Here is a 288358-nt window from a genome sequence, read left to right as displayed (position 1 = left end):
TGCTTGTTGGCCAAGAGCACCATGGGCAGAAGTCTTCATAGAAGGACAAGCAGTCCAATAGATATCTCCAGATTTCACATGCTGCATCAGTACAGAGAGGTAGCAATGGCCAGCAGAGAGGGGACTGTACCTTAGAAAACATGCATACACAAAAACATATGCTGACCCTTGCTCAGGAGTGCACTCGGTGAAGGTAGTGCTAGAACAGAGAAGAGGATGTGAGAAAGCAGGTCATGAACTTCCTTCTCTATCCCAAGCAACTTCAAACAGCTTCTCCTGGATGAGGCACAAACCCAGGACTGAATCTTTCCATTACTCACTCATAACTAAACTTCCTGAATTTCAATGAGTGGTAACTAGAGAAAGCAAGATTGAGTTTAAATTAGAGGTGACTTAAACATTACTGGATTATTGAGTGTAGTTGTTTGGGCAAAATGCAGTCTTCCTAATGTGGAATGGGATTGAAAAGCCTGTTAATCAGCCTCAGGCTTGTCGGTCACTGAACTGAGACTTTTTAACTGAACCTGTTGCACAGAGAAAAAAATACCTGAAGGAATACTAAGAAAATTGTGGACAGTGATTATCTAACATTGGTATGTGTGTAAAATTATTGAAGGCTTTAAAGTATTTGATCTTATAGAATATTGACGTATTTTATCTGTATAATTAGTGTGCTGTTTTAGTAATTACACAATGATAACTACAAAGGATAACTTATAAACTTGAAAGTCAATGAGCTGATCAGTTTGACTGTGGCCTGCGGAGGTGGGCAGGTCAGTCAGCTGAGCTGGCAGATGGAGCCATTACTCATAAGGAAGACTTGGGAAGGCTAACAGGGAAGGATGTGCAGATCAATGCAAACTCATTACCACAACTAGAAAATCGATTTGACGTTCCTGTTGACTGATGATGAGTGAGCCTCTTCATCTTCACATATAACACGTAAGTTGGGTGACCATTTAATGGATTATCCATACTGGGCAGTTTGAGAGTATGCAGGAATATTAGCAATAATCTCCCCGCCCAATAGGCCCAGGCCACTCACACAACCCTGGATGTATACCATGTGACTATGGTCCAGGAGTGGAGGTCACTTCAGGGATGGACCCTCTGTCTGCTTCAGAGAGAAACAGAGCCCCTGAAAATGGTCCACATAGTGCTTTTCAAAGATTGCAAAGGCTCCAGGTTAGTGCTGTCCAGGAGAAATGTAATGTTAAGACATGCCTGTAATTTAAAAACTTTCTAGTAGATGCAATAAAAAAGGAAAAGGAACTATGAAATTATTCTTAATAAAATATCATAGTTAAAATCCAATTCATGTGATTAGCAGAATTCTAGTCTCCAAAGTTCTAATTGCTGCCACCTGTGAATAGGTTACTTCATTTGGCAAAAGTGGTTAAAGTAAAGACCTTGAGATGGGAAGATAATTCTGAATTATTCTGAATTGTCTGGACCCAGTCTAATCACAAGAGTTCTTAGAAGCAAAGAACCTTCCTTGCTATAGTCCAGAAGGAGATGCAGACAGAAGACAGAAGAATGCCTTGTTAGTGGAATGTTGCTGACTTCAAAGTTGGGAGATGGAGTCCATGAGGCAAGGAAAGCAGGTACTCTCTAGAAAAGGCATGAAAGTAGATTCTGTCCTGAGTCTCTAGAAAGAAATGCATCCCTGTCAACACCTTAACTTTAGATCATTGAGACTCATTTTAGACATCTGATTTCCAGGACCACAAGATGATACATTCATGTGTTTGAAGCCACTAAATTCGTTGTACTTTGTTACACTAGCATAGAAAATGAGTACAACCTAACATAATCTCATTTTAACATTTGACCACATGAAAATTATTAACAAGATACTTTACTTTCTGTATTTCATACTAAGTCTTAAGTCTTTACACTTAAAGTGCACCCTGGGTCTCATTTTGGACTAGCCACATTTCAGGTGCTCAGCAGGCTAGTGGTAACCTGGGGGCTACCAAACTGAGCAGCATAGTTCTAGGGTCATTGCCTCAGGATTCTGAAATCCAAGTTCTCCAGAATTGATTTGTCCCAGCTGAAAGAAGCATCCCTCCAGAGCATTCTTATAAGGTAATCCTATTCCCAGTCAGTGGCAGATTATGTGTGTGCACTGCCTATGGGTGTGGGGGGTATTTTCCATGAGCATTTTTGCTGGGTTCATGTGCTGCCAGGAGTCTGTAAGCCTTGGAACACATCTCAGATATTCCTGGTGAGCAGGGAAGGGACAACTTTTGCAGACACTAGTTGTCTCCAGGAGCAGCCAACTTGCAAACTGATTTCCTGCTAAAGATCCTTTATCACCCCTTAGTTACGACAGTGTTGGCCTGCAGTTATTTCCCCATCTCCACAGAAGCCACTGACTTTTGGAAAGTGGGCACTCTCCCCCTCCCTGTCCTTGCCCCTGCCCCTGCCCCCCCGCCAGGGCTTCCTGCATGCTAGGCAAGCACTCCATCCCTGAGCTACATCCCCAACATTGGATACCCTTCTTATCTGCCTTCCCTTGCACCTGCGTTGGAGTCACCCCAGAATCATGGCACTACTGTGGAGAAAGTGGAACCCAAAGAGGAATGATTTTCTGCCCTGCCCCAGTGGAACAATGTGTTGCCACTAGGGCAAGGCAAGAAACATCTTTCCTCAGAGAAAATTTTCATTGGAGACTTGTATTCCCTTCTGGTTCTTTATTAGGTTGTGGGGAAATAACACAATGCAGTTGAAACTCCAGCAGACAGGGTTTCTCATGAGGAAGCAGAAATGCAGGGTAGGACCATGATGTGGGGCATCATTTATACAAAGGCAGATATGAGCATGCAGATCACTCTTCTTGTTCTTTCCTAGAGAATGACCTATGATGATCAGGTTGTACAAGGAATGAGTCTGCCTGGATGCAGGAGTGGGTAGTTAATATGTCTCTGCTTAATTTGTTGGCATATCTTCTCTGTCAGGAGGAAAACCAGAGAGAGCAATGTGTGCTTAATTTCTACTCCTCATAGAATGGTTGTTAATCATATTAGATGTGCAAAAAGGTCACGAGGGACTTACCACAATTGCTAAAGGTTCTGCTGTTGTCACAAAGCAAGCAGAAAAAAATGCTTCTTCCCTCCTGCTTCCCTGAGAAAGTATAAGCTATCTGCCTCTGATTAGATTTCCTGGAGAAATGACCCATCTCCTGGGCAAATAAACCTACCACCTGCTTCTCCGGGGTCCCTGCTTCTGATTGTAATTCATTTATCTCTGGCACATGTGGTTTTATATTTCTGACTAGACTCAGGTGAAAAAGGGTAGCAGTTACATTTATTGATACATTTTGCTCATGTAATCTGGGCGGTGGGTGATTCTGAAGTGCATTCAAAAGCGTTAGCTTCCTAATTATGCATTTCCATAGGATCCTTTGATATGCAGATGTTCATTTAGCCCTTAGTTGGGAGAATCTGTCTGGGGGTGGCATGGGGTGGTGGCAGGGTTATAGAAAGTGAACTATTATGAGTGCAGAAAGAATGCATGGTCCAGTTAATATGTATGGTCTGTTCGCCCCCTCACCCCGGGGCAGATTAGTAGGGGATCTATGAAGAATTTTATACAGTGCTTTACATACAAATAAAGTTCATTCATTAAATTGAGTATGGAAAATTTCACCTAGGAAAGTCTAGTCTTAGAGTCACTGATTATAGTTCAGTCTCCCCTGAATTTTGACTTGTGTATGCGTGCGTGTGTGCGTGCGTGTGTGTGTGTGTGTGTGTGTGTGTTGGAGCATGCCTAGAGAAGTAGAAGAGTTCTCAAGAGGATAAAAGCGTGAGAGCACAGTACACTCTCCCCATACAGTTTTTTTCCTCATCCTTCCATCTCAAGGGGCACTTACAGCTCTGTGATGGTAAAATGCACAAGTAAAAGCTCTAGCCCTTTTTATCATTAATGGGTCCCTGCAAGGCAAGGTGTGAGCTTACATTGGACCTTTGATTCTGAGGAATAATGTCTGAGGTTCCTAGCTGGACTATAGAGTTGAGGGATCTTTACAGGAAGAGCTGCAGATTTTCTTTTCTCTCCCTGGGTGTTATGGCTGGGATATTAGGTGACTCCCCAAAGCTCCTGAACGCAGAAATGTTCAGAGGCAAAATGATTGTTTATGAGAGTTGTAACCTAAGCAGTACATCCCAGTTTTGAGTGGAATGAGTGGTAACTATAGAAAAGTGGGGCATGACTGGACATGGTGGGTCACTGGGGACATGCTCTGGAAGGTGCATCTTCCCTGTGCCCCCTTTGCCTCTCTTTTTCTCTGCATCTTGGCTGAAATGAACTGAACAGTTATCCTCTGCCATAATATTCGACCTCACCTCAGGCCCAGAGAGATGGAATCAGCTGACCATGGACTGAAACTCTGAAACTATGAGCAGAAAAAACTTTTCCCCCCTCTAAGTCATTGTGGTTGAGTATTTAGGTTACAGTGAGGAAAAACTGACTAACACTGGGCATATGTCTCTACCTTCGTGGTGCCACATTCTTAGGGCACGTTGTCACATGCAACTCTACTTATAGTTGACCCTTTTTTCAGATGCGCCCAAGCTCGTGTGACCACATTCTTTGGCTTGATTTTCAAAGTCCTCCAGGGCCTGGCTGCAATGATCTTCTGTAAGTTCTCATACCCTGTGTTTCAATCAAATTAAATGACTCTCCCTTTGCCCTACAAACCCTCAGACCTCCCTACTCCGTAACTTGGCCCACAAGATGTGTTTCAATTCTCCTCCATGTGCTCAAACTTTCAAGTTTAACGAACACCTCATCTCTTCGTAAACCCATGCCTCATTCCTTTGAGCTCAGTGTACCTTTTTCTCCTCTGATGTCCTGTCATTTGTCCTAGTCATGACAATTCCCTTTGATTAGTTATTTGTGTCATGTCTCATTTCTCCTACTACCCTGTAAGTTTCTTGAGGGCAGAGACCATGTGAACTTTCTTTACCCCTTGAGTGACATCCTACTTATAGCAGGTAACTGCACTATTTGTTGAACAAATGAGTGAAAAAACATTGGTTGAAAGCCATGGACATTGATACTTTTGAAGCAATGTTTGTCAAAGTGAATTCCAAGGTCCATTTATCTGGGGTGGGGTCAGGAGCTTACTGAAAAATGCAGATTCATGCATCCCACTCTGGATTAGAGTCTGTGGGAGGTAAACCCCAGGAAATCTGTGTTTTAAATAAGATTCTTGAGAAGTCTGATCTTGGAAAGCCCACGTAGACCTTATAAGATGTGCTCAGCGCAGTTGGGGTCAGGCCTCCTCAACACTCCAAAGTGAGAATTGGGCACTGCTATGATGTGGGTGCAGTTTGTCCTCCAAAGATTCATGTATTGGAGGCTTAATGCCCAGTGTGGTGATGTTGGAGCTGAAGGAAACTTTCAGTGGTGGAGTCTAGTGGAAAGCCCTTGGGTTAACTGAGGGTATGCCCTTGTAGAGGAATTAACATAGGCCTCATGGAACCCCTTTGAAGCTTTTGTGAGAGAGAATGGTTGGTTATAAAAGTGTGAGCCTGGTTCTGGCTCTCTTGCTTTGTGCCTAGCAATGTGATTACTTGTTCCCATATGTACTCCCACCACTGCCACCTACCATGATGTGATGCAGCTAAAAGGTCCTTCCCAGAACTAAGCCAACTCAGGCATCATGCCCTTGAACTTCTAAAACTGTAAGCTAAATAACCCTCTTTCTTCATAAGTAGCCTGCTTCAGGTATCTCATTATAGGGACAAAAAACTGACTAATACAGGACTTCAGTGATACCAGAGAAGGCATTTGTAACAGCTTTAAAGATGGAAAAGGCAAGTTGAGACAATATTAGTTATGACTTATAGGAAACCTGTCATCTACTGCAGAGACTGCATCTAAGTCAGGGACAAAACTATATCCTGGGACAGCCATTTTAATTTGTGTGTCCATAAACCTAAGTGTTGCCAAGTGTTGGTTCCAGCTTCAGGGAGACTTGTGTTATAAAATTCAAAGGTCACTGGCTTATTGAAAAGAACTAAGCAATTACTTATTTATTAAAATTATTATTATTATTATTAATTTTTAACGTTATTTGATTCATTCTGTTATTTTTTCCCTTCCCCCCACCCCTATTAAAATTATTTTAAGCGAGTAAAGCAATTAAAGAAAATCAGTCAGTTTTTGGCTTCCCTCAGAGTGAAAAAGAAGTTTAGTTGGGATGCAAAATAAAACATACAAAATCCAAATAAATATTTTAAATGCTTATAAAATATGAATAAGGAATGGGAAATGGATTTCTGTGAGCTTTAGTTACTATGGTCAGTGGGTAATTAAAGAGAAACTATTCTTCTGTACTGGTTTTTCCAGGTGATTTTAACCAAATATAAAAGCCATGGAAACAAAAACAAAGCAAACAAATCAACCCAGTAGTACTCCTAGCTCTGTAGGGAGAAAAGAAATAAAATCACTTCTCTTTTAACACAAGAAAGCTTTTCCTTAAGAAAAGTAGTATAGTGGTCCGGGGCGTCACAATAGGCAAAAAGGGACGAGTACTTTAAAAATGACAGTGTAACTGGGTTGCTGCTAATACTTAGAAAGACAGCAGACTGTGAGAGTTGAGCTGCAGAGAAAATGGCTCAAGGTTCTATTTTCAGCTTTTCCGCAGGTCAGAATCAGTTAATGAGCGCTGTTGGTAGGGCGGCGGGCACACTCCCAGCTGATCTGCTCGTATAAGTCTCTTGAACTAAAAGCAAGTCCAAACTTCCCAGAGTTGAAGCAGCATGTGGAACAGCCCCTGGGGTCCATTGTGCTCTTCTTTTTCCTTTTAATTTTCAACTTGATGTCCATTAGGAGAAAATTTATCTAGTTGGATTTATTTTATTTCTTTATGGTGCTGTGGATCAAACCCAGGGCTTCAAACACGCTAGGCAAGTGCTCCACCACTGAGCTACCCCCAAAACCTCCAGATGGATCATTTAAATAGAAGTTACTGGATTTTATTTGACTAGGGGCTGTGCCAAACAGCCATGCAAAGAAGTCCCTTTTAATTCAGCACTCGAAAAGCCACTACAGTGTGATGGTTCACCACATGGGCCCAGGAGCCTTTTTGAGTTTACTTTCTATCTGGAAGAGAAGATGGGAAAGCTTGTGGATCTTCCCTCAAAGCTTCACTGGCACTGAACTGTCTAAACCTATACTGCTTGTCCAAGGCCAAATTCTGACTCTAGTGTGTATTTGTTTGTGTAACCTCTGGGGCATGGGCAATTATTTTCTCTCCCTCTCATGTCCTGGGCCAATTTACCTTGTCCAGGTTAATTGCCCATGTTTGTTATTATTCTGGAAATAGGGTCATTCTGTCAGCATCAGATAGAGCCACTTCAGCTCTGATTCATTGCGTGAATGTTTTGTTCAGGGTCACAGAGGCAGACATCTTCAGAGACCTCTTCCTTCTGAGGCTTTCCATTTGTGCCTAGAGTATGGACAAAATCAGGTTTTTCCTGCTGTCTGAAACACTGCACCCCTCTCATCTCATAAAAATAAACAGCATAACATGTGCAGTGCATGGCCAAGACCAACAGTGGGTCCCCAAGGCTCCCAAGACTTGTGTACCTGAAAGGGCGCCCATTGGATATTCCCTATCTAGCAGTGAACTCAGCAACCAGGACTCAATAAAGAACATCACCTGCATGAGGTCCTTGTCACAAAGTCACTATCCCCCAGGATGGAGATTAAAGTAGGTGGGTGGAGAGTAGGATCAAAGCCCTGCTGTTGTTTAGTTGTTGTGATAATACCTGTGGAATTGCAACTCAAGCAGGTACTTAGATCAGGCTCCTCTGAGGAGGATGAAGTCAGCTCTTATTTCTGAACAACTTGCATGTGTGAGCCTAGCATTATCACTTTGACTAATGAGTGTTAAAAGAGAAGTCAGAACCTTGGATGATCTCCTGGTGAGGAGCTTTTCAGGGAGAAAAAAAATTATACAACACCTAGTTTTGACTTTATCAATTGCCTGGCCTCACCCAAGTCCTTGGGCTTGTCAGTTTATTCTGAGCTTCACTAATGCTACCAATTACTTTGAAAAGTAGAGGACACCATGACTGCTGTAATACTCCTTCTTCTGGCTACCAGTGCTAAGTAATACCTATCTTTAACTCTTCCTCATTTAGTCTGTCTTCTCTGGCTCTTGGTCTCAAATTGTTCAGTCTATTTTTCGTTATTTACTTATGATAGGGCTTTTGAATCAGAATATTGGCTGCAAAGATTTAGAGTCTGGAAAATAACTAACCAAAGGAACACCCCAAAAGTTATTTCCTGAATGGATTGATTAGGTTATCATTCCACAAATCCAGTGTGCAATTTTAACCTCACTAATAGGAGCAACTAACTGTTCAGTGTCTTCTGATGTGATACAATATGAACTAAGCTCCATCTTTGATGGAGGAATCCCATCCTTCAGACCTAATTACTAGTTTATAGGGAATATTGGAATGGGAGAACAAGCTTAATGACAGAGTATCTAAGGATGCAACAAGGCAAACAAATTCAGAGGATGGAACTTCACTAAACCACGGGTTGTTATGCTCTCTTCAAAAGCCTAGTGATGTGCAATAAAGAATGCTGTTCTAGATTAAAGATTTAAGGACCATAACAACTGTGATAATGCATGGTTGTGAATTGGTTGCTGGTTTAGCTCAACTTGAAATAACAGTATTTTGGTGACAATGGAAAACATTTGGAAGGTACTAGATTAGAAGAAAATTTATGGGCATGTAAAGATTACTGACTTAGATATATGTATATATGAATTTATATATACATATTAAATAATGTAAACAAATAAAAATAGAGACATATAATAAAAACAAATATTTGCAGAGGGCAAGTGTGGAAGTATATACATATAAATGTTAACTGTGACAATCTCAGGGATACAAATATGATGTTTTAAATTTTCTTGTTTTACTTGCCAACATTTTCTAATTTTTTAATATGGAAAAGATGTTGCTTTTGTGATTGCAAAAGATTATTTAAAAAAGAGCAAGAGATATCTTTCCAGGCATCAATAATAAAAAGTGATCTTGAAGTAGTGTTAGCCCAGGGAGCTTGAGAGCTAACACAAAGGATGTGCAAACACCTCCCCACCATGTGGGGAATTCATCAGAAAGACCCCAGCAGAGACTATAATCTACAGCTAAGTAGTTCCACTTTTTTCAATTTGTGACTCAGGTGAACAATTTAAAAATCGTCACAATATAATTGAATGGGCAGAGTGGTTTCCCACCAGGGATGGTAGTTGAAAAGGAAAAAGGAAGGGACCAGGAGTGACTGGGAGGAAGAGGCAGATTTTGTGCTCAGGGTAGAGTTGTAGGTAGGATGCACCATGCACGAGGTGACCTCTTCAAGACAGGGACTAGATACCTCTGTTGGTTACCTGGTAAATCCCTCAGGGTTGGCTTTTATCAGGGATGCATTTCCTTATGGAAAGGAATATCAGGTAAGAGGTAAACAGATGGCTGAAATAATCACCAGAAAGTTCCTCTTTCCCAGTCAGGTTAGAGATGCTCGAGGATACTGTTTCAATATTCAAATGAATATCAATGCAGGTGTAGAGTGAGCAAAAGAATGAAAGGGGCAGAACTGATCCAGGGCCTGTGATGGCTGAGGGGCTTCTGCAATCGGGTTTTGATGAGAAATGTAAGATAAAGAAAAAGCTAAAAACAAAGAAGAATCAGAGGGAGAAATGTCTTGTTGCATAGTACCTTCACCTGTGATTTGCTGGGTCACATCTTTCCTGCGGGAGGAAGGTGGAAAGAACTTGGGTACACTCTATTCCTTAATGAAATCACTTACATACGAATCAGCTCCTCTGGCCTGTCTGGATGAGTCCCAGGACCTGAAGGGACCAAACTGACAAATTTGCTTCCAAATACTGTATGTAGCTAATCAGATTTTCATCACTGCTTAGGGTGAGACTGATTTTTTTTTTCTTTAACGAAATAACATTGTTTGTGAAAGGCTCTTTGTTTGTGTGCTTGAGAGACTATTTTATATCCTCAAAATGCACAGTATAAATTTGATGGTGAAAAAACTTAAATGAATAAAAAGTAGAACTCTTAATGGAAAGCACTGATGTTTACCTTTTGTAAGGTGTCTGCCATCATATGCTCTGATGAATCTGATATTAACATTTAGGACTGCCCATCCCAGCATGGTGATGTTATTTGGCAGTGTTGAGTTCCTCTTTACTACCATATTAAGATAGTAAGATGTTGGATGTATCAGCTTGTTATTTTTGTTTGTTGAATATGATCAAATGACAGTAGTTCATATGATTTAATCTAAGAAGTGGCTTTCTCTTTAAAGGAACTTAGGTATGAATTGGGAGACCAAAGAGCAACTTAGTAATGCATACAAAATGATTAAGAATGAGAATTAGGGGCTGGGGAGATAGCTCAGTTGGTAGAGTGCTTGCCTTATAAGCACAAGGCCCGGGTTTCAAGATGGCGGCCTAGAGGGTGGCTGCATTTCATGTTGCTCCAGGACTCAGGATTCAAAAGAGGAGATATTGAGAGACTTGGGACCAACTCAAAGCAGCTGGGTGAGTCTCTCCCATTGGGGAGGAATCCCGGATGGGGCGGTAGTCCCGGAACGCAGGGAACTTTGTGAAGTAGAGCTGCCGGCGCGACGCCCCTCCCCCCGCTGGAGCAGTGAACTCGGACAAAGGAGGCCGCTGGGCACAGCGCTGGGACTTGCAGCAACCACTGGGGTTCCGGTGGCTGCCCCGGGGAGGGGAGGCGAGGAGAGCTGTGTGGACTCAGAACACCGGGGCCTGCCCTGAGGAGGAGGAGGAGCATGGCTGCTTGGATTCGGCGTGACTGTACCGCAGCTGCAGGCGGTTGCCAGAGGAGAAGCTGCGCAGCGAGCTGTTTGGACTCAGAGCGATGCTTCTGAACCCCGGGGCCTGCCCTGAGGACGAGGAGGAGGAGGAGGAGGAGCGAGGCCGCTTGGATTCGGAGCTACAGGCGGTTGCCAGAGGAGAAGCGGTGCGGCGAGCTGTTTGGACTCAAACCACTTCTGAACACCAGGGCCTGCCCAGAGGAGTAGGAGGAGGAGGAGGAGGAGCGTGGCGGGTCGTTTGGACTCGCAGTGACTGCATTAGTGCTCCAGGCGGCTGCTCAGAGGAGAAGGCGAGTGGTGAGTTGTTTGGACTTAAAGTGACAGCGCCTGAACACAGGGGGGCTGCCTGGAGGAGAAGCGTGGTGGGACGCTTGGTCTTGAGTGGCCGCACCAGAGCTCCGGGCGGTTGCCCAGAGGACCTGTGCTGCGGGTCACATGGACTCAGAGCCACTCAGAGTGACCGCTCCTGAACACCTGGGGAGTTACCAGGAGGAGGAGGAGGAACAGGGAGGGTCATTTCGACTCGGAGTAATTGATTGCCCAGGGCTACAGGTGGTTGGTGGGAGGAGGCATGCAGTGAGCTGCTTGGACTCCTAGTGACCGCACCAGAATACTGGGTGGCTGTCTGGAGGAAGAGGCCTGTGGTGGGTCTCTGGGACTCAGAGCGATTCTATGGGGCCCCAGGTGGCTGCTCAGAGGAGGGGCCGCATAGCCAGGCGATTAGGTGCACAGCAGGGTCCCAGGATCTAGGAGGCTTCTGGGTGGAAGAGCCCCACAGAGGCACACTTAGGGGCGCAGCGAAGGTTCCAGGACTGCGGGCAGATTCTCTGAGGAGGGTCAGCCTAAGGAGATTCATCTGCGAAGGGTGAGGCTCCCAGGCCCAGGAGGTAGGGCCGGGCCCCTGGGAACGTTGCAGAGGAAGGCAGCCCAGCCCAGGCGGTAGCTGTAAATTGAGGGGAACCTTTAGGAGGGAACTGACCAGCGAGACCTCCCCACCGGGTGAGTCTTCCCTGCCGGGTGAGGTTTCCCCACAAGGACGGTAAAACCAGAGACACAGGCCCAAACAGGCCTTGCCTCAGCCTGCAGTCTAGTTCCCCTTTGGATGACCATTGGTCAACTAGTGGAGGCACCTCTGCCCACTAGCAGGGAATATACCCCACCTGAAGGCCACCACTCCTAGAGAGGCAGCTTCCTTGTGGAGCACCGCATTATCAACTTCCTCCAAGACTTCAGCCTACTGAAGGCTAAGAGGGGATATATATATAGAAATCTTCAGGGACATTGTAAGTCAATAGAGGAAACCTACAATATCTCAGCGGTCCACTGATACCTGAACAATATGAGAAAACAAGGAAAAAAAATGCTGCAAACAAATCTAGATGTTACATCAATAAAACCCAATGACAGCATGGCAGAAGAAATAACAGAAAAGGAGTTCAGAATGTACATAATTAAAATGATCAGAGAAGCAAACGATGAGATGAAAGAGCAAATGCAAGCACTGAATGATGAGATGAAAGAGCAAATGCAGGCATTAAATGATCGCACCAATTGACAGTTAAAAGAGCAAATACAGGAAGCAAAAGATCATTTCAATAAAGAGTTAGAGATAATGAAAATAAACCAAACAGAAATCCTTGACATGAAGGAAACAATAAACCAAATTAAGAACTCCATAGAAAGCATATCCAGTAGGATAGAACACCTGGAAGACAGAATCTCAGACATTGAAGACAAAATATTTAACCTTGAAAACAAAGTTGAACAAACAGAGAAGATGGTAAGAAATCATGAACAGAATCTACAAGAACTATGGGATATCATGAAAAGGCCAAATTTAAGAATTATTGGGATTGAGGAAGGCTTAGAGAAACAAACCAAAGGAATGAACAATCTATTCAATGAAATAATATCAGAAAATTTCCCAAATCTGAAGAATGAAATGGAAAATCAAGTTCAAGAGGCTTATAGGACTCCAAATATACAAAATTACAACAGACCCACACCAACGCACATTATAATGAAAATACCTAACATACAAAATAAAGACAGAATTTTAAAGGCTGTGAGAGAAAAGAACCAAATTACATTCAGGGGGAAACCAATACGGATATCAGCAGACTTTTCAATCCAGACCCTAAAAGCTAGAAGGGCCTGGAACAGCATTTTTCAAGCCCTGAAAGAAAATGGATGCCAACCAAGAATCTTATACCCAGCAAAACTTACCTTCAAATTTGACGATGAAATAAAATCCTTCCATGATAAACAAAAGCTACAAGAATTTACAAAAAGAAAGCCGGCATTACAGAACATTCTCAGCAAAATATTCCATGAGGAAGAGATGAAAAACAAAGAAGCAAATCAGCAAAGGGAGGAATAATGCTAAAGGAATTGTCAAATAAAGGAGGAAACAAGTTGTGTCAAACAAGTAAATAAATAAAATTTAAAAAATGAACCAAATGGCCAGGAAACCAAATCATATCTCAATAATAACCCTGAACGTTAATGGCCTGAATTCATCAATCAAAAGACATAGACTGGCAGATTGGATTAAAAAGAAAGATCCAACAATATGTTGCCTACACGAGACTCACCTCATAGAAAAAGATACCCATAGACTAAAGGTGAAAGGATGGGGAAAAACATACCATGCACATGGACTCAGCAAAAAAGCTGGAGTATCCATCCTCATTTCAGACAATGTGGACTTCAAGCCAAAGTCAGTCAGAAGGGATAAAGAAGGTCATTTCATACTGCTTAAGGGAAGCATAAATCAGCAAGATATAACAATCATAAACATCTATGCCCCAAACAGTGGCTCACCATGTATGTCAAACAAATCCTTCTCAATTTCAGAAACCAAATAGACCATAACACAATAATACTAGGTGATTTTAACACGCCTCTCTCACCACTGGACAGATCTTCCAGACAAAAATTGAACAAAGAAACCATAGATCTCAATAACACAATCAATAATTTAGACTTAACGGACATTTATAGAATATACCATCCAACCAAGAGCGAATACACGTTCTTCTCAGCAGCACATGGATCCTTCTCTAAAATAGACCATATATTATGCCACAAAGCTAATGTTAGCAAATACAAGAAGATAGAGACACTACCATGTATTCTATCAGATCATAATGGATTGATGTTAGAAATAAATGAAAGAGTAAAACACAGAAACTATTCCAACATCTGGAGTCTAAACAATATGCTATTATATGATGAATGGATAACAGAAGATATTAGGAAGGAAATTAAAAAATTCTTAGAGGTAAATGAGAACAAAGAAACATCATATCAAAATCTCTGGGACACTATGAAAGCAGTACTTAGAGGGAAATTTATTTCATGGAGCGCATTTAATAAAAGAAGTAAAACTCAACAAATAAACGACCTAACACTACAGCTCAAAGCCGTAGAAAAAGAAGAACAGACCAGCACCAAAAGTAGTAGAAGACAGGAAATAGTTAAACTCAGAGCTGAAATCAATGAAATTGAAACAAAAGAAACAATACAAAAAATTGACAAAATAAATAGTTGGTTCTTCGAAAAAATAAACAAAATTGATAAACCTTTAGCCACACTAACAAAGAGAAGACGAGAGAAAACCCAAATCACTAAAATTCAGAATGAACAAGGAAATATCACAACAGACAGGATTGAAATACAAAACATAATTAGAAGCTATTTTGAAAATCTATACTCCAACAAAATAGAAAATTTCGAAGACATCAACAGGTTTCTAGAGACATATGAATTGCCTAAACTGAACGAGGAGGACATACACAATTTAAATAGACCAATTTCAAGTACTGAAATTGAAGAAGTCATCAAAAGCCTACCAACAAAGAAAAGTCCGGGACCAGATGGGTTCTCAGCCGAGTTCTACAAAACCTTTAAAGAAGAGCTCATTCCAATACTTCTCAAAGTATTCCATAAAATAGAAGAGGAGGGAACCCTCCCAAACTCATTCAATGAAGACAATATCACACTGATACCTAAACCAGACAGAGACTCGTCAAGGAAAGAAAATTTCAGACCAATATCCTTAATGAACATCGACGCAAAAATTCCCAACAAAATTTTAGCAAATCACATACAAAAACATATTAAAAAGATAGTGCACCATGATCAAGTGGGTTTCATCCCAGGGATGCAAGGTTGGTTCAACATCAGGAAATCAATAAATGTCATTCACCATATCAATAGACTTAAAGTCAAGAATCACATGATTATTTCAATAGATGCAGAAAAAGCATTTGATAAAATACAGCACCCTTTCATGCTCAAAACACTAGAAAAAATAGGGATAGTGGGAACATTCCTTAACATTGTAAAGGCCATTTATGCTAAGCCCATGGCTAATATCATTCTAAATGGTGAAAAACTGAAAGCATTCCCCCTAAAAACTGGAACAAGACAGGGATGCCCTCTTTCACCACTTCTATTTAACATCGTTCCTGAGACTCTAGCCAGAGCAATTAGACAAACCAAAGAAATTAAAGGGATACGAATTGGAAAAGAAGAACTCAAACTATCCCTATTTGCTGATGACATGATTATATATTTAGAGGAACCTGGAAATTCCACCAGAAAACTCTTAGAACTCATAAGTGAATTTAGTAAAGTAGCAGGTTACAAGATCAATGCTCATAAATCCAATGCATTTTTATACATAAGTGATGAATCTTCAGAAAGACAAATTAGAAAAACTACCCCATTCACAATAGCCTCGAAAAAAATAAAATACTTGGGAATCAATCTCACAAAAGAGGTGAAAGACCTCTACAATGAGAACTATACAACACTAAAGAAAGAAATTAAAGAACACCTTAGAAGATGGAAAGATCTTCCATGTTCTTGGATAGGAAGAATTAATATTGTCAAAATGGCCATACTACCTAAAGTGCTATACAAATTCAATGCAATTCCAATTAAAATCCCAATGATGTACCTTACAGAAATAGAGCAAGCAATTATGAAATTCATCTGGAAGAATAAGAAACCCAGAATAGCTAAAGCAATCCTCAGTAGAAAGAGCAAAGCAGGGGGTATTGCAATACCAGATGTTCAACTCTGCTACAAAGCAATAGTAACAAAAATGGCATGGTATTAGTACCAAAATAGAAAGGTAGATCAATGGTACAGAATAGAGGACACGGACACAAACCCAAATAAATACAATTTTCTCATACTAGACAAAGGTGCCAAAAATATGCAATGGAGAAAAGATAGCCTCTTCAACAAATGGTGCTGGGAGAATTGGAAATCCATATGCAACGTAATGACACTGAACCCATATGTCTCACCATGCACAAAACTAAACTCAAAATGGTTTAAGGACCTTGGAATCAGACCAGGGACCCTGCAGATTATAGAAGAAACAGTAGGTCCAAATCTTCACCTTGTTGGTCTAGGATCAGACTTCCTTAACAGGACTCCCATAGCACAAGAAATAAAAGCTAGAATCAACCACTGGGATAGATTCAAACTAAAAAGCTTTCTCTCAGCAAAGGAAACTATCAGCAATGCGAAGAAAGAGCCTACAGAGTGGGAGAATATCTTTGCCAATCATACTTCAGATAGAGCACTAATCTCCAAAATCTATAAAGAACTCAAAAAACTCTACTCCAAGAATTCAAATAATCCAGTTGACAAATGGGCCAAGGAAATGAATAGACACTTCACAGAAGAAGATCTACAAGCAATCAACAAACATATGGAAAAATGTTCAACATCTCTAGTAATAAGAGAAATGCAAATCAAAATCACCCTAAGATTCCATCTCACCCCAATTAGAATGGCGATTATCAAAAATACAAGCAACAGGTGTTGGCGAGGATGTGGGGAGAAAGGTACACTCATACATTGCTGGTGGGGCTGCAAATTAGTGCAGCCACTCTGGAAAGCAGTGTGGAGATTCCTTAGAAAACTTGGAATGGACCCTCCATTTGACCCAGCTATCCCACTCCTTGGCCTATACCCAAAGGACTTAAAATCAGCATACTACAGAGATACAGCCACATCAATGTTCATAGCTGCTCAATTCACAATAGCCAGACTGTGGAACCAACCTAGATGCCCTTCAATTGATGAGTGGATAAAGAAACTGTGGCATATATATACAATGGAATATTACTCAGCCATAAAGAATGATAAAATTATGGCATTTGCAGGCAAATGGATGAAATTGAGAATATCATGCTAAGTGAGATAAGCCAATCTCAAAAAGCCAAAGGACGAATGATCTCGCTAATAAGTAGATGATGACACATAATGGGGGGAGGGAAGGGTTAGTGTTAGGGTTAGAGTTAGGGTTAGGGAGGGGGGCAAGTATGGAGGAAGGAAGCACTGTATAGAGGGAAAAGAGGGGTGGGAGGGGTGGGGGGAAGGGAAAAAATAACAGAATGAATCAAACAGCATTACTCTATGTAAATTTATGATTACACAAATGGTATGCCTTTAGGCCATGTACAAACAGAAAAGCAACATGTATCCCATTTGTTTACAATAAAATTAAAAAAAAAAAAGAAAAATAAAAAAAAGCACAAACCCTGGGTTTGATCCCCAGCACCCCCCCCAAAAAAAAAAAAAAAAAAAAGAATGAGAATTATTTTGAAAAAAATAATGAAAACATTGGTGGTTAAGACCTTAAGTGTTTTTTTTTTTTTTTTTTTTTGATTAATTTCATAAGGGTGAACTTTTCTCCTTTATGGTTTAACATTTAAGACACAAGGGAAAACCAACTACATACAACTCAGTTTTATCCCTAAATTTAATTACAGTGGTGTCACTTAATGATGGGGAAACCATTCAGATACATGCATGGTTAGGTGATCTCATTTTTGTTCCAACTTCCTAAAGTGGCCTCTAGATGCAATTAAGAGTCATGGAAATCATGAGATAGGTGGGGCTGCTGCCAATATAATATGGTATAAAAAAAAAGGTAGACTAATGTGATCCTATAATATCTATAATCAGAAAAATGAGAAATGATACTTCATTTATGTACGATCAATTGAAATGTATAAATGCATTCTACTGTCATTTACAACAAATTGGAACAAAAACAAATTTAAAGAAAGAATTAAAAAAAAAGTAGAGGGAGAATACTCTAAAATAAAGATAAAAGTATAGTATGGTAAATGCATAAACCAATAACAATAACTCTTTATTGTTATCAATTATTATGGACTATACATAATTGTATGTGTTCTATTTTTAATACAATTGTCAGTGCATAGGTTTGTTTACAATAGCATTACCACAAGCACATGAGAACTGTGTTGTGCTATGACATTAGGATGGCTATGATGTCACTGGGAGAAAGGAATTTTTAAACTCAGTTAAAATTTTACAGAACCACCATCCTGCATGTTGTCTGCCACTGAATGAAATGTCATAATGTGGCACTCAACCCCCACATTTTCCCCAAGAATTGACTCTGGAGGTTTTCCAGAAACAGCTCCACCCTCACACAATTGAGCTTTGTGCATATGCCGGAGTTCTCAAGATAATTCCCAAAGAAGAGTTAATGCCTGAGTTGCTGCAGTATTTCTGGCACAAATAGGCAATGACTACTCTGGAGGACACAGGGCTCACTTAGGTGTGTAAGCTCTAGTTGTGTTTCTTTTAAAATCAGACAACTTACGGAAGAGGGCTCAGGGTCTCCAGCATCCCCAGAGAGGCATATGTTCCTTCTCTTAAATTTTATTAAATCTCATTTCCCAGTTGAGTGGCTGTGACCTAGAAGGTTCTTTTTCAGGTTCTAGAAAGGTTTTCTCCTTGATCAGTAAGGTGTTTTAATTTCTTTCATAGTGCTGGGGATGGAACCCAGGACCTCATGCAAGACTCTACCACTGAGCCATATCACTAGCCAGTGGTTTATTTTATTGTATTAATTACAATGTAGTAATCACAATGCTTCCTAGGTAGTTTGTGTGCTACTCACTGTTTCTAAGACAAGACTAAGCTGACCTGCTCAAATCACATGGCACAAGACATGACTGATAGTTTCTCTCTTTGCCAGTGACTCTGTTCTATAGGGTAGAGGAAAATCATGACTTTCCTGGCACATAAATAAAAGATCAAAATTAGTACTAAGTATCCTGAGAGAGAAGAAAAGTTTGGGTCTCAGGTGTGAACTAACCTGCTGGTCATCTTAGGCAAGTTCATTAATCTCCAGCAACATCCATCTATTCCTTGGGGAAATAAGGTATTAAAATAGATAATCTCCCAGTTACGACTGTCTGACTGTAAAATAATGTAAGTCTATATTAGACTTTGTACATAGGCTATTGTTTAAATTATTCTATCATCCTTAAATATTCACTTTGGTAGACAGGAAAAGAGAGAGACCACTCAAAAATGGGTAGGTTGGTAGGAAAATCCAGGTTTAAAAATGGTTGTGGTAGTTGAGTTATGTAGAAATAATTTAGATTGAAATGTTTTAATAGATATTTTCCTCTTTATAAAAAAAATGTAATAGGAAGATTCCAGGAATTTTGGATGATTTCCAGGAATTCTGGAGGGTTTCCCTCAACACTTGAAGTTTTTCAATTCTTTTAAAAATTGAGATTCATGCAGTTAGTCATTTGGGTTGAAATAAGTTCACGGCCACTTTGAAGTTCCTTTTTGTATATGAAGATTGATAAAGTGCCTGTTTTACTGTCTTGAATGAGAGCTGAAGTAGAAGAATGGCATTCACAGAATTTTGGGCATTATCTTAGGTTTGGGGCTGATATTGATTGGAAGAATTTGGTTTGTCAAACAACAATCAGCTCGCTGACCTGGGCCAGATTACTCCCTGGTGAAGACTGGGCTTGAGCATCCTCGTTGGTGACATCCTGCCACCTTGTGGTCAACTTGGACTGCAGCACTGTGCATTCCCTGTGGCTGAGCCAGAGCTGCAGAAACTGTATGCAATAGGCATTTCCAGGCTTTGCGATTGAAAGCATCGTTCTGTGGGTTCTATTTATTGTTTATAGACTTTTGTGTTGATCATAAATTGTTTGCATTGCACCCCAGCCCCAAAAGAATACCCATATTTCTCTAACTCCTCAAGAATGCTCACAGAGCTGATGGGGTGGCAGAAAGAAAGGGTAAATGTTGCTTCTGTTCCTAAATCGATTTTTGTTTCAGGTAAGTCTGAATTTTTTAAAAGGCCAGGTTTTTCTTGGTTCTGCAGATAAACTTGGAAGACTGCTGAACCCTCTGAACTCAACAAATTGTGTTTTACCAGCGTACCCGAATCCTGTTACCACATTTCCCAGCATCAATCTGTGGTAGGTACTATTTTCATTCTAATTTTATAGACTACTGAGGTTCAGAGACATTAAGTAACTTGTCTAAGAACACTCAGAAGATGAACAGTTGAAGCAAGATTCAAACCTGACTCCTATTGCTCTCTGTCTTATGTCAATGAAATAAAGTAAAAATACCTACTTTCTTGCACCCACCCGGTAGGTGTAGGGTCAAAGAAGATATCAATGTAAATGAAAGTATTTTGTAATGAAAATATCTGCCAAGATGTTGACTGACTTTAAAAAATTATCATTATAACTATTATTGTGCATGCTGTTGAGAATATTGGTAATGGCAGGAAAAATTTTCCTATTTCCAACAGAGAAGTATGACTTCTTAGAGGGAACTACCCAGAATTCATCTCCAAAGTTTATAAAGAACTTAAAAAACTTTACACCCAAAATACAAAGAACCCAATCAATAAATGGGCTAAGGAAATGGGCAGACACTTCACAGAAGAAGATATACAGGTGATCAACAAATATATGAAAAAGTGCTCATCATCCCTAGTAATTAGAGAAGTGCAGTTTTTGTTTTATTAATTAATTTAGTTTTGCAGTGCTGGGGGTTGAACTAGGGGTATTCTACCTCTGAGCTACACCCGTAGCCCTTTTTATTTTTTATTTTGGTACAGGGTCTCACTAAGTTGCTGTGTCTGACATTGAACATGTGATCCTGTCCACACCTCCTGAGTGACTGGGATTACATGCGTGTGCTACTGTGTTCAGTTGGCACTTGCAATTTTTATTGATGATGTTCTCTAAACCTCTCGTTTTCCCGTTTAATGCACAGTTTAAAACGAAGCTGATCCTGGGTGAATTTAGAACAGAGGGGACAAAGATGTTCAACCATCCTCTCAAGGAAAATGAGGACTTTGTTTTGTGTGCTGTTTGGAACTATAGTTACTTGGAATGACTGGGTATACTGTGGATATCCACACATGTCCTGACCAATGCATGATGCAATGTGAGAACATAATGAAAATAAGCAATTCTTGGGGTAAAAAAAATTGAACAAACAAAAATTAGTGTACCTTTCTTTTCTTGCAGTCAATGTTGGGTTATAGGAAAAAACACCTTAACAAAACCTAGCTATAAATTATACAGGGACCACACCAAATGCAAAGTATATAATCGTTGGTTGTAGGTTATACTTATTGCTCATTTCCCATACAGGATACTCATACATCATCCCTTCAATAGGAAAGAGCCAGAAAAAGACCCACGTTTAACAAATGAATCTTGAGGGCAAGATTTTGCTTGAAGTGTTGCAGAAGCAATGGAGCAGCATGAGGATTCGTCAATGAGCATCTCAATAGGCAGTTTGAAAAAATTTATCCCTGTGGCTTTAGTGGTCCCACCTTGCTGCCTCTGTGTTAGAAACCATTTTAGTTTCCTTTATGAGATATAAATTGCTGACATTTGCCACTTTGTATGCACAGCTGGGATGCACGACCCATTAAGTTAAATATTTACACTTGTAGTTCTTGTGCATTATGTATCTGAATTTTGTCCATTTTCTACCTGCATTTTGAATTTACAGATATGTGGGAACTAGAGGTAGAAAAACACTGTCAGGCCTGTATGTGTGAAGGTTTTCCTCACACACTTGAGATGTTCACTGCTGCCAGTCAGAACTAGGATTTCTCTCAACAGTGGCCCATGTTTGGAAAGGCAGCTCCATGATTATCAGGCACTCAGACTCGTGTGTGTGTGTGTGTGTGTGTGTGTGTGTGTGTGTTTGGTGGTACTGGGGATTTAACACAGTCTTTACCACTGTGCTACATTGCCAACTTTTTAAATTTTTTAATATTGAGACAGAGTCTCAATAAATTGCAGAGGCTAACCTTGAATTTGTAAGCCTCCTGCCTCAGCCTCTCATGTAGCTGGGATTACAGGCATGTACCCACCATGCCTGGTTTGGACTTCTAGCGTGTTCTGCCACCATCCTCAATACATAACTTCCCAGCTCACGGTGTAAGATGGCTGCCCTCAGACCGGCCTGTGTCTCATACCTGCAATCTCAGCTACTTAGGAGGCTGAGGAAGAGAATCCCAATGAGTCCAATCTGGGTCATTTAGCAAGACCCCATTCCAAATTAAAATATTAAAAGGAATGGGACTGTAACTCAGTGGTAGAGTGCTTAAGTGCAAAGTTCTGGGTTCAATTCCCAGTACCAAAAAAAAAAAAAAAAAAAAAAAAAAAGTCTGCTCTGGCTCTAGCTATTATGTCTGTACCCAGTCAGCAGGAAAAGGAATAGGAGAGAGGCAGGACATGGCTAATCCTCCCTTCTAAGGATGCCTCCTAGAATTTGCACACACAACTTACATTTACTTCCCATTGACCAAACCTCAGTCACCTATCTGTCTACACCTAGCCACAAGGATGGCTGGGAAATGTGGGTAAGCTGTGTATGTAGCTGAAGATGAGGAGTCTCAAATGCTACAGGGGAAGGGGAGGGGGCTATTGGGAGATGAGAAACAGGAAGTTCAGATCATTTTACGAATCTTTGCAAATTAAACTCTGTTCATACTGGGGAGGAGTAATTATAAGTAAGTGAATGAATAAATAAATTTAAACTCCTAAGAAGGGGGATGGATCCTGTCATTGCCTTTTCAACTTGAGATTCTGTAGAATCTCACAACAGGCCCTTTAGTGCCATGGAGTTCTTTAACAGTTTCCATAGATCCCAACTGGGGTCACGCTGATCATTAACTGTCCAAAAACATAGTACTGGTGGTCTTGAGCTATTTTTTAAATCTCTATAAGTCAACTAAGCAATACACACTCACCTGGTCGGAACCTCCAAAGGAAGATAAAACTTTCCTTGTTTCAAAATGAGTTTTATCAATATAATACTTTAAACACTGCTTCTTTCATCCAATCAGGTTGGCAGTTATAGAAGTCTTTGATAAAAAGGGAGAAATTATTATTTTTTAATACATGCAATGTATTTGCCTACCTCTCAAAGAACAGGACTCTTGGCGTGCCATGGGGATGGAAGGACACAGCGAAGAGGTCTGGCATAGTGAAAAGTTTGGGTGCTACTGGCTAGAACTGTTGATTTGCCAGGAGATTTTAAAGATCGATAACTATATTAGAGCAGTATTTTTCCAACTGCGATTTGCCTAGAAGCGACCTTAGGGATGTAGTGAAAACTGCAGATACCCAGACTCCATCCCCAGAGATTCTGATTCCTTGGATGTCTTGGGGAATAGCATTTTGACAAATATGGGACTAACACCCACTAATTGCCCAAAGTTGAACCACATTTTGAAAAGAATTAATTTTTCTTTTGAAAATAATATGAGCAAGTCATTAAAAACTACAGGGTTTTGCTTTAAATACTTTATTTTCTAGGTTGACTGAAAGGTCCAGCATTTCTTTTTTCCCTCCTGGATTTCGTTTTGTACAGCAAGACCCTGAGACCTATTTCACACAATTGAATGTGAACTTAAAGGTTAATGATTTGATGAGGGGCTCTTTGCACTCTCCGGCAGCTCTGACCACCTGACGTGCCAGCCACCAATGGGACATAGGGAAACATCCTTAGTTTCCTCTTCACCATAGCAACCAATGCATACTGATCCCTGTCTGTCAGTTTCCAGGCTAGCGACTCTATACAGAGTCTACCTGTGTCGTAGCAACAGGAGAAAGCTGCAGACGTTAGCTTTCCAAATACCCTGGAAACACAGCTTTCCATCCCAGACCCCCAAATTTTTTCTGCTGTTTCCTGGGTGCAAAGCTGTTCAGATTCTAATAGAAGTTGGAAGCCTGAGAGAAAAAATGTGGGAGGGAGAATCTGGGACAATACCAAAATTGATGACAGGTGTGTGTAAATCGAGCTGTCAGTTGGACCAGTAGGAAGAACTAAGTTTGAATCTTAGGGGAAGGGAGTGAATCACATTCACAAAGGCACCTTGGGAAAATAGGCCAGGAGGTGAATTACAAGTTCTTTACGCTACGTGAAATCCAAGGTTCAAGGAAAATCAGTCATGCTTTGTTTTTGAGGGTTATAGAGGACGGATGGGCCATTACAGCCCAGCACTGTGGTGTCTCTGAAATGTATTGAACTCTTCTATGGGCCAAACATTCCACATTCATTTAATTCATAAGGCTAATTCTTTGAGACAGATATTATAACCTCCATTTTAGTGATCAAATAACTAAACTCATTGGAGTAGTTGGATCAATGGAACAGAACAAATAATCCTAATACACAGGATGACTTTATTATAGATAAAAGTGACATCTCTACTCAATAGAGGTATGGATAAGGACAGGAATTGACTGTTTCTAGAAGAAGAAACACAAATGACTCAAACTTATAAAAGGATGCTCAGCCTCGTTAAATAAGAGAAATTTAAATTAAAACAACATTGAGATACCATTTCCTTTGCATTTTGTAAAACTTCAAAAGTTTAATAAAACACTGAACTGTGGATGGCCAGTGGGAACATAAATCAAGTTTCTGTGGGGGGCAATTTGTCAATATCTTTCCAAATTACAAATGTACATGCCCTGAATTCCAGCAATTCCATTTCTACAAATGTCTCCTGTAAGTGTACTCACACTTGTGAGGTGACATATGAGATACTCTTTGCTGCAGCACCATTGTTATTATTATTCAAAGGTGATACAGTATAAATAGAAGACTTAAATAAATTATAGTAAAGACATGTGATGCATAAAAAATAATGAAGAAAGTTCTTGTGTAGTAGTCTGGAAAGAGCCTTAGGGTATATTACCAGGAGAAAAGAGCAAGAAATGGAACAGTGTGTATAGTGTGTTGCCATTTGTGAACTGTGAGTACAGGGAGTTGACTTCCTCCCCACATGGAAGAATCTGTGGCTACTCTCTAGGGTTATCTGTGGGGAGAGGGCACACAATTCTGGATTTGGCTTTTGCTGGAAAAATTGTTGACTTTCCCCTGTCTGGATAAATAGATCACATCCTCAGGAACCTACCAGTGCTCACTCCTCACTTGCTGTCAGCTTTGTACCTACTGTATTGGTGGGAACCAGGATTTTAGATTCTCTGTGAACTAGGACTCCCCTGTTGGTCCTGGGCTGAGTCTAAGGATGGTCCAGGCATTAGCATTCAAACTCGCTTTTGTTTTATTCATACCTAGTGAATTTATGTTGGCAATATACATGTTCACTAAAGAAAGAAAAAATGTTTAATTCCAACTCTGGAACTAGAAAACTCATCTTTAACTAGACGAAGATAACCTGGTATGTCATTGGCTTCTACAAAGTGGATATCAGTGGTTAGTATAGTTGATGTCATGTTTCCACTAACTCCTCCTCCTCCTTTTTAAAATAAAAATCCCTAAAAATTTGTAGGTTTTTTTAAAAAAAATTTAGTTGTTGATGGACCTTTATTTATATATTTGCAGTGCTGAGAATTGATCCCAGGTCCTCACACATACTAGGCAAGCATTCTACCACTGAGCTACAATTCCAGCCCCTCTACTACCTTCTTAATTGCCTGCAGAACTTGGACTTGTGGATTTAATAATGTGGCGAAGCGTTCATGACATATAAAGAGGGAGAAAGGAAAAACTGACCTCAAAATAAATCACAATAGGGATCTCATTTAAACAGTGTTACACATGTTTACACAGACACTGACTCGCTATATACCACAGATTATTAGCACTCATATTATCAAATGAGAAATGGGAAAGTAATTCTTTTAAGATTATTAATATGTTTCTACAACAAATATGATTACTCTTGCAATGGAGCATCTTATACAAGTGATTATGAAAATACCTTTCTAAGCTTCTCTCCCAATCCAGTTGTAGTAGGACAACCCAGGGGACTGGGGAGCCACCTCCAGAGCCCAAATCTCTGCCTTGTCATCCCAAACCCACGCAGATCCTGCGGGAGAAACTATTCAGATCTCTGTGCAGTACCTAGCAATTGGTGTTTGTGCAAAACACTTGAGTAGAGGTGCATGTAAAAACCTATACCTTTAGTAAAATTCTCCTCAAGCATGTTCCTGGTATTGCTAATAAGAGGGAGGAGAAAGCAATAAGAAATTAATTTCATCCTCACAATCATCCAGAGGACCACAAAAGAGCAATCCGTGCCCCTGCCAATTTTTAATGGAATTTTGATTGGATTTTGTCCTGAATATTTCAGTAGACTTCGAGAAACAAACAAACAAATAAACAAACAACTTTCTTGAGTATCCAGCTGCAGCGTCCTGTGAGCACATCCTGTTCTGCACATCTCTGCTTGGAGGACTCCATAGTTGGTTGCTATGGAAACAGTAGTCAAGTCAAACCTCAACTGAGGCCCTCGCTTGTATCCTCAATAACATATTGTTTCCTTCTGTTTGGTTCCATTTGGTTTAAGTGGCTGTGTAAACCCTCCCTTTCTGAATAACCTGTTTTCTGTGGCCAGACATTGATGAATGGATGGCCAAAGAGAGCAAAGAACTCTAAACTGTTTGAGATGATCCTATTGGAATGGGCCACAAGTGGTGTTTTGATGGGTGAATTCTAATGAAAATTAGGGTCTTTGTTTCACACCCATATTTTCAAGAACTGGCCCACCTTTCCCTTAAGTGGAGTTAAATTTATTATAACAACTAGCAAAAATTTCAGTTTACAGATGCTCGGTAATGTATAAGCTGTTGGAGGCATGTGAGCTCAGTGCACATGCGCAACAGAATTTCCTACAATACTCTAAAATGTCCAAGTGTTTTTTAGATTTCTTCCCCAATTCATGTTCCTGTACCATGCTTATATGAGATCGAATGCTAATGTTACTCTAATTGGAGACCTAGAAAAGCCAAGTGCTTTTTCTCGAAACACAGTAAATTACCATTACGTAGCTAGTGTGGGACCAGCTAATTAACATCCTACTCAAACATGAATGATCTCATGGTGCTCTGGCTTCTCTGTTATTCCCTTGGGAGCCTGTCATCACTAGTCTTCCACTTTGCAGCCTGAAAGTCAATGGTCTTTTGAGTCTCTAAAGGACAACAGATAAGTAAAGAGGTTCTCTGAGATTATGAGGGAGAGAAAGTGTGGTTGTGGGCAAACCCTGGTGTGGGTACACCATGCCTTCACATTCCAATTCATATTTCCTAAGCTTAAAATATTCTGAAATATGTAAAGAATGCATTATTCACAGACTTTTAGAAACAAATATTCTGTGAAAACTGAAATCAACCTAAATGTTAGTAAGAGTAGAAGGGATGCATGAATTGTTGTATTTTCACACAATGGAATACTAAGAAGTAAACACGCAGATGTTTGAGAGTATTGTAAGAAAAGCTGTTACCCTATGGGATAAAATATGTACACAGTACATCATACCAAAAGAGAAAGGAAGAGACAAAAGAGCATGCACGTATGATCCCATTTACGTGCATTTCTATCTGAAACATTTGTGTGAACTAATCTACGAGAGAAAGAAAATCCATTAGGCTTTTCTGGAAGGATGTGTGTGAGATTGACTGGGGTCACTAGGGAACTTTTCTGAGTTGGAAAATGAGCTACATTTGATTTGAGTGATAGTCATATGAATTTATACATTTGTCAAAACTCATCCAACTGTATCCGTAGAATCTGTGATTCTAAGGATATTCTAAGAATCTGTGATTCTTACAAAATATTATATATGGTATACCTCAATGAAGACAAAGAATGTATTTTATTTTTTTATTTTTCTTTTTAGATATACATGACAGTAGAGTTATTTTGACATGTCATACATACATGGAATATAACTTCCTATTCTTGTGGGTGTACATGACATGGAGTTATACTCATCCTGTATTCATATAAGAACATAGGAAAGTAATGTCCGATTCATTCTACTCTTTCCTGTTCCCCCTCCCTTCCCTTCATTCCCCTTTAAAGAATGTATTTTATAGCCTTTCCCTGTGAGACATTCTTTAAGTGCTTTACTTGACTGCCATTCTTTGAATGTCCCCATCAAACTCATGTTGAAATTGAATCCCTATTGGAAGGTATTTAGAGGGTAGAGACAAAATCCAATTATGGTAGTTGAAGGTGAGGCCTTTGGGAGGTAATTAGGATTAGATGAGAGCACGAGGGTATGGCTCCCAGGATGGTATTTGTGGCTTTGTAAGAAAAGAAAGAGAGACCCAAGCTATAGTGTTTGCTCCGTCTCCTCATGTAATGCCCTGTACCATCTTGGTACTCTGCAGAGTCCCCACTATCAAGAAGGACTTCACAAGATGCACCCAATCTTGAACTTCCCAGGCAAATAAACCTTTATTTTTTTATAAATTACTCAACCTATGGTATTCAGTTGTAGCAACAGAAAATAGACTAAGACAATGATTTATTTTATCCTCACAAAAATATGGGAGGGAGATTTGTTTATTTGCATCTTACATATGGGGAAATGGGCACAGAAAGGTTACCTAAAACTCCAAAATAATGGAATTAGAAACTGGTGGGACCAAGATCTAAATCCTGGCAGTTCAACTCCAGAGCCAGATTCAGCATCTTGGATGCTGAATCACAGTTTCATACCTGCCAGAAGGACCATCCAGCTTGTTCTTCATTGAAATTTTTCCAAATAGGATAGCAGAACAATTGCTCATATAAGCAGAAGGGCTTAAAATATGTTGGGTATCTGGATGCTTTTAATGATTCAATTTATCTTCAGTGTAGTCAACACTACTAACTTGCAGACTTGCATTGTAGATGATTAAGAAGGCCAGTCTCCTGAACTTTGCTCATTATTGTACAACACAGTTAATGTTATGAGACAAGCAAAACCATTTTTTCAAGAGGAAGATAAAAATGTGAAAGTGTATGACATTTGCAGGCAAATGGATGAAATTGGAGAATATCATGCTAAGTGAGATAGGCCGATCTCAAAAAGCCAAAGGACGAATGATATCGCTGATAAGTGGAGGATGACACATAATGGGGGGGAGGGAAGGGTTAGAGTTAGGGTTAGGGAGGGGGGCAAGTATGGAGGAAGGAACTACTGTATAGAGGGTAAAGAGTGGTGGGAGGGGTGGGGGGAAGGGAAAAAATAACAGAATGAATCAAACAACATTGCTCTATGTAAATTTATGATTACACAAATGGTATGCCTTTACGCCATGTACAAACAGAGAAACAACATGTATCCCATTTGTTTACAATAAAAAAAAAAATGTGAAAGTGGTTCAATCATTGGGTGTGAAGGAAGACTCATTCACTCTACTTTGATGGTTGTAACTGGCTATATTGTTTATTATGTATTGAGAAGAATTAACAGGTATACCAAAGTATTAACTATGACTGACAATAGGAAATGAAATTAAGGTGAGAAAATTTCCAATTTCTTCATTATAAACTTGCTTATTATTTGTAATTTTTATGAGTATGCATTTTGATGAGATTTTATAACAGTGATCCAATTAATGGTTCTTATTTCCTGAGGGGTAGCCTGCAGTCTTCATTCATTCATTCATCAAATAAACAAATATTCACTTAATGTCTACTGGATGCAAGGTGCTAGGTATGAGGGATACACAGGAACTGGTTTTCTAGTGGTCAGACATCTGGGAAGACAATTATGGAGTGAGAAAGGTACCCTGCAGTGGAAGTGATTTAAACTAGGCCTGTGAATACTGCCCCAACTCTGCCTGCTACTGTAGTGATCTCTGGTTTTATGACAGAACATGACTAGGAATTGGAAAGGAGAAATGAAGCTTTTCTGAATGACCAACCTAAGGTTCTTCTATTCTCTTACTTTTTGAATATGATTGGAAGCATACTCAGCACAAAGAAGATGTAGACCCTGATTCTGCATGCTTATGTGGCTTGTGAGATATCAGTTTTTCATAATCTTGGCTTCTCATGGTAAAGTGGTTGATTGTTAGTTGTCAGGGGACTAAATTTCAAGGTTATCACTTGAGTACTTGCCTCTGTTCCATGGTTACTGATCCTCATACCAGTTACTGTCCTCCCATTTTTGCAAAATGCCTAATGGTTAAGAGAGGTTGACTTGATGCAGAGTCATTGTTTAGTTTCCAGAGTCTCGAAATAAAAATGCAAAGTAGTCCATAAATGACCAGGGTTGAAAGTACTCACTTTACAGGCAGGGGTAGTCACATCACCTCTGTGACATAAAGGAAAATATAATTATCATAAACTTGTATGGTCATTACAGCCAGAAAAGGAATGGGTAAGTGTATACCAGTTTGAGCTTAAAACAAAATTAAATAATAGGCTGTAAAAAAGTAGCCTTTCTCAGCACCATATGGTTCATTAGTACCATATGGCACACCTGAACCAGACAGTTCTTCCTGTAGTCCTGAGCTCCTGCTTGTTTAAAATGCGAATGATCACCTCCCTTACCCTCACTCCAGCACATTCAGGGTAGTTTAATCCTTCCTGGCACACTGTGTCCTTGTTGGCCTTAAATACCTTCTTTATAAGCGTGCCTGATTTTTGGAATTGTTCAGTAATTGGAAGTCAGTCTCCCTGGGCAAGTGCAAGTTATAAACTCTTCACAATGCCCTACCAGCCTAATAAAACTACAGAAACATAAAAGCAATTAGGTGGGAACATTTACAAAATGAATAAATGTTAGTAATCTATGTAATTACAAAGACCTTGTCACTCCAGCCTCACTGCTTGGATATTTTGATTTTCAATGGGAAAAAAAATCAGAAAATTCTCCATATTTCATGACTCCAATCTATTCTTGGCTGAGACCCAAAGGCTTCTCCAGGGTCAGAGAGAATTTGTTTATAACCATGGCTTCTGGCTGGAGTAGAGAAATAACATTTCAGCCCTTCCCTATCATTTTGCAAAACAACTGAAAAATAAGAATAAGAAATACTAAAGCAAATTTCCATCTTTGTTGAAATTAGGAAAAACTCATTTTTGTAACCATAATACTGTGTATGGAAAGAGGCTTTCAGATTAATAAAAATTATATCAGTGTGAAGACAGAGAAGGAAGGGTGGGAACTTTGAATCTCATGGGTGCAGAATTCTCCAGAGTAAATGTCACAGCCTTAACTTGAAACAAGGTCAAGGTGTATTGACTGAGAGCATTGCACTGTCAGTATCCAGCAGCTTCAGACACGTAAGAAACGCACAGAGGCCATCTTGGCCAACTATGAGAGGGTGGGTGAAGGCCCCACTGTGAGAACAGGCTTCCTTCTAGTTTCTAAATCTGCTAAAGAGGAATTAAGGAGTTAACCATGCACCAAAACTCCCATTAGGTGGTTTCCCTGGGAGACGGGAAACAACCAGCCAGCACAGTACCACTTAATATTCACAGGGTATTGATAAGATTTTTGGAGGCAACAAGCTCAGAGTGCCCACCAGCTCATTTGCCTGGAGCTTAGCCCTTCTAGTCTTTCATAGTGGCTCAGGAATAATACCCCACTTCTCACTTCAAGGATGGACAATATTAAAAAGGAATCAACAAGTTGACTTATGTGAACATGTTGCATTTAAAAAATCTCTAACAAGCACAGGCACACATATACACACACATGAAGGTAAAACACAGCAGAAATTTTACCATAGCAGGTAAAAATTAAGACACTATATTTCTCAGAAAAGCAATCTGGAATCATGCATTAATACCAAAATATACACACACTTCATTTCACCTAAGAAATCCTATAGACTGCTCTGCCCAATATGATAGCCATAGTACTTCAAATATGAAGTAACCGAGTAACTAAAATTTTAATTTTAATTTAAAAACTGACACATTTCAGTTATTGGAAAACTTTTAAGCATGCTTAGAACAACCTGGGTGTATGAATTTACTTTTTGGCTTTCAATTTTATGGAATCTAAACAAATGTGAAGTATTCCAAAAGAAGTTTGGTGCCTCAAATGAGATATGCATACCAGATTTTGAAAAACTGGCTTGATAAGAATGTAAAATATGTAATTGAAATAAAATCTTTGACATTTGGGTTAAACATATTATGAAATTTAATTTTACTGTTTTTACTTTTTAAAAATGCAGCTTTTAGGAAATCTTAAAATGTATGTGATTTGTATTGTATTTCTATGAGTCAGCATTGTTACAGGAAACTAAAAAAACTGGTATGTAAAGAAAATATATACATACTGTTCGAAGTAGAAAACAAAATAAAAAAACAATCCCAAAGTCAGAATCTGGAAATAAAATGAATTCATGTCCATAGAAGAAAGATTTGTTTTATGATATATATATCATACAATATGCCATATGCTATAATGAATTAAAGTTTTGTCAGTAGTATTGAAGAAATATCTATAAAAATTATCAAGGAAGAAAAGTAAATTAACAGAAATGTCAGTAATCCAGATTTTGTAAAACTGCTATCCCAATCCTCAGTTGATGTTCATGTTTATAAAATATGGCCTGATTTTGAAAAAAAATAAAGAGTATAGTGACCCTGTGTCAGGTTATTTAACCCAGGTTACCTGTATGTGGTGAGGCAGGACAGTGAAGGGGAGTAAAGCAACTAGAAAAAAGGTGTTAGTTAGCTTTCTGTTACTGACACTAAATACCTGAGGTGATCAACTCTTAAGGAATAAAGGTTTCTTTTAGTTCATGGTTTCAGAGGTTTCAGTCCGTGCTTGTGTGGCCTTGTTTTGAGCCTGTGGTGGCACTGTACATTATGGTAGGAACATGTGGTGGAGGAGGCCTATACACCTCATGATGGCTGGGAAGCGGAAAGAGAGGAAGAGGAAGAGACCAGGGTCCCAACATCCCCTGGAGCCCAGGACCCCAATGATCTGTCTTCCTTCTAGTAAGCCCCACCTCTTAAAGGTTCCACCATTTCCCAATAGTGTCATGGGTTGGGGACCAAGCCTTCAACACATGGGCCTTTGAGGAACATTCAAGATCTAAATTACAGCATGTGTCCAACTCCATCCCTCCCCCAGAATGTATATCATATCATTTATGTAGAATTGTACATAGATGTATGTATACATGTACACTACATAGGGAAGAAGGGAAGGGTAAAGTTAGAACTATAAATAACTTGTAGGGATGTTCATGTTTATTGCCAACTAAAAAGAAGGAAGTTAAAGGTAATGTGTAAATAGACTCATTCCATTTGTTCACTAACAGTAAATCCCCCACATTTTAATATACCATTTGTATAAGCAAGGAGAAAGGTGTGTGTGCTAGTCAATTAATAATGACAACCTGGGGGTATGGTACCTGCAAGAGAGCCAGGTGAACAGGTTGGGGAGAAATATGTTCAGCTAATTTTATACAATCTTCATATTTTATTAAACATGATTATTTTTATAATTTGAAAAGAAAAACAATAATAAGCAGAGTAACAATTAGGTTAAAAAAACAAACTTAGAGGAGAACTACAAACATTTAAGGAAAAGTAATGACAAAAGATTTTCTAATCCTTTTTAACTCTATTCTATTTTATTCCTGAGAAACTCTAACAGCCAACCAATTTTTATACTCTATCTTTGGTCATTACATAGCCATAGCTGAGAAAGGACAACCATCATACGAATTATTGGTGGTTTTGACATACTATCCTATACTATAATGATGACTGACACCAAAAAGACATGCAAATTATTTTCTTAAAATAAAGTGTAAAGACTGAAAGGGCACATTGGATCCCAAGAAAAATTGGTAGAAATAAAAATTAGAAATATCTTGGTATATTTACTTCAAGAATAAAGAATCCTTTGAGGGACTGGAATTGTGGCTCAGTGGTAGAGTGCTTGCCTAGCATGTGTGAGGCACTGGGTTTGATTCTCAGCACTGCATACAAATAAATAAATAAAGGTTCATCAATAACTAATTAAAAAAAAAAGAGTCCTTTGAGATCATTCCTTCACCACATATAACCCAAAATAAAACAACAGCAAAAACAACACAACTATTTACACATGAATTTTTTTTTAATAATGACAACTCCTATGCATGAACAGATGGGAAAATAGAAACAAAATAAATTACTTAAGGTATTGTAGAACTTTTTCACATTCAGAGTCTCTTCCCTGTGAGTCCTGTTTTGACTCAGAGGCATTGGTGTTTTCTCACACAATGTGGTCTTTGGACTACTAAGAGAAATAGTGATGAGCATTTCATTAAAAGGAACCACTAGCATCTCTGACATTTTCTGAGACCCAGTTAGCAAGTTTGATGTTGACACCTTCCTGGTCAATGGAAATATCAATGGAAGGTGTTCAGATCTCAATCAGAACTTATTTTTCTCTCAATTGCTCTTACATGATTTTTTGACCAAAGGTTCCTTTCCAGTATTGCCACCAGGAATATCACTACGTTTGCACATGAATAGGCTTACCATGTCCTGTAACAAGTTGGCTCCTTGAAGGAAGACATGGATATCATGCACCTCGGTAGTATCATACTATTCTTGTAAAGTATTCAGCATCCCTCCTTTTGATAGGATAATTCATCTATAGTCTCTGACATTATACTTGCCATAGGACTTGTTCTGGGTAATGGAATACAGTGTACGTAAAGGGTGTCATTTCCACTAGCAGAAATTTCAAGAGCCATCATGTTATTCCCACCTTTTTTTCCCTCTCTAATACCAGCATGCCCCACACAAAGGCCACTTCTTTAGCCTGCATCCTGGAAATGAAGATAACATAGAAGGAGCTAAAATTGACCATTACAAACATAATATGAGTGAAAGATAAATTTAGCTATAAGGTTTTGGGATTATTTGTTACTGAAGTATAACTTAGCTTAAACTTATTGATACAACTCTCTAAGCTTACGGAACTGAAATCCTTATTCTGATATGGTCTACATGCTTTTCTGAAGAACTCTGGATTTATATAGGACCTCTAGATGATAGCCAATGAATAGGTGTTTGCTGATCAGACTTCCTTTGGGTGAGATTCAAGTTCAAGTTATTTCAGGGAAGCTAGGGTGAATGCAGAGTGACATCACCTGAGATGTGTTTAAAACAAGTTACTCTGGGCTCATTCAGCACACTAAGAATATATGGCTGACTCATAGCAGTGTTGTTGAGAGTCACTATTTATACCTGTATTCTTATTAAATGCCTTAAAAACGTAAGGTTAGAAAACATTGTTGGGAGTGGAGGTGACACCTCAGTTTGAGACACTAAAGTAGTTCACAGTGTGAAGTTGAGGAGGGAAGGGAAGATATAGCTCTGGAAGTTTCATTCTTATTTTCCTTCTTTCCTTGCAATGAAAGTTGATTCCAATGATTGAAGTTATTAACCTATAGACAATAGCTCTGTTTTTCTTTTCCCCCTCCAAAGCAGAAAACTCAACAACGGCACTCAGAGTTCCAATGAAGAACTGATGGAATTCAAAATATATCAGGGATCCAGCTGCAGTTCAGTGTTGGTGGATTCAACAATTTGCAGCAGCCCTTCACAGAGTACAGGCTGAAGTTTCCTCCTGGGATGACCTCACCAGGCCCCTTGACAGTAGTGCTGGTGAAAGTAGAATGAAACTGTTAGTTGAGCCTTGGACAGCAGAAACATTGGGTGAGTAGAAGGTGACACATTAAAAATGGCACAGAATCTGAGTGCAGTGGTGCACCCTGGTAATCCCAGCAACTCAGGAGGCTGAGGCAGGAGTAAGTTGGAGGCCAGCTTCAGCAACTTGGTTAGACCCTGTCTCAAAATAAAAAACAAAAAAGGCTGGGGATGTAGCTCAGTGGTAAAGCATCCCTGGTACCTGTGCTCCTCTCGCCCCCAAAAAAAGGCCCAGGGCAGAAAGCTGATTTCTTTCTTTACATTATGGTTAGAGTGAGTTAAAGACAATTACAGACAGGCACTGAGGAATTAATATGTGCTCTAAAATTCCAGGTAACATCAAGAATTTTTCCTATCTACTCCAGAAAAAGTGAAGAAAGATTAGAACCGTTCCTTACAAAGGACCTGCATGTTAAGGCGAGCGGCTGGGATGGGGGGGATACTGATTTTGTCATACTGTAGAGGGCGGAGGTGGCTGCTATGGGTCCCTGATGGCCTCTTATCCACCACAACCTATCACCAAATTACCATGACAGTCTTGATCCCCTTGGAAGGGAGGCAGTAGCAGGTGGAACATGGACTTTGTGGGTAGATAGGTCTGAAATATCTTGGTTGTGCTGGCACTAATTTTCCTTGAGTGGACATTACCTCCCTAAGCCTTTGCTATATCAAATGAAAAAAAAAAGTGATAGTGCTCAACATACAGTGACTGCAAGGTTTAAGTGACATGATTCATACAAAATGACAGATGCATAGCTGGGTGCATATTAAATCCTTGAGCAGTACGATTGAGAATTTTAGCTCCTAGTCTTATCTGAGAAAAGTCAAAGTGAAAGGTTGATAGGATTGTTGTTCAATTCTTATGTTAAAATACTAAGTTATAAAGTTCTAGAAATAAGTGGAATGGAGTCTTATGATCGAATTTGATTATTAATAAGGGAGTATAAAGAAGTGATAGTCAAGAGTACAACATCTAAGGAGACCAGGAGAGCAGTGGAAGGTCGGAGGGAAGGGAAAAAGGAGATATTGGGAATGAAATTGACCGGATTATTTTGTTATGTTGTGTACATGTACAAATATGTAACAATGAATCCCACTCGTATGTACAATTACGATGCACCGATGACAATTAAAAAAAAAAGAAAAACAGTTTCATTAAAAACAACATTACAATACCTGTTCAACAGACTTTGACAACAAGACATCACTGTGGTTGTGTTGATAGGTAAACTGGAGTTGAAAGCATTCTCTAAAATGTGATGGCAATTGATGTCCACAGGGGTGCTAGAGAGTATGCCTAGAAGTGGAAAAGAGTGCCATTTATTTTCATAATTAGTGAAGTCACTGAACTCTCCTTCTGTTCTAAGCTTCTCCCCAGCCGCCTCCACACCACACATTTAAATTTACAATACGCTTAAAGGCAGCTCTGACTCTCAGCTTTCTGCAGCAGCATATGCTGCATATGCAGATTGGAGACTTTGCCTCCCTGAAAGCTGCCTTCCCATGGGCTCCCAGGACACAAAGGATGGGATGCAGTACCTGCGATGCAGGCTGTCATGAAGCAGGCGGTGGTCCCTGCGATCAGAGCTCTCACTGCACCAGAGGCGATGTCCCGCTTTCTGCAAGGAGCTATGGATGCTGGGAAACATGAAAGGAGCTATTCAAGATTTTTAATGTTGATTCTACTAGGTAGAAATCCAAATTTATAGCCTCTAAAAGTTGTTTTGGTATTGGAGTTTCAGGTCAGTTAGAAAGAAAAAGCCCTAAGTTTTATCCAAGGGGTTCACAAAGCATGGTAAATCAAAGGGGATGCATGGAAGGATCAACTGATGAGATGGTCCGAGACTCAACTCTCAACAACTACTTCTATGCCTGTGGCAGACTTCACTCATAAATCATATCATTTTCCCATTGATCTTTCATTGGCACCCCAGAATCCTTCTCCAGGGGTCTATTATAAATCTACTGGTAGCCAGGGATAGTGTTACATGCCTGTTATCCTAGTTACCCAGGAGGCTGAGGCAGGAGGATAGTAACTTAGACCAGCTTGAACAACTTAGGATAAAAAATAGATCCCAAAGGATCTACTACCATTGAGGGTTACTTTTCTCCTGACATGAATAACATTACAGAGTGAGATGGAGATTCAAAGAATGTTTATGTTACATCTGTTGTCGAAGAATATCTTTCCACTTACTGAGTCCACCGATCACTATTCCTAGGGAACCGATATTGGCAAACCCACAGAGGGCATAAGTAGCAATTGTCTCCGAACGAATCTGTAAGCAAGCATAAACACCAATGCATCTGTGATCTGACCCAACTGGGCTTTGTATTTTGACTACAGAATTGATATTGACAAATAAATGCCCAGCATGTAGCATCAAATAAATACCCATTGTTTCCTAGACAGTTTTTACTATCTCTCCTTGAATTTTGAGGGAGAGTGAAGAGGGGCTGTGTGGATTCAAGAAATGCTCTACAATGGACTTGGAATTGATGACCATAGTTTCTAAAATGCTATTTCCTGCTCATTGGTAATTTCTAATATTCCATACGACCTGACCATCAGCTACAATGTACCAGGTACAGTACTAGTTGGTGGAGATACAAAATTGGCTCCAGAAAATATTCATACTACATTTATTTGATGAAGGACTTATTAAAAATATATAAAGAACTACTATGATTCTATAAGAAGACAAATACCCAGTCGGGTGCAGTGGTGCATGCCTGTAATCCCAGCAGTTTGGGAGGTTGAGGCAGGAGGATTGAGAGTTCAAAGCCAGCCTTAGTGAAAGTGAGGTGCTGAGCAACTCAGTGAGACCCCGTCTCTAAATAAAATACAAAATAGGGTAGGGGATGTGGCTTAGTGGTTGAGTGCCCCTGAGTTCGATCCCTGGTTACCTGCACCACCCCCCCCCCAAAAAAAGGGACAAGTACCCAAGGAAAAATGGATAGAGAGATTTGGAGACTTCACAAAAGATGCAAATAGCTAAGAAGCTCATGAAAAGATGCTCAAATCATTAGTCACCAGGGAAGGACAAATGAAAAACAATGAGATACCACTATACATTTACTAAAATGCTAAAGTTAAAAAAGACCGACAATACAAAGTACGGCAAAGATAACCAAGCAACTGGAACTCGTGCATTGCTGGTAGGAATGCAAAATGACACAGCCATGCTGTTTTAAGGCAGATTCTTATCAAGTTAATACACCCTGCCTGTATGAACCAGCAATTTTCCCAGGAAAAATATAAAAACACATGACCACCAAAATATTGTGTATGAAAATTTATAGCAGCTTTACTTTTAATAGCCCCATACTTAAAAAGCTCAAATATCCTTCAGTAGGAAAATGGACACAGTATGAATATCTATAAAGTAAAATGCTGCTCTGCAAGAAAAAGTAGAAGTAATATATGCAACAAATGAATGCTGAGCAAGTTCATTTATTGAAATAGCCAAAAGAAAGCCACAGTCAAAGAAAGATCATTGGTTGTCTGAGACTAGGTCTTCAGGGGGTTGTTGGCTACAGAGGGCCATGAGGAAAATTTAGAAATGATATTAGTGAAATAGAAATTCTCAGCTACCACAGGGGCTTCCTTCTAGTCTGGCCACAGTGTGTGTTCGCCTTTCTTTCCCAGCTCTGGTCCTACCACGGGCATATTTGGATGCCTGCTCGGAAGCAAGAGAATGAAGAAAGGTAGCTACTTAATTGGAACAATAATTTTTTTCCAATATCCTGAAAAATCTATGATTTGGCTCAAGGAATATTCACTCATAGTACATTTTTTTTTTTTCTTGTGCTAACTGGATTTTTAAAAGTTCATGCTTTAAGACTGAAGTGGTTGTGGTAAGTTTTTGTTGATTGTAAAGCCCCTCTTCTCTCTCATAGTTTCTGAGAACTTCTTTGTTATTTTCAAACAGTTGCAAACAGCAGGGAGACAAAATAATATTGAGTATTTGAACAGTCTACTGTTCCTGGAAAAGTTCATCCTTGTTCTCTGCTCTTTCTAGTGCTTTTCATTTAGTTCAATTAGCTTCAAAAACAGCCATGCTTATTAAGAGACCATGGGGAGGGAGATGGCATAAACGACTTATGATTCTTCTTTTCCCTATCTGGGGGTTGTCGGGGGAAGGGATACACAGATGTGGCCATGTATGGTTTTATAAGAAGAGGAAAGGGAGGTTGGGATTATTCCATTTGCCTTTGTCCATGAATGTGAAAGATTATGCAATGGTAAAAGGTGTATCACACGAGTAAATTCACCCTATATAAAGACATACAAGGACAGCCATCACCACACTACTTCTAATAGCAAAAAATTGCTAAGTGTTCATCAGCACGGGCCTAGTTAAATGAATCACAGTATCTATGCAATAGAATACTGTCCCAGGCACTGATATAGAAAGTTATCCAAGATATGCTACTGAGCACAAAAAGCAAGGTTAAGAACAGTGAGCACATTATGCTTAAAGGAGAAGAACTGAGTGGCAGAGAATAAGGGCGTGTGACTTACTTTTCCCTCTACAACTTTTTGTGCATAACGATGTACAAAATGATGTTTTTGTATATAACAATGTTATATACTATGATGTAAACAAACATGCAAAGCATTATCTTTAAGAAAGAAAATGATGGAGCAATACAGGGCTCCTCTGCCTGTGGGTGCTGCCTCCATATTTTGACTTCTTATCTTAAATGGAGGTTGACATTGGGTGTAATTCAATGGATATCACTGGGGATTTGAACACAGTATGCTTCAGTCATGTGGCATATTTTCTAGAACAATGTTGGGACACACTTCACCCCTTGTTGGTTGATAAGCAGAAATTGCTGGGACTCTTCCCCATCGTTGATTTAAAATCAGAAATCTAGAGTAACAAAATGCTGCTCCCATCATGAGAGCAGTGACAAAGGCCACTGAGCTCACATCTCCATATGCGCTGTGTGTATGCCTTCATCTGGGCTCGCCCCCAAACCCAAATCAGTGCTACAGTTCTGTCTCCATTTTCTTAACAGCCTTTTCACGAAACTGCTTAGCATTGCCAGAACTGGCAGCTCACTTTTCTCATCAACTAAACTATTTTCTGCTGGCAACTGACAGTTGGGGATAGAAAACATTTCACTTAATTTAGCCTATTATTTACTTTTGGCAGAAAAACCAACTGGTGTAGGTGGCATTTGAACAATGAGGGTAAGTGGACAAGTTTCACTGTGAGGTTCATTGAAGAAAGAACTTGTGAGAAACAAAGCCCCTGCCCTATCAGATGTGTGGGTCAAAATGCCCCTGATTGCAAAGTATAATCGGCAGTTCTGGAATAGGCTGTTATTATACTTGTGTAATATGCGGGACACAATTTGTATGTCTGCTCTTTGGGCAACTGGGAGGGATGGTGGTGGTGTTGGGGTGAGCAGTCTCAATACTTGGGCAGCCTGCTTTCCCTTCCCTTGCCTTTTAAAACTCAATATATACCTGGGACATTAACTTCAAATAAGTTATAGAAATGGTGGTGGTCAGAAATATGCACTATTTCCTTTAGTGGAAATAGTTTAGTATAGTTTAGTTTCCATTTGTGACAGTTCCATTGTTTGGGGGGAAGCAGTTGGAGACTCAACTATAAATACAGCCTCACCCAAGTTCCTCATCCCACCAAAGTCCAGGCAGACATGAGTGTTTCTTTGTAGGCTGTTGATCTGAAGTTGACATGATTATGGGGCATTTGAATCAAGGTTTTCAGATCATAGATCTGGGGTTTTTCTTCCCTGTCATCCCCTTGGACAGTAATAATGGCATCCTACCATCTCTTGATGATGGCCAGGAACCATTTTGCATTTAGGTAGTTTCTCAGAGCCCATAAAATTCCTTCACCTGGAAGGAAGAGGGTCTCATGATAATGAATATGGTCTCCACGAGGGTAGGGCCTGCTATAAGTTGAATCAGGAATGACCCCCAAAGTTCCATGTGTTAAAGGCTTGGTCCCCAGTTGATGTTGCCATTAGGAGACGGTGGAGCCTTTAAGAGGTGGGGTTTTGTGGAAGGAAGTTAGGTCATGGGGGCGGGGCATGCCTTTGAAGGGGAAATCGGGACCTAAGTCCCATTCTTCCTTTCTCTTTGCTTCTCACTTTCCATGAGGTAAACAGGTCTCCAATACTATGTACTCTTGCCAGGATATACTACATGGCCACAGCCCCCAAAACAATGGGACCAACAGACTATGGATTGAAACCTCTGAAATCATGAGCCAAAATAAAACTTATCTCCTTAGAAGTTAATCATCTCAGGTATTTTGTCACAGTAATGCAAAACTGACTAACAAGCCTTATGACCTGTTCAGTGCTTGGCCTTGGTCACACATAGAAGGCATTCAATAAATATTTGTTGAATGATTGATTTCAGTCTCAGATCATTTGTATATAGGTTTGTGTCTACAGTCTTCAAAAGTAAATCATCACTTGTATGGATGAGCTGTGTTTTTCTCTCCACACACACACACACAGACACATGATTAATTCAATGTAGTTGAAAATAATGAGGTGCCATGTACATTATGAATGCCACAAGATAGGGATTTTTGACTTGTTTTGTTCTTTTGTATAACTCAAGTGCCAGGCATAGTGTCTGATGTACAGAGGCACAAGTGACTAGATGACAAATGTATTTAGGTGAAGAAGTTTATGGAAAAATCAGACAATTTACTCACCGACATGTATTGCTGAATGCCATTCACAAATTTGGGTCCAGCCTCTTTCCTCAAATTGATCAACTTTGAGAGGTGCTCATAAGCCACAAATTCATTGAAGAATGTCTTGTAGCCTATGAGTTTGGCAACCATAAAGCTGTCTTGCCAGTCCACTCCCATCATGAAGGAAAAGGGCATGAAGATGTAGGAGCATATTAGCTGCAAAAAACAGAATATATTTGGTTAGAATAGTGATTTTGTTTCTAGTTCTTTTTCCTCATTATCTCAACAAGATTGTTCCTGTATCCTCTATCTCTTTCAGCCACAAGAAACCCCCTCACATTCAGTTGTCCATCTTTATCTATCAGGAGTTGCTATGGTTAAATATGGGTTCATCCTCACCAAAACTCTTGCTGAAGTTTGGTTCCCAGTGTTATGATGATGTGGTGCCCATCAGGCAGATCAGTATCTTTCTCATGAGACTGGATTAGTTTTCTCTGGAATGTATTAGTACTCAAGAGCGTATGTTGTTATAAAGTGGGTGAGCTCCTTTGTCTCCCCTCTCCCTCTCTGCATGTGCCCATTTGCCTTTTCTATTTTCCTACAATACAGGGTGCAAATAGTAGCCCTCACCAGAAGTTGGACAGATGCAGCCACTTGACCTTGAATTTCTAGCCTTCAGAACTGTGAGCTAAATATACTCCTTTCTTTATAAATTGCCCAGACAGGCATCTGTTATTATAACAGAAATCAGACTAAGACAGGAGTCAAGGCTGGAATTGGGTCCTTTGAAGCAACCTGGTATCTTGGGAGAGGAGTCAGGAGAGAATGACTATTTGGAGGAAAGGGTGGTAGGAGACCCAGAAGGGTGTTGTGAAGATGAAGGAAGCCTGAGGAACTTCTACGGTTTGTGTCAGTACACCACAGGGAGTTAGGGAAGGCTCTCCACAAACTTAAACAAATAACAGGCAGAAAAGAAACGGAAGGCAGAGGCATGATAGAATTATACCTCAAAACTCAGTTGTGGGTAGTCAAACATGTTTCCAAACCAGGACAGGGCTGAATTCACAAAGGACAACAGGGCCAAGAAGGCAATCAGATTCACAGCGATGTTTGCCACCAGAGGGATAGATGAGGATGCTCCCTGTGTTGCAGCTTCTAGGAGATTTCTTGAATCACTTTATCAAAAGATAGCAATTCCAGAATTACCAAGAAGTTGTTGGTGGGTCAATATCACAGGTGCGGAAATGGCAAAATCAGAGTTCATTTGGGTGAGAGGCAAACATTAGTTCCATACTTGGTCAAAATACTCATCCAAATTCCATGAAATCATGATGTTGAATATAGGTGGTGGCCATATTGGCATCTAACTATTATATTATCCTTTTAAATTTTTTTTTCATGATGCTGGAGATTGAATCCAGGGCCTTATACATGCTAACCACTTGTGCAATCATTGAGTTATGTGCAATCATCTCCAGCCTCAATATTGCTTTTTTGAGGCATTTATAATAAAAATTGAAAAAATGACTAAAAAGTATAGGTTTAAAATTATTAATTGAAAGTAGCTATCAGACAATATTTATAAAATAGTCATGGTATAAAGAATGATAATTTTAGGTGGCCTGTATAGCCATCACCTCATTTAAGAATGGAATGTCGCTTTACCTTTGTTTTGGTTTGGATACGAGATGTCCCCTAAAAAGCTCCTGTATTAATGCTGGAATGTTCAGAGGTGAAGTGACTAGATTATAAGAGCTGTAACATCATCAGTGGATTAATCCATTTGGTGGACTAATAACTTGAACGAACTACTAGGTGGTAACTGTAGGTGGGTTGGTAGTATCTGGAGGAAGTAGGCTGCTGGGGCCATGCCCTTGGGCAAAATATTTTGATTCTAGCTTCTCTGTTTCCTGGCTGCCATGAGTGGCTTTCCTCCATCAGCCCTTCTGCCATGATGTTCTGCCTCACCTTGGGTCCAGAGCAATGGAGTCTGATCACCATGGACTAAGTCTCTGAAACCATGAGCCCAAAATAAACTTCCTTCTCTAAGTTGTTCTTGTCAGGTGTTTGGTCAGGTGGTGAGAAACTAACTTGCTTTTGAATTCCCATGTGTGCTGTTTTGTGATCCCCTCCCTACTCTTCTAATCTCAGAGGTGCCTGCCTCCCTCAACTCTGTTTATTATTCCCTTTCCTTACAATTTTTCTACGTGCTTTATCCCTAAACAATTCTATAAATATGCATGCCTGCTAACTTCATAAATGGAATCATCCTACAGGTTGAGCATTTATTTATTCAAAATGCTTGGGACCAGATGTGTTTTGGGTTTTGGAATATTTGCATATACATAATGAGATATCTTGGGGATAAGACCCAAGTCTAAATACAAAATTAATTTACATTTCATATATACTGTATATATATGGACTTAAAGTTTTTATATAATATTTTAAACAATTTTGTATATAAAACGAAGTTCAGTGGTGTGGAATTTTCCACTTGTGGCATCATGTTAAAAGTTTTAGATTTTGAATTTTAAAGTTTTTGATTAGGAATGCTCAACATTTAATGTATTCTTCAGCAACTTGCTTTTCCACTCATGATTATGATTTGATTCCCATACAAATAAGGGATGACTCTCAGACACATGATGGTTCATGAATTGATATTTAATGAAATACTTTTGAACATTTTAAATCTTGTAGTCTTTTCCATCCTTTTTTTCTTTTTTTTTAAATTATTTTTTAATTTTTACAGACTGCATTTTGATTCATTGTACACAAATGGGGTACATCTTTTTATTTCTATGGTTGTGCATGGTGTAGACTCATGCCATATGTGTAATCATACGTGTACGTAGGGTAATGATGTCTGTCTCATTCCACCAATTTTATACGCCCCTCATTTTCCTTTTTTTCTTTTTCACAGAGAAAAAGAAAATGAACTATCTTTCTTGTTATATAAGGAACCTCCAGAAATGCTCATCCTATGGATTTGTAATAGCTTTAAACAGAAGCGCAATGAGCACTATGCTGTATTTATAATGAAATATATTTATGATGAACAGTTAAGGAAATGTATTGGCATTCAGGTATTTAGACAAGCTTTCCTGGAGTGTTGAAAAGTGTTTTTTGGTAAAGTCTAGTCACAGGGAAATTAAATCTACTTTAATACCATGATCCACTGTGCTTTCTCTTTATCAAATTTTGCTGTTTCGAATTTGGACTTCTGTGCTCCAGCTTGTGGTCATTGTTACAGTTTGGATCTGAAATATCCCCCAAAGCTTATACGTTGGAAGCATGATCCCTAATACAATAAAGTGTTTACAGGATTAATCCATTGATAGCTGAATGAACCACTGGGAGGTGGAAACTAGTTGGAAGAAGTAGGTCACTGGGGGTGTGTCCCAGGAGGGTTTATCTAGCCCTGGTCCCTTGCTCTCTTCTCTGTTTTCCCCACTGTCATGAGTTAAGCATACACAAATGGGGTACATAGTGGGTATTTCCTCCACTATGCCCCTCTGCCATGATACTTCTGCCTTGAAGTCAGATGACCATGGACTAAATCCTCTGAAACCATGAGCCAAAATAAACTTTTCCTCTTACAAGTTGTTCATGTCAGGTATTTTGATCACAGCAATGAAAAGCTGACTAACATAGTCATTAATTAGTAACATGTCACACTTACCCATTTTCCATTTTCATGGCATTCTTGAGGGTTATTTTAGGTTTTTCCGTCTCAGGCCAAAAGAGTTTAGCAACAGCCAATGATGCAGGTGCTGACATAACTGAAGCCGTTAACAAGTGGGTGGATGAAACCTGCAATTTCAGAAGAAAGCAAGCAAACATTCAGTAGAATGATTCAAAAGCCTTACAGGGAAGAGATGGAGCAGGAGTCAATTCTATGCCAGAAAGCAATGTTTCTTTGGGGGTTTGGAAGAGCAACTTTTGTCAAGGAGCCAAGCGGTGGCATCAACCCGAGAGTCAGAAAGATAGGGAAGAGATTCATGTTAATCAGCCCCATTCTTGGGGGAAAATCACAAAGTCAAAATCTGATCATTTCAGAAGATAATTCTGAATTGTATATATTCCCTAAATTGTATATATTCCCTAAAGCCTATATTTCATTACATCATCAGTTTAGATGGGTTATCTGGGGTGGACTGGGCATGCAGCCAGGATTCCTAATCCATGTGCAGGCATGATATTCCCCCTCTCCATCTTCCTTTTGTACTCCTGGAATCCTCTATGCCTTTACACAATATGCTTTTATCCAGAGTCCCTTTGATCTGTAAACTATTTCTGTTTTCTTCATGACAAGTTTACTCTTTTTACTTCCCACTCCACATATTTGACATTGTTTCTGGATTCTCTTCCCCACATTTTCTGAATCCCAGATCCAGTGTCTCCCTTTGCATTCCTAAAACACCTATCCCATTATTTTCAAGTAAAGATGGAATTTCATTTTTAATGTTTTTTTTTAACATGGGAAATCTTTATTATAACATTCTCCATGTGAGTTGAAATATACATATAAAGCATACTATAAGGATACACACATATTTGTGCATTAAATTTTTCTTAAAAGTGGGATTCATTGTGATATGTACATGCACATAACATGATGACCAATCTCATTCCCCAGAACCTCTCCTTTTCCTCCCTTTCTTCCTCTCCCTGATCTCCTTCTTCCCCCAGTCCCCTCCATCTACTCTATAGGTCTTCCTTCTATTATTATTTTTTTAAATTAGTGCACTATAATTATACATAAAGTGGGATTCATTGTTACATATCTGTACATGGACATGGCATAATTGATTGATATCATTCCCTATACCTTCCTTTGCCTTTTACTTCCTCTACTCCATTGGTCTCTCTTCTCATGAGATCTTATTTACTTATTTATTTATTTTTCTCTGTACTTCCACATATGAAAGAAACATTCAATCCTTGACTTTCTGAGTCTGACTTATTTCACTTCTCATGATATTCTCCATCTTCATCCATTTACCAGCAAATGACACAATTTCATTTTTCTTTATGGCTGAGTAGAACTCCATTGTGTAAACATATATACCACACTTTCTTTATCCATTCATCTGTTGATGGGTACCCAGGTTGGTTTGGCTTTTGTGAATTGCACTGCCATAAGCATTGGTATGTGTAAATCACTACAGTATGCTGATTTCAGTTCTTTCAGATAAATACCAAGGAGTGGGATAGCCGACCTAGTCCATTTTTAAAGGCAGCATTCCCACAGTAGGGGCACAGTGAATCATCTAGGATCCACTCATACTGCTGATTCCTAATGTATCCTTCACTTTTTTCTTCTTCCTTCTTTTTAATAGTTGGCTGTCTCCAGTTTGGAATAAAACTCACTTATCTTGTAGGAGATCCTAGTCACCTGAGTAACAGGGTATTGCCTATACTATTAGGTTTCTCTGTTGGTGTCTATGTCAACGTGTGGCTTGTCAGCCTACACGTGGAGCACACATATTGACTATCACAGCATCCTCCCACCCTACACCATAGGCTACCAGCTCTCAAACGTGGCTCTCAGTTGAAATATGAGCAGTTTAAAAAATACCGATGTCTGGATCTCACCCCAACAAATTTTGGTTTAGTTACCCATGGCTATGGGCCTCGGAATTAGGGTCTTTGAAAATTTACAGGTGATTCTAATGTGCAGTAAGGTTTGAGAACCACTGTTGGAGGTCAAGGATCCAAAAGTCTTTTTTGAAAAGAACCAAAGAGTAGATAATTGTGGTTTTCCAGGCCACAACTACTCAACTGTATAGCAAGAGAGCTGCCAAAGACAAATGAATAAGAGTACCTGGTTTCTAATAAAACTTTACTTACGAAAACAAGTTATGATTTCTGGATTTGGCTGGTGGGTCATAGTTGGCTGACGCCTGTTAAGATCTTTACTAATGGTAGTTATAGTTTTTAATTTTTTTATAAATGGATTTAAACTTCCAGCCAAAGTAACCTCATTTTGCTGTAGTTGGATGTACACATTTTGGTGGCAAGAACATGAAAGTGAAGACCTCAATCTCCTTGGGATTACTATATTCAAATGCCAAAGTAACTGTGACCAACTTTTCATACTACAAAAAGGCACTCTTTTGGCCTCCTTTTCCACCTTTCAATGGGAAAGAAAAATAAAAGAAAGGAAAAAATAAATAACAAGAGCAAAGAAAGAAGAGGTTGAATTTTGCAAAAGTTAATTCCAGAACATTCTTACTCCAAAAGAAATGTATGCACCCAAGACGCTTCCAGCAATTGTAGAGAAGCCAGCGGTCATGATGGCATGAAGTTCCGACCTGGTGATGTGTGGTAAATACGGTCGGACCAGCAGTGGAGACTCGGTCTGGAGACAGAGAAGGGTAATTAAATGTCAGCTTTAAAATCTTAGGGGGAGTATGCCATCAACTCAATATTTCATTCCTTAAAACAGTATATCTAAGATTCAACCTTAAACCAACTTCATCAGCATCACTTGAGAATTGTTAGAAATTCAAATTCTCTGACTTATGGAATCAGAAACTCTGGGGGTAGGGCCAGAAATCTGTGATTTTACAAGTTTTCCAAGTAATTCTGAGGCATGCTCAAGTTTGAGAAACTACACATCAACATCTGGTCATCTGAACTCTAGGTCATTGTCCTATATGGTCAAGGTCAAACCCTGCATTTGTAAAGCTAGTTATAAGGTGCCTCTTCCTAGCCTAGGATTGGATTCTATGAGAACTTGGTGTACATTACCAAGGGCCAGCCAAGTAACTGCTCTGTGGCCTGGCCTTGTGAACTGGGGATTTCTTGTGGACTGTGACTTTCCATCATTTAGCTTCATCTAGATAGACTCGACCTGTTTCCAAAGACCTCAGCAAAATAGAGACACATGTATTAAAAATAATCAGCAATTACAAAGACGGGTGCCCTTAGGCACTTTTGTAATTGAAACTCAGAGATCCCTCTCTGATGGGTGGAAAGGAACTGGACAGAGTGTAGTTATAAAGACTTGAATCTCATTAAGGAGGACAGCCTGCCTACCCTGTAGGGCTCTCCATCAATAACAGCTGTGCTTTCAGCATATTAAGTATCAAATTAAGTACCACAGAAGCATGGGTGCAATTTTACAATTTTCTCCTCATTATTTCTAATTGTTCTATAAGATTGAATGCATTGAGCCTCAGTTTATAGACTAAATAGGAACCCAACACGTGAGCCTTCTTATCCTGCAGGTAGTAGCAATCAACTCAAGATGGTGCCCTAATTAGTCCTGAGAGATTTTTATGACTGTAATTATTATAATTTCAACTAGGGGAAGGAAGTATGTTTCCTCTATCCCCTCTAAAGAGCTCCAGGCTAGTGAGCTGGGCTTACCAAGAAGGTTTAGTCTGCCCGGCGGAGTTGGAGCAGTAGTAAGCCTGGCATTTAGAGCTGTGTTTCACTGGGTGGCTTGATTTTTGCATCAAGTCCAATTTCTCTGGGCAGTGGTGCTGGCAAATATTCACTCCTGGCTTCATTGATGTGTGATTCAATTCTCCCTGAAGCTATCTATCCTGAGTGATGAGTAGCTGATTACCATTTCTCACTTATCCACCTCTTAGAAATGCTGCTATTTTGAGGGACATCCTTTGGCATCATATTTCTTGCTTAAATGGACTTCAGGCAAAAGAGCATTTATCCCTGTGATGAATCAAGGAAGTGAAAATTGTAGCCCAAAAGTTTATCTTTAATGAGAAGAAAAAAAAAAACGTAAAGGCATTTTTTTCTTCAGGCTCAGCGAAGACAGAATGTTGGCCAGTTTGGACAAGTTGAGAATGAGAAGTATTTATACAGCTGCATGGTTGTTGGTAGAAGACCTTTCTTGGTTTTCTTTATTGCCACGAGCATTGCAGTATAGAATATGAGGCTGTCTCTTACATGTTTGCAGTTTTTTAAATATTTTTTGGTTGTAGATGGACACAATTGACCTTTATTTTATTTATTTATTTTTATGTGGTGCTGAAGATCGAACCCAGGGCCTCGCACAAGCCAGGCAAGTGCTCTACCACTGAGCCACGACCCCAGCCCCATGTTTGCAGTTTTAAGACAGTGAAATCCATTCAAGGGGATGAGCAACTTGCCTCTGAAGAAACCTCAATAAGTCAATGAACTCAGAAAAGACTAAAGAATTTGTATATGAGAAGCCTATGCTTTACTAAAATGCCTCAGCTTTTCTTTTCTTCGCAACTTTCAGGAACCCAATTCCACACCAGTGTATCTGGACACTGGAGAGGTATCTTTCTTTCTCTCTTTTTTTCTGGAATCTGGACATTGCTAAAATTAGGAGTTCCTAATTTACATCCTTTTCTCCACACTAAAAGAAATGACAATGCCATGGTATTCTATTCTGTGTTTTGGAAAGAGACTATCCATGTAGGAAGTGTTTTGCATTGTTTGGTTTCTTGATATTGCAAACTTACTTGTCCAACAAATACATTGCCAGCAGCAACTACAGACTCAATAGGAGATGACCCCATAGTAACCAGCATTACCCATCCGACCTAAAAGGAAGAATCAGGGACAAAGTCAGTGATGAACTATGTGTATATGACAAACTTCAAAGTGGGGTAAAATCTTTGAACTGGAGTAAAATGTTGAGGCCTTTGATAATCATGGGCAGGTTGGTGATGGTGATAAACCTATGTATAAGTCATCTAGCCCACAGAGCAGGCCAATCAAATCCTCCTGTTAGGGTGGTAAGTATGAGTCATTGTATATACTTTTGAACATTAGACACAAGAATTTCTACAGTTATGCTTTATAAAATTAATAAATGATAATTGCTAATACTTATGGTAGGCTTTTCTGCATTCCAGGCACTGTTGTAAGCCCTTGACTTGGGCAATGCATTTAATCTTTACTCTTTGAAGTATCTCCTATAATTGTGCCCATTTTACAGAAGAGGAAACCAAAGTACAGAATAGTTGTTTTGTCAAAGAAAGTTGTTTTGTCAACTATTAAATAGTGAGATGTAGTTGAAGTTTGACTTTTTCTGCTTAATTCAAATGAACATGGTTTGTGGGTCCCACTGACCTTTTGTGACAATTTGAATCTGAAATGCCCCCCAAAAGCCCATGTGTTAAAAGGCTTGGTCTCCAGACTGTAGCATTATCAAGTGGTGGTGAAAACTTTAAGAGGTGGGGCCTGGTGGGAGATCTTAGGTCACTGCCATGGCAGGTATTGTGGAATCTCAGTCAATTCCTTTCCCTTTTCACATTCTGGTCATCAGGTGAGCAGTTTTGCTCCACTAGGCACTCCCTGCCAGGATGCACTTCCTCACCACAGGCTCAAAAGTAGCAAGGCAAATCAATCATGAACCAACACTGCCAAAGCTGAGAGACAAAATAAACCTTTCTTTTTTGTAAGTTGATTATCTCATGGTAGTTATCATAGTAATGGAAAGCTGACTCATATATCTTTCAACCAGAGACTGTGGTACTCATCTCAGGATGGGGACTTCCTGTTGCAATCTATTTCCTTTCTTTCCACTTAGTTATATGAGTGCAGTAATTCTTTTTCAAAAAAAAAATTCATTTTCAGAGATTATTTATTAGCATGGGAAAATGGCTACAGTGAAAATTGTTTGGAAAAGCAAGAGGTAAAATGATGTATAACTTCACTGATAGTAATGCATAGCATTATCTACATGCATTTATGTAATGATACAACAAATACTTTGATGATCTTTTTTAACATATTCATATTCATATTTAAAGCTTTCTCTCTCTCTGTGCGAGATTATTTCCCATAGGCACTATATACTTTCTTCTTCTTTTTGCAAATTGCTCTATTTTTGGATCTGGTGACTGAACTCATGCCTTGTGATGCTAAAGATGGTTTCTACCACTGAGCTACATCCCTATTCCCTTATTCGCCTTTAAAAATAACCAATTACTCCTGTGCAATTTCCAAAGATTCTAAGCAGATACATGTTATAATCAAATAATATTATTACCAGAAGTTTAAAAATTTAGATTCTAAACGTGAGTGCAGTAATTCTGTATATTTAAACCAACAATCAGGAAATTATATGTCCCAGAGCTCACTGTGATCCGAAATTCTGCTGGTATTCTGGTTCTTTCTCTTTCTCCTATCTTTTTCCTTTCTTTCTGATTTTACAGTTTGATTTATTTACAGAACTCAATGGAAGGCTGTGGTTGTCTCTCAAGCCCTGTATGCCCTGCTCTGCTCTCATGTATATCCAAACTAGGTTATAAATTTCCTAGTTTTCTGATCTGACTTAAGAGTAGGACTTAGTTGCTGGAGCAGCAAGAATGAGATTAACTCTTCCTTTAAAAGAAATTCTGTGCTGATAAAACACCCCCACCACCCAGGTTGAAAAACACTTCACTTTCCTGCTTTAATTTCTATAGCACCTCCAAGACGAGGAGTACCTACTTTGGTAACTTCCTAAAGACAAGGAGTGAGTGTATGTGAGGCCTAGTGTGGGTAACCGTGAGGAGGGATCAACACTACTTCCCCTTCGCAGGCATCTGACCTCAATTGTTTGGCTAAAGAAGTAACTGCTTTGGTTTCATGGAGTTATCCAGTGGGTTGTAAATCAAAGCCCTATCAGAAGTCCCTGAGATAAAATTCCTTTTATGGGCACATGCAGGATCTTGGGGTTTTAATGTAATAACTTTGGTGATGGAGGTGAATATTTGTAGGAAGAGAAAGGCACTTTGGAAATGCCTGGATAAGAGGCATTTAAGACTTTGTACCTGAAATAATCAGCTCTGCACCTTTCACCTGGTATGTCCCAATCCCAGTACCTTTCTGATGATCCATTGCATCAGTCCCAGGTAGTAGAGCATGGACATCACAGTGCTGAAGAAAACCACTATTGGCAGAACCTGGGGTGGGGAACAGAATTAGTCATGGGTCAATGGTGACCCCTGTTGTATTATAGATTTGCTATTAGGGCTCCTCTCTGCATCCTTTCTCCATCAGAAACATCATAACAATACTGGAAATGCCTCTTGAAGTGACAACACTTTTACCAGGCAGCTTCCCTCTCTATAGACTCTTATTCTAATTTCTTTTTTTTTAATTTATTTTTATTGTAAACGAATGGGATACATGTTGTTTCTCTGTTTGTACATGGAGTAAAGGCATACCATTTGTGTAATTTACATTTACATAGGGTAATGTTGTTTGATTCATTCTGTTGTTTTTCCCTCTCCCCACATTTTCCACCCCTCTTTTCCCTCTATACAGTCCTTCCTTCCTCCATTCTTGCCCCCTCACCCCCATTATGTGTCATCATCTGCTTATCAGTGAGATCATTCATCCTTTGGTTTTTTGAGATTGGCTTATCTCACTTAGCATGATATTCTCCAGTTTCATCCATTTGCCTGCAAGTGCCATAATTTTATTATTCTTTATGGCTGAGTAATATTCCATTGTATAAATATACCAATTTCTTTATCCATTCATCAATTGAAGGGCATGTAGGTTGGTTCCACAATCTAGCTATTGTGAATTGAGCAGCTATGAACATTGATGTGGCTGCATCACTATAGTATGCTGATTTTAAGGTCCTTTGGGTATTGGTCAAGGAGTGGGATAGCTGGGTCAAATGGTGGTTCCATTCCAAGTCTTCTGAGGAATCTCCACACTGCTTTCCAGATTGGCTGCACTAATTTGCAACCCTACCAGCAATGTATGAGTGTATCTTTTTCCCCACATCCCTGTCAACACCTGTTGTTGCTTGTATTCTTGATAATTGCCATTCTAATTGGGGTGAGATGGAATCTTAGGGTAGTTTTGATTTGCATTTCTCTTATTACTAGAGAAGTTGAACATTTTTTCATATATCTGTTGATTGCTTGTAGGTCTTCTTTCTGGATAGGCTTGAGTATCAAAATTATTTGACTATGTCCTTTGAAAGTTCAGGTGTTGGAAACTTAATACCCAGATTCATATGTTAAATGGTACTGAAGGTGGGGCCCCCTTGATGGCAGTAGTGGCTTTATAAGAAAAGAAGAGAGACCCGAGATAGTTCACTTGCTCTGGCTCACCATCTGATACCCTCTGCCATGTTTTGATGCACCAAGAAGGACCTTATCAATGCCAGCATGTTGGTATTGGACTGCCCTGCCTTAAATCTGTAATCTAAATAAATCTTTATTTTTTATAAATTATCCAGTTTCAGGTATTTTGTTATAACAAGAGAAAGAAGGCTAAGACAAGTATATTTCATAGAAAATGTGACCTCCCCCTCTTTTAGGATGAGGTTGTCTTAGAGAAAAAATACAATTGGGGGGAATTTGTGATAGTTAGAGCCACAAACTGAAGGCCACTGGCAAATATTCTCATTGTCCTGATTCTAAAAAGATGTGAGTTTCACCACTAATTAGCTGAGTAACCTGGGTCAAGATGAATTGCGAGGCATTTCAGATCCTTATTTGTAGCAGCTGTGAGGTTCAGGCCAAGCATGATTGGTGCTTGCACACAGTGCCTCCCATGCACTTATTCTTTTAGCTTTAAAAATAATAATTATTTAGCCTATAGATTTTTGAATCATTAAAGTAACTATATTTTGAAGACCAGCTTAGTCCTGTGTTAAAGAAGGATGTAATTGGCTAGATCCTATTTCTCTGTTGCTCTTTTGGAACCTGCAGCCTGTGTTTTTACAGGGAACAGTTTCCACCTGCAGACCACATGGCTGTGGGCTAGAGGCTCAGCCCCACTTACCTCAACAATTCCCCACTGTTCCCCCAGCTAAATGGCCAATAAGCTGCCACCAGAGACACAGAATGACCAAGGACGATTTGTACGAGATCTAATTTAGAAAAATCTATTAATAATATATACTAAAAGACATTTTGTGCCAGTATTCAGAGTTCACTGAGCCTCTGACTAACTTTAATTGGTAGGCAGAACTTTCCTAAAAGCCTGAAGGAGTTAAAGGGGCTCATCCAGGGATTCTGCGTTGAAAGGAAAGCAGAAAGGCCAATGCCCTGGGGCAAGAGAGGAACAGACAGGTCTGAAGATGCCCTTGCTGTCTGCCTAACAAGTTACTCCTTCCTGTGGTTTTATTCTTTTTCCAATTCTCAATTCAGTTTACGATATAAGCATATTTCTATCTCACTCTATAAACGCTTGACCTTTCTCAGATAAGGCTTAGTTATCTCAGCACCGAAGTATCAGGTCAGCAGTTATAGGAAAGATTCAGGCCTTGATCTGATCATTGTACATTGTATACATGTGTTAAAATGTCACTCTGTACCCGTGAATATGGACAACTATTATGTGTCAATAAAAAATAAAAAGTAGCGAGTTGGCACATGACTGTAATCCCAGTGGCTCAGGAGGCTGAGACAGGAGGATGGCAAGTTCGAAGCCAGCTTCATCAAAAGCAAGGCACTAAGCAACTAGTGAGATCCTGTCTCTAAATTAAATACAAAATAGGGCTGGGGATGTGGCTCAATGGCTGAATGCCCCTGAGTTCGATCCCTGGTACACCGCCCCCCCCCCCAAAAAAAAAAACAAAAAAACAAAACACAAACTATATTAAAATAAAGATCCAGTGCTGGTGCAGTGGCACATACCTGTTATCCCAGCTGCTTGGGAGGCTGAGGCAGGAGGATCACAAGTTCAAAGTCAGCCTCAGCAATTTAGTAAAGCCCTAAGTAACTTAGTGAGACCCTATCTTAAAATAAAAATGAAAAAGGCTGGGGATGTATCTCAGTGGTTAAGTGGTTAAGCACCCCTGAGCTCAATCCCTGGTACCAAAAAAAAAAAAAAAATCCAGCATAAAAAAAAAAGCTAGAGAAAAATCCAAATATACCTTTCTGACTTAATATTTGCAGGGACTTGCCAGAAGAGAGTGAGCTTTCTGGTGCTTGTGGGAACCCCAAGAGGGAATTGACTGTGCCTGTACAGAGACCAGTTTGCCTCTCTATTGATTAGCTGAAGGCCCATCCCCCAGGATTGCTTTGGCAAAGGCTGTACAGAAGGAAAGATGAGAAGGGTGTAGCATGAGGATGGCTCTGGAAGAACACGGGTTAATGTGCTTGAGCAGCTGTCCCAGTCTGCCTGGGCCTGAGGACTTTCCCAATGCAGAGCTGTTACCTGGAAGCCATTGGGGGCCACATGCCCATTCATTTCTGGGTGCATGAAGTTCTTTCTCCTGAAGTCCCAGATACTATCACCCCATAGGATTTTTCATAACTACCTCAGACAAGACTCCCCCCTCTCAATATTTGGATATTCGTGATCTCCTCTAGATGTTTCTCTTAACACTATACAGAAGTGACATGGTGAAATGTGTACAGGCCACTGACTTCAGATAACACGGCAAATGCAAAAGGCTGGTAATGTGTTGTATATCTACAAGAAGCCCAGCAATTATATACCTGGCGGTTGGTCATTTAGGCTCTATCTGAGCATCTACAAAGATTGAGAATCTACTGACAAGACAGCGACTTCATGGGGAAAGTTTGGATTTACCTTAAATGCAAAGAAGTGGTCTGTGTATTTTTCACCAAAGACAAATACAGCACCAGCATCAGTGTAACCCAGAAAAGTCTGATTTGAGAAAGAAAAAGAGATTATTAAAAGCACGGAAGAGGTGGTTACAAGCCACAGGAGCACAAGGCTCTACAGAGGATGAGGACCCAACAAACTTGTTGGAAAACTAATGTTCTCAGCTTTGCCCAATGAATGGTAAGGAGATGTAGTTTTGAATTATACCTGCATACGGATTTTCTATCATGCCTGACTCCAGGATGCTAAAGAATGAGCTGAGTGTAGTAATTCGATCCAGCAAGTCAGAGATAATACATGGATGCCACTTGTTAACACTGGATGCAAAGGAAGCTCACTTCTGTTTGGGGACCAGTTTATAGGTTGACATCCCTTTGGGCAGGATGATGCGGGCAACAGGGATAGGTGAGGACAGCAGTAATCAAAATAAACTAGACAGATTAATGTATTCCACACAAACAGGTATTGTCTGATTCATGCTATGGACTTAAAATTTGGGTCAAATACTGTAGACTTATAAACCTATTTCTGACACGCCTTGAGGATTACATCCAAATGTTAAAAGCATCTTAAAAGCAAAGTGTTCTTTTGAAACACTTACCTGCACTTGTTTGCCCAACCAATCGAAAGCAATAAATCCAGGATTAGTCCTTAGAATTAAGAGCCCAAGAAGAAATTGTAACCCAATTCCCCAAAAGACAGGTCTCCAGTACACCTATGCAGAATGACAGAGATATTATCTTATTAGAAAATTAATTCTGGCTTGGGCATAAACATCAAAAGAATCACTGATTTCTTGAAAGGATCCTCAGGTGTGGTTTGTGGCCCACCTTCTTTGGGAGGCCTGAGGAGTCATAACAAGGGCTTTTGTTAGAACTGTACATTCAAAAGCTCAGAATTGCATTTCCTCTTCCTAAACCTGGGTTTGAAGTCTTCAGTGCTGATAAATAACCACTAAGTTCTGATAAGTAACTTAGACACAAAGAATAGTCTAAGAAGTGTCATTAAAGGCAGAAGGACCTGGCTGTCCTAGTCTTACTATAAGTATTCAACAAATATAATTGCTTCTCCTGCCTGGAAAATGGAAAGGCAGAACATGGTTTCTCAGTGTGTCTGAGGCTTGTTGATCTGACAATTTTATAAGTGAATTAAATGAAATGCTGTCCTGTTGAGGGACTCTTGTTTCACTATAAAGGGAACCAATGACCTGTAATGCAGATCCAGGATGTGCAGCAGAAACGGACAATCATCTGTTTTCATTTTTGGTGCAGAAATGAGTCCTGAAAAGACCTATTGGAGCAAAGGCCAAGAAAGTGGAGCTGTTTACCCAAACAGGGCAAGTCATTTGGATCATATCAGGTGAACTTGGTCCCTGATTAATGCTTTTTCCTTGGGTCAAGCTTTTAGTCAGAAAAGTCTTCCAGGGCTTGCCATTATGATTCATACATGAGAGCTTCTAGGTCTCAGAATTCTTGCCCATTTCATGAGTTATAGGCTGACAGACAAAGATGAGAATTGGATTCAATGGGGGAAAAAACTGTATAAGGACAAATTTTTTTGGAGTAGAAAAGCCTGAATTGCAAATGGAACTTTGATAAAGTGCAGGATCAAGTGCAGAATATTAAGTAATTTGTAGTCTGGGAAAAATGAGATCAAAATGAATGTGTTTTTCTCTGTATGTGTGTTTGATAGGCGCAGGGGGTACATGAGTAGAAATTGGATTAGTCGGGGAAAGAATGTCTTACTGGCTGTGTAACTGGAAATTACTGAGAATGGAATGAGATAGTAACAGACAGTACTTTGTGAAAGTTTCAGAAGAAGAGTAACTTAGCCACTTAAATCACAGCAAGTTAAGAAAAATATCCAATCGTTAAATTCTGTTATGATCTTCTCTTGAGCAATTTTCACCTGGGGAGGGGAAGCAAAAAAAAAAAAAAAAGTCCAATCAATTTCATACTTACTCTGGTTGGGTGCTTGGAAAACAGAAATAACAGGATAATGTACATTATGAGTCCACCAAAGGATACCAGCTGCTGTTGACCCAATTTGGCAGTGTCGAGGATCAGCCAGAAAATAACCCCTAGGATCAATAAGCTCCAAATCACCCTAAGAGAACAGAAGGGAGGCATTGGAATCATTCATTGTGCTAACTTGAGGCTTAAACAAAATTAAAAAATGCAGGCTGGAGTAACATACCCTGGCACCAGGAAGCTATGCTTTCACATGCTGCAACAGACTCTTTTTGGTTGTGGCTATAATGGCAAATAGCCAAAAAATTAAGCAATGTGTTCTCATTCTGCAACTCAGACCCTTCACCAGCTCACAGACACACAAAGGTATCAGAGAGGAGAAAGGATGTTTGGAGAGGAAGGTCTGGCTATTTCTTCAAGACAGCTACCTGGAATTTCCACCTTATCTTTGGGGATGGGTAAGATGTTAGCTTTGTCCCTTTAAAGGAGAATTTGAAGGGTGTCCTCTGCAGTTGGGAGGCCTCAACAGAGCTAAATTGGATGCTGGGCTGGGTTGTGACTCCTTGGGGAGTCTAGTGGGCATGACAAGCTGACTCACTGCTTTGATGGCAGAACCAGAAAGGCTGCTTGCTGTGTTGGGATTGCATAATCCTGATTTATTAGGCCAAGGATGTATGAAGTTTCCTGTTAGAACACTTGTGCGTCTCCATGGAGAGAGAGATCCTGGGAACCATCCAGTAGGGCCCCCTGTAGGGAGAGGAGATCCTACAGAGAAAAGCTGAGGGAAAAGCCTACAGTAGTCACTGCAGGACCTGGGTCCTATAGGGAAGAGTGGATTTTCGCTATTCATAAGGCCCTTCCTCCAAGGAGGAGAGTCTCCTGCCCAGAGCAGTAACTGTCTGAGTCAGAACTGTCTTGGCCTTGATGCCTAGATTTGAGGTTGGTAGAGAAGCAGAAAACAAGAGAAATGCAAGCTAAATGAAAGATGAAAGATGGTATCTTGGTTGAGTTCCTAGTTTTCATTACTGTATGGGCTGGGACAGCTTCATATTAAAAGTATGTCTGTGACCACAGGATTATTAACTAAGAGTTAAGGGTCATGGGGTTTTGGCATTTTAATACAAAATGTGAAATAGATAGCTCCCACTGAATGAAATGGAAAGGATGATGGATGAAAAAAATTGTTGTATTTTGGTTACAATCTGTGGGTCATGATTTTAACATGTTGGCTAGAAAAAAAGTCAGAAGCTAGTTGTCCTTGATATCAAGGCAAATTTTAAAATCCTAGTTTTTATGGGGCAAAAGATAATGGAAAGAAATGAGAGGAAATGAAAGCCTAATTGAAAAATTATTGGAAGGGTAATAAGGAAATGTAAATAAAGAAATACCAGTTGACCCAAATTAACCAGAAATAGATTAAAAACAAAAAAAGGTTTATGCTCATCATGACATTTACAATAGCAAAAAATTGCTGGGCATAGTAGTGCATGCCTGTAATTCCAAGTTTGATCACTAAGCCTTGGCAACTTAGTGAGACTCTGACTTAAAATAATAAAAAATTAAAAGGGATTGGAATGGAGCTCTGTGGTAGAGCACCAGAGCACCCCTTGGGTTCAACCCCCAGTACCACACACATACACACACACACACACAAAAAAAAAAAAAAAAAGATAAAAAGGAAAAATTATAAATAAAATAAATGCTCAACCATAGAGGGAACTAAAAAATAATCAAGATTGAATATATTTTGTAAATAAGATAAATAAGTTGTATGAGGGATATGTATAACTTGTGGGGCTGGGTCTGTAGCTCAGTGTGTAAAAAGCCCTGAGTTCCATCCCCAGTGCCACAAAAGCAAACAAGGAAACAAACATCACTGCCCCACCCCCACACCAAAAAAAAAAAAAAAAAAAAAAAAACTTGCATAAGAAAATGATGTTGGCCAGGGGTGCAGCTCAGTGGTAGAGCACCTGCCTATTATGTACAAGACCGTGGCTTGATTCCCAATACTGCAAAAAACAAAACAAAACAAAACAAAACAAACAAAAACCTATCTTCATCATTTTGTATTTACAAACCAATTCTTTAAACAGGTACTGAGATTAGATGACTTTCCTGCTGCTATTCTCTGACCTGTGCCAGGATAGGACTTACTGATTGATCGTGAGGCCATTCTATTGACGAGTTTTAAGGAGACCTAAAGTCACTGGTGCAATGACTAAAAACCACACTGTCTTATACTCTGAACTGCTTTTTGATATGTAGGTATCTCTCTAATGTAGCACCTGGAAGGTTATTAAATTAATGTCTTTGGGACAACATTTTATCATTCAGTAGCACTTGAAATTAAGGCTACTGATTGTAGGGAGGCTTGAACACATTTCAAATGAGTCATCACCTCGTCTAGGCCTTGATTTTCTATTTGTAAAATGATGGCATCATAATGGATTGCTCCCAAGGTTTGTTTCTAGCTTCAATATCCCATAAATGAGGAAGCAATTTTAGAACAAATGTTTGGAACTGTGTTGGAAAAGAATCATATCTCTCTCAATTGCAATAAGAGAAGCAATTGCATTTACCACTTCAGCCAGAACCAGTGGCTGTTCAGCAGGCGTCTGCCTGGGGATAGTATCTCATCAATTCGATGTTCATATTTGGCCATCAAGTGATCCCAGACAACGAAGAAGATGGTAGCCACGGTGATCACAAAAAGAGGAAGCGCTCTGTGAAAATTCAGCACACAGGCGGCAATCACCATAGCCAGGTAACCTGTCCAGGAGGCAAACACAGGCTTTGACCATCACGGCGACCAGCTGGACCCCAGCCTCCGGCCTTGATCTGGCAAGGGGAGGTTTAATCAAGAACCCATTGAATGCAGGGTGCTTTGATGTGGGTACTGACTTCTCTGGGGGAGGTTATTTTTTATTTATTTATTTTTTCAAAGCGAGTCCCTATTATTCTCACTATGAAGACTAGGAGGAAATGTAGCAGGGGCTCCCTCTTCCCCTTTGCCCTTCCACCACTCCGTAATCCTTTCGCAAAGAGAAATTCGTGAATTCCTTCCCTCACATCAAAACCCCTGGGGCCCAGATACTAAGAAAGATCAGAGCCTTGAGGACTAGGCCTTCTAGTTTCTTTCCGGCTGACCTCGAATAAAACTTCTTTCTTTCTGCCAACACTCATCTTTCCAATATTAATACCCAGCGGAGTGCAGCCCGGATACTTAATTCTGGTTACAGAAAGGGTATTATTTATTTTCTTATGGGCTTTAATTCTTGAATCCTGATGTTTGACTATCTAGCCTTTCTCTTTGTACTTCCCCACCCCAGCATTCAGACTCAGCAGGTGAGCTACTATCAGAAAAGAGCCAAGTATTAAAGCAACACCTGACAAAGAGGTATTGATTTTTCAGGTTCGCAGCTTAGATTTGGCCTAAGCTTGAACAGGAAAATAGACCCACCAATAATCTCTAAGTGCTACAAAATCTCTAAGGAAAAGGGTGGGAGCAATGACTAAGGCCATAGGGGCTCTTAAAGAGCAGAGTCTCAGATGAGAATAAGATCCCTGTTCCTGAAGATTAGCAAACTACAGTCAGCCAGTCTGCTCCTTGTTTTTGTAGATGGCAAGTACAAGTGCATTTGTTTACTTGTAGCTGTAGTTTATAAATAAAGTTTTATTGAAACACAGTCATGTTTGTTCGTTTAAATATTGTCTGGCTGTTGTTGTTGTTTTTTTTAACCACAATGGCAGAGTTGCATTGTTTTGGTAGTATGCATACTATATTACCAAGTCTAAAATACTGTGTGGTGTAGGGAAAGATTACCAACTCTGCTGTTTCCTGTTTCAGCTGAGAACTAGCAAAACCTGTGACATTGGTGGTACAGCGGTCTTGGATTAATGTCTGTGGTCTTGAGAGGAAGCATTTACGTTTTGTAGACAGGGTGTTCTTATTTATTTATTGGTACTTGGGATTGAACCTACGGTGCTCTACTGCTGAGCTATAACACAGCACTTTTACTTTTTAATTTGAGTCAGGGTCTTGCTAAGTTGCCCAGGCTGGCCCTGCCTGACCTTGTGATCTGCCTTCTTTAAAATGGGCTGTGGAGGCTTTGCCTTGGAAGGAATAAAAGCAGGAGATATTGTGATCTAACTTCAGGCAAAAGGAGTGGGTTAGATGACCCTAGATTCTTCATCCCGTATTTACATCCTGAAATTAGATTTTTGCTTTGTGACGATCACCATGTCTACCAGTTACCCACGTCTTTTGAATTTGCATTAACCAATGCACCTCTCCAAATTCATATCACAATGACAAAGTCTGCGGGAGCCCCCAGAGTAGGGTAGGCGCTGAGGTTTGAATGTTTTCCCTAAAGTTAACAGTGTTGGAAACTTAATGCCCAAATTCATATGTTAACAGAATTTGGAGATGGGCCTTGGGAAATAATTAGGATTAGATGAAATCATGAGGGTGCCTCCTTGCCATGTGACATTAGTGGTTTTATAAAAAGAAGAACAGAGAACCAGGCTAGCATGCTTACTAGCTATGTCTCAAATTGTTATGCCCTCTGCCATGTTATGATACACTAAGAAGGTCCTCACCAATGTTAGCACCTTGACATTGGACTTCCAAGCCTCTGGAACTTGAGCTAAATATACCTCTATTCTTTTTAAGTTACCTAGTCTATGGTATTTAGTTATAGCAACAGAAAATGGACTAAGACAGTAGATGATTCAAAAAATCACCTGCTGGCCTTATAAATGAGTCAAGGAAACAATGTGTATAGGATCCCCTATTGAGACCCAAGACTCAGGGGCTTCTTTATGTACTTTTCTACTTCTCTGCATGATTCAGTGAGGTCCAGGGAAAAAGGAAAGGGAAGGTTTATTTTCTTTCCACAGAAAGCTAATAGTTGGAGGATTCCTGAAAAAAAAAAAAAAAAAAAAAAAAAGAAAAAGAAAAAGAAAAAAGAAAGACAACAGTATTCCTATTGTTTTTTGATATTTACCAGCCAATAAAATGCCCCAAATCATGTACTGAAGAGTGGTTTTGTGTTTTCTACAAAAATCACGAACTGTATCGTACTTCCTTTCCAAATACCTGGAACACAAAAGCAAAAGGCAGGTAGAAGTAAACACTCCAAACATGAAATACACTGTGATGCTAAGGGTAGATTAGGCTTTGTAAAGCAAGCAAGCAAACAACGAACATTCACGAGGCATATGTCTTACAAAATGGAAATGGGAAATTCATTTCATTTTAGACTAAAATCAACCATGGCTTGGATTAATCTTCACAGAATTGGGTGTGCCAAACCCCCAGGAATTAGATGCAGACAATATGTTCCTGGGAACAAAGTAGGGAAGATGAATAACGAACTAAAAGCTGAAACACCCCATCTTTCACCACATAATCGTTGCCATTACAGTAACGTATATTCATGAGCATTCTGTGCATCCTAATCTTGCACCAAAGACAGTTTAGTAATAAATCATTTGTAAGTAATAGTGGCACAATTTTTTTTAAAGCTTCATGTAATGGTCGTACCCTTTTTTGCAAAAAGTGTTCACATAAAATCTGAAGATTATGTGGCAAAATATGGTAAACCACAAGAGTGCTTCTCAATAGGAAGTATCAGAGTAGATCACAGTCGTAATGACAAGTATTACTGCATGTCATTCTCATTGTTATGTGTGTGTGAATATGAGTACTGAGAGTTAGAAATGCTCTAGAAGATCTTGGGTGAATAAAAGTGTAATAAAGACCACGTTTTTCATGATCTAATTTAGGAAAAGCTAATAATGCATTACTCTCAGTTGTGGATATGGTGTTTTAAAAAAAAGTAGCAGTGACAGAGAGCGACATTTAATAGGGTACATCTGTCTGTTATAGATTGACTTGATTTTTTAATTGCAGGGGATGTGTGTTGTTCATTATAGCAACCTGATTCCACAGAGCAGAGGGATAGAGAGAGACACTTGGATTATTTGGTTATCTAGGTTGAACAATTTTCAAATGCCTGGTGGTTGTTTCAGTATCATTAACATTAGTGAAACCTGAGTATGTCTGACCACTTGAGAATTTCTCAGTCCCTCTTGGGTCAAAAACTCATAAAGTTAAATAAAGGATGAAATTCAGTTCAGTTTCTAGTGGTAAATATTCTTGACAGTTTATATGTGATGAGACCTCCCAACCCTAATTCTGACTGACTCCGGAGATACCTTCTTATATATAAAAATCATATTCCTCAAACCCGGCAAGGTGACACATCCCTGTAATTCCAGCAACTCAGGAGACTGAGGCAGGAGAATCATAAGCTTGAGGTCAGCCTTAGCAACTTATCAGGACCCTCAGCAACTCAGTGAGACACAAAAAGGGCTGGAATGTAGCTCATGGAAAGGTGGCCCTGGGTTCAATCCCCAGTACAGGAAACAACAACAACAACAACAACAAAAATTCCCCTCAGAGATGTAGAATTTTAAATCAAATTTATGTGGAATTTCCAAAATGAATAAATAATGTAGTGTTATAATAAGAGTATCAGACAATCTTGGACCAGGTATCAAAAGCTGAAATTCCAAGTTAGTTCGGTTCTCTCTGGCTGATCAATCTTGGGTAGGTTACTTCTCTGAGCTTTGTTTTCCTGGTCCAAAAATTAAAGGTAATAATCTTGCCTCTCCTACATTATGGTAGGAACCTTGGGATACTATCAGGATGCTACAAGTTAAGAGCAACAGTTTATTGAGATTTCAAGTGGATTGAGTTTTGAGAAATCAATTGTTATTGATTGACATTGAGAAGATAAATTAACTACTTTTGTATAGACTGGAACAATTAGTTGGTAATTTGCACCTTTAATTAGAAGACCGTCCTGGGTGAATTTAAATCTAGAGAGTAGGTTCCCAGAACATCAGCAGTCTGAATTGACCACATCGATCATCCTAGAGCTCCATTAATTTTTCTGAAAATGGGCTTGGGTGGGTGGGGATGGGAGTGGTGATAGTTTCTAATAAATCATAACGAATGTTAAAATTTAGAAGGGGATAAAACAAAGGGAATTATATAAATAGGAGCCAGGCATGATTATTTCTTTGGTTTAAATGCTGTACCCTTTCTGATGTGTGTCTTGGTCATCCTCCATGTCTTCTTCTTTGTTTCTTAAAGAATCCCGCTCAATGGTGACCAGTTCTTCACCCTGGAAATCAAACATTACAGCTGACATGGAATAATAAGAATACTAGGCATTATGGACTGTGGTCTCCGTTGCTCAGAATTGTGACAAAGAATTTTTAATAGGTCTTTTTAAACTGTTATGCAAGAAAATGGCTCCTATTATCCACTGCATAGACATATTTTCCTCTTATAATCATGAGAAATTCAGGATCACATTTATCTCTCCCTTTCCTCCGAAGTAGCCATTGGCATTACTTCCTTAAGGGAACAGGCTCATATTTCTGCTTTTTCTCCCATCTCTACTTTAATTATTCAACACCAATTCTGTTTCCAGGCAAGTGTTAAATGAAGTTTAATATCAGAAGTTCCATAAATCTCCCTTCATACTATACCAGCTCCAGTTTCCAAAGGACTGAGGTCAAAACTGGTTTTATTTTCCTGGCATCCCACTGCTTGGTCTGCAGATGTGAATACAAGCTGAGCATCTTCAAGAACTGACAAACCAACATTCCCTTGGGAAATAACATCCTATCATTCTTCTATCATATTTCCCATTCCCAACTAGATCTTGCTCTGATTAATTAAGTGCAGTATATACTTAAGCCATCTTTCATGGACACTCTTTCTAGGTACAGTGTGAGCTCTCAAATATCCAGGAACCAGCTGATTCCCAGGAAGGCACAGAGGGTTTCTTCTCTTCCTCTATTCTGCAATAATGTCTCATCTGATAGGTCTGGCTGTTGTAACCATCAGCAGTGGAAGCTGCGGGTGGCGGGCATACAGATGTGGAGTGGTTTTGAACATGCACCAAGGGGTACAATGTCAAATTTCAGATTTTGTTTTCTGTCATAACCATTGTGGCCTCTGATTCTCCGTATTTTAATGATATTATAGAGATAAATTATTAGTGTGCCTCTAAGCAGAAAGGATCCTCAAAGATTAGATAGCCCTGCTGGGTGAGGTGGTGCAAACCTATAATCCCAGTGACCCTGGAGGCTAGTGCAGGATCACGAGTTCAAGGCAGGCTTGTCCTAAAATTTTAAAAATAAACAATATATAAATAAACAAGGGATGAGGATGTAGCTCAGGAGTAGAGTACCCCTGGGTTCAGTCCCCAGTACCACACACACACACACACACACACACAAAAGGAAAGAAATAAAAAGGTTCTTTAGTCCTCTAAAGCCAAACTCTATTAAACTTCTGATTCAGATTACGTCCATTTTCTGGGATGGACCTCAGAAACTAGGAAGGAGAGAACAAAAGCAGAAGAAAGACCAGCTGAGTTCATGCTGAAGATGCTAAGAATAGGGGTAGAGATGATTTTTTAAATTATTTAAAAAAATTTGTTCTAATTAGTTGTACATGACAGTAGAATGCATTTATACATTTTGATAGATCACACATAAATGGAGTGTAATTTCTCATTTTTCCTGATTGTACGCATTGTAGGATCACATTGGTCATGCAGTCGTATATGTAGAGATGATTCTTACTCCTTTATTTCCTTCTAAGATCTAGCTTCACCAATACTCAAAGTTTGGTTTACAATGTTAGATGCTCATTATTTTCTTGCAGTGAAAGTGTCCCAAATTACCCACTCTTTATGGAAAGCCCAGCATTACTATTGTTTTCCTTTTTTCAATACTTTCTTATCTTTTAAAGACACAATACCAAAACTTCCTTGACTCTCACAATCATGGGACATATGACCCCACCTTCCCTTCCCTGTCTGGCCTCTGGGAAGAGTTGCCTTTACTTTTCATGACCACTTCCTTACTTCCTGTTCGTCGTGGAATCACTGTGATTATGTTTCTACTGACCAGCTTCTGCCACAGTCACCTGGGGCCTGCTTTGTGAAATCTAGTAGCTATCCCTCAGTCTTCACTTGTCTGATTATATTATTAAAATAGCTAAATTTTTTTTTAAGTAGACTTTTTAGAGCAGTTGGAGGTTCATGGCAAAACTGAGCTGAAAGTACAGAGATTTCCCATATATCCACACACACTGCCTCCAGACTATCAATATCCTGCACCAGAAGGGTATATTTGTTACAACTAATGAAGCAGCATTGACACATCGTTATCACCCAAAGCCTATAGTTTACATTAAGTTCACTTTTGGTGTGATGTGATTAACATATACCCACCATTGTAGCATTGTGCAGAATTGCTTCACTCCTCTAAAAATGCCTCTATTCATCCTTCTCTCCTCCCTAACCCTGGAAACCATTAATCTGCCCTTTCTAGAATGTCTGTATTTGGAATGGTATAGTAATGTAGCCATTTCAGATTGGCTTCTTTCACTCAGTAACATGCATTTAAGGTCCCTCCAGTTCTCCTGATAGCTTGATAGTTTCTTTCTTTCTAGTGCTGAAAAACATTGTGCTGTCTGAATGTACCACATTTATTTATCCTTTCATCTCATGAAAGGATCATGAAGGACATCTGGGCTGCTTCCAAGTTTTGGCAATTATAAATAAAGCTTCTATAAATGTCTGTGTGCAAGTTTTTATGTGGTCATAGTAGTTTTCTTTTTTGTTTATGGAAAAATAATTAGTAATACAAGCACTTTTTACAATATATTAAGTGATATACTTAGCTACAAATGAAAGGCACAGTATAATCTCAATACAGTTGACACATGAATGTGACTTTTTTTGGCATAAAAATGGACTAGATTCCAAGATGTCAGGCACTGATTTTTTTTCTTGGATTTATCCTCTAAGTTTTATTGCTGGGGATCAAACCCAGGACCTCAAGCATGCTAGGCAAGCATTCTACCACGGAGCTGTATCCCCAGCCCTGTTACCATGGTAATGAGTCTCTCAAACATTGTCCAACTCTACCTGTTTGGTGTTTCCTTGTTCCCGGCTTTGCACAACTCGACTCCTAATTGAACTGTTTTCTGATGTATTCTCATTTTCAAGAAGGTCTTCATTCTAAGAAAAAGCACAGAGTACAAAAAATAAGATGTCAGTGCTTAAGCACAAATGTCGTCGCGTAAATGACACCTAGAAGAATTCTGAAGGATGAGATGAGGAAAGAGTCGGTGTTCAGATGAAGCATCTGATTTAAGAAACGGCGTCTGAATCAGGCTCAAAAGCGCAGGTGATTTTGCCTTGTTTTGTTCTGATAGGAAAGATCTGTGTGTTCCAGGTTAAGGGAAAGGAAGAAGGACAAGTGCCCTCATCTAGGACAGATAATGGTCTAATGAGCAGAGCTGGACCAGGGGGCACGTTTCTACTCTCTACCACCCACATCACACAGGGTTTGGACTTACAAAGGGAAACAGGATGTAGTAAACCACAGGCCTATTCTTAGATGTTGGATTTATGAGATGCTAGTGTTTTGTGTGGTTTGGGATTAGTGAGTACAAGAAAATGCCTTCTTTTGTAAAAATTTTGTAAATTTTTCTTGATTTACAGAGCTAAATAAAGTTTGCTCCTTGAGGAGATGTTCGGACCCCCCAGCTGCCACAAATACCTGACATGAAGCCCTTCGATCTTTTTCTGGGTGTCTAATCTCTCCCCCATCTTGTCCCAACTTGCTAGTTTTTTTGGGTAAAGCAACCAATCGATAAATGGTGTTAGGAAATGCCCTCTGCTAAAAAAAAGACCAGAGTGTTTTTTAACTTTAGATCACTAGTTTCAAAGAACCTAGAAAACATCGCAATTCCAACTTGTAATATGTTTTTTACTTATTGAGACACAAAACTGTATCAACATGAAAAAAGTTTACAGCTGCACATGATTTATGCACAAAATAAATTGCCATGCTTCCTTTTTGTGTCACAGATGTTTATGTCTTTCTTTGCCCTAGCTCCTTGTGTTACAGAGCTGGGACCTTCTCAGGAACTCAGGCACCACAAAGAGCCCCTCTTCAAACCCCGATTCTTTCCATCAAGTCAGAAATATTTCAGACGTGTTCAGAGTGACGGGAATGCGCTTATTGAAGGGATAGGAAAAGAGAAAGGGGAAACTCTCAAGGGAGAAAGTGTATCGTCTGAGAGAGGACGGGGACAATGTGCCTCCCCTGCACTCCAGTTTTATTGGGGATCCCAGAGAAGTTTCCAAAGAATCCAGCACAGGTCTACCTCTTGATTTTTGACTGACAGCAGGGTGACATCAGACTTTCGAGTCCCCATTGCCATGGCAACTCTAGGTCACCTTGGCCCATGCTGACCAGTTCTTGCAGATTTTATGGTTAGGAGGACTATCCTTATCTCCAGAGTTTCAGGATCTGGTTACAAAAGTCTCCTGGGTTTCTCCTATTGACATTCATCTTGGGCCTGCATCTCTCCTGCAGATAATAGGTAGTTTGCTAAGGAATGTGACATAGCCTCCATTTAGGCCAGGCAGGACTGCAGGTAAACTGCTTTTTGGAAAAGAAAGCATGCTGGGGTCAGCACAGTGGGCCCACTTAATGGAATTATTCTTTTAACCTTGTGTTCCCACCATCCTCATCTGTCTGTCCCCTAACACTTGTGTATAGCAGACACTAACACATTTTTGTTGAATTAATGAACTATGGTGGCTTTAATGTCCTGCTTCTATAGCAGTGCAATATCTTTGGTTGCCTGGCATAAAATATAGTGAAAGGAAAATATATGTAGTATGGGAAGGTGACAAAATGTTCCTAATTGCTGGAGTTGACTTATAGGTACTTAGGGCCTCATTTTCCTATTCTCCTACTTTAGTCAGCTTTCTGTTACTGTCACCAAAACATCTGACATAAACAAGCTAAAGGAGGAAAGATTTATTTTGGCACACTGTTTCAGAGATTTTAGTCCAGGGATGGTTGCCTCTACTGCTTTGAGCCTGAGGTGAGGCAGAACATGGGGGAGGGAATGGCAGAGGAAAGCTGTCAACCCATGGCAGCCAGGACCAGAGACAGAGAGGAAGGGTCCAGGGACAAAATATAGTCTCCAAGGGCACACCTCCCATGAACTACTTCCTCCAGTTATGCTCCACCTGCCCATAGGTACCAGCCAGTAGTGCATTCAAATGATTAATCCATCAAAATAATCCACTGATGAGGTTATAACCCTTATGATCCAACTATTTCCTAAAAGCTCCACCTTTGGACATTGCTGCACTGAGGACCAAACATTCAAAACACAAACTTTTTGGGGAAATTCCAGGTCCAAACCATAACACCTTATGAATGATTAAATTTTCTGTAATATTAAGTTAAAAAGAAAACAGCCTGAGTTGTTGGAAAAATGACACAGATCACTAAGGGGACAGTCCTTAGGGTCCCTAATTACATGTGTGACACTGTAGGTAACATCTTCCCAAGCCTCAGCTCTTTCAATCATTCGACACACTTTCTATTTGGTGTTCTTAGTCCCTTCCAGAATCCTGACATTTTCTGGCTCCCTTAGGAGTGTCAGTTTCTTGATGATTTTTCCTGCCACCTGGTGGCAGTATCTGGAACTCCATTTGTGGAATGTGGATCTTGCCCTTTTAAAGTTAAAGAAGGTGGAAGGAGTATGAGCGTTGTGTTCTAAGGGGACTGAGTGGTTGCTCCTATTAGTATCTCTGGAAGAATTTTTCACTGTGTAATTGGATTATTCCCCACCCCTCAGCAGAGTACAGGCCTTGATCTTTTTGAATTTTCAGGAAGAACAATGTCTACCAGTTGAAGATTTGCAACAGAAATAATGGGGTTATTGTGGGTGTTGATTGGTGCCTGGAAAGTGACCATTAAGATACTGAAGTTTTTTTTCTTCAAATCAGAGCCATGGGGACATAATAGAGGGCTTATAATGACTAGTCCTTGGGTTTTTTTCCCCATCTATTTAGCAATTTAGATTACCTAGGTACCTTTGTGTCCCCCACACCTATAAAAACCATGACTTCTCAGGGAAAAACCTATCACTCTACTGAATGGGTGAGAAAGTCGTGGGAGTTGTACGACTCTAGGCGGCATACAGCATGCCCTGTTTAATTCCTCTCGTTTTAGTTTCTAGGTGTGCTAAAGGAGGGTGGTCCTGGATTAGGTTCCCTTTTAAAGGGCAGATCCTTGTAGCCTGGAACACATTGTGTCTGGTGTTTGTTTCTCTTTGATCTTGTTCTTTTTATGCTTCTAGAACCACCATGGATTCCTGGTGGCTATTCTAGGCAGGTGGACAGGAGTCTAAAATTTTATTTTTATTTTTGATACTGGAGACTAAACCTGGGGTACTTTACTACTGAGCTACATCTCCAGTCTTTTTTATTTTTTATTTTAAGGGTCTCTCTAAATTGCTGAGGCTGGCCTCAAACTTTTGATCCTCCCGTCTCAGCCTCGCGAACTGCTGGGATTATAGGCATGTATCCCTGTGCCTGGTGACAGGTGACTTTTATATTAAGCTCTTCTTTTCATTGAGTTTCTAAATCATATTATAACTCATAGAACACTGGAAATTACTAAAATTACCCCCATGCCCTGCAACAACCTCAGCAGTGGTATCCCCTTCTGAAGAATTTTAGCTGATACATGGATACTTGAAAAAACTATGTTTCCAAGCTCTCCTTGAAACTAGGTTAATAGAAAGGGTGCCCTAGTGGGGCAACTCAGGGAATGTTCCCGAAGGAGCAGGTGCTCCTGGTAATGTTTGTATTTTTCTCTCTCTTGCTGCTTGATATGTGAATGGCTCCATGCAGGCCATGGCCACAGGTCACATCCCAGAGATGTCAGAGTAATGAGTCGTAGGAACACAGTCCCTTGAGAAGCACGCCCACACCAGCTCTGTGTTACCTACCTCCCAAGATGAAACTAACTTTTCTGACTTCTGGCTTTTGCTTTTACTTTGCCGGAATGATAAAATATTTATTTACTAGATGATGACATTGCATTAAGCCCCTTGCAAAGCTTTGTATTTGATCTTCATAAGAGATTTGTGAGGCAGATTCTGTGACCTTCATTTTTACAAATGAAGAAACTGAGGTAAAGATAAGTAAATCATTTGATTTGGGTTGTACAGTCAACAATAGCTGAGTAGAATCTGAGCTCAGACTGTATGTCCCCAATCCATATGGTGCCTGTTAGACCTGACCCTTTGCACTTTATGAATATGGAAAGATATAGAAGCGTACTTGTGGTTTGAATTTCTTTTGGTTCTCTTTAAATTTAGAAAACTTGATTTGAATTTAGATTCTAAAATGCGAGAATAGAGCCAGGCATGGTAGAGCACCCCTGGGTTTAATCCCTAGTACTGTAAAAATCTATCAATCAATCAATCAGACAAAAGTAGAAACAATAGAAGTGTTGAAAGTACCAGAAATCATAGCCTTACACTATTAGATGAGATTTAGATTGGTGATCAAAGCTGATTATTTTATTTTCTTTCTATTGATATGTATTATCTATCAATTTTAGACTTCTCTTTATACCTGTAAGACAATTCTAGAAGCAGTCAATATAGTATATTCTGAGAAGTAATCACACTTTATATATTACTATGAATATCAAGATCCCAATGCCTGGGACAAAAATGGAACTTTCGTTACTGGCAGCTATGCCAGGGAATCTGCCTGGATTATAGCTGGCTGGATTTGGTTGTCCAACTGCCTAAGAAACAAGCAAATGATGAAAAAAGGATAAATGAAATTCATGCAGTTGGAGCAAATGGGGGAGAAGCATTTAGGTTGTTTATCCAGTGGTTTTGCAGAAGCAGTTACAGTTTATAGAAAAAAGAGCCAGGAGATATATACATGTAGATTAAGCTAGGCTATGTTGATCAGAGAATTTGTTCTCCCCTCCTCAGAGTGGGGCTAGTTTTGTAGCTTTATAGTTTCCATTCTTGGCATGAAGAGGTCTGGACTGTAAGTTGAGAAGCTGGATACTCTGTCCCCTGTTCTCTGCTGAATACTACCTGTATATGCAACCCAGTGCTAGGCATAGAGGTGCTGATAACTTTTTTGAATGAATGGAAAGATATTCCTAGAGGTTGTTGAGCTTTTAAGTAATGTTTAAAATAATGTCTCTATAATTGAGTATAGATCAAATAGTGTATGCTCTGATTTGTCTTCTTCAAAACTCTCACTGAAATTTAATTTGCATTATGAGATTCCCATTATGAGAGGTGGGACCAGGTAGATCATTAAGAGATGACTACTTCTCTGCACTCAGAGATTAATGAGTTAATGGAATTAATGAATTAATGGGTTATTTTGAGAATGAGACTGATAAAAAAGCCAGTTTGGTTAGAGCTCTCCTGAGCTCCCTGTCTTTCACCAAGTGGTGCCCTGCACTTCCTCAGTACTGCCAATAAGAAGGCCAGTACCGGGTGCAGCATGTTGACCTTGGACCAGAACTGATAAACCTCTTTTCTTTATAAATTACCCAGGATACCGTATTGTGGTCTTAGCAGCAGAAAACAGACAGCAGGGGACTACTTTCCTTTCCTTACTTCTCTAAGAAGGTTCCCTGATGTTATAATGGTCCAAGTTCTAGATGCCCAGATGAAAATGTCAGAAATACACATCCAATTTCTGTTGTTTTTCTGAGCTTCTACAAGTAATCTAACATTTCTGTAATTATTTTTCTAAATACGGAATAGGGCTAGAATAGAGCAACTGTCTCAAATGGTAATCTAAAATTCCAAAATGCAACACAAATAGGTTGTAGGAAGTGGGCCTTACATAGCCTTAGGATTGTGGTTTCTTTGAATGTTCACTAAATGATCCGTATTAATCAGTGATTCAGACCTTAGGTTCCATGGTCTTACCTGGGGACTCAGCTTACTTTCTTGAAGCCTCACACCCCACTGTGTGGGAATGGCCACAATGCCTACCTGGTAGAGTGTGCAGCTTGTCCAATGCTGCAGAGTCAGTGCTCATGGACTTTTGTATTGATTTTATAGATTAGTTTGCTTCTCACTTTTTTGCCTTGAGGTCTTTATAGACAACATGACTACCATTAAAATTTGGCTTATAAAAGTCAACATCTGTTTGGTGAATCTGATCTCTTCAAATTATTTGGGATCATACCCTCTTCATTTTTTAACTTTTACAATCTACAAATGTCAAATGTTTTAGGACCATTTGTCTGATTACATGGGCTCTGCTTAGGAATGACTGCATTTTCAGGGACAGTACTCTGGAAGCCTTTGATCCTGTTGTTCTTGACTCTCTTGGCTCATGTTACCTTCTGGCTCAAGTCTTGGTTTTTATAAATCCTTTAATGGGAGTAAATGGGCACTAGACTGTTCCTCCCTGAAACATTCCTGTTCCTCTAAGCTGTTGGCGTGGATTAGAGGCTGGGGAAGAAGCAGCCTGGGGCTCACTGTCCTACTTCGCTTACACAATTCTGTCACCTCTGACTGGCCTGGGAGGTTCTGAGGTAGGGCAGAAGAAATAAGAAATAGGCAGAAAGGAGACATACAGGAAGAACAGGAAATAAAACTTTAATTCAGAAGTTCTGGATATTTCTCCAGACCTATAAGTCCCTAAACCAGTCTCCCAGGCTTGTTACTCCCAGATTCTTGGGAAAACTGTTAATCTACCTGTACACTATTAATTATTCCCCCAATGAACAGATTAAGCAAAGATACACACAACATTTTAAGAAATCTTTGATAAAGGGAACTTTACAGCATTATCTATTGATCAGATAAATACCATGAAAATTTTAGGATCCTGGGAATGACCAGACCACTATAAATTGTCTTGGATCACCTGGCTGATATCTCTACGTACCTTCCAACATCTGCCTCTCACGAAGTTTCTTTTTCTGTCTCTAACTGGCAGGTGCTGAAGTTCTTTTCCATCACATAAATCAAGAACCCTGTTGGAGGGCTGGGGAGATAATTCAGCTGGTAGAGTGCTTGCCTTGCAAGCACAAGGCCCTGGGTTCAATCCCCAGTACCGCAAAAAAAAAAAAAAAAAAAAAAAAAAAGAACCCTGCTGGTCCTGCGTGGAGTTCCCCTTCTCTCTGGGAAGTCCTTGGACCTGTCTCTGGAGACACCTCTTCTCTGGACAGTTTGACCAGGATTCAAGGAGTCAGGTTCCTGTTTTCCTGTGAGTGTCATTTATACTAGCAATGCCTATGGCTTCATAACTCAGCTAACATTCTCTCTCCTTGTGATCTTTGATAGCTGGAGGCAGAGAAAGGGATATCAGGACAAGGGAGAAAAGGCAGAGTTCTGAACCCAAAGAATTAAAGGAAGGTTTATGATCAGATTAAAAAAATTTTTTTTAACATGCAAGCACTTTTGTGATGATACTGCTAGAGGAAGAAGTCATACAAAAATGGATGGAGCTGGGGATGTGGCTTAGTGATAGAGTGCTCATCAAGCATGCGCCAGGCCCTGGGTTCAATCCCCAGTACCACACACACACACACACACACACACACACACACACAAAGATGAATGGAGAAAATTTTCAAAAAGAAGTGATGGTACTTTTTCTTTTTTCTTTCCAGTACTGAGGATTGAACCCAGGGGCACTCTACCACTGAGGAACATCTCCAGCACTTAAAAATATTTTAAAAAATTTTGAGGTGGAGGTCTCGCTACATTGCCAAGGTTGGCCTCAAACTTGTGATACTCCTGCCTCAGTCTCCAGAGTTATAGGATTATAGACATGTACCACTTGCATCTGGTGTGATAGTATATTTTAAATCTATTTAATGAATTAGAATCTAAAACAACTCCAGCGATTGGGATTCTAGAATAAATTATAAATATTATACCCTCAGTGATTGGGATTCTAGAATAAATTATAAATGTTATACCCTCTGACAGCGGAGAAAAAGATCATCAGAATGCTATCTAAAGGGGAAGGAAAACAGGTAGAAGACAGGGTAAGTAGGTAAATTCTTCACATTTTAGTTTCTGGGAGCTGAAAGAGATTATAGTGTAAGATAAAAAGGTAAACATTAAAAACATATATATTCACCCAAAATCAAGTGGCAAAGGAGAAGGAAAGAAAATAATGGAAGATGGAAAAGGCAATAATTTTGAAATGATAGTCTGAAACTAGTTGTTTTAAAAAGGGAAACATCAAAACAAAATAAAACAAATACGACTTCAAAAAAAACCCATCAATTAACACACCAAACAAACAAACAGAAAAACCCCCACGAAAACCACACAGTGAGGAGATTTTTTTTAGGAAGCACAATAAAATGTAAGAGGAACTAAGAACAAACAAACATTTCTGGCAAATCAATCAGTCAATCAATGGATTTGATTGAATCAATTGGAACAACAAATATACAACCATAGACTGAAAATGACTCATTGACTCAGAAAGGAAGAAAAATGCTTGATCATTGTCTTAATCCACTGAGGCTGAACTGTGAACACCAAAAGGAAATCATGTCCAAAAAAGAAGCAGTCATCAAGGTATGATCTCACAGTAGACATGCCTGGTGTAAAATAACATAAAGGAAATACAGGTGGAAAGGTAAAGAGGTTCTTCAAACCCTTCAGGCTAGGACAGATCAAATGAGCAAAATTAAGGATAAAAAAAACAAAAACAAAAACAAAAAAACAACCATATAACACAATATGATCAAATTAGCACCTATTAAAGTTTATAATCTTAACAGAGAATATATTGTGGCCAAGACAGCTGGTTCTTCCCAATATATATCTCCACTTCCTTTAGAAACAGAGCTCTTAATTTTAGTAGGCCCTAACACTGCCCAGCACAGAGAGATGCAGTTTCTGATCTCCCTTACAGCTTCAGGGCAATATCCCCAAACCAGTTAGTGAAGCCTGGCGACCTCTTTCAGAATGTTTCAAAATACATAAAACCAAATGTGTAAGATTAAAAGGAAGCCAGTTATACAGAGAACTAGTAAAAAGAATTCATGATAGAATAATATATGTATCTTTGTTAAATTAAAAACAAACAAACACAACAAATTCCAGTAGCAAGTTTTAATAGCTACCTTAATTTCAGTGCCATAGATGTAAATTATATATACAACAGTTACGAATTCATTTCACTACTTGTATGTGTGTGAGGGCGTTTCTTGGTCTTTCATATTAATTGTAAGCAAGGAGTTCTATCTCCTTTTGGATTTCTGGAATGGAACATACCCCACCCCCAGGCCCATTTAAGGCTTCCCTGCCTGCCCATCCCCTTCCTTACACCGCTCATAGTTACGAAACAAGCATAAGTAGATACGTTTGGGAGGATATGAGCCCTTTCCCTGTCACAAAGCCCTTCCTCCCTTACTTAAGAGCATTGGAGATGTTTCATTTCTGGATATGTCCATGTTATTGTTCAGTAAATTTACTAATGGAAGAAATTAAAGACTACCTAGGGATGGCTGGGTGTGGTGGCACACGCCTATAATCCCAACAGTTTAGGAGGCTGAAGCAGGAAGATTGCAAGTTCAAAGTGAGTGTCAGCAACGTAGTGAAGCCCTAAAGCAACTTAGTGAGACCCTGTCTCAAAATAAAAAATAAAAAAGGACTGGGATGTGAACCAGTGGTTGAATGCCCCTGAATTCGGTCCTTGGTACCAACGAGCACAATGGCACAGGTTTATAATCCTGGAGACTCCGGAGGTTGAGGCAGGAGGATTGAAAATTCAAGGGCAGCCTGGGCAATTCTGTGAGGCCCTCAGCAACATATCAAGATCCTGACTCAAAATAAAAAAATGAAAAGAACTGAGGATGTTGCTCAGTGGTAAAACACCTCTGGGTATAATCCAAGTACAAACCAAACCAAACCAACCACCCAAAACTGCCCCCCCCCCCAAAAAAAAAACCCAGAAATCAAACAAACAAAAATAAAATACAAACAAATAAAAACTTACCTAGGAGTAAAGGCATTGACATTGTGTTCATTTGCATTGTGGTCATTTAGATTCTTGAAAGAGTGGTAAATAAATGTCTTAAGCATTCTGCTTAATTGTCTGAAAGATGACGTCCTGACTTTTCTAAAAGTGGTTGTTTCTTTCCAATTGGAATGTGTGAATCCTAGTTATATATAGATGTTGAAATGCATAGCTTTGTCCTCATTCTGGGGGCTCCTAGAGGCCCAGGATGGTTGCTGTGTACAGTGGCCACTTGGTGGCTCCATTTCCTCAAGGTTGTCTGACATTGGAGATGAGGGCTAACCGCTGCACCACACTTCCCATTCTAGTAGGCTATTGCCCTGTAAGCAGGTACCCGATTAAAAGTATTAATACGCTAAACCACATCCTCAATTTAAAAAGCAATTGCTTTATCTATTATCTAGGGTTATGTATAATAAAGTAAGTCCTTGTCAAAAGGCATTCTGACATCATTGCCCAAACTTAAGACAAATTGAATCACAAATTAAAAATCACAATAAAGCAAGTATAGTGAAATGTTAATTGTAGAACAGAGATGGTGGGTATATAGGTGCTCACTATAAAATTCTTTCAACTTTTCTGCATATTTAAAAAATTTTATAATAAAATGTTGGAAGAAGCAAATAATGTTGGCAATTAATTATAAAATAGTACATAAAAGACAGTGTTAGTCCATATTAGGAACTGAAAGTCACTTTAGAATTCATGCGTTGAAACTCTGACCCCCACAATGTGACTGAACTTGAAGAGATGATCTTTATGGAGATTAAATGAGATCAAATAAAAAATAAAGATTTTTGAAAAGATTAAATGAGATTGTAAAAAGATTAAATGAACTTGTAAAGGTGAATTCTCATCTGAGAGGTGACCTTATAAGAAGAGTGTGCTCTCTCTCTCTCTCTTTTTCCCTCTTTCTCCACGTGAGAAGTAGGCAGCCTACAGGTTGAGAGAAGAGGTCTTAGAATGAAATCTATCTTGCTGGCATCTTGAATTAAGACTCCAGAACTGTGAGAAATTCCTGTTGTGTAAGGTCACCCAGTCTAAGGTATTTTGTTTTGGTAAAAAGAAAGCAGGGAAATCTATTCTTGTCAGAAGAATGTAAGTTAATGAATACTGAAGAAATAAAATCACCTTTTGGTAACTCCCCAAGTACTAATTGATTCAGGAAAAGGTTCGCAACAGATATTAAAGCAATTGGATGGGATGTGCTGGGGAACTGGAACTGGATATTCATAGTCTTGAAGTGTCACTTCTCAGATTACTTGCTAATCAAGAGAAAAATGTGCCATTATAATGGAGTGATCTGCCTCACCTTAACCAAGTCATCACCAATATGGACAAATTGACATTCTGGGCCTCCTGGTGTGAATGCAATTAAAATTATACACCCTCATGTATGAGATGTCATAAATGTTGGATCTGTCTGGGCCCAGCTGCGCATGCCTGTAATCACAGCAACTTAAGAGACTGAGGCAGGAGGATTACAATTTTGAGGCCAGTCTGGGCAACTTAGGGGGATCTGTTTCAAAACGAAAAAATAAAAAAGGTTGAGATATAGCTCAGTGATAGAGCATGACTGGGTTCAATCAACAGTACTGCACGAAAGAAAACAAACAATCAAAAAAGCCAAAAAAGCAACCAAAAAACAAATGTTGTATCTGAACTGAATTCCAAGGAAATAATCAAATGCTGAAAATGAGATTTTTCAATATGGCATATAACTGGAACCGTTCAAAATGCCCGTGTCAGCTGGGCTCAGTGGTGCGTGCCTGCAATCTCCGCAATTCCGGAGGCTGAGGCAGAAGCAGAAGGATTGGAAGTTCGAGTCCAGCCTTGGCAACTTAATGAGACTTTGTTTCAAATTAAAGTAAAAAGGATTGGGGAAGTAGATCTGTGGTAGAGCACCCTTGGATTCAGTCCCCAGTACTGGAAAAAGAAAAAAGGCTGCCTTCATGAAAAACAAACACAAACAGATGCTGGAGAATGGAATAACTGCACAAAACTCAAGAAGAATAACCAAGGACTTTTTAAAAGTTGCACAGGATATTTTGGGACACTTGGAAATTGTAACATGAATAACATACTATTATTGAATCAATGATAATATTCTTGGTTGGTGAAGGAACAGCCAGCCACTCTTTTGAAGGAGCTCCAGACTGGATTAACTAGGACAGTCAGATGTGAGGGTTTGTGCATGTAGGTGTGTGTATGCTAGTGTGATCTGCTTGTATTTGGAGGTGGTTAATGGCAATGACTCTCTCCTTGACCAAACTCTAGTCAAGCTCTTCTAGGCCGTTTTCTCATCTTAGGCCTCAGTCTTGACCTTTAAAAATGTTAGACTCTCAGCACAAAGACTGTCCATCCTCCCACAATAAGAGGCTTCAAAGAATACAGGCACGGGCTGGGGAGATAGCTCAGTCGGTAGAGTGCTTGCCTTGCAAGCCCAAGGCCCTGGGTTCCATCCCCAGCACCGCAAAAAAAAAAAAAAAAAAAAAATACTGGCAGTTTCTAAAAGCTCAAGGCTAGGCCCTAGGTCCCCTTAAAACACCTATCTGAGAATGCCCAATGCTGCCTACAGAATTTACTTAAACCTGATCCTTCTCTAAACCTTGAGATAGGCAGATAAGCTCCTGAACCCCTTCTTAGAGCAGTTACTTTGGATAGCTTACCATTATAGATCCTTTCTCTGCCCCTTTGAGATGTAAATCTTCTCCCACCCAGAACTGTCTTCAAGACTCTTTGCAATGCAAATATTCAAGAAGGTAACTCTCTTGTCCCCAGAGTGGGTGGGCAGATAGGAACCTAACTTCCTGTAAGTTGCAGTTAGGAAACCCACTGGGTTTCACACTGACCAATTCCCTGCCCCTTCCTGCTTTTTGCAACTTCCACTTCACTGCTACTGGACGCTCACCCCTTCCCTGTTCTCTCATTCTTGCTTTAAAAGGCCCATTCACCTCTGCACAAATCGAGTTTGGTTTGAATTGGGCACTCTTTCTCATTGTAATAGTTTGTTACTGAGTAAAATCTATCCTCATTGTTTTAACTGATGTTAAGGTCTAGCTTTGTTCTTCTTTGACATCTGGGGAGAAAAACAAAAGATCTGAGTTAAATTTGTCCAAATGACTATTTTTGAACATGTTTTTCTGTGACCAGGCACAGCTCAGGAGCTGTGGGGCACAGTGGGGCTCAGGAGCCCAGGGCAGGAGGATGGAAAGTTCAAGGCCAGTCTCAGCAATTTAGTGAAGACCCTATTTCAAAATAAAAAATAAAAAGTGCTGGGCATGTAGTTCAATAGTAAAGTACCCCCTGAGTTCAATCCCCAGTCTCCCCACAGTAAAGATCTTCTGTGTATATAGGGTCCCCCTCACCAGGAAATAAAGTCATATAAATGCAGAACATCCTGTCCTTGCTCCTACTGGGTCATCTTTCATTCTTACTCTAGGTTGATGCTTGTGTTGCTCATTTGTGTTTGATAGTGTATGGCATAGGCTATATTGTTGGACTGGAGGAAGATGCTCCCATGAGAACTTTTACAAGGCACTTGGAAGGGAGAAGACCAGAGAAATCTAAAATCACTCCTGGAGAAGCTGATCCTGATTGTAATAATGTGATAATGCCCTCGCTCCTCATTCTGTGCCAGTCACAGCTCTCCCGTACTTTCCCACGGGATATTGGTTAACCACTTAGCTATGGTTTGAATGTGTCCCCCAAGGTTCATGGGTTGCAACTTAATCTCCAAGGCAATGGTTTTGGGAGATGAGATCTTTAAGGGCTCTGCCCTTGTGAGTAGATTAATGTTGTCATGGCTGAAGGGGGCTTTTTATTGAGAGAGTAAGTTTGTTAAAAAAGTGAGCTCAGTCCCTTCTTGTTCTCATACCCTCTGTCCTTCTGCCATGGGATGAACCGTGGGAAGATGTAGCAAGATGTCAGCAACTTGATTCTGAGCTTCCCAACCTCCAGAACTGTAAGAAATCCATTTCTATTGTTTGTAAGTTACCCAGTCTTTGATATTGTGATTTCTGTGATATTACTGCTTCCATTTTCTTGCCTTACATTGAATCTTCAACTCCTTCCAGTTTGGTTCCCACTCCTACCACTCCATGGACATCACTCTTGGCAAGATTAGTGGTTTCCATGTTCCTAATCCAGTTTTCGTCATGCACAGGGGACCACCTCTGTGTTCCCACTTCACAGATATCACACTTTGCTAGTTTCCTCCCACCACCCAGACTGCTTCTCTCTCTTTCCTGGGCTGTAGCAGCTTTTTCTACTCCTTAAATGTTATACACAGCTTCTTACAGTTCTGTACTAGGCATTTCCAATCATTCTCCAACAAATATTTATTGTGCACTTACTATGGGATAGACACTGTGCAGGGCTCTGAGAAATACATGTATGGATGGTCCCTGTTCTCAGGGTATTTTAGGAGAGAAGTTGTCAGCCCTAAATCATATAATTGGTTATTTAATTATGCAAAATAAGAAGGACAAAAAGAGGGAGAGAAATAAAGGTAGTGTCAAGAGACGTTGATCATTATTAACGATATCTGCATCTTGTAACTTCATCTTGGAACATCTCAAATAGTACTTAAACTATTGAAAATCGTGTTTTCTCCTATAATTTTTCACTTATACAGATCTCACAATTTGGAATCTTCCTGCACATTTAGTGAAACTCACCTCAAGTCTACACTTGGGAAAAAGTTGCTTTGTAGGGATTTCTAATATTAGTTTGGCCATCAAGCACTCCTTCCAAAAGGGTGCTGATTAAATAAATATGAATTAATCAGAAATGCATGGAATAAATTTACAGTAAATAAATTCTTTTAAGAAAAGAATTTGCCATTCAGCATGGTGGCACATGCCTGTAATTCCAGTGACTTGAAAGGCTGAGGCAGGAGGATCCCGACTTCAAAGCCAGCCTCAGCAAAAGTGAGACCCTAAGCAACTCAGTGAGACCCTGTCTTTAAATAAAATACAAAATAGGGCTGGGGATGTGGCTCAGTGGCTGAGTGCCCTTGAGTCCAATCCCAGGACCCCTTCCCTCTAAGAAAGCATTTACCTAAGTAGAAAATGAATAAAAATATCCCAAAGCCTCTGAAAAATAACTTTGTACAATTCTCTGATAAGATGTGGACATTGGGAGCCAAGTTCACCAGGTCTGTCAGGGACCTAAAGGATCTGAGGTTTTACATTTTGCTGACATGATAGAAACTCAAAGCTGCACGTAGCATCTTCCACAGGCTCCACATCAGTGGATTACAGTGTTTGCTGTGAAGAAGAGACAGATTTCACACATGCATTCCCAATTTGGCTTGACCTATACCAAAAGAGCATCCCTAAGTAAAAGGTTTAGTTAGTCGTTGTTGTTACTGGGACTTTCCTAGCACTAGTGCTTTCCATTGCTCTCCCAATAGTCTATGATGTGGGGTGTTAGTAGACCCACATCATAGACTAGTGGTTTGGATGGGGAAACAAAGGAGTTGGAAACTTATAACTTCTAACAGACCTGCATGGTGGACCCAGCAGATCCAGATAGTCTGACTCTGAAGACTCAACTGGTTGCCTGAAGAACCCATGTCCTACCCTCCTCATACCCAAGATACGCTCTGAGCTTTTCCATCTGCCATACTCCTCCCCTTCATCAGCCTGTTTCAGAAGCTCATCACTGTCTTCCTTCTCCCTTGACAAGGCCACTTATTATTTTCAGCCAAGGTCTAAGCCACACGCAGGACAATCAGTAACGGGAGCACAACAGGCAGCCTTTCCTGCTCCCACCTGTGCTTTCTCAATTCTTCCTCCCCTAGGCCTTTCTTCCTCTTCTGTGACATAAAGTCCTTGTGCTTTGCAGGGGAACAGGGAAGTGGTGATGTGGGCCAACAGGAAGCCTAACATTTGCTGGCTCCCAGAAATGTCTCTGTTGGCAGCCTTGTCTCTCTATTCCCTTCCAGCTCAACATGTAACTAGACCTGTGTTCTCCATCTACTTTATCTGTATGGGCCTGAGCGTCATTTAAGTAATTTTTCCTTGCAAACTTGTTCTGGCTGTACAAATTAGACCAGTCTTCCCCAACCAACTTCCTCCCCGCAAATGTTCCTGAACCCCTGGACTCTGGTGGATGAGAAACTCAGGGCTCAGTAACTTTAATTTAAAAAATAAAAGTTGGCAAAGTTGTAAAAGTGATAAAATGGAAAGGGGAGGGACATTGGCAGGGAAGCAGGGCCCATCAGGGACAACTGTACAACTTCACAGCTCCTGTTGTTTGGTATTCTCTAAAGTTGAGCAGGTCAAAAGAATAAGGTCCCTAGATGGTGCACAGGAGTGCAGGTTTGCCTCTCTTGTTTCAGATGATGGTTGACACTCCATATTGAGAGACTGCCTTCCAACCATGTTTCATGGAGGGATTTATACCATTACTTTAGTTATACCTCCTTATACTCTTATTGGTTAGTTTATTCTGGAAGTTTTCCAAGTTCATAGAGTATAGAAATTTGTACGTGAAGAAATTTAGCTTTAAACCTAACTTTATTGTCCGTTTTGGATTCTTGGAAGTTTTTACAGTTAGCAAAGTGCTTTGGGTAAAGCAGGAGAACTGGCCTCCACTCCTGGCTTCCTCTCTTCACCACTCTATGTTCCTGCTCATGCCTCTCCCACCTTCCCATTCAGGACCTTGATTCATACACATAAAATGGAATGTGGAAAATAGTTCTTGACATAGTAGCTTGAGCAACTATGTCCTTTGTTCCCAAATGAGTGTTTTCCTTCTACCTGGCACAGAGTAATTGCTCAATATAATTTACTGAATTTATGAAGAAATAAAATATTCATCTGGAATATTTGGAAAATATAGTGATTCCCTGACCCCCCAAACTAGGTGAGGTCACCTTCTGATGCCATGAATAGTACTTTTCACATACCATGTTGTGCTAGTTTGCCATTGTTTAATTTTTAAACAAACATTGGTATTCTGTTTCCAGTTCCTAGCATAATGCTTGGCACAATGTCAGAGCTCAATAAATTTCCATGGAATCAATGTGTCATGCTTTATGTCAAACAGATTTGGCACTCAGAGGAAATGAAAAACAAAAAACAAAACTTTGGATTTATAGGACCAGGAGATTGGAGGGAATATTGAGAAGTCTGCAGGTACATTTCCTTGTTTTCTAACTCCGCCATTCCTGGTAATTATGTACTTTGTTCCTGAACATTCACAGGAGGCACACATAGCTTTCCTAATAAAATTCTATCTTTATGTATTGCCAAAGAACCAGGACATGCATATCATCCTCTTCATTCTTTCTTTTATTCCTTTATTCCCCCCTTTTTTCCTTTTCCAAGAAAAGGAAAAGGGTAGTAAGCATACCAAAGTGGCTCATTATAGGGGCTTAGATAAGTCACCTAGTCCATGTAAGGACTGGAATTAGATCCTATCAAAGATCCAGAATCTTGACTGTCAGCAAAAATTGTGCTGTACCATGTCTGCTTGTATCTGCAATCTGAAGGCAAGGGTTCCAAACTTCTGTGAACAGTAGACCCTTGGGGTTCATGCTCACAATAATCCTATCTGTATAAAATCACAGATAGAGTCACCTTTAATTTCTTTTCAGTTTGATAAATTAGCAGTTCAGCTAGCATTCAGGGTCCAGCTTCTCCACTCAATATCACCAGTGTCTGAGTGAGATGGATTAGCAGAGACTAGTTCTTTCATTTTAAAGGAACTGTCAAATGGAGATTTTGTCACCAGTAAGTGAGCAATAAATCCAGAACCTGGGAACTACTCTTGGACCTGTTCTAACTGAGATAAGAGCATTTTTCTGAACATCTCTACAGCTGACTCTCTGACAGCCGGAGATATACTTGTAGCACAAACTGCCTTGTCAGCCATTTGTAGTTGGTGGACCTATGGCTGATTAGAGATTTCTTAATCATTTCTGTCATGACATCTGCATGGAAAGTCATTTAAACCTTGATATGGACAACAAACCAGGTCAAATTTCATGTAATCCAAATGCAGAGTCCCTCAAAAAGTCTCTTGAATCAGAAGAACATCTCTTTTAGGACACTGATGGTAGAAAGAACCGTATGCAATCTCCTCCTCCTTTTTTTTCTCCTGTGATCATTAGATGATGAAATCCTTTCTGCACTTCTGGTAAAGGCTGGCAGTGACTGCTGCAAGCCTCAGAACCTCAGCCCTGCTCTATTCCTGACTGGTCATCCAGTGCATTCCAACCTAGAGATGTGGCCATCCTACTACCATTCACCACAAGGATAAAACTGTCAGTTGCTTTTTCAGAACTCTAGGCCGGGGGAAGGTTTACAACAATTCAGACCAAATGACTGAATCTCAGAACAGTAAGCTCTGCGGTATCTTCCATTCTCCTCTCCCCAGACTTAGGACTTAATTTTTTTTTTTTTTTTTCCAACCAGAATGAAAACTAGCAGCCTGTGGAAGGGTAAAATGGGATTGGAGCTGCCCTAAAGTCCAGTTCCCAGACATCTGCCATTATTTGACCTGTCTTGAAATTCCTTAGAAGACTTGCCTCACAAAGCTTTCTTTATTTGGTCTGACTCAGAGGTCATATAGTACTATTTCCTTGAGGGCAACTGTTTAACATAGGCAGCTGCTTGAGGTGGTGATAACAAGGTGGAGTAAACAACAAGCTGAGCAAAATCTTGATGGAAAATCTGGGAGATCAAATGTCCATAGCTCCAGAAATTCCTGGGATTGTCCCACATAACACGTGACAATGAATATAGTCTACATAGAATTATGTAGTTAAGTCACTAAAAAAAAAATGAGAGTAACAACCACCACAGAAGCAACATATGGCAAAAGCAATAAACCCTAGAGAAGAGAGGACAATCTGTTTTCCACAGTTCCCACAGTATATTTTGAGAAGAACAGTTTTCATCCAAAGAAGGAATGGCCCATATAAACAAAAACAGCAGTCAGTGAACACTACCCATGTGGAAGCCTAGATGTTGGACTTGTGTAGACCAAGACATTAAATCATTTTAAATATGTTTAAAAAAACTAAAGGGAAACCATTTTCAAAGAACTAAAGAAAAGCATGAGAATAACATCTCTACTAGGGAATATCAATAAAGAGAATTATAGTCTGTGACATGGGGGCATCATCACATAGCACATAAGCACAATGGCAGTTCTAGATGCAGAGGAGAGAGAGAAGAGGGCAAAAGGAAATTGAAGAAATAATTGTTGAAAAGTCCACAATTTGATGAAAAACTTGAAGCTATAAGATTCATCATATCTATATGGATGGGTTTATAATTATAAAAATGTGATTTGTATGATAATACTATAAAGAAGGGGAAGGGAATGGCCTTGTATTAAGTTTTTATATTCTACTGAAATTAAGATGGTATTAATCCTAATGAGCTATTTATAAATTGTGACATTAATAGCAATTTCCAGGAAAACTCTGAGAAAATAATGTGAAGAAATATGCTTAAAAAAAAGACAAGGCTATTAAATTGGTACACTAGAAAATATATATCACAAGAAGGCAGTAATGGAATGGGAAGAAAGATATTTTATATACAGTCCTCTGTGTATGAGTTTTTTGTTTGTTTGTTTTGGGTACCTGGGATTGAAGTCAGGGTCACTTGACCACTGAGTCCATCCCCAGCCCTATTTTGTGTTTTTAGAGATAGGGTCTCCCTGAGTGGCTTAGTGCCTCGCGGTTGCTGAGGCTGGCTTTGAAGTCCAATACTCCTGCCTCAGCCTTTTGAGCTGCTGGGATTATAGGCATGTGCTACCCCACCCGGCTGCATATGAGTTTTGAATCCTGGATTAAAAATATTTGGAAAAAGGTTTTGTCGGTACTGACTTTTTTATTGTCATTATTTACTAAACTTCACAGTACCATGAATATTATTATTTATACATCTACATTGTTTGAATATTATAAGTAATCTAGAGATGAGTTAAAGTATAAGAGAGGACACGTGTAAGTTATACGTGATTACTATGCCATTTTATGATAAGGGACTTGAGTATCTATAGATCTTCATATCTGAGGGGGTCCTGGAATGAATATGCCACAAATATCAAAGAATAACGATATATAGGTATATGGATATCACACACGAAATAGCAGATGCAAGTCCTACTTTATCAATAATTACATTAAATAAAAATGGATTAAGTCTTTGAATTAAAAGGCAGAATTGACTGAATGGAGACAAAACACAATCCAAATATAGGCTGCTTATAAGACAATTTAGATTCAAAGACTTAAATAGGATAAAAAGGATAGAAAAATATATGCCATGCAAATAGTAAAAAAAATAACTCAAGTGGCTTAAAATTGATTTTAAGATGATTTTAAAATTAGAAACAAAAGTATATTTTATAATGACAAAAGGCTCAATTCATCAAACAGCTAACAATTATAAATTTACACCTACTTGATAACAGAGCTCTTAGACATATGAAAAAATTGACATAATTCAAGGGAGAAATAGAAAACTCAACAATAGTTGGATATTTCAAGACCCTACACTCAACAATGGATAGAACAAATAGAGAGATAATCAATAAGGAAATAGAGGAATTGAACAATGTTGTGGATTTAACAGACATATACAGAACATACCACCAGTAACTGTAGAATATACATTAATCTCAAGTGCAGTTGGGAACATCCTCCAGTCTAGATCATATGTTAATCAAAACAAATCTCAATAAATTTTAAAAGATTGAAATCATGTAATGTATCCTCTCTAATCACATTGGAATGAGTTTAGAAATGAATAATAGAAACTTAGAAGAAATTTATTAAACACACTTCTCAATAATCAATGGATTAAGGGAGAAACCCTAAGGGATATTAGGAAACAATCTGATAATAGTGAAAGCATACCATACCAAATTTTATGAGCTACTGTAGTGCTGAGAGGGAAATTCAGAGTGGTAATTGCTTATATTAGCAAAGAAGAAACATCTCAAATCAAAGCCTAAACTTCAACTCTTAGAATATAGGAAAAGAACAGCAAACTAAACCAAAAGCTAGCAAAAGGAAGGAAATAATAAGGATTGGAGTGGAGAGAAATGAAATTGAGACTGGAAAAACAGAGTCAACCCAAGAAACCAGAAGTTGGTTCTTTCAAAAGAACAAAATGAACAAATATTTACGAGACTAAGAAAAAAGGAAGAAAACCAAACTAATTAAAATCAGAAATACAAGTGGAGCCATTATTACTAACCTTACAGAAATAAAAAGGATATTAAGAAAATATCATGAAAGCTGGGTGCAGTGGCACTTGCCTATAATCCCGGCAACTCAGGAGGCTAAGGGGGGGAGGATCAAAAGTCTGAGGCCAGACTCAGTTACTTAGTGAGACCCTGTCTCAAAATAAAAAATGAAAAGACTGGGAGAATGTAACTCAGTGGTAGAGCAGCCCTGGGTTTAGTTCCCAATACTGACAGAGGAGAGAGAGAGAGAGAGAGAGAGAGAGAGAGAGAGAGAGAGAGAGAGAGAGAGAGAGAGAGAGAGAGAGAGAGAGAGGAAGAAGGAGAGAGTACCATGAACAATTATATGCCAACAAATTAGATAATGCAGGTGAAATAGACAAATTCGTAAAAACACACAAATTACCTACACTGACTCAAGAAGAAATAGAAATCTCAACAGACCTATAACAAAGCTGAATCAGTAATCATAAATTTCCCAACAAAGAAAAGCCTCTGACCTGAGGTGGGGAGAAGAGATAAAAAAAGAAAAATAACTAAAATCGTGAATGAAAAAGGAAATATTATTATTATTTTTGTTGAACGAAGTGCTGGGGGCTGAGCCCAGGGCCTCATCAGTTGTAGGCAAACTGTTCTACCTCTGAGCCACATCTCCAGTCCTTACTCTTGATCTTACAGAAATATTCCTCAGATGGTTACTTTCTTTTAATTTTGTGGAACCTGATGGCCAGGTCCTTAAAGGTCAAGGATCATCAGATTTTTTTTTTTTAACTGCAAAACCAAGAAACATGTACCTTCCTTGAGTCATCAGTGGTTGCTGGGTGCTTGAAATGTGACCAGTGTGACTGAGGCCCTGGATTTAATTTTGACTAACTTAAGTTTAAATTGAAAAATGAACACTAGATTGATTGATTAGAAAACATTTAAATATGTTTGGAACAACTTGGTTATGAATCTACTTTTGAAACTACACATTTTATGGAATCTAAATATAGATCGAGTATTCCTGATAAAAATTTAACATTAGTGTTGACATGTAAGTATAAAATTCACACTGGATTTCAAAGGCTTGGTATGAAACAAATGTGACGTGTTAACAAAATATAGTTAAAATCAGTCATGTTTGTTTCATTTTACACTTCTAATGGACTTGTACAAAAAATTAAATTGCATATGTAGCTTGTGCTATGTATGTATCTCTTAGGCGTTTCTGCCTTCAGCCCTCAGCAAGAATCTCTTTCCTGTTTTCTTTTCAATGTCTCAACCGTTGATCAATAAGTGACTCCTCTTTTAAAGGGAACCACTTCAGGAATGTTTGAATGAGAAAGAAACTAGATCCCTAACTGCTTTTCCTCTGGGCTGTCATAAAAGTGACTTTGGTTATTGTCACGTAGGCTCTTTTCCCCTAGAAATAAGTGAAGGTGCAATCATGCACATTTGAGGGAAGAGTAGAATATGTAGTTTTAAGACTTCCATCACAAAAGCAAATTATTATTTTATGTTTTCTGTATTTTATTTTAGCTGTGGAAAGGCAGCTCCAGCCCAGCTTGTTCTGAGTGATGTGCAAAACTACTCAATCTTAGTGTGATCCATGTCGACCTCCCAGACTCGTGTCTTAAGGAGAAACAATGCCCTTTCCCTTTACTTTGAATAATTATTTTCAATCTCAGAACTTACTATTTTTTTTTTTTTCAGCCATACTGGGAATTGAATCCAATAGTGCTCCACTACCGAGCTACACCACCTCCCCATTAAAACATTTTTTGTTTTGAGACAGGGCTCTGCTAAATTGTTGAGGCTGGCCTAAAACTTACCTCAGAACTTTTATACTCATAATACCTGCTTGAGAAGTTTATGTCAATGTTCCAGCAGGTTCTGATCCCTAATGGGACTTACATTTTCATGATCTCTTCAATTTTGGTCTTCATTTAACAAACACTTCAAACCTGCATGACTGGCTCACCGGGCAAATCATTGAGTAACTCAGCTTTTCCTCTGTGTAGTGGAGGCCCAGTCTAGGCCTGCCCTAAGAATTTCTTAAGTGGGTTCCACCCAACTGACTTTAGAGCAAGCAGTCTCTGTGCCTTTGAGGGCCTTTTGTAGCAAGATTGATGCTTATTTCTGTGGCGGACATTGGAGTTGGGATCCTAAAAGACAACCTTTAATAAAAGAGTTCTTTCAAAAACTTGACTGAATTTTCATCTTTAGAAATTTTGAGGTTTATGTGACCTCCTCTTCTATCAAACTTATCTTTTTTCTTTTCTAGATCCTTCTTTACCTCCTTTTAGATTGGAAAAAACTTTAAGTTACCTTATTCCAAAAAAAGCCTTCCCCAAATATGAACACTTGAGAAACGTATTTATGGAGAGGGGAGAAGAAACTTTTTAACAAGTTATGCTGATAGAATTGGACATCTGCCTGGGTATGGGCCACAGGCCTATAATTCCAGTTATAGGCAGGAGGATCACAAGTTTGAGACTAGCCTCAGCAACTTAGTGAGGCCCAAGCAACTTGGTTAGACCCAGTCTCAAAATAAAAAATAAAAAGGTCCGGGAATGTGACTCAGTGGTTAAGTGTCCCTGGGTTCAATCTCTGGTATAAATAAATAAATAAATTATTAAATAAAATAAAAAATTCAGTGTCCATGTGGAAAACCAAACCAAACAAACAAACAAAAAACTTGACTTCCATTTTACAATACAATACATATTAACATCAATTTCAAGGGGACTAGAGACCTCGATGTGAAAAGAAGCATCTTTTAAAATTTTATTATTAATTTGATTTTTGTGGTACTGAAGATTAAACCCAGGGGAGTTCTGCATCTGAGCTGCATCTCCAGTCCTTTTTATTTTTATTTTTATTTTTTATTTTGAGATAGGGTTCTTTTAGGTTGCCCAGATTGGCCTCCAACTTACAGTTCTCCTGCCTGAGCTTCTGGAGTCTCCGGAATTATAGACACACACTGCACCCTACTCAATGGCTTTCTTTTAAGCAAGATATGGAAAAGAGAAGAAACTGGCAAATGGGACCGTGATAGGATTAACTTTTGTTTATCTAAATACATCATTAAAGCCTGGAAAACATCTTCAGAGTGATTCAGAAGACATTTGCAAATCATAACTGTCAAAAGGCTTGCAGCCAGAACACTTAAATAAGTCTTTCAAATCACTAAGAAAAAAGCAAAATCCAGTAGAGAAAACAGCAGGAGACTTAAACAGGTTTTTATAAAGTTGGCATGAGATGACCAATAACATGGGAAAAGTTAAATCAAACCTCAGTAACGTAAGTCATGTGCTCCATAATGTTTTGATCAATGGCAGAACACATATGTGATGGTGGTCCCATAGGATTGTAGTGGAGCTGAAAAATGCCTATCACCTTCGAAGTCATAGCTATTGTGATGCTTTACTCATGTGTTTGAAATGATGCTGGCGTAAACGAATCTACTGCGCTGCCCGTTGTAGAAAAGTGTAGGGGATATAATGAGGTACCATGCATGATAATAATGACGATAATAGAAGACTGTTACTGGTTAATATGTTAACTATACTACACTTTTTTGATATCTTAGCGCATGCATCTTGTAATTAAAAAAAATGTGTACTGTACAGTGTGCTGTGTTACACTGGCAGCAACCTTGTACACCTTGAGTTTATCCCATCTCTTGATTGAATCAAGAGGCCAGGACAAGTGATTGACCGATAGCACCTAGTCTTACATAAGTATACTCTAGGATGTTCGCACACCAACAAAATTGCCTAGTGATGTATTTCTTATAATGTATGCTGTTGATTGATGCATGACTGTACTGCCACACACCCACCAGAATGTCTGAAATTTAAAAAGTCATTTGAATACTGGTGAAGATGTGGAGGATAAACAGAAACTCAGGCTCTGCTGATGGACCTGTAAGCCCAGCACAGTCATTTAGGAAACAGTCTGGCATTACTAGTAAGAGTTAAAAGTGTATATGTACTCCAATGACCTAGCAATTCTACTCCTGAGCACAATCTGCATTAAATGGTCACAGTGCTTCCGAAACCATGTACAAGAGCATTCATAGCTACATTGTCTGTAGAAGTCTCAAAAAACTTCAAGTGTAATAACCACAAATGTCCCCGGTGGCAAAATGATCACTCGTGGCATATTTTCCAGAGTACTGTACATCAGTGAAACGATGAACTGCAGTTACTTGTGACACCATGACTGAATCTTAGAAAACTGAGCAAAAGAAGCCAGCTATAAAAGAATTCATCCTGTTTAATTCCATATATGTTAAAAAATAAGCAAAGGATACATTTTGTATGTTTCTGGTTATAGAAAATTAAAAAGAGCAAAAGGGCTGCTTGGGGATACATAGTTAGAAGTTGAGGAATAAGACAAGCAAGTTGGGACAGTAGGTAGTCCTGGGGTGGAGCTGGGGGGAAGGTAGTAGTGAGCATGTATAGGGTTGGGTCTACTCAGGAATATCAGTGCCCTGTTCTCTGATCTGGGTCACAGTCCACTTTATAAAAAGTTATACATCTGATAATTGGGTGCAGTGGTGCTTGCCTGTAATCCCCCATGGACTTGGGAGGCTGACATAGGAGGATCCCAAGTTTGGGGCCAGGGTCACCAATTTAGCAAGGTCCTAAGCAACTTAGTAAGACCCTGTCTCAAAATAAAAAGATAAAAAGGCTGGGGACTTAGCTCAGTGTTTAAGCATCCCTGGGTTCAATCCCTAGTATCAAAATAAATAAATAAATAAAATTCGTATACTTGGTTTTATTTGTTTTTTGTATGCTATATTTCACAAAAATAACAACTTAAATTACCCCTCCACCCCATTTTTCCTCCCCTGAGCCTGACTCCCTCTTGCCCCTGCCAGAAGAGTATTCATTCTGCCTTCATTTTTTTTCCAGTCTAATTTCCACACACAACACAAATTTCCCCTCCTCACCCCTAGCCCCAGGTCACCAATAACCTCCTATCTGGCAAATCCAAAGAGTTTGTGGCCTCTTGCAGGGACCCTCATGGCCCCAGGGTCTTTCCTCTAGTTCTGTCTTCCTTGATTTCTCTAGACACCTCCCTCTCCTGGTTCTGCTCCTCCGTCCCTACCTGTGGCTTTGCTTCCTTCTCTGCACTCCAGCTCTTTAAGCTCTGGTGTGTCCCAGGATTCCCTCGTGGTGGCTTACCCACATGCTTGCCCATCTCTGTGCTAACAGCCTCCAAATCCGTGTGATCTGAGCTCTAGGTGGATATGTGCCACGAACTCCCTACCTGATCGACACCCTTGTTAAGATGCCGGGAATCTCCCAAATGTCAACCAACAGCCTCATTCTCTTCCTGTTCTAATCTTACTCCAAGATGTCCTGCCTAGGGGGAGGGAGAGAGAGAGAGTGAGGGAGAGAGGGAGAGGGAGGGAGAGGGAGAGAGTGAGAGAGAGAGAGTGAGAGAGAGAGAGAGAGAGAGAGAGAGAGAGAGAGAGAGAGAGGGAGGGAAAGAGGGAGAGAGGAAGAGAGAGGGAGAGAAGGAGAAAGGGAAAAAGGGAGAGAGAGAGAGAGAAAGAGAGGGAGGGAAAGAGAGGAAGAGAGGGAGAGAGGGAGAGAGGAGGGAGAGAGGGAGAGAGGAGGGAGAGAGGGAGAGAGGAGGGAGAGAGGGAGAGAGGAGGGACAGAGGGAGAGAGAGAAAGGAAAAGAAAAAACGGAAAAAAGAAAACAACAACAAACACCAAACCAAACCAAACCAAACCAAACAACCAAACAAAATTTAAAAAGAAAGACAGATTTTCTGTCTAAAAACGGAATTACTTCCAGTTTGACATCTCAAACTAGATACACTGACGCCTCACTCATTAATCAGCCCCAGCAACAAGAGCTACTATTATTTGCCTATACTATGTGCCGGGCACTGTTTTTCATAAACACATTAATCTGTATCACAAACACTTTTTACGTGTATTAGCTCAGTCAATCCTCTGACGATCCTGAGGTACCATCATCATCCTATCCAACAGAAGAAGATGGAGAGTTCCAAGTCAGAGTAGCACTCACATCCTGATCCTGACTCCAGATGGCCACCAAGGAACAGCCTCTGTCCAGTGTTAGCACCTGGACCCTGCCTGTGTCCACTGCCTCAGGCCTTACTGGATGATTATACTAACCTCCTAACTGGTTTCTCAACTGCACAGGAATCTCTCTCCATTTTCATTCACCTTCAACAAGGCCACTAAACTGACTTAAAAAATAATTTGGTCATCTTAGTTTTAAGTGGTTCCCTCTTAAATGCCTCAGCATGTACGGAGGCCACAGGATCTGGCACCAGCCTGCGTTGTCCTCTGCCTCCTGTTCCCCGCTCCAGACACAGGTTCTTCTCTTTTGGGGTTCTGGGACTGTGCACATTCAGTCCTCTCTGTCTACAGTGTTCTGCGGGCCCAGCCCACCTCCTGCTCGCCTGGAAAATGCCTGCCCACCCATTCAGTCCTAACTGCAGTTCTCTTTCCCTCTGTGCTCTTGTCATGGACTCCACAGACCACCCAGTGCCAACTACGTATCTATTTACAAATTGGGACTTATTATGATTCAAGAGAATGGAAAGGATGGGAATGGGGTAGAGCCAAAATGGATTTGGTGCAAGCCTCTAGCACTTAAAAGAAATATTTTTTAACATCACATTATATTGTAATTGCCTATTTCCACCTTCTATTCTTCCTCTTCCTCGTCCTTTTCCTCCTCCTCCTCTTCTTCTCCTAATTATTATTATTATTGGTACCAGGATTGAACCCAGGGGTGCTTAACCACTGAGCCCCATCCTCAGACCTTTCTATTTTTTATTCAGAGACAGGGTCTCACTAAGTTGCTTAGGGCCTTGTTAAGTTATGAGGCTGGCTTTGAACTCGTGATCTTCCTGCCACAGCCTCCTGAGCAGCTGGAATTACAGACATATGCCACCATGCCCAGCTCCCTGCTCTGCATCTTGGGGGCAAAAACAGTATGGCACGCCTCCTTGAATTGGTATCCCTTCTTAGCAGTGGTAAAATAGGTCTCCGGAAATTCTTGTTGAAAAGCAAGTTTTGGAAGCAGCCAGCCAGTCACTGCTTGTTGGTGATGGAGGTGTTTGGTGTGGTACTTTGCTGGGATCTGATACCCTGCTCAGAACCCTGAAGCTTGGAGAAGTTCTGCTTTGATAGAGGAGCGTGAGGGATAGGACACGGGCCCCTGGGGCATACTGTTCCCTGTGAGCAGCAAGTTGCTGAGATGTGAACTGGTGTTTTCCTCACTGCCACACCTACTTTGCCCCCATCCAGTCCATCTTTCCACTCTTCTTTGACACATAACATACATAACATACTTGGCGCTCCCCGCCCCCCTGCCACCGTCATTCAACACTTACACAGGGGACAAGGGTATGCCACCTTCAAAACATGCCATTCTCACAGAAGAATATTTTGAACTAAGGTAATTGAGAAGAAGCAGAGATGAGAGGGCTCTCTGCCCTCCCGCATCTTCCTAAAAGCACGGCATATTATTTGCCTTGTCCCTCTTTCCTATATAAGGAAGAGAAGACCAACTCTTCACCAGACATTGAGGTGGCCCTGAAATAAGTATGGGAAAACAAACCTTCATAGAAAAGCTTTATCTTCCATTAGTCATTCCCCCACCATGTATTTCCTAACTGCTTTCCCAAAATTTATTGAACCTAACAGCCCCAATTCTTTTTCATTTGCCTAGTCAGTTCTCCTTCTGGGACACCCTTTGTTAAAATGATATATAAACTCCCAAGTCTAACTTGGGTTTTTCACTTTTTTGTGACGTTCCCTACATGTGAAATTTAAAATGTCACTAAAATTTATAATACTTTTCTCCTGTTAACTTGGCTTTTATTTGTTTAATTCACAGGCCTCAGGAATTGCACCTGAAAGGGTAGAAGAAATCTCTTCTTCCCATACACTTGTAAACTAACAGATGGATATTATTGTGACTATAGAATAGACAAACTGGTCCTTTTTCCCCTTCTTTTCTTATTAATACCCAAAAGTTTTGTTTTGTCCATCTAGTGACCATGAGGTCCAAGGGGGCTGCTGACACCTCTTCATGCAGCTTTTGTATCTTTTCCAAAGCTCACATGCTAAGTGTCAGGTCAGGAAAAGAAGCACGCCTAGGAACAATTCTGAAAATCCCCATCCTACACCAAATTGGAATAGCCTGCTTTTTTTTTTTTTTTTTTAGGTTAATTAACTTTTAAATTAATTAATTAATTAAAGCAGCACCGTGAATGGAACCCAGGTCCCTGAGCATGCTAAGCAAGCACTCCACCACTGAGCTACACCCCAGCCCTGCCTGGTGTTTTCCACAGGCCTCCTTCTGATTCTGTCCGCCCAGCCCTGGGATGAGCAGCGTTAATTACTCAGCGAGTTTTGGTTGATGACATGAGACTGACTTGCTGGTCTGTTCTTGGACAGACATCAGGGCCACTCTCAGGAGCTGTGGGACCTAGTTCAGGAGGAAGGAGTCCTGAGACTCTGGCTCCATCCAAGATTGAATTTCCCCCATTCTTTGGAAGGATGCCTGCAGGTAAATACTGTAACAATGCTGTGAGCCCCAGGGGGGAAAAACGGAGGAGAAGCAGTTTTGTTTCTCAGTGACAGAGTCAACATAAGTCATTAAAAGAGACTTTTCAGGTTTGTCAACACAGAAGAGCCCAAGAACAAAAACTAGTGGGCTTAAAGTGTGCCTTTAAAATTCTTGATCCTGGCCCAGTAATCCCACGCCAAGCAGGAAAGGAAAGAGCATTATTTCCATTTACTTGGTTTCAAACAGAAGAAGAAAGTTCTGCCTACCTGGAAGCCAGTGTTGCTGTAGCCCTCGGCTGTGGGGGCTGCTGTACTTCTCAGTTCCATGTTCTTTTCACCTGCTGTCTGGGCTCTGGATTCTCTGATGTCTGCTCTGGAGGGTCGTGGTACCTGGGCGAAAGAACACAGCCTCTGCTGTCAGAATGCCACCTGCCGTGGTGGAGACCTGGGCATTGCTTCCGTTTGGAAAGGTCCACAATAATCTCCTGAAATGACTTGGGCTGAAACCAGGTTGGGTGGGGCTGGAGGGGCCAGAGGGGCGGGGTGGAGGCCTCTGGTTCAGGCCCGCCCACCTTATTTACCTTTCTAATGATTTCAATTATTGGCTTTGTGTGTTCACTTCTGGGAAGAAGATTTTTGTAAGTGCACAGAAGTGATACTTCCTCTATAGACCTTAGTGAAATAGCTTGTTTCTTGTGGATAGTGTTGAGGACAAGGAGTGTTGTGGGTAGGGCAGGGAAGGTAAGGATTTGTTCCTATCAAGTGATCACCTACACTGAGCAAGGCACAGGTTAGGTGCAGTGCATACATCTCTGCATCCCATTTGGACAAACTGAGGTGGGGAAAATTAGCCTTTTGTTTAGAGTCACATAGGTAATAAAGGAACAATGAGAAGTCAAAGTCAGTCTGGTCATTGAAGAACCATTTCTCTACATCCCTACTTCACGCTGGGTTGTTTTCAATTCTCTAATTCACAAACATGGCAGATAAATGAAAGGTGACCAAGTGGTCACTTAACAAAAAGGTTTGTTTTATGAAAATATTAGCTGTAGAATCCTTTCAAAATAAGGATTTTCCCTTAGTCCTTTTAAAACGAACTACTATGTATCTAATTATTATAATTGTGTGGCTTCTGTGAAAGCATGAAAATGCTTGTAATAAATAAGACAGAATGATAAAATTTAACACAACCAAACAGTGGACAAAAGAAGGGACGGAAATAAACTATTGCTGGTGGTTATTTTGAGTTGTGCTTTTTACTGGTGGTTGTAATTTATATTTTGATATTTATATTTAGCTGTATGTTTTATAAAGTGCCTAACTTACTTTTATTATCATGATATAGACTATATAGAGAGGTTAAGGGCTTGCTGTCTGGATTCAAATCCTGGCTCTCTCTCTTAATTACATCAAACTATAACTTAAGAGCAAACTCAAGTCTGCTGCCTGTTTACATGACCTAAGAACCAGGAATGGGTTTTGTATTTGTAAATGGCTAAAAAATAATCAAAAGGGAGAATATTTTATGGTATGAGAAATATATATGAAATTTCAATTTCATTGCCCGGAAATAAAGTTTGATTGAAATACAAGTATGCTCATCCACTTCTTATTTTCTGTTGCTGCTGTCATTCCACGAGGCCAGAGTGGCAAAGATTGTGTGGTTCAAAGATGAAAATATTCACTACTTGTCCCTTTTCAGAAAATGTGTCCTGATCTGAGTCACTAGATATGTGAATCTGGGCAAGCAACTGTGTTCTCTCTGCCCTGGATTCTTCATCTATAAAATGAAACTGATAGAGCCCTTTTTAAAGGATTTCTGAGATGATAACCTGAATTACTAAACTCAAAAACACTTGGAATAGTGTCTGACACATATTTCAATATCATTCAAACTTTATGCTTTAGCTCTTTAGTGCTTCTTACTGATGAATAAGACTTGGAATTTTCATAGTTCTTCCCCATAATTACAAAATACTATAATTAGTAGTCACTGTGTTACCAAGGACAAAAAGCCCAATTGGAAGTGATTGAGAGAGGTATGCATAAACAAAGCACATATGTGCAAAGCTTTTATTGTGAAATTGTTGGAAGAAACCATTTGCTGCAACCTGTTATAACTTCCATGAACTCAAGACTCAATCTAGTTTAAGGTCATGACTGACCCTTGCTTTCTAGAAGGAAAAAAAAAAAAAAAAACAAAAACCTTCTTTCTACCATTTATGATTATAATCACAGAAATTTGCCTTAATGCCTTTCATTCGTTTTGTGTGTGTTAATGAAAGCTTAATGCCTTCCATTCTTGCAGAAATATTTTTAAATGTAATAATGTAATGTTAATGTGTAATGTAATGTAATGTGTTTCTGTCCATTGGCTGTGGACAAAAAGTCTGAAAAAAGAGCAAGAACATTTGAGAGCATATCATTGTGCAAGTGATAAAAGATACTGCCATGTCCATCTGGTGTTCTTCAACTCCACCAGCAGCAAGGAAAAGCTGAAACCTAAGTAGAATAGATTGCACGTACAACCACCATCCTAAAATGCCAAAACAATGGTCATATCCAGAGAAATTTCAGTTAATATGGCATGGCTCTGAAGCCTGTACTTAAAGAGCTCTCAGAACTAATGAAAAGTCAGACTTTTCTTGCAGTACTAGAATTAATGGCTCATGGTGCCTAGTTTGGAAATAGAAAATGGCATTGAAAACTTTACGAGTCAGCATTAAAAATCCTTTCTCCAGTCATGCAGAGTCCTTGCTTATAAGGAATACCTTGCACCAAGGACTCTGAAGTTGTCCCTTGTCCCCTCTGAGCTGTTTTCATCATAGTGTCCCTCAAATTTAGTTTTCAATATCGAAACCATTTTGCAGCAACCAAATCACTGGACTTTTTAGTCAAGTGATTTTTATATCCTATTCCAACCCCCAAGAGGTGGCTTAAGAAGACTGAGAATCCATGGACCACATGTGCAGCAGCTCATTAAAGAGAACTCAAACCAAAACCACTCCATGTTTATTAAAAGTATGAACATTAAAAAAAAATTATAAGGTGAGAGATTGTTTGCTTTACCTTATGCATATATGGTTCTATAATGAGGTCAGTCTTTTAGTGACAATATTTCCAAAAGGAATAAAATGAATTTAAAAAAATTGTGTATAATGCTTGGCTGATGCTGAGCATGATGTATTATATGTTACAGTATAATTTTCATTTCCCATAGCTTTCCTCTTCTTTGAAGAACATTTCATGTATTACACATCAACATTTGTCTATTCAGCTTGAAGTAGTTTAATAAATAAACCAAATAATATTAATTTACTAAATAATATTAATATTAAAAATATTCAATGCATAAATATCATTGATATTAAATATACATATTTTGTGTATAAATGTATAAAAATGTAATTCTAGGCGGTTTACAAGTTGATAAATCTAGTTAACCATCTTCAGTTATTCAGATGATCTCCCCAAAAAAGAAAAAGCAATGAAGATGTATATTTGGGTCTGGGGTGCAGCTTAGTGGTAAAGCATGTGCTTAGTATGTGTGAGGCTCTGGATTAAAAAAAGTATATATTTGAAATTGGAAATACTTGGGGATTTGTGTTTTAAACCAAATTGTCTTTTCACAGATAGCTTTTACTTTTTAATACTCCTGCTGAACCAAGAGATGCAAAGAAAGACCCGCCAGAGCACTCACAGCAGCCAGTCTGGCTGTAGCCTCTTGCCATCTGGGTAATGCCCACCTGTTAGCAAAGGCTTATGTGGCTGTGTGTCACTTTAGTTGGAGTTCTGGGAAGGATGAGCTTGGCAGCAGGGGCAGACCAATAAGGAAGGGAATAGAATTAACCATTGTTGAGCACTACAACATGTACCTGTTAGGTACTTATATTGTTTTCATTTTATCCTCACAGCAACTATTCACCTGAACTATTAGTATTCCCATTTCCAGGAGGCAGAGTGACTTTTCCAAGGGACCCAACTAATAAGTGACAAACTCATAATTTGAGTCCATGCCTCTAAAACCAAGTTCCATAAAGAGTGAAGTTCTGGAAAGAAAGAAAGTCTGGGGGAAGCACAATTGAATTAGTACCCAGAGTGCTCACTCCATTTATGGGAAAAGCAAAGCACAATGAGGTAATTATAAAAAGGTTAAGTAAATGGAAAAACAGTGGAGTAGTGGCTTAATTCGTCTGTGTACTTTGAAATCTTCAACAAATTTGCCTTTGCTTACTTGAGGTTGACTCTGAAAATGAATCGTTACACTGCAAGCCAGACTAAAGGGGCCGTGCTCATCTTTGTCTCTGTTCTCTCCTCTGAAGTCCTCTGGTGTGATCCGCTGGGTTAATTATGTGTAATTTAAAGCTCTGTAAACCCAGGCCAAGGTTAGAACACTTGAGGCTTCAGCACCACAGTGTACCATGGTGATGTAAGAGAAGGTCCTTAGGAAACATGCACTGGAATATTTAGGAATAAATGGATGTGACATCTATGATTTACTTCCAAATGATTCAGAAAATAAAACAAAACCACACCCTGTAAATGTATATGAGCATGAGACAAAAGAAATACATCAATGGTGAATATGAGAGTTTTATATTTTTCTTGAAAGTTTTCTCTAAATTCAAAATTACATCAAAATTAAAAGCATTTTTATCAGTTATGTATGTGACTCAAGCTTTCTCAGAATTATAAAATTGCTGAAAATTAAATTTAAAGAACTTAGGGTTGTGCCCCAAATGCAAATTATCTTTAAATTTTACAATAAATCTAAAAGAAAATGTCTTAAATCATATTAGACCTAACACATTTTCAGCCTTGCTCATCTCTATCTAAGTATTTCACGTATGGACAGAACCTTAGATAGTACTCTCTTGGCTCTTAAATCAAGTGGTAGAACATTTGGAAGTTGAAGAATGATTTGGGAACATCAGGAAATAAGGACACATTTAATCCATTTACTGCTCTAGAAACAATTCATGAGCAGAAAATGACTATGTCCTTCATACACAATGCAACAATGACAATCAAATAAAAGAAACTGTATAGCCAAAGCAAAACAACCTCAGTTTATGAGTTTTTCTGTTAACATTAGTTCTGTTACTTATTTGCTTTGCTGGCATTCATTAGCATGGTTCAAAAGCAGTCATTCTAGGTGACTTCCATTCATTTACTCAATACAAATTGTGACTACTAAGAAAAAAGAAATCTGATCTCATAACTTCCTTTTAGGATTGCACATGCTGAGGCATTGGTACTACTGAGGAGCATGGTGCTGTGCTTGACTCTCACCTACTCATTGTACTTTCTCTTCCTTGTAGGCAAATCTTCCAGGCCCTTTGGACTCTGTTCTGCTTTAGGGCGCTTTCATTGGAACCTGGACTGGGGCCTGGATTGCCTCTGTCGTTGCTTGGTTCTCTTAGCTCCTTAGCAGGGCTATCCCAGACCAACAATGCAACCATCTTACCAGCACACCTATGCACTGTGGACTCTCCTGCACTGGACACAGGGTTAGGCATTGGGTGTCAAGGATGCACAGAGAGTAGGTATGTAAGAGCTCTGAACAACTGGATCTCACCTCCTAAATATACCCCCTTCCCCTTGAAAGCACCTGACAGGTTGGACCTAGTTCTTCTTTTTCTAGGAACACAAGAAAGTTGGATATTTTTTAGACAGTGTATCTAAAAGATATAGGAGTGATATGGGAAAGAATGATTTTTATAATTGATTGAAACACATCAAATCTAATTCATGAGTCCCTAATGCTATATGCATATATATATATTATATATATATATTTATATATAAAATTTGATACTGGGATTGAACCCAGGGGCACTCCAGCAGTGAGCTACACCCCCACTCCTTTTTCTTTTGAGACAGGGACTCAGTAATTCGCCCAGACTGACCTCAAACTAGCAGTCCTCCTGCCTCAGCCTCCTGAGTAGCTGAAGTTACAGGTCTGTACTACTGTGCCTGGCTAATGATTCCTTAAATAAATAATAATAAAATGATATTAATAATAATAAACCCTAAAGAAAAGTTGAAAAGAGGAAAGGTAGTATATATATTGTGTATTAGGAATTATATTTCAGGATAAGCAAATAACCCCATTTGATAAGAAACTGTACCTTATATAATAATATCAAAAGCAAAGATAAGGGAAATGATAGAATTTGAAAAGCATGATTTTAAGATCCCTTTGAGCAAAGATTATCAATTGATATTAAATCAATGTTTAGGAGCCAGACATGGTAGTGCATGCCTATAACCCCAGCTACTCAGGAGGCTGAGGCAGGAAGACTGTAAGTTTGAGGTCAGCCTAGGCAAATTACTGAGAAAAAAGGGTTGGGATGTAGCTATGGTAGATCACTCCTGGGTTCAATTCCTAGTACTGAAAACAAATTGGTTAGGTAGTTAGTGGGGTCCTGAACATTGTATGGGGTCAAAGTCACAGGGTACAGTTGACATCCTGCACAGGGGATGGTGGAATACCCTGAGGAAGATGTCAGGTCAATCCCAGACCAAATGGGCAATTTGCATTAAGTGGGTCCATCAGGTACTTTGAACTTCCGGTGTGGGATTTATGAACTATATTCCATTATTTTGTTTTTGCATATGTATGGTTTTTTTAAAATGAAGATTTCAAAAGTCAGACTACCTCGTTGTGATCTTCTATTTACTTATTTATTTTGGTGGTATTGGGGATTGAACCCAGGGTGCTTTACCACTGAGCTACATCCTTTTTCATTTTTTATTTTGAGACAGGATCTCACCAAGCAGCCCAGGCTGGCCTTGAACTTGTAATCTCCTGCCTCAGCCTCCCAAGTTGCTGGGATTATAGGTGTGTACCACCATGCCTGGCTCTGAGTCTGATCTAGATTTCCTACTTTTAGATTGGGATTTTGAGCAGTTTATGTGACCTCTCAGAGCCTCTTAGGGAGTTATGGGATCTACTGAGAATCTTCCTTGTGAAATTGTTGAAATGGAACCTGTTATGTACAACACCCCTAAAATTAGCTATTGTTATTGTAGATGCTTGACTATTTCCTGAAAAATGCATATTATAATCATGATAAGCTTATACAGTTATTTATCTCTTCCCCCAACACTCCAGCCCAGGTCATGGGATTTTAGGTTTCCAGCAGGGGATAATTTGGGAAGCATCATGGCACCAGGACCTGGTTCCAGGTTCACCCATTATTAACCCTCTGTAGGACCTGAGTAAGACACTTAAGGATTCTGACCCTCAGCTTCCTCATCATAAGCCTATAAGACAGGTGGGTGGATAGAGAGGGCCTCATGTGTGGCATCCAGGGAAGAAAGATGACACATGCATGGCAGGAAGATGTATTCAGTGTAACTTTGTTCTGACCCCTGGAACACCATGCATGTAAGAGAAAATCTGATGCTTCTCTCCTTCCAGGGGCAATACACAGACTCTATTTTTTAAAAAATTTACTAAAATAAAACAGATCTTCTCTGATTCTACTTCTTCCTAGATTTAATGAATATTTATCTACTGCATCCTTTACAGTTTAAATTTTTTCAATTATTATAATTCTTCCTGAATAAAGATTCCATAACATGTATTCCCTTAGAAGATATCACATTTGTGGTATCAATCACCCATCTCCCCTACAAGACTGTAAGCTCCATGAAGGTAGGGGTCATTGTTTTGTTTGTTGATACATTCCGAGCATTTATAATAGTCCTGCACATAGTATGTGTTTGATAAATATCAGTTTTGTTTGTTTCATTTGCAGTACTGGGGGTTGAACCCAAGGCCTCAGGCATGCTAGGCAAGCACTCCGTGCCACACTATAGACCAAATAACAGTTCAATTTTCCAAAAATTGAACCAGCTTGGATATTGATTTCTAGTTGTTTACTGAGTATGAACTGACTCTTGATTCCATAACCCTAATAACAAGAAGTAACACCTGGGGTTTAGGTATGTAGTCTGTGAAATGGGTATATTCACCAGGAGTGTTTTGAGTCAGGGAAATGTCACAACTGTTGAAAGCATGGGGGGGGGGGGGGAGGCCTGATGTGCAGCATGTGTCACCTACACAGCAAATTGGAATTTCCCTAAAACTCTCCCTCTGCTTGCATTAGTTATAGGAAGTATGTAGGAATTCCAGTTCCAACCCTGCCTCTTTGTTGACTCTATCTGGGCATGGCTAATCACAAAGGAGTCGACCAAGGTCAAGAATCTCAAGTCTTCCAGAGTAGTGTGGGGTAAGAGACCAGGAAATGAAGAGTACATTTAGCATAGCCCTGGTCGGGGACCTCCCCAGTACTCTGTCACACTCTGTGGGAGTCCATCCAGTGAATAGTGATAAAGCACCCGAGCTGCCCAAACCCCAAATGGTTCATGAGACTTATAAGTTAAACACCCTGGCTGGGGGGTGTAGCTCGGTGGTAGAGCTCTTGCTTAGCATGCTGTAGTGCTGGGTTCAATCTCCAGCTCTAGGAAAATGTCAAACATGCATTTTGACAGTGCTAGAACTTCTGGAGTCAAGCAGAGTGCATGCCTGTAATCCCAGTGACTCCTGAGGCTGAGGCAGAAGGATGGCAAGTTCAAGGTCAACCTCAGCAACTCAGTGAGACCTTGCCTCAAAACAAAAAATAAAAAGGATTGGGGATGTAGATTAGTGGTAAAGTGCCTTGGGTTCAATTTTTAGTACCAATAAATAAAAAAGATTAAATTAATTAAATATATATATATATATACACACACACACACACATATATATATATATATATATATATATATATATTTGTTCTTTAAATGGGGATGTGGCTGAGTGGTAGAATGTCCCTGGGTCTTACCTGCTTTGCAGACAGGGACTTTTCCTGCTGTTCTTCACCTGACTTTCACATCTATTCTAGGCTCTATTCAAGCACTATTCTAGGCTCTTGGAAGCCATAACTGCACAAAGCAAAGATCTCTGATCCAATGGTCAGAAGATTGAATGAGAAAGAGTGAGCCAACAGTCATGCCAAGAATTTTAAGCTGGACCCCTGGGTGGAGTTGCCATGGCCTGAGATGGGGGACTGTGTAGACCTGGCAACTTGGGGAGCTCAGGGAAGTCCCCTGTCTAAACACCTGTGGAAGCATCTTTTACTTCTCCTGTCCTTCCTGAATACTCTGTAGAGTCCTGCCTGATCATTAAAACCAGTTCTCCAGCAGATCCCTATCACTCTTGGCACTGAAGTGTGTGCTGCATCCCAATCCCTGTCTCAAGGAGCTAGATTTCCAGTAGAGTCAGCAAGGGATGGGTTTTGTTGGAAGAGGAAGGGTGTCAGTCTAGCATCTGAGACAGGACAGTTATTGGGTAACAATAGCAGCAACTCTTCTCCCTGTGAGTGTCCATGGCATAACTCTTAGATACATTTGTAGAAGGTAAAGCATGGTACAGATCAGACTGGAAGAATAGGAATTCAACTGGGGACAGTAATGTCTAGCATAAGAGAAGGAAGGATGGGCCAGTGTCCAGCAGGTACTCCATGGTAGAGTTGTGTATTTGTTTGTACTATTTTGATTCCTTATAAAGAAATGGCAAGGCCCAGAGTGAGGGAGCACGCCTATGATCCCAGTGACTCCAGAAGCTCAGAAAGGAAGATCACAAGTTTGAGGCCAGTCTGGGCAACTTAGCAAGATACTGTTCAAAATGTAAAACAAACAAACAAACAAATAAACAAACAAACAAGAAACAAAACAGAAGACTGGCGATGGAGCTCTGTAGCTCAGTGGTAGAGTCACCCTGGGTTCAATTCTGAGATCTCCTACAAAGATAAAAGAAAAGAAAAAAAAGAAATGACATAAAGTGAATCGGATTGAATGTCAATTGTACGTTCTGTGCTGTAAGTATAGATGCTTCTCAAATCATGTCGGGGTTACATCCTGATAAACCAATCTGGATTTGAAAGTACTGTAAGTGAAGATGTGTTTAATATGCCTAACCCACTGAAATTCCCAGCCTAGCAAGGCAGTACGCTAGAGTGCAGGCTGTCTGCACTGGTGATTGAGTTACTGGGAGCTGGGATATGCTGCTCCTGTTCAGTATCTCCACAAAGGATTTGACTACAAATTGCTAACCTGGGGAAAGATAGGAATTCAAAGAATGCATATTTCACATCATGGTAAATTTGAAAAAGTGTTCAATTGAGTTGGGTGCGGTGGTGCACACCTGTAATCCCAGCAACTCAGGAGGATGAGGCAGGGTGATGGCAAGTTCAAGGCAGCTTTGGTAACTTAACCAGATCCTGTTTGAAAAAATAAAAAGGGCTGGGGATATTGCTCAGTGGTGGAATGCTGTTGGATTCAATCCTTAGTACTGAAAAAAAGAAAAAAGAAAAATTGTAAATTGAACTGTTCTGAATCTGGACTATCTGTATACGGATTAGAATGAGGTGGTGGCAGTGGAGGGCAGATTGTCTATGTTAAATTCCCAGCCCTGACACTTACTAGCTGGGTGACTGTGGGTAATGACTCAGCCACCCTTTTTTGACAGGTGTTGTATAAACCGAATGAGTTCATATGCAAAGCATTTAGACTAATACTGGGCACACAGTAAGAACTATTGAAGATTAGCTCTTACTGTTTTTTTATGGCTAGGAATATAGTTTTAAATAATTATAAATTCATCACAAAACAGGTCATAGGATTTTTGTTAACTGTATAGAAATCTTGCAAGCTCGAGCAAAGAAGTTCTGATAATATCCTGGAAGCCTTCAAAATGGCCTGGGGGCTTGCCTACCGTGCACAGGGTCCTGGGTTTGATCCCCAGCACTGCAGAAAATCAAGTAAAATGACACTGTCCTGGTATGTGGAGGGCTGCATGAGAAGGGACAGAGAGGTAATATGGCCCTCAAGGGCACTTGCTTGAGTTCACTCACGGACACTTCCTGGTTCCAGGAAGAATTAGTAATTCACATTCTGGAAGTATAAATTCCAAGAGCCAGACACTGGGCCATTTTCACATCCTTTCATATGATGGGGGCATTTTGATTTTATTGTTTTCTTTCTGCCTCTCTTATCCATCTTTTAAATCATAATCTTTGTTATCTATCTGTGTCCTGAATAAGCCGTATTATAGACACAAGTCATAAATGCATGCATTTAAGATAGAGTTCATACTATTTATCTTAAAGTAAGTTCTCTTTTAGTTTATAAACCAAATGCGTTTTTGCTATCTTTGCTAAGAGAGGATATCTTATTTGGATATGGTCTGTAAGTGAAATGATGTTTTCTCCCACCAAGTTTATGGATTTCTGATTTCATGTGTAGAGCAAAACAAAGAACTCAGATTCTAGTCAAGGAAAAAATGTCTCAAGTCCACGTTGGTGAAGTCATAATTCTCTGTGACTCTATCTCTGGTTGGTTTTTCTTTTCTACTCCTCTCTTGGACTTCCTCAACTCCTTCTCTCAAGTGTTTTAATCCCAAGCCTGACTTGTTTCTTAAGGCACTGTGTGTAAATAAACATTGGATAGTGATCATTCGTAACTGGTGGAGCAGTTGCAATATGCAGAGTCCTGTGACTAATGACCACAGATGAATCAAAGCCTTATTAACAAAAGGGACTGCATGGCCTCAGTCCACTCGGTCACTGCAAGTCACTTCTCAGCTCTTTTACACTGATGGTGCCATGACTTCTGGGTGACAGGGACTTGTTGACGTCCTTCTGATCCTGAGCCTCAACCCTCCCTTCGTTTCTGTGACCCCACACTTACCCAGCCTTTCCCGTTGCTCCTCCTCTCTCTGCCCCCTCCTTGTTCTGTTTTTGTTTGTTTGTTTTTGAGGTATTGGTGATTGGACACAGGGGTGCTCTACCACAGAGTTACATTTCCAGACCTTTCAATTTTTTCTTTCGAGACAGGGTCTCATTAAGTTGCCTACACAGGACTCAAACTTGCAATCCTCCTGCCTCAGCCTCCAGAGTCACTGGGATTACAGGTGTGTGCCACTCTGCCCTGCTCTGCCCACTCCTTTTTAATTGCCTGTGTGGCTCCCCTTCTTCCACCCACCTTGGGACTCTTAGTGTCCCCGGGTTGTCCTCTTACTTTAATAGCATTTTGTGGGTCAGGGATATTCTCACATAAGGTCCAGGAAGGGAATCCTCTGAAACTATTATTTGCATGCTTGCCCAGGCTTTTCTGGAGAGTAGATGTTGAGTTTTCAAGATCAACCTTAAGAATCCATGACCCCAGAAGAACGAGTGGAGAGGTGCTGGGAGGAAATGAGACAAAACTGCAGATGCAGATGCTCACCCCATATTTGCACACTCCTCCACCTGGACAGGCTAAGGCTGAGATCAGACCCCCCAAGCAGGTTCCATCCTGTTTTCTTTCTACTGAACATGTTTTCTAAGCCAGAACCTTGGGGAGAGTCTCACTTGTTGATTTACTCTCACCTCTTACATCCAGCTAGTCACCAGTTTGTAGGGGTATTTCACACGTGGACATTTGATCATGCTCCTCCCCTGCTCAGTAACTTTCAGTGGCTCACTATTGCTTACATGAAAAAATCAAAAACAAAGACCAAACACACCTTATTACTTTTTATTCCCCAACATGATTTGTTCAGTAACAAAGAATACCTGTGGTTTCTAGATCATGCTAGACTTCCCGCCACATTTTGCACAGGCTGTTCCTCTGTGTGGAACAGTGCCCCAGCAGCTCTTGCCTCGCCTTTATTGTCTGCATGCAATCCACCAGGCACACCAACTCTTCCTTCAAGTCTGTCTCTTTTAGAGCTGTCCTGACTTCCCTAGCTGACACAGGCCAGGCTCCTGGGATCTGCCCCCTTACCAGGAGCACCTACTTAGGTACACAATCCTGTTTCATGCCTCATTATGCTGCTTCCATTTTATACTGTAGTGAGGCTCTAAAGTCCTTATGTGGTTTACAAAAGGCAGTGGACTTACTCTGTATAGAAAACCAAAACTAGAAAAATGAAGGGAACAAAGGAAAGTCCATATGCAGACGTTTGATGGTCCAAATCTTTCTAAGGCAAAGGTGAGCAAAGCAGTTATAGGACAATTCTAAAACTCACATGGTGGCACATGCCTGTAATCCCAGTGACTCAGGAGGCTGAGGCAGGAAGATCTCAAGTACGAGGACAGCCTCAGCAATTTAGTGAGAGACCCTGTCTCAAAATAAAAAGTAGAAAGGTCTGGGGATGTAGTTCAGTGGTAGAGTATCCCTGATGCAATTAGTACCTAGTAATTGCAAAAGAACAAAACAAAGCAAGAAACCTTACATAGGGGATTCACTCCTTTCAATTTCATCTGTGTCTTTTATTCCCCTCGTATATGCTGAGATTAATTTGTGGCTGTGAGGATTAAACGAGAGAGCAAAATAGCAGTATACCTTGAGCTAAATGCACTTTATAGCAATTGTCTACTTTCCTTATTTCCTCTGATGGTCTATGAAATCTTTGAAAGCAAAGAGCTTAGTGCTATGCAGAGTACTATGTAAATTCTCTGCCAGTGTGAGCAGTGTGAGATGGTACTGCTTTTTGTTGTTAAGAATACAGTTTTTGAATGTTTATACAAAATAATTAACTGGAAAGAAAATATTTCCTAATAATTTTTAAAAATTCTTTTCCTTTTTTTTTAAAGCATTGAGTATTGAACCTGTATTTTCCTGTAATACTTTTCAAATCCAATCTTATATAATATTAAACGAATGTGAGTTCATGTATGTATATGCGTATATATACATACAAGATGTTTAGATATCATTTTATATAATAATGGGATCCGATAAGCCCATGCATGATCTTCTTTATCTTACTTTTCTCCATTGACAGTGAGATACAGAAATTTCTCTAAATCAGTCATAAAAATAATTCATTTTCTGAAATGACTTCATAGAGCTCCATGTTGTGAATATGTCGCATTTTTCCTACTATATATCCTGCTCATGGGAAGTCTCTTTAATAATTTTTTAATTGTTAAGAATAATGCTATTGTGTTTTTATTTCTAAGAATACATTCTGAGAAGTGTGACTGCTGGATGGAGTAGTGCACACAATTTTAACTGTGGTAGAAGTCATCAAATTGCTTCACAAAAATCACTGCAGTGATTCATAATTCCACCACAAATGTAGGAAAATATTCTTTTAATATTTTCAGAATATTAACTTTACTTCCATTAAGAGTTTTGCAAATAATTTAATAATTTCCAGTTACATAAAGTTATGTCTACTTGTGTTTTCCTCGCCATAGAGGAATTTAATTTCTTTTTATTTTTTGGAGCTTTAAAATTTGTTTTTCTATTATTTTTTCTGTCAACTTTCTTTGCTTATTTTTATATTTTATTGCTCAGTCTTTACTTGTCAATTTTAAAAAGCTCTGTAATATAGATATTAACATTTTGTCATCTGTGGTATTAATTTTTAACCTGGTTCTTTTTTTGATAACTGGCTTTACTTATGGTAGCTTTTGAATAAACTTATTTTAAAAAATAAAAAAAAGAATACATTTTTTGAATGTTTATACAAAATAATTAACTGTAAAGAAAATATTTCCTAATGATTTAAAAAAATTCTTTTCCTTTTTTTTTTTTTTTTAAAGCATTGAGTATTGAACCCAGGGGTGCTCTACTACTGAGCTACATCCCCAGCCCTGTTAATTTTTAAATTTGAGACAGGGTCTCACTAAGTTGCCCCGACTGGCCTAAAACCTGCCATCTTCCTGCCTGAGCACTTCAAGTCTCTGGGATTCCAGGTATATGTGCCACCGTGTCTGGCTTCTAACAGTTCTTATAAAAATAATTGACTATGCCTTTGAGTAAATAGAGCATCTACCTGGTATTGATATTCTTCTGACACCTGGAGAAAATAGTGCATAATAATAGCCACTTCCATGTTATTATCTACCAGGGATTGTTCTAAGCGCCATTATCTCTTTAATCCTCAGAAAAGCCTTGTTCCCAGTTTATATTTGAGACAGCTGAATACCAATGACTTAGTTATCTTGCCAGTTCTTGTTAAAGCCGCATTCAAATCCACCAGGCAAGATGGAGTCCCCACCCCTATGAGCTTTTCACTCTGTGAAGAGCATTTTCTCTTTTAAGCTCACATCATACCTCATTTAATCCTCATGACCATCCTGAGGCAGGTATTATTATTATCTCCCTTTCATAAAAGGAAAAGGAAACTCAGGAGTGTCAAGTACCTGGGCCCAAGTTATTTGGCTAATAAGTGACAAAGGCAAAAACTAAGCCCAAGAGAATAGATTCTGGAGTCCAAAGTCTAACCCCCTGGCATGATGTTTTCTCTTAATCCACCCACTCACAAGTAGTGCAGACGGATGCTTTTTGACTTACAATGGGGTTATGTCCCAATAAACCCAAAATAAATTGAAAACACTCTAAGTAGAAATGTATTTAGCACACCTTGTCTGCTAAACTCCCTGCTTAGCAACACAGCATATGGCAGACCGTTGTTTCCCTTTCTGATCATGGGGTCCACTAGGAGCTGAGGCTCTTTATTGCTGCCCAAACTCCTGAGAGGATAACACTGCATGTTGCTAGTGTGAGAAATAATCTGATTTCAAAATCGAAAGTATATTTTCTGCTGAATTGATATTGTTTTCCCACCATCGTAAAGTCAAAAATCCCAAGTTGAACCATGGTAAGGTATGAACTCTCTGTAGAAACAGAAATTAATATTCTGACTCAGTCACCAGTGAGAGAGCAAGGTAAGGGTTTCTGGGGAGACTGGCTCTCGGGCTGCTGAGAGGGACCCCTCAGCCCCGCAGGGGTGGAACTGGGGTTATGTGTCCTTAGGTGTGAAAGGGTGAAAGTCAGGTGGGACAAAGTACCCCACAAACCCTTCACAGAGGGTGAGCTGAACTGGCCAACTCCACATCATTGGAGTTCAGATCCTTTGGCCTAGTTCAGGGGTCAGGGACACACAGCTTCCCCTCTGTTGAGGAAGGCAGGACTTCAGCCCTCCGCAGCTATTTGATACGGGCCCTTAACCCTTCTGCCTTTCATGGGAGTTTAGAGCATTTTAAGAGTAACAGTTCATAAACAATAGTTATTTCTGCACTGAAAAATTTGACCACCTCCTTAGTGGACTTTGTTTTTTTGTTACTGGGGATTGAACCCAGGAGTGCTCTACCATCTCCAGGACCCAATCCTTTTTTAATTTGAGACATTTTATTTCTAGGAATTCATCTTATATAAATACACAAATCCTAAACTCACAGGTACAGAGATGTTAATTTTAGCATTAAAAGTAATACAAAATAAGAATAACTTTTGGAAATATGGTGAATTATGGTACATTCACATCATGGAAGAATAACAGAAGAGTAAGGCACACCTGTAAAAACTGATATAAAGGAATTTTGCAAAGTATGTGTGGAACACATACTTCAGATAGAGCACTAATGTAAAGAATCTATAAAGAACTCAAAAAACATTACACCAAGAAGACAAATAAACCAATCAATAAATGCACTAAGGAAATGAACAGACACTTCACAGAAGAAGATCTACAAGCAATCAACAGATATATGAAAAAAAGTTCAACATCTCTAGTAATAAGAGAAATGCAAATCAAAACTACCCTAAGATTCCATCTCACCCCAATTAGAATGGCGATTATCAAGAGTACAAGCAACAAAATGTGTTGGCGAGGATGTGAGGAAAAAGGTGCACTCATACATTGCTGGTGGGGTTGCAAATTGGTGCAGCCACTCTGTAAAGCAGTGTGGAGATTCCTTAGAAAACTTGGAATGGAACCACCATTTGACCCATTTATCCCACTCTTTGGCGTATACCCAAAGGACTTAAAGTCAGCATACAACTACATCAATGTTCATAGCAGCTCAATTCACAACAGCTAGATTGTGGAACCAACCTAGATGGCCTTCTGTAGATGAATGGATAAAGAAACTGTGGTATATATACACAGTGGAATATTATTCAGCCATAAAGAAGAATTAAATTATGGCATTTGCAGGTAAATGGATGGAGTTGGAGAATATCATGCTAAGTGAAATAAGCCAATCCCAAAAAACCAAAGGCCAAATGATTTCTCTGATAAGTGGATGGTGATACATAATGGGGGGTGGGGAGGCAAGAATGGAGGAAGGATGGATTGTATAGAGGAAAATGAGGGATGGGGAGGGGCTGGGGGGAGGAAATATAATAGAATGAGACAAACATCATTACCCTATGTACATGTATGAACATGCAAATGGTGTGACTCTACTTTGTGTACAACCAGAGAAATGATAGTTGTACTCCATTATGTACAATGAATTAAAAAAAGTTTTTTTGGAAAAAGAATACAGACTAATGTTTGTACCATTATCTTGTGTGTGGGTTTATTTAGAGAAGGAGTGCATATGAATATGGTTAATTACCCAGATTAGAAATTGGGACACCAGTTGAGAGAATTTTTCAGGAGCCCAGACCAGTATTTGGAGTGATTAGACCATAGATAGTGGCAATATAGAAAAAGAGAGAGGGACAGATAGAGTAATAGAGTCACTGAAGATAATCTGGTTTATTTACTGATATAAAAATTTCAGAGATTGGCAGCTTGGTGGCACCGGTTGGTCAGGGCATCAAGAGTCCTGGAAGAATTCGAGGTTTTCACGGGACATCCAAGAAATGTCAAGAAAGAAGTTTGAGTGAGTTTGGATGGGGCCCTCAGAAGCCAAGCTGGGGATAGAAATGCGAGTTGAGAGGAAGTTAGATCTGTAACATGAACAGGAGAGAAAAAGGCCCAAGTTTAACCCCAAGGGCTCCTATACCTTATAATGAGGATAAAATGAGATCACACACCTAGGTTCCCAGCGCAGTGCCTGGAATATAGTAGGCATTTAAAAATGTGAGTTTCCTTCCCTCCAAGAAATACTTGCTCAATAAGCTGACCGGCAACAATGACTTCTCAACCTGACTGATCTCTAAGGGTAAACATGCAAGTAGGGCCTCAGGGGTATCTCACAATATGACCCATCCCATGATTGCTGAGAGGAGGATGATCACATTAAGTATCTTTGCCATTCTCAGAAAAAATAATTCAGTTCTCTGTACCCCCCAATTTAAGCTACAGATGGTCTCTGTGTTCTGAACCTCCTCTCTGGTGTGTCTGCTGGAGGGCCAGATGCCAGATTTACCTTTCGGCTCTCCAGGAGAACACTTTGTATCCCATGAAAAAGCCCACCAGTCCTACTGCCTGCGTGTAGATAAACACATTTTAAAGAAACCATTTAAAGAAACCATTTAAAGAAACTCTTACTTCACTACCCTGCCCTGATTTGTCTTATCCTAAGGTAGACCCCAAAAGGATAGGCAATATGAATGTTTGAATTTTCAGGTCTGGGGGAAAAAAATGAATCTCATTTACTACTAAGGGAAATTTTTAGTTTGAAAACTTGGTGAGGGAGCATGTCCTAGCCATTTCGGATGTACTGTGCCACTTTCTTCAATTATAAACATCCATATACCTTTTCTGTGGGAAGACCTGGTTTCTTAGTACTTTGGGTGTTATTTAGGTTTCCTGAGAAGCTGAGAATTTCAGCTTCTGAAGATGAGTGAAAGTGGAGTATGGACAGGAACTTGGTCTTAGAGTTTGGCCTATCACATCTGGGAGGTAAGGAGGAGGTTGGGAGAAAGGTATGTTTTGGGGAAGATTCAAAACTTTTTATATTTCTTATATTGACATGCTATTGGACACGCAAGTGGAGATGTCAATTTCAGCTGAATTTATGAGGTTGGAACCAGAGTTGAAGATAGAAATTTTGGATTTACCGTCATTTAAATTAAGGGTGATTCACTTTTTTGTGTTGTGGACACCCCTGGTTGTCTGGTGTTCTCGTCTAAGAATGACACACATAAGATTATAAGGAGGGTGCTGGAGATGTAGCTCAGTGGTAGAGCACTTGCCTAGCATGTGCAAGGCCCTGGGTTTGATCCCCAGTGACATGGTTCACCAGCTGCTGAACCACATAGCCAGCCCACTAATCCATGCTGAGAAGCAGCAGTGAGGCAGCCGTGGAGTTGTGGAGCGGTGGAACAGTGGCTTGGGCAGGCTGGAGCACAGGTTGTGAGCACGTGCAGGGGCCACACAGAGGCCACTGTGCCCGCATGAGCCTGAGGCCCAGCTGGCCAGGGCAGAGAGAAACCAGGGTGCACTTGTCCGGGTTCTCTCTGCCACGTCCCGCGTGGAGGAGGAAGGGTTGACTGCCGGAGGAGGAAGTTGGCTGTTTTTCTGTATCTATTACTCAAAAAAGTTATCTACTCAATAAACACATGAGAATCAATACTCTTTTTATGAGAGCGGGTGTTATGGGTCTGGCCATACCTACTCTGCTTCTTTACAACAACCAAGTCACCCAACTCTCTTTTATTTTATTTATGCTGGTAAAAGGGGGCAAGGACTGGGAGGAGCTTCTTCTGTGATGGACAGGATAGGGTGGAATCAGGGGAGCCATTCTCCTAGGGTGAAAATTCCAGGAGACAGGGAACCACTCCCACGCAGTGCCACCTACTTCCCAGTGGTTCCTAGAAGCCAGGCCTCTGCAAGTCACATGGCTCAAGCTAGTCTGATTCTGCTATATAAGGACGGTTTCCCACATGCACTGACCTGTTGTGCTGGGGCAGCCCTGCCTGGGCCTATGTGGACACCTGCTCCACATAGCACTGCAGCCCAGAACACCAAGCATTCATGATCAAATGGTCAACCTCTCACTTTCCAACAAGCTGGGAGAAAACGGAATGTGGGGCAGACTTGAAGCGATTGCAGGGCTGACGAGTAGTGTTGGTACTTTGCCAAACCCCGATTAGCATAGCATTGATCCAGTGCTATACAAACTCCTAGACTACTATACTCAGGAGGCAACCTGATATCAGGTCTCTTCTTGCCTTGTAAGCATTCTGTTTCTGTTCTTGAATAAATCCTACTCCTTTCACTCTTGCTTTTCATTCCGTGAATTTCTTTCTTGGGATTTGTGAGACAAGAACCTGGGAAGACGTTGGCGGTGAGCTGTTGTGGTCTGCTGCAACACTGGAGGTCGTAGCCCACCTTCAAGAGCTGCAACACATTTCGAGGCTGCAGAGGTCTGCAGCCTATGCAGACCCCACTGGCTCTAACAGAAGCAGAGAAACTCTGGTTTTACCAGCACCACACACACACACACACACACACACACACACACATTATGAAGGAAAACACTGAAATGTAATTAGGCATTTAAAAATTGTGATACAACAATATAATATGCTTCTGTATTGATAGATTAAATAACAGACTGGTGATCCTACTAACTGCTGTAATTTTAAAGTAATAACAAAATAAATATTTTTAGAAATCTGAAACAACTGTAATGTAATATGAAAATGTTTGTGATTTCTCTTGGTGAAAAAAGTCATAGGTATTATAAATACTACTTTATTCATGAATGAAACACTAAATTTCAGGTGGATATTAATGAAAACAGGATATATCCAAGTTCATGGATCCCACCAATGGTGCCTAAAGTTACAGAACATTATGAAATCAACTACTATATACATGGATAAGAAGCACATGGCTCCAAGAAGGAAGCTCTGGGACATTCTGGCAATAGGCGGGTGAGGCAGAGGTGGAGGAGCTCAAAGGAGACAGGGAAGACTCTGGCAGTGAGGCAGGAGAGAATCAGGAGAGAAGAGTCGAGAATCCAAGACAAGAAACGTCTTTGGGAGGGACCAGAGTGTGGCATTATCTGTAATCCCTCCTGGGATTTGCTATGTACATGATCTATTTAGATTCTTCTCTACTGCATCATTCTCATTGTTCATTCATTCAGTTAGCTGATATTGTTTTTGAATTCAAATAATAGGCGTTCGAGGACTGGGAATTCAGAAATAATGGCCTCTTACTCTCTATCAGGCATTCAGTATTCATGAATTTAATCCTTACAACAACCCCATCATATATACTTTTTAAAAAAAAATTGATTCATTGTACACAAATGGGGTAAAACTTTCGTTTCTCTGGTTGTACACCAGGTAGAGTCACGGTGTTTGCGTAATCATACATGTACATAGGGTAATGATGTTTGTCTCATTCTATTATATTCCTTCCCTGCCCCCTTCCCACCCATTTTCCTCTATACAATCCATCCTTCCTCCATGCTTGCTTCCCTGCCCCCCCGATAAGTATTATCATCCACTTATCAGAGAAATCATTTGGCCTTTGGTTTTTTGGGATTGGCTTATTTCACCTAGCATGATATTCTCCAATTCCATCCCTGTACCTGCAAATGCCATAATTTAATTCTTCTTTATGGCTGAATAATATTCCATTGTGTATATATACCACAGATTCTTTATCCATTCATCAATTGAAGGGCATCTAGGTTGGTTCCACAATCTAGAAATTGTGGATTGAGCAGCTATGAACATTGATGTGGCTGTATCACTGTAGTATGCTGATTTTAAGTCCTTTGGGTATACACCAAAGAGTGGGATAAATGGGTCAAATGGTGGTTCCATTCCAAGTTTTCTAAGGAATCTCCACACTGCTTTCCAGAGTGGCTGCACCAATTTGCAGCCCCACCAGCAATGTATGAATGTACCTTTATCCCCACATCTTCTCTAACACCTATTGTTGCTTGTATTCTTGATAATCGCTATTCTAATTGGGGTGAGATGGAATCTTAGGGTAGTTTTGATTTGCATTTCTCTTATTACTAGAGATGTTGAACTTTTTTTCGTATATCTGTTGATTGCTTGTAGATCTTCTTCTGTGAAGTGTCTGTTCATTTCCTTAGTGCATTTGTCGATTGGGTTATTTGCATTCTTGGTGTAAAGTTTTTTGAGTTCTTCATAGATTCTGGAGATTAGTGCTCTATCTGAAGTGTTTGTGGCAAAGATTTTCTCCCACTCTGTAGGCTCTCTCTTCACATTGTCAATTGTTTCCTTTGCTGAGAAAAAGCTTTTTAGTTTGAATCTATCTCAATTATTGATTCCTGCTTTTATTTCTTGTGCTTTGGGAATCATGTTAAGGAAGTATGGTCCTAAACTGACATGATGAAGATTTGGACCTACTTTTTCTTCTATTAGGTGTAGAGTCTCTGATCTATTCCGAGGTCCTTGATCCATTTTGAGTTGAGTTTTGTGCAGGGTGAGAGATAGGGGTTTAGTTTCATTCTGCTGCATATGGATTTCCAGTTTTCCCAGCACCATTTGTTGAAGAGGCTATCTTTTCTCCATTGCATGTTTTTGGCACCTTTGTCTAGTATGAGAAAACTGTATTTATGTGGGTTTGTCTCTGTGTCTTCTATTCTGTACCTTTGGTCTACCTGTCTATTTTGGTGCCAACACCATGCTGTTTTTGATATTATTGCTCTGGTATTGTGATACCACCGGCTTTGCTCTTTCTGCTAAGGATTTCTTTAGCTATTCTGAGTCTTTTATTCTTCCAAATGAATTTCATGATTGCTTTCTCTAATTCTATGAGGTATGTCATTGGGATTTTAATTGGAATTGCACTGAATTTGTATTCTGCCTATCCAAGAACATGGGAGATCTTTTCATCTTCTAAGGTTTTCTTTAATTTCTTTCTTTAGTGTTGTCTAGTTCTCATTGTAGAGGTCTTTCACCTCTTTTGTTAGATTGATTCCCAAGTACTTTTTTTTTTTGAGGCTATTGTGAATGAGGAAGTTTTCTTAATTTCACTTTCAGAGGATTCATCACTTATGAATAGAAATACATTAGATATATAGGTATTGATTTTGTATTCTGTTACTTTGCTGAATTCATTCATGAGTTTTAGAAGTTTTCTGGTGAAATTTTTTGGCTCCTCTAAGTATAGAATCATGTCATTGGTAAACAGTGACAGCTCAAGTTCTTCTTTTCCTATTCATATCCCTTAAATTTCTTTGGACTGTCTAATTTCTCTGACTAAAGTTTCAAGGATGATGTTGAATAGAATTGATGAAAGAGGGCATCCCTGCCTTGCTCCAGTTTTTAGGGGGATTGCTTTCTGTTTCTCTTCATTTAGAATGGTGTTGGCTGTGGGCTTAGCATAGATAGCCTTTACAATGTTGAGGTGTGTTCCTATTATCCCTATTTTTTCTAGTGTTTTGAGCATGAAGGGGTATTTAATCAAATGCTTTTTTGGCATCTATTGAAATAATCATATGATTCTTAACTTTAAGTCTGTTGATGTGGTGAATTATATTTATTGACTTCTGGATGTTGAACCAACCTTGCATCCCTGGTATGAAACCCATTTGCTCATGGTGCACTATCTTTTTAGTATGTTTTTATATGCGATTTGCTAAAATTTTGTTAAGAATTTTCACATCTATGTTCATTAGGGATATTGGTCTGAAGTTTTCTTTCCTCAATTTTCTTTGTCTGGTTTTGATATCAGGCTGATACTAGCTTTATAGAATGAGTTTGGAAGGGTTCCTTCCTTTTCTATTTCATGGAATACTTTGAGGATTATTGGAATGAGTTCTTCTTTGAAGGTCTTGTAGAACTTGACAGAGAATCCATCAGGTCCCAGACTTTTCTTGGTTGGTATGCTTTTGATGTCTTCTTCTATTTCATTGCTTGAGATTGATCTGTTTAAATTGTGTATGTCTTCCAGATTCAGTTTGTGTGCATCATATGTCTCTAGAGACCTGTAGATGTCCTCAAGATTTTCTATTTTGCTGTAGTATAGATTTTCAAAATAGTTGCTAATTATGTTTTGTATTTCAATAATGTCTGTCATGATATTTCCTCTTTCATCACAAATTTTAGTAATTTGAGTTTTTCTCTCCTTCTCTTTGTTAGTGTGGCTAAGGGTTTATCAATTTTGTTTACTTTTTCAACGAATGAACTTTTTGTTTTGTCAATTTTTTGAATTTTTCTTTTGTTTCAATTTCATTGATTTCAGCTCTGATTTTTAACTATTTCCTGTCCTCTATTACTTTTGGTGTTGATCTGTTCTTCTTTTTCTAGGGCTTTGAACTGCAGTGTTAGGTCGTTTATTTGTTGATTTTTTCTTCTTTTATTGACTGTGCTCCATGCAATGAATTCTCCTCTTAGTACTGCTTTCATAGCATCCCAGAGACTTTTTTTTAATCCCAGAGATTTTGATATGTTGTATCGTTGTTCTCGTTTACTGCTAAGAATTTTTTTTATCTCCTCTCTGATGTCTTCTGTTATCCATGCATCATTTAATAGGATATTATTTAGTCTCCAGGTGTTAGTTTCTGTTTTTTATTTTATCATTGATTTCTAATTTCATTCCATTATGATCTGATAGAAGACAAGGGAGTATCTCTATTTTTTGTATTTGCTAAGAGTAGCTTTGTAGCATAACACATGGTCTATTTCCATGTGCTACTGAAAGGAAAGTGTATTCGCTCATTGATGGATGGAATATTCTACATATGTCTGTGAAGTCTAAATTATTGATTGTGTTATTGAGTACTATGACTTCTTTGTTCAATTTTTGTTTGGAAGATCGTCCAATGATGAGAGGGGTGTGTTAGTCACCTAGTATTATTGTGTTGTGGTCTATTTGATTCCTGGAATTAAGAAGGATTTGCTTTACCTACATGGATGTGCCATTGTTTGGGCATAAATATTTATGATTGTTATGTCTTGCTGATTTATGCTTCCCTTAAGCAGAATGAAATGTCCTTCTTTATCCCTTCTCACTAACTTTGGCTTGAAGTCTGCTTTATCTGATATAAAGATGGAAACCCCCACTTTTTTACTGAGTCCATGTGCTTGGTACGTTTTTTTCCATCCTTTCACCTTTAGTGTGTGGGTATCTTTTTCTATGAGATGAGTCTCTTGAAGTCAGTGTATTGTTGGATCTTTCTTTTTAATACAATCTGCCAGTCTGTGTCTTTTGATTGATGAACTTAGGCCATTAATATTCAGGATTATTATTGAGACATGACATATTCCTGGTCATTTTGGCTTATTTTTTGTTTTTAACTTGACTAGGTTTCTCCTTTAATTGATTATTCCTTTAGGGTAGTTTTTCCCTTTGCTGACTTACATTGTTGTATTTCATTTCTTCCTCATGGAATATTTTGCTGAGAATGTTCTATAGTGCAGGCTTTCTATTTGTAAATTCTTTTAGCTTTTGTTTATCATGGAAAGATTTTATTTCATCATCAAATCTGAAGGTGAGTTTTGCTGGGTAAAAGATTCTTGGTTGGCATTCATTTTCTGTCAGAGTCTGAAATTTGTTGTTTCAGGCCCTTCTAGCTTTTAGGATCTGGGCTGAGAAATCTACTGATATCTATATTAATTTCCTGTATATGTAATCTGATGCTTTTCTCTCACAGTCTTTACAATTCTACCCTCATTTTGTATGTTAGGTATTTCCTTTATAATGTGACTTTGTGTGGATCTGTTGTAATTTTGTACATTTGGTGTCCTGTAAGCCTCTTGAATTTGATTTTCCATTTCATTCTTCAGATTTGGGAAATTTTCTGATATTATTTCATTGAATAGATTTTTCATTCCTTTGGTTTGTGTCTCTGTGCCTTCCTCAATCCCAATAATTCTTAAATTTGATCTTTTCATAATATCTCATAATTCCTGGAGATTCTGTTCGTGATTTCTTACCATCTTCTCTGTTTGGTCAACTTTGTTTTCAAGATTAAATATTTTGTCTTCGTTGTCTGATGTTCTGTCTTCTAAATGATCTATTCTGTTGGTGATGCTTTCTATTGAATTTTTAATTTGGTTTATTGTTTCCCTCATTTCAAGGATTTCTGTTTTTTTTTTTTTCCAGAATCTCTATCTCTTTATAAAATGATCTTTTGCTTCCTGCATTTTCTCTTTTAACTGTTGATTGGTGTGATCATTCAATGCCTGCATTTTCTCTTATCTCATCATTTGCTTCTCGGATCATTTTAATTACATACATTCTGAACTCCCTTTCTGACATTTCTTCTACCACGCGTTATTGGATTCTATTGATATAGCTTCTAGGTTTGTTTGGGACACTTTCTTCCCTTGTTTTTTCTTGTTGTTCATGTATCCTCCCCTCTATCGGTGTGTATCTGAGGTATTGCAGTTTACCCTCTATAGACTTGTAGTGACTCTGCAGATTTCCAATACTTCACCTTGAAGTGAGAGATCAATATTAGCAGCACATGATACAAACAATATGCATCCTCATGTGTGCTAGGTGAGTGTGCTCTACCATTGAGCCACAACCCCAGCCCCAACAATATGCATCCTTAATCCAAATAGTCCCTATTAAGATATTAACAGTATTGTCTTAATAAAGAGATGATGAGTTCGATTATTATCTACAGCATAAACAATAGGTTTGCAATAACAACCACAATTTCTAATGGTGGACAAAGAAGATGGAGGGGGTGGAGGATGTAAAGTTAATGAGATAAGAAGTGAGTCTACAGAGATACTACGTCATAGGAATAGTGAAAACAGAATTAAAAGAAATTGGTTGTTAGCATGAGAAAAGGGAGAAGGAGTCTCCAAGGAAACAGATAGATAAGAGGAAAATAAAGAGAGTGAGAAAAATAATAAAGAGAGAAAAAAAGTAGGAATAATACGAGGCGTAATAGGAATAATTATAATAGCACTACTAATACAAAAATTCTACAATAAAACTATACTGTACTGTTTAAACTTCCTAGTATTCATCAGCCTGATGCTTATAGGTACTTGATAATGTGGTGTCCCAAGAAGGGAGCTGCCCCACTAGGGATGGTGGCCTCTAGGTCAGGAATAATCCACCATAGTAGACAGAGGTGACCCCACCTGTTGCTAGATGGTCAGCCGCAGCGTGGGCGCTAGACCCCATAGGCGCCAAGCTGGGTCGCCCCCATCATATGTATTTTATTGCTACTCCTGAGACATGAAATTGAGGCATGAGAGGGTAAATAATTCATACAAAGAAATGGATGGAACCTGGGTTTGGACCTGGCTCTGAGTCCTACACCTGAACCACCTTGCTATAAACAAAACAAAGGCTCTGTCCTGCAATTTATCTGAGTCAATCCACTGGTGAGTCCTCCAATCAGAAGTCAGTTCTCTAAAGAATAAAATTAAAAGCAAAACCTCAAATTGTCTCTTGACTCCACACTGCCCCCATACCTCTATGTCAGCGCTTCAGCGCTGCTCCCTGCTCCTTTAACCGATCAACTTGTAAAAATAAAAGACTGGTTTTACTCTGCCTCTTCTCTCTGCCTTATCTCTCGCCAAGCGTACTCTGCTCCCCCTACTTCCTCAAGCTGCTCTTGTTAAAGACCCCAAGACTTCTGCAAAACCCAGATGGCTACTTCTCAGTGCTTATCTCTTAACTCCAGTCCACTTTCTGGAAACCTGTCTTTGACTCCTTACTCTCCTGGTTTTCCTCCTTCCTCACGGCTCACCAGAATCAGTCAAATGTATTGTCCACAGGGAAAAATAGTCTGGGCCCCACACTAGTCACTTTGAGTCAGAATGGGTGGTCTGGGTACTCATGTCCCATGGTTTTTAAATAAATTGTAGAAGTCAGGTTTTTTGTTTGTTTGTTTGTTTGGTAGAGATCCAAGTTTGTCTTTGACTTTACAAATTACCATTTTTTAAAATTGTAAACAAATGGTATACATCTTGTTTCTCTGTACAAGAAGTAGAGGCATACCATTTGTGTGACCATACATTTACATAGGGTAATAGTTTTTGATTCATTCTGTTATTTTTTCCTTCCCCCCCACCCCTCCAACCCCTCTTTTCCCTCTATACAGTCCCTCCTTCCTGCATTCTTGCCCCCTCCCACCTCCCATTATGTATCATCATCTGCTTATCAGCGAGATCATTTGTCCTTTGGTTTTTTGAGATGGGCTTATCTCACTTAGCATGATATTCTCCAGTTTCATCCATTTGCCTGCAAATGCCACAAATTACCATTTTTTACAGATTTTAATATTTCACAAATTTTTTAGAATTATATTTTCAATATTAAAATTTAAAAATTACTTTTAAAATAGAAAACAACAGGTATAACAAATAGGTTCATGGTATTGTGCTAGAATGTGGTTAGTGCTATGGAAGAAAAAAGGAAAAGTGAACTTGTTCATGCTCCATTTGTGTCAAAATGCATTCTGCTGTCATGTATAACTAATTAGAACAAAAAATAAAAACAGGAAAAGTTCAGCAGAAGATGGGGGATATTGGGAAGCCAGGGACAGGATGGCTCAGATCTGTTTCTAGGCTGATTCCACAGGTACAATCATCTGTTGGTATCCAAGGTGGGTGGGGATTGGTTTAGGAACCACTTGTAGATACCAAAACCTGAGTTGCTCAAGTTCATCACATAGAATTGCATAGTATTTGCATAAAACCTATGTACATCCTTCCATATGCTTTAAATTCTCTCTAATTTGTATATAATATCCAATACAATGTAAAAATGCCACACATGTAGCTGTTATACTGTCCTATCAAGGGATAATGACAAGGAAAGAAAGTCTATTTAGTGTTTAGTCAGATGCAATTTTTTGTAATATTTTTAAAATTAATTATTTTTTCTAATATTTTCGATCTGTGTGATTAGATCTTTGAATGTGGAACCCAGGGATACAGAAGGCCTGACAGCATGGATGGTTGACAAGTCACTGGGAAAAGCTATTTAAAATGCGTTAAGGCAGACGCAGGAAGATGTAGGAAGAGCTGCAGGTGGATCAGGGTGGAGGAACTGGGGGAGCAGGCAGAGGACTGGGTAGGGCCCTGCGGTGCATGACATGATCTCACTTTCATTTTGTTATGTTTTTGCTGTGTTGGAACCCAAGGCCTTGCACATGCTAGGCAAGCACTCTACCACTGAGCTGCACCCTGATGTACATTCAAAAAATGCTGCTCAGCTGTCGTAGAAAACTAACTGAACCCATCTCTTCTCAGTAGACATACTTCTAGGGCCACCTTCTGCTTTTGATTAGCTTAAGAAAATCTAATCAATTCTAAATACTGGCCCTGTCGGGCCTTGTTAGAGGTGATGTCAGATCTTTATTGTCCCCTAGTAGCCCTCATTTATCTTTATTTTGGCTCATGTCACCCTCGGTTTTAAACGTGGCATTCCTGGTGGTTTCCAGTTAGAGTTTGTCATTTTCAGAAAAATTTTCATTTTAAGTTATTATATACATCTGTTTCTTACAAATAATACATTTATGCATCTCTATTTATGTGGCTTTCCCCCATATTTGTTCTCATTCACTTCTGTAGGCTTGATAAATGCTGCAGGAAAACTTCATTCTGACAATATAATTAAGGTATGATTTTGTTGTATTTTCTTAACCTCTGTCACTCAAGGAGGGAGCAGAATAGAATTTATGTGGCTGGAAAAACAAAGTGGCAGTGATTTATTTATTATATCAGCCTATAGGAGGGTATTAGAATTTATTGGAACAAAATGTAAACATGGAAACTGGTCTCTAATTAGAACCTGGTTAGTATCACGTGCCTGGGAAGGTAGGGTAATGACTGGTAGAGCCCTAGAGACTGCTCTGATTTAAAAAACTAGGGATATACAACTAGAGAAACAAAATTTGTACCCCATTTGTGTACAACAAATCAAAATTTAAAAAACAGAACAAAACAGTAAATAAGGGATAAAGAGTCAAAGGGAAAATATTACATTAGGAAAAGAGAATTCTCACCCTTACTCAGAACAGACTGGTTGCTGAGCTCTCTGGCTGGTCTAGGAGTTAATGCCTTATCTATGGAATGATACTTGAATTCCTAAGCACGTCCTCCTTGATCCTCTATTGCTGTTGCAGCAAAAAGGCAGATAACTTTTAGGAACTTTGGAATCTTCTCTCTCTCTCTCTCTCTCTCTCTCTCTCTCTCTGTCTGAGTATGTTGCCCAGGCTAGTCTTGATCTCAAGTGATCATTTTGTCTTAGCCTCCCAAGTAGCTTGGACTACAGGTGTGCAGGTGTGCACCATTGCACCTGGCAAGTGGAATTCTCTTAACTCACCTCCATGCTGTCTTCAAATTATTGCCTTTACCTATCTGCAATTTTCTAAAACTTATTTGTCCTTGAAGGTACAAGGTATACTGAATTGGTCCCTTTAATGCAGTCCCATAAAACTTCGTATTGACAAAAATGGTTCACTTAGTCAAAGCCTGTATCTACCAGATTCCACAGAATAGTCTTTACAAGTGTTTCATTTATTCTTATTAATGATGTGGTATAAATATGGCTTTTAGTCCATTTTCCAGATGAGAAAACTGAGGCCCAGAAAAGTTAGGTATGGGTCCAAGTTTACACAAAATGGCAATAAGCCCAGCTCCTAACCTCTTCTTGAATGATTCTGGTCATATTTTGATTTGTATCATTGTTATTTGTTTATATGTCTGATTTTTCCTATGAACTTCTTAAAGAATAGGGCAATGTCATATTTGTCTTTAAGTTCTCTGTACTTCCCGGAATAGCTCCCTACACATAGGAGGGGAACAGTAGCTATGGGGTAGAGCAAATGGTACTCAGGGTGCTATCTGTTTGTACCTTGAATTTCCAAGGTTTTTCATACCCTCCAACAAAGGATATTATAATAAAAATTGTGAAAGAAATTAAGGGAAAGCAAAAGTTTGCCAAAACACTCCTTTTTCATCTTGGTTCTAAAACAAGTCACATGGTAATGAAGAAGGAAACACATCCATGGGGGGGGGGGGGGTCGTTCCCTTGGGAAGGGGTTCTCTTACATCTGATTCAAGAGTCCTTCATTATAAAGTTGTGTTGAAATCCAGTCCCCTTATAGATTAAAATGCTGGCAAGGTACAGCAATTTGGTTTCCTAGAGATGACGGACTTCATTAATCCAATATCAAACTGGGCTGGGCATTACTGAAAACAGATCTAGGAAGACCTTCCTTCCTTCCTTCCTTCCTTCCTTCCTTCCTTCCTTCCTTCCTTCCTTCCTTCCTTCCTTCCTTCCTTCCTTCCTTCCTTCCTTCCTCCCTTCACTGGGAATTAAACCTGCACTGAGCTATATCCCCAGCCCTTTAAAAATTTTTAATTTTGAGACAGGGTCTTGCTCTGTTGCCAAGACTGGCCTTGAACTTGCGATCTTTCTGCCTCAACTTCCCAAGTCACTGGGATTACAGGGATGCACACTGTGCCTATCTGGGAAGGGCTTTTTGATCTTCAAGATCAGTGGACGACTGGAAGAGCTCTCCGTGGCATTTGTTCCATGTGTACACAAGCAGTTGGAAGTAGCTGTCTGTAGGTACTTATGGTGCCAACCATAATAGAACCCCTGTCTTAAATTAGTTAGGAAATTATCTCTGCTTTCCTTTATAGATTGATATCTATGTATGTATACTCAGACAAGACATTCCTTTGTTTTGCTTGTTTTTGAAGTTTATAGAAATGTTACCGTAACTGCATATATCCATCTGAAACTTGTCACTTTGCTTTTTTCCCCTCAACATTACTTCCTAGATTCAATTCATCCATGTTGAGGCTTGTAGCTATGTTATTTTTATTGCTGTGTATTATTCCATTGTGTCAATATACCATCAGTTCACAGTCTTCTGTTGACAGACATTTGAATGGGTCCAGTTCTTTATATCAGGAACAATGCTGCTCAGAACATCTTTGAATGTTTTTGGCTGGGCCAATACACACATGCCTATAGTTCCTTCCTTTTGGAGGCAGGAAGATCTCACGTTTGAGGCCAGCCTTACTTAGTGAGACTGTGTTTCAAAATTAAAATAAATAAATAAATAAAAAGATCTGGGAATGTACCTCAGTGGTAAAGCACCCCTAAGTTCAGTCCCCAGTACCACAAACAAACAAAACAAAAAATCCCAGAACCAAAAGGAATATGTTTTTGGTGTACAGGTACAAGAGTTCTTAGGGTATATATTTAGGAGAGAAATTGGTCCTGAACTTTTCAAGATAGTGCACAATTGTTTCCCACTGGAAACCATATTTTCACAAATATGGAGAAGGCAAAGGGAGGAAGAGGGAAGGAATGAGACGGGTGGGGGAAAGTGTAGATGGGAGAGCAGGTTCAGGACATTTTAGGCATAGGCAGACTCTCTAGAGTGGGCCTGAATTGAGCTGGGTGGAAAACCAAGACTGGAGCAGCGTGGGAGGGGAAATTAGCAGTGTAGCGAGAGAACTGGGAAAGCCAGGAAAAAGCATTTTATTTCATTCAATGTGGTGGGACGCTACCAGAGAATTTTAAGTTGTGGAGTGGATGTGTTTTGATTTACATTTGTAAGTAACATTCTGGCTGCTCTGTAGATACTGGGTTAGTGCTGGAAGTGGGAGGAGCTGAGTCTATTGGGTCAGTTCAAGAACCCAGGGACCCAGCAGTGTGGAGGTGCCGGAGCCAACTGGGTTGGGGGCTAGAGAGCGGGTACCTGTGGTAGAGAGGTAAGACCTGCTGTAGCAGCAGAGGTGAGCCGAGAGGAAAGGCAAGCAAGCATCAAGGCTCAGTCAGAGTCCCTCCAGCCTGTTCAACCTCCTGATTTCTTCTCAAATGTGCGCGTCCCTTCTTTTTCCATTTCACTACCCCATCTCATTCTCTCTCACCTTGACTGCTGCAAGAAGGCGATGACCATCTCGTCCACGGGCCTCATGCCTGCCCTCTCCTACTCGTCCCTCCGTCTTCACATAGCAGAAAAGGTTATTTTTCTAGGGGCCTGGGTGTGTGGCTCAGTGGTGGAAGTCTCTGGGTTCAATCTCCAGCACGCACAGAAAAAGGAAAAAGAAAAAAAGAAAAAAGATAAGTCCCCCCACCCCCATCAATGATTTTCCTAAACAAAACTAATCTCATTACTGCTCCTTAAAATTCTTCAATGAGTCCCTAAATGCCCTTAGAGCAAAGCCCTTTTCCTTTGGATAGGGAAAGGAATTATAATATTAAGTACTTTACATACATGGAACCTTCATTTAATCCCTTCTAGAATCCCATGAAAAGTGATTATCCCTATTTTATGAGTAATAAGCTGGGGCTAGAGGTGAAGGAATTTGCCCATGATCACAGGGTAACAGGAGCCTATTTACATAATCCAGTGGTTCCCAAACATGGCCAAATGGACCCTTACTGGGGGTGGAGAAGCCCCCAGGACAATAGTATCCAATATACTGGGAGAGTGGCTGAATTCTTTCCTCCCTCCCTTCCCTCTTCTTCTGTTGTCTCTGCCCATTCTTCTTCTATCTCTCCCCTCTCTCCCCTGTACTGGTTCTTTCTCTCCCGTACTTTTTAGGAGATTCTGAGGATCTGTTCATTTGGGCACCTGATGAGAACTCTGGTCTCGGGCTCCGCTTTGACCATCCAGAGCCCACTTGCTTCCTCTCCCAACCCTGCTTCCCTCTCTGCCACTGACAGGGTTGCCTGTGGCTGGCTCCAAGGACTTTTGAGAGCTGCTTTTTACAGATTCCAGATTCTGTGGGTTGCTAAGTTTTTAGGAATCTCATGAACTGGGTTTTAAACCCTTGTTTGCCAAATCAGGGTGGAACTGACACCACAGATTGGCTGTGGTGAAGGGTTTGGCAAAAGTCAGTAAACGAGAGTCAATTGACCACATGGAAAGTACGATGAAGAGTATGTATATTTCATTTTATTGCTTTATGTAAATTGTGTGCTATACATATTTATATTAGAAAGTTTGTAATAATCTTATATGTGTATGTGTACATGTGTAGCACATAGGGACTTGTTTGGAGAGACCCAGTGCTGAAATATTAACCAGCAATAATTTTGTAAGTTAAATAATATGAACACATAAAAATAAGTGTACATTCTAAAGATGTATGAGCAATTTCTTGGATGTGCTTTGAGAAATTATTCACAATAAATAATCCCCAAGAAGGCTGGTGTGATGGTTCACACTTGTAATCCTAAGGACTCAGGAGACTAAGGCAGGAGGATCACAAGTTTGCAGCCAGCCTTAGCACCTTAGTGAGACCCTGTTTCAAAAAATAAATAAACAAACAAATAAATAAAAATAAAGGGTTGGGGTTGTAGCTTAGGGTTAAAGCACCCCTGGGTTCAATCCCCAGTATGGGGGGAAAAAAAAATCCTATGAACAAATTCTTTCCTTGATCTCTGTCCACAGAGTGGGGTCTGTAAATAAATCCTGTGATTGTGAGCCACATATGTAATCTGAGTATGCTCAGGCCATTTCACTCCTTGGTTACAAGCAGGTCTCAGTGATGTTTTGCAGACCTTGCCCCCATCTGCTCTTTCAGGTTCCCTAGTTTCCCCCTGATGATTCTGGGGATTCCTAGGATCTGTCACCAATCCCAATTCCCTGTAAGACGGTTCAGAGACTTTCCTTGCTTTTAAGGAAATTCAGTCTCCTAATGAGTTCTTTTCTCAGTCTCTTCTTCTTGGGGCCTTTGCTCGCTCTTTCTTTCTTGCCCTCTCTCCCTCCCTCCCTTCCTTCCTTCCTTCCTTCCTTCCTTCCTTCCTTCCCTTTCTTTCCTTTCTTTTTTGTACCAAAAATTTAACCCATGGTTGCTTTACCACTGAGCCACACCCCCAGCCCCTTTTATTTTTTATTTTGAGACAGGGTCTCAATAAGTTGCTTAGGGCCTTGCTAAATTTCTGAGATTGACCTCAAACTGTGATCCTCCTGCCTCAGCCTCCAGAGTCGCTGGGATGATTAAGCATGTGCCACTGCACCTGGTTAAGGGCCTTTGCACTTTCATACTTTCTGCCCAAGGCCTTTCCCTCCTGCCCCTGAAAAACGCTGGCCACTTGCATTTCCAGCCTCAGCATTTGTCACTTCCCAGCAAGGACATCCTTTACCCCTCCCCCAGTTTCTTTCAGAGCATCCTTACTCCGTCACATGCTGTTCACCACTGTTATATCCATACACATCTGTGTGGTTGCTTAATAACTCACTTTTGAACTCTTGGAAGCTGACTTTGCCATTGCTGCTTGCCTGGCATTGCTGCTTGTTCTGGCAGGGACAGAACCTAGAACTGGGAAATAAATGTTTGTTACTTTTTTTTTTTTTTCTGGTAGTGAGGATTGAACCCAAGGGTACTCTACCACTGAACTACATTCCCAGCTCTTCCCATTTTTTAAAATTTTGAGACAGAGTCTAAGTTGCCCAGGCTGGCCTAGAACTTGTGGTCCTCTGCCTCAGCCTCTGGAGTTGCTGGGATTACAGGCATAGGCCATTACACCCAGCTAACGTTTGTTACTTATCAGTTAGACGCATTCTTAGTTGTGACCAAGGGATCCGATGGAGGCATCCCTGTGTGTGTTCCTTGAGAAAGTGTTTATTAAAGGTGACTTTAACTTACACCTGCTCAAGCACTTTTGCAGTCTGCTGAAAGGTGAAAAAAAGTATGGCAGATGGGAGAGTGTGTACCTGGGAGGAAGCCCTAGGGGCTTCCAGAGCAGTGGATGTTCTGTCCTTGATATAGGTGGTAGTGACATGTGAAAACTTTTGGACTGTGTGCATGTTATGTCTCAATTGCAAAAATAATAGGCAGCAGTGTGGTATGCAGGTTGTCTGACCTCTGGACTCATGTAGATCTGTGTCTGAGTCCACAGAAATGAGATCTGACCAGACCACTTCTTCAGGTATCAGTTTACTCATTTATTAAATGCATAGAATAACATCTTTTCTTATGGTAAGACCTAACAAATCTTAAGATTAAGAATTGAATAACACATAAAGGCAATTCTTTTTTTTTTTTTTTTGCCTACATTATTTCTGAAAACAGGATAAAGGAATATGTTTTAACTGGCGCATTTTGGAAAGATATTATCAAAATGTTTCTCAGACGGTTCAATACTTTCTTGGAACCTGTGTCACTACCACAATTTACATTCCTGGAATGATCTCCCCAGTCAGACAGGAAGGAGGGGACTGTATTCTAGTGCTCACATTCATCCATCATGTGACAACTTGGGCAAGACACTCAATTTTTTAGCTTGATATTCCTTATCTGTAGGATGGGAGGGAATAATTCCTGAAGCTACTATGGATGAGCTCACCAGTCTAAAATGAGAAAACATAAGTAGTGATTCAAGGTTACCAAAACAGGACTGTTATCTGTAGGCTTATCTGAGTAGGGGAGGGAACTGGAGAATCCTGTTGATATCTTCCAACAGAGGCTCTGCCTAATTCCCTCCAGGAAGGACAGTGGAACTGTACAGCATGGAGGGACACACTGATTGACTTCTCTGCACGTTCCCCCCCAATTACATGAGATTTACCCAGCCAGAACTTGAAGAGGGCAAGATTATTAAACAGCCCCTCACCCCAGTCAAATCTCCTCCTTTGAGGGGATTTCCTGATGGGTTTAAGTTCGTTCCTAAAGCAGTCAGTGATGTCTGAGGGCAAACCGTCGTCCTCTTATTGCTTGCCCTGGGGTATCAAGGGACTGTGTGTGTGGTCTAAATTGTTCAAAAACAGTTTGGTGATAGTTTCAGTGCACATCCTGATTCTGATAAGTTTCTGAGGGATGATCACAGAAGAGAGCAGAAGAAAGGCTATCTGCTGAGAGGAATTCTGGACTTTCAAAACATTGTTAAGTATACAGTGAATCCGAGCCCTCCGTATCCCTGAACCCAACTACCATGGGTCAGAAATGCCGTGTTGTTGCCAACATGAACTGTATAGTTAGGTTCGCAATGTCTAAGTCTATACTGAACATGTACAGACTTTTTTCTTTATTATTCCCTGCAGAATATAACTGCTATTTACATAGCATTTGCTTTGCTGGAGATATTATAAGTAGTCTAGAGATGATTTAAAGTATACAGGAAGATATGCATTTGTTACATAAAAATACTATGCATTTTATATAAGGTCTTGAGCATGCCATGGATTTTGGTATCCATGAAGGGGCCTAGAACCAATCCCCCATGGATGCTGAGGGATGATTGTACATTATGATAGGAAGACCAAGAGTGATGCTGGGATGCTGGCCCTTTAAGGAGTGATAATTTTATTCATGGATTTTTTTGTACTGGGGATTTGAACCCCAAGGCACATTACTACTGAGTTACATAGTACATCACCATCCTTTTTTTTTTTTTTTTTTTTTTTTTAACTCTTTGAGACACAGTCTCACTAAGTAACTCAGGCTGGTCTTGAACTTGCAATCCTCCTGCCCCAACCTCGAAAGTTGCTGGGGTTCCAGGGACATACCTGCCTGGCTATTATTCATAGTTTAAAGCTTCTCCTGTTGTTGATATCCTCATATCCTACTGCCATGACCAGCGTGGCCAAACTTGCGGTTCTGGTGAGGGGCAAAGGGGGATTAGAAAATAAAAACTCATGAACACAGATTTTGAAGATTAAGCTGGGATCAGGTGGAGCTCTGCTCTCTACGGAGATGCAGATCTAAAGAGTTACGCCAGTAATCTTTATTTCTTTATGTCTATTAGGTTAAAGACTATGCAAGCATTATTTGTATTCAGGAAAGTTACAGAAACTAGAACTTCTGTGTAGCTTTTCTGCATTTGCAATCCACAGTTGCAAAGTGCAATGTTAGGAACCTTGTGTAGCTCTCAAGAAAGTCCATTGTTAAAAGTTACTGTAAAGCAGGCAGGAACAGGAGAAGCGGAGCTGGTGAAACATTGTGGTTGTCTAGCATTAAGAATTCCTTTCTTCCCAGGAGCTGTATGCCTGAGATCAAGGTCAGAGCTGATAGGACTCTTGCACAGAGCCCCCTCATGCAGGGCAATGACACAGCAGCTAAGAATTCTGTGCCCTTGCACAGAAACATTCCCAGGCACTGGGCTTGCCACAGCCATGAGGTCATCAGAGATGCCCAATCTCAGTCCCTGCTCTCCCATCCTCTGTCACCACTCTCCACAGCCTACTGGTTACTAATTCTTAATCATGATTAAGTGATCCTAGAAGATTATTTTCTCTGTGATTTACCCAAGTTCACAAATTGTTTCAAAGTATTAGTTATGTAGTTTATAGTTAGTTAAATTTTAAAAGATAGCTTAATGAGATCTACTTTAGGAAAAGTCAAGACACTGGTACATTGATTTAGGGAAGGACTAAGATTTGTGCGAGATTCCAGGAGTCAGTAATGCTCTGAGTCACGTCTTCTCAGAGTTGGCTGAATTCAAACGCTTGACCTGAAGGCCATGTGTGGGAGGCGGTCCCCTTGGTTTCAAAGCCAAGGAGAATCGGATCACCCATATGGACTATGTCTTTAGAAAGCAGGTTTTCTAAACCTTTGTGCTGGGGACACAAGGTGACTTAGTGTTCCTTTCTAAGGACATTAGAAGACTTGACCCCAAAAGGTAGCTGTAGTTTTTTTGCTCACTACATTTTCTTTTGTGCACACTTTGGAAGGGCATTCTCCTGATTGTAGGGAATTCAATTTCAATTGCCAGGTTGTTCTGGAAATGCATGTAGCTTACTGGCGAGCTTAGCAGGTGGTCAAGAAGAGTCCTCACATTAAAGTGATCAGATTCGAGTTGAATTCTGTAGAGGGCACAACTGGAATACAAAAGCCTAGGGAAGATAGCTGGGTGGGAAGGACTGAGGAAGTGGGAAGAAACCACATGAGCCTGGTTTGAGGAAGTGGTGGACTGACTTCTTCTTTTTTTCTATTCCCTAGCTATAGTTTGATACTTCAAGGAAAAGTACTTTCCCCCAGTGCTTTGAATATCAAGCAACCACCCCGATGACTTTGCTGATGACACTCTCATGACTTCCTGGCTGAATAATGATCATTTACAGACTGTTTAAAAACTTCCCCCCCTTTTCTTTCTCTTTTTGTTCTGCTTTTTAAAAATATTTAGGTATTTTTTGACCGTTTGACTTTTGGATCTTCTTTTCTTTACAAATTTTTAGGTTTGAATCTCTAGTGAGGAAAAGAGCATCTTCACTAACCAGGGATAAGAGGATAAGAAGAAGACCCTGTGGGACAGGCACAGTGGCACAGGACTGTAATCCCAGCAAGTCTGAAGGCTGGGCCACGAGGATCTCAAGTTCAATACCAGCCTCAGCAACTTGGCAAGACCCTGTCTCAAAATAAGAAATAAAAAGACTGGGGATGTGGGACACAGTGGTAAAGCAACTCCTGGATTCTAGCCCTAGTACCAAGGGGGCATGGGGTGGGGAGAGAGAGAGAGAGAGAGAGAGAGAGAGAGAGAGAGAGAGAGAGAGAGAGAGAGAGACACACACCCTGGCCTGCATCCTTCCTCCCTCCTGCAGCTGCCACACTGTTAGTTTGTTTTCCAGTCTTTTCCTCCTGCTCTCAAGCAGGCGACTTTATCCAATAAGGAAACACCTTTAGTTTTGTCCTAATAGGGTCTCCACAGATGGAAGCCGAATCTGGCAGGACTTTGTGTTCTTTGCCGCTTTGGGAGATCAGGGACTTTGTGTATTGGGAGTGAGAAAACATTTTATATTTTGAGGACAAAATCACCTAACTTTTAAGTGACTTCGAGTAAGTTCTATGAGGTTTATCTCCGAGGCTGTGACTGTCTCCGCCAGGATTGCTGCTATTTCAGCAGGATTATTTGGTAGAAGCGTCCTTTTGGTATGAGGTCTTCTAGTCTTCCGCAGCACGTCTCACTGTGGGACAGAGTGGTCTCCCAACAGAAGGCATCCAGGGAAGTGCATGCACAGAGGAGGGGCGCTTGGGATGCCTCCAGAAGTCCTCGCTCTGTGCTCCACATTTATAAGGTTCACAGGATTCGATTAAAATGAACTATTTATAGTTAGCAATACTTTTTATTTGCAAAGGCAAAATAAATTATTAAGAAAAAGAACCTCAAGACATTCTGGTCTGAAGGGGCAAAAGGAAAAGAAAAAAAAAATTCTCACAGAGATGGGTGTGTAAGGGGATGGGGGGGAAGCAAAGTAGGGGAGTGGAAGTGGGTGTTAGAGCCTAATTCCTCTGCCCAGACACATATGTCCAGGTCACACCTCTAGTGCCAACCCCCTTCTGCATTCCACAATAGCCTTATGAGAGGAAGTAACTTTCCCAAGGTCAAATGGAGGTAGGGTAGAACTTAAAGTCCCCCCCTTGGGGGTGATTTATTCTGTGGAGAACACATGGGGACACAACAATTATTTCAGGCTATTATGATATATTTGACCTCCAATGAGTTTATTAGATTTTCGTCACTTAAAAAAAAGTCTTAACACATGGGGTCCTGAAGGGGGTGTGGAAAAATATTAGCTATAACAGTGGAATGTGGCCCTCTAGAGGACCACAGTTTGTAAGCAGATATTACAGTCTGTCTGGAGTATTGATATTTCATGAGAAGGATGATTAAAGGAAAAAGATCTAATAAGCCTCCTTAAGGGGACAATGATATAAAAAATGGTGGATAAACCACATGTCAATCACATTTCCGAGGCAGCCCTCTCTCATACAGAACTCATGATTTCAAACATTTCAAATGTGCATCATGAATCTCTTGCTGCAGATTAAGATGCTGGCATCTGAAGTTCTCAGCATGGCTCCCTCAGGAGTATTAGCAATATAACTCTCCTACAAATAGATAGTAACCAGGTGTCAGGATTTGATTTAGTTCTTTAATGAGAGAACCAGCAGGGAGACAAAAGCACTGGTTCAGAGAGCGTTCGAAGGCGAAGGATCAGTGTTGTCCTTTGGGGGCATGGTGTTCCCTTGGAGCGCCTGGTTAGATATGGGACTTTAACTTGCCACCATGCAGGGAAACCATGTCAGCATTGGGGTTTGCTTTTCTGCTGGGCCACAAAGTCAATGCAATGAATAAATTTCTGCAGGCTAACTTCAAACTTTACATCGCTAAAAATGACTTGCAATTTTCTTGTGGATTATTTGTGACAATTCCCATCACGGGAGGTTGGGCCATCTTACTGGGAAATGCTTTACATGCCACAGAACTTGAAGCAGCTACCACTCTGCCTTCCACAGGTATGGTGCGCAGTTTTTCTTTAAGAGGAGCATGGATTTATGATTGCTGTTCTCCTGATTATTGCTGATTAATCACCTCTGCTGTGTGGATTCCTGATCAGGGAATGATAACTGCCCTTTCAGATTGGCAATAATTTATACACATGAGGCATTGTTCTAATGGTTTACAGTATAATTTCACTTAATTTATACCACAAGAGGTGTATGCATTTGTTAGGGTTCTCCAGAGACACAGAACCAATAGGATGTGTGTATACAATTTGATCTCTGTGTCTGTGGGTTCTGTATCCATAGATTCAATCAACTGTGGATTGAAAATATTCTGCATTGTACACGTATAGATGTTCCTTTCCTTGTCACTATTCCTTTAATCAATACAGTACAACAGCTGTTTACACAGCACTTATGTTGCGTTAGATAGCCTACGAAATGTAGATTTAAACTATATGGAAGAATGTGCATAGGTCAAATATTTGGACACCCTGTGGCACAGGCAAGTTGACATGTAAAATTACTCATTGCAGTATATACTATGGAAACTGAGGCTTTGATTAGGGAAGTGACAAGCCCAATAGCCACACGATGAGCAAGCTGCTGCTCTCCACCCCTCCCACGTCTGCCTTCTAAGGTGACACCATAATTCTCCTGTGGCCTTAATCCTCCCAGTTTTCTTTGTGGTCTTTGAGCTTCCCCCATTTCAGAATACATCAGCCTCCAGACCTTTCTTTTGGAATGTCTCTCACCCTTATTCTTCCTACCCTCTCACTCTGTAGTTGTACCCACTGCCTGGAGTCACATTCCTGAACTTGGAACTTGAGTCCCTATATATTCTGGCTCACCTTCTAGCTCTCTGTCTTCTCTTCCCTCTACTCTCTCCTATGGCCAACTGACCTGCTCACCTTTCCTTTCCTGCTTCCTGGACTTTCCCTCACTGGGACTTCCTTTTCCCTGTGAGTCTTTATGAACACCCACATATCCTTCAAATTCCCACATACAGGCTTCTTGGTTTTCCCACTTTAGTAGAAACCTGTCTTTCCTAACTTGTCAGGATGTAGAGTCTAGTTTATAAGTAGGCATTTGGTTCCCAGGATGTGTTTTTAAGGACACACAGAAGGAAGATTGGATTAGATGGGCAAGTTAAAGTGTTTCACTGGGAGAGGGTAAAAGTCATGTGGGTTTGAGGAGGGAAGGAAGGAGAGATTCTGTTTCCATACCAATACTAGCTCATTATAAAAACTTTTCCCGGGCTGGGGAGATAGCTCAGCTGGTAGAGTGCTTGCCTTGCAAGCACAAGGTCCTGGGTTTGATCCCCAGCACCAAAAAAAAAAAAAAAAAAAAAAAACTTTTCCCTGATGTCCTGGGCAGAGTTAACCCCTCATCCCATAAGCACCCCATGCCCCAGCTCCCTTCCAGTCACTTTGAACACAGCATGAGTTGTACTAAACTGCAACGGAAGTCTTCCTGTTCAGAGCTAGGTCATGTTCTTGTTGGTATTGTCCAAATCCAGAACATTGCTTAGAGACTTCTCACTCAGTGGAATGAGTGCATTTCCTAGAGGCAAGGATGGATTTATAATTGATATTGTCTTATGCTGACTCTTAGAAACAGACCTGAGATGAGAATTTGTGTGCCAGTGACTTATGAAGGAAGTAATCCCAGGGTCAAGGACACAAGAAGGAAGGAAGCCAAGTGAGGAACAATCTCAATGTCTATCATTGTTGGTATCAGCTTGATCCTGCAGCTCTGGAGTATCAGTTACATCTCAGAGCGATACAAACCTGAAACAAGGGAGCTGGGCCCACATCTATCGGTTATTGATGAACAGTAACTGAGGAAAAATGTGGAGGATACTAGAAACAGTGAAAAGGGAGTGAAGCACCATGCTATGGTTTGTCTTCATCAAACTTGTGTTGAAATTTAATTCCATTATGAGATTGTAAGAGGGTGGAAATTAATTGACTATGGAAACAATTATGATTAACTGAGGTCACATGGGTGGGTAATGGGATTGTGACTTTATAAAAAGAGAAGATACCTGAACCAGGTTGTCTATTTTGCCTTGGGACAGTGTAATTTAGGTTAGGCATATAATTGGAACCAACCCTGCAGAACTTACTATGTAGAGTATAAGCTCTACAGGGACTGAAATTTGGTCTGTGTTGTTCAGGGCTGAGTCCTTGGATCTTAGAACAATGTCCTTGGTTCCCAGCACATTGTAAGACTCTGTATATGTTGGATGAATGAATGCGAGAGACATTTTCTCATGCTACACTCCCAAGAGAGCTTTTAAGAGTTCAAAAGGTAGAAAGATGCTATTGATTTGTCCTGGAGTCATGAACTTTACAATCTTAAAAAGCTTAAAATCTTGGATGCTTCTTTGCAGGTAGAACTTTGCTCCAGAGCCATAGGTTTGTGAGTTTCAGGGTTTACCTGGGGACTCTCTACATTCTCCTGGCCCTGGTGTACATCTTCTTTCCCTCTGTTGTAAACATGACCTTTTATGTGCTCATGTATGAAGATCAGATTCTTTTTTGGAGGAGGTAAATAATGCTGGTGTCTTAGTCTGTGTTCTGTTGCTATAACTGAATACCACAGAGTAAATAATTTATAAACAATGTTTATTTAGCTCACCATTCTTAAGTTCAAGATCAGGTGCATCTGGTGAGGTCATTCTTGCTGATGGGTACTCTGAAAGTCTCAAGGGGTCACAGGGTATCACATGGTTAGAGAGATAGAAGTCCTAGCTCAAGTCTCTCCTCCTATAAAGCTACAATCCCATTGGATTGGGTCCCATCCTTATGACCTCATTTAACCTCAATTACCTTGCAAAGGCCCCACCTCCATGTCCCATAATTGGATTAAGTTTCCTCCCTCTTAATACCTCAGAGTGGGGATTAAATTTCAATATAAGCTTTGGTGAGGTCATTCAAAACATAGCAAGTAGATAATGGTGGATAAGTGATACATGGATTCACACCAAATTTTGCCCATGTAGATGTGTATTTAAAATACTTTTATAATCAGTTTATGCCACTCTTCTCTGTGAGCTCAGTGAAGTCCCAACCCTCAGACTCTGAAGCTGTTCCCACTACATACTATGTGAGAGACTGAGGGGCACAGGTATAGTCATGTCCCATAAGTAGGGCTGGCTCACTTTACAGACAACTGGAGTTCTCAAACCAATGACTGATACGGAAGCCATTATGGAACAAGCCTCAGGTCTTCGAAGGGGAAGGGGGTCGCTGGATCCTCACTCTCTTTGCAAGGGTTGGGCTAGTCTCTTTTGCTGCTGATCCATTTCTCTTGAATATCAAGGTTAGACATGATCAGATATGTGCTTATAAAAATCTTGTTCTGGCTGCTGTGCTGGGAAGAAATTATAGAGAAATTAGGGGGCAGGAGAATAGACTACTTAGAGGTCACTGAAGTTTTCTCTGATTTGCATCACATTTATTAATATCACAATTTACAAATCCTTGTTTATTATTTCCCATTTTTATATCAAAAGGATATTCTTTGACCACCTACAACATGCCAGACACTGGGACAGATATTTCACAAATGCTATTGCATTTGAATTTCACAATGACAGGTCAACAGAATATATGCATTTATTTATATGTATATTCACTTTCAAAGAGGTTGCTGCAGTTTTTCCAGCAAGGAAGTTAGTGGTTTGGATGGTGGAGGTGGAGATGGTGAAAGAATAAGAGGTGAACTTGGGAAGAAGTTATTATCATCAAAATCTGGGGTTGGGAAGGAAGGCCACAAATGTGCACGTCACCCTTCATATCCAACCCACCCCACACAACAAAGACTCATTATTATTTGAAAATCAGATTCAAATAATTGGAGCATCTCATCACACCAAGACATTCTGTTTGAGAGGCATAGAAGGAAGGTGTGGAAGTAGACTACTTGAATTCAGTTCCTACCACCTACCTTTGTGGCCTGGGGATGCCTCAGTTGCAGGTATTTAATCCCTGGCAAGAGGATCTTTAAGCTCTGCTGGACTCACCTCACAGAAGGGTTGTGTGTGTGTGTGTGTGTGTGTGTGTGTGTGTGGCAAGGACACTTGGTCATTCAGGAGGATGCTCCAGGTACTGTAGGGCTCTTCTCCAGGGTCTGGGCTGACTTATCACAATGTGGTGCCTCAGTCCCTTGTTTTCTGTCTGTGAAAAGGTAGCAGAGCCTGCAGGGGGTAGCAGGCACAGGGTACTTCATACAGACCATGCTCCTGGGAGGCTGCAGGAAGGAAGAACAGGACACAGCTCAGGTTTTTTGGGAAAGAGGGTTCTAGAATGCCAGAGGTCTGCAGGCCTCCATGTGTACATTTTGGAGGAAGTGTTCCTATGTTTGGATAAGTTTAAAAATGGTGACTGCAGTCCCGGGACATGCAGATTTGGAGAAGTTTGTTATGCAGAGACATTGCCACTATCAAGAAAGGGCCCACTTATCCTGGCAGGGTGGGCACAGGGTTTGCAGACCAAGCCCAGTCTACCTGCCACTGGCCATCTTGAAGTCTACTTTACCCTCCTTTCAAGTGTCTTGGAGGATTTTTTTTCTTAATGGTGGAAACCGGAGCAATGGGTAGGAGGAGGCAGTGGAACTTGGGAGAAAGGTGGTGGGGAAGCAGGGTGAAGCTGGGTGGGGCTGGAGGTGTGAGTGGAAGCTGGAGGAAGCCCTTGCAAATGCTGAGAGTGCGACTGGATGGACAGCTCTCTGGATTGCTGGAGGGTAGTTCCTTTCTTGACGCAAACCAGGCAGCTGGTAAAACACATCTCTAGGTGCCTTCTGGAAGCATACCAAGCACCTGTATCTCAGCTAGATTTGCTTAGCGGCTCAGCTACCGCTAAATCTCTTTACAGGTGGAAAGAATGACTGTGACCTAGAATTGTGGAGTGGCTCCCCTGCACCTTGGGTTCACTTGTAGGCCTTGGGGACTCTTCTGCTCACTATATGCAAGCATCTGTAATTTCCAGGATAGATGGATCTTTATATCCACTATAGAGGCTTGTGAATATACTTGCATCTTTCCAGAAGTAAATTGCTTAGGAAAGATGGTCTCAGCCAGCTGTGCAGAGTCTTGTTGCTCAACATCAGGCATGGATCTGTGGGTGGGAAGGCAGCCTGGGGTCAGGCCCAGCTGTGGAGGAAATGACCTTACAGCTGCAGGACAATGGCTAAGAGATGAATGAGAGCCAAAGACCAGGGTAGATGAAAGAGTTTCTGCTGAAAACAATGTCATGAGGGTGTGGCTGGTTTCTGTATTACAAATGATGTTGCAAATCTGTGGGTGCTGATTCATGCATAGTTAATGTTGAATATTATGCATGTGGGAGGGGCTTTTGGGAAATTGGTTGCATTCTAATGTCCTCTTGCCCAAACTCCTTATTTTACCAGTTAGGATCCTGAGGCTTAGAAAGATTAGTCTGATGTCCTGAAGTTTCACAGTTGGGAAAGCTACTGAATGAAAATGGGGCTCTCAGCCTGTACCCCAGCAGATGGAGTAGAGAAACAAGAAAGGGGACCATCCTTGGCAGACACTGGGGTTCTCTGGGCCTTATTTTCCCCATCACATTTAAATAAAGGGATTGTGCTAGAGTTTTATCTGTCAGATACTAATTCTGACATTTCACAATCCCAGAATGCTTTCCATTTTCTATTTTTCTAAAACAAAATTATTTGATTCCTTAAAATCAAATCTTGTCAACTTTCATTTGCACAACATTGAAAAACGAAAAGAACAATTCCTTGACTAATTTCAAACTGATCATTATTGTAATAAAGAAAAAAGTTAAAACTTGCAATGCATCCAATTAATTATGTAAACTATCAGTTAAGGAAGAACCAGCTAATATTTTATTTTCTTTCCTTATGAAGAAAAAATTTAAATATTTTGCCTGGTAATCTTCACGTTTTCATTCTGCTAAAAGCAGTGTAAAGTGTGGCACATGTAGTTCCCCTAAATAAGTATAAAATATACCTTATACGAACTAATAATACTTAGAGCAAAACACATAATCAATACATTTTAGAAAGAAATTTCAAATGCATGGCAGTCCCTAAGCTAATTAGGGCATGTTAATTAGTTTTTACCTTGTCTTATTTTTTAAAAAAAAATTTTTAGCATATACCACCCCCACCTTTTTTTTTTTTTTTTTTTGGTATTAGGGATTTAACCCAGGGATGCTTTACCTGTGAGCTGCCTCCCCAGCCCTTTTTTTTATTTATTGTTTATTTTGAGGGAGGGTCTCATTAAGTTGCCCAGACTGGCCTAGAATTTATGATCCTCCAGCCTCAGCCTGCAGAGTAGCTCGGATTACATGTATGCACTGCTCTGCCTGGCCTTTGTTTTGTCTTCTATGACATGGATTCATTATTATACATGGCATATTTCTTATAACTTAATCCAATTGCAAAGATCTCCAGAGGAAATTCCATTGCTTCTTTTGGGCCACCCACTTCAAGGTTGTAACCATTTTGCCCACTGGGTTTCTTTGAGTCCGTTTAACCCTAAATTTCTCACTTGGTAGGAACATTTGGGCACTGTGGCCAGCTGAGGCTAATTTGGACATGGCTCACATCACTGGCTGATGCTCAGGACTGGCTGCTTAGAACTTGGAGTTGCCAAATTTAGTCTTCAGGTCTTGGTGCTGTTGATCAACCCAGACTTGTGGTAAGGCACTAAGGGATGGAGTGGGGGAGCCATCGCTGAGCACTTGGAAAAAGTCCTGTAGGACAAGGAAAAGGGGGTGGGATGCTAATGAGATGGCAGACACTCAGGGGGAGACCCCTAATTAAGTATTCATCAGAATCCAGGACCTATTTGGACCTTATGAATTTTGTACCATGTGAATATATTTCTATTTAAATAAATAAAATAGTTTTAGGAAAAAGAAGGGAAGGCTTCTCCCACCTTCTCTATCACTCCAAGTCTATCTTTCACTCAGGTGAGGCAGGTGCTACGGAAGGGAGAGGCAGCCTGCGATGACTCAGAATTGCCACTGGGTGGCAGTGTTTCACCTTGCTTGGTTCGCGGCAGCCCCCTCCCCCGTTCTGTTTTAATGAATTTCTGGGCCCCTCCCTCAAGATTCAATATATGGGCTTCAAGTGAAAATGTGAATAGGATCCTGAGTGGAAAATATGGTCGTAACAGATATCTTCTGACTCCTCTTGTCTTCTTTCCTATTAGAACATCCCCCATTAAGAGCTGCTTAGGGGCCGGAAGGGGGTAACATTGCCAAGGCGGAATCTCAGGGAGAAGCTGGGCTCACTGGGGCTCAACAGGATGTGATGGGAAGAGCCAGGTCAGACTGGGGTGCCGCGGAATGGTATGGGACCCCGAGAACCTAAGCAAGTGCCCTCGCCCAGATGGAGACCGGGGCGTTTCTTAGAGCAACTGGAGTCCCAGGGCTCATTCTTTCTGAGGGCTCTCCCTCTGGGAGAGCAACTTTCCCCACACAAGGCAAAGGGCAAGACTGTGCAAAGTAAGCTGAGCGGCGGGGATGTTAACCTTGGGTAGGTTATAGGACCTCTTTGTGTGGATCCACTTCAAAAAGTTCCAGGGTGCCCAATCTGGGACTTCTGAATCATCAGAGAATAGAATTAAATACAGTTTGCAGGGTTCTGCTAATGCTGAGTTTGTTCTGTGAGTCTGGGTTATAGTCCAGGAATCCCACAGAATGCTCGAAAGTTTGGGATCTAGTGATTGAAGATACTATTTTTGATTCCTTTCAGTGAGAAAATTTTGTGATTTTTGTATTATGTGATAACTTTTTGTGAAGTACACAGTCCTGGAATCCACTCCTTTAAGATGCTGAGCTGTGTATCTACGTTCATTTCCTCAAGATGTCGCTGGACCTTCTTGGAAGCAGATTCTGTGCCTGGGAAGGCCTGTCCTGACTCTGTGCAGGCTTTACCACAGATTCGGTGTGATGGAGAGGCCCAGTGATGGAGAGGCCCAGTGATGGTGGATGACTTTCACCTCATGATCATGGGGTGTGTCAAGTTTAAACTTTAAACTCCTTTTCTTATGAAAAATCTGTAAACATGTACAAAATTAAGGGGCATAGTATAAAAAGCTCTTGTTTATCCACTACCTGGGCTCAAGGTTTTGTTATAGTGTTTTCATGGAATCATATTTTCCTCTTGTATTTGCCTTTGCTGAAATATTTTCAAGTGAAATCCAGGATTCTAGTAAAATTTCCCACATATTGTTAATTTTCTTCATAATTTTGGTGCCATTTTCAGAGTTTATTAATAACCTCTTGGTACATGTTGAGTATCCCTAATATGGAAGTCCAAAACCTGAAATGGTCCAAATCTGGACCTTTAGTGTCACAAGTGGAAAATTCCATACCTTGAAACTTTGTTTCATGCACAAAATTATAAAAAATATTGCATAAGGGTTGGGCCATATAGCTCAGTGGTAGAGCAAGTGCATGTGTGATGTTTTGGGGGTCAATCTCCAGTACTACCCCCCACCAAAAAAAGTATAAAATTACTTTTATGCTCTAAGATATATATGTATAAGATATACATGAAGCATAAGTGAATTTTACACTTAGAATTGGGTCTCATCTCCTAGGTGTCTCAATATGTATATGCAAATATTCCAAAATCCTAAATCTGGAAAATTTTTGGTCCCAAGCATTGAAATTAATCCTTTAAATGAATACAAAGGATGTTCCACCAGTCATCTAATTCTGTCTCAAACTCAGATTTTTCCAGAATTATTTCCAAAACATCTTTTTACTTTTAGTTTTGAGGTCTAGACTTTTGATGTTATCTCCTAATATCTCCAACACATGCAGTTGCAGATGGACCTTGATAGGACCGGACATTTAAAATAGCACATTTTGTTTTAAAGCCCCAAACACAACGTTTTACAGAAAAGTGAAACAGAGATTCTCACAGATTCCAAATTGGAGGGACCATTCAGCAACCCCTATCCCTAATTTTAAGGACTGCTGTACATTTCAGGGTTTTCTCAAACTCTGCTGTGGTCACCAGGGGAGACTGGACTTAGAATAAAGGCTTGTTAGCTCTAGATGTGTCCTGAATTATTTAATTTCTCCAAGGCCAGGACATTCTCACATTGAAAGGTAGATCTTTCTAGGCCAGGACATTCTAGCATCGAAAGATGTTCTGTTAACGGATTTCCAGTGAACAATCTCTGTAGCCTGACTCTCCATCTATGTTATAAGCTGCTGGTGTCCACAGCATGCAAACAGCCTTGGCTGGAGGCAGCTGGAAACATCCCTGTGAATACTTCAGCTGATGGGTAGGCCAACCCACAGTCCTGTTTTTCCTTAAACCTACCCATGCCAGTTCTCCTTTTAATATAATCATATAATTTAATCAAACTGTAAATCGGTGAAACATGAATGCCAAAAGAAATGAAATTGTTTCTACCTTCTCTAAACTTGTTGAATGTAATATAAAGACTTGAAGCATGTGAACTGATTAAAAAAACCTGGTTTATGAATTAGGACATGACTATAAAGACCTGGGAAAAATGAGAAAAACCTGGTGAAAGTTTCCATTCAGATTCCTGTGTGGGGGAGGAAACCGGAAATCATGGCCAATGCAAAGAGGTAGAATTTCTGAAAGACACACCATGTGGATGCCAATTAGCAGATCTATCCTTACATGAAAGACTTGGTTCAACATCAAGAGTAGGGAAAGAACATTCAGATGTATGAAATTAAAATTAATATGTAAGGTATGTATGTACCATCTTTTATGATTCCCTATTTCAACTTTCTTCCCGTTAGCCTCCCACATACAGGTACAGGTAGTGTGGGTTATAAGGATTACTAGCTTGGTTATTAGCAGGCATTGGGTAAATTTCATCTCTTCTTTCTTCTTTCAGTGATGAGAAACCACAACTTCCTAAGACAGCTGTTTGCATTTCTCAACAGCTCTAGAATTTTAGAAAACCCCTTTAAAGCAGATGGTAATTTATGTTGGGCCAAGATTTGTCTTTTGGGTGTACACAGAACCAAGGGCAGCTTTGCACACAGGAGGACAGTCATCACATCCATTGTGAGTTCCTCTCTCTTGATAACAACTGGTTTTTTTTTTGGTCACATTTTCAGGATTTCTTACTTCTTTAGTCATTCCTTTCTGGGCTTGCTCCATATGACCTCTGTGAGACTCCAGTGACTGTGGCACTGGAGAACCATCTTTACTCTGCTCCTATTGTAGATACTCCCTTTGGTTGAGCTGTGTCAAATGTTGCTAACTCAGGCCTTGCTGCCAACCTCAGCTTTCCAGGCCTTTCCTGGGGGCTGCTGCTGAGCCAGGCATCCTCTATCCTGAAATTTGACATTTGACTTTTTTTTTTTTTTTCAGCCTGTATGTGGGAGGGAATTCATGTGCATTGCATTTCATCTTGGTTTGAGCCCAGTTTTCTAGATTTGTGTTCCTTCTGTTTGCTATCTTAATGGAGTCATCCAGCATATTAACAATTTCTCCCAGTGAGATGTTGTTGACTAATTTGGTAAGCAGACCTTTGTAGTCTTTCCTCAAGCTGTTGGTGTATAGGACCAGGCATCACTTAATGATGAGGACACATTCTGAGAAATGTGTCAATAGGCAATTTCATTGTTCGAACAGCATAGAGTGTATTTACACAAGCCCAGATGGCTGCAATGTCACTCTGTGATGTAATTTTGGATTGCTGTCATATATGTGGTCTGTCATTGACTAGAAAAGTTGTTATGGGGCATGGCTGCATATTAGGCAGAAATGGATCGGGTCATAGCTGTGTGACATGTTATAAGGTCTTGCTCCATGTCCTAATTCATTTAATATTTAATTAAACAATTATTTATTTACTTGTATGTGCTCAGCATTGTTCTGAGCAATGCTGGAAATACTGTAGTAGACAAAGCAAAAATTCCACCCTTATGAAGCTTATGTTTTAGTGGACATCATTTTGGCTAAAAGATCATGCCGCATGTCCCATATGCCTTTGTCCTGATTTGATTCATCTCAGATTTTTTCGAGAGGACAGCTAACTGAGCACAGATCATGTGTTGAACCCTGGTCTTCATGTCTGTAATAATGGTGAACTGATCCAGAACACTGGCTTAGGTCTTCACCCACGAGATTGGCAAAAAGCTCATGTCATAGTCCTGGAGTCAGTTCATTCTCCCTTAAAGATTATCCATGTACCTCTTGAAACATTTTCAGTGTAAAAGGAAATTTCTCAAAACTTCCATTTTCAAGCAGGGACTCCCCCCCACCCCCCTTTCCAAAAATCTTAGTGCAGCTGTTGTCTTTTGCCACTTGGGGGCGCCGCTGAGCACAGTCTCTATCTATTAAATCCCGTGTTCTATGCCCCGGAGGCCAGTAGGGGAGGGGGGGCTTTAAATGAAGGTGATTCTTCTCGCTTTGTGCCTCAATCCGTTCAGGAGGCTCCTGGGTGGATTCCCTGGAGAAGCTCCTGGTTCTGTCATTGTACGCTGGGGCTGCGGGGTACCATCCCTTCTCTTTAGTTCTGGAATAATTTGGGCAGATAGGTAGAGAGTTTGAGATCAGGGTTGAGATCTTCCTTTGCATTCTTCAAAATCTAAAAAGATTTATTGCACTCCCTTCTCGAGGTAGTGTTAAGTGATTAAAGTCTTCCCAATTATTTTTTTGTCTAAAGTAATAATCTGATTACTTCCTAAGGAGGGTGTCAGGTGATGAAGTGCCACTTTTTGGGGTGCTGCTGACCACTGACTACTCCCCATCCATGTAGTATGGGTGGGTTGTTAGTGCAATGGGGATGGTAGAGATGGTGGTGAGGATGATATTTCAAACTGTAATGTATGAGTTGCCATTTCTTAGGGGCCACTAAGGAACTTCTGGGCATCTTTAAATATCAGTGAAAAAAAAAAAAAAAAAAAAAAAAAGAAGTATTCCATCCATTACTTTGACACACATTATTTCATTTGATTCCCAGTATAGCCTTGCAGGGGAGCATCATTTTAGCCATTTCACAGATGAGGAAACAGGCTCAGAAGTGACAGGACCTCATTGCAAGTGAGTTTGAAGCTAGGAAGGCTGGCTCTGAAGTCAGATGGAGTCCACCACACAGCGCTTCTCCATCTTGCTCCCAGGCTCTGTGTTGACCCAGACCTCCCCACAGCATTGTTCAGAGAGATTGCTGGAGAGCTTGGGGTCTTATCAAGTTTCTCACGAGCTGAGAGCTTTTGAAATGACTTGCCCTTCCCATTGAACTGCTGATTTTATTCCTGAAGTAGTACATCTCATTAATCTAGTTACATAAGGCGAGTGGAAGCATGGTAATATGTCAGAGTTATGAGAGACGACGGAGTTGAGGACTGATGTTCAGGGAATTTATAAGACAAATGCGTAGTGAAAGAACCTGCTCTTCTCATTCCTAGTTCAAACTCGTTGATGATTTTTTGCTTAGAGTTCTGTGCCATTCTTAGAATAATGAAAATTATTGAAGTGCTAAAATGCATAAGACTCCTGGTTCTTGCCAAGATAGAGTAACAGGTTTATTTTTATGCCATTAACAGTGATCAAACTCAGCAAAATATTTGAGCAACTTTTATTAGGCATTGGACAGTGGACATCACTAACTGTGATTCCTCTTCTTTTTTTTAGTACTGGGGATTCAGGGCCTATTTCATGCTAGGTAAGTGCTCTATGACTGAGCTATATTACCAGCCCTCCCCTTTTTTGAATTTTCTGATTTATTTTTAATTAATTTTCAATGTGTCATATTTTAAACACATTTTGTTTATAAACATATGCAATACTATTGCCAATAATCCCCAGCCCTTTTAAAAATTTTATTTTGAGATAGGATCTTGCTAAGTTTCCCAGGTTGTCTTTGAACTTGCAATCCTCCTACCTCAGAGATTACAGGCATGCACCCCGAGCTCAGTCTGGCTGCAATTGCTTCTTGAGAGGAGGAAGGCATACAAGGCAAGTTTCCTTTCATACTGCCTATTTGTTCAAGGCATTTTCCAAATGGTAGGGAAGCACATCTCAAGCAAAAGTGGCAGTCTTGCTGAGTGGGGTAAATGAAGACAGAAGTTAGAGGATGCTAAGGCTGCTGGGACTCGTAGGTTTGAGTATCAGAGAGAAGGCAGTTGAAAATGAATAATACCAGAAATCTGTTTAGGAATTTCCTTCCAGTCCTTGGCAATTCTTTAGTTGAAGAAGCACTGAGTGAGACTCTGAAAGTTCTAGCTGAGAGCATTTTAGGGATCTATGAGATGAACAGTGGTTTTAGAAGTTATATCTTTTTCTTCTTTTGCGGTACTGGGAATGAACCCAGCTCTATCACTGAACCCTTTTTATTTCTTATTAGGTTGCTGAAACTGGCCTTGAACTTGTGATCCTCCTGCCTCAGACTCCCAAATTGCTGGGATTACAGGTGTGTTCCACTGTGCCCAGTTTAAAAATTACATCTGTTAGAGATATCTCGGAATTCTAATGCAGCTAAAGGAGAGCTGGACGTTATTTGAGACCCCAGGAAGACTAGCCATAGGAGGAAGGACAGTATCCCAGGGATTAGAGACATGCTGTAGTATTGAGAGCAAAGGTGACTAGGTCTGCCTTAAAGTCAACATCCAAGACTCAACAGGATCAAGATGACATGTTAATAACTGCTTATCAGAAGAAAATGATGCTTCTTTTAGAGGAAGTCAACTCCAGAATCTCTGCAATAAATCACTTTCCAAAAGTCTCCTCTTTTAATACCATCATTGGGCATTAGGTTCCAGTATATGAGTTTTGGAAAGGCACATATATTTATACCAAACTAGCACATATTCAGACACGTGAAGAATCAAATTAAATATGCAGATCTTCCTTTGAAGACTTTGATTTGAGACTCTGAAGACTCCCCACATTGACTTTTTTTCTTTGGAACATTTGAGCTCGACTTCAGTGACTAATGGAACACAGAATGTCCAAGCTTTAGTGGTGAGATTGAATTTCTAACCTAGATTCTTAAATTGGTTGTTTTTGAATTATTCTCCACGTCTTGACTGGACTTCCCTGACCCTTGGTAGAAAAACGTGACTCCATATAGAAAGACTGGCCTTCCTAACTGGACTTCAGTATTTTGTGGCTCAACTGAGAGATGCCATTTTGAAATATGTCTTAGGGTTCCTTCTTTTCTTTGAAAGATTTTCATGTGACCCGTCCCCCTTCTCCCACAAGGGATTTTGTGGTATTGGGATGGGTGACGGGAGCAACTCAGGTCGTGAATATTATGGGTATTTGAGAGAGTATCCTAGATTTTGCTAAACAACTTGATGACTGGTAATAAAATAGGGACCGACTGTAGTATTTGAGCAAAATTTGTAAAATCTTCAGAAGAAACATCTTTTAGCTTTTCAACTCATGACAAGAACCTAAGCATTTTTCATAGACAACTTCCACCTGTGTTGCATGTTCAACTAATTTAATTTTTGCCTGTTAACAACTGATCTGTAAACCTTTTGATTATATAAAAAACCAGATGAGGTATGAAGAAAAATCATTGGTAGCCTTCTGCTTTTAGCTGTAGTTAGTGGACCAGTTAGCATTTTTAGTAGAAACAGACATAAGGATAGTTTTTTTTTCCCCTTAAAAAATAAAGTTGCTCTCTAATCAGAAAGGAAGCAGAAGGTTTCTGTTGGTAATCTTTTTATTCTGATGACTATTGGACTTGGGGAGATTTACTGTTCTTGGAATAAGCACATTTATTTAATGAGGGAATAAAATCAACATTATTAATTATTTTAAGACAGGAAACATCTTGAATCATGAAATCTCTTAATTCCTGGGTCTTAATCTTTCTCCTGTTTCTAATGGCTGATGGCTCCTCCTGTAGATTTATGCTTCTGTGCCCTTGGAATGCTCTGTAGTTAATTAATAATTTATCGTTGGGTGAAGTGATATGCAGAATAGGGGCAGGTGTTCATTCCATGATTTGGCTGCTAACATGGTCAGGGAGGTTTTCTTGGTGGAAAAGCTGAAAACTGAGGCCCAGAGGCTAGAGGGCAGAGGCTCCAAGTGGAAGTCACATACAGCCTGCATCTTTTTCATTTCCTCATGCGCAGTTTGACAAGGCGTCTCATACATGGATGAGATGAAATTTCCCAGACTCTGACTCTCCTTTGGATTGCATAGACTCCACAACATTTAATAATTTGAATCCTTGAGACAAAGCTTTTACTTGGGCCTAGGAAAATTAGCATGCAGTTGAGAAATAGATTTTAAACACATGAGCAGTACTCATTAGCTTTTCTTTTCTTCTGATTTTGGGTCACATCCATTTTAGTTTCAGTAAATGAGGAATTTTTAATGAGTTATGTGATATTTGCTGAAGGTTGTAATTTTGGCAGATGCTAAATAGAAACAAGTTTTTTCTTCTCTCCTGCCTTCCCTCCCCATCATCTTATTTGAACAGCATTCTCAAATGGTTTGCCAGCAACACAACTGGCTTCTTGAGATGGGCACCTGACTAACAGGCAGAGATTTCCAGGACGCCCAGCTCTCTTTGTTTTGAGCTTTCTCCAGAGAAACACCAGCTTTTCAGAAAGCAGAGTACTGTTCTCAGTGAGGGTTTTTTCTCCAAGGGAAACAAAGCTTGAGGTGAGCTAGGAAGTCATTTGACCTACTTCCTGTCTCTAGCAAACTAATACCATGACATATAAGTGTGTGGGGGATGATTTTTTTTTTACATATAAAAATAACTTGCTTTATTAAAATTATAATGCTCACTAAAAAAGGATATGCAAATATGACAGATAACAAAGAAAAAGTAAAACACAAAAACCCAATGCTCCCATCCCTCAGATTCCACCATCTATGTGCAGGGATCAGCAAACTTTGCTGTAAATGTATGGGTAGTAAATATTTTAACCTCTGTAGGCCTTTGTCACAGCAACTCTGTAGTTGTAGCAGGAAAGCAGCCTTGGATAATATGTAAAGAAATAGGTGTGGCTGTGTCACAATAAAACTTTATTTAGGGCCAGATTTGGCCTGCGAGCAGCTTGCCAGTCCCCATGTAAAGTAACCCTTATTTACTTCTGGTGAACATAATTTCCAAATCTTCTCTTTTTCCTTCCCACTTCTTTGCAGATATAGTCATAGAGAAAAAAGGGAAATAATTTTATAGAAATGAAAGCACTTTTATAAAAATGAAAGCTATATTTAGAAATATTTGAAATTCAACTTTACTTGAATTTGACAGAAGAAAAAGAACTGAACTGGGGACTGTGGGAGCTTCCGGGATTCAGGCCCATTTCTTCACCACTAGTGATTAAAGTTCCTAAAATATTCCTCAGAAATAAAGGGAAAAAGCATGATGAGAAGGTTGGGTAGCTCACTTTTTAAAAAAAATTTCAGTTTTCAATTTTGGATGGGACAATTGATTTCCTACTGTGACAAATGAGGAAATATGCATTCCTCCATTTCTTGTTGCTCTGAATCCTGATGACTCATTTGATTGTGTTTAAATTGTCAAGGCTGAATATTTATACTCTTCACTTTCCTTTTGCTGCTTCTCCTTCTCCTTCTTCTTCTTCTGGGGCACTTTACCACTAAGCTATATATCCTCAGCCCCCCCTTTTTATTATTTAATTTGAAATAGGATCTCACTAAGTTGCTAAGGATCTTGATAAGTTGCCCAGGCTGGCCTCAAACTTGCCATCCTCCTGCCTCAGCCTCTGGAGTACCGGGGATTATGGTTGTGCACTACTGCACCCCGTTACATTCTCTTCTGTAACCACAATGACTTAGGTTCTTTGATCTTAAATAGATGGGCTAATGCCCATCTCTAATAATTTTATCAAGGTTTCTCTATTCTCTTTATTAAAAAAGTCAAGCAGTACTTTATTTCCTAGTAACACGCCCCCTGCCCATCCCCCACCATGGGCCTTGTGCAGGCCAGGCAAGTGCTCTACCACCAAGCAACACACCCGTCCCCAGTAACTTTTGCATATGGATATTTTATTTCCTGATTTGATTTAAGCTTCATAAAAGACAAATTCCGCTTGTCTAGTCATAGGATTCCTATCAAGTGTTGAGTCATTTTAAAACTGATTGCTTCCCCACTGATCTTTTGCTTGACTGCATTTGTGGTCAAGGGTTCCACTTTCAATCCCCCATGCCATGTCTTCTGTTCTTTTCTGTTGGAACAGGTTCACCTTTGAATCCGTGTGGAGGCATGACTTGGCCGTGTGTATCAGGCTCCAGGAATCTCCTTTTCCCTAGGGACCTCGTCGGCACTGCCCCTTTGCCTCCTACCTCTGTGTCCTGCTTTTGGGAAGTCTGAGCACAGTTTCATTTCTATTCCTTAGGGGTATCATTTTGACTCCTAGATGCTCCCCATCAACTGTTGGAGTGTAGTGCAGTTGTTCTTTAGTAGTCGTCGGGTATTTGTTCCAGGGCCCCTGAGTATACAAAAATCCATGGATTCTAAAATTTCTTATATGTAATGGCCTACTATTTGCATATATCCTATCACATCATCCTACATACTTTAAATCATCTCTGGATTACTTCTAATACCTAAAGCAGTATAAATGCTCTGAAAATAGTTGTTATGATGTGTTGTTTAGGGAATAATGATGAGAAAAATGTACTCGTTCGGTATAGACTCTACCGTTGTGGGTCTAACTATATAACACATGATTCATAGTTGAATCCTCAGGCGTGGAATCCATGGATGTGGAGAGTCCATTGTGCAGTCTCAAGAACATATCACAGTGTTAATCATTATACATCAGTTTGTGCCGGCTATTCTTGAATCTTAAATGTTCCCCCAAAGCTCACATACTAAAGACTTGGTCACCAGCTGTTGGCGCACTGGGAGGTGGTGGAACCTTTAGGGGGCGGAGCCTAGTGGAAGGGAGTTTGGTCTTTGGGGGAGTGTCTCTGATGGTGATTTTGGGATCCTGTCCCCTCCTTTTTCTCTCTCTTTGTTTCTGGCTGCCTTGTAGAATGCAGATTCTTCTATTACATCCTCCTGCCTTGATATACTACCTCATGACAAGCCCAAAGGCAACTGGGCCAAGTGACTACAGACTGAATCCTGAGCCAAAATGAATCTTTCCTCCTTTTCAGATATCTTGTTATAGTGAAGGAAGAGCTCACCAACATAGTGCCCATTGTGCTTCATGGTTAGTTTTCTTTTGTGTTGTAGAAATTTTCTTCTTTACTGACTTTTTGTATTCTACTTACTGAGGTTTTCTCTTTCTTTCTTTCTTTCTTTCTTTCTTTCTTTCTTTCTTTCTTTCTTTCTTTCTTTCTAAGTCTTTGTTCCTGTATCATCTGCTCAATTGCTTTTATAGCTTTCATTTGCTCTCATGAACTTAAGGCTCTATTTTTTGTTGATATTTCGGTTTTGTTTTTATCTTTTTGTCATTCCTACTTAGTATTTCTGAAATGATGTTGCTTTGATCCCTATTTTGTTTCTATCACCATCCATTACTTATTCATTTTGACTTTGGATTATTATTTTATTAAATTCATATTCTTCTTAAATTCTTTAAGTGCGAGAGGCACTCATAGGGAATTAGTCTTCTGTTACTTTGATTGTATAATTTTTTCAATTGTGTTCTTTGCCTCTCCTCCATTTCTTTTTCCTTTTTCCCTTGATCTCTTTCTTCCTTTGTATTTTTTCCTGTGCTTTAGTGTTGGTCTAGCTGCCATGCCATTTCTTTTTATCTTTTTCCCCCCAACATGTTTTATTGGTGCATTATACTTGTACATAATGATGGGATTTGTGGTTCTATTTCTTTTTACCTTAATGAAGGTAAAAATGGCATGAATGATTCACACCAATATAATAGATTGTAATCAGTATAATACAGTATAAATGAATTCTCTCCAGGTTTCAACCTTACTTAAGCTCCTTTTGTCTTTCTGTGCAGTTTTATTTTTATGTGATCAGGGTTTGGGGTGCATGGCTGGAGTGGTGGAGGAGAGTTCTGCTGTGGATGTGCAAATCCTTTCTTGCAGCCTACTGTCCTATAGCAGGATAGCCTCTGCCTAGGGGAGTTATATTCCCAAGCAGGGTGGAAGCTGGGGGTTTTAGGAATTCCCTATTAAGCCTTACCTCTCCTGAGATCTCAATGTCTTGTAGTGGCAAATACAATTCTTCTCTTAAGAATTTCCTCCCTAACTTTTCCTGGGCTGCATAGACCTTACCACATACTTCTCTTGAAATTAGCAGGTGTAAGTGAGGAGTTAAGAACTATGTCTACTCACTTTCTTTCTGTCATATCCTTCTAAAAAGTGGGAATTAAGTTATGAGTCTGTAATTGTTGTGTGAAAACACAACTTCAATCTCAGTGATTCCCCCTCATTTCCCTCTACGTAATCTAAAGTTCCTCCAGGGAACCAAAATTCGGAATGAACAAGGAAATATCACAACAGACACGATTGAAATACAAAACATAATTAGAAGCTATTTTGAAAATCTATATTCTAACCAAATAGAAAATTTCCAAGACATCAACAGGTTTCTAGAGACATATGAATTGCCTAAATTGAACGAGGAGGACATACACAATTTAAATAGAACAATTTCAAGTAATGAAGTAGAAGAGGTCATCAAAAGCCTACCAACAAAGAAAAGTCCAGGACCAGATGGGTTCTCAGCCGAGTTCTACAAAATCTTTAAAGAAGAGCTCATTCCAATACTTCTCAAAGTATTCCATGAAATAGAAGAGGAGGGTACCCTCCCAAACTCATTCTATGAAACCAATATTACCCTGATACCCAAGCCAGACAGAGACAAATCGAGGAAAGAAAATTTCAGACCGATATCATTAATGAACATTGACACAAAAATTCTCAATAAAATTTTAGCAAATCGCATACAAAAATATATTAAAAAGATAGTGCACCACGATCAAGTGGGTTTTATCCCAGGGATGCAAGGTTGGTTCAACATCCAGAAATCAATAAATGTAATTCACCATATCAATAGACTTAAAGTCAAGAATCACATGATTATTTCAATAGATGCAGAAAAAGCATTTGATAAAATACAACACCCCTTCATGCTCAAAACACTAGAAAAAATAGGAATAGTGGGAACATTCCTTAACATTGTAAAGGCCATCTATGCTAAGCCCATGGCTAATATCATTCTAAACGGTGAAAAACTGAAAGCATTCCCCCTAAAAACTGGAACAAGGCAGGGATGCCCTCTTTCACCACTCCTATTCAATATCGTTCTTGAGACTCTAGCCAGAGCAATTAGACAGACCAAGGAAATTAAAGGAATACGAATAGGAAAAGAAGAACTCAAACTATCCCTATTTGCGGATGATATGATTATATACTTAGAGGAACCAGGAAATTCCACCAGAAAACTGTTAGAACTCATAAGTGAATTCAGTAAAGTGGCAGGTTACAAGATCAATGCTCATAAATCCAACGCATTTTTATACATAAGTGATGACTCCTCAGAAAGAGAAATTATGAAAACTACCCCATTCACGATAGCATCGAAAAAAATAAAATACTTGGGAATCAATCTCACAAAAGAGGTGAAAGACCTCTACAATGAGAACTACAGAACACTAAAGAAAGATATTAAAGAAAACCTTAGAAGATGGAAAGATCTCCCATGTTCTTGGATAGGCCGAATTAATATTGTCAAAATGACCATACTACCAAAAGTGCTATACAGATTCAATGCAATCCCAATTAAAATCCCAATGACGTACCTTACAGAAATAGAGCAAGCAATCATGAAATTCATCTGGAAGAATAAGAAACCCAGAATAGCTAAAGCAATCCTTTGCAGGAAAAATGAAGCAGGGGGTATCGCAATACCCGAACTTCAACTTTATTACAAAGCAATAGTAACAAAGACGGCATGGTACTGGTACCAAAATAGACAGGTAGATCAATGGTACAGAATAGAGGACACGGACACAAACCCAAATAAATACAACTTTCTAATACTAGACAAAGGCGCCAAAAATATGCAATGGAGAAAAGATAGCTTCTTCAACAAATGGTGCTGGGAGAATTGGAAATCCATATGCAACAGAATGAAACTAAACCCATATCTCTCACCCTGCACAAAACTCAACTCAAAATGGATTAAGGACCTTGGAATCAGACCAGAGACTCTGCAGATTATAGAAGAAAAAGTAGGTCCCGATCTTCAACATGTCGGTCTAGGACCAGACTTCCTCAACAGGACTCCCATAGCACAAGAAATAAAAGCAAGAATCAATAATTGGGATAGATTCAAACTAAAAAGCTTTCTCTCAGCAAAGGAAACTATCAGCAATGTGAAGAAAGAGCCTACAGAGTGGGAGAATATCTTTGCCAATCATACTTCAGATGGAGCACTAATCTCCAGAATCTATAAAGAACTCAAAAAACTCTACACCAAGAATACAAATAATCCAATCGACAAATGGGCTAAGGAAATGAACAGACACTTCACAGAAGAAGATGTACAAGCAATCAATAAACATATGGAAAAATGTTCAACATCTCTAGTAATAAGAGAAATGCAAATCAAAACCACCCTAAGATTCCATCTCACCCCAATTAGAATTAGAATGTTGCTTGTATCAAAAATACAAGCAACAGGTGTTGGCGAGGATGTGGGGAGAAAGGTACACTCATACATTGCTGGTGGGGCTGCAAATTAGTGCAGCCACTCTGGAAAGCAGTGTGGAGATTCCTTAGAAAACTTGGAATGGACCCTCCATTTGACCCAGCTATCCCACTCCTTGGCCTATACCCAAAGGACTTAAAATCAGCATACTACAGAGATACAGCCACATCAATGTTCATAGCTGCTCAATTCACAATAGCCAGACTATGGAACCAACCTAGATGTCCTTCAATTGATGAGTGGATAAAGAAACTGTGGTGTATATACACAATGGAATATTACTCAGCCATAAAGAATGACAAAATTATGGCATTTGCAGGCAAATGGATGAAATTGGAGAATATCATGCTAAGTGAGATAAGCCAATCTCAAAAAGCCAAAGGACGAATGATATTGCTAATAAGTGGAGGATGACACATAATGGGGGGGAGGGAAGGGTTAATGTTAGGGTTAGAGTTAGGGTTAGGGAGGGGGGCAAGTATGGAGGAAGAAAGTACTGTATAGAGGGTAAAGAGGGGTGGGAGGGGTGGGGGGAAGGGAAAAAATAACAGAATGAATCAAACAACATTACTGTATGTAAATTTATGATTACACAAATGGTATGCCTTTACGCCATGTACAAACAGAGAAACAACATGTATCCCATTTGTTTACAATAAAAAAAAAATAAAAAAAAAAATAAAGTTCCTCCAGGGGGTATGAAAAATGGTGGAATGAGACAGACTTCATTACCCTATGTACATGTATGATTACACGAATGGTATGAATCTACATCATGCCCAGCCATAGAAACGAAATGATGTACCACATTTGTGTACAATGAATCAAAACGCAGTCTGTAAAAATAAAAAAAATATTTAAAAAAATCTGTTTTTTTACAATAACAAATTTATTTACAATAATGAATATTAATTTTCATGCCTAAGAGTCTGCAGGAAAGCTGTGGTTTGTCTGGTCTAGGCTGAGCTCAACTGGACAAGGCTGGACTCCAGGTTTCCAGTCTGGTTTAGGGATGCTCCACGTCCTTACTCTGCAGTCCAGGATGGAAGGGAGCTGCTACCTGCTGGGATTACAACAACATAAGAGACCAAGTCAAGACATACAAACACATTTAAGAACCCATGTTTGCTTCATGTCTGGGACTACATTCTTTTGGTTCAAGCAAATTACATGGTCAACCCTAACCTGTGGGATGTACAGTAACAACATGTGGCAAAGGACAAGGATGTAAAATAGTTTACTTATTTAATTATTTATTTGGTGCTGGGAATTGAACCCAGAGCCTTGGGCATGCTAGGCAACCACCCTACCACTAAACTGTATCCCCAGCCTGAGCATGTAAACTTTCATAAGTGGGAGGCTATAAAGAATTGGGATAATTTTTCTAATTCAATTCAGAAGCTCTGTAAGTCTTTTGAAATTCTTCCATATCTTACAGTTGCTGAAACTTTTAGGGTAGGAACCACCTTTCCTTGGTTTGAATTTGGATAAAATTTTCTTTTGATTTTTAAACGTCTTTATTTTATTTTATTATAATTAGGGGATAAGTCAGTGCAGACCTATAATTCCAGTGACTTGGGAGGCCATGGCAGAAGGATTGCCAGTTCAAGGCCAGCCTGGCAATTTAGCAAGACTCTGTCTCAAAATAAAATATAAAAAGGACTGGAGGGTGTAGCTAGGTTGTAGAGCACCCTGGCTTCAATCTCTAGTATCAACAAAAGAAAAAGAATTTAGGGAATGATAATTACACATTACACATCTATAAACAGAAGTCCCTTTCAACTCTGAGTTTTAGGTACAGGAATTTCCTTATTACAAACCAAACCATCTTTCTCTGATTGGAATTCTAACTCAGTGCTTCTCCCTGGGGATGCTTGGTCCACAATATATCATTTTGGGTTTGACTTCTCCTATTTCCTCTGGATGTCTTCTCTGTTTGAGTATGGTATTTAAATGTTTAAAAATGAATACAAGGCACCTTCAGGGTGTAAATAAAGTAGAAGGTATTAAAAAGGGGATAAAGTGATAAATTTACTTTCACAATTTTTACTTACTAATGAGTCATTAGAAAGGTGATTCAGGATTCTGGGTGGACTTGGGTACATGAATGGACTTGCCAGCTGGTGAGTTCTACTGATGATCAGCACCTCCCTGGACTTTTCCACTGGGAGAACCTCAGGGTCTGGAGTTGGAATTATTGAAGGATCTGGTATGAGGGGACTGGAAGTGTATGGTATATACATACTTAAAATATACTGTGTTAAAGAAGCATATAGCATATTCATTGAGGGTCTAGTGCCTAGGTTTTGGAGATTCTAGTTCAAGAAGTGCAGAAAACTCTCTAAACTCCCACCAAAGATGGGAGATGGTATTACCCCAGTGTAAAAGAATGGAGGAAGGTTCTGTTACTTCAAATTTTAGACTTGACCAACTTTGCTATTTCTATAATCCTCTGGGATTTGGATCCTCAGACTGTCTATCAGGCATGGGCTTCTAAGGCAGGCATCTTTTGTTGATTTGACTTGTCCACTCTGAGCACTTGGTCTTGGTCTTGGTCTTGATCCTTTACAAGTGGTTCTACTCTGTTTACTTTTCATAAATGTGTCACTGTCTCTAATCTTATTTGTTCTGTGTTAGTTTTATAGTTCTTAAAAAATTACCTTAACAATTCCTTAAACTTCTTAAGCCCAGTGGGATTTCAGAAGAGAGCAGAGATAAATGCATTTACCCAGGCCACTATATTTCCTTTTATGTTTTACCTTCCTGTGCTTCTCTTTCATAGATTACCTTTGATCTCTTTTCTGTTTAATTGGTTCATAATCATCCCTCATAGTCCAGTTGAAATCTTCCTGTCCTTCACCCTCTACCTGCCTCATATTTGTGGAAGCTTTGATTAAGCACCATTTATGTGCTAGCTATGTGCTTGGCATTGAGGTTATACAGATGAAAAGATACACAGATTTTGTTCTTCAGTCCAGTTTACTGTCTGGGGTGGGGGGGTGACTGCCTAGTGAGTAGCATTTGCTAGACATCCAGATAGTAGAATTAATTCAGGTAAATTCAATACCTGGGAGCACACTAGTACTGCTTTGAACTGAATATCTGTGTTCCCTTCACCCCCCAATTCACAGGTTGAAACCCTAACTTCCAGTGTGATAGGGTTAGGAGGCAGGGAATTTGGGGAAGATGATTAGGTCATAAATGTGGAACCCAGATGCACTGGATTTGCATCTTTATAAAAATTAATTAGCCTATGTGCATGTATATTACAATGATTCCCACTTTTATATGCAATTACAATGTACCAATTAAAAAATAGGAGACAAGTAGAGTTGAGGAAAGGGGTCCGGAGGAGGGAGCAAGAATGAGAAAGGAGAAGTACTGGGGAACAAAATGGAGTAAATTATGTTATGTGTATGTATGAATGTGTCATAATGAGCCTTGCTATTGTGTATAATTATAAGGCACTAATAAAAACATAAAAAAGAGGTCTCATAGAGCTCATGCTTCCTACTGGGCAAGGACAAAATGAGCAAGTCCCTTCTATGAACCAGGAAGAAGGCCCTTTTCAGACTGTGACTGCTTTGGAAACCTGATCTTGGACTTCCCAGCCCCCTAAACTGTGAACAGTAACTTTCTATAGTTTAAGCCATCCCGTCTATGGCAGTTAATTACAGCAGATTGAACTGCCTAAGACAAGTGCCCGGAAGAGTGAGAAAGGCTTCCCGAGGGAGGCAGCCCTTGGGTGAACCAAAAGAGGTGTTTGAAGCAGAGGGACCAGCAGGAGTTAACAAGAAGGCGTGAGAGGAGCGCAGATCCCAACTCACTGAACTAGCTTGGCGTTACAGAACGCCAAAGTCATTTCCTTCCTTTGCACTCCATTGTCATTTTAATATTTATTGCTTTACCATTTTTTTTATGTGTGAAACCCAAATGTGGTCAAGTCCCCAGTCTCAGTTTTTAATATCCAAATACAGTCCTTCAACTATAATTTCTAAGATTTACAGATCCCTGAGGAAAAAGGGCCCTGTGTTCCCTGCCCCAACGTTGACCAGTCCTTTTCTTTTCCTGTGCCCTGGCGCTCTGCAGAGGATTGCTGTGTGTGATGAACTTTTATTGCAGGCGTGAGGGAAGAAACTCAGGAAGAAACAGGGAAGACAGCTCCATCTGTAAGCCAAGGCAAAGTCCTTCCTTTTTCCTGAGGCTTCTGTCTACAGTCATGTAGCTGGGGCTCATGCTCCCATAAATTTCCCCTTTTCTTTTCTTCCCTAAGTTCCCTAAACTTACTTCCTTTTGAGTTTCTAGGGGAAACCACCCAAATTCAGTTTCAATTTTCCTTGTTAAAATTAATTGCTTCTGTGTGGGTTCCTATAGGATTGTCTTCCTTAATTGAGCAATCTTTGCCTACCATCTTTCAAACTGTGGACCAAATAAACTCCATCAGATTGAGGAACTTGACTTATTTATATAACAAAGCATAATATTTCACTCATGGTAATTATTCAAATAAATCCCTCTACATGTTTTGCTGAGAGTTCAAGAGCTTTGCAAAAATATTATTGCATTTAACGTAAGGTGTTTCCTTCAGGTTGTTGCATGTCAGTTTGATTCTTAAGTTGCTCCTGATTCAAATTCTTCTAGTAAGTGACAAATGATGGAGGTAAATGCTGTATGACATCCACAACTTTATCTGTGCTTCCATTTCCTTAAGTAACAGGATGGGGGGTTAAGGATCTCTTCTGCCAACCCTCTCAAAGGTAGATCTGTAATGGGCAAAGAAACTCCACTTGTCAAGGGCCCTTGCAAAGGTCAAAGATCTCAGGTGGATGGGTTGGAGTTTTGGGTGCATGTGGGGCAGTGGTAAAGGGGTACTCATTGGCATGGATGCTCTTTTCCACAGGGGATTCAAATGCTATGGGACCTTCACTTCTTCCTCTTTCTCTGTGATAGTTTGTTCTTACTAATGACTACAGGGATTTCTAAAACTTCCCTCTGATAGTCATTGGTTGGTGGCACCAGGATTTAATATGGTCAGTTTTCACAAAGAATGTTTTAGTCAACTGGGGTTGACTGGTGGTTGTCCCTGTGAAGGACTTTAATGACAGTTTCTGGTTGTCAGTCCTGACAAATTACGTGGTGGATTGAGTAGTCTCATTAATAACATTTATTATTGTTGGGTTTTCTGATCAATAACCCATAATAATCCAAATCACATGGTAATCATTATTAATTGTAGGAATTCTTCTTTCTGATTACCAGACTTACGTATTTTGAATAAAATGTCTTTTTTAGAAATACAAACAGTTCTTTGATAAAATGTTTGGATCAAGCAGTAGGCAGTTTCTGGGTTATTTTATTTCTTTTCTATAAGATATACTTTAACTTCTGATCAGGGGTTTACATTTCTAAAATTTATAATTCCCCCCTGCCCAAAGTCTAAGAAAATACAACTTCAGCTTGCACAGCCACATGTGATGTAGATTTCTGAGAACTAGTTGGAGACATGCTAGGTGAATAGTCGTTCTTGTGGGAAGCCTCTCCATGTGAGGCCTGGTGCTAGTCTAACATCTGGCAGGAGATCCTTGGAAGTACTAGTTAGTTCCATTGTGTGCAGAGCAAAGCTCCAGAAAGCACCACCCTGACTTTGGTGAGGTTAGTCATGTTGGTAGGGCAGCCCTGGGCTGTGCCTGCTTCTCCTTCTGTTCTTTGGACTGAAAAAGTTGGTTTGGATTCCTCAGATGTGCTCAACTCCAGTGGGAGAAAATGGCTTCCGGATGAACTGGCATCCTTTTTAAACTGAGTGACATAAGTCTTCTCAAAGTTGCTTTACAATCAAGTAATGAGGCAATTTGTTCTAATAGTAAGTCAGCTTAAGTAGAAGAATGTTAAATTATAGCAATAGCTACAATTTAAGTAGCAATAGCTACTTAAAACTCCCCTTCCATAAAATATTATTATGTGAAGTTTACTAAGGACTGTGAGATTTCTCTTCTAATATGGGTAACCTGAGTCCCTTATTTTTAGAGAATTAGCAGCAATAGGAATAGAGATGGTAGGAAGGTGGTGTGCCAGTCAGGCCTGGCATGCGGTTGGCTGGTAAGTTCAAAATCTGAAATCTCACAGGTTGGCAGGCTGGAAGCTTAGGCAGGAGTTGGTACTATATCATAGTCCTCTCTCATTGGGTTTTACTTCTTACAGTTGCAGTTACTCACAGTCAATGGTCAGAGAATATTGAATGGAAAGTTCCAGAAATAAATGATTCATACGTTTTAAATCTCATGTCATTCTGAAATGAGATGAACTCTCTCACTGTCCTGCTCCATCCTGCCCAGGATGTGGACCATCACTTCATCCAGAGTATCCATGCTGCATACGCAGGTTGACTGTTGTGGTGCTGTGGTGGTTGTGTTCAGGTTACTTCTTAATTAGTTTACTTAATAGTGACCCTGAAACCCAAGAGCAGTATTGGTATCAATTCAGACATGTCAAAAACAAGCTGTAAATTGATTCCTTTAAGTGAAATTTCAAAATACTATGTTAGTCAACTTTCTGTTACTGTAACAACTTGAGATAACTTGGAAAGAGACAAGGTTTTATAGTTCATGGTTTTGATTTTGGGTCTGTGGCAAGGCAGCTCCTCATGGCAAGGAGCACCTGGTGGAGCAAAGCCGCTCACCTTATGACTGAGAACTGAACAAGTAAAGAGGACAGGCTGGTGTCCCACTATGGGAAGCCTCCCCACAATGACCAGAAGGCCACCCTTCAAGGGCACACCCACAATGACCAGAAGGCCTCCTGCTAGGTCACCTCTTACAGGTTTCTACCACCTCCCAATAGCCCCAAGCTAAGGACCATGCCTTTAACACACAGTTCTTTGGGGAACATTCCAGATCCAAACTATAGAAAACACAGTAAGATATTTTGAAAGGGAGATACTACATTCACAGTCTTTTTTGCAGTATATTGTTATAATTTTTCTATTTTTATTGTAAGTTGTTATTTTTAATTTTTTACTCTGCTTAATTTAAAATTAAACTCTATCATATGTGCATATGCATAGGGAAAAGCATAGTATATATAAGGTTTAGTAGTATTCATGGTTTCAGGTATCCACTGGGGGTCTTGGGATGTATCTCCTACAGATAAGGGGAGACATATATAGTCTTTTTTTGGGGGGGTTACAATACAGGATTTATTGGTGTGTGTGTGAGATTAAGAAGGGGACAACACATGGAAGCCCTCATGAGTGCAGGACCCACCACTTGTCCAGGGTAACATGGTTGGGGGCATATTTGAGCCCACAGTCATCAAGAATGAGCCACTTCCCAGCCACCACATCTTCAAATTCCTCAGCATTAAATTTGGTAAAGTCCCACTTCTTTGAGATGTGGATTTTCTGGTGGCCAGGGAACTTGAACTTGGCCCCGCATAGTGCCTCAATCACATGTTCCTTGTTCTGCAACTTGGTGTAGATGGACATGATGACTTGGCCAATGTGAACTCTGGCCACTATGCGCTGGGGTTTCCCAAAGGCACCCTACATATCTGTCTGGAGCCTGTCATTCCCAGCACAGGACAACATCTTGTTGATACACAGGTTGTTTTGCCACAACTTTTTACCATGTACTTGTTGGCACAAATATGGCAGCCTCCAAGGCTTTAGCGAATAGCTGTTCACATTCATCAGACATCATGTGGCCACAGAGTGGGAACTCATCTACTTTTGCCTTTTTCCACCCAAGGTCAAAGCTGTGGATATTGGCATCAGGGACACCCCAGCAGAAACAAGACTTTGGGCATGGATTGTTTTTACATGTAACACTGGGCGGGGCAGCAGCCCTTGGCGACACCAGGATTTTCAGTGTTGCTTGGAAGTAAAAGAGTGACTTCTGTAGTCTTAGGGCTGAATATCTTCTGAGAAAACTTAGTTTTTGCTCTTTAGTTCTTCACCAATTGGATGAGGCCCACCCACATCATGGATGGTAATCTTTACTTAGTCAACTGATTGCATATGTTAATCACTTCTACAAGGTAACCTAATCACAGCAACACTTAGATTAGTGTTTAATTGAATAATGGCTACTGCAGTCTAGCCAAGTAGACATGCAAAACTAATCATCACAGTAGGTAAAGCTGGAACTTCTGCAGTGGGCAGCAGGAAAAAGAGGAAAAGGAAAGCTGGATGCTTGAGGTGGATTCTTGGGGTATGGTGGAGAATCAGCAGGGAATTAAATATGTTGACATCAGAGCCATCATTCTGGGACTGGGGAGGAATGAAGAGCAAGCTAGTTGTCAGGAATGCATGAATCAATTCACATTATCTAATGAGTTTCTATTAAAAAACAAATTCTTGTATTTCTAAGATCAAGATAGCCCTTTGGGGGAGGAGGGTAACCAGTACTCTGGGTAAAATCTGAAAGTTAGAAATGCTAAACAAATAAGAAGAGGAAAACCTTCCTCTCAGACTGTAAGTTATTGAAGGAGCACATGAATTTACCAACATGGTTTTGAAACTTGGAGGAAGGAGACCCTAATAAAAATTAATGAAGACAAGAGAAAGGGAATAGAGATTAATTGTCCAGAGGTCATTATTACTAACTTAAGATGTGTAAAAATGTTACTGACTACAGTATACTGGTTGAATTATCATTGTATATTAGTAATTGTGAAAGTATTTAATAAAGGTGTACTCAAAACTTTATTCCCTCAACTCCATTGTTCTCAATGTCTTCCTGTTTTATAGTTGAAAGTTCTAACAGATATTTTAAGAATCCAACTATCTAGATTTGGGAGGGATTATGCTGTTAGTTTCTCTATGTATAAGCAGAAACATTAAATTCATCATTGTGCATATGATAAAGTGTGTCTAATGGGACATTGGAAAAGATTTATGGTTCAATTATCAATGTGTTAGCATTATCAATACATTTAACAAAACTCATTTCCCTTCAATAAAAGACAACCATTAGCTCTTTCTAAACTGATCATGCCAACCTTGGTAGTTTAAGTAGATATATTTGTCACTCTCCAACTGCTTCCATTTGGAATTCTCTAATAAAAGAAGAAAAATAGAATGTTATCTTTGTGTGTGTGTGTATGTGTGTGTGTGTGTGTGTACTGGGGTTTGAACTCAGGGACACTTGACCACTGAGCCACATCCCAAGCCCTATTTTGTACTTTATTTAGAGACAGGGTTTCACTGAGTTGCTTATACCTTGCTTCTGCTGAAGCTGGCTTTGACCTGAGATCCTCCTGCTTTAGACTCCCTAGCCACTGGGATTACAGGTATGAGCCACCATGTCTGGCTGAATGTTATCTTTCTTCATTTTCTTCTATAATACTTCCTGATAATGGCCTTTAAGGCAGAAAACATTTCATATTTGGCTGTAGATAGTCACCAAGTCTTTAGTTTTTGTAGTTGTAATGAACATCAACTACAGATGTGGCAAAACAAAATTTGCAAGTTGCCTTGTAAAACTGTCTCAATTTCTGTTTCAATACAAGGGCTTATTATTTCTGAAGCATGTGTACTTTTTGTAAACTTTTATTCTGGTTAAAAATTTAAAAGGGAGCTACTTGTAATGTCTTTAGCATTAACTTAAGATGTAGTAGGCCTATAAAACAATCATTCAGATGCTATTAAAAGTATATGAATAATAAAATGGCTATGATGAAAAAGTTTTAAGAGTAACTATGGCCTTGGTAGCTCCCCCTTTGCAGAAAGCCTTCTTGGGGATGGGTTATATTCTGGCTGTCATGGGCAATTAAATGTTATTTGGGAATCAGGGAATCTGGACCCTTATTTTTTTTCTCTTATTGGGAGTGGATGCTGTGGAACATTTTTCTGGGCTGTAAATGGCAACAGAGCATAATGCAATAATATTCCTAAGAAATAACCTTAGGTTACTTTGTTTATATGAGATATTTATGAGGGTGCAAGTTTTATGAGTTTGTTTTATTCGTCAAAATCAAAGGCACTAATAGTCTAGGACCATGTAAGGAACTATATGGGATATGGTGGAACCACTCTGGATTTTGGAGCAAAATAATCCCAGATTTGAATCTAGATCCTGCTATTTAGGAGCTTTGCAATCTGGGCAAATTACTTAAATTATCTATTAGTTCTTCCTTTTATAAGATGGAATTAATAATAATGCCTATTGCAAGGAGCTAATGGGAGAAGTACTGAAAATAACACTTACAGGGTAAAGAGCATATGCTTGCTAATGTATTTGGTATTTACTAATGTTAATTCCTTTCCTCCTCCTTGATACCATTAATGATCTAATGTAGCGTCTGTGATACTTAGCTGTTATCACTATTTAATGGACATCTTTCATAGCTGTGAAGCAAGATTGATGTTTGAGATCACAAAATATTTAAACCTTCTGTGCTGTTAGGAAGTTCAAGAAAGCTGGATTAATCAAAAATCTTGAGATTCTTAAAAGAATTCTACCAAAGCAGTTTCTTCTATTTTCTTTACTTGTGTGTGGATGTGTGTGTGTGGGTGTGTGTGTGTTGTGTGTGTGTGTGTGTAGCTGTCCCTTGGTATCTATGTGTAGGGACTGGTTCCAGGAATGCCTATGATTTCCAGTATATCTTTTCCTCCTCCCCTCTTTCTCTCTCAGTACTGGGAATTTAATCCAGGGGCACTCTTAGATCCAACTACATAGTATGTTCCAGCAACAATCTAACATTTTTGATTCACAGGTGGTTGAATCCATGGATATGTGCTATATATGGAGATACATATGCATGCATGCACATGCGCACGCACACACACACACATACCTATATATAAATATATACACACACACACATATAAAGATTATGTATGTTTAGAATACATAATCTGTTTACACAGATTCTAAGTATGCAGTGCAAATAAATGATCACAATGTGAGTTCTTCTATGTAATTACCCTTCAGAGAAAGATATAGATCTCTACCAAAAGAACCTCTTGTGACTGCCCCCCATCATTACAACTTCCCTCTTTCCCCAAATAATCACAGTTCTGACTTTTCACGCTATTAATTGGTTTCCTCCATTTTAAGCCTTATAAAAATTGAAGTATACCATTTTTGGTGACTCCTTCTTTTGCTCAACATTGTTTAATGGGACTCATTCATGCTGTTTCCTATACAGAATTTTTTTCAAACATTTGTATTGTATTCCATGATGTGAATATATTTATCCATCCATTACTGGTGGATATTTGGGGCATTTCCAGTTTTGCTTCAGCACAGCTATGAATATTTTGGTATATAACTTTTGGTCAACACATATATGCATTTCTGTTGAGTATGAACCTTGCAGAAGTGCTGACTTACAGGGCAGGCATGGACTCAGCTTCCTTATATATTGTGCTCCCTTTTACTAGAACTTTCCAGACAGTTTTCCAAGGTGGTTGTACCACGTAATACCTCACACCTGAACTCCTAGAAACAGTTTGTGAGTGTTCCAGCTCTTCTCTCTCTGTACCATACCTGGTATAATCAATCTTTTTCAATTTTAATTGTTCTGATAGGAAGGCTACAGTATCTCATTGTGATTTTGATTTGAATTCTCTTGATGACTAAGAAGGTTGAACACCTTTTAATTTGTTTATTGACCTTTTGGATTTTCTCTTTCTCTTCCCTTCTTTCCTTACTCCTTCTCTTCTGTAGTCTTTGGACACTCATGTATTTCAGGTTTTGTGTGACTGCTCTGCAGGCCTATATATTAGCTGAACTTGGCTGTTTATTAAGTTTGGAAAAAAACTGACTCAGAAAGGACAGCCCAGCACTTGGGGCCAACACTGGCTTGGGAGTTGGCATCTGTGTTGTACTCTCAGATTGGCCTGTCCTTGTGAGGCTACTTTTGTGATTGTGTAATTTTGATAGGACATTCACCACGTCCTCACTACCTATTGATCATTCTGCTCCAAGTGATTGGGATAGTGGATTGTAAAGAATGGGCCTCAGAGCCATTTTGGTGTGGGGATAGTCCATCCTCTAACCTTGCTGTTTGTTATGGTTTGGATGTGAGGGGTCCCCCAGAGCTCCTGTGTTTATGCAGGAATGTTCAGCGGTGAAGTGACTGGATTATGAGAACTGTAACCTAATGAGTCCATCCTAGTTTGAATGGACTGACTGGGTGGTAACTGTAGGTAGGTGAGGTGTGACTGGAGGAGGTGGACCGTTGCGGGTGTGCCCTGGAAGAGTGCATTTTCCCTGCAGTTCCTCCCCTCCTCCTCTTCTCCTTCCTCTTCCCTTCCCTTCTCTTCTCTCTCTCTCTCCTCCTCCACCTCCTCCTTCTCCTTCTTCTGCTTCTCCTTCTCTCCCCCCATCTCCACCCACCCCCTGCTTCCTGCTGCCATAGGTGAATAGTTTTCCTCTGCTGCTGTCCTTTGGCCATAATGATGTACCTCATCTTGGGCCCAAAGCAATGGAATTGTATGACCATGAACTAGATCTCAAAACTGTAAACCAAAATAAACTTTTCCTCCTCTAAGTTACTTTGGTTGGGTATTTTGGTGACAGTGAGACAAAACTGACTGATGTTGTTAAAGTGATTTGTGGGGAATAGAGGTTGGTGAAACTGAGAAATTTATGATTTTTATGAAAATGAAGACATACTTTGGTGATAATGCAAATCTTGAGGACATATGACCCAAGGTAACAACTGGAGGTCCCTGAAGGTGGTCACAGCCCAAATCTGTTTTTGAGAGTTATTTTTATTCAAGATTCACTAAGACTTGAGTTGCCTGTTTAATGCTACCCACTTCCTTGCCTGACCTCTGTATGTTCAGAGTAGATGAGACTTCAGAGAATGTGTGCTCTACAGTTACACACCCACTAGCAAAGACTGAGGGGGTCGCAGATGGGCAGGAAGGCTCACGAGGGCTTCACTACGGTTTCAGTCAGCTTTTTTGTTGCCATGACAAGAAGACCTAACAAGAACAATGTAGAGGAGGAAAAATTTATCTAGGGCTCAAGGTTTCAGAGGCCTCAGTCCATAAATGGCTGACTCCATTGCTCTGGGTCTGAGGTGAGGCAGAACATCATTGTGGAAGCGGGAGGCAGAGTAAAGCAACTCAGGACATGGCAACCAGAAAGCAGAGAGAAGATATATAAACCCCACAGGCATTCCCCCAGTGACCTACCTCCTCTAGCCACAGCCTACCTGCCTATATTTACCATCTAGTTAATCCATATCAGTGGACTAATCCACTGATAAGGTCAAGGTTCTCCTAATCCAATCACTTCACCTCTGAAAATTCTCAGACACATGAGCTTTTAACACCTCACATCTAAACCATAATGACAGCCTCTCTTTTTCAGGTACCCAACTGTGCTCCCTCCCTCCAGGGGAGCCACTAGGGCATTCAGACTGGATTTAGTCACTTTCTGACAGAAATGAATTTACTTCACTGCATTTTCAACAACTGTAAAAATCTTAAGTTTTTTTTTTTTGTTACTTACAAATATTTTATTTTTACATTAAATTAATAAAGATTTAGAAAAATATTAGTATCATCATTATTTTATGCAACCAATCTAAACAATTAGCAATTAGTTTAACCAGTTCTAGACATTTAACTCATTTAGAGTTAAATGTGTTAGACATTCAACTCATTTAGTTTTCCTCTAACAGAAACTAGTAACAACATCCTGTTAGTTAATTCTGTGTATATGAGTCCAATTTTTAAAAACGTTTTTATTTTGGAAAAAAAACCTCAAATATACACACAGTGGAAGAAATAGGATAAAAAATCCCCATGAATCTATGAATTAGTTTCACAGTTGTCAACACAGGGCCAATCTCATCTATCCTGTTCTGTTGTCCCTCCCAAGTATTTTGAAGCAAATCCCAGTTGTAATATCACTTTAACCTTAGATAAATACAGTGTGTGTGCGCTATTTTTTTTTTTTTTTTTTTTTTTTTGGTGGCACTGGGGATTGAACCCAGGGATGCTCTACTACTGAACTATATCCCAAGCCCCCTTTTTAAAAATTTTATTTTGAGACAGGGTTTCACCAAGTTGTCTAGGCTGGCCTTGAACTTTCGAACCTTCTGTCTCAGCCTCCCAGGAAGCTAGAATTACAGGCATGTTCTACCACATGGAGCTCTTACCTCTAAAAGGTAAGAACTCATTGTAAAAATGGTGGTAGTTTTTCATGTTAAAACCATATGTGAATGGTAGAAAAAATTGGGAAGACTAGGTAGCTGTATTGGTTTTCTTGCTGCATAATAAGTTATAGTCATATGTTGCTTAATGATAGGCATAATTTCTGAGAAATACTGTTAGGTCATTTTGTTGTGGGAACATCACAGAGTGTACTTACACAAACTAAGATGCTATGACATCACTATGTTGTATAATTTTATAGGACACTGTCACATATGTAGTACATCACTGGCCAAAACATGGTTATGTGCAGCATGACTACACTGCTAACGTTATTGTGTTAAAACAACACAAATTTGTTATCTCACAGTTTTTGTGGGCTGCAAGTCCAGTATGGCACAGTGGGTTCTCTGGTTGAGGGTCTCTAAGGCTGCTATCAAGATGTTGACGGGGACTGATTGCTTATCTGAGGCCTGGGGTTCTCTTTTATGCTCACCTGGGCACTGGCAGAATTCAGTTCCCCGTGGGTTGTAGGACTGAGGCCACCCAGTTCCCTGCCAGAGTTCTTTCCATAGCCTTGCTCCCAATGTGCAACTTGCTTCTTCAAGACAGAAAGGGAGAGAAAGAAGTCTCTGACATCCTGTAGAGTAGAGAAAGGGAGTCAGGAGGAGGGAGAAGAGGAGGGAAAGGGGGAGTACTAGGGAATAAAATAGAGAAAATTGTTATGTGCACATATGAATGTGTCACAATGACCCCTACTAAAATATATTACTGTAACGTACTAAAAACAAAACAGAAAATAAGTTAAAAAATAATTTCAGGTCTGGGATTGTGGTTCAGTGGTACAGTGCTCACCTAGCATGTGTGAGGCACTGGATTTGATCCTCAGCACCATATAAAAATAAATAAATAAAATAAAGGTATTGTGTCCATCTACAACTGAAAAAAATTAAAAAAAATAATTTCAGCAGTCTCAATTGCATGAATATAGTATCTTATATCACATTTTACTTTTTTGTCAATTTAAGTGAGCCTTTATTGTGCAAAAATGGTTATCAACAATTACTTATATTTGATATCCAATAGAAGTTGTATGTTTTAAAGCTGTTTTTATAGGCCTTGAAATTCATCATATAGCTCTTATTTTGCATATAATTTGCAATTTAGCACAAAAGAAAGAAAGGGAAGAAGAAGAAAGAAGGCATTGTCTCTGACATTAGGGAAGCCCAGTATATTTTTTAAAAATTCTCACCCTGATTAACTCAGGCCCATACAGGATAATCACTCTTGATTAAATAAAAATACTGATTTGGGAATTTAATTACATATGAAAAATTCTTTCAGTTTTACTGTATTCATTGACTACAGTGAGGGTTCCACCTGTACTGAAGGAGAGGAGACTTTCTAAAGATATGAACAATAATCAAGTAGAAAATAATACTTGGAATTTTATTCTCTTATTACTTTAGGAAAGGAATTTGCATGCTTTTTCTGTAAAGGGCTGACTAGTAAATGTTTTAGGTATGTGGACCAGGTGGTTTTATTGCAGCTCTTGGACTCTGTGACAGAAGCTGGAAAGCAGCCACAGATAACATGTAAACTAATAGGCAGGCTGTGTGTCAAAAAAAGTACAGGCGTTCCTCCACTTATGATTGGGTTATGTCCGGATGAAGCCCTCATAAGTTGAAAATGCACTTAATATGCCTAACCTAGCAAACATTAGCTCGGCCTACCCCACCTTGAATGTGCTCAGAACAGTTCCATTAATCTACAATTGGGTGAAATCAACTAACACACAGCCTACTTTATAACAAAGTGCTGAATATCTCATGTAATTTAATGAATACTATACTAAAAGTGAAGAACAGAATGGTTGCATGGGTATGCTTCTACCTAATCATTCATAAAATAGGAAAAGCACTTCAGTCAAGTCATCACAAGCCAGGTACCATCCATATTTATAAAAACAGTGTTGAACCCCATTTGGTCAGTGGGCCAGTTTGCCAACCCCTGACTTACACATCTATGCACAATTCCACTGGCTATTTTTTGCAGTACTGGGAATTGAACCCAGGACTTTGCACATGCTAAGCAATCACTGAGCTAAATCCCTGAGCCTTTTTATTTTGTTTTGGAACAGGGTCTCACCAAGTTGTGCAGACTCGCCTTGAACTTGTGATCCTCCTGCCTCAGCTTCCTGAGTGTTGGAATTATAGGCATGTGCTATTGTGCCCTCCTATGATTCTATTTTACAATGTACTGTGTTGGCATTGAGTCTCACAGGTGCTGTATGAATTAATAATTAAAAAAAATCTGTTAGTATAGATCTAGTAGAGTTCCCTGAGGGCATTGTTTATTCCATTTCTCAATAATTCTGCCATAAAATTTCATGGGAAGGACTTCCTTTGGAACTTAGTGCCAGCAGAAGTTTTGCTTCCCCGGACTGATGTTTTTTCCTATCCCAGAAATTATGTAATTCACCATATTTCCTTTTTTGTTTTGGCTTCCAGGAAGCTAAAAATCTAACTTGAAATCCAATTATTGCAACTATAAAGACTAGACAGATTGCAAATTGTGCTTATCTGCCTAGGAATGATATTTTACCCTTATTTTAATTCTCTGAGTTTCACCATTTTAATATTATTTTATTGTTGTAAGTTCCTTTGTGGAATAACATTGAGGGAAAATATGAACTTTTGTTCATTGAATTCAAAGAAACCATTCAATTTGTCTTCATAAATGTTCTAAGTTAGCAATAGCCTAAACATCCATCAACAGTAGAGTTGACAAATTTTGGTATAATCAGGTATTACACAGTAACAAAAAAGATCAAAATATTGCTACATGCTCCAACATGGAAGAACCTCACCAATATTGTTCTGAGTTGAGGAAGGCAGACACAACAGAATCTAGGCTGATTCTGTTTATATTAAGTCCAAGGACAGGTGAAATGAATTGCAGGTAACAAGTTAGAAAGTGATAGCCTTGGGAAGGAATGATTTCCTATGAAGTTTCAAGAGTAAACTTGATGGGATTTTGGAAATGTCCTAAACCTCGCACTGAACAGATATTGAGTGTGTATGTATACAAACAAAGCACAGATTTAGGGTTAGTATACTTTATGTACTTTCCTACAGGTGTGTGTCAGTCAATTTTCTGTTATTGTAATAAAATACCTGAGATAATCACTTGAGAAGAGGAAAGGATTATTTTGGTTCAGTTTTGGATGGTTAAGTCCATGGCTGGTGACCTCATTGCTTTTGGGCCTGTGAAAACACAGCACATTAAGACAGGAACACTTGCAGAGGAAACCTCTATCTCACAGTAACTGGGAAGCAAAGAGAAAGAGTGGAAGAGACCAAGTTCCCACAATCCCCTTCCAGGGCACACCTTCAATACCTAAGACCTTCCTCTAGGTCCCATCTCTTCAAGGTTCCACGGCCTTCTAAGAGTGCCACAGGCTAGGAACCAATTTTTTTTTATTATTATTATTGTAAACAAATGGGATACATGTTGTTTCTGTTTGTACATGGAGTCTACGCATACCATTTGCGTAATCATACATTTACATAGGGTATGATGTTGGATTCATTCTGTTTTTTTTTTCCTCCCCCCACCCCTCTGTTCCCTCTATACAGTCCCTCCTTCCTCCATTCTTGCCCCCCCCACCCCCCATTATGTGTCATCATCTGCTTATCAGCGAGATCATTCGTTCTTTGGTTTTTGAGATTGGCTTATCTCACTTAGCATGATATTCTCCAATTTCATCCATTTGCCTGCAAATGCCATAATTTTATTATTCTTTATAGCTGAGTAATATTCCATTGTGTGTGTGTGTATATATATATATATATATATATATATATATATATATATCACAGTTTCTTTATCCATTCATCAATTGAACGACATCTAGGTTGGTTCCACAATCTGGCTATTGTGAATTGAGCAGCTATGAACATTGATGTGGATGTATCTCTGTAGTATGCTGATTTTAAGTCCTTTGGGTATAGGCCGAGGAGTGGAATAGCTGGGTCAAATGGTGGGTCCATTCCAAGTTTTCTAAGGAATCTCCACACTGCTTTCCAGAGTGGCTGCACTAATTTGCAACCTCACCAGCAATGTATGAGTGTACCTTTTTCCCCACATCCTCGCCAACACCTATTGTTACTTGTATTCTTGATAATCACCATTCTAATTGGGGTGAGATGGAATCTTAGTGTAGTTTTGATTTGCATTTTTCTTATTACTAGAGATGTTGAACATTTTTTCATATGTTTGTTGATTGCTTGTAGATCTTCTTCTGTGAAGCATCTGTTCATTTCCTTAGCCCATTTGTTGATTGGGTTATTTGTATTCTTCCTGTAGAGTTTTTTGAGTTCTTTATATATCCAATTCTTTTATACAGGGCTTCTGGGAGACAGTACCTAACCATAGTAATGAGTATATGCCCTCCACCCCCAAATAAAATGACCATATAGCTTCTTACTCACTCATGTCTATATATATATGGTCAGGTTTCTTTTGGAGAAGAACTTTAAAACTGATGATATCAAAAGTGCATAACTTTTTACATTTCTAAAGTTCACAGGTTTGTAGCACTGTTATACTTTAATTACACCAATTTTCTTAAATCCATAGCTGAAAATATATGTAAAGATAGATTTTCAACCACAAAGAAAGAGTCATAGTTTATGGGTGTACTATTTGTTCACTCCATAAAGTGGCTAAGAGGATGAGTGGAAACTGGAGTCCAGCCTCTAGGCCACTAGCCAAGCTCAGCACCTGGAGGCAGAGCCTGCCTGCACTGCCATTTCTACTAATTTGCACAAACACACTTGTTCTAATCTGCACTTAAAAGCACGTATCAGTAACAGCCCAACATAAACTTGATACTTACAGTGAAACATTAAGTTTCAAGGCTGAGTATATTTGGTGATCTTTGGAATAAAAGCCAATCTCTTCCTGGGTCTTTGCAGCTTAAGGAATGTTTTATAAAATAGAACAGAAAGAATCAATACCAATTCCCTCTCCTTACTTTTCACGTGTGCATTGTACAACCCCTGGTTGGCCTACTAATGGCTTAATGGGGAAGAGCCATTTGGAGTTTGGGAAAGAATGAGTTTTGCTGACCTAAGAGACCCATACTTTTAGCTGGGGCTCCTAGGAAAAGATTGAGCTCATCTGACTTTTAAAGAGGTCAGCGAGGTTGTCACTCTTAGATCACATGAGTGGAAAGTGAGAAGCAGCATCTAATTGTATCTATCCTAGTTGCAATGTCAATGTCCAGGAAAGAAAGCAACAGCAAAGTCTAAAAGCAGATTGAAATCTAAAATGACATTTTTGTAGATAAAAATTTTAGGTTACATTATCCACCAGAAAAATAGATTATCAAGACTGATCTCTTTTCCAGATCTGTAAAATTAAAGCTTAAGTATAATGAAATATTCATATACACTGGACTGATGCTCCATTTGTACTGACCTTTTATCATATGGTATGAGATACATTAGAATTATAGGCAGGTGTGTGACATTTTCTCAATCACAATATAACTCTGTATCCAGAAATAATAAGGAAAAAAACTCCATCACAAACAACATGTTTTGGTAATTCCTCTTAATGATTGATTGATCATATCATTATAACTTCAGTTTAGGAGAAAAGAACCTGGTACCTATTTTGAGTATTTCAGATATATTTGAGTAAAATTTGCATTTAAACATGGACATGATTTTCTACATTAATCACTTGAAGTGCTCATAAGACTCTTGTTGGTGAAAGTTGCTTTGTAGTGTTTTTAACTCAGCCCTCTTAGAGTAATGGAGAAATTCATCTCTGTTACAAATTCCAGATATTAGGATCACTTTGTTCTTCAGGAGAACAATCTGAGCCCAGTTTTGCTAACTAATCCTATTGGGATTCTATTAGGTTTTTGTTTCTTGAGCACATCCCTGGATTTGTTGATGAACTCCAGACTTGGACAAGTTTCCTTCAGTTGAAGTTAAGATGGATCTACTTCAAAGGGGCAGAAGCAGACAAAGTAATCTGAGAAAATCCTAGCCGTGAAATCTAGGTTCCAGTTTCAGATTTCTGGATGGGATCTGACTGACACAGGTTGGGCCAGGTGCCCAGCTCTGACCCTGTTAACTGTGACTGGGTGGCAGAGTCACAAAGTACTAGTGTAGTTATGGGGTCCACCTGTGGGAGGTTTTATTCTAAGTAAATCAGAGATAGGCAGGTGTGGGGAAGATACTTGCAAAGGTGTTACTGTAATGCTCAGGAGTTCACATACTAGTAATTCACCTTCCCACCTCATAGAAAAATTCACGCTAAGGAGTGTCTCTATTGACTTATTGCTTTTTGAAGAGATATTGGAGGAAGATTCTGATTATACTGCATCTTCCAAATTTCTTCTTTGTTTCTTCATTGAAGAAACTTCTGGCTCAAGTTCACCCATGGTGAAGCTGCAGAGGAAATCACAGTGCTGGAGGAGATGGTCAGTCCCAGGATGAAAGCTTTTTGATTTTGGAAAATATTTGCTTTTCATTGTTTATGTGCTCATATCTCTCTGAAAATAAATTTCTTCCTTCCTTAAATTTTAAAATTTGGAAGGAATAGTGTGATTCATACATTTATAGCTGAGTTTACTTTTCTTTGTGGTCCTGGAATTTTTAAAAGTGACATAAATTGAATGGGGAGATCATGGTTCTTGGGAACAAATTAGTTGTGTTCTGCCCAGCTGGCTTGTGACCTTGATTGAAAGCACACATCATTTTTCATTTCTTTGTAAGCTTGATGCTGACTTCCAAAAAATATTCATACTTATGGTTTATTTTGTTGAGCTCCTGGGGTAACATTGCTTTGACATGTACAGTTTAGAGGCTTTCTAAGCCCTTGATTTCTACTTTTAGGTCTTAAAATGGAGTTGAGATTTCCACAGCACTTCCACTTCATGTTCCTAAGACTCTGGGCACAGGCACACTTCAGCCCATTTATTCAGTGCCTGTGGTTGTTCAGGCAGGCATAGTCCTGGAAGCAAAACTGAGTAAGAAGTCCTTAATCATAAAACACTTGTGTGGGAATAGAATGTATAACTTAGTTTGTTCAGGTGACCATAAAAAAATGCCATAAACTGAGTAGCATTTGCAAATAAATGAATGGAATTGGAGAATCTCATGCTAAGTGAAATAAGCCAATTCCCAAAAACCAAAGGCCGAATGTTTTCCCTGATAAGTGGAAGATGATATATAATGGGGGTGGGGGGTGTGGAGTGAGAGAAGAATGGAGGAACTTTAGATTACATAGAAGGAAATGAAAGGGAGGGGTTATAAAAATCATGTAATGAGACAGACATCATTACCCTATGTACATGTATGATTACACGAATAGTATGAATCTATATCGTGTACAACCATAGAAACGAAATGATGTACCCCATTTATGTACAATGAATCAAAATGCAGTCTGTAAAAAATTTTAAAGAAATTTTAAAAAATTGACAGAAACTTCTTTTTCACAGTTTTGGAGGCAGGAAATCCCATAATCAATGCAGCAGCCAGTTGGGTGTCTGGTGAGGCCTTATTTCTAACTCAGAAACAGAGTCTCCTTCCTACGTCCTCACTGGTGGAAATGGGGAGGGTGTCTTTCTGGAGTTTTTTTCCCCTAGGGTCTTTTTATCCCCCATATATTTTTCTTGGTGCATTTTGATTATACATAATAGTGGGATTTGTTATGTATTTGTGCATGCACATAACATAATTTGTTCATTTTCATTCCCAAGTATCTTTTCCTCTGCTTCTCCCTCCTCTGAACCCCTTCCTCTGTTTTACTGTTCTCCTTTCTATTTTCATGAGGACTTCCCACACCTTTTTGTCTATTTTTCTCTTTAGCATTCACATATGAGAGAAAACATATGCTCTTAGACTTTCTGAGTTTATTTAATTTTGCTTAACATAATGCTCTCAAGTTCCATTCCTTTTTCTACAAATGGCATAATTTTGTTCTTTATGGCTGAATAAAACTTTGTTGTGTTTATATACTACATTCTCTTTATCCACTGATGCTTTGATGGATACTGAGGCTGGTTCCATAATTTGGCTATTGTGAATTGTGCTGCTATAAACATGGTTATGTGGTCTGTAATTATTTAGGATAAATACCAAAGAATGTGTACTTGGGTCATACAGAGACTTCATTTCTAGTCTTTTGAGGAACCTCCATACTGATTTCCACAATGGTTGTACTAATTTACAGTCTCACCAACAGTGATGGCCTCTTTTTTCTTTTTCATCTCAACTCATAAAATCACCAGCAGAGGTTCCTAACATCTTCATTCTCATCTCCTGATTGTGTTGAGCGATAGCCCTGGAAAACGTCCTCTGTGGTTTGCTGCCAAGAACCCCTTCTATTACCGATGCCTAATGGATAACTGAGAGGGAACACTCTGCTGTCCATGGTGCTAGTGAAGGATGTCTAAGACCCAGGCTTCCCCAGTGTGTTTCCCCAGCATCCTTGCAGTTAAGTTTGTGGATGAAGGAAGACGAATTTTGTAGGCTCAGCTCACTGTAAATCAGCTGAGTGGACAAGTGAAAACAAAAACCACCACACAACACAATACAACAAAACACCAACACAATATCTCTAAACTTAGAACAAGTCTTTCAGGAGCCTGTTAAAACCATGATGAAGACCTAATTGAATGGTTTTGTCCCTGATCCCACCTGGTTTGAAGATCACAAAGCCAATTCTAGCAGAACACCTGAAGCTCCAGGGCACCAGGGGCATCACCTGCACTAGTGGGGCAGAGCTACAGAGAAGAGTGACAGTACAATGGACTTCTGAGTTCTGAGCAAATGCTGTAGTGAATCTGGCAAAACTCCAAGTCTCTGCATTTAGGGAGGAGCAAACGCCACCAGCAAAGATGTCAAAGGGAATTTATACTCAGGTAGTTTGGAGATTTTCCTGGGGCAGCTGATACGCTTATTTGAATCTTGGAGAGTGAAGGCGAATGTAAGTGCTTATGTTTAGGCCTTTGTTCACTCAATCACCAAGAACCAGGTCATCAGTATAAGAAAATCCTACTTTGGTCATTGGCACTGACTGTGTAGTCCAGAGAAAGTTCTTAGCCTCACTGACTTTGGCTCCTTTATCTTTAAACAGAGACAATAACTTTGAAAGAATAAGATAATATATGAAAAGTGCTGAGCACAGAACTTGGGACACAATAGATGCTTAAACCTAGAAGTGATGTTTTTCACATCATCAAACAAAAGTTGACAGCTGTCTTACTCAGTACTACCCTAAGTGTGGTCCATGGACTATACCAGTTGACAAATTGCTTTTTTACTAGTCCTCAATGATACAACACTGAAATGGAGAGGGAGTGCTTAAAACTTTGATCATTTGACAATAATTGTATGTTAGTCTTGTATTTTGTTTGTATTTATGATTTTTAAGCATTTTGGGGGGTAACTTATTTGGACAGTATTGCAAAAGTCTATATATTTGGAAATGTAAGAAACCCATCTTTCTCCACAGACAGTTTGAGAAGCACTGGTTTAGCTCATTAATTCCCTATGAGCTAAATTATTAAAACCCTGGACCCCCAAATGCCTCATTTATCATTTAGGGAACTGAAGGGGACATCTTGTGTGTTCTCATGAGCACTCCTCTTGGCCAGATATGCTCCTCCCTCCAATGAGGGGTCATTACTTCTGACCAGATGTGCCTGCCATTGTGCCTTGGTCTCCTCTTCTGTTCACTGCAGCATCTCTTCTGTCCTGCCCTGACTGACATTGGGGAAAAGCTCTTCTCAGTCTTGGGACTCTGTGACCTGTTCTCTAAGTATAACTTCTCCTTACCTTCCATGATGTAGCTTTCAGGGATTAAGATTTCAGGCAATTCATTATAGTCATCGTCAGTGTGGCAAACTTGACACTTTGCCTACACCTTGAACCAGAAGGAGTTTGAATTTCAGCAAATGCAAAGCTATCCTTCTTGCTCTCTTCCCAGTTTGACCATCCTGGCATTTCTCCCTCAGGGGGTATTTTTCTGGCCCATTTACATGACTACTTTTTAGATTGAGTAACTGTCATCTCTCCCCAACTTCTGGGAAGAAGGGTCTTACTCCTGGATTGTAGCTATCATCGGCATGACAGGAAACCATCTATTTTATAATGCCAGTCACTTATGCCATATCTAAACCTGCCTCTGACCCACAGATAATTACAGTTGCATGGGCCAAGATCAATCAGCTCACTGATTGATAAACTCTGAGAAGTAATGAGTGATGTTATTTTAAGCCATTGAAGTTGGGAAGAATGTTTTCAGCCACTAAAGTGTTGGAGCAGTATACTACGCAGCAACAGCTAACTTATGTATTTGGTATTTTTAGTTAAGTGACATTAAGTTAAAATGATCAGTCATTCAGAACGCCTAAAAAGTTGAGCTATGAAAGGATATGTAAAAAGTACAGGGGTCAAAAGAGTCTTTCTTTGGAGAATGGTTTTCTTTTGAGAAAGTGATGACATGAAAGGAATGTACATATACACATATATAACTTATGGATTTAAAAATATGTAAGTTCTTCCTCTATTATCTGTTACTTTGCTGGGTCTTTGGGAGTTGGGGACCTGGAGAGATTAGAATAGTTCCTCTATCAGATGGTGCAGTTGTGAGCTCCTGGAACAAACTTCTGCTATGTGGGAAGGATTTCCTGGAAGAGAATGCAAATTTCCTGGAATAGAGTGAAATTTCTCCCTTAAAAATGTGTTTTTCCTGAGGTATTTTTTCTGGGATGGACATCAACTGTGTAGGGATAGTTCTTGTGTTTTAAAATCTTGCCTTTGTAGAAAGAGGGGTAATTTTAAAATAAAATGACCCTTTCCTTTATTCTTTTTAGTGTGACCTAATATTATTGCCTCATGAAGGGCACTTAGTGGCCCACAGCAAAACATTTAGATTTGGGAATTGGGTGAGGACTGTGTGGGGACTTGATAGATGCTCTCAGTTTACTAAATGGAATACTGACTAACAATTTAGCTGGGAGGAAAACAGAACTTCCTAGGTGAATCCTGGGAGGTCTAGTAAGGGATGTGCATAGCATTAACACCAAAGTGCAAACACAGATATAGCTGAGGTGGTAATTGGTTATTATATTTCTGGAGGAAAAGGAATAGAGAAGTAAACCCAGCCTTTATTGTGTTATTCACAATTGTTTAGATGTTACTTTTCTATCTTAGGCAGTTCCTATTATCTTCATTTTCATCCAAAATAATCTTATCTTCTCCAATTTGTTATGAACAAATACGACATAGCTTTGCTCGAGTGTGTGAGTTTATGTCAAACTAATGAAAGATGAAAGAGCAGATGAGGATGGCATCTAATTCCTGGATTCCTTGGTCAAAATAAAATGTAATTATGAATGCATAATTTTCTAAATTCACTGATTAAGTTTCCCAGTGTAAGTTATTGTTATTATTATTGCAGGAAGTATTTGATTCTAAAGTTGATTCTAGAAATTTTTAGTAGCTTTAGAGGTTTCATCTGTTTTCATAATGTAGTTTGTTAATTTTGGCTAATGTGATTTTAGTTATTTGAAATTATACCATTTTAATGATAAATATCGAACTGACCTTTTATGGGAGGTATGTTGTTAAACTCTGTATGAGCTATTACTTTTTGTTCAATAATTTAACAAATATCAAATGTTGGGCACTGTGCCAGATTCTGCGTGGAGATATAAAGACAGATTTTATTTTAGTTTATGGGGATAGTTGAAAATGAATAATTTATTTCTCATTTTTGTTTTTGATATTTTAAATTACTATTTTATTACTATTTTAAATTTCTTGTTGAGAGTAGATATTACTTGTACTTGCTCTTAAATTCAGAAGGTACAAAAGGGCAAAAGTAAAACACGTTTACTGTCCTTATCCACCATTTAGTGATTCAGGAATGGACTCGACTACTCTAGCCTTCCAGTGAAAACCATGCATTTAAAAATTCATATGCACATATATATGTGTTCTCAACACATATATATATATATGTGTGTGTGTGTGTGTGTGTGTGCTTGTGTGTAGTATCACCATATATGTTGACCTGCATCCCATTTTTAACTTAAGATATCTTGACGATCTTTCCATAGCTAAACATGTAGAATGTGTCTTGATTTTTCTAACGACTGCAAAAGATTTTGTTGCATGAAGTTGTCACAATTGACTTAACCCGTACTGGTGACATTTAGGTTATTTTTTATTTTTTGCTAGTATAAATGGGCCTGTTGTTGTTTTGACCTGCACATAACCTATTTCACCTTATTTTACAGATAGTGTAATACAAAACTGCATTGAAACCTCCCCCCAACCCAGGTTTCCACAAAGAAAATCCTGGAGCAACTCAGAATCTCTTTTCACTCTTTTGGTTTTAAAAATTTTATCTTCTCAGTTTTTCTGTAAATAAATATTGGATTGAATTATATTTTGTTTTTGTCTTCCTAATCATGATCTATTTCAGTTGTTAATAGGAAAGGACTGTTAGGGTGGAAACAACTTTTTTTGCATGGGCAAAAAAGCACACTGAATAAAGAGCAGATTTTGTTTTCAGTACCTCACAAACAATTGTTCTTGAGCACTTCATTCTCTAGAAATTATATTCAAAAGAAAAAAAAATCACTGTGGTCAAATATATATCCATGATGATGACTGTCAAGGCCTCTTATTCTCTCTTTAAACAAATTTAGAATGGTGATTGGTTATGGAAAAACACATCTCTTTAACTGAAAGTAAATTAAATTGCAGATGACTAGGAACCTACTGAGAAAATATTTGTAACGTACAAAGCTGCTCTCCCCATCCTTTCCGTTGCAGGCATTACCCGCCTCCCAACTACTGTCAGTCTGTGAACATCCTAGCTAGTTATTGGTTCATCAGTCAGCTTGCAAGTATCCTTCTCCGTTATTGGTCCCCTGTTAGCCCGGTGGAATTCAACTGCTTCACAGTAGCTACCCCGGCATCTTTTCTCTCTTGCTTTTCTCTCCTACACACTTGCTTACTTTCTCCTCCTTGCTTTTCCACTCTCTCTAGTGCATGCCCTTTCTTGTTCCCTTTCTTTTCCTCTCATTTTCTCTCTTACCCTTCAGGGAGACACTCTGTTTGCTTAATAAACTCCCTTATGTGATTTCCCCTGTCCGGTGTGGTTTTTGTGGGATTCCTTAAAATATTAATGATGGTTTGTTGAAAAGTCCCAGGAATTTTTGTGAGAAGAGAAAACTCTGGACTCATCTTTTTGCTTTTAAAACCATTTTAAAGGAACGGGGCTCTGTTAAAAAAAAAAAAAAAGAAATCAAAATATTTGTGAGCAAAGGATCTCTTTATGTATGAGTGCCAATGCCCTGGCCAAGTTCTCAGGGGTGTTATCCCTGCAGCAGTGATCCAAGAGGCTCTTGTTTTCCTTAATATGGGTAAAGAGTGAAAGACTTCAGGGCTGACTGAAGAATATTGACCAGTTGGTAAACTCCAGTTCAAACCTGAGGAGGGAAAATGCAGCCTTCTGTGTAGCAGCAACACCACCAAGATGAGAAACATTCTTTCCTTTAATATCCATGTAATTTATATCAGTCCTTTTCATGACCTGAGGTGAAGAGAAATGTCAATAAGTAAATAAAACTCTTGTAGTTTTTGACATATAGAGCCCAAGTACTTTTTCTCTGTTTTGACACATGGAAGACAAAGGTCGAGTTCTCAACGTTTTGTGACTTGTCTGTCTCCACCCCCAGCAGAGAATGACTTTGGGCCTATTCAGTCCCCACACAAAACTGCTCAGTGGGAGTCCCCCAGAGAGGGAGGAATGTGAGGGCTGGAATATATGTATCTACAGTTATTTTAAGTTTCCAAATATACACTTCTCTGAAAGACATTTCTTTAAAGGTAATTCTTTCTTTAAAAATTACATTAATAACACTGGATAAATTCCAATGTTTGAGAAAAATAGGCAAGATGTGGGAGGATTATGTCTTTTTCTTTTCTTTTTCAGTATTGAGGATTGAACCTGTGGGCACCCTACCATTGAGCTACATCCCTGGTCCTTTTTAAACTTTTTTATTATTTTAAATTTTTGGTTTCACTTATTTATTTATGCTTTATTTTTTATATAGTTCTTTTTTATTGGTACATTATAATTATACATAATGGTAGAATTTTTATTAAATATTATGTATGATATAATATAACAATATCATTTAATTATTTGTGCTGAGGCAGGGTCTTGCTAAGTGGCTCAGGCTGACCTTGAATTTTCAATCCTCCTGCCTCAGCCTCCTGAGTCACTGAAATAATAGGCATGTGCCACAGTGCCTGACTGAGAATTATGTCTTTTATAGAGTATATGTAAGCAAAAATATCTCTCATAAGATTTTACAGAAATCAAGAAAAAGGAAGTGAATTCTAGGAGTGCAAAGTCACGCTTCTATTCAGTCAGTATCCTGGATACAGAAAAGTATGGGCTGATGTAGTGACCCAAAAGCTTGTCTATAATTGGTCCTTGGGACCAGCACTAAGGATCAGGCTATTGTTCTGTTGGAGACTGAGTAAAGCTCTGTTCTACATTACCAGCACCTAGAATAGTATCTGGCCCATGGTGGGCACTAATGAATTTTGAGTGAAGAGTTATCTGTCTTCTCTTGCTTTTTATCTAATCATTCAATCAGCCATTTGGCCCCGAGGATGGAAGTTTAGCTGTTTCTGACTCTGCATTTATACTTGCTCTTTCACTCAAGCATTGGTTCTTTATATTTTGCAGTTTATCAGTCATTTTGATTAGGATATTTTTATTGCCTGAAATATACTGAAGGGAACTCCTTCTTCTCCACACCATTCTGGTCTCTTCAAATTTCCAGTGATGCCAAACCCCTGCCCTAGTTCTCTAATTGCCAAATTTTGGAAATGGATGAATCTTTAAATTCAACCAGTCACCAGCACCCTGGGATTGGTTATTACCAATCCCTTTCTCTGAGGTTTTCTTGTCACCATCCTAGCTAATTTTCTCATATCCTCATTCCATGATCCTGTCATATCTTCTTTCTTGTCCTTCCCAACTACATCAATGCCAAATTTGTTTCTTCAATCTTTATGTCATAATGTTCACCTGCTCAGAATTTCATTGAAACATAATATTCTACAATACTGAATGAACTCTTTCTGCTGGATTTCCAAAATACCCAACTTAATATTTCCCAAAATGTAGACAGCTTCAATTCTAGGCAGACTGGCTTTCTCACTGATTACCAACCAAAGCAGTTGTTTGGATGCAAGTCTAGCAGTGTTTGCTGCAGCACTATGTAGGTTTTTTACCCCCCCCTGCAGGAAGTTGGGAACTAAGAGACTGGACCTTGAAGCTAGAATTCACACTTAGAATTCTTGTTGTGTCAGGGGAGAGATCTGGAGAGATCCAGGGAAGGGATTTGGACTTCACATCTATCTAGGCTTGTAGGATTTCCAGTGTTGTGTGGGTCACTCCTAAAGTACAGTGTGAATTGTGCTCACTGTGAAGTTGACAATTACTTAAGGAACATTTTGCTAACAATTAGCACTTTCAGAAGTGGGCTGTGCATTACTTTGGCAAGTGAAGGGTTCCTCAGAACTGGAGATGTCGACATACGTAAATGTAGCCAGAACAAGACTTGTTGGACAAGCAGACTTCTGTGTCTTTATAAACATACTCAAGTCACGCAGTTTGCACTTACCATTATTATGATCTGTGTTTATTCATTTTTGTGGCAGCTTAATGTAGCAGAAAGAACACTTGCCTGTGAACTATGATGAGACTCAGATGTCCTGGGTCCCAGTCTTAACTCACAATCCTGAGCAAGTCACTTGGCCTTTCTGTGCTTAAATGTCCTCATCTAAAATGTGAGGGTGGTTTGTTGGAACTCCATGGGAGGCAGAATCCTGTCCCCTTAACCAACAAGTATGTCCACATCCTAATGTCTGCAACTTGTGAATATGTTATGTTATGTGGAAAAGAACTTCACAAATGTGATTTAGTTTGGAATTTTGAGATGGGGAGATTATTTTGGATTATCTAGATGACCCAGAATAATCACAGGAGTCCTTAAAAGAGGGAGGCAGGAGAGTGAGAGTCAGAAGTAGGAAACGTGATGGTGGAAGCAGAAGTTGAAGTGATACCCTTTGAAGAGGGAGAAAGGGGCCATGAGCCAAAGAACCCAGGTGGCTTCTCTCAGCTGGAAAAAACCAGAATTCTCCCCTCGCACCTGCAGAAGAAAGGCAACCCTACTGACACCTCAAATGTAGTCTGTAAGAGCCATTTCAGATTTCTGACCTCCAGAGCTGTAAGATGATACATTTGTGTGGAATTAAGCCACTAAACATGGTGATTTCTTACAAGAGCATGGGAAACTAATAGAAGCTCTGAGTTCCCTTCTAGAACTGAATAATGTCTTTAAATAGAATAACCTCTCTGCTTCCTGGTCACCATGAGCTGACAGCTTTCCTCCACCCTTCCCTTTTTCCATGATGGGCTGCCTCATCTCAGGCCCAGAGCAATGGCATTCGATTACCATGGACTGAACCTCTAAAACCATGAACCAAAGTAAACTTTTTCTCCTCTAAAAGAAATAATAAAAAATCTGGAAAGTAGAGATGAATTCTAAGAGATGATCCTCCATATTTATGGCTTAATAATTATGCTGATTTTTTTTTTAAAGTGGAGAAGCCATGGAAGCCACAATGACTTAGCAGGACCTCAGAAACAATGTGAGCAGCCAAGAGTTTTTCCTGATACCTTTTGTTGTATCCTGGTCAAGACCTGCATCTTGCTCTTCTGTGTAGTCCAAGGGCTCATGCTTAGAGACTCCCCTCTGGTCTTCTCTTTAGAGCCAGTCCTGACTCTCACAGGAGGAATTGCTGAGGTTCTAACACAATGTGGAGGATCCAGCTGTAAGTCAATTTGGCTACCAGTGTGGCTCTGACTTTTATTCTGATAGCCAGACATTTGCCTCTGGAATATAATAAAAAATGTTTGGTCTTTGTCCCTGGTTTCCTGCATAGAACTTCCAAGACCCTTGGAATCTCCTGAGTGGTAGGTGAGTCTGGGCAGAGGGACTTCAGGACATTCAGGATTCTTGGCAGAGCTAGCTGTAGCTAAAGAGGCATAATGATGATTAAAAACCTGGAACTGTTGGGCTCCCCCTCTGTGTCGTATGAGGGGAGAGAGACAGGAGTTGGAGCTAGCTATCAATGGTCACAGTCATGCCTGCATAATGAGATCGCCATATACACCTGTACATGATGGGGTTTGGGAAACATATGAGGTGGTGAACATTCACAATCCTGGGAGGATAGTATAGCCTCATTCCATGGAGACAGAGGCTTTCATGAGGGGGACCCTGCTGGACCTCTTCATCTGGTCACTAATTTATATCTTGTCATAAACCATAGTATTAAGGTCTTCATTTCCTGAAGTTCCATGAATCATTCTAGCAAGTTATCAGAATAGAGGGACAAAGCTGAGTGAATACCCAATTTTATAGCCCAGATAGGCAGAAGTGCCAGTAGCCTGGACACCTGATTTGAGACTTGAGTCTTGTAGGACACAGCCACTTAAACGTGTGGGGTCTGAGTCAACTCCAAGTAGTTAGGGTCAGAACTGAATAATTTACTTGGTGTCAGAGAATTGGAGCTGATTGGTATGAACAAGAATCTAGCAGCTTTTATCCTTAGTTGTGGTCTCCACCTTGAGCTCTAATCCCTAGCTCCAAACTTTTACCCAAGTCCAGGTTTTGTTAATGTGCCTAGTTGCCAATCCCTGCATACTTGGGCTCCTGTCCTGTCTTGTTCCTGTCAAGCCCTCCAGGACCTGGGATCTTGACTTTGGCCATCAGCCCAAGGCTGTATCCTTATTGCCTGCTGACAGACCCCATGAACCTAACTTCTAGTTAATCTCTAAGTACCAACCAATTTCTTAACATTGTCCTCTGTCCACATCATTAGGTCATCTGTTCCCAGCAGGATAATTCTCAGTTCTGGCCACTTTATTGAATTTCTACTACTATGCACCCCAGACAGAATCCCAGTCTTCCAAAGAGGACTTTTAGCATCTGTTATAGGGTCTGCCCAAGAGCCTATTACCCTAGTGGGCATGGTCTGTTCTAGGTTTTGGATTCTTACTCCATGTTCTGAGGCATTGCAGCCAACAGGATTCTGAGAAATGATGTCAGCTATGAACTTGGCCACCTCAGTACCTAATTAAATTAAACTTTTTAGAGCTACTGCTTGGCACATGTTTTGATTTGAGGGTCATAGGGTTGTCATTGTAAGCCCAAGATATAGGCAGAAAGGAACAGGAAGTCAGAAGAAAGACAAAGAAAACCAGAGATTAAGGAAGGGGAAGGGATGGAACAGATGTGTGCATTGAAAGGGAATGCCATGACTTTGGCTTCTGGTGCCTTCCATGGGAGCTATTTTACTAGGCTGTCAATGACCAACAGACCATTATTGGAACAGGAGCATCACATGCTCAACCCTTGGCAAAGTGCTGCCTTCAAAAAGCAAGAATGGAATTTTATATAGAACCCAGTGTCCATTGCAGCATCCTGAATGGAGTGGTGGAGAGATCATGGGGCTTGGCTTCAAACCCACCAGGGCTTGCCACTCAGGTCTGTCCTTTTTCAGCTGAATAACCTTGGATAAACCACCCCAATTAACAAAGCCTCAGTTTTCTAATTTCCCAAATGGGTAACAACAAAAATTTCTAAGTGCTTGGCACAAAACAGATGCCCAATGAACAGAGACTCTGTTCTTCTTCCTTGTCACTGTTTCCTGTCATGGCACTAGGGCAGAACAGTCCTGGTGGCATTGCTGCATCAATTTGCTGTTTTTCCTGGATGGTGACATGATGTGGCAGATTTCTGTAAGCTACCCAGTGTCCAGGGGTTTTAAGGCCAAACTAGTCCAGTTGACTCCATTGGTTTAATATTTCTGTATGAGGGAGGTGTGCACAAATATGCTTATTAGTGTGGGTTGTCATATTTAGGTCCTTATAGGTGTTCAACATCCAGTACATTTTTATTCAAATTGCTCAGAAAATGGGGTTGCAGGCAGGCTCTATCCTCTGTCCCTGCCCTCCTGAAGCCAGGGAGTTACCTTTGGAGTCCTGTGTGTATTCCCAAGAGGAATAAGTATTACAAGGACAGGTTACAGTCTTTTAACTCATGTATACCTGTGTACATCAACATTCAACAAATATTTATAAGGCTTCTGCTACATGTGGGCCACTGTGCTAAGTACAAGGGGTACAATGGTGAGAAAGATCCACATGCCATATTCTCCTTTCCCAGGAAAACACAGCAAAAAAATTTGTTTATCTACAGATTAAAATCTAGAGTCAGGTAAAGTGTGCACTGATTGATGGGTATTATCTGTGAATTGCATGCTTTTTATTTTCCTCTTTGCTACCAGAATACAACTTTTTCAAAATTCATTTTCCTGTCACATGATATATAGTCAAAAGATAATTAATATGCTGGGCATTGTGGCACAAAACTTTAACTCCAAATACTTCAGAGGTAGGAAGATTGCAAGTTCATAGCCAGTGTAGGCAACTCAGTGAGAAATAAAATAAAAAAGGGGTGTGGGTGTAGCTCAGTGTAGAATGCCTGCCTAGTGTGTTAGAAACCCTGAGTATGGAATCCTCAGCACTGTATAAAAACAAAAACAGAAACAGAAACAGTTTTTAACTTAAATGAGCCACTGAATACTGGGGAGAATGTGTATGATTCTGGTTTAGAGCTCTCTGCTACTCAAATATATAGGCCAATTCTCAGGCAGCACTGCTGACAGCTAAGGAGGACTGCTCAATTTCAGAGGACTCCAGCTAGATGGAAACTTTGGCTTTTTGGTATAAAGAGAAGGAAGACAATGTCCCTACTGTGTTCTCTCCTTAAGAGCCTTGTCTAATGGCTAAAACTAATCTATCTGATCTAATGAGATTTAACTCTCATGTATCCTTGCTCCTCTCTGCCAATGACCCAACTTGAGTCTTCCATCAAGTAACCTCATCTCACTTTAGTTCCCCTATCTGTACAAGCAGAACACCAGCCAAGGACTCGTGTGTCAGGAAACAAGTAACCCAGTCCTGGTCCACCTTGTAGAATTGAGAGAAGTTTAATATTCACAACGTCTGTTTTCATTATTGTCTCTTCACTGGAGTTTCCATTCATCAAAATCAGAAACAGGACCTTTTGTTTTCAACTCCTTCTAAAAGAAGCCACAAATTATGCCCATTGCACGAATGGAATGAAGTAACCACAAAGCTGAAGTATTTCAAGTGTCTCAAGACCTTGGATCAACACCTGCATGGACATGCCAAGTGTCTTCAGTTCCTGCCTGAGTTCCTTAGAGAGATGGGTATGTCAGTCAGGTCTGGTGTTTCCTACAGAAAGCAACTATTTTGGGAGAATCTACAGAGTCAGCTTTTGCTTATTTCATATGGATTATCTTCCTTGCTCAAAGGTCATTTCCCAACATTGTTTTCTTTATCCTGTGGACCATCCTGCTCCTGGACCCTGCCAGGTGAGCATCTCCAGGTGGATTTTTTCTGCCAAAGGACTGAGTCAGATTTGAAATTTGTCCTGCCATTGGGAATCACTATCACTATGGATGAGTTACTGCATCTTTCAGAAATTCAGTTTTTTCATTAGCTTCTTGGGGAAAATATTCCTGTGATATTTCCATCACTCCTGTGGCAGGTTATATTGAACATCAAATGATATGATTGTTTTGTGAAAAGACTTTGAAAACCCAGAAATAGCTATAGGACACAAAGGTAGAATTATTATAATTATCACCCACCAGCATCAATCAGTTTGTAGGTTGCATTTTTCTTCCCCAGTTACCTCATAGATGCTCATCTTGGGTGCCACACCAGGAAGTAAAAAGAAGCAGATAATTAAAATGTTGAAAGTAGTGGAGAAATTCCACAGTGCTTAGAGAATATTTCCTTGCTTCTTGATTTTTACTGACTTATTTGAAACTGGATGGCAGAGGTATCTTAGTCCATTTTCTGTTTCTATAACTTAATACCATAGACTGGGTAGTTTATAAAGAATAGAGGTCTATTTAGTTCATGCATTTGGAGGCTGAAAAGTCCAAGACCATGGCCCCAACATCTGCTTAGCATCCGTTGAGGACTTTCTTGGGGCATCATAATATGGCAGACAGCGTCACATGGTGAGACAGAGTATGTATGCCAGAGAGTTCAATTTTATAACAAAACCACTCATTTGGTAACACATCAATCTATTCATAGGGGTAGAGACCTGATAACCCAATCACCTCCTAAAGGTCTCTTCTCCAAACACCATTAACATATGAATTTGGGGATTAAGTTTCCAACACATGAAATTTGGGCAACATAAAAAACCATAGCAACCATAACAAGAGGCTTTGTGGAACTGCAGGATGTCTAAAGTGAATATATGTTATTTTATATTCATTCATCTATTTGTTCATTCACTTTAGGCAAAGATGAATCAGAAATAGATTTATGCTTGTGATTTTTTTCTACATGTTAACAGAAATAGTGCTCTATCTTAAAACCTTACAATACGAAGTAGAAGATGGTAAGCACTACTACTATAAAAGAGGTAAAATTATACTGCTGAGGTTGCACTGAGGAGAGAGAGAAAAGATTTACCAGCAAGGGACACGATGGGGAGAATTTGAACTTACAGAGGTAGGTTGGAGGAATGGACCTAAGTAAAGGCAGCAAGGGAAGGGATGGCCTTTCCTTCTCCATTCTCAATGCCTCAGCCTCCTCTTGTGATTTCAAAGGTTGTATTCCCTACTGAACTTCCTTTTTCATATTTTTGTCTGTTTTAATTTTTTTCCTTTGATCACTGTCAAGTTTCTAAGCATGATCATCTCTCTTGCCATGCAGTAGATCTGAGCATGAGAGACTCATGGCCCCTGCTTGCATAGCCTTGGTTCTCCACTGTGTAAGAAGCCCATCAGAAATTCTCCATTCAGAATGTGAGACTCACTTCAAAGTCCTCTTCTGTTGACCAAACCTTGGGAGGGACCATGTTCAATTACCACTTCTCACTCACCGGTTTCCCCTTGCCTATCTATAAGATTAAAGGAAAGGGCAATCCTTAAAAGCAAAAATTAGAAGCAGGGCCTGTGGGTAGCTGGTGTGGAGTGGAAATTAAATTAAGGAGGTCAAGAAACTCTCAGTCCAGAATATGAGAGGAATCCTCACCTTGTTTGAGAAATCAAGTCAAGATGGAAAAGCAAACAATAAAGCACCACAGTGTTCCAGGTGGCCACACTCAGATCAGTGAGAATGCTTAATGGACCCTCTTTCACGTGATTCATTTTACAGGAAGCCCTGAGTTAGATTTTATTATATAATTTTCTCTTTCAACCACACGAAAGTAACAAAATAAGCAGAGCTGGCATTCCTTGATTCTTACCTGGATATATTTTGAATGATAAATCTGTGCTATCTTAGAACATAAGATGATTATTTTTAGGCATTTGGATTTTATGGACTAATAGTATTTTAAAAAATTGGAGTTCATATAGTTTTGTTAATTTTTTATTTTGCTAAATTGAGGACATGGGAATAAAAGAACTTGACAACTACAAACTGATTTGTCATCATTGTTAAAAGAATCAGAAATTTTATACCAATCATTGGGAAGGGCATCATATCAGAATAAAGGATAGTCTTCCCTAAGAAAGCACAGTAGCTGAACTTCCACCTAGGATGTTGCTCTACAATGTTAGATGACCTCATAATGAGCCCAGGTTGTGAGACTAGCCTTTGGTGACTCTGTATATTAAGAACAAGTTAATACACAGGGTCTTCCTTCCTTCCTTCCTTCCTTCCTTCCCTCCCTCCCTCCCTCCCTCCCTCCCTCCCTCCTTCCTTCCTTCCTTCCTTCCTTCCTTCCTTCCTTCCTTCCGGTGCTGGGGATTAAACCCAGGACCTTGTCCATGCTAGGCAAGTACTCTGCCACTGAGCCAAAGCTCCTGGACTTTCATTCATCTATTTGGGAAAGATCCTTTAGGAACTGATCAATTTCATGGGGGCCTGGATAGTTTGAGAGACAGTCTAGGTTTGGCAGTTTCAAAGAGGTATATTTTATACTGGCATTGTATATCCTGGCACTGGGTGAGGTGATGGTGTGACCCAATTCACTTATATTCTGAGTCATTTGTGGGAAGAGAAATGTAATTTTCTGGGAATCCTTGTTTGTAGTAGTGTTAAATCACGTGTCTGCTGTTTAACGATTTATATACACAGCACAAAGAGGTCCCAGAATTGTGTTCCTGATTGTTTGACCCCTTGTCTTGTGCCTGAGGGACTCTCTTCAAGACCCTGTTCTTCAGTATACTCACTCCTTATATTATTTTGATACTCAACTGATATTTGGCTTTTTGAGGACCAAAACCATGTGGGGGTCAAAAGTTTGTAGGGGATTAATGGAGGAGATGCTTAGCAGCATTTTGGAGGAAAAGGTGCCCTCTAGTGTTTTTTAGGCCATTGGGGCCTTTGTTTTGGACTTTTAAAGGATACATAAGCTGGTTCTATATCATACTTTGTGCTGTTGACACACTAAACTGCTTTTTCCTTTAAAACTCACTAGTTATGTTCTACCCAAACTTTATGTACCCCCTTTGGTTCATAAATTCCCATCATCTCATTTATTTTTCTTGAATTCATAAGCTTAATGTAGACAGGCCTTGGGTGCTCGTTAAAATGAAGACTTTTATTTGAAGGGTTGCTGTCTACATTGTGCTGATGAGACCTCATATGTTATACTTCTCAACACCGGCCATCTATAATTTAGTGCAGCGTTCCCATGTATGTAATGTTTTAGCATTTGTAGTGCTTATGAGTAATTGACATTATGTGATGGAAACAATAAATCAGAAAGGCTGGACCCAGTCCTTTATGGTCAATCTATCAGGGAGGAAAGCTGAAAATCGGTGGCTGCTATTAACTGGGAGCTTTTCAGATCATAAAGTCAGAGAAGCCTTTATTATTAATACAATTTGAGTGACTCTTTTAAATAGATATCCCTGGTTGGATAAAGAGACATGAAAAAAAATGTTCTCTGCATCTTATCTATTTTTTTTTTTAAAGTTATGGCAGTTCAAAGGAATGACTTATTTTGACAAAATGAATGAACTTGAGTTGTGATGTGTATAATAGGCTGAATGATATAGAAGTCCTCGGGTGACTTGCTAGGTTACATATGTCACAGACTAGGTGAAATTAAGATTTATTCTGTTGAAATACAAATATGGAACAGTATGCCTTAGGAATCATAGCACAGTTACAACACTTAGGGACACAAGTTGCAAGGGACAATGGCCTATGTGGAAGCAATGCCTTTTCAAACGTTGTGCTGCTGTTTTTGTGAGAGACCTATCCCAAACTTCCATCACTCTCATGAGTATTCCATGTTAGCTCAAAATTGAGCATTGCCTTTTTGTAATAAATCTTGATGCTGGGAGAGCGATGCAGAGGTCAAAAGTTTGCAGGGAGTTGACAGGGGTGAGGGGAAAGGCTGGAGGGGATGCTTAACAGCATCTTGGAGGAAAAAAACGACCTCTGGTGTTTGAAAACTCCGGTGCTATGAAACAAAAATCCTTAGAAATTTAGATGGAATTAAAATGCATGAATTCTAGAGGCAGTTGATCTCTGGGTTTTATTTCCTGGCTCTGGGTAAGGAACTTAACCTCTAAAAGCCTCAGTTTCTATGTTGCTAAAGAGGAAGAAATTTTGCCTCATAAGGATGTTTTGAAGAGGAAATAATTTGATATCTACCCAGATAAAAACTAATGATAACTTTAGACTTTCCTCCCTTTTACTTTTGAAGGAGTAGAGTCATCAGGAAGTTTCTGGTTATGCAAATTCAGATGCCTCTTAGCATCCTCAAAGGGCACTGCAATGGTCGCAGGTAAACAGAGAACTCTGTTGTGTTAGCTTCACATATCTGTAACCAAAATACCTGACAAGAATAACTTAAAGGAGGGAAAAGTTTATTTTGGACTCATGGTTTCAGAGTTTTAGTCCATGATTGGACGACTCCATTGCTTTGGGGCAGAGATGAGGCAGAACAGTATGGTGGAAGAGTATGGCAGAGGAAAGCTGTCAGCTCACGGCAGGGAGCGCAGGAAGAGCCAGGGACAAGACAGAATGACCCACCTCTTCCATCCACACCCATCTGCCTATAGTTACCACCCAGTTAGTTCATTCAAATTGTTAATTCATGACACAGATTAATCCACTAATTAGGGTACAGCTCTCATAATATAGTCACTTCACCTTTGACATTAAGCTTTTGGGGGATAACTTATATCCAAACCATAACACCTGTGTATGTATCTAGAAAGAATTTTGATACATTTAATTAGGGCTATTGTTGACAAGGTTGTCTTTTTAATATCAACCTTGAACAGAACAATTTGACCTATAAGTAAAAAATAAAACAAAGCAAAACAAAAACAAATGAACCACAACAAATTCTTAAGGTAAATTTGCTTTTTCACATATTGTTTTTCAGCTCAGAGATTCTTTCTTATACTGATGTCTGAAATCAGGGCATGGAATCCTACTCAAGCTCATAATAATGGTGTTTTTTTTTGTAATAAAAATATAAACACAGATCTTTACCTGGGAGTACACAGATGGCAATTCAGGTGTGCAGTCTTGTAATCCAAGTGTGCAGTATTCCTCTGTAACACAGGGTAATCATTTGTGTGTTAGTCAGCTGTGACCAAAATACCTGACAATATCAACTTAGAGGAGGAAAGATTTATTCTGGCTAATGGTCTCAGAGGATTCAGTCCACAGTTGGCTGGCTCCATTGCTCTGGGCAGAGAACATCATAGCGAAAGGTGTGGTGGAGGAAAGCTTCTTAGTTCATTGAAGCCTGGAAGGAGAGAAAGACACAAAGGGGACAAGGAGAAGAGTAAATTCTCCCAGGGACAACCAAGTACCTACTTCCTCCAACTACATTCCACCTCCCATCAAAGGATTAATCCCAGATGACCCAATCACTCCCCCAAATCCTACTTCGGAACCTTGCTGCATTGGAAACCATGCTTTCAACATGAGACTTTGGGGGAACATTACAGATCCAAAACTGTCACCAGTGGCAAGGAGGAGTCAATGAGAATAATTTGGTCCAAATTAATTGGCTTTTATTTAATGCTAATCACACAAGTATTATAATTATCTTAACTCTTCACACATTACTTAATCAATAAATTAGAATACTAAAAGCCCGAGTAAGCAAGACTCACTCCTTGTTAAGACCCATTCCTAAGGTCCACTCCTATGTGAGGTGTCTTAAGTTGAAGGGGAGCGACTCCCAGGGATCAGTCAAGAGGAGAGCCCAGGAGATCTTGCTGTGGAACTCCCTTTGGCCAGAGTCTGGATCAGCGAGGATGGTTGGGTGGCAAAGGAAGACAGCTGGCACACTGGGCAAAGATGTCTCTGGCTGTGCAGGTGACACTGGATACACGGGGGGTAGCAATGCTGTCGTGGAAGACGAGGGCAAGGCAGCTCTGTTGTCACCTCCACAGGAACGTCTTGGTCACGGTTGGGATGATGGATGTTCCAGGCCCATGCCAGCAGGTCAGTGAGTCTCCTCCAGGCTTGGTGCAATACTGGGATCATCAGTGTCAACTGGAGACCGAGCAAGGTTTGGTTGTCAGTCTTTATAAATCCTTCCTTATTGAACTCTGCCAGCCAGTCTTGGCAAGAGTCAGTCACATATAGTTATGTTACTTGGGGTAAACATTACATCATTACATCATTACATCATCACAGCACTCAAGTTGTTTTTACAAGTTATTTTTTGCAGAATACACATCACACAAGTTGTCACACATTTATTTTGCTCCTTACAAAACCATAACAATGTCTTTGGTTTATTGAGCACTTAGTATATGCTGAAAGCAGGAAATTTGGGGTTCATTATTTTGACCTTCAGTTTATACAGATCTTATACTTTGCTCCAAGAAACCAGTAAAACTCTCTATACTTTTAAATCCAATTCACAATGAATATTACTAGTATGTATAAGCAATGTAAAACAAAGCAATCATCTAACAAAATGTTACCTAAAGAATTACATCTTAGCAGTTATAAAGCAAACTATGAAAAACTGAAAAGGGGAAAATTTGCCTGATTAAAAATAGTCAATAAAAAATAAAAAGGACAATGGTTAAAATTGCACATAGTATCTTTTTTTGATTGAACATTCATGTTGGAGAATACAATCCTTGTGAAAAATTTTACATCTGAAAAGTTTGAGCTAGAAACAATGGATTGGCAAAAATATTGGCCATAGAAAGACAAGACAAAACAAATGACAAATGGTCAAAAATATTGGCCATAGACAGACAAGACAAAACAAATGAAAAATTGACAAATTTAGCAATGGTAGGTGCTAAATTTCATAAAATGTGATACGAATATAAAACTGGTCAGTTAACTAAATTTATGGTACAGATCTTATAAGGAAAAGATTCAAACCCAATTAAAATAAGTGTATTAAAATAGAAGCAAAAATGAAAAAAATTGAGTATCATTAACTAAGCAAAGAATTAAATTTATTTAATGGAGTTCACTCCTAAGATACATTTTTGTAGAAGTGGATTCATGTTGATACATTTCAGGCCTCTCTTCTGTTCAATATGCTCCAGGGACATTCTACCACCAGATCAAATCCCAAGTCTTTGCTGTGGCCTTGGTCTTTTAGACCCTGGCTCCTGGCTTCCCCTTTGACTCACCTCCCTCACTTGACCTTCCAAGCCACACTGGCCTCCTTTCCATTCTTCACACAAGCCAAACACACACAAAGCACTACTTTTTGGCCTTGACCTTGCTGGATTTCCTCTTCTGTTAGATATCACTTTACTTACTCTATTACTTCATAATTGTTTGTACTCAAGTGTCATTCCTCAGAGAGAACTTCTTGGATCCCCTACTTAGTCTCCATCCCTTGCCTTTCTTTGTCTCATGGTATTTATTATTTCCTGACAGTCTTATATTTACTTTTTTGTCTCCCTCCTTCACTAGAATGTGACCTCCAAGAGAAGGATTGGTTCATCACTCACCCCACACAGTCTCAAAGAGAGCTTGGCATGCAGGAGGCACAACAATTATTGGTCAAACAGATTCTGATTGGTCAGATTTCTTTCATCAAAGATGAACAACTCAAAGGAGGGAAAGTTTATTTTCTCATGGTTTCAGAGATTTCAGTTATGGTTGCTTGGCCCCTTTGCTTTGGGGCTATTGTGGCATTGCACATCATGGCAGTGGGAGTACGTGATGGGGAAAGATTGTTCATCTCATGGAGGCCCAGAAGTGAAAGAGAGGGACAGGAAGGGATGAGAGTCCTAATGTCCCTGTTGAGGGCACACTCCCAGTGACCTAACTTCCTCTAACCTGGTCCTGCCTCTTATAGGTTCTACCACTTTCTCAGTGATGCTACAGTCTGATGACCAAGCCTTTAACACATGGTCTCTGGGAAACATTCAAGATCTAGACTATAGCAGAATGCAGTCATTGAAAAGGAGCTAACATTTTAGCTGGATCAAACTCCAGAGTTAGAATGTCCAGTGAGACAAAATTGTAAGAAAAAATGGACAGGATTTGAGTATCTGGCATCACCAGAACCCTGTGCTCAGCAGGTGTGGTTGTTGACATTAGTACTATTCACAGTCAGGTCTGATGTCCTTCCTCCTGGGAACCTGGTGGGATTGCATTTACCTTCCCTCTTGAGGGTGGGTGTGGCTGTAGATTCGACTTGACGAATGAAATGTGAGCAGAAGGAATATGTGTAACTTCAGAGACGGTATGTAATCTCACAAGCTCTCTTCTCCCTGCCATGGTAAATGTGATGCCCAACACCATGAGTGACTTTGTCAGCTTTGGTCCTTGAGGCAAATGGCATGGGTTGGAGCTTGCCTTCCAAACCTGAGCTGGACATTGAGCATGAAGCAGAACTATGCCATGTTAGTCAGCTTTGTGCCACAGTGACCAAAAATACCTGACAAGAACAACTTAGAAGAGGAAAAGACTATTTTGGCTCAAGGTTCTAGAAATTAGTCCATGATTCACTGAGTCCATTGCCCAAGGTGAGGCAGAACATCATGGCAGAAGGGCATGGCAGGGAAGCACTATTTACCTCATAGCAGTGGGGAAACAAAGAGAAAGGAGAAGGGGTGACAAAGGAGACAAACCCTTCCAGCGGATGCACCCAGTGACTCACTCCTCCAGCCACATCCCACTTGACCACAGTTATGGCCCAGTCAATCCATTCCATCTGGATGGACTGATTAGGTTATGGCTCTCATAATCCAATCATTCCACCACTGAATATTCCTGCATCAACCCAGGAGCTTTTACCATGACGTATACTTCTGTTGGTTTAGGCAAATGAGTGTTGTTTGGTACATAACTTGGGCTTTTCCCATTATGACAGTTACACACTTTATTTTATTTAACCTTTACATTGTCCGTGGGTGGTACTCATTATGAGTGCCATTTATCACTATGGAAATCGATCTCACAGAGAAATTGCAGTTTGCCAAAAGTCACACATCTAAGTGGCAGAACAGAAAATTAAAAATGAATTTTGGCTGATTCAATGACCTGAGCTCTTAAACATAGCCCTGCCAGCTTTTGGGTACATTATTGAATATGTGAAGGCCCACATGGGCAAAAATGTGCTCAGAGAAGTTATAGTGGGCTTGTTCCAAACTGAAAAACCATTTAACTGCTTTCAAAATCAGGTTATATGGCAACAATCTAGAGGGAAGTTATCAGAATTGTGGATCAAGTTTTTTCTGACTGTTAGCATATGCAATGAATCAAATATTAAAACCCACTTGAAGGTAACTTAGGTTTGATGACTTTGAAAGGGGACTGGAAAACTCGCTTGGGTAGGAGTTTAGTTACTCCACCTGTCTCCGTGTAGGAGTTTTGAAAGCCCCAGTGACTTTACCTAAAAACAAAACAGACACATTTTAAAACACAAACTGATAAACAAGCCTATTTTAGGAGGCTTAACATATGTGCCAGTTTAGAAGAACTCAGATTATCTGGGGGTCATGGGAGGGCCTGGGAAAGGGTGAAGGGCAGCAGTGCCTTAGGCATGTGACTTCGGGCTTCAGAGCCTGCAAAAGTGCAAAATCTTTCGATAAACTAAAACACAGCATACAGCTGGTGCAGATGGATGGCATAGTACTCCTGTTTCTAAGTTTCCATGATGGACACCCTCTTGTTGTTTAATCAGAGGGAATTTGGACCTGTTGTCGTGGCCGGATTTGATTTCCTATATCTCTATTTAGATCAATTATGATTTAAATTCAATTTCCAAGTTAGGGGAGAGGGGTTCCTTACCTTTCCCTCCATATATAGCCTGTCTGGGCAAGCAGAGAATTTTTTAACATGAAGAAAGTCACATTTTACAAATTGGGGTAGTTCTGTAATTACATTTGGAGAGAAAAAAAATGTGTTATTGTGGTCTTATTTCAGGATATCAGCCATAATGTATACATGATTAGAAACACACATTTACACACACACATTTTATATAATGAAGTCTAATTAAGAATTGCTGAACCCTTTCTTGTGAGGCCATATGCTTTGATCAAGTGTGTGAACAAATTTAAATGTGGAATTTAAAAAAAAAAATAAAAGAAAAATTTACCCATGTTTCAGAATAGAATACTACAAGGGATAGACAGTTTCCCCAGCCAATAGTAAGAATGTAGCTCTTTTTTTTTTTTTTTAATGGGGAGAATATTTTAATAAGTTGCACATCAATGTTACAGTTATTTCAGAAAAAAGATGTTTTGATATGGAAATACAGATATGAATATGACAATTAGGTATGCATTGTGGGAGGTTTTATTTAAATGTAAATTTTAGAATACTAATTCTTAAAATCATGAAAAATCTTAATAAAAATCAGTGCCAGTAATTTGACAGTTTTATTCCTTTGGATGTATATGTAAAATTTTACAATAAAGTAAGATCACTGTACAGTGAATTTAAATATAGTATGTTCTACTTTTCCATTAATACTACATGAATTATTTTGCACATAGATGAATTTCTGAATTTTATGTGGCATTCAGATGATGTCAAATGTTGTTTTATGTAAGGGTCACCTCTCAGGTTTTATATATTCTCTTTAGTTTTTAGTGCTTAGGCCCTAGTTTGCTCATTTGCAAAAGGCAATGCCATTCTTCACAGGATCCCAGAGTTGGTTCAGACTGACAAAGACAGATGTAGAAATTCAGCTATCACACTAATGCTTCTGCCTTTTTTGGTTTCTTATACCATCTTTAATTTGAACTCAAATATTAAATGTCAAGCATGGGTGCTGGTAAATTACAGAGCTTTACATTGAATATCAGTGTTAATACTCTAGAAACTACATTACAGGGTGAGTAATAGAAAGTGATTTCACACAATTTATATCATATTAAGGGGCTAAGGAAAGTCTTCTGTAGAAATCATGTTAGTCCTCACATACTAATCAGCATCAGTGTCCAGGCAGGTCATCACAGTCTTCTGACACTCATCACTGACAACCTCCTTTGTCCAATGGGACCATGTGAGGGAACACACAGTGGAGTGTATTAGAGAACCAGGAAAACCCTGAAGCATCAATAGCCTTGTCTTTGCCTTTGACCTCCTTTGGCTTGTGTTAATTTTATCTTCATTGTTCCCTTGATTCATAACACTGACCAATGGATAATAGAGATTGGATAAAAAATACTTCTAGAAATATGGCATAAAAAAATCCTTGCGCAGTGCCCACGATCCGCGGTCACCTGGGCTGAACCTTGCCCTCCACCGCGTGCTGGTCTGAGGGTATTCTGTGCTGAACGGGGCTTCAGAGTGTCGGCACCAGGGTCTCTCTGGACCCGCCCGTTCAGGGGGCACCGCGCTACAGTCTTGCTAAGCGCCTGGGTGGGTATGCCACAGCAGCTGCCCCTTGGGCGGGAATGAGCTCCGCAGCAGAACTGAAGAGGGCGTCTGGAGCCCCCGACTGCCCTGGGGAGACTGTCGGGGACAACCGCCCTGCCCTGACTTCTGGCCGCTCTTACTGATAACAAAGAACATGCACCCAGTGCAGGCACTTCAAGGAGACACCGATGCCAACATGGCCCAAGCACAGACCGCAGCACCTGCAGCTGGGGCCGCTGCTGTGCCCGCAGTCCTCCGCGGATTGGTGGAGAGAGGCGACTCTCAAGAATGTAGCTCTTGAAACCTTGTCTCGGCGTAATGAGGCTCATATTCATTAACAAAGGGACTCCCACAAACTGAGTTGGTAGCTTTCTTTCTCTCTCAGATTGAAACCTATAAAAACACAAGTTAGTCTTTCTTTTACTGACCTCTCCCTCTTCAGTGTAATTAAGGTCTGTATCTGGATTTATGAGAGGCTTTGTAAAGGAATAGTCTAAAAACAGGAAGATAAGCCAGTGATCTGGAGAGTTCTGCCCACATTCCATGAGGATCAAAAGAAAAAAAAAAAAAAAAAAAAAAAACAACAAAAAAAACAGGGTCCTTCTGCTAATACATCTCAGTTTAAAGAAAGCTAGGTAAAGGAAGCCATTAGGAAAAGCAATTGTGGACATTAATGAAAAGTTGAGAGAAGAGAAAATCAATAATCCCCTATGTGTGGTTCTGAACACCATTCTCTGTGGTCAGGAATCAGGTGGCTTTAGTGTGTGTTGGGGGCGGTGGTGGTGGAGGAGGAGGATACGCACTAGTGCTGCAGAAAGGGCTGAAGTAGAACAGAGGTGTCACAGAGATGGACCCAGTTCTTGCCAAACTATGTGTGACTGAGTCCTTTCAACTCAACCTAGTTGAGTGGTAAGTGGTGGCTTTGCTCTGAAGGGGGAAGGGACAGAAGCTGGGAAGGAGAACAGTACTGAAGTCTTGAGGTAACTGCAGGACTCTGGTAGCCCACTGGCAAGTGTTATGGGTCGAATGTGTCCCTGCCCAAACACATGTTCTTGTCCTAAACCCTGGTACTTGTGAATGTGACCTTATTTGAAATTGGGTCTTTGCAGATAAAACTGACTTGATGAGCTCATATTGGAGTAGGGTGGTGCTTTGGTCTGAATATTTGTGTCCCTCCAAAATTCACACATTGAAATCTTAACCCTCAAGGTAATGGTATAAGGAGGTAGGGCCTTTAAGTAGTACTTACATTATTAGAGTGGAGCTCTCATGAATGTAATTAATGCCTTTATAAAAGAGGCGCGAGGGAACTCATTCATCCCATCACCATGTGAATGGCAAAAAGACTAAGAAGTGGTCCTCACCATAAATCAGATCTGTCAGTGGCTTGATGTTGGACTTCTTACCTTCCAGAACTGTAAGTAATATATTTTTGTTGTTTACAAGCACCCAGTTCATAAACTGGCTTTTGTTAGGACATTGCAAGCCGACTAATACAGGTAGGCATTAAATCAATGACTAGCGAGTGTCCTTAGGAAGAGGACCATGTGATGATGGGGGGCAGACATTGGAATTATGTATCTGCCAGTCAAGAATGTCAAGGATTTCCAGCCACCACCAGCAGGTAGGAAGAGGCCAGGAAAGATTCTCCCAAGAAGCTTCTGAGGATGCATGGCCCTGCTATACCTTCATTTAGACTTCTGGCCTCCAGAGTATGAGAATAAATTTCTTTTGTTTTAACCCATTCTATGGGTTTTGGAATGGCAGTTCCAGGAAACTAAAGCAATGTGCAAAATGCTTTCAGCCTCAGGTCCTGAAGGAAGGCAAGCAGAACTTGGGATGACATATAGTGAGTGACAATGCAGAGGAACCAGTAGGTGAGATGGAGAGTCAAGCAGCGTGCCAGCAGGGGTGCCAGCAGCATTATTATATAGACTATTGGGAAGGCATCACTGATTTCTCATTCAGCTGGACCAGGGGAGGGCCATTTGAGTGGTTGCTGGAACAGCTGATATTCAGGTGTTCAGGTAGGGTCAGATTTCCCAACTCCCAATCACAACTACTCTTTGTTACATTGTATTTTCCAAAGGTGACCAAGACGATAGCTCTCATCTCCCTTGCTCTTTAGAATCTTGTTACCTCCCCATCGTGAGCTGACATCTAAAAATTTCCCTCCCCTTGAATCTGGGCAGGTTATGACATCCTTAGAATTTACATTGTGTGGCACAAGCGGTGCTGCACAAATTCAAGGTTAAATAATGGAAAGCAGTGCTGTTTACATCCTGTTCACTGGACGTGCAGTCTTGTTCTGGAGCCTAGAACCATCAAGAGCATTCCAGCTGCCCAGAAGCTGTCATGTTGTGAAGAAGCTCAAACTAGCCTGTGTGGAGAGACCATATGGAGAAGCTTCAAGCCTACATGAAGGGAGAGAGATGCCATTTGCAGACTTCTCTGGATCCCTGTCTTTCAATCTGCACTCTACCAGCTTCAACTACCAACTGATCCCAAACCAAAACCATCTAACCAAGATCTTTCCAAAATTCTGACACGTAAAGATTGTGAGCAATCAAAAAATAGTTGTTTTTTAAAAAGTTGCTAAATGTCTGTGTTTCTTATTATTCAACAATAATAACTGGAAACCTTCAGACCTTTCCCCAAGTGCCACTCCCCGCATGCATCTCTTCACGACTTCTTTTATTCCTCATTCTCACACAGCCATTAGCTATTTCAGTTCTTAGCACTTCCCTCCATCCAGAGCTCAGGGTTTTTTTTTTTTTTTTTTTTTTTTTTTTTGTGCCAGTGACTATTTTCTTGAGTTTCTCTGGGAAGCCTCATGTCTCATCTCTTTACTATGCAGAATTGATTGTGTCTCACTTCCTACTTCCAAGCCTGCAGACCCACAGTCGTTCCAGCTTTCTCAGTACAAAAGTCCTCTCGGATCCATATCTCACCTTCCTTAAGAGCAAGATTTGTGCTCCAGTGATGGAGTGATGGGGATGGCCTTTTTTTTTTTTTTTTTTTTGCGGTGCTGGGGATCGAACCCAGGGCCTTGTGCTTGCAAGGCAAGCACTCTACTGACTGAGCTATCTCCTCAGCCCGGGGATGGCCTTTTTAATATAACAAGAAAACATTCTTTGAGTTAATTGTGAATCGTTAAATTAAAAATCTGTCTTACCCGCTGGAAACTGTGTTGTGCTCATCTTTGCATCCCTAGGTTTGTTAAGTACTTGGCAGAGAAAAGGCTCTTGTTGGATAGATAGATAGTGGGTTAATGAATGAATGGAGAGAGACACTTAGAAAATATGAAGTGGAATTTCAAAAAATGTTGGCATATATCCTGCTGTTCTCCAGTTCTGTGCTCATGGCAGGCATGGCTAATGGATCCCAGCACTCTTTCTGTAGCTTAAAGAGGCTGCCTCACACTCTTTGTTTCCACTCCCCCAACATAGAACATAGAACTATAAATGCAAAAACTTGCACTCAATTATATATCTATTGTATAAAATATGTATATCATATGTATTTTTTATTTTAGAGGACTAAGAGTATAAGTACATTTTTGTTACTTCAATTTATTAAAAGTATTGTTAAACTAGGATTCCAAATTCTGTCTACAAGTGCTACATGGATCTCCTTTTTTCTATAGGTTTAGGCAAAGTTCAATATATATATATTCTTGTGCTCCTGTGCATTTCATGTGCATATATTTCAAATAAACATCTCCATGCCTTATGGCTTTTGCAGTTTTCTAACATGCAGTGAAAACTATAAGTAAAGAGTTTATCTCAAAAGGGGAACAGACAATAAAGCAAAGTGTGGGATTCTGGAGTCAATATGGTCAATAATGCTGGCATTGTTTACAACCAATCACTTACCAGGATGACAGGACCAATGGAGAAAGGAAATTACCTGCCCACCCACATAATTGCGCCAATTGCTAAAATCGGTTAATAGGCCATAAAAAAATCAATCCAAGAGAAGCATGAAGAGGTACATAGAGAGGAGTCCTTTAATATTGCTGGTCTTTGTTCGCGGCTCCATTTGAGCACCTTACTCACTGAAACCAGGATGGCATTTCTGACAAATTAACTTGTCAGTCTTCAGTTTTGTGTTTTTCTTTTATTGGAATTGAGGCTCCCCACCCCCGCCCCGCCAAACCTGTGCTTTTTGATTGTTATGGTACTGTCCCTGGATTCTGTAGAAAGGAAGGGGAAGTTATGAAGTGAAGGAAAATATCTTTTGTTGTGCCTGGACTAGATGCCAGGGATGATCTTAAATACCTCATGAAAATTTAATCCCAGCTACTCTCTTTACCTCCCCTGAGGAAGACATCTATTGTTAGCTCCATTCTACACAGGAGGAAACATGGGGAGAAGATGGTAAGGCCCCACCTGTAGAGAGGGAATTCAAATTCAGTTCTACTGGTCTGACCCAAAGATCTTGCTTTGTCTGTTGAATAAATCTATAGTTCTTTATCCAAAGGATTTGGAGCCAGATGTTTTTTGAAATTTAGCACGGTATGGGAATTCAATGCATTTTCCAAATATTACTTAATACTCCCAGTGGGCCTGGAGCAGTGCCCTGTAATCAAACCCATTAATATTTTAGCAGTGAAATGTAGCAACATTTAAACTAAATGAGATAAATAAAAGAGAGAGAATATCTCATTTTTTTGGTTGCCAAATGATTTTGCACCTATTTTATAATTTTTTTTTTTTGTTTTCAGAGCTTTTGAATTTCATAATTTTGGATAAGGAATTGCAGGGCTGTATTATACTAACTCCAAGTACAAAATTTGCATACATTTGTCTTCCTTCTCAGGGAACTCTACAATGGAGCAAGTTAGAGTAAAACAAAACAAAACAAAACAAAAACTGATACTATGTGTCATTGGCCAGATTTATAAAGAACTGGCATTTAAAAGATGAGAATGGCTTTAAGGACCATTTAGGAGCAGAATCACATTAGTCCTTTACAAACAACCAAGCGCAGAGAAGCAAGACAAGGGCTCTCCCTGTGGTGTTCATGGACAAATCTCATCCAGGGCCACTGAGCTGTAATTCTAAACTGCAATCTGTAGAGTAGTCATTTGGACCTCTCATGAAACTGAAACTCTGCTTCTCTTTTCTGCCCTCCCGTTTCAGATCTCTCCCCTGAGGATTGATGGAGGTATCACAGAGCCATTGGTATTTGTTGTGAGTAATTGGATTGACCCTTAGAAGAAAAGGTTAGCTCAGATGAAATGTAATTTTTAAGTGAAGGGCCAGACTCCCATTCTGGAGTATCTGCAGTTTACTTGGAGTATGAGTTTTCAGGCCTTGTTCTATTATTCCATAGATCTCTATTGTATAAGACAAACAGATTGTTTCTGCCCAAACACATTCCCCGAGAAGCTCCATCTCTGTTATTGGTACCATTTGACTACCTTTCCTGCCACCCTGTAGTCTCAACTGGTCACGTCAAGGTGGAGTAATCTCATTTTTCTTTCTTGGGTTTTAATTATAAGAGAAACTCAGTAAATCTTGTGGTTGAGGACTCTTAGGTCTATACCCTGCCATCTCCCCAACTCTGCTATGCTGTAAAGGAACAAAAACCAAGAAGGCAAGAAGGTAATCCTCATGGAAGAGACAGATAGAAATAGAGATAGCTGGCAAATTTTCCTTTAGGGAGAGTGCCCCAAGATTATCTAGGCAATTTATAGACCAGGGGTTAGTGGGAGAGGTTGGATGGTCCTGGAAGCATCCTACTCCACCCTGGACATCTTATATAGAAAAGCTTCAAATTTGTCTGTGCAGCTGCTGCCTCAGGCCTTGGATGCCAACTAATGCTCCTCCAAGTCAATGTCCTTCCCTCTAGAAAAGTTCAACAGTAGAATTGGGCTTATCAACTCTCCACACTACAAGACCAAGGCTTCCCAAGTTATGGAATGTATACTACTGTAGTTCATGAGATAATTTTAGGAACTATATAAAGAAACAATTCTTTTATTGTGAGCATATTTATTTTCATATGTATTGGGCAAATTTGTAATTTATACATTCTGTTCTATTTTATATCAAAATATGCATTATACATTCTGTTTTAGTCAGGGTAGATCTCAGGTCATTGCTGTATTATCAAGTATGCTATGATGCAATAAAGAGTAACTAAGCAGATCTGGGTGATCCAAAACCTGTGCATTCCAAAGAATGCTTTGCTCTGTGCTGGATCCTGAAGATAATCCCCAAACCCTTGGAACATCTTACCTGTCAGAAATGTCTTTGTTTGCTGAGGTTGGGCCTCATCAGAGAGTTTATGCTATCAATGTGATCTGTGCTCAGGGTTTTGAGCCATACAGGATCAGCCTGACCCCTGGAGGGAATGGAATTAATATCAGCCACATGGGTGATCAGCCATGCCTATGTGGTTACCCTCAGTGAAAAATCAGGACACCAAGACTTGGACAAATTTCCCTGGTTGACAATTCTTAATGCATGCTGTCACACATAGATACTGGGAGAATTAAGTATGGTCATGAGCTGCATAATGTTTAGATCAGTGACAACTGCATACACAATGGTGGTCTCATAAGATCATATCACCTAGTGGATGTCATAGCCATTTTAATTTGTGTAAGTACACTCTTTATGTTTGTACAACAACAAAATGGTCTGATGATGCATTTATCAGAATATATCTCTGTCTTTAAGTGACACATGACTGTGCTGTCCACATGACTCACCAGGAAGGGGACACTCAGAAACTTATATCTGGTCTTTCCTGAACTCTGCGCTTTAAGACTTTTCCATTTTTTATTTAAATCTCTAATCTTTCACTGAAATAGACTAACTGTGATCATAACAGCTTTTTAAGTTCAAAGAGTTCCTCTCGTGAATCACAGAGGGTGGTCTTGGGAACCAAACACAGCAAGAGCTTACACAATAAATGTGAAATTGCTGTTAATGTATAGTCTAAAGCAGGACTGGATACTTTTTTGGACTATCCTCCTCTGAGCAGTTAAGGAACAAGGTTCTGCATCTCAGAGTCTGTTGTTTCTAGTCACAGAGATGGCAGAATGAGAGCAAGGAAGAACATGCAAGATGCTTTTGGGGATAGGCCTGTTAAGTACCACTTCTGTTCAGACTCACTGGCCATAATCCAGCCCCATGGTGCGCCAACCTAATGCAAGGGAAGAGCGGTCTTCTTGTGTCATTGAGGAGATGCAATAAAATTAGTAAGCATCTAACTATTTTTTATCATACTGCAAATCCCTGACTTCATGGATACCAATGTTTAAAGCAACGTCTGATTGATGTAAGTATGAAAAAGCCAGTTGTTTTAAAGAAAGAGATTATATAAGAAAAAAGTAAGTACTAGTGCAGGTAGTGTATAAAGCAACACAAATCCTGAAAGTGGCAGGTTAATAACTGAAGTTTGGGAATCACTGGGCCAGAAAATGGCTATGGGGGCATTTTAGCACCAGGTGCTTCTGTGAGGTTGTTACCAGCTCAGATGCCAGTCTTCCTATAATCCTGGTGGGTCTGCTAGTTTACAATTATAAGAGTGCATTTTTAAGACAAAAATGCCTCTTTTTCTAGGATAGAAAAGAATTAGTGGCCAGAAAACTCCATGTTAAAAAACACTCTATTATGTTGATTAAAATTAGATGCCCTTCAACAGATGAATGGATAAAGAAAATGTAAATATATATGAAATTCTGGCATTTGCTGGTAAATGGATGGAGTTAGAGAATATCATGCTAAGTGAAATAAGCTAAACCCAAAAAAGCCAAAGACTGAATGTTTTCTTTTGTTTCTGAATGTGGAAGCTAATGCACAATGGGGTGGGGTATAGGGGAGAACAGAGTTACTTTATAAGGTGGAGGGGAGTGAAGGGAGGGTAAGGGGTATGGGGGAAGAAATGATAGATAGTAGAGTTAAACAGACATTATTACCTCATGTACTTGTTTGATTGTATGACCGATATGATCCTGCAATAGGTATAATTATAAAAATGAGAGATTACACTCCATTTATGTATGACCCATCAAAATGTGTAAATGCATTCTACTGTCGTGTACAAATGATTAGAACAAATAAAATAAAAAAATTTTAAAAACTGAGTAAACATTTAATTTTCATTCCAAAATTTTGTCTTGGGAATGAGTACAAGAAAAATTCATTTCCAGCCCCAAGTTTAAAGAAAGATTTATCTTTCTTTTTAAAGAAAGATTCATCTTGTCTTAGTATAGAATATTACCTTCAAAACTTTTGGCTTACCCCTAGAGTATAATTTAAGTGCTTCCGTGAATATATTCTTGTCAAAAATATAGCAGGAAATTTGAAAGTCCAGGAAAAACTTTTGACAGCTGACAAATATTTTGAGTGCAGTAAACTTGTTAAAAGCATTTTTCTAGGTAAGCTTTCTTTCACCCCACGAAGCTAAAACAGTTTAGACAATACAACAAACAAAACTATATTGGCAGAGAGCTGTATGAGAAAGTTAGAATGGCAATCATCGAGAATGCAAATAACAGCAATTGCTGGCAAGAATGTGGAGAAAAAGGGACACTTATACATTGTTGGTGAGTCTGCAATTTAGTACAACCACTTTGGGAATCAGTATGAAGATTCCTGAAAAGACTAGGAATGGAACCACCATATGACCCAGATATTCCATTCCTTGGTATTTATCCAAAAGAAAACCATCATACTATGTGGTACAAGTACACCAACTTTTACAGTAGTATGATTTACAACAGCCAAGTTATGGAAACAGCATAGGTGCCTATCAACAGACAAAAGGACAAAGAAAATGTGGTACATACACATAATGGTTAAATTGCTTTGTCAGTCATAAAGAAGAATGAAATGATAAAATTTGCTGATAAATGGAACTGGAGAACATCATGCTAAGTAAAATAAGACAGATTCAAAAAGTTAAGGGTTGAATATTTTCTCTCATATGTAAATGTTAAAGTTAAAAAAAAGGAATAAAAGTGAGGTCTCATGAAAACACAGAGGAGACTAATAGAGTAGAAGAAGGGGATTGAGAGGGAGGGAGGAGAGGAGGGAATGGGGAGGTACTGAGGAACAAAATCTACCAAATTATGCTATGACCATGTACAAATATATCACAATGAATCTTGCTTTTATATATAACTATAATGCACTAATTAAAATAATAATATTAATAAAAGAAAGGAGAAGCTCTAAGAGCAGGTACTGGGGGATGGTAGAGAGGAGAGGAAGGGAAGATCCTGGGGAAGAATATTGAACATATTATGTTATGTTCATATATGAATATAGCATAATGAATCCCACTATTTTGCATAATTGTAAAGCCCTACTTAGAAAAGGAAGTGTTTGGAACTGCCAATTGTTACCTTGCTGGGCAATATTTTTTCATAAAATAGAAAAATAATTCAAATATATATAGTCTCCTAGATGTCCTATAAAACTCTGTTCATGTAAAATTCTAGAGCTTTGTAAGCTGAAGCATTGAAGGGGTCACTTGTTCATTCCTCTTTGTTGGGGCTGCCTAAAAATCACCCAAGAGTTGTAGGAGCTGATAGACTCTTTTTCCCAGCAGAACTTTTCAGTGCACATTTAGGTGTACATTACATCTTTGGAAGTCATTTTTACCTAGTGTTGTATTTTTACATTTGATTTGTGATTTTATCAACTAATTTGTAAAAAATGACAGCCCTTGAAGTGTTCAAATACATTAATTCTGCAAAACTGAGCAACTTTTAGTGAAATTGAGAGAGTGAATATAAGAAAACTTAATTGCTTTGAGGAAGGTTCTTAGTTCAATCTACACCACCTTATCTTTAGAAATCTTGAAAAATAAAAGATTCCAAAAACTCAACTGTAGTTGATATGAGATGCCCACAGATAACCTAGAAATAAGGTGGGTTAATTAAACATAAATAAATTGGACTAATTAAATGAAATTAAATGGAAGGAGTTGGTGCCCATGAGAGTCTAGAAATAAGGTTGTTGAATTAAGTAGAAATAAATTAGACTACTTACATAAAATTAAATGGGAGGTGTCAGCCCATGGGTATAACTCCTTGACTTGTCATTTAGGCAGTGTATTAATATAATGTAATAAAGAACATATTTATTACAGCATAAAAAGTGGGGTTAAGATAAGCAGATTCTGCCAATGCTTGAACATCATTGCCTGGGGTAGGATACTTCTCTAGGGGTTGGTAAAACCATAGGAAGGTCCCCTCATAAACGGTTCTTCTCTTGGCTTGCACGAAATGTTCCTCAGGACCATCTACCTGCATTATATGTTCTATACAAACCTTCTTTACAAATCTGGCTCTCTACAACACTGGAAATAACAAAATCCATCTAGCTAAAATAAGCAGAAATGAGGTTTATTGCAGGATGTAGTCCAGAGGGTTATGTTTGAATGTTCTGCAGCTTGGAGCGTATCTCATGATGAAATGTCTGTGGGATAATGCATGGTAGATAGCACCCCTGGTCCGATGCCTGTATCACTATTGATGCTGGAAAGCAGATACTCAATCTTTGGTACCTGCTGCCTCATAAACACCCTAACGGTCATTATGTTAAAAAATCATCAAATTCTATATGTGCTGAGTTGAAATCTCATGTGAGTGTGTCTTATTGGGAAAATCTAGGTCATATGGCCTCACCTTAGCTTCAAGAGAATTGGGAAAGTATGCTCTCTGACACTACTTTGGGAGATGCCATTCATGAGGAACAAAGTTCCCAAACAGAGAGGGGAGGAAATGTTCACCACAAGGAAAAGCTGGATGGGAGCATTAGCTTTCTAACCACGGGAATGCCGTCTTTCCCACTGTAGATGAACACATTAACCATTTTGTACTATGCATTGGTTTTAATCCTAGAGCAATTGATTTCCTCTGGAAGTTGTGGAAAGCCCAGTTTCTAGATTCATAAGGCTGCAGAACAAACTTGATAAACTTGTTTACCTCATGCCATCCCAAGTGAGGCTTTTCACTTCCAGCCAACCAGCCAGCTTTCCCGTGGTGACATCCTCTTGTTCATTCCATAATACAGCAAAAGCATCTTAGACAACATATAAATCAATCTCAGAGAAAAATATTCTGAAGTATAAAAAGCATACTATAGTAATAGCCCTTTCAACAGGTGCTTTCTTTTTGACTAATGTGGATCTGCTTTCAATGTGCTAAGGTTGGGAGCTGGGAACTAGAGCAGCTGGATTGATGGGTGGGTAGGGAGTTCAGAAGCTAGGGTGTAGATGGGTGGGAACAGACTGTTCTGGGTGTAGGTAATGTGTATAGAGAATTTAAAAGCAGTAAAACCAACTAAAAATTAGTTTGCTCTTTCTTATCACCATGATTGAGGCAATTCTAAATAATGTCAGTGATAAAATATTTGTACTCAAAAATCTTTTTGTTGGTTTATATTCTAAAGAATTATTAACATTACTATTGACACAAACAATATATTTATGTCATCTGCAAATTAACATCCTTTTGTTTCTTATTCTTGAATGAAGATTTTATTCTATGCGGGAGTTGATTTGGAGAACTCCCTGTTAAATCTTACACCTCCAATTCACAGGGACTGAGTTGCACATGATTTGAGAGTAAGTCATCAATGGTCTGGAATTGTTCAAGTTCTATTTGGGCACAATATGTGCCTCCAACTCCTTGGATATTGTGCAATTCTGTGTTTAAATCATTAAATTGGAGTAAACAATGATATTACAGAGAATATAAAGACAAAACATCAAAACCTGAGTTATTTTAATCCTGTCATCCTGTGTGATCATTTAGTTTTTATTTGAATATACTATTTAATGAGTAACTTCAGATTGTAATATTTTTGCTTGGAGAGTGCAAATATTAGTTTATAAATGAAACAATTACATTTTGAATAAAATCTTTAAAATAGAAGTTTGCTTTTTACGTAGTTAATTGATCTGAAACTAAAGAAAATGCATATAACAATAATCATTACTTAAAGAGCAGGATTATAAGTGAAAATAATTTTGTCCTGTGGAGAAAGAGGTATTAAAAGTGATCTGTCCCAGGACCACTAGGTCCACTGTAAGGGGATTTTCAAGGTTCCTGAGGGTTTGGATTAATAATGCTGATGGTTAACTCTGTATTCATGATGGTAGAAATATTTCATGGTGCATTCAGTATTGGCCTTTGACATTCTCTCCAGCTTTTTAATGAATATTATGCCTGAAAAAAACTCAATAATAACAACAAATCATACCTTCCTTGTTATGACAAGGAGTAAAGGTGAAATTAATAACAGTAACATTAGAAAAATATTGGATGGAAGAAGTTACTCATTCATTCGGATCCTGATCTGTCACCCTAACTTCTAGGCCACCACTTGAATTCATGCAAAGGGTGCCAGCTCTGTGCCTGGTGCCATATTACACACATACTGTTATTCTATTAGATCCTCAAAGCTGTGCTATGAGGCGAATTCATCCCATTTAGCAGATTAGAAAACCGAGGAGTGAAGGGATGATGCTATTTGTCTGAAGTCACACATCAGCTAAAGGAACTGTGATTGAAGCCTATCTGTCTGATTTCAAAACCGGGCTTATCTCTCTCCATTTTATCTTCACTGAAGAATGGACATTTGTATTTGAAAATGGTCCAGTGGTCACTCACAGAGCTTGCTGAAGCCTGTTTTGTGGCTATTTTTCTTTTCCTTCATATTTTGCTGCTGTGCTGAAGGACAGGGTACTTTAAGCAGCAGTCACAGGCTGTGGGTAAGTAGAAGAGTAACAGCTGATATTACTGTGAGTGCTTCCCTCACCCAGTCTCTGTGCTAGGACTGTGTCTGCACCCAATCTTAGAGTCTTCACTATGCCTGATTCACAGGGGAGAAAAACTGAGACTCTGGGAGCAGCAGAGCGTGCTATGATTTGGATCTGGAATGTCCACCAAAGGCTCATGTGTTGAGGGGTTGGTCCCTGGTGCAGCCATGTCCAGAGGGCTGTGCTTTGGGGAAGTGGTTGGATCATGAGGGCTCTGTTTCATCAATGGAATAATCCATTGATGGGTTCATAATTTCATGGATTATTGGGAGGCAGTGGTAAGTGTAGCAGGTAAGGAAGGCCTAGTTGAAGAAAGTAGGTCACTGGAAGTGTGCCCTGGAAGGTCTATCTTGTCTTCAAATTTTTCCCCTCCCTCCTACCTCCCTTTCTCTCTCTTTCCTGGCCACCATGAAGTGAACAGCCTAAGCTCTGAACCCAGGCAGCCTGACCACAGAGCAGATGTTCTTAACTGCTGCATTTCACAGACCCTCAAGCACATCTCCCTGCCAAGTGTTTCTATGCCTAATCTTTTGATGGAAAAGTGTAGACTTTCTTTGTTTTTAGATTTCAGGCTTGAGAATTTTTTTAATATGTATTTTTTGTTGTCAGTTGACATTTTATTTATTTACTTATATGTGGGGCTGAGAATCAAACCCAGTGCCTCACACCTGCCAGGCAAGCTCTTTACCACTGAGCCATAACCCCAGACCCAGGCTTGATAACTATTTTGGAACCATTTTTTTCCCCTTCCCTCCCTCCCTTCCTTCCTTCCTTCCCTCCCTCCCTTCCTACTCTTTCTTCTTCAGGTTTGAGAATTTCATTCTGTTATTCCAACAACCACACAGGTGTCACAGTCTCAACTTCTGCTGAGCTCTGGGATGTCTGAGTGATTTGCAGAATTGAAATTCAGGCTTGACAGGGAGAGGAAGGGGAAAGGAGAGAGATGCAGTGGAGGGAAAGATGGAATGTTAGTTGTGTCTCTCTTTCCAGTCTGTTTTGAGTATGACCAGGTTTTTTGCTGGCTGTCAATGATATAATTTGTTTTTGATCATTCATTTAATATTTTAGGTAGGCAACATGTTTACATGATTTAAATATGGAAATGTGTAAAAAGTACCCAGGGAAGAATCTGTCTTCCTCCCCTACCCGCTGCCCTGCATTTCCATTCCTCTCCCAGGTAACCATTACAGTAACTGTTACAATTACTTGTGTGTTCTTCCAGTTTGAAGTATAAGAAAATGCTTGACTCTTATAAAATATGGTAGCATTCTATACTTACCATCAATTTATTGAGTTTTTTTCCATGGGAGAGAAAGAAGAGGAGCACTATCCAATATTCACAAATTACTTAGTGAATTTACAGAGTGGTGAATCTGGGGAATGTCTGCTAGTTCAGACTAATAAGACTGTGTTAGACTTCTTTATAGTTTTTTTTTTTTATTACTTCTTTCCTTCCTCCTCCTTTATCTTCCTCCCTTACTCCCTTTTCTCTTCTCTTTTTTTTTTATCTCTTTCCCTTCCCTTTGCTTCCTTCCATTCTCTTTCTCTTCCTTTCTTCTTTCTTTCTCTTATTTTCCTTCCCTTCCAATACCTTTCTTTGATTTTCTTCCCTCCCTCTCTTTTTTCTTTCTTTTTCCTTCCTTCTTCCTCCCTTCCTTTTCCATCTTTCTCCCTCTCTTTCTTTCCTTCTTTCTCCTTTATTCCCTCCCCTCCTCTCCTCTTCTTCCCTTCCTTCCTCCCTTTTGATATTTCCAATTATCTTGATCTGCCCAGTCATTGTTGACCTTACTTTTTGTAGCTGAGGCATAAGGTTTCCTCTGGACATTTCCCCAAATTTGGTCTACTGCACCACAATCCTTATGCCAAACAGAGATCAGCTTCAATCAAAATGTTCAGATATATTCCCATCAGATTTAGGGGGAGAATCAAAGTAAAGTTTGCCTCTTTGAGTTAGTTTGCCTATCAAGTGTGATTGTGCTTGGGTAAATACTCAGCCAATAATATTTGTGTTTCACAACTCTTGGGAATACAAATCTTGGTGAGGCCAGTTCAGAGGAGCCCTATGAACTGCTCTTGTCAAAACACCATGTAGAGATTCTTCTGCCAGGGCCAGCATTGTCCAACACTGCCAATTATTACTCAATATTTTAATAAACATATTGAGTGGAAATCAACTGGTTACCTTGATGAACTAAATGGATGTAGAAATATGATCAATATAACAAAGTGACAAAGGGGACAGGAGTCCCTTCCCTCATTTTTGTTTTATTTTTTCATATATATATATATATATTTTTTTAAGATGTTGCTGGACCTTTATTTTATTCATTTATTTATATGTGGTGCTTAGAATCAAACCCAGTGCCTCACACACGCTAGGCAAGCACTCTACCACTGAGTCACAATCCCAGCCCCATTCCCTCATTCCTTGTAATCAGGGATAATTTCCTTCTCTCTGTCTATGGACTAGTGCAATCTGATCCCCAATGTGCCTGATTACTGACTATGTGGAAGGCTTTGGAGATACACCTAATTTTAGTTCACTCAGCAATTAAAAAAAAAAAAAACTTGGACTATGATCTGAACAATTTCCTTAGAGAAGATAACTTTTACATAGTGGACCTTTTATTCTTCCTCCTATGACTAAGTTCACCCATAGGTCTCAAAATCATAAAGGACCATCAGCCTTTAAAATGAGGTGCTTGGTGTCAATGTCTTTTCCATACCTGAAGGAACTCTTTTGTCCTTGGTGATTTCCAGCTCCAGATGTATGAGTAGAAAAGGAGGCCTTTGACTTTCACTGCATTATTCAGAAGTTTTTCCCTTTCTCACAAGTATGCTCTTTTGAAAATAACTTGGTGTGAGGGGCTTCTTCAGGAAGTAGACCCCCTCTCTTTGGGCTTGCAGGAAAGAGCAGGGGAGGTGAGAGGCTGTAGCTAGTAGCACAGTTGGTGATGTTAAGACAAATGGTTAACTTTTAGAATTTCCTCTATATGCCTCAGAGGGAGGTATGGGCAGCCCTGTGGTTCACCAGGGGTGATCTGTCATGGTGTTGAAGGGGTTTCAGGCTGCCTGGTTAAGACAGAGAAACAGATCTTCTCATGGATAAAGGCAGATGTTAATAATCAGCTTCATTTATGGTGGGATCTGTGTCCCTGTGTGCATGTGAGAACTCTCAGATTCTTAGATCTCCTTCCCGCCATTCTGGAGTTTTTGGAGCAGATTCAGTTTTGCCCCAGAGAGGAGAGAGGAGTTTTTCTAGTGAGGTCAGACCTTAGGTCTGGGGATAGGAAAGAAGATCCATCTTCCTCCATCTCAGAGGAGAGAATCTCATTTTTTAGAATTCCTGGGGTTTGCTCAACTCTTTGTTCTCTTTCTTCTCTGCTTTGATGTCAGAAGGGCCCTGGTAGAAACGAGATCTCTGGGCTCAGGGCTCTACCTTCTCCAAGCAAGTAAACTACTTTACTTCTGGGGCTATACATTTTCTGGCCCTTTCCCACTTCCTGGAATTCTTACCAGCATCACTACCCCTCCTCTTTCCCCCACAGTTTCTGGTGTCTAAATATTCAGTAGGTTTCTTGGGGCTCCTGTTTCTCTGCTGCTTAATGTTAGACAATGGGCCAGTCCTGTTCTTTCACTGTTTTTCTCTTCTTTTATACCTTAGTCCTCACAATTTCTAGTGCTTTGCTGGGGTTCAGCCACTTGAACCCATGCTCTGTGAAGATCTTGATTGCAGAGGGTTCTTGATGATTTTTTCCCCCTTGATGATCTTGAATATCCACTTTGGCCTCTGATTTATATTCTGGAGCTGATGTAGGACCCAGAGTTTCTGCTGTCATGTCAAGTTCATCTGGATTTTCCTGGTTTAAAATCTGGAAATCTGTCCAGATCAGAGATCTGACAGAGTGATCAGAGTTGTTAATTTCACAATTTTGTCATGAGGCTGCTAGGGCAGTATGATAGGATAGAAAGAGCACAGAATTTGGAGCCAGGCGCATAAGGATCTAAATGCTGGCTCCCCCACTTACTAGAAGTGGACTTTGGGCAGTTTCAGGATATTAGGGCTCTTTGTATATGAAATGGGAAGAGCACTATGGATCTTCTAGCATCATGTGGAATTAAACAAAATATTTACTCACTCCCTGGTACAAAGAAGACACTTAGTGATATTAATTTCTTTCTCTTTACCCTTATTTTCCCCCTTTAATTACCCACATTTTCATCTGCCTTCCCCACACCCCAGATTTTAAACTTGGTTTAGCATCCACCTTGTTTGTCTTTAGATGGACTACTGTGACCCGTACCTCCTGCCCAATGTACACACTTTTTGGTGTAACTGGAGTGAGTGCTAGTAATTTATAAATCCACTAAAATGTTTTCTGTAGATACTTTACTTTTTGTGGTGATGGAGAACTTATTTGTCTCCAGGCAGATGTTGTTATTGGGCAGTACAAGTAAGGTTTCACTTGTTGACACAAGGTGGGGAATGTGACAAACACCATAGGGTAATTGCATGGATTGGTTGGGACATACACCATCTTTTGTGGTCCCAGCCAATGAGGTGATAGAAAGCACAAAGGAGTTTCAGGTCAAGCAGCCAATCATGGCTTAGGATACAGGGCTGTGAGTGCATTGATCTAATTGTCTCCTTATATCCTCTCTCCAGCCTGGCTCTTGGTGGCTGAGACCTTTGCCTCCACTTGAAAGGATTTGTGTTTGAGACTGACATGTGGGTGTTTGTGCAAAACCAGGTCTTTAGGCTCAGTCTAAAGTATAATTCTCTCTTTGGGTGACATTGCCCTATGGGGATGAACATTCGTTGGGAGCAGAAAGTTCTCTTTATCATGTATAAGTCACAAGGGTGTATAATACATATTTATATAGTATACAGGTGATATTAAAATTTCATGGGGGTAGGTATTGAAAGAAACTATGTCTTAAAAGTCTCCTTATGGGGAAATGGTGGGGAGAAAAAAGATGGAAACTTAGACACTGGTCTAAGGCAGTATTTCTCAGCTAGAATTATTGGGGAGCTTTAAACTTTTGGTGCTTGAGCTCCACTCCAGATCATTTGAATCAGAATCTTTGGTCTCAGCCATTCATATTTTTTTTTAAAAGTGTTGCAGATAATTCCCTTGTGCAGACAATACCAGCGACCTCTGTTCTAGAGCCTGGTTCTGAGTGTGGCACATGGATTAGCAAAATCATCATCACCAGGAAGCTTGTTAGAAGTGCAGAATTTTAGATTCCTATTTAATTCTTGCATTTATTAAAGTTTGAGAAGCACTTGGATAAACTGTTTAATGAAACCTCAGAGCACTTCACAGAAACTGTCAATCTAATGTCAGCATGTTTCTAGCTGTTTGTTTTGGGCCTCTTTATGGGTTTTTGTAATGAATAGCCTGGTATACTGGGTGGGGTTGGTCCAAGACTACCTTTGTGGTCTGACATGTTGGGAAGCTGCAGGATCTCAGAAACAGCATAAAGCTTATACCAATGTCAGCACAGGTGGCCAAGATCAGCTAGGAGGAACTAAGTAGGGGAGGATCTCAGTGCTAAGCCTGTGGGCTGACACATGGAAAGGGATGGTTGGGACAGGATCAACGAGGCAAATCCAAGAATGACTAAGAACAGAGGAAGACTGGAAAGCTTGGAAACTGCTAAAATCTTGTTCTTGAATTTTTGCGGGGTCTGCTGCTTATTCATTTGCTCATTCATGCATTCATTCATCCAACAAATATTTATTGAATGATAATCAGATCTGACCTGGAGCAAGGGTTACGGCAAAAAGCAGGGTGATCAGACCTTGAAGGGAAAACATTGGAACTAATGCTTCAAATAAATATGTTAGGAGTCAGCAAGCTTTAATTTTAATTTTATTTTTTAATTTAAAAATACTCAATTGACAAAATTGTACATTCAAAATATAAAATGTCATGACTTAATATATGTACACATTGTGTAATGACTATCACAAGTTCACATGTTCATTGTAACCCAGGTTGTACATTAGATCCCCAGAAATTTTTCATCTTATAACTGAAAGTTTGAACCCTTTGAACAATATCTCTCCATTTCTCCTCCTACCTACCCTTAGTAACCACTGTTCTACTCTCTGTTTCTATAAATTTGACTTTTTCAGTTCCACTTATCAGTGAAATCATGGATGTCATTCTGTGTCTGACTCATTTCACTTAGCATAATGCCCTCTAGGTCATCCATATTGTTGAAAATGGCAGAATTCCCTTCTTTTTATAACTGAATAGTATTTTATATATTATGAGTAGTGTATTATATTACAGTATGTATGCATATACAATGTATTACATATATACTATGAACGTGAGATGTATATATTTATGTGTATGTTTATATATATACACACACATATATATATAATTTATTCATCTGTTTATCTCTTGCGGTCATTGATTTAATTTTCTTTGACTATGAACCTAGATGTGGGATAGTTGGATTGCATTGTATATTCATGAAGATTCCTCTAAAAAATTCAAAACAGAACTAACATATGATCCAAGAATCAGATAACTTCAATAAAATTAAAAATACTAGTTTATTTTTATCTATGTTTACAAAATTTTTTTGAAATCTAAGATTTACAGAATGGTTTTTTTTTTGGATAATATCATTTCTTGTATTTTAAAAAGTTTATCTTTTAATATTTTACAGACTGCATTTTGATTCATTGTACACAAATGGGGTACATCATTTCGTTTCTATAGTCGTACACGATGTAGATTCATAGCATTCATGTAATCATGCACGTACATAGGGTAATGATGTCTGTCTCATCCACCATTTTTATAACCCCTCCCTCTCATTTCCTTCTACATAATCTAAAGTTCCCCCATTCTTCTCTCCCTCCCCATCTCCCCATCCCCATTACGTATTATTCTCCACTTATCAGGGAAAACATTCGGCCTTTGGTTTTTTGGGATTGGCTTATTTCACTTAGCATGATATTCTCAAATTCCATCCATTTATTTGCAAATGCCATAATATTATTCTTCTTTATGGCTGAATAATATTCCATTGTGTATATATACCACAGTTTCTTTATCCATTCTTATGTTGAAGGGCATCTAGGTTGGTTCCACAATCTAGCTATTGTGAACTGAGCTGCTATAAACATTGATGTGGCTGTGTTACTATAGTATGCTAATTTTAAGTCCTTTGTGTATAAACTGAGGAGTGGGATAACTGGGTCAAAAGGTGGGTCCATCCCAAGTTTTACAGAATGGTTTTATAAGTGGGTAAATTAGAAAATAAGTAAAGAGTTTCATGCCTTCCATGTCAATTAAACAAGAAAAATCATTTCTGGGGGTGTCTTGGTTTGGATATGAAGAGTCCCCCAAAGACTCATGTGTCAAATGCTTGGTCACCAGTACACCAATGTTCAGAAGTGGAGCTTTGGGAAGAGATTGAATCATGAGGGCTCTAAATTCATCAGTCGGTTAATCCACTGATGATGGCTGAATGGACTTCTGGAAGGTGGTGGAGGCTGTGGGAGTGGGGCCTAGTTGAGGGCATGGGGCCTTGGGTGTATGCCTTTGGGGATTAAGTCTTATCCCTGGCTCCTTCCTTTCCCTGACTTGCTCTCTTTTCTAGCTGCCATGAGCTAAGAAATTTTCTTCCACTATACCCTTCTATCATGATATTCTGTCTCCTCTCAGACTCTAAGCAATGGAGTCAGTTGACTATGGACTGAAATTATGAAACTATGAGCTAAAATTTAGGTTGTTTATGTCATGTATTTTTGTCACAGCAATGAAAAGTTGAGTGAAGGAGAATTTTGTACTTCTACTTTTAGATGGACATAGACTTGGAGTAGGATCTTGCAATTTTTATTGCTGTTGTCACCAATTATTCTCTGGTGGTTTATGAAACATTATTAGAGATATAGGAAACTGGCAAGTCCATCATTATTCAGACTGGTTGTCAGCTGATGTATTACTGAGTCATAGTGGCTACTTCTTGGGCTTTCTACATCTACTTGACTACTGCATGGGTAATTTTTCTTAATTATGATTTCATAATTTAACCAATTTATGGTTACCAGAATAAAACATTTGAGGCTATTATGTGGCTAATGGTTTAGACATTTTCATATCTATGTCTTTAGGATGATAAATGTATAGGGTGCTTAACTCTTCCACCAACATTAACTTCTCACATTTAAAATGTTGAATTAAACAATTTAGTGCTCTTGACAGTGTAATAGATTTTGTTTAATAGGTAATGTCTCAACCTGGACATTAGTAATTCACCTCATTTAGTTAATGTAATTTTTCCCACAAGGGGTGTTAGAAGTAAATCTATCAGACAAGTGTGGATCTGTGTGACCTGATCATAACCCCTGTGTAAGAATCCCTCCTATTCCAATTTCCACACAGATGGAAAGGGTGACACACAATTCTAAGAGTCATGTGTAATGACCAAGAGTACTTCACTCATTTGTTTCCTTAATCTTAAAAAATCATGCACCTTCAACCTTCATAAAAAAACAAATAATGGATCTTAAATGCTGATGTTAGGACTTCTTTTAGATTATTTTAAAGTGCTAGATATTTATAAGGCTTCATAAAACATTTCCTAAATTTTTTTCTTATCACCATTGTGAGATTGGTAGAAAATTTTTTTCCTCTTCTTTTCAAACTATTTCCAGAGAAACTGGGCAAAGAGGAGCTTGGCTGGCTTTTCATGACTGAATCTACTCCTCTGCTGAGTTTTCTGCTAGAGAATTTACCTTGTAGTCAGATCACCCTGGATCTTAACATTGGTTCCATGTTCACCAACTACTTGCTTCTTTTATTCATTTTCCCACACAATACACATTTACTTGAGTACCATGTTCCAGGAATGGTGAACTAAATTCACAACATTTTTTGACCTGTGGAGTCTACAATTGCCCTAATGGGTATAAATCAAAGGAACTCAACCCTTGTTCCTTATCTGTGAAATGGGATAGTAATACCAAACTCCTGGGATGGAGGTGAGGAATAAATGAGCTTGCAGGAGTTCAATAATAATAGATATTTCTGAACCTTTAGTAGGGACACTTAACACCATAAGTGGATAGGCCTTTCTCCTAATGCAGGATGCCATAGTCCTTTTTACTTCTGGCTTACAAGAAGGAGTGGCTATAGTTTATGGAATAAGGAGTTGAAGATGTTTTCTAGGCCTTCAAAAATAAGGGATCTATCTTTTAATGTTCCATAAATTTCCCAGAGCATCTAGACAGAACTATCCACAAAAAGGTACTCAACCAACTTGATGAAAAATTCAACCTCTTAATGGTGAATGGGGAAACAAAAAGAAGCGCCAAATTTGTAGACAAATTCACTTCTTGGGGGCTCAAGGTGCTAAAAGTAATGTAGGATTCCTGGCCCATATTTTCATTCAGAGTAACAAAATAGACCGAGGACAAGAGTGCAAAGTACACCGGGAAAGCATCAGTAGACAAGGTTGGAAAGGTGGGCAGGGGCAGGGCCATGCAAGGCCTTGAACAAGATGCCAAAGAGCCACTGAAGAGAACTTAACAGGTAGATGCCATCATTGGATTTGTGTTTCAGAAATATGCTGTTAGTTGTATAACTGTACACACCACATAACAACATTTTGGTCAATAATGGCCACGTATACCACAGTGGTCCTGTAAGATTTTAATGGAGTTGAATAATTTCTATCACCTGGTAATGTTGTAACTTCCTAGTGTAAAGCATTACTTCTGTGTTTGTGATGATTATAGTGTAAAAAAACCTGAGTTGACAATTAAATAAAATTTTAGCATATGCAATTATGTATAGTACATAAGTACTTGGTAAAATAATAAATGAGTATGTCACTGGCTTATGTATGTACTACACTAAAGTTTTTATTATTGAGTGTACTCCTTTTACTTATAAACATAAAAATGCACAATAAAGCAATAGGCTGTGTTACATCAGCCATAGCCTCAAACATCTTATGTGTACCATCGCTTGACTGCATCAAGAGGCCAGGTTGAGTAAGTTGACCTGCACCCTATAGGCTGTGGTCATGTACTTTATGATGTTCACATAATGATAATCATACCATTCTCAAAAAATATCCCCATCAATAAATGGTGCACAACTGTGGCTTAGAAGAAAACATGGAGGATAGACTAAAGTTGATCATCAAGAGTGGAGATAGGTTAAAAAAAAGGAGAAAATTGCAACTGCTGTGGGCACTAATGAACTCACACAGGAGCACAGAAGGGGCAAATATTGGAGATGCAGTGAAATGGAAAAGTAAGATGTGGTGACTCATTTCACATGGAGTTGAGAGGCTATAGTCTCTGACTTCCTGGTCTGTCTGTTCAGAACAGAATGGTAGCAACAGAATGGATTCTGTTAACTGGAAGATTAAGTGAGGTGGAGTAAGTTTTGAGAGAAAGATGATACACTGAGCTTGATGCACCTTGGGACATTGAACATCCTGTTGATGTGTATGTGCTTGGGAGAGACTAGATGAAGCCTTGTCAAAAGAGAAGCAACACAAGTCAAATGAAGAACTCTAAAGAACAACAAATTTGAGGGATAGGGAAAGTAGGTGGAGGGAGAAGAGGACTTCATGAGCGCTGTTCCTCCTCTGGTGTCCCCAGTCTTGGTGAATGGCATTCAGAAGCTCGAGGGTCATCTTTGACTACACTTTTTCCTATATCCCCTCAAAACTGAATCTTGTGAATTCTGCCTCCTTAATTTAGCTTTTCATCTCCCTGACAACGTTAGGGTCATGTCACATAATTTACTAGTTTGCAGGTGGGGCCTGCCTGAGATTCTGCATTTTTTTTTTTTGTTTATTAAAAAATTTTTTTTAGTTGTAGGTGGACATAATACCTTTATTTTATTTATTTTATGTGGTGCTGAGGATTGAACCCAGTGCCTCACACGTGCTAGATGAGTGCTGTACTGCTGAGCCACAACCCCAGCATTTCTAATGATTAGAATTTCTCCAACACTCTCTAATTTGGAAAGGCTTTAAAAAATTGCTTGGAGCAGTCTTAGTACCCTGATGGTCCACAGGATAAATGTATTGGATTTGGTCATTAGCAAGTGTTATCTACATTCTATTTTAGCTGCTTTAGTGTTAGGGATGCTGAGTTACTCAATTGGCCTTCTACGCTTGCCAGCTGGTTAGACTGAATCTATTTTATCCATCTCTGGGGTAGAGAAATTGTCTTCAATTCAGATATGGGGGTGATTTGTGAAAGCAAGCCACTTTTCTTTTAATGTGCTGCACAAATGAAAGGCATCTGGTGGTTATTTTTAAAGCACCAACAGCTTCATAGAATATAATGTTGAGAAGTTGCATGTATTATACATGTTTATGCTAAGTGCAACTGTGATTTCAATGCACAGCTTTGAGCTGGCTACTTGAAATCCCTTAGGGAATGGTTTGGGCAGAAAAACAACCTTTTTTCATAAAATCAGCTGGATTCCCATCTACTGCATTAAGTTGGTTTAAAGGTTGGGTCTTATGAGATTTGGAGCTTTGAAATCAAAGGACTCAGGATTTTAATATGGGTCAAATATGGTGTGCTTTACCCTGGATTATGGCTCACCTGAAATTTTGATCAAAACACTGTTCTTTTCCTAGTTCAACGGTTGTCAATCTTGACTGCATATGATTATCGCTGGAGAGTTTAAAAATGTATGGATGCCTGGGCCCCTTTCAAGACCTATTAAATCAGAATTTCTCAGGGGTGAAACCCAGTCCTGAGCATGTTAAAAGAATTCCCCAGGTGATTCTAAAGTACAGTCAAGACTGAGAATCATTGCACCTAATTAGTTAACACACTTAGAATTTCTAGGTCAGTAAAATTTAACTTGCCCACTGCTGAGGCTGATTTCACATTAGCAGACTCAAATCAGTTAGTAATTACAATAGAAGCTAAATGTAATTAAATATATAACATTGAGGTTTTCAAGTGTTTCCTGCTAAAATTAAATTTAAAAGCTGTATTACTCTGAAGGTTTTGACAAGGGACAATAGGTATTCCTGAAGCTTCCAGAAACACTAGACTGTCTTCTTAGTAATTTCTAATTGTCATATGCCACTGGGAACTCTCTGCATCCTCCTCTCATATCAATCAGACATCCACAGGGCTCATTTACAGTGTTTTCTATTTCTTCTCACTGCTCTAAAGACCTCTAGAGCACATGTGAATGGTCTGGTTCCCTTACATGTTGAGTCCCTAGCGTGGTGCCCACAGAGGAGGAATTGATATACACTTGTTGAAAGAAACACAGAACAACTGATTAAAAAAAAAAAAAGAAAAAACCCTTCAGACCTTTAGAATGGTGTCAGATTGAATTAAGCATAGCCTGGAGTCTTCTCTGTACATCATGAACTGGAATCTAACTTCAGGAGTAAACAAACTGTAACCTACTCTGTAACAAGTAGAGGAGTCTCAGCCAATACCAGCAGCTGGTTGTCAGTCAACCATAGACAGTCAATTGTTCAAATAGGTTCAGATAAGATAATTATCAAACTTTGCTATCTGTACTTTCTCAGCCATATTGCAAGGGGAGCATTCTGAATCATTTATTTCCCAGACTGCTGCCTGTTTCTAGAATTGCAAATAAAGTCAATTAAGAGCTACAAAACCAGATTTGTTATTATTTCCCTTTTAATAGCTGAAATGACCCTTCATGCTTAAATAGTTTACCTACCTCATTTTGCAAATAAGAAAATTGACCCTTGATTGGTTAAGTGACTTGCCTGGATCCAAACAATTTGTTAGGGGCAGAATCAAGCTGAGACTTCAGTCTTTTGATAAGTCCAGCCTCTTTGCAGTTTATCAAGTTGCCTAACAATGCCTAACAAATAGAACAATGAACTATGCTAGCATAATAGCAAAATGAAAAAATATTTTATGGTTGCTTTTGCTTTTGTGCTAAGTATTTAACTTGTAATAATACAAAGTTCATTTAGTTCTAGGTCTTTGGGTATAGTGATAATTCTGACTGTGCTATTTCTCATACTTCAAGGAGAAACATTCATTGTATGAGGACTATTCTGATAATGAGGAATTTTGGGTCCATTCTTTTGACTTTCTGTTTGTTAACCCTGACAACTTATCTAGAGGAAGTGAAGAAATTTTACAGAGTATTTTACAAGGCATGGCTAGATGAATGGACAGATGGGGAAGATAATTAGGAAGAAAGCTTTGTCTACTAATGGTAAGTATGTCCCCATACAGCCAACCTATCCTGCTGCTTGTCGTGGGCATGACAGGTTTCTTTTAAGATGTTATTGCAAATTCATGAAATAAATTAATATTTTAAAAACTCAGATTACTTATTATTCATACAAAATGCTTAATAAATTTATTGGTGTAGTTTAGCTGAGAAGAACTCCCAAGATTTGGATCATTAAGTTATATATAGACAATAAAGATAGAAACCCCTTTGACTGTCTGCAGACCAGGTTGCTAAGAACTCACAGAATTAAGATAGCAGGGAACTCAGCTGAGTCTGTCAACTCTGGGATGGAGCCACAAGTGTATGTGTGTTCAACTGTGCCCCCTGAAAACCCAGTGTTATCGTATAGATAGGAAGTGTCCCCCAAAAATTCATGTGTGAGACAATGCAAGAAAACTTAGAGGTGAAATGATTGGGTATGAGAGCTTTAACCTACTCAGTGAATTAATCCCCCAATAGAGATTAACTGGTGGTAAGTGTAAGCAGGTACAGTATGAATGTGTGGCTGGAAGAGGTAGGTAACTGGGGGTGCACCTTTGGGGGGATACTTTCATTAGTGGTGAGGGGCGCTCTGTCTCTGTTTTCTAGTGCCATGTTCTGAGCTGTATTTCCTCCTCCATACCCTTCCATCATGATGTCCTGCTTCACCTCTGGCTTGGAGCAATGGAGTCTGCCATCTATGGACTGAGACCTCTGAAATTGTGAGCCCCCAAATAAATTTTACCTCCTTTAAAATTGTTTTTGTCAGATCTTTTGGTCACAACAAAGAAAAAGCTGACTAAAATACCCAGGGATCCCAGATTCTAGTTCTGTGGGCTACACTAGTCCCAGGAAGCTCTGTACCAAGGAAACTTCAAGAGGCAAGAAGCAGAATCTCCCAGAGGTGAATATGAGACCCAGACTTCGCCCAAGGTTCTTTCCTGATTTTATGCATGAGTGCTGCCCAACTTTAATTTCCTTCAAAGATTTTCACCACTAGATTAGACCCTGAAGTTGCAGGGTGAAGCTAATCAAATGTATTTACCATGAATCCTTGAAGAGGAACTCAAAAAGATAATAAAACTATTTACTCTAATTAGAAAGTCATCTTCTTTGCATCATACTGATAAGTTTTCAACATCTCTTCCATGTGGGTCTTTAGAATTCAGTAGATGTCATCCAAAGCTCTTTAACTTTTCTAATCATTTGAATTTAGACTTATTTTCTTTAATGTTACATTAAAGAGCATGGTCTGAGAGCTTTTTAGTAAATGGTCTTCTCCTGGCTGACATGAGAAGATCAAGCTTGGGATCACCAGAAGGCATAGTTATTTCTGCACCTGGGAAATAACCACTAAAAAAGTGCTAATTATATGCCGGCTGCCAAGCAAGTGGCTATCTTGTTCATGGACTCATTCACATTTCCCTGACTTTGGAACTATGTACCAGAGACTGACGGAGAAGTGAGTGAGTGGTGTTAATTGGTGGGCAGGGATGGGGGGAAGGACTAACAATCTGGTGTTGACTGTTTAAATGTTTTCTAGAAAACACATTCAGCTAGTTGCAGAGCAATTCATACATATTTAAGATATTTTGATTAACATTTCAGAAAGCTGAGAAAGCCAAAAGTTACGCATTTGAGATAAGACAGGACTGGGAGAAGGAGTGAAGGTGATAGGCAGGATGTAACAATAATGAGTGCTCCAATTAGAATGGCGAATGGCAATCACTAAAAATGAAAACAATAATAAATGCTGCAGGGATGGGTTCAAAAAGTATACTTGAACATTGTCATTGGGACTGAGAATTAATACAACCACTTTGGAAAGCAGTATGGATATTCCTCAAAGACTAGGAATAGAACCATCCTATGACCTAGGCATTCCACTCCTTGATATTTATCCAAAAGAACTAAAATCAGCATACTATGACAGTAAATGCCTATCAGTGTTTCTAGCAACACAATTCACAATAGCCAAGTTATGGAACCAGTCCAGGTGCCCATCACCAGACAAAAGGATAAAGAAAATCTGATATATACATATGGAGTTTTAGTCAGCCATAAAGAAGAATGAAATTATGTCATTTGCTAGTAAATCAAAGGAACTGGAGAACATCATGCTAAGTGAAATAAGCCAGACTCAGAAAGTCAAAGGTGGAATATTTTCTCTCATATGCGGACACTGTAGATAAATAGGGAATTAAAAAAAGAAGAGGAAATTCCATGAAAATAGAAGGGAGAACAGTGGAGTAGAGGAAGGGAAAGGGAGAAGAAATGGGAAAGGGGAAGAACTACAGAATGAAATTGACCAAATTGTGCCATGTGCATGTATGAATATGCCACAATGAATTCTACTTTTATGTATATCTACAAAGTACCAATTAAAAAAATAAATAAATAGAAGGAAGCCCAGGAAGTAGAGGAAGGAGATCAGGGGGAGGGAGGAGAGGAGGGAGACCAGAAGTACTAGGGATTGAAATGGAGCAAACTATATGCATGTATGAATATGTCAAAGTTAACCCCACTACTATGTATAATGATAATGCACTAATAAAGACATTTAAAACAAAACCAATAGGAAGTGCTAAAAAACAGAGGCAAGTGTAGAAGCTCAGCTCCAGCAGATGAAGGTAATGTCTTTTTCCATCTTCTGAACTTTCTGAGGAAGAAATTTTGATTTTTATGTGAAATAGCCTCATTTAAAATGGTTTTTGACCCTTACCTCACACACACCTGGGTCCTCAGTTTGGCAACACACCACCAGCGTAAGTCTCACAATTGGTTTCTGGAGTTCAATTCCATTGGAACTTTGGAAATCAGGAGAGTCTGGGGGCTGGGGTGCTCACAGAAAGGTTGCAGATGAATTAGAGTTCCTACCTTGGGACATGCTCACCTGAATCCTGCCTGGGCCTGCTGGCACTGACTCTTGCTTCTCTACGCAGACCCTGGACCACCTTGTGGCACCCAGGCCTTTATCTTTGGGTTCTGCCTCTTTCTGTAGTAGACTGGGGTGGAGGTGTACTGTGAACACGATCACTTTGGTAATTGCTGTTCTGTTCCTAAACCAGTGGGAACTGGGCCCACTTTGTGGGCTCTCGTAGTATTATTCAATGACAGGGAAAAGCAAACAATTCAATTCCCTTTTGTATGTTCATTTCCCTTTTTACTTATCAGCCCTGCTTGACCTGATCTCCCGTCACTCATGTACTCTAGTCTCTGTATGTAAGACTGCTCTTTCACAGTATTCAAATACTTTTTTAGGTATTAGGGAATGAAAAAAAGTACCGTCTTAATATGAGAGAATTTGTAAGAACTAGAATACCAGGAAAAAGGACGACATAAAAATTATCTCGTTTATTTGAGGGTTGATTTGGGGTGAAAATCTCATCTTCACATATCATACGAATGTTCCTTTAAATAAACATACAAATCTGAATGTTTCAGAAAAAAAGTCTTACAGTTAGAGGATAAAAATATGTTGGCACAGTGCCTAAATCTAGAGCCTAATATATGACCTGTATAAGATGCCAATTAATATTTTCTTTCTTTTAATATTTTAAATATTCTGTAATAAGATATGTTCATAGGAGACCCAGGCCTCAAGGATTTTCTGGATGTCCAAAGGCACAGCTTGAAGAATTCTTGTGGGATGTTCTTAAAGCTCCTGAAAGATATATTCTGAGTTCCTGACCTGGTACATTGTAAAAGTAAAGTACAAAGTCTATTTCTATGCTCTGTCATCATCTCTCTAAGACAGAACCTCAGGGTACTAGAGCATCTTTTTTTTTTTTTTTAATTCCTTCTTTGTTTCCTAAAAACCAACAAGCTGATTTGGTTCAAGGAAGGTAGCATGAATGGACAGTCTTGGATGGGAAGTTAGGAGTCATGGGTCCTGGGTCTACCTTGATTGAGGTCTAGGACAAACTTGTTTTGAAACTTGATTTCTTCATGCGTAGATAAAGGACTGAGTCTGTATTAGTGGTTTCCAGGAGGATTTCACAAGGGGACACTCATATTATGTATAATATTTCAAAAAGTCTGGCAGAAACATTACCTATTTTTCTGATGAAGGTGCATAGATTTAGGAAAAGATTACATTTCTTAGCATTTTGACTGTAAGATTTCAAACTCAGAAAAGTAGCATTACTTATCACCTGCTGAGTTAAAACTGAGTTTGAAAATTGTATATGTCTTTAATACCAATAGTAGCTAGCTTTTGTTGAGTGTTTATGATGTGCTGAGTAGTGATCTAAATATTAGACACATGAGAAATCTTATTTAATTCCCTAAAGTTCACATTATTTTGGCCACACAGACTATCTTCTAGTTGCTGATTTCTGTCTTAATTGTATTGTGGTCAGTCTTTAGACTTGATTTTCAAATGACCCTATGCAATGTTGGTGAAGGAAAGCGTATATAAAGGTTACATGTTCTTTTTGTAGAAAATTATTGTGAAGATGTTAATGGGAACATTGAACCCATTATCCCCCTCTGTGTGCCATTGAAAAAAGTTACTTGGTAATATTGGGATAGTTTACAGGTTCTGAGAAAACTTCACTCACAAGTCAGGCACCTGGCAGTCATAGCTAGAAGGAAGGGTTCAGTTGGGTGTGTCTGCCAGAATATCTTCAAAAGGTCTCACTGGTAAGACAGCCTTAGTGTAATGGACATTTTACATTATGGCACAAGGCTTTGTGTTAGTCATCTTTTCATTGTTATGACCAAAATGCCCAATGAGAACAACTTAGAAGAGGAAAAATTTAATTTGGCTAATGGTTTCAGAGGTTTAGTCCATGGTGGGCCAACTCCATTGCTCTGGGCCCAAGATGAGATAGAACATCATGGTGGAAGGGTGTGGTGGAGGAGCATTGCTCCATTCATAGCAAACAGGAGAGAGGAGAGAGAGAGGGAGAGAGGGAGAGAGAGAGAGAGAGAGAGAGAGAGAGAGAGAGAGAGAGAAGAGAGAGAAAGAGGAATTCTTTCAGGGTATACCCCTGTGACCATCTCCTCCAGCCACATCCCTCCTGCCTACAGTTAACACCCAGTTAGTCCACTGAAACTAGAATGGACTGGTTAAGCTAAGCTCTCACAATCCAATCATTTCGCCTCCTATATCCTGCACTGACTGACAGCTTTTGGGGGATAGCTCATATCCAAACCGTAATAGCTCCTTAGAGAACATTCCAAGTTGTTAGAATCTATTCTCAGAAGTTCCAGAACCTTCACCACATTCTGTTAGTCAAGCAAGTCAAATAGTTCAGTCTAGTTTCGAGGAGAGGAGAATTGGGCTCTACCTCTCAAGGGCAGAGATAGTAAAAAAAAAAAAAAAAAATGTGTGTGTCCATCTTAAATTTATCATAGCATTCACATAAAAAGAATGGAAATAATTAGCAAGAGAGTAACTGCATGACTCCTGGCAAATAGATGTAAAAACCACAGTGCAGCCCAAAGTCATAATTTGCTGAGAGAAAGTGAAGTCAAGGAGTGATCCAAGAAGGACATTGTCAAAGGTGCTTCAGAAACATCCTTACTCTTTGGCCTGTGTGTTAGTTTGCATGTATGAATCTTTATGCTTTCTGATGTTCTTAGTTTTTGTAGTGCTTGTAATTAATGGTGAAACAACACCAAAATGGACAGCACTGAAATAATTAGTTGCCTTAAACATTTTCCGATCTCATTGACTGTTTACCCAGGGAAGTTCACTAAAGGAAACTGGTTGTCATTTTACTAGTCAATATTGTTGTCTGGCCACAGAGGGTCAGTGGCTATTTCCATGATTATGTTAGTGACAAACTTTAGAGGGTGCTGACACCAGCATTAGCTAGAAATCACATGGTCTTCCGGAGAATATCATCAAACAGACCCACCTAGAGTCAAGAATCTATTAACTGTGACAGGTAGTAAGGGGACAGACCATTGTTCAAAGAGGTCAGCTCTTATCATCTCCAGATGGGCCATGGTTTCTGTTGAGAAGTATTTTAGAAAGGTACTTTCCAAAAGGTGAGGGTGTAGAATGAGCTGGCATTTGCTCCCTAGTTTCGTCTGTCTTGTTCCCAGTCTACTGCACCCACCCTACTCAGCTCCAATGGTTCACAGGCCCCTTTTTAAAGTCCAGTCTTTCCTCCCTATACTCTTTTGGTCAGCTGACGTAGCCTGACAAACTTTGTCAAAGAATGCAAGGTAATAAGAAATCATCTTGGAAAATACTAATTAGGTAATAGAACTCAATTTAAAGGCACTGTTTTCTGACCCTAAGACCACTACAGTCTAGCCCCAGAAGGCTGTGTTAAAATCTCAGTCTTATGATTTATTTCTCCTCTATCCTGTTTCTGATTTCCAGAGATGTGGCTTATGTGCCACTTTATTTGGTTTTCTGGCAAATGTAAAAGGTATTTATTCATATTAAAATATGTTTTCCCTTGTTGTGACTTGTTATTCATGATCATCTCACTCATTGCTTTGTTCATGTTCAACTGACAGGGCTGTGAAGTAGCTAGAAAAAAACAGGCAAAAGTACTAATTCTATCCAGCTTTTGATTTTTCTATGATTTACTAAAGAAGCATCTTCCAAGGTCCCCTGTAGGTCTGCTGGATCTAAAACGCTCATTGGGAATAGGGACTTTGAAAATATAATTAAGAATCTCAAGATTGAAGATATTATCATAGATTTTCTAGGTGAACCCAATATAATCATAAGAATGAATCATAAGATGAAAGAAGGAGGAACAGAGTCAGAAAGAAGGAGTTGTGATGATGGAAGCAGAGGTTGAAGTGATGTGCTTTGAAGAGGGAGGAACGGCCCACTAGGTAAAGACTGGAGATAGCCTCCAAATCTGGTGAAGAAAGGAAACGGATTCTTCTCTAGTAATTCCGAAAGAGGCATAGACCTACCAACACTTTGATTTTAACTCTCTAAGATTTATTTTAGATTTATGACCTCCAGAACTATAAGATGATTGATTTGGGATGTTTTAAACCACTAAGTATGTTGTAATTTGTTACAGCGGCAATAATAAACTAACAGAGTCAGGATAGCTACAGTGTGCTTCATTAACAAATAACCCTCCAAGTTCATTGACTTAACACAACAGGTTTATTTCTTATTCACACTCTAAGTCCAGTAAAAATGAGCTGGGGGCTCTGTTCATTGTTTTCAGTCAGTAACTAGACTGATGGAGTCAGTAACTCAGTCCATCATGAAATTTACTTCCATAACCACTTCATCTTTATGTGACAAATTGTACACTGGTTCCTCCTGGAAGTGATACAGAGTACTTTGGTCAACGTTTTATGTGATTAAAAAAAAATCACATGGCTATGCTAAACTTAATTGGAGCAGGGTCATGTAATCTTACACATGTGGATGAGAGAAATGGAAAATTGGAAACAGTCCTAGTGATTCCTGAATCACTGAAAACAGTCAGGGTTATAGAGATTCTGTTCCATGGGAGATGGAGAACAACAGAAAAGTAGTAGTGAATAACAAACAGGGTCAATTTCAGATCTTGATAAATGAATATTGCATTAACATAGGGTAATGTGATGAAGAGTAAGTGGGTAGCTATGTTTGATTGGTGGTCAAGGAAGGACTCCCTGAGAATGTGGCATTTTATTTGGAAGATGAATGAAGAGTCAACCATGTGATGCTCTTGAGACATGGTGGATCAAAAGGGTGCAAAATAACTATTTTCCATTCTGCTTAAGAAACAAAAATATTGGGGAAAGTTTTTTCCATTTAATCTGTTTCGGTGAGACTGAATGAGTGCTAAAAAGTGGCTGAAAGAATGTTGCACATGGGCTCTTCTTAGACTTTTTTTTCTTTACAAAATTTCAACAAGCTAGGATTCTGTATGACATGTGTTGTGGTTTGGGTGTGATGTGTCCCCCAAAAACTCATATGTGAGACAATGCAAGAAGGTTCAGAGGAGAAATGATTGGGTTATGAAAGCCTTAACCCAAACAGTGAATTATTCCCCTCATGCCATTAATTGAGTGAGTGATAAATGAAGGTGGGACCATAGTGGCTGGTGAAGGTGGGTCATTGGGAGTGTGCCTTTGGGGTATATATTTTGTATCTGGTGAGTGTAGTCTCTCCCTCTGCTTTCTGATCATTATGTGAGCTATTTCCCTCTGCCACACTTTTCTGCCATGCTATTCTGCCTCACTTTGAGCTCTGAGGAATATAGTCAGCCTTATATGAATTAAGACATCTGAAACCATAAGCCCCCAAATAAACTTTTCCTCCTTAAAATTGTTCTTTTTGGGTCTTTTAGACACAGCAGTAAAAAGGTGACTAAAAAAATATGAAATGCCCTCCCCACCTTTGGATCCTGATGCCATTCAGTTTGACAGGTTTCCAGATTAGTTAAAACTTCCTTGGAAATAAGAAGGAATGTCAGTGAGACATCAGAGAGAGGACTCAATAGAGAAGATTGATGGACCAAAGGAAACTTCTGTCATGCTTGATTTCTCTCATGCTTGATTTCAACTCTTGCCTCATTTAAAACACCTAAGGTTTGGACAAGGGAAGGTATTGGACAATATGGGTAAGAAGGAACCAATGAACTTCTATGCTAAACAGACTAACAAGAAAAGCAGTCACTACATCCAGGATCTGAGCAAAGGACAGAAGCTTCTGTTTTGAACAAACCCATAAAAATAAACATCTTTGAATCTTGATGGAAAGAGGTGGGAGAGAAGAGGGTCACAACCTCTGGGTGGAAGAAAGGAACTCCAAAACCTGGGAAAGGGAGAGAGAGAGGCAAATTGTTTCACTGGAGAAAGAGAAGGGCAGTTTACTTGCCTCTTTGGGAGCTCATTCACCAAGACCTTGCAGCAGAAGAAGGGTCTGGGGTGCCTGGGGCAAGAACATGAAGCCTGACAACAGTGAGCTTCTAGGAAAACCCAGCTCTGCATCTGCTTAGCTGGCCTGTGTACTCTTCCTGGTTGCTGAGAGTGTATGTGTCCCTCAGACGGGCTCTTTTCCACGGAGGAGTCTTGGAACAGCTTGGGAGACCTGTCTTGCCCTTCCCCAGTAACTGTACATAACAGGGCCATAACAAGGGGCCAAATACTGACCACCCATGCTTTAAAACTCTGATCATTGTCTTCTGGACTCTCCATTATCCATAATAGTGGAATTCATTGCTACATGTTTGTACATGCATACAATGTAATAACACAATTTGGTAAATTTAATTCCCCATTACTTCCCCTTTGTCTCCCCTCTTCCCTTCTCCTGGTCTGCTTCATCTGCTCTACTGGTGTCTCTTCAATTTTCATAGATCCTCCCCATTCCCTTTCCCCCCTTTTTCTTTCTAGCGTCTACATATGAGGAAAAATATGAACACTTGACTTTCTGAGTTTGACTTATTTCACTTTATATATATAAAGTGAAATATATATATGCGCTCAGGTTCCATCTATTTTCCTGCAAATAACTTAATTTCATTCTTCTTTACAGTCAATTAAAACTCCATTGTGTGTATATATCATATTTTCTTTATCCATTCATCCATTGATGGACCATAGTTTGGCTATTGTGCTGTGCTGCTATAAACATGGGTATGAACATGTCACTATGACTTAAAATTTTTAGGAAAAGTACTGAGGGGTGGTATAGCTGGGTCGCATGGTTGTTCCATTCCTAGTTTCTTGAGGAAACTCCATACTGGTTTCCATGGTAGTTGTGTTAAGTATAAAAAATATAAAAAAGGAAAAGTGTTCCTTTTCTCCACATCCTTTCCAGCATTTATTATTTGCTTTCCTGATGGCTGCCATTCTAAGTGGAGTGAGATGAAATCTCAGTGTAGTTTTGTATTTCCCTAATTGTTAAAGATGTTGAATATTTTTTCCATATATTTGTTGGTCATTCATATTTCTTCCTTTGAGAATTTGGATCTTGGATTTTCATAAGTCTGAAAAATTTCTTGAAATTCCTTGATGGAGTTTTAATAAATCAAGACTCTCTATGAAAATGAAACACACCTCTGACTACCATGTAACTTCACCTAGAGTGACCTTCTGATCAACTTGGCAAATTCCTTCCCAACCTGGCAAATTCCTTCCCATCTGCCAGTGGCCTAGAGCCACATTTCCTGCCTCTGACTCTTTTTGGGACCCTTTGAGAACTCCATTTTCTAACTTGTTTCCTGCTGATTTGGTAGTCATCTATCCTCTTAGGAGGAGCAACTTGGTCTCTAGCCACAGAGGAAACCATGCCCTGTACCCTCAGTAAGATAGCCCTTTTAGGTAAACTCCATAAGCCTAAGTGCTGAACAGGAAATACATAGTTTGGATTAGGAAGTGGTTTAGAAGTAGGACAGAATTGTTACTTAAAATCAAATTTAAAATTTTAAGCAGTTCCAAGGATATCTGTGCTGCATAATGTGTGAATTTTTGGCAAGCAGTGTTTGGCTCTCTCCTTGTAGCAGAACCATCTTGTGTCTTGCATCACATCTCCTTGTCCTATCTCTTATTTCATTTGCAGTTTCAGGGGATGCGTACTGGTAGGTAAGCTTGGCAATATTCCCCTTCAAGCATATGTCCGGATTTTCTTTGATGTCATGCAAACCATCCAACCTGCATGTGAACACAGCCTGGAAGAGAAGGGAGGTCAATACTCCTAGGAGGAGCCCTCAAAGGAGGTGGACAAATGCTCTAGTTGCCCTCTGCTCAGGTGGACAGTTCTGGGATAAGTGCATCAAGAAGTTTTGCAGAATCCATCCAGTGGTTCCCAGTTAAACTTCCATAATACATTATTATATGGGCTTTTATTCCTTTCTTGTCTCACTCCTTTTTAGTATTATGATTTAATAATGTTGGGGAACTTCAAAGTCACATGGCAAAGAGTATGGGGAAATGCTAAGGTGAATAATAGGGCCATTAATATACTCTGTCTCAGGGAGGATCTGGATTTAAGACACAAATACAAGGAGATTCACATGAAGACCTGATCAAGAGCAGGCAGAGATGTTGGAAGGGAGTCAGAATATTGCAGTCAGGGAAGCACGTGGAGAGGGGAGACTCAAAAAATGTCGAGTGTTTCAGAGGAAATCCATGGGTGAGGTCATAAAAAGGGTTTTGCCAAAGGGGATGGTGTTGATGACCTTGAAAAACTATCCAAATGAGCAGGATGTTCAATCTTAAAAGTCAGGTTGTGCTGGATGATCTGGTCTAGTTTAGAAGTAAATGGTGTTGTCTTGTGTTCCTCATCCAAAGGGGACAAAGAAAACCTGGTGAATTATAATCCAGGCTCTTTGTTAAGTATTTTTTGTGTGCATTTTAATACATATGTATATTTTTTTCTGTGCAAACTCTACTTGGTGTAAGAAAAGTGCTAAACAAGCAATTAGAAAGAGAAAAGTAATATTTATTTCTTTAAATTTGGTGACTTGTTAGTATGTGCACATATCTAAAACTAAATTGTGGTCTGAAATCCAAATTCAATTATACTAAAAAAAATTAGGAAAACACAATTATAGATTATCTTATTTGAGCAAGCCCAGTGTACACATCATGCTAAAAAAATTTTATCCAGCAAAAGTGTGGCAAGTAGTGTGGTTGCAATCACAGAATGCAATGTGCATAAGTTGTGGGAATTTGGTAATCAGATTGAACTGATCAAGGGAAAATTCTGTGATTTCAAATACATAGACTCTTTCATGTTAGAATTATCATTTTCAGTTGCAGCTGCCTTTCTTTGCAGTCTCTGCAATGAGAAGAAATTTTTCCTACTTTGATCCAGTACTGAGAGTTTGTGATTTGGACATGCTCATCTTCTTGCAGTCTTTTGTGGCTTTGCTTTTATATTAAAAGTTAAACTTTGGTTTTGGCTAAATAGGAGAAAGGTTGGTAAGACCTTAATGAGTCTTGGGACTCTGTTTTCAAGATCATTTTCTTGAAGTCTCCTTAAGTTGACATAAAATTTGCATTTTCATATCTTTGATGACCTGCAAAACTTTTATCAGCCAAAATGGGTAAACATCCTTCATCAGAATAGAAAAACGTGGAATAAAGAGAGATCCATTAAAGTAAAACACGTGTCTGATAGAATACATATAATTCAGGATAGCAGGAGAGAGTGGTCTCTGACTGGGAGAACTAAGAGTATGGGCCATTAATTACCGCTGGCCAAAAGTGTCAGCAGGATCTGTCACTTTAGCTCACTGGCTAAGAGCAATGGGTATTATTCAAACTGTGAGGGGGAAAAAAAAAAAAAAAAACTTGCATGATGTAGAGGATTGAGATTAATATTACAGTTGTTCCCTGGTATCTGTGGAGAATTAGTTCCAGGACTTCCTTCCTCACAGATACCCAAATCCATGAATGCTCGAGTCTCTTATATAAAATGGAGTAGTATTAGCCATAATCTATGGATGTACTCTTGTATATTTTAAATTCTCTCTATATCATTTATAATACCAATAAAATGTAAGTGCAATGTAAATAATTATTATGCTGTATTGTATAGAGAAGAATAATATGAAAAAGGTCTGTACCAGTTGAGTACAGATTCATTTTTTAATATTCTCAAGTTGTGGTTAGTTAAACAAGAAGGTGCAAAAGTCAATGGCCAATATTATTCATACACATCATATACATAAAATACATAATATATGTGAACATATGTAAATAGAATATTTTAAAATCCCCTTCTAGTTTGTCACATATAATATATTATATAATTTTTTTAAAAAAGATAACTTTTTCAAAGACAAATGACCTTTAACAAATCATCAGAATGGATATAATTGACTTTTTCCTGTTAGGATACTGCAATTTTACATTTTCAACTCACTTTTGTCACCATTTCAAGTTTCTTGACTATTGTGCTGTCAGTTGAGAGGAACACTTGCAAATAAGCTTGTGGAAACACCCAGAAAAGGAACATTTTAAGTAGGGCAAGCAAGCTGGGTTGTAACAAATCTGGAACAAAATAATTAAGAAGTGACAGCCTTATTTTATATTTGTGAGATGACTTTGGGGGAGGGAAATTTAAAGTAAGGAGCAATGGTTGGGACTTTCTGATTTAAAATAATCCCCTCAGGAAGTATCAAATGTGAAATGCCTTTTTCTTTTATTTATTTTTGTTTACCTATTGGTTAAAAGTGATCACATCATAAAGCTATGGAGACAATACAAAATGAGAACAATTAGTGAATATGCTACCAAAATGGTTTAATTTCTTCCTTTCAATTCATTTATTATTAGACTTCCTTTTTTTTATAGAAATCAAATGTGTCTGAGTGTATTTTGGGGTTTAATGGTTGAAGTGTAAGGGGAAGGAATGGGGAAACCATCAACAGCTTGTTTCTTCCCTGACTCTTCTATTCCTGGCTCTGCCTTTATTGTCCAAAGTAGTTGACACCTCTAGCTTATATCACCACATGTTATAAAATCCTTGCATTTCACTCTCCTTCCAGTGAGGAGTCTGTAATGGTTTACATAAATGTCCCCTAAAAACTCATGTGTGAGACAATGCAAGAAGGTTTAGAGGTGAAATGGTTGAGTCTTAACCCAATCAGCTCATTAATAGCCTGATAGGGATCAACTGAGTTATAACTATAGGTAGGTAGGGTGTAGGTGGAGGAGGTAGGTCCTTGTGGGTGTACCTTTGGGGTATATATTTTGTCCTTGTTGAACAGAGCCCTCTCCACTTTCCTCCACCATGTACTTCCACCACTTCAGGCCCCAAGAAATAGGGCTTGCCTTCTATGGACTGAGACCTTTGAGACCACAAATAAACTTTTCCTTCTCTAATTATTCTTGTCAGGTCTTTTGGTCACAGTCATGAAAAAACTGACTAAAACAGTCATTATAAACACCAGCCAGTGGACTGGCCTACAGTAGACATTCACAACCCTACTTTCTTCTTCCTCTGCCCTCTGTATCCGTCTCTGAGGCATGACTACCCACTTGCAAATGGATCAGAGTCACAGGATATCCTCTGGAGGAGATATGCTTTTTTGCTTTTGTTTTTCTATGACTTTAGAAAAGTCCTACCTACATCTTAGGGGAATTAGGGGAAGGACATTCCAATCTGGCTTTTGCCCATTGTGAGACTTTCTCAATAGTAAATGGGGAGTCCAAGTTATATGCCTTTGAGTAAGGTTGGTTAACTAGAGTTCTGGTCAGTAGCCTGCTCTGCATGGCTGAGGAACACAGCCACATCTATTCATTTATATGTCATCTATGGCTACTTCTGTGCTAGTATGGCAGAATTGAGACGTTGCAGCAGAGGTCATCTGGTTTGCAAAGCCCAAACTATTTACTATCTGGCCTCTACAGAAAGAGGCCTGACCTCTTTCTGACCCTGTTCTAGAAACTCAGAGTTAGATGATACTTGGATGGTCTTGTAAGGAAATGCTCTAGAAGGACCATAAGGGCTAAAGATCTTTTTGCCTTGTTTTCAAGTTCGGGATAATTTTTATCCACAAAACTATGCAAATGTACATGGACATGTGTTTTACCTTTAAAACAGCTAAACTGCCTGTGCATGAATTTTCTTTTTCTTAAAAATTTTATTGGTGTATTATAGTTATTCATCGAGTGGGATTCATTATTACATATTCATACATTCAGTGCATGAATTTTCAAAATAAAGAGAATCGAAGAGAGTTTTGGCAAATTCCTATTGCTCTTCAACGATTCTAAAGAATCATTCCAGGAAAAAGTTCCCAGAACTCAAGTCCCATTCTGTCTCACCCTATCCCACCCAGCCCTGTCCCCCAGGCTGGGTCAGATACCCTGGCTTAGGGATCCTAATGTTTATCTCTGTCTTTGTTTTCTGTTTTTATCATATAACTTGTGTGCCCCATGAACTGTCTACACGACTTGTAAGGCCCTGGTGCAAGATGAAAATGCAGGACTCTTGTTAAAACATTAAGAATTTCAAGACAGTGACAGTAAAGCTTTAAACCCAGGGCATATGAAGGCAGGTCAACACACCTGTGATCTGCCCTGGCCCCACTCTTTGGAATTTGATCTCTCTGTCATGTTCACCTTAACTGAATAATTGGCAGAGGGCAGGCACTGGACAAATATATTTGTGGAATGTTATTATTTATTCAAAAAGTTCTGTGAAATAGTAATGGGTGATTTTATTTTGAAAATTCTATTGACTTTCAAAACCACGCTCAGTGCATAAACTATTTACACGCAGGTTTTTAATGGAAGGTTATATTGCATGTTCGGTGTATTACATGTGTATGTTCACTTTTCTTCATTCTTCTTTTCTTTTTCTCCTCAAACTTGATAATGTCCATTGTTCTATCTTGAAGTTCACTGACTTTCTTACCATCCTCTTCTGGCCATTGCTCTGCTGGATGAAGCAGGATTTTCATCCACTGACAGAACTTAACGGCATTGTCTCTTGAATATTCTCATGAGTCCTATTCTTTCAGGCCCATCTGCAGGACATGGCTACTTTTCTGTGTCCTTTCTGCCTATTCCTGCTAATTGAGCTTGCACATCACAGGCTGCAATCTGGTTCTTCCCTGTTCCTGACAGAAGCTACTCTGTCCCTGGTTCAGATGCCTCAAGTTGCCCAAGTAGGCAACTTGGCCTACTTGGTCCAACTTCTTCTGTCAAGTAGGAAAGGGGTTCCAGCGTCCTTTTACCAAATTTTTAGGGAAGCATCGACTGTGTTATGGTTTGGCTTTGGAATAATCCCTCCAAAGCTCATATTTTGAAAGCATGATTCCTGTTGGGGGCTGTGCCATGTTGATCACATCGACAGCGAGGAGGTTAATTGACATAAGCACACTCAGGTGATTTTCTCGTCCACGCACACAATGTATGCGCATGTGTTCTCGAACACTAATTGCCTGCTCTGAGCTTCTCGCCTAATCTTTGCGTAAGAGGCGTGGCCCTGCTGTCCTCCTCCTGGAGGTGATATAAGCGTAGGCAGAGTGAGACAGAGACACAGCAGCCATTAGCAGAAAAGCAGTAGAAGAAGACACACACGCGGAAGCAGCTAGACACGAACAGCAGCCAGAAGAAAGGAAACAGCAGCCAGAAGAAAGGAAACACGTGCGGCAGCTAGTAGAAAAAAAGCAGACACACTTGCAGCAGCAGCGACTAGGGGCAGCGGCGGAAGGCAGATCACAGAACGGAGAACTGAGACGCATCACTAGGGCACCTTAGGTAGACACACCCTTAGTTCACAGGATGCAGGACACACCAGTAAGCAGCAGACCTTAAGTGAGGCGTAGCAAGTCTCTCTTCTTCTAAGCTCTAAGCAAAGCCTGTCCTTCTCTCAAGGTCTCTCTTAAGCAAAGTCTTTTTCTCTCTGATAAGCAAAGTCTCTCTCCTCTCAAAGCAAGTAAACCTCATTTCCTCTATCCTCTATAAACAAACAAGCAAGAAAGCAGTACACTAAAGAGAAAGATAGAAGTGCCTCAGTTTCCACTCCACCACCCCTAAGACCCGTGCAACTTGTTGCTGCAAGCGGTGACAAATATCCACGGATTTTTGTACCGCAAAGAGCCAGCGACAGATTCCCAGTAAAGTTCAAAGGTAGGGCTTTTGGGAAAAGATTGAAAGATGAGAGCTATAACCTAATCCGTGGATTATGCCATTGGATGGATTGATACTTTGAATGGACTACTGGGTGGTAAATGTAGGCAAATGGGGCATGGTTGGAGAAAGAAGGTCATGGGGGTATGCCTTTGGGGACTATATCTTGTTTCTGAGTCCTCACTCTTTCTCTGTGCTTCCTGGCTGTCTGTAACTGAGCAGCTTTTCCTTCCATCATGATGTTCTCCCTCACCTTGAACCCACAGGAATGGTGATGGCTGACAAAGGACTGAACCTCTGAAACTTTTAAACTTTTAAAGTTTAAACTATAAACTTTTCTTCCTCTAACTTGTCAGGTATTCTGGTTAGAATGATGACAAGTTGGCTAACACAAACTCTGAATTTCTTGTCTCAGTATCGCACAATTTGATGGAATAGTGTTTGCAGTACAGTAGTCTCCATTATCCATGGGGGAATATGATCCAAAATACCCAGTGGTGCCTGAAACCATTTATAGTATTGAACCCTATATGTACTATGATTTTCTTATACATATATACTTAGGATAAATTTTAATTTATATATCAGGCATATTAAGGTATTAATAATCACAAAAGAAAAATTTTAACATACTGTAATAAAAGTTATGTGCATGTGGATTGGGTCCTGTTTCCCAACACCTGAGACAAGAGCAAAAAGTTTTATTTAAAGGATAGAACTGAAAGAGAGACTCCTCTGGAGAGGAGGAGTTACAGAGCTGATCCCTGAGGGAGTGGGGGTGTCTTGCTCCTTTTATAGGTTTCAGGTTTCCTTTCTTCTCATGTCCCCTCCTCTTCTTATCTTGCCTACATGACCAAAAGGACAGTCAGAGATGTGTCCAGGGGGTACCTCTCCCTATTTTCCATATGTGCCCAGAAAGGCAGAAAGGGAGACACCCGGGGGGGGTCCTCATTAATGACTCCTTGTTGGAAGGAACAAGTCCCTGGAGGCAGGTGACCTTGGCAACAGGTGAGTAGGAGGGGGAAGTGTTCTGGAGGTGTTAGCGTTCTATTTCCTTTTGAATCAGCCCCCATCTTCATGATCCAATCATTCATTATCTATACCCACTGTCCTTTTGCCCTGTCTCCCTCTCTCTCTCTCTCTCTCTCTCTCTTTAACTATGGAATTTTCCATTTAATATTTTCAGACTACAGCTGACCATAGGTAACTGAAACTGTGAAAACTAAAACTGTGGACGGTTGGTTACTATATTTGTTTATTTTTTACTTTCCTCCTCACCCACACATTCACAAACCCATGTAAAATTCAGACACAATTTAAGGTTTGGAGACTCATCTTAGTAGCACAATGCCCAACTTTCTGCCAGTTTTCACCGTCTCTTCCTTAAAAGTTCTTTCCCATAAAACTTTTTAGTCCCTCACAGAATAGATTTTTTCTGGAAGGCCACACCCAGATGGTTTATCAGACAGGCTCAAACAGTTCTCTCCCAGGATGAAACATTCTGACTACACCTCTCCTCTCACCCCATCCACCTCTGCTCCATGCATATCTGAGAACAGATTTTGTTTTCTCTTAATGTTGCTTGAACTTTATTCAGATCATCTGGGGGAATTAATGACTCATTTAGTACAATGGAGATCCTGTTTGTATTGTAATTAATTAAACTTATTTAAAATGTTTAATGTATTCAGGGTTTCCTATATTCCTCACGTTTGCTCAAGTCCATATTTACGTACACGGTATAGTGGTGTATGCATATTTGTCATGTCTTGACGGGTCTTATTGGCCAGAATAAGAGGGAACAGCAGATCATGTTTAGGCAGAGAGTTGGTTCCAGGCCATCACCCATAGAGTTGCAGGAAGAAAACCCCACATCAAGAAGGATAAATGGGTTGCAAAGTTTTAATCCATGAGGATTAATCCACAGATTTTTCCATTTAAAAAGTAGAAAATACTTCATATATCAAATAAAATTTAGTTAAAACTTCTGACAAGGTTTTCAAAAGACTATTGAAAAGAAAGTTAATATTCCATCTGAAAGTAACACTGCCAATAGTATTTACACAGCATTTATGTGTTTTAAAGCCCATTACAAATATAAACTCAACGAACTTCTAAAACAGCACTGGGATGTAGGTCCTATCAGTTATAGTTCCCTGGTTCACATCTAGGCAAGGTTCACTTGCTCTTTTGAAAATATGGACTCTGATTAGAGAAATGGGTGAGAACATATTTCCATTGACATAGACATGTAATTTCAAAATAGTCTGAAGGTCATCATTTTATTTTATCCCTTAGCAATCAGAAATTGGCACAATATTCTTCCAGTCACAATTGTCAAGCTAATGGCATATATACACACATACACACATGTATGTCATAGGTCTTAGGAATCTTTTAGCAGATTTAGAGCATTTAAAAATAATTTTATATTTATCTTGGAAAAGATCTAGTATGAGGATAATGTGCATTATTTTATCAAATTAACTGATCAGTTGACATCAATTAAATAAACAATTGAAAAGAAAAGTCAAAGCAGCACAGTGATTCTCAATTAGGTCGTCTCTAAAAGACTGTTCATGTACATTGGCCAGCTGAAAGATACTAACCAGACTGTATATCCATGTATTATTATTATTCACACCTATCACTCATTATACATAGTTAATGACTTGCATATGACCTGGATTTTCTGGTTTGCTAGCTATCCTGTCCTGATAATTAGACTCCTAACTATCAAACCACATGTCCTGAATTTTGTTTCAGAAGCTGTGGGCACTATGATAGAATAATTGCCCATAAAAACTACTTGGTGTTAGTATAATTGAGTTAAACTAGATTTCCCCACCCCTCAGCAATCAGTAAGTTTTATCAACTTTTTAGAAACATGAAACAAATCAAAATCTTTTTTGGAGTCTAATCTACAACATGTAAAATATCTAGGGTCAGTGTTTTCAAAATAGGACCTTGTGGAGGATAAATAGGTAATGATCAGAAAAGATAAGCAGGTATAAGTTACTGTTCTCAGTGAAAGGTAGGCAGAATGTGTGGTATGCCTTCCTTTCAAAACAAACTGTTTTTGACCTCTTTTGCGGATCCAACTTTATATCTTCTACATATTCTATATATTTTTTCAAAAGGCAAGAATCTTTGATAATTCCTTAAGCATGCCTCCTGCAAGATTTAACATTAAAGTGCCACATAGAACAATCATTAGCACAAGCCACATGTGTGCTAGAAGCCATCTCATACATGAGCATTCATCTCTAGTGACCTGGTAAGTCTTTACTTGTAGGTCTAGTTGGTCTTTACTTGTTATCAGGGGTCAAAGGTAAATGGTAGGTTTAGGAAGGCAGGCGGCTGTGGTTTTCAGCTCTGACTCTGCCAGCTTAACAGCCTGTAATCTGCATGTTATTAAATGACCAGGTAGAAGGTGGATATTTACATTTAGTGCTAAGAACAAGTAGGTGAGGGGAGGAGGGGTAAGAACCAGGAGAGCAACGCCCCTTGAGCACTTCCCCTTAGAGTAGGGCTTCTGCAATCATTCAAAGCTAATAGGTGGATGTGGCCACTCTGAAGCCTTAAAACAGCTCCTTTTAGGGAAGCAGGGAGACTCTAAGCCAGATGGGGAATGATAACATAACAAGCCAAGAGCACTTCCTATGTTCTAAATGCTAAGTGCTTATAGTAGCTAATACTGTTCTACGTGCTTCATATATACTGTCTGGCAACAAGCTACTAAGGAAGGTGGAATTGGCCCTCCATATCCTTCAGTTCTGCATCCTTGGATTCAATCAGCCACGGATTAAAATTTTTTTAAAAATTGCATCTGTTCTAAATGCATATAGACTTTTTTCTTGTCATCATTCCCTAAACAATATAGTATAACAACTATTTCCATAGTATTTACATTGTATTAGTAATTATACAATAAGTAATCTAGAGATGACTTAAAGTATATGGAAGGATGTGACAAAGTATATGAGTGAGTAATATGCAAATTCTAAGTCATTTTATATTGGGGGGTTAAGCATCTGGGGATTTGGGGATTTGGCTATCTGTGGGAGGGGATGAGGGTGGTGGTCCTGGAACTAATCAACTGTACTATTTTTTAATCACTTTTATTTAACAGATCAGAAAGACGGAAACACTTTTTTTTTTTTTTTTTTTTTTTTTTTGCCTGCAGCCATGCAGCTATAGTGACAGGGCTGGGATTTGAACACACAACTTGACATCTGCATCAAAGACTGCTCTCGAGACTGAATGAGCAAGTGAATGTCTGCACAGAGCTGCTGCTCAGTGAAAAAGAAAAAGGGAAAAACAAATTTCTGAGCTACATGAGGTACTCTAAGAGGTGTTTAAAATTTGAAGTTCCCAATCTCATCATTACCTGTTGTATCTATGGATTCAGGTGCCACACTGTACTCCATAAATATGCACAATTACAATATGCCAATTGAAAATTAAAAAATACTTCTTAGGAAAGTTCATGTGCTGAATAAATTTAGTAGCAAAACCCAGATGTTTCAAAATTTAGAATTTTTTTTGCCTAATTAAACTCCAGCTTTCTTGTTTTTATTTCTGCCAGTATAAATTACCATATGATTTTTCTGATTTCTACAGTAAAACATGTTCATTGTAAAACAAAAACAAAAACAAAAACAGATAAACAAAAAATATAAAGAAGAAAGTGAAAATTCTCTGTAATTGTACTACTAAGAGAAAATGGATATGAAAATTTCACTGTGTATCCCTTAGACTTTCCCTCATGGGTTTACAGGCATATCTATATAGATTCAAGATTAAACTTTTGGAAAAAAATGTACCAAATTAAACAAATCTTCTTTACCTGTGTTTTAACTTAATGTAATATGGACATTCTCCCATGTCAATAGATAGATTTCTACATTTTCATTTTTAATCATTACAAAGCGCCTTATTGTGTATGTTTTTCAATTTATTTTAAAGTTCCACAACTGAATGACACCTAGGTTGTCTGATTTATCACTACTATAAACATGCCTGGGATTATTGAAGGTACACTGATGTACTCATGTTTTATTATTTCCTTAGGATAAATTCTTGGAGATGAAATTCTTTGATCAAAGAATATGCCAGTTCTTAAGAATTTTAATGTACTATGCTAATTTCCATTCCCCTCTCCATCAAAAATTGTGGTCTCATCAGCCTGGTGAAAAAGTGGGGAAAATTAGCACTTTCTTACCACAATGGCTGTAATAACATTATGGGTATTCACTAAAATTTTTACCAATGTGATGAACAAAATAAAAATAAAAATTATAAAATATTTCTTTTCTTAATTTGCATTTCCTTGTTTACTACTAAAGTTGTACTTGGGATGTGACAAGATATTAGTCATATATTTATTAGCACATAGTATCAATATTCTACAGTTATTTTTGGTTGTAAGTGCTTTTCATGAATAAAAAATGTGAACTGCCATAGATGTCAAAACTGTTTATTTGGGGCTGGAGTTGTAGCTCAGTGGTACAGAGCTTGCCTAACACATGTGAGGCACTGGGTTCTATCCTCAGCACCACATAAAAATAAACAAATAAAATAAAGATATTGTGTCTATCTGCAACTAAAAAATTTTAAAAACCTGTTTATTCTATTTACTATTTATCTTTTACTTTATGTATGGTTTAGAGTTTTATATATTTAAATATGTCAAATTTTCCCTTTCAGTTCCGCATTTGATCTTAAGCTTATGAAGATGACCTTCACATTGAGAATATAAAAGCATTTACTTAATATGTACCTGAAGTTGAATTTCATAAAGGACTAATCTGGTCAGTTCTATGTTTTCCCTCCAAATGAAGTCTTTTTTTAAATATATGTTTTGTGTTTTCAGTGGCATTAAAAAAACCCAACATGTTGTATATTTTCAGGTCAGATTGAGGTTGGCCACCATTGATAGCTAATGAACCATATGTTGTTTACCCAGTAATGCTGAATTCTTGAACTGTCCATCTTGTTATTGTCAGCCTGTGGCCAGTGTCATCATTCTCTAAGATTTGGGAAAGTTTTCTTTTTTGACCAAAGTTTTGATGTTGGCGCTGGAAACATCTTGCTCTACACAACAATTAAATTGAAAATGTCATTTGTGCTCATGAAAAAAATAAAGAGAGCAGAAAACCTTTCTTCTGATTCCCACAGAAATGAAGCAACCAAACAGATAATTGGCTTGCACACATGTTGAAAGCCTTCTAGGGAGTGTAGCCAACAAGAGCAGAGAGAGCAGTGGAGGCTGTCTACCTGCCACATGGCTGCACACACCTCGTTAACTGTCATGGCAGCAAGCTGGGTGGATCTCAGCTTGCCCTGCAGCCTGTGTCAAGTTCAGGACGTCTGGAAATATTGCACTTGGAAGGAGATCACACAAATCTCTGCCTGATGTAATGGCAAGGCAATCCTTGTTGCAGGAAATTCTCCCTAATATCTAGTTGATTTATACTCACTGAATTTGGTTGTCCTCAACCAAAATTGGTCCTGCAGCTTGCTCTTCTCTGTCCTGCAGGTGTCTTAAGACAACATTGTTCTCTAAACTTTTCTTCTTTCACAAGGCAAGTCTCTTGTCTTTGGACAAAGTGATCTCATGATTGAAATGTATTATAAAATTAGCTCGAAAGGGACAACCAGGATGTGGCATCAGATTTTCCATGGGCCCAGACAAAATCTTTTTTTTTCTTTTTGAATCAGAGTATAATTAAAAACATAGAATGTGTCATTTTTTCTCATCTTTATTTAAAATAGGGCCTTGTTGATTAATTAAATCCTATTTTATATTTCCTTTTGCAAAAGGATGCATATTTACTCCTTGATATTCATTTATTACTTCAATTGATATTTATTGAACACACATTATATAAAAGGACTGGAACTAGTATTGAGTTTCTGCCAAATACTGTACTAGGTGTTTTCTACAGATATTTCTTCATTTAATCTGCATGACAGTGTTTTGACACAGATATTATAACCTGAAACATGTCAAGAAACTGGAGTTTGGAGAGGTTAAATGACTTGTTCGACACTCATCAGGCAAGTGTTAGCCCTGGAATTCATGTGTATAGTGCTTAGAGTGCTTGGTCCCCTCTTTACTTCCTATTCTCGAAGCAAGTTTTCTTTTTAAAATTTTGGTGATAGGAGAGATTGAGCCCAGAGGTGCTCTACAACTGAACTACATACATTCTCAACTCTTTTTATTTTTTATTTTGACTAAGTTGGTCTGCTTAATCTGTCAGAAGATGTTAGAATCACCCTTCATGATTATGTTATTTGCCAATTCTTGTCATTTTATTAGTTGTGATTTTAGGCTATGTTGTCAATTATATGTATTTTAGGTTATCCTGTTAGTCTCTCAGTGGAATGCTTAGTGTTTTCCCCCTTAATTTCTATTTATTAATCCAAATTTTGGTATACCAGCCTTGTTTTGGTTAGATGTTTGCCTGATACATATTTGTTTCCTGATTATCTCATTTTATGCCTTTCGATGTGATTTTGTTTTAGGCATGCATTCTGTAACCAGCACAGATTTTTAAAATATTACTGCATTCAGGCAAATGCTGTCTTTTAATAGAGAATTTAATTGTGTGCATTGCTGAGGCTGGATTTATTTTTATTTTTTAATTTTTTTGCCATCTCATTTTGTGCTGTTTCATTGTCTTTTATTTTGTTCCTTTTTTTCTTTTTTCCTGTCTCCTGATAGATGGAAATGGATAAACTTTTCCATATTCCTTTTCCATTCCTCTGCTGGTTTGCAAGCAGGAAGATTATGTTTATCTTTTAGTGGTTACCATTAGCATTTGAAGATACATATTTAATAATACGGGTTTCTAATAATATGGAAAGTTACACAGCATTTCTATCCTCTCGCTAGAGATGGTACAAACTCCTGTGTACTGGATCAATTCAGTGCCTATCCCCCTTTTTGATATTTAGTGTAAAGTTTTGATGTACCTTTTGCACTGTCTTACTGTTCACACATCAGTGTCTGCAGATCTACTCTCTCTCTCTCTCTCTCTCTTTCTCTCTCTGTCCATCCATTTCTTACTTCCCATATCAGCTTCCCCTTATTGCCCACTCCCTTGCCAGGGCTCCACATCTGATCACCATTTTTATTTATTTCTCTTATGTTTCTATCCCATAGACATTTTTATCTTGTGTTGGCATCTGTGGCTTCTTTTTACTTTTGTTTTTTTAATCTATAATTACTGTGTATTTGATGAAGCAGAACTGTGTCAGTGTTTAAAGTAGCAGTGCTGTGCTGGGTGGAATTCTCTAGAATAGTTTTTAAAGTATCCCAAGTAGCAACTAGGGATTTCAACAGAAGTCTCCTGGTTAAAAAGTGCAAATGTGTTATTAGATGATTTTGTCATTATGGAAATATCATAAGATGTACTTACACCAACTAAGATGGCTACAGTGTCACTCACTGATATGATCTTATAGGATCACCTTGTCTATGGTATGTGGCAAAAGGTTGTGTATACTCCCAATTCTATAGCTCTTTATTTTTTATTTACAGTGCAGAGCTCTTTTCCATCAGGATTGCCCTTAGAACATAACACACCTTTGTAAAAATTATAACAAGATGCCAGGTAGCTTCAGTCCTGCAGCTTGCAAGTGGAGGTCAGATTGCATTTCAGTTCCTGCTTAAACCTTCAACGGATATCTTTGAGCACACAAGCAGAATCCCTCTGCACAGTGGCTCTGTTTACCAGTAATTTTACAAAGTAAATTATTAAGGGTTACTAATAGTTGATACTTACAACTATGATTGACATGTTGTGGGAATTTACTGTTGGCAGTTTTTGAATTCTTGCCCAAAACACCTGGCTTTTATGTATCAATGCAGAGTTTTCCCTGGCCTTGTGCCTGCACTGATAGCCAGCATTGCTGATATTGGACTCTGGTCATACCAGTTCGATATTCCTTGCACTAGATTGTACAGTGGTCTTAGACAAGACCATTCCATCTAACAGAACTCTGAAGAGAGTCCAGACCTTTTAGCATAACTTTATTCCTTCATGTTATATTCTAAGTGCGAATCTAGGTAGAAGCATCAGAACAGCTTAATATTTTAATAGAAGCTAGTAACAATCAAAATAATTGCAGAACATTAAGTGGTGTTACCAGGATTTTGCTGGTAAATGTTTAACAATCTGTTCTCTGAAAGGTAAAGCCTTGGTTTGTAGAGTTTGTGGATTTTGTAATGTGAATACTTCCACTTCCACCATGGCTAATTCAAGCTATCCTTATATTGACAGCACTGTACCACTAAATGTGGGGTTGGGAAAGATACAATTGTCTCCACACATCACTGGATTACATTGTATGAACATCATTTAAAATAGGACATTGCTACTTTTATTTCAATTATGGGTGATAATTTTGAAACTGTATTTTCAAAGTTCAAAGAATAAAAAAAAAAAAAAAAAGTATCTAGCAAGTCAACAGTGGCCAAGAACTTGAGGTCTTGTATTTGAACAGTTTCCAGACAGTCAACAGCTTCTGGAGAGAGCAGATCTCAAGGCAGATGATAGATAGTCTGTCCATAAGTCATTTTATCTGCCACCTATGGAGATGAATGGCTCCTACTCCAGAAATGTTATTTTGAAAATAATATATACTTTTTAAAAACATTTTATTTGTATTTTATTTGCATTTTTATAGAAGATACAGTTTCACAAGAAACAGTTTCCTCAAACAATAGAAAAAGATTTTAAAAAAAGAATCTATTGTCTTAGAAGGAAACAAGTCTCTTCAGCAAGCCAGGGCCAATTCATAGTGGAGGAACCACTTTAGAAGATTTTAAGTGGATTGCAAAGACATTACTGTGGGCACTTGCATGTGTTCCGTCTTTCAATGTGCAGCATCTTTTTTCATTGGAAGTCTGATATCTCTGCTACTTCCATCTGATATTTGTTTGCCTCTCAAGACTGCTCTGCTAACCAGGCACCTCCCATTTTTACATGTCTTGTTTTTGCTATCCCATTAAGTCTTGCAATCTAATATACTTTGGACCTCATGTCTTCCTCGTCACTGTATTACTTTCATAGTTGTGATGAAATGATAAATGTTTCTTCTTTTTTTCCTTTGAGAATGTCATAATGTTTTCCTGAACATTAAGTTGATGTTGTTGACAATATTCTGTGCTATTTAGCAAAGTGGTAGACTAGGAACAGTGTTTACTGCATCGAGTTGTACATTTCTAGCAAAAACTTGGAGAAAAATAAGTGTGATATTCTTTCTTTTCTGTTTTCCTTTTCAAAGTTTTGTTCTTTACTTGAAAGAGGTAGATAATTAGTAGACATGCATTTAATTAAATATATTTGTGAACTTACAGTTATATTTTGAATATTTTAGTAATTCTCTTCCAAAAACTCCCCTCTGCCCCAGGTCTCCACAGTGTCTACCCTAGTTGTTTTCTATGTTGCAATCAATGTTCCAAATTGAATTATGCTAAAAATATAAATATGGAATTTGCCTTCAAGCAAAGGTAAACTGTTTCCCAGTAGCAATGTTTTGTTTAGTTTTCAATGTTGACAGATGACAAGTATTTTCAGTGATTCTATATAACACACTTCAGAATATACATACAGGAATAAACATCAGAATCTAAGTTAACATTTTTTTCAAATGATGATCCACAAAATGCTCATTTAGAGCAATTTATCATACTTATTTACCCCTTAAATTCAGTAACCCAGTAGTTAATAAAAAGGCTACAAAGTCTTTCTGTAACACACATACACCTTATTTAATTCAATGTTTACCAAATATTTTGAGAAGGAATATTTTCACACCATATCTACAAAACCTTTGAAAGAATGTTCTGTGTAATATTAGTTTGATAAATTTTCTCTAAACTCCTTGACTACTGATGACCATATGTACACACTTGGAGGTTTCATTAATATATTCATGATGGGAACATGCAGCATTTTTACACTATTTAAGCAAAAAGATCCTAAAATTCATTGTAAGCACAAATAAATTATTCTTGTATTCATCCAAGAAGGTCCTTGCATATGTAGTTTGACATGAATTTGATCATGTTTCATGAAAGAAACCTTGAGGGCACTTTTGCTTCTTATAAACATTTTACAGATATATCAGAGGAGAAAATTTTGCATATGTATTTATTTAATAATTAGTGAAAATTATGGCAATCTGTGGCATTGTATTCATTGTGTATTACTGTTTATCAATTAAATTATAAGCATTACAATTTTATATGTGTAACTATGTAGTGTTTTATGGAAGAGATGGTTGATTAGTTATTATTTATGAATAAATAATACACAAGGCTTGGAAACAACACTTTATCAAAAGGTTGAGATTTCTTAGGAACTAAAACATCTTTCATGGTCTTTATCCAGATAAAAGTAAATCAAAAGATTACCACCCATGGAACAGCAAAACTCAGAAGAAATTTCACTTAAAATAATGTGATTATTTTAAGGATAAAGCAAAAGATGGTCATTTAAAGAAAATTTGGTAATATAGAGAAGTAGCCAGAAAAAAAATAAAATCTATCACAGTTATATTGCCTAAATATAAATGTTGTTAATAGTTGTGTTTTCCTTTTCTATGCATCAGTTCTTTTGTTTTTAATTAGTACAGAGGCATGTGTGCTGGGAAGGTGGTAGATCTCTAACTTCAGGGCCTCTCACCGCAGATACCCTTCCAAAGCCTGGGAGGGGCACTAACAATGTGTGAACATGGTCACATATTTTTGCAAATGTTGCAAAAGTAAGATCACCTAACTGAAATTCTTAAGACTGCTGTCTTTTCCCACTCAATTCCTACCTGTTTCACACCCAGTGGTGATGGAGTGGTAGTAGGAATTTAAAGGAAGTTGAGTTGTGGATTCATTTAATTTGGGATTTGGTGGTTTTATTTACTTATGTATTACCTTTTTAGAACTTAAATATTTATTTTATTGATGCATTATAATTATACATAGTAGTGGGATTCGTTGCTACACTTTTGGGGGAGGGGAGGTACTGGGGGGGGGGGACTGAACTCAGGGGCACTCAACCACTGAGCCACATCCCCAGCCTTACTCTGTATTTTATTTAGAGTCAGGGTCTCACTGAGTTGCTTAGCACCTCTCAGTTGCTGAGGCTGGCTTTGAACTCTCAAACCTCCTACGTCAGTCTCCTGAGCCACTGGGATTACAGGCGTGCGCCACTGTGCCCGGCTTGCTGCTACGTATTTATATGGTGGATTATGTTTAAAAGGTTCACTGTCACTTCTGTGGATATGCTATCCAGAAATACTGCTTTCTGCTGACCTGTTTTGTGACTCAGTGTGGCAGGGCCAGAAGTTGTATTGCAATATGCACATGTCCCATGGTGCCTGACAGAAGAATTTGAGTGGGGGAAAACAAGACTTGACATTTTTGGAGCCAAAAGTTTGTGTGTGGGAAAGTGTTCTAACCAGCAGACAGGAACAATTGTCAGCACATGATTCAATTCTCATTGATGCCTAGTTAAAAGGAAGTTCTCTATTTTCAGAGAATTATAATTCACCAGTATTACAATTATACTGAAAGTGTAATTCAAATTCCTGCCATTTTTATTTAAAAATTATAGCACTTGAATTTTCCATATTAAAATAACCTTTGTAAATCTTTCCTGTGCTGCCATAACATTCAACTCAGCTTAAGCCAGCTCAGTGTTCTATACTGATATCCTATTAAGAGCAATGAACTATACCCTGCAATTTAATTCTGGACCAACTCTAATGCAGCTTTTCCTTTCTCAGATGTTTCTCTGGCTTTGCTTCTGTCTTTAGATTCTTTTTTTCCTAGAAGATCTTTCTTTTTTCTGTGTCCAGTGAATTACTCCTTGTCTTTAAAAGATCTAGTTCATATCTCATCTTTTTTCATAATGCCTATCATGTCTCCACAAATAACTACTGTTCCTGTTACATTTTGGGTTCTCATAACACATGTCTTTGCCCACATGTGATTGCCCTTGAATTGGATGATGGTTTTCATTTAGCTGTATGGATCCATGTGGCAAAGAAACTTATTTTATTCTTCATTCCAGTGAAAATGTTGCCTTCCACACTGTCTAAAATATAGGGTTATCATAAAAATGTATCAAAACAGAGAGCAGGGAAAGCACAAGTATGGATACTATAGCCAGGTTCAAAGACACATTAAATAGCATCCTCTTCTAATAATTAGGCACATTTGTTCTTTTTTGGATAAAGATCAAATTAATTAACCATAGACCCTACTTAATCTTATAGTTATTTTGAAGTTGCTTGGAAGAAATATACAATAAAAGCCAAATATGTATTTTAATACAATGAATATTAGTAAGTACACTAATTTTATTAGGTTTGGCTGCAAGTGACTAATATTTGTCTACACCAGGTGATGATGGCTTAGACAAGATAAAAGCTATGGCAGGTGGTTTAGAGCTGCAATGCATCCAACATTGTCAGAAATGCAGTTTCTGCCTGATTGCTCTTTTTCTGCCTGTGTGGTTTCTATTTCCAGCATCACCTTTTGATCCGAAATGATTGTTTTTTCTCCAGCTATCATGTCCACTTTCCAGGCAGTGGGAAAGAGAAAAGCTGCTTATTTCTGTGGGTGTGTGTCCCAGATTTATTCACATTTCTTCCAGTTGCATTTTATTGATGATAATTCAAATACATGTTAATATCCAGCTGCAAACAAAAGCTAGAAACTATTGTCCCCCTTTCTAGAAGTCCAGGTAAAATTCAACTTGGGGTTCTATTACTAGGGAGAAAGGGCAGAATAAACACTGGGGCACAACCAGTGGTCTCTGCTACAAAAATGAATGGAACAAACATTTATTAAATTTCTACTATATACAATATCTCAATCAAATCTCATAGGAAACACACGCAAACACATATACATACATACCTCTGTGTGTGTATGTGTGTGTGTGTGTATCCCCAATACATGGATGGGCAAATTAAGTCTAAAAGAGATTAAGTACCTTGTCCAAGGTCACACAGATCTCAGTGATAGAAACAAAAGTTAAGAACTGATGTGTCTCAATGTTCATTGCTGCTGAATTCACCATAGCCAGATTGTGGAACCAACCTAGATGTCCTTCAATTGATGAATGGATAAAGAAACTGTGGCATATACATACAATGGAATATTACTCTGCCATAAAGAATGATAAAATTATGGCATTTGCAGGCAAATGGATGAAATTGGAGAATATCATGCTAAGTGAGATAAGCCAATCTCAAAAAACTAAAGGACAAATGATCTCGCTGATAAGCGGATGAGGACATATAATGGGGGGTGGAAGGGGTTAGCATTAGGGTTAGGGTTAGGTTTAGGGTTAGGGTTAAGGAGGGTGGTAAGAATGGAGGAAGGAAGGACTGTATAGAGGGAAAAGAGGGAGGGGTGGGGGGAAGGAAAAAAATTACAGAATGAATCAAACAACATTACCTTATGTAAATTTATGATTACACAAATGGCATGCCTTGACTCCATGTACAAATAGAGAAACAACATGTATCCCATTTGTTTACAATAAAAAAAAAAAAAAAAAGAACTGATGTGTCTGATTCTAGAGCTCATGGCTTTATCACTAAATTGTATTTCCTTAAAGTCTAACAGAATGTGTGGTTAACAAACTTTTTCAAAAGGGAAATAGATTTATTTTCATTTACTCACTTTCTACTAATAAATTGACACTCGTGACACTAGTATGAATATTCCTGTCTTTCCCTGTCTTTCAAAATACAAGCCAAGTGCTCTGGAATGCTTTAGAAAGACTAGACAACATAAAGTTCAATTTCCTAGGTTTCAGGTGGCATCCATTTTGATATCACTTGTCCGTTGTCTTAAATCAACTTTCCCCCATTATATAGACTTGCAAGTTTAAATTTTTATGTTCATTATTTAGTGATTATCTTAAGACACTTAACACACACACATCTTTATATATATATATATATATATATATTTTTTTTTTTTTTTTTTTTTTTTTAACCAAAGAAACCTAAGGTTAACCAATACCTGGATCTTCAAAAATAACAAAAGCCTTATGGCACTTTGATCTAAATTTTCCTCTTCCATATTTCATGCTCTTTTTGTCTGGCATTTTTCAGTTATAATTTACTTTTAACACACCACCCTAAATGATCATTTTGTTAGAATTATAAATATACTCTATTAACTTTTTCCCAACTTATACACCTAGCACTCCCATATATATATATTTTTTTTAGTTCAAAATTCTTTCTTAAGTAATTTTTCATCATGGGTCCATACATAGTGGGCTATTTTAATCTTCATGCATATGAAAATGCTTGTATTGTCTCCTTTGGCTCGATTGATGGACTCAGAAGTGGACAGTCAATTCTCCAAACTTGTTTAAGACATCGCTCAATGTTGTCTATTGTTGCTGATGAGAAGTTTGAAATCTGTCTGGTTGATGGTTTCTTTAAGATTATTTATTTTCTTTAAGATTTTAAGATTAAAAAAAAAATGTTTGAATTCTGTGACCTCACTTGAATGTGTTTAAGTGGAGAATTTGTGTTTGTTCCCTGTGCTTGGGACTTATGCATTTGAAACTTTCTTTGTTTTAACTAATAGAGCTTAGTTTTTAGAGCAATTTTAGGTTTACAGAAAAATTGAACAGGTAACGGAGAGTTCTCATATACCATATTCCCTTTCTCTCAACTCACCCCCCTCCCATTAACATCTTTGAATACTGTGGAATATTTGTTGCAATTGGTGAACCAATGTTGATACATCATTGTTAACTGAAGTCCATAGTTTATATTAGAGCTCATTCTTTGTGTTGTACAATTCTATGAATTTTGATAAGCGAATATTGTCATGTATCCAGTACAAGAATATATGGAATAATTTCAATGCCCTAAATATCTGTGCTTTACCTATTAATCTTTCCCTTCCCCAAACCATTGGCAGCCACTGATATTTTGCTATTTATGTCATTTTGCTTTTTCCAGAATGTTAACTGCTGTAATTGGAATTGTGCAGCATATATCCTTTTCAGATTGACTTCTTTCATTTATCAATATTAATTTCATTTAAGACTTCTCTATGTCTTTTCATGGTTTAATAGCTCATTTCATTTTTTCACTGAATAATATTTCATTGTATGGATGAACCACAGTTTATTAATGAAGGACATCTTGCTTGCTTCCAACTTTTAGAAATTCTGAATAACTGACATAAGTATCTATTAACAGGCTTTATGTGTGGATATACATTTTCAATTCAAGTGGATAAATACCACGGGGTAGACTGCTAAACCATATGAAAAGTTTATGCTTAGTTCTCTAAGAAACTGCCAAAGTCCTCTTGAATGGCCACAACATTTTGCCTTCCCCCAAACAATGAATAAGTGTTTCTATTGTTCAATATCTTCATCAGAATTTGGTTTTATTTGTTTTTGGATTTTAGTAAATCTAGTAGGTGGGTATTACTAGTCATTGCTTTCGTCTACAATTTCCTGATGACAGGTGATAACATCTTTTCATATGTTGATTTGCCATCTCTTTATTTTTGGTGAGGTGTTTGTTCAGATTTTTTTGTCCATTTTTAATAGTGTTGTTTGTTTTGAGTTCTTTGTATATTTGGGGTTTAAATTATTTAATAGATAAGTGTTTTTCAAATACTTGCTCCCTATCTGTGGCTTGTTTTTTTAATTCTTATAAAGGTATCTTTTGAAGACCACATGTTTACACTTTTAATAAATTTTACTTTAACCATTTTTTAAAAAAATGGACTATGCTTTAGACATTATGTATTAAAACTCATCACCCAACCAATATTTGCATTGTAAAAAGTTTATATCATTGTTTTATTATTTTATTGTTTGTTCTACTTAGTCACACATGATAGCAGAATGCATTTTGATTCATAGTACAGAAATGGAGTATAACTTTCCATTTCTCTATACACAATGTAGAGATTCATCATTCATGTAATCATACATGTACATAGGGTAATGATGTTTGTCTCATTCCACCACCTTTCCTTCCCCCAGCCCCTCCCCTTCCCTCATTTCCCTCTACACAATACAACATTCCTCCATTCTTCCCTTACCTCCCCTGCTATCCTCTGTTATTCATCAGCATCCAATTATCAGAGAAAATATTCAGCCTTTGTTTTTTGGAATTGGCTTATTTCACTTAGTATGATAATCTCCAACTCTGTCCAATTACCTGCAAATGCCATAATTTTATTCTTCTTTATGACTTAGTAATATTCCATTGTGTATATATACATACAGCTTCTTTATCCATTCATCTGTTGAAGGGCATCTAGGTTGGTTCCACAATCTAGCTATTGTGAATCCAGCAGCTATAAATATTGATGTGGCTGTATCACTGTAGTATGCTGATTTTAAGTCCTTTGGGTATAAACCAAGGAGTGGGACAACTGGGTCAAGTGGTGGGTTCATTCCAAGTTTTCTGAGCAATCTACATACTGCTTTCCAGAGTGGGTGCACCAATTTTCAATCCCACCAGCAGTGGGTGAGTGTGCCTTTTCCCCCACATCCTTATCAACACCTATTGTTGCTTGTATTCTTGATAATAGCCATTCTTATTGGAGTGAGATGAAATCTTAGGGTAGTTTTGATTTGCATTTCTCCAATTACTAGAGATGTTGATCATTTTTTCATATATTTGTTGATTGATTGTATATCTTCTGTGAAGTGTCTGCTCATTTCCTTAGCCCGTTTATTGATTGAGTTATTTGTATTTCTGGTGTTAAGTTTTTTGAGTTGTTTATAAATTCTGGAGATGAGTGCTCTATTTGAAGTGCATGTGGTAAAGATTTTCTCCCACTCTGTAGGTGCTCTCATTTTAAGGCTATGTTCATTTTCAGATAATTTTTGTGAAAGGTGAAAGGTCTTGATGTGGTTAAGATTTTCTCTTTGTCTTTGATTTTCTTTAATCTGATATAATATTGGTTGTGCAGGTTTTTCTTTTTAAATTTATCCCACTTGGTGTCCTTTGAACTTCTTGAATCTGGGGTATCGTCTGTCATTAGTTTTGGAAAATTCTCATCCATCATTATTTCAAATTTTCTTTTGCTCCATTATCTTCATTTCTCAAAGTCATATGTATCATATTTTTTCAAATAAAGCTGCAGTTCTTGGATATTCTGCTATTCTGCTGGATTTTTGTTTGTTGGTTTCCTTCCTCTTTTGCTTTTTCTTTCACTTTAGAAATTTTCTATTGACTTATCTTTAAGGTCACTGAAATTGTCTTGGGCTGTGTCCTGTCTACTAATAAACCCATAACTTTCTTCTTTTCTCTTAATGACATTTTTTATTTCCAGCATTTCCTTTATTCTTGGTTTTCGTCTCTCTTCTTGCATTGCCATCTGTTCCTGCATTGTGTTTATTTTTTGTTTTCATTAGGATCTTTTATTTCTTTTCTTTTTTTTTATTGTAAACAAATGGGGTACAACTTGTTTCTCTGTTTGTACATAAAGTAGAGACATACTATTTGTGTAATCATACATTTACATAGGATAATGGTGTTTGATTAATTCTGTTATTTTTTCCTTTCCCCCATTCCTTACACCCTTCTTTTCCCTCTATACAGTCCCTCCTTCCTCCATTCTTCCCTCCCTCCCACCCCCCCAATTATGTATCATCATCTGCTTATCAGCAAGATCATTCATCCTTTGGTTTTTTGAGATTGGCTTATCTCACTTAGCATGATATTCTCCAAATGCATCCATTTTCCTGCAAATTCCATAATTTTATTATTCTTTATAGCTGAGTAATATTCCATTGTATATATATACCACAGTTTCTTTATCCATTCATCAACTGAAGAACATCTAGGTTGGTTCCACAGTCTGGCTATTGTGAATTGAGCAGCTATGAACATTGATGTGGCTGTATCTCTGTAGTATGCTGATTTTAAGTCCTTTGGGTATAGGCCAAGGAGTGGGATAGCTGGGTCAAATGGTGGTTCCATTTCAAGCTTTCTGAGGAATCTCCATACTGCTTTCCAGAGTGGCTGCACTAGTTTGCAACCCCACCAGCAATGTATGAGTGCACCTTTTCCCCCACATTCTCGCCAATACCTTTTGTTGCTTGTATTCTTGATAATCACCATTCTAATTGGGATGAGATGGAATTTAGGGTAGTTTTGATTTGCATTTCTCTTATTACTAGAGATGTTGAACATTTTCTCATATGTTTATTGATTGCTTATAGATCTTCTTCTGTGAAGTGTCTGTTCATTTCCTTAGCCCATTTGTTGATTGGATTATTTGTATTCTTGGTGTAGAGTTTTTTGAGTTCTTTATATATTCTGGAAATTAGTGCTCTATCTGAAGTATGATTGGCAAAGATTTTCTTCCACTCTGTAGGCTCTCTCTTCACATTGCTGATAGTTTCCTTTGCTGAGAGAAAGCTTTTTAGTTTGAATCTATCCTAATTATTGATTCTTGCTTTTATTTCTTGTGCTATGAGAGTCATGTTAAGGAAGTCTGGTCCTAAACTGACATGATGAAGATTTGGACCTACTTTTTCTTCCATAAGATGCAGGGTCTCTGGTCTGATTCCAAGGTCCTTGATCCATTTTGAGTTGAGTTTTGTGCAGGGTGAGAGATAGGGGTTTAGTTTCATTCTGCTGCATATGGATTTCCAGTTTTCCCAGCACCATTTGTTGAAGAGGCTATCTTTTCTCCATTGCATGTTTTTGGAACTTTTGTCTTGTATGAGAAAATTGTGTTTATTTGGGTTTGTGTCCGTGTCCTCTGTTCTGTACCATTGATCTACCTGTCTATTTTGGTACCAATACCATGCTGTTTTTGTTACTATTGCTTTGTAGTATAGTTGAAATTCTGGTTTTGCATTATCCCCTGCTTTAGTCTTCCTGCTAAGGATTGCTTTAGCTATTCTGGGTTTCTTATTCTTGCAGATTTCATGATTGCTTGCTCTATTTCTGTGAGGTACGTCATTGGAATTTTAATTGGAATTGCATTGAATCTGTATAGCACTTTAGGTAGTATGGCCATTTTGACAATATTAATTCTGCCTATCCAAGAACGTGGGAGATCTTTCCATCTTCTAAGGTTTCTTTAGTGTTGTATAGTTCTCATTGTAGAGGTCTTTCACCTCTTTTGTGAGATTGATTCTCAAGTATTTTATTTTTTTTGATGCTATTGTGAATGGGGTAGTTTTCCTAATTTCTCTTTCTGAAGATTCATCACTTATGTATAAAAATGCGTTGGATTTATGAGCATTGATCTTGTAACCTGCTGCTTTACTGAATTCACTTATGAGTTCTAAGAGTTTTCTGGTGGAATTTCCAGGTTCCTCTAAATATATAATCATGTCATCAGCGAACAGGGATAGTTTGAGTTCTTCTTTTCCAATTCGTATCCCTTTAATTTCTTTGGTTTGTCTAATTGCTCTGGCTAGAGTCTCAAGAATGATGTTGAATAGAAGTGGTGAAAGAGGGCATCCCTGCCTTGTTCCAGTTTTTAGGGGGAATGCTTTCAGTTTTTCACCATTTAGAATGATATTGGCCATGGGCTTAGCATAGATGGCCTTTACAATGTTAAGAAATGTTCCCACTATTCCTATTTTTTCTAGTGTTTTGAGCATGAAGAGGTACTGTATTTTATCAAATGCCTTTTTAGCTTCAACGAAATAATCATGTGATTCTTGACTTTAAGTCTGTTGATATGGTGAATTACATTTATTGATGTCTGGGCGTTGAACCAACCTTGCATCCCTGGGATAAAAATCCACTTGATCGTGGGGCACTATCTTTTTATGTTTTTGTATGTGATTTCCTAAAATTTTGTTGAGAATTTTTGCATCAATGTTCATTAGGAATATTGGTCTGAAATTTTCTTTTTTTGATGTGTCTCTGTCTGCTTTAGGTATCAGGGTGATAATGCCTTCATAGAATGAGTTTGGAATGGTTCCCTCTTTTTCTATTTCATAGAATACTTTGAGAAGTATTGGAATGAGCTCTTCTTTAAAGGTTTTGTAGAACTCAGCTGAGAACCCAAGTGATTCTGGACTTTTATTTGTTGGTAGGCTTTTGATTACTTCTTCTATTTCATTACTTGAAACTGATCTACTTAAATTGTGTATGTCTTCCTGGTTCAGTTTAGGTAATGCATATATCTCTAGAAACTTCTTGTTGTCTTCGAGATTTTCTATTTTGTTGGAGTATAGATTTTCAAAATAGCTTCTAATTATGTTTTGTATTTCAATCGTGTCTGTCATGATATTTCTTGTTCATTCCGAATTTTAGTAATTTGAGTTTCTGTTTCCTTCTCTTTGTTAGTGTGGATAAGGGTTTATCAATTTTGTTTATTTTTTCAAAGAAAAACTATTTATTTTGTCAATTTTTTCAATTTTTTCTTTTGTTTCAATTTCACTGATTTCAACTATTTCCTGTCTTCTACTATTTTGGGTTTAGATCTATTCTTCTTTTTCTAGGGCTTTGAACTGTAGTGTTAGGTCGTTTATTGATTTTTTTTTCTTCTTTTATTGAATGTGCTCCATGAAATAAATTTTCCTCTAAGTACTGCTTTCATAGTGTCCCAGAGATTTTGATATGATGTATCTTTGTTCTCACTTACCTCTAAGAATTTTTTTATTCCCCCCTGATGTCTTCTGTTATCCATTCATCATTCAATAGCATATTATTTGATCTCCAGGTGTTGGAGTATTTTGTTTTTTATTTTGTCATTTATTTCTAATTTCAATCCATTATGATCTGATAGAATACAAGGTAATATCTCTATCTTCTTGTATTTGCTAACAGTAGCTTTGTGGCATAATATATGGTCTGTTTTGGAGAAGGATCCACGTGCTGCTGAGAAGAAAGTGTGTTCACTCTTTGTTGCGTGGTATATTCTATAAATGTCTGTTAAGTCTAAATTATTGGTTGTGTTATTTAGATCTATGGTTTCTTTGTTCAAGTTTTGTTTGGAAGATCTGTCCAGTGGTGAGAGAAGTGTGTTAAATTCACCTAGTATTATTGTGTTATGGTCTATTTGATTCCTGGAATTGAGAAGGATTTTTTTGACGTACATGGATGAGCCACTGTTTGGGGCATAGATATTTATGATTGTTATGTCTTGCTGATTTATGCTTCCCTTAAGCAGTATGTAATGTCCTTCTTTATCCCTTCTGACTAACTTTGGCTTGAAGTCCACATTATCTGATATGAGGATGGATACTGTGACTTTTTTGCTGTGTCCATGTGCATGGTATGTTTTTTCCCATTGTTTCACCTTTAGTCTGTGGATATCTCTTCCTATGAGATGAGTCTCTTGCAGTCAGCATATTGTTGGATCTTTCTTTTTAATCCAATCTGTCAGTCTATGTCTTTTGATTGATGAGTTCAGGCCATTAACATTCAGGGTTATTATTGAGATATGGTTTGTATTTCTGGTCATTTGGCTCATTTTTGTTTTTTGACATGACTTGGTTTCTCTTTTAATTGGCTATTTCTTTAGGGTAGTTCCTCCCTTTGTTGATTTACATCATTGTTTTTCATCTGTTCCTCATGGAATATTTTGCTGAGACTGTTCTGTAGTGCTGGCTTTCTTTTTGTAAATTCTTTTAGCTTTTGTTTATCATGGAAGGATTTTATTTCATCGTCAAATTTGAAGGTAAGTTTTGCTGGGTATAAGATTTTTGGTTGGCATCCATTTTCTTTCAGAGCTTGAAAAATGTAGTTCCAGGCCCTTCTAGCTTTTAGGGTCTGGATTGAAAAATCTGCTGATATTCTTATTCGTTTCCCCCTGAATGTAATTTGAGTTTTTTCTCTCCCAGCCTTTAAAATTCTGTCTTTATTTTGTATGTTAGGTATTTTCATTATAATGTACCTTGGTGTGGTTCTGTTGTAATTTTGTGTATTTGGAGTCCTATAAGCCTGTTGTACTTAATTTTCCATTTCATTCTTCAGATTTGGGAAATTTTCTGATATTATTTCATTGAATAGATTGTTCATTCCTTTGGTTTTTTTCTCTTTGCCTTCCTCAATCCCAATAATTCTTAAATTTGGCCTCTTCATGGTATCCCATAGTTCTTGTAGATTCTGTTCATGATTTCTTACCATCTTCTCTCTTTGGTCAACTTTGTTTTCAAGATTAAATATTTTGTCTTCAATGTCTAAGGTTCTGTCTTCCAGGTGTTGTATCCTATTGGTTATGCTTTCTATGAAGTTTTTAATTTGGTTTATTATTTCCTTCATTTCAAGGATTTCTGTTTGTTTGTTTTTTTTCAGTATCTCTAACTCTTTATTGAAAAGATCTTTTGCTTCCCACATTTGTTCTTTTACCTATTGATTGGTGCAATCATTCAAAGCCTGCATTTGCTCTTTCATCTCAATGTTTGCTTCTCTGATCATTTTAATCATGTATATTCTGAACTCCCTTTCTGATACTTCTTCTTCTGCCATGCTGTCATTGGATTTTATTGATGTAGCATCTAGGTTTGTTTGGGACATTTTCTTCCCTTGTTTTCTCATATTGCCCAGGTATTTACCCCTCTAGTAGTGAAACTCTGAGATATTGTAGATTTCCTCTTTTGACTTATAGTGTCCCTGTAGATTTCCAATAACTCACCTCCTAACTTTCAGCAGCCTGAAGTCTTGGAGGAACTTGATAATGCAGTGATCCACAAGGAAGCTCCAGGGGTGGTGGCCTTCAGGTAGGGTATATTCCCTGCTAGTGGGCAGAGGCACCTCCACTTGTTGACTGATGGTCAGTCAAAGGGGGACTAGACCGTGGGCTGGGACATGGCTGGTCTGGGCCTGGGTCTCTTGTTCTACCGCCCTGGTGGGAAAGCCTCACTTGTCGTGGAAGGCTCACCTGGTGGGGAAGTTCCCTGGGGTCCAGACCTACCTCCTGGGCCTGGGAACCTTGCTCTGTGCCGCAGTCTCTTGCTGGGTGGCCTTCCTCTACAAACGCTTCTGGTTGTCCGGGTTCACTGCTTCAGCGAGGGAGTCTTGCTGGGCAACTCTACTCCACGAAGTTCCCTGCATTCCGGGACTACTGTCCTGTCCGGGGAGCCTTGCCCAGTGGTTCATTAGAATCTTTAATGTATTAGTCATAGTTTAAAAAATTCCTGGTCTGAAATTCTAAAATCTCTACCATGTCTGATTCTGGTTGTGACACTTGCTTTGTTTCTTCAGATTGTTTCTTGTCTTTTAGTATGTTTTGCAATTTTTGGTTGAAAGTTGTATTGTGTGTAAGAATAGAGGTAAATAGGCCTGTAATGTGAGGTTTTTATGTTACTTTGGTTAAAAGTTGTGCTGTGTTTAATGTTGCTGTAGCTGTAGGTTTGTGAGGCTTCATTTTTCTATACTATGCTTGTTTTCATACCCCCCTGGTATTTGAGTTCCTTAGCATTTTTTTCCTTCCTAGAGTCTACATCTTGCAGTTTTTTAGTCTGTAAACTATAAGCATAGAAGACAATGAAGGAAATAAAGAGAGCAGAGGGGCAGTTCAACAGTACACAGATTTATTTGGAATAAACATGCAGAGGAGACTGAGACCAATGTTCTGCTAACAGCCTGGGGTAGGTATAGGCTCCTGAGGGCATAGGGAAAGTTTTGCAATGAGACCATTATTAGGGGGTTCTCAGGGGAGGGTCCTTTTGGTCCTCACCTCCCTTCTTTGAGGTGGTCACTATTCCATGTAGAACCAGGTGTTTTCAGGATTCCAGTCCCAGATAGAAATTTCCTTTCTTTGCATGGTGTTGGAGTATTATCTGGGTGTTAAGGTCAGGCTGAGCCAGAGGGACTATGATGTGACTTTTGTTCTAAGATAGAGGATACATTTCAAAATGGTGCTGCCTGTGTCAGGTTCTCCCTAACATAAACCATTACTGTTATACTGAGGTAATAAAACCAGACCACCCCAGACGAGAAATGAGGTTACACGAAGATTGTCTTGAAAAACAACTTCCTGTGGAAGAGGCCATTTCCCCTTATTGCTTCTGCTTCTGTAAGCATGCTTCCTGCAAGAGACTCCTGCACAAGTGCTTCAGTCACATAGGCTAGAAATTTTAAACAGCTCAATGGCAGGACAGGTCTGAGATGATGCCAGATAGCCTATAAATGTAAGAAACTGTGGGTTGGAGCTCAGATTTTGGCTAGAGACTCCTTTGAGCCTGCTGGAGTAACAAACCTGAGTTCTTCCACTCTTCCAGTGTCATTTGGTGCTTCCTAAAGGCTCTGCTTAGAGGGGTAACAGAGAGTACTCTATAATCCTGTGATGCTCCATCTTTAGTGGGCCTATGCCCCCACTGTGACTTTTGCAAGTGTTTCTTTGCTTTTTTCTCCTTAGGGGAGATAGAGAGACTAGAAGAGGGGAAAGCAGGGATAATTTCTCTCCCTTGGCATCCAGGAAGGCTTTGGAGAATTCTCTTTACTTGCTCAGTAAGCCTTTGTTGTAGATAAAGCTTTGACTGTATTTGGAAATGCTTTGCTTTTCCTTTCTTCTTTAGAAACAAAGGTTTTTCTTGGCTCTTCACTATGACAGCCTAGTGGGGTTCCTGGACATAAAACTCAGGAAAGTTTCTCATTCCTGCACTAATCTGCAGTGTTCTTACAAGTGTATGGCTTTAACTACTTTGGTTTCAAGGAAACTGGTCTTGGTTGTAATTGTCTCCTCCTCAGGCTCCTCAGATTTCAGGTGGTGGTTTTCCCTATGACCTCAAGTCTATAATGAGTCCAAGGAAAGTTGCTGTTCCGTTTATTTGGAATTTTTTCTCATTGTAAAAACAAAGTGATGACTTCCAAGTTCTTTATGTGTCAGAGTTGAAACTAGAAGTTCTTTACAAACTCTAAAGTTTGAAAGTTATTTTTTTTTCCACCTATAATTTCTTTACCCATCTGGAATTAGTAGTTGAGAATGGCACGAAGTAGGGTTTATTTATTTATTTATTTATTTTTATGTGGCTAAAAATTCATCCCAACATAATTTATTGAAGTTTCTCTTTTTCCCATTGTTATGGTTTACTATTTTTTAAATTTATTAAGTTCCTATGTATTCTTGATTCTTTCTAGTCTTTTGTTTCTACTTTATTAGGTACCCATATATCTTTAAAACAATAGCACACTTTTAAATCCAGGTGTTAGAGGTTAGCTCAGTGATAGAGGGCTTGCCTAGCATGCCTAAGGTCTTGGGTCCAGTACCATACACACACATAAAAATGATCAAATCTGTTAAGGCCAATATATTCCTACTTAATTCTTCTTTCACAGTAGTTGGGCTATGCTTGGCCTTTTGCAGGAAAGGGTTAATTTCTGTTTTTTTTTTTTTTTTTTTCTTAAATTGTTCTCGTGGTTCAGAGAAACTTTCAGTATTTGTAATAATGCTTTTCTTAATTCTGAAAAAAAAACTTCTATCATTATTTGAATATTTCTTCTTACCATTTCCCTCCAGCTTTTCTCCATTTTCTTAATGAGATTGTTATTTCTGCATTGTCAGAAATTCTGAACATCTGCATCCTGAAATGTAACAATAATGTTCACAAGTATTTACACTTACAATTATATTCACTGCCATTCTTTTCAATGATGTTCCTTTTTCTTTTCTCAGATGGCAGAATTTGTACCATAGTCCCTTTTTTTCTGAAAAAGTTTATGAAGACTAATTTTTATCAAGTTGTTTTTCAGGGACTTGGTATGGTTCTTCATTAATTAAATTAGTTGATTGATTAAACCATTATGAGAGCATTCTGTTTTATCTTCGGATTTTCTTTCTGTTTGATTTTGATTATCTTCTTCAAAAAACAGTGGCTGTTTTCCTTTAATTGTGTTCTATATTTAACACCCTTTAATAAAATTTTTAAAAGCCTACTTCTTTTCCTTTTCAATCTACTCATTTAAAAAAGTTTTTCCCTATGTGTTCTTGACTCTTCTTTAGTAATTTCTATTTCTAATGTGACGTCTACTCCTTTCTTACAAAAATAATTTTCCTCTGAGCACTTATTTTTATCCTCTATTGGGCCACATTTCTTTTACTTTCTTTGATTTTCATGAAAATGTTTGATCATAATCTTAGACTAATATGAAGCATAATTTTCTGATATGCATTCCTCATTTACTTTGTTTCATTATTGTACTATTTTTCTTGGTTCTGAAAGTGCAAGTATATAAATTTATGCTTTTGCCCATTATCGAATGTTACAGGTTTTCCTGGACCAGCTGTTTGTAGGACAGAAACATAAAGATGAACAGCTGAGATAAATTGGGATATTAGGAAAATTTGCTGACTTACCCTGAATACTTTGTTGCTGGCATTCTGTCTTGTAGGTGTGATTTTGCCCCCACTAGGGGAACTCTCTGGCTGTTGGTCACAGATATTGATTGGCAATTTATATTTCACTTCGTATTAGTCAGGGTTCTCTAGAGGAACAGATCCAGCAGGGAATTTATTAGATTGGCTTACATGACCAAAAGCTAAATAGGCCCACAATGGCTATCTTCAACTTGGAGAGTTGGAGGAACCAGTAACTGCTCAGTCCAAGAAGGTGAAGCCTCAGAACAAGAGAGATCAATGATGCAGCCCCAGTCTGGGACTGAAGGCCTGGGAAATCCCTGTGAGTCACTGGGCAGAATTCACTTTGGAAGAGTGAAGGAGCTAGAGTCTGATATCCTCAGCAGCAATCATGAACCTGTGCAAGAAGAATTGAGCTTGTCCATCTGCTGCTGCTCTCTTGTTCTTTCAACTTTTTCTTCTATTAAAGCCTCCAACCAGTGCTGACCACACTTAAGGTGGGTCTCTGCTTCAGTTCCCTGTCCTACATGGCAATCATTGAGACACCCAGGAGCCTCAATCTTAGGCATTTCTTAATGCAATCAAGTTGAACATTTAGATTAACCATTATACTTCCTTTCTGGTGACAAAGGCTATAGTTCTGCATGCTACCCAGTTTCGTCTAAATTCGGTCTCACTGACAGCCTATTTCTTGCAAAAATAACTTTTGTATCTCTCTGTGGGAAGCTCACTCTCACACCCTGGTCTTTTTGCTCCAATCAAGGCATCTGGGGTTATTCCTCCACTGGGTCATCAGTCTGGAGAACTCCTTGTTAGCTCAAGGTTTGCAAAGCTCATGTTTTCTTTTTACGGTCTCTGGGCACAATGTCCAGTGCATTCAGCATTTCTTCTTCATAAGCTATGGTTCAGTGTTGGTAGTTATTCCTAGTTTTCCCCTGTTAATTTAGGGGAGAAGAGGAAACAGAGGCATCTTTTCTGTACTACATAAGAAGTTAACATATTATTGTTGTTGATGAAAAAAGATGGTGAAGTCTGCCAAGCATCAGTCAACATTATTATATAGGTCAACATGTCACTAATAAGTAGCCAGATACACCTTCCCCCCCCCTTCTCCTATAAAGTGTGGATTTTTTTCTTCTTTTAATTAAATCCAGCAAGTCAGAAACTAGTATTAAAATCTAATGCATAAATCAGAAAAGTCCCCAGACAGCAAATGTGTGTGTATATGTATATAGCTCATAAAGATTAAATGTAAATATTTTTTCTTGTATTTACCTATGTGGAAATAAATGACTAGACTATGTTTTATCTAGATAATAAGGGTTAATTGATATGGGGCCTTTGATGCTACCTGTAGGTCAGTTTAAATCATTGACCTGAAAATAAGTAACTAAATGTTTATCTTTTACCTGTCACCTGAAACATCCAGGTTCCATGGAACTAAATAATCTAAAAGTGGCACATTTTATAAGAGCTGCTAGGATGTTTATTGACACTCTCACATGATCAATTCATGGTTGTCACCTTGCTTAAGTTGATCAACCTCCTATGTACTTGCAATATTGTAATTACATTTCCTTTTGACAAGGATGCATTAAGTGTGGCTGTAAGATGGGAACCCCTTTCAGCTTTCATTAATTCAATATAAATCCAAAGCTTGCAGAATCAGCAGAGTTGTCTACAGTAGCTTAATTGGAATTGCTGGACATGAACATTGATTCTGCTTTACTCAGGTAAAGATGAAAGTAACTGCAATAATAGATATTGCATTTGAAGGTCATTGAATTGTAGTCAGGCAGGGGAGCAAGATATTAAAGTGCACACTAAATAATGGAATTTTATCCAGTATCTGGGAAGCCTTCAGTAACACGGTATCAATTGACCTTGAAATTTCATACTTTTGGGACTCAGAGAATTTGTTTTTGGTTTCAGAGAAAGAAAAGGATGTTTTGAAAGGAGATTAATATGGCCAATTTTATTTTCTGTGAAGTTTACACCTGATAATTTATTTGAAGATTCCATGAGGATATGTAAATTAAGATTCTAATTTTGAATGAATCTGATATAAAGGGTGAAGTTCATACCTAAGAGGTCATTCACTCCAAACTCTTTATTTCTAGGCACTGCCTACTGGATGCTGCACTGCTCTGAGGTCTCCCCAGTACAGATGCAGGAAAAGGCCCATCAAGCAATGAATACCAGCACAACCATCCCATTCCTACCCCTTGCAAAGTTCAAACGTGCCCATCTGAGCAAACTTTTAGTACCAAGTTTATGTATCAAATATGTTTTAGTTCTTTCAGGAGAAAAGAAAACAGCTATTTCCAATTTGAGGGTCCAACTTGGGTGAAAAGAGAATTGCCAAGTCTTTCTTCTGAAAAAAAACCCAGCATCTTTAGGGAGAACAGAGTGAGTCTTCAGCAATGTAAAATCAGGCTATAAATGGGGATTTTAAGACCCAAAGCATTGGATTACAAACATTTTACAGAAACATCTTTAGCAGGCAGAGAACTCTCTGGAGAAGGAAAACGTGTCTTTTCTCCTTTCTACCCCACTTGGTAAAGTTGATTTCAGTAACTCATTGTTGCAATCTTTTATGGTAGATGACCATATAGTCAAAGACCACTGTCAAAAGCATATGAAAAGACAAGTGGAAATTAGCTTTTAACCAGTCTCTGCCCCTTGTCCTAACCCCTAGGATAATGTCACACATTTCAAACTCGTCCTCTGAGGAGCTGACTTATGTTTGCTCCCTTTTCTTTGGCAGTGACTTTAAAAAAACCCAGTTCTTATTACAATCCTCAGATTTAAAATTAAGTTTGATCACATCTTCTCAGGGCGTACCTTAGAGGCACTCTTATCCCCAGCCAAATCAACTGTTTCCTCCAGTGACCCATTCCAGGAAATGTTATTGTTCCTAACAACCAGCTCAAATATGTATTTTCATTTAAGCTTCTTTTTTACCTTCATTTCACATGTGTTTTTATGTGTCAGGCATTTTCAACAAGTATCTGCCATTACATCATTATGTGAAGTATGAAATGGGGATTCTTCTAATTTAAAACTTACTTTTACTCAGTGACTTGACTTGGAAATGTTTTCCATTGCACTGGGGGTGTTAGGCCAGGGTGTGTGTGTGTGTGTGTGTATTTTAGAAGGGTCTCCTGCTGCCTATTTCACCTCATATAAGACAAACTGGCATAAGTGGACTCAGAGTGGAAAGAGGGAAGTTTGTAAAAGTGCAAGGACACTCCAAAGCCACTTTGTTCTTCTTGACCAACATGCAAAATCTAGGAAGAACACCAGGATGACAGAATCAAGGGCAAGATGGTTGCTTCCTTTGCAGATCCTCTATAAACTGCAAGACTGAACATGGGTATTTTGTAGTGCTTTATAACAATGGATACTTTGGTGCTGATTCTAGGTTTTATGACTCCTGTTTTATGTCCTGCAAACAATAACGGACATTTCCCTTTTCTGTGTATCACAGGAAGTCACAGGCCTAGACAAGAAGCAACTCTGCTCTGCTTTTCAAACCTCATTCTTCTCAACTGCAGGGACTATTTGGTTTCTATTATGTGTCTGGCCTTTCATATTCCCGATGGTGCATCTGATGAAACCCAGTAGCCAGGTGTGTGAATGTGGTTGAAAAGACCCATGCAGGATCAGCACCGCCTCCCCACAGCGTGGGATCATCCCCTCCTGAGATGGCCACTGTCAGTGGGACTGGTATATGAGTTGTTCTCCCAACTGAAAGGATGGATCATATGACCAGTTAGTGCTTTTTGTCCTGGTCTCTTTTAAACTAACCACACAATAGTATGATCTCTGGCCAGGGTCCATGACCAGGGACAGAGTTTGCCTGTGTAGATTTTTCTGCTACAGATATTGGGACTGAACAGTTGGAATAGACCAGGTACAGTCACCATTTTTCCTATTACAATGGGATTATCCAGACATGAGCTTCAGAAAAACGTGTGTGGGATTCTAGAGTAGGCTGAGCAGCCTCATAACACATTCCCTGTCCTGTACCAGATGCCAAGTACTGCATCCTGTCTGCTCCTGTAACAGCCCCTTCATTGTTTCCCAGATATTCTGCTGTACTTGCAGATAGCCATGTCTGAAAAACAGCCTCAAGAAATCTGGGATAGCAGCAAACCTTCGACAAATGTGTAAGTCCATAGTAGTGGCAGATGACTGTGAGGCATTTTCTTAGCTTAAAAACAACAACAAATAAACAAATATAAGTATTAAGAGTAATGATGGATTTCCTCCCAGTTTAAAAAATAACTTCTTGCATGTTTGAAGTACTATACGAACTATCCCAAATCCCCATGTTTAGTCCATTTGGTGACAGTATAGTTTTATATGAATCTGCTTGGGAAAATGTGTATTTGGTGAATAAAAAGATAATCAGAGTCTTAGGAGCAGTAATATTTGTTCACATAAACAAATATTATGGAGAGTGAAAAAGATTAAACTTGACATGTATCATGATCATAGTAATATTGATGAGAGATGATATCTAAAGATCTTACAGCTTTCTGATCTATGCAAAGTGAAAATGAATTTTAGATGATTTTCTCTTATCTCTTATTTATATTCTTTCCTCCTTCTTAGGAGAAAGTTTTCAATGGGAGATAGTTAACGGAAAGTATTGTGAAAAGTGAACACACTACAAGGGATTTGGAAGAAGAGAATATTCTCAGAAGACACAGGCACTGACACTACTTTGTGAGCCAGAAATCATGGAAAGTTGCCCATTCATTAAACTTCTACCAGAGAGGTTCTCATATAAAGAACCTACCATCATTTAATCTCACCTTTCTCCACCCTGCAAAGTGAGAAATATCATAGCAATTGGGAAAAAACAATTCTGAGAGGCTAGGAAGAGACAAAGCTTGGATTTGAAACAAAGATCCACCCTTCATCAACCTTGAACAGGCTACTATTTTGCTGTATGTGTAGCTGCAGATGGGAGGCTTGCCTCATGGACGAAGCATTCAAACTCAAGAAGAACTCGGTAGAAAGATAGGAGGAAAGAGGCTAACTTTCTGTGACCTAGAATTAAATATAGTACTTGTTCAGAATTTCTTCCCTCCTACCTCCCTTAAAAAAATAGAGGGGAGAGAATGGAAAAGAGAAAATGATTGGGTGCCTATCGTGGTAACATAGGATGTTGCAATGGACATTTTTGGGAGACCCTAAGATGACAGATATAAAGCACCAAATGAGACCCCAGACTGGGATGCAAATGTTCAAAATAGAGCCAGTTAGACCCCAGCCCCAAGTCCCAAATTGAGTGGTAAGAAAAGATGGAATTCTAAAGGGGATTTCTTTGGTAAGAATCATTGATATGTGTTGTAGTTTGGATATGAGGTGCTCCCTGCTCCACTGTGCCCCAAAATCTCATGTGTGAGATAATGTAGAAATATTCAGAGTGAATGATTAAATTGTGAGTGTTTTAACCTAATCATTGGATTAATCCATTTGATGGATTTGATTGAACTAACTGGGTACAAAGTGTGGGCAGGTGGGGCATAGCTGTAGGGAGTTGGTCACTGGCGGGCATGCCTTTGGGGTTTATATTTTGGCACTTTACTCTCTCTCTCTGTTTCCCAGCTGCCTTGAGTTGAGCAGCTTTTCTCTATCACAGCCTTCCAGCTCACCTCGGGCTCAGAGCAATGGATTTGACCAACCATGGACTGAACCTCTGAAACTGTGAGCCTCAATAAACTTTCCCTCCTCTAAGTTGTTCTTGTCAAGCATTTTGGCCATACCAATGTAAAGCTGAGAGAGCATGCTACCAATCCCAGTCTATGTCCCCACTTCCAACACAAAGGGATGAGCAATTCCATTCCCTCAGTTGACAATAATTGGAGAAGCATCAAATGACCACTCAGTGAGCTTGATGTAGGATAGACAAGGGCAATGGCCTCATTGTGTCCCCAAATATTCTAGGGATTATAACACAAATACACTTAGAATCAATATTTTACCACTTCGTGTGTGTGTGCAGTAAAGGATTGATTCGGCAGGCTCAAGACGTGCACATTCCAAAGAAAGTTTCTAGTCCTTGCTGGCCTTCTTGGATAAGTCCTTGGACTATCCTGCCTGACAAGGGTGTCTTTATATTCCTGGGGTCTTGGGCCTGCCAGATAGCTTATGCTGTCTTTAATTGTAATCCGCAGTGCAACAGTGCTGAAATGTGATTTGGTCAAGAGGGTTTTGCCCTCCTGGATGTACTAGTGCAAGAGTGGGTGAGTTATCACAGGAGTGGACTCCTGATAAAAGGATGAGTTTGGCTGTCTTCCTTCTCACTTTCTGTCACTCATATGATGCCTTCTGCCACATCATGACTCAACAAGACTCAACAAGATTATAAGATGTAGCTACTTGATTTTGAACTTCCCAGTCTTCAGAACTGTGAGTCAAATACTTTTCTGTTTATTGTAAATTATCTAAGTGTCAAGTATTCTGCTATATAGCAGAGGAAAATGGACTAAGAAAATAAGTGTCTGACTTGTATCTGAAAACAAACAAACAAACAAACAAACAAAAAGAAAAACCAACAAACAACCCATAAAACTTATTTCTGTCTCTGGTGGTGGGAGATCGGGAGGGTTTGATTCAAATTTTTAGAGACAAAGTGTATATGAGTGTCCTAAGGACCAGATGCAGCCAGATCAAGAGAAAGGCATTTTATACCTTGCCCAAGAGGGACATTAAAATGTGAGCAGGCGTAGGTGGTGATAATCCACATTTTCCTACCTTGAGACATTTTAAATTGTACATGTATGGTTTCTACACTTGTATGTTTGTTATATTTCAGTGAAAATTGCTTTTCAGAAAAGGACGGAGAAGCCTCATCAGAAGAAGTTACAAGTATTATTAGTGGATGTGTCAGGGCTACAGAAAGAGCAAACAGAAAGGTGGAGGACTTAGGCACATCAAAGGGAGATTTCAGGTGAGTGGACAACACTGAGGCAGGTGTCAAACAAAGCCCATGGAGTCTTTTTTATGAGAGAAAGAGTCAGCTTTAAACATTGTGAGAGTCCTGGGAGCCCCCAGCCTGCTCTCTACAAGATCATGTTCTCATCTCCACCTGCACTCAAAGACTGGAGAAACGGAAGCCTCGGTGAACAAGTTGGGGAGGTGAGAAGGAACGTGATGGCCATGTCCACCTCACCGATTGTAGCCTTTTATTTTTTCCCTGCTTTTTTTTCTAGGTGGCTGATTCTAACTAGGGGAAGGTGAGGGCAAATGGCTAAACTGAATGAAGCTGGAAGCTTTTGCTAGTTCTCTATGTTTTCAGAGTTCTAAGTACAAGCTGAGGACCGTTTCGTGAGGTACATGACTTGCAGATTTTCCATTACTGAAGAGTGATCAAGATGTCAAGTCTTCATCCAGGGACAGGAAAAATACTAACCACAATGAATAAGTTAAAGGACAATGGGAAAACAAAATAAAACTGTTTTTTCTTAATCTAAGATCTCCCATTTGTTCAATTTATTGGTTGCAGTCATTGGAAAGGAAGACTGTGATGTGACTCTAGGACAGAAAGCAGCAAAAGTTGATCATTGTAAATGCAACACTATCCAATTGAAATAAAATGCAAACCATATGTGTGGTTTAAAATTTTTGTGGTAGACACATTACAAATAAAATGAACAATGAAATAATTTTTAAAAACATTTTACTTAACCTGATATATCTAAATATCATTTCAGAATGTGATTGAGGTAAAACTTTTTTAGAGGTGGTAGACACTCTTTTTATTCTTGCATTTCTTTTTGAAATCTAGGGTACATTTACACTTTGAGCATATCTCAATTTGGGTTAGTCACTCCTAACAAGCTCAATAGTCCCAGGTGGCTGGTGGATGCTGTTGGACTGTGACATTGTATGACTCTGATGGGGTGAAAAATAATCAGAAATAGTCATAGGACTCCATGCTCAAAGGACGTGGAGGTAGAGGTCTCCAAAATGAGCAAGAAGATGATGTAAGATTCCTTCTTCACTTGTGTTGGGGCTGGTGAGAGAACAGATGGATGGGTATTGGGCAGAGAATAATGGAAGGTGGAACTCAAAGGTTGCATGAGGTATGATCCCACCATCTGTGTTGCCATTGAAAATTGACTTTAAGGCATTCAGCAAGAGAAGAAATTGAGAGATAAATTCAGGGTACTTTTCCTGAATTAACAACTACTGAACTTAACTTTACATAAAATGAGCACAATATGCCCCCAAAGGAGAAGTTACTTGTCTTTGCACAACTATATGTTTTTCTTAATTAATAAGTGCCCTGTGTTGTGCTTAGCATTATACATGATGCAAGTACTTTATTACTGTGGTTTTGCTGATGAGGAGAGTGGGAGATTCAGAAAACAGAAACCAATAATCAACTCCTTGTTAATAGAATGTTATCACAGAGGAAACCCTTGAAGTCCCTGGATACGAAAACTCTCCCTTACACTTGAGAATTTGGGCTTGTGGGAAGGGAAGCAATTGCTGAATGACTCGTACTAACCAGAGAGCTTCTGGTTCTAAATACAGTGTTTCTTCCTGTATAACATTATATTTTTTCAGGACCACCAAGAAGGATCCTGTCTCTTTAATGAACTCCTGGAAAGAGAGCAGGCTATTTTATGGGGCAGTGAACTCCTTTCTAGACCTGAATACAGAGATTGGGGATTCTTCCCAGATTGCTAGAAAAGGTCCACAGAATTGATTGCAGGTTGTGGCAGATTCCTTAGCTTTTTTTCCAACTTAAAGACATCTGATGGATTAAGGCTGCTATAAAGGTTTTAGCATTATGTAGTTCTCCAAATCAGATTACAGATCTTCCCACAGATAGTTGTCAGAGTTGTTCTGAGTACATTATGGAAGCAACAGAGGTTGAGGCAAAGGATGGAAGAATAAAAGCCGGAAAAAATAAAGGCCTCAACACAAACTTCATCATGCTCTGAGGGTAATTAGAGTTTTAATTAGGTTCTTAATCCTGGATTCCCATGCACTCATAAGGAGAGAAACTCCAATGTGTGGGCTCATTAAGCCCATTCCAAAGGTTGCATGATGGATCATAAGTAGATATAATCTTAACACTTTAAGTAAATGAAAATACTCTCCTCATCTGAACAAGCAGTTATGAGACTGGTATATGAGGGAAGCAGACAGATCACTTCTCATTTTTTTCTGCTTTTTGCTGAATCAGATTTTTATATAATAGCTTTGAAGATAATGATTTTGAAAGACTGTCATTCTCATGAGGGTTAAGCAAATGGTTTAATCTTTGGAGTTTTCAGTTTTTTTTCTTCCATAAAATGGCAGGATGAGATGAGATGAACTTCAAATCACTTCCTGATTAACATAGTACAATCTTCAATGTACAGGTGAATACAAAGAATGGAAAGAACTTTAAAAAACTAGGTACACTTCTTTAGGAAAATAATAAGAACTTCCCAGAAAAACAGAAGTGGACAATGGGTTTTTAGTTTTAAGATGTAAAGCCTTTTATTATAAGGAGAGGAAAGATCTTTTTGGAATGGCCGTATGGCTGTGATTGATACCCTGCTGATGTGTCACAGCCAAGCCAAAGCTTAGAATGATTTTGATGAGAGAATGGGGTGAGTGTGGGGGAGCAGGATCCGTGGTGCAGAAACAGAGGTGGCATGGGCAGAGGAAAGAAGAGAAGCTGGAAAGAATTGAAGGGTAGGAACACCAATCAAGGGCATTGATTAATTGTACAATGCTCATTATGTTTTCAAGTGGGGATTTGTAGGAGAAAAACTTGCAGGGCTGTACTAAGGACTTTATAGTGTGAGGAGTTAGACTAAGGGGTTGTCAAAATGGAAACAACAGAAATAGATGTTCATTAGTCCTCAAATATTGTTTGGAATTGTAGTTTTGTGGGAATTTTGAATGGAAAGAATTCAGAAAACTTGCAGATCAGTGCCATCCATGAAGATATAATATAAGCCAAATGGGTAATGTAAACTTTTTCTGGTAGCCACATTTAAAAAACAATGAAGAATAAGTGGAATTAATTTTCACAATGTATTTAGTCGAAAATAATGTATCTAAAATATTATCATTTTGACATGTCATGAATACAGAACTTAAGATATTTTACATTCTTTTTCTTGTATTAAAGCAAGTCTTCAAAATCTGGTGTGCATTTCCTGCTTCCGGTTCATCTCAGTTTGCTCCGGTCCCATTCCAAGTACGCAACAACCACATGTGGTTGGTGACTCTGATATTGAAAGATGTAGTTCTAGAGAACTTGTTTCTACATTGTCATATTTTTCCCTTAATACACTTTAGAAAATGTATGATTATTTTTATATGAAATTTCAAAACAGACAACATTATATCATTCAGTGCTTAGGGATTTGTGAGTAGGTGGTAAGATTTGATGAGATGCAAGGAAATGATTTTCAACAAAATGACAGCATTTCCTTCGTTCTATGGGAAATACCTGATAGAATTAAAAAATAAAGGAAAATAAAATCTTCCCCCAAATATCCCACCAAAGAGAGATGAATTTTTTTTTTTTTTTTTTTCTTTTCTCTCTCCTTTTAAGAAGGGAAGAATCTGGAACCGAACCATGAGCTCAAGGTATCAAAGGTGAGGCAGCACGGATCTTGCTACGTCATGCGCTTTGGGAATTACTGGCTGAATTAAGTTCTTCAAAGTCAGACTGGTGACTTCATACTGACTGCCAACAAAAGGAAGAGGCAGCATTTGAAACATAAGAAAGCAGGCGATGTTGGACCTTTGGCCAAATCTGATGATGCTCAATCGCCTGGAAGGACACACTAAAAGAAGAGAGAACAATCAAGGACATCGACTTTTTTCTCTTGAAGACATGAACTTAACCAATTTCCTGGAATCCTAAAAAAAATTTTACTAGAAGGAAAAACAAAACAAGCCAATAACCTCACAAACCATTAGGTACCCAGGGTTTCTGGGAGAGCAGCTATAAGTGCATAGTCTGCGTCCAATTTGTGCTGTCATTTTGGAATAGGAAGAATATTGGAATGACAAGTGAGATTGAAAAGCTGTTAAAAGCCAGAAAAAGTAAGTGTCTAATCCATCAATGGAAAACTGTCAGCCCCTTCTGTCTTTGTAAGACTTGGCTTGATGGTAATTCAAGCACAACTTCTGAGTTTCAACCAGCACTTAATTGCAAAGAAACAGACAATTTGGAGGAAAGGAGACATAATAAAAACAATGGACCCCACTCTAGTTTCTGCACTGAGAAAATCTGGATAATGTAATTTATTTAGCAGAAGAAACCTGAACAAAGAAGTGGTGTACATCTGTGGGTTCTAAACCTGGCTGGTGATTT

The 288358-nt window shown here is 39.1% G+C and overlaps 1 protein-coding gene, 2 long non-coding RNA genes and 1 pseudogene across 9 annotated transcripts; 2 read left to right on the top strand and 2 right to left on the bottom strand.

The window, feature by feature from the left end:
• Positions 1-33660: 33660 nt before the first annotated feature.
• On the bottom strand, positions 33661-99085 carry SLC28A3 (solute carrier family 28 member 3). Of its 2 annotated transcripts, XM_079112193.1 has the most exons (18): positions 98858-99085; positions 68887-68979; positions 65975-66060; positions 63874-63965; positions 61447-61636; positions 58859-59003; positions 57499-57612; positions 56862-56939; positions 53180-53260; positions 50828-50908; positions 48604-48729; positions 46048-46178; positions 43369-43537; positions 42381-42578; positions 37868-37949; positions 37210-37308; positions 36847-36967; positions 33662-35625 (listed from the first exon to the last, which is right to left on the bottom strand). In XM_079112193.1, exons 1-18 carry the CDS (start codon positions 98915-98917, stop codon positions 35499-35501), a joined length of 2073 nt encoding a protein of 690 aa, XP_078968319.1. In that variant the 5' UTR covers positions 98918-99085; the 3' UTR covers positions 33662-35498. The 2 variants fall into 2 exon arrangements, with proteins under 2 accessions (XP_078968320.1, XP_078968319.1); XM_079112194.1 differs by lacking the exons at positions 63874-63965; positions 98858-99085 and having other exon boundaries at positions 33661-35625; positions 68887-68978.
• A 44281-nt stretch (positions 99086-143366) lies between these two features.
• LOC306645058 lies at positions 143367-281181 on the top strand. 5 transcript variants are annotated; one of them, XR_013759520.1, is made up of 9 exons: positions 143367-143529; positions 152769-153385; positions 212328-212410; positions 233007-233198; positions 233808-233920; positions 252857-252993; positions 253903-254058; positions 280499-280639; positions 281099-281181. It is a non-coding gene; the product is annotated as an uncharacterized lncRNA (long non-coding RNA). The 5 variants fall into 5 exon arrangements; XR_013759521.1 differs by lacking the exons at positions 280499-280639; positions 281099-281181 and having other exon boundaries at positions 152769-152834; positions 253903-254940; XR_013759522.1 differs by lacking the exons at positions 280499-280639; positions 281099-281181 and having other exon boundaries at positions 233102-233198; positions 253903-254940.
• On the bottom strand, positions 168286-173456 carry LOC306644850 (large ribosomal subunit protein uL16-like; annotated as a pseudogene). Its single transcript has 2 exons — positions 173384-173456; positions 168286-168912 (listed from the first exon to the last, which is right to left on the bottom strand). The product of its transcript is annotated as a large ribosomal subunit protein uL16-like (transcript).
• A 622-nt stretch (positions 281182-281803) lies between the features above and the next one.
• LOC306645031 lies at positions 281804-287985 on the top strand. Its single transcript, XR_013759513.1, has 3 exons — positions 281804-283434; positions 283858-283975; positions 287591-287985. It is a non-coding gene; the product is annotated as an uncharacterized lncRNA (long non-coding RNA).
• Positions 287986-288358: the final 373 nt, after the last annotated feature.

The sequence above is a fragment of the Sciurus vulgaris genome, assembly GCF_902686455.1.
Source record: "Sciurus vulgaris genome assembly, chromosome: 15".
Lineage (NCBI taxonomy): Eukaryota > Metazoa > Chordata > Mammalia > Rodentia > Sciuridae > Sciurus > Sciurus vulgaris.
The sequence above is the reverse complement of the archived record's forward strand: the minus strand, read 5'-3'. Positions and strand labels throughout refer to the sequence as shown.

Excerpts from the sequence above, each read along its gene's own strand:
- SLC28A3 (XM_079112193.1), bottom strand. The coding sequence starts at position 98,917 with ATGGAACTGAGAAGTACAGCAGCCCCCACAGCCGAGGGCTACAGCAAC. Across the intron at positions 66,061-68,886 it reads AACAAGGAAACACCAAACAG|GGTGAAGAACTGGTCACCAT; the intron begins GTAGAGTTGGAC and ends TTTGATTTCCAG. Across the intron at positions 48,730-50,827 it reads GCAATGTATTTGTTGGACAA|ACCGAGTCTCCACTGCTGGT; the intron begins GTAAGTTTGCAA and ends CTCTGTCTCCAG.